Here is a 288358-nt window from a genome sequence, read left to right on the forward strand (position 1 = left end):
CCACCAGGAGGAGGCAAAGACAACCAAAACAGAACATTGAAGTATCCCCCCAACTTCCGCTACCCTCCCATTAGTTCTTTGCCTCGTGTCATTCAGGTAGGCAGAGAGAGGTGCTCTGCTGAAGATTGACTTATATGCTCTCATATGGATAGTTCCTGCAAGAGAGAACTGGGGAGATATTAATCTAGGTAATTGTCTTGGTAGAGTTTTGGTATATGCTAGCTACTGGTGGTCGCTTTGAAGTTCCCATGCCTCTCCCAGCTATTCCATGCTATCCTCCCTTTCAGGCAAAATGGTGTTACACTGATTTTCCTGGACTATAAGACTGTCTTGTGCGTGACACATGTTCCTCTCATGGCAAGTTGCCTTTTTTTTCTGTAAGGGGCTCTTTATTCAGATTCCGGATGCCTTAAAGTTCATATCTCTGGCATAAGCACACATTTGGGGCAATTTTGCACTATACTTAAGACCTCAGTACCTGAGGGAAGCGATCTGCGCATCAGCAGCACAGGGTCCTCCGGCTGGACTTGTCTTGCAGACCCTGTGTGCACCTCTGGCAGATGGCTCAGAGAGCTTCATATCCCTCTTTACTCACTTGCAATTGCCTGATATACAGGTGTGGAGGACCGGAGGCAACACATTCCACATCACTGTGACTGATGCACTAGGATTATGCAGAAGGCCTGCGGTGGTGGGTGTGACAGTGTTTCCCGCTGCAGGTAGTACTTGTACGCCATTTCCGCCTTGCTACTGTTGCTCAGCAGACTCAGAGCAGCAGCAGTGGGGCCAAGCCTGCTACGGAGGTGGTGAGACACCCTAAGCAGCGCATTGTGGTACAGTTGGTTTGAGGGATCCTAGCTGTGGGGCCCACGGAGTGTTGATCTACTTAGTTATAGTTAGTGGGGTAATTTCAGGCCATTGCACATGTATCATGTAATACAAAAAAAATATGAGAGACAGAAAAGAAGCATCAGAGGTAGAAAAAACGCAAAATTTACAGAATTACCCCAAGTATAATATAATTATTCTCATAAAACATAACCTTTATTAGTGAAAAGGTAAAAACAAGTAAAGAAAACCCCCAAAAGGTATGCTTACCTGATAAATTTTCTTTCTTGGCATGGAAAGTCCGAAATTCCATACATTACTGTTGGGAAATTCACCACCTGGCCACCAGGAGGAGGCAAAGACATTCCATCCAGAGCTTAAGTATCCCTTCCACTTCCCATACTCCTCCAGTGATTCAGCCAAAGGAAAAACACTAGGGGTATATAGGTGCCTGAAGGTTATAAAAATAAAATGCTGCATTAAAAATAAATCAGGGCGGTTGTGGACTCTCCATGTCAGGAAAGAAAAACATAATTTATGTAAGAACTTACCTGATAAATTAATTTCTTTCATATTGGCAAGAGTCCATGAGCTAGTGACGTATGGGATATACAATCCTACCAGGAGGGGCAAAGTTTCCCAAACCTCAAAATGCCTATAAATACACCCCTCCCCACACCCACAATTCAGTTTAACGAATAGCCAAGTAGTGGGGTGATACAGAAAGGAGTAAAAAGCATCAACAAAGGAATTTGGAAATAATTGAGCTTTATACAAAAAATCATGAAGTGGAGACTGATCTAGTAGAATGAGCTGTAATTCTCTGAGGCGGGGCCTGACCTGACTCCAAATAAGCCTGATGAATCAAAAGTTTTAACCAAGATGCCAAGGAAATGGCAGAAGCCTTCTGACCTTTTCTAGAACCAGAAAAGATAACGAATAGACTAGAAGTCTTCCTGAAATCTTTAATAGCTTCAACATAATATTTCAAAGCTCTTACCACATCCAAAGAATGTAAGGATCTCTCCAAAGAATTATTAGGATTAGGACACAAAGAAGGGACAACAGTTTCTCTATTAATGTTGTTAGAATTCACAACTTTAGGTAGAAATTTAAATGAAGTCCGCAAAGCTGCCTTATCTTGATGTAAAATCAGAAAAAGAGATTCACAAGAAAGAGCATATAATTCAGAAACTCTTCTAGCAAGAAAGTAGTTTAATGTCCAAAGAATGCATAGGCTCAAAAGGATGAGCCTGTAAAGCCTTCAAAACCAAATGAAGATTCTAATGAGGAGAGATTGATTTAATGACAGGCTTGATACGAACCAAAGCCTGTACAAAACAGTGAATATCATACCCCCCAACTGTCCCGATTTTCGGGGTCTGTCCCGGGTTGCTAGCCATCTGTCCCGATTTGCCCCAGGCATTTAAAAAAAAAAATATATATATATATATATATATATATAAAAAAAAAATTAAATTCTATTGGGCCCATACTCAGAAGCAGCTGGTTTTGCCCTCACATGATTAGATACCTGTTAGATTCCCTGTGGAAAAGGAATGGTGTGTGGGTTAAGCAGGAGTAAGAAGGCTGTATACACTCTGACCACGGGTAATGGTGACCTCTCTAACCTACCTCTGGTAGTGATGATGTCTAACCCCTGGTGATAATACTAGCATGCCTTAAGTTTTATATAATGAGCAGTGATAATACCAGGGTAATGAACAGTGGCAGCCGCAGACTGCCAGCTAATGTGCTTGCCAACCCCAGGACCCCATAAAATGAATTACAGATACCTATATATGATGTAGTGTGTTTGTCTATCTGTATCCATAACTGTGTGTGTATCTGTATGTATAAGTTTATGCTATGTAGTGTGTGTGTGTCTGCATGTATAAATGTAAGCTATGTAGTGTGTGTGTGTCTGCATGTATAAATGTAAGCTATGTAGTGTGTGTATGTGTATCTGCATGTATAAGTGTATGCTATGTAGTGTGTGTGTGTCTGCATGTATAAGTGTATGCTATGTAGTGTCTGTGTATCTGCATGTGCAAGTGTATGCTATGTAGTGTTTGTGTATCTGCCTGTATAAGTGTATGCTATGTAGTGTGTGTGTATCTGCATGTATAAGTGTATGCTATGTAGTGTGTGTGTATCTGCATGTATAAGTGTATGCTATGTAGTGTGTGTGTGTGTGTATCTGCATGTGTAAGTGTATGCTATTTAGTGTGTGTGTGTATCTGCATGTGTAAGTGTATGGTATGTAGTGTGGCTCTGTGCTTTTTTGCTGACTTTAAAGGCCAGAATCTAGAATGTTAATGGGGAATGCAGAGAGCAGTTTTAAAGAATTTATTATTAAATGTCCAATTAAGATAAAAATATTTAGCACTGTCTCTGCAAAGGCTAATTAAATACAGAGCTCACATAGCCATACCAGTGGTTTGAGCTTGTGTTTGATTTGCTGCCTAAGTGTATTAAAATATGACTTTATTTAGAATTTTATTTATATTACTTTGGTCTTATGATTTTTTAAGCCCTGCCCACCACATTTCAATTTTTTTGCCCCGCGGGGTGTGTGTGTGTGTGTCCCTCTTTTGAATTTTGAAATGTTGGGAGGTATGGAATATCAGGAAGCTTAGCAATCTGTCTGTGAAATAAAACAGAAAGAGCAGAGATTTGTCCCTTCAAGGAACTTGCAGACAAACCCTTATCCAAACCATCCTGAAGAAACTGTAAGATTCTAGGAATTCTAAAAGAATGCCAGGAGAATTTATGAGAAGAACACCATGAAATATGTCTTCCAAACTCGATAATAAATCTTCCTAGAAACAGATTTACGAGGCTGTAACATAGTATTAATCACTGAGTCAGAGAAACCTCTATGACTAAGCACTAAGCATTACATTTCCATACGTTCAAATTTAATGATTTGAGATCTTGATGGAAAAACGGACCTTGAGACAGAAGGTCTGGCCTTAATGGAAGTGGCCAAGGTTGGCAGCTGGACATTTGAACAAGATCCGCATACCAAAACCTGTGAGGCCATGCTGGAGCTACCAGCAACACAAATGATTGTTCCATGATGATTTTGGAGATCACTCTTGGAAGAACTAGAGGCGGTAAAATATGAGCAGGTTGGTAACACCTAGGAACTGTTAACGCATCCACCGCTTCTGCCTGAGGATACCTGGACCTGGGCAGGTATCTGGGTAGTTTCTTGTTTAGATTGGAAGCCATCAGATCTATTTCTGGAAGACCCCACATCTGAACAATTTGAGAAAACAAATCTGGATGGAGCGACCACTCCCCCGGATGTAAAGTCTGACGGCTGAGATAATCCGCTTCCCAATTGTCTATACCTGGGATATGAACCGCAGAAATTAGACAGGAGCTAGATTCCGCCCAAGCAAGTATCCGAGATACTTCTTTCATAGCTTGGGGATTGTGAGTCCCACAGACAATATCACAACTGTGGCATATGTCAATCATCAGGGTGGGCCCTGATGATTGACATATGCCACAGTTGTGATATTGTCTGTCTGAAAACAAATGAACGGTTCTCTCTTCAACAGAGGCCAAACCTGAAGAGCCCTGAAAATAGCACGGAGTTCTAAAATATTGATTGGTAACCTCGCCTCTTGAGATTTCCAAACCCCTTATGCTGTCAGAAATCCCCAGACAGCTCCCCAACCTGAAAGACTTGCATCTGTTGTGATCACAGTCCAGGTTGGACAAACAAGAGAGGCCCCTTGAACTATACGATGGTGATCTAACCACCAAGTCAGAGAGAGTCAAACATTGGAATTTAAGGATATTATTTGTGATATGCTTGTATAATCCCTGCACCATTGGTTCAGCATACAAAGCTGGAGAGGTCTCATATGAAAACAAGCAAAGGGGATTGCGTCTGATGCTGCAGTCATGAGACCTAAAACTTCCATGCAAATAGCTACTGAAGGGAATGATTGAGGCTAAAGGTTCCGACAATCTGAAACCAATTTTAATCATCTCTTGTCTGTTAGAGACAGTCATGGACACTGAATCTATCTGGAAACCTAAAAAGGTGACCCATGTCTGAGGAATCAAAGAACATTTTGGTAAATTGATCCTCCAACCATGTCTTTGAAGAAACAACACTAGTTGATTTGTGTGAGATTCTGCAGAATGTAAAGACTGAGCTAGTACCAAGATATCGTCCAAATAAGGAAACACTGCAATACCCTGTTCTCTGATTACAGAGAGTAGGGCACCGAGAACCTTTGAAAAGATTCTTGGAGCTGTTGCTAGGCCAAATAGAAGAGCGACAAATTGGTAATGCTTGTCTAGAAAAGAGAATCTCAGAAACTGATAGTGATCTGGATTAATCGGAATATGAAGATATGCATCCTGTAAGTCTATTGTGAACATATAATGTCCTTGCTGAACAAAAGGCAGAATAGTCCTTATAGTCACCATTTTGAAAGTTGGCACTCTTACATAACGATTCAAAATTTTCAGATCCAGAACTGGCCTGAATTAATTTTCTTTCTTTGGGACAATGAATAGATTTGAATAAAACCCCAGAACCTGTTCCTGAAACGGAACTGGTAATATTACCCCTGAAAACTCCAGGTCTGAAACACACTTCAGAAAGGCCTGAGCCTTTACTGGATTTGCTGGGATGCATGAGAGAAAAAAAATCTTCTCACAGGAGGTCTTACTCTGAATCCCCCCTTGAGAGAGAATACTTTGAATCCATTGATTTTGGACAGATTCTGCCCAAATGTTTTGGAAGAATCTTAATCTGCCCCCTACCAGCTGAGCTGGAATGAGGGCCACACTTTCATGCAGACTTGGGGGCTGGCTTTGGTTTCTTAAACGGTTTGGATTTACTCCAACTTGAAGAAGGTTTCCAATTGGAACCAGATTCTTTGGGGGAAGGATTAGGTTTCTGTTCCTTATTTTGTCGAAAGGAACGAAAACGGTTAGAAGCTTTAGATTTACCCTTAGGTCTTTTATCCTGAGGCAAAAAAACTCCCTTCCCCAAGTGACAGTTGAAATAATCGAATCCAACTGAGAACCAAATAACATATTACCTTGGAAATAGATAGTAATCTATACTTAGATTCCATGTCAGCATTCCAATATTTAAACCACAAAGCTCTTCTAGCTAAAATAGCTAAAGACCGAGATGTAATATCAGTTTTGATGATATCAAAAATGGCATCACAAATAAAATAAGCATGTTGAAGCAAGCGAACAATGCTAGACAAATCAGGATCCATTTCCTGTTGCGTTAAACTTTCCAACCAAAAACTTGATGCAGCTGCCATCAACTTTAGGGATCTTTCTCTTGTAAGGTGTATCCAGTCCACGGGTTCATCCATTACTTGTGGGATATTCTCCTTCCCAACAGAAGGTTGCAAAGAGGACACCCACAGCAGAGCTGTCTATATAGCTCCTCCCCTAACCCCCACCTCCAGTCATTCTCTTTGCAACTCTCGACAAGATAGGAAGTATAAAGAGATATGTGGTGACTTGGTGTAGTTTTACCTTCAATCAAGAGTTTGTTATTTTTAAGCGGTACCGGCGTTGTACTGTTTACTCCCAGGCAGAAATTAGAAGAAGAATTCTGCCTAGAGGATGATGATCTTAGCGGTTTGTAACTAAGGTCCATTGCTGTTCTCACGCATAACTGAAGAGTATGGGAAAGCTTCAGTTGGGGGAACGGTCTGCAGATTACCTGCTTTGAGGTATGTTCAGTATATTTATTTCTAGAGAGAGGATAAGTTCTAGAAAATGCTGACAGAGCCTTTTATATTTGAGGTAAGCTAGATGCAGTGATTTTGCAACGACTGGGATCATGCTTACTAAACAGGGTAATACTCATTTTAATTCTTATATTACTTAGTGTGGTGTTTATGGGTGACAAAACGTTTACATGTTACATAAGTAAGACGTTTTTTTCTGAGGGTGATAAGTCTTTTGTTAGGGCCTAGTTTTTCCACATGGCTAGTCAGATACTCCTAGGAGTATTTCCTTAAGGCCCCTCTGACATCGAGTACATGGTGGAAGGGGCCTATTTTCGCGCTTTAGATGCACAGTTTCTTTCAGACTGAGACATCCAGCTTCCCTAGAGGAGTCCTCTTGCATCTGAGGACCACTATAGAGGGCTTATTTCTTCCCTAATCGTATTTGAGGGCAGGTAGGAGCCACAGCAGAACTGTGGCAAGGTGCTTAACTGTCTTTTACCGGTGGTTGACGTTTTTTAAATCCGGTTTGGGGGCTATGGGGTTAATCATCCATTTGCAAGTGGGTGCAATGTTGCTTTAGTCCCTTACACACACTGTAAAAATTTCCAAGACTTTACTACATTTTAACACTGTTTTGCAGTTTAAGTGCTATTTTTTTTCTCTTAAAGGCACAGTACCGTTTTTGTTTAATTGCTGTTTCACATTTATTAAAGTGTTTTCCAAGCTTGCTGGTGTCATTACTAGTCTGTTAAACATGTCTGACATAGAGGAAACTCCTTGTTCAATATGTTTAGAAGCCATTGTGGAACCCCCTCTTAGAATGTGTACCAAATGTACTGAAGTATCTATAAACTATAAAGACCATATTATGGCTTTTAAAGATTTATCACCAGAGTATTCTCAGACTGAAAAAAGGGAGGTTATGCCATCTAGTTCTCCCCATGTGTCAGAACCTATAACTCCCGCTCAAGTGACGCCAAGTACATCTAGCGCGTCTAATTCTTTTACCTTACAGGACATGGCGGCAGTTATGAATTCTACCCTCACAGAGGTATTGTCCAAACTGCCAGGATTACAAGGAAAGAGAGACAGCTCTGGGGCTAGAACAAATACAGAGCTTTCTGGCGCTCTATTAGCTGTGTCCGATTTACCCTCACAATGCACCAAAACCGGTGTAAGGGAGTTTCTATCTGAGGGTGACATTTCACATTCAGGGAAGTCTTTACTTCAATCCGATTCTGAAATGACAGCGTTTAGATTTAAGCTCGAACACCTCCGCTTATTGCTCAGGGAGGTTTTGGATGACTGTGACCCCATTGTAGTTCCAGAGAAGTTGTGTAAAATGGACAAATACTTTGCAGTGCCTGTTTATACTGATGTTTTTCCAGTCCCTAAGAGGTTTTCGGAAATTATTACTAAGGAATGGTATAGACCAGGTGTGCCGTTCTCTCCCCCTCCTACCTTTAAAAAGATTTTTCCCATAGATGTCGCCATACGGGACTCGTGGCAGATGGTCCCTAAGGTGGAGGGAGCTATTTCTACCCTAGCTAAGCGTACAACTATCCCTGTCGAGGATCCTATGCTTTCAAAGATCCTATGGATAAAAAATTGGAGGGTCTCCTTAAGAAAATTTTTATACATCAAGGTTTTCTTCTCCAGCCTCTTGCATGCATTGCCTCAGTTACTGCTGCAGCGGCCTTTTGGTTTGAGTCTCTTGAGGAGGCTCTACAGGTGGAGACCCCGTTAGATGATATTTTAGACAGGATTAAAGCTCTTAAGTTAGCTAATTCCTTTATTTCTGACGCTGTTTTTCATTTAACTAAGTTAGCGGCTAAGAATTCAGGTTTTGCCATTCTGGCGCGTAGGGCGCTATGGCTTAAGTCCTGGTCAGCAGACGTTACTTCAAAATCTAAGCTTCTTAACATCCCCTTCAAAGGACAGACCCTATTTGGACCTGGCCTGAAGGAGATCATTTCTGATATTACCGGAGGAAAAGGTCACGCCCTTCCTCAGGATAGGTCCAATAAATTAAGGACCAAACAGAATAATTTTCGTTCCTTTCGAAACTTCAAGAGTGGCGCAGCTTCAGCTTCCTCTAATGCAAAACGAGAGGGAAATTTCGCCCAGTCCAAACCAGTCTGGAGACCTAACCAGGCTTGGAACAAGGGGAAGCAGACCAAAAAACCTGCTGCTGCCTCTAAGACAGCATGAAGAAGTAGCCCCCGATCCGGGACCGGATCTAGTCGGGGGCAGACTTTCTCTCTTCGCCCAGGCTTGGGCAAGAGACGTTTAGGATCCCTGGGCAGTAGAGATTGTTTCCCAGGGATATCTTCTGGAATTCAAAGGTTTATCCCCAAATGGGAGATTTCTCCTCTCACAATTATCTGCAAACCAGATAAAGAGAGAGGCATTCTTAAATTGTGTTCAAGACCTACTCGTTATGGGAGTGATCCACCCAGTTCCAATAGAGGAACAGGGGCAGGGTTTCTATTCCAACCTGTTTATAGTTCCCAAAAAAGAGGGCACTTTCAGACCAATCTTGGATCTCAAGTTCCTAAACAAATTCCTCAGGGTCCCATCCTTCAAGATGGAGACAATCCGAACCATTCTTCCTATGATCCAGGAGGGTCAATATATTACTACCATGGACTTAAAGGATGCTTATCTGCACATCCCGATTCACAGAAATCATCACCAGTTCCTCAGGTTCGCCTTCCTAGACAGGCATTACCAGTTTGTGGCTCTTCCCTTCGGGTTAGCCACGGCGCAGAGGATCTTTACGAAGGTTCTAGGGTCCCTTCTGGCGCTCCTAAGGCCGCGAGGCATAGCAGTGGCACCTTATTTAGACGACATCTTAATCCAGGCGTCGACTCTTCAAGTCGCAAAGTCCCATACGGACATTGTTCTGGCCTTTCTGAGGTCTCACGGGTGGAAGGTGAACTTAGAAAAGAGTTCGCTTTCCCCTCTCACAAGAGTTTCCTTCCTAGGGACTCTGATAGATTCAGTAGAAATGAAAAATTTTCTGACGGAAGTCAGGATATCAAAGCTTCTGACCTCCTACAGTGCTCTTCATTCCATTTCTCGGCCGTCGGTTGCTCAGTGTACGGAAGTAATCGGTCTTATGGTAGCGGCAATGGACATAGTTCCGTTTGCCCGCCTACATCTCAGACCACTGCAACTTTGCATGCTCCATCAGTGGAATGGGGACTACACAGATTTGTCTCCTTTGCTAGATCTGGATCAAGAGACCAGGGATTCTCTTCTCTGGTGGTTCTCTCGGGTCCATCTGTCCAAGGGAATGAATTTTCGCAGGCCAGAGTGGACTATAGTGACGACAGATGCCAGCCTTCAGGGCTGGGGCGCAGTCTGGAACTCCCTGAAGGCTCAGGGTTCGTGGACTCCCTCCTGATAAACATTCTGGAACTAAGAGCGATATTCAATCCTCTTCAGGCTTGGCCTCAACTAGCTGCGGCCAGGTTCATCAGATTTCAGTCGGACAATATCACGACTGTAGCCTATATCAACCATCAGGGGGGAACAAGGAGTCCCCTGGCAATGATGGACGTTTCCAAGATAATTCTATGGGCAGAGGTTCACTCTTGCCATCTCTCAGCTATCCATATCCCAGGAGTAGAGAACTGGGAGGCGGATTTTCTAAGTCGGCAGACTTTTCATCCGGGGGAGTGGGAGCAAACCAGAACTGGATCTGATGGCGTCTCGTCAGAACGCCAAGCTTCCTTGTTACGGGTCCAGGTCAAGGGATCCCCAGGCAGCGCTGATGGATGCTCTAGCAGTGCCCTGGTCCTTCAGCCTGGCTTATGTGTTTCCACCATTTCCTCTCCTCCCTCGTCTGATTGCCAAGATCAAGCAGGAGAGAGCTTCGGTGATTTTGATAGCACCTGCGTGGCCACGCAGGACTTGGTATGCAGATCTGGTGGACATGTCATCCTTTCCACCATGGACTCTGCCGCTGAGGCAGGACCTTCTACTCCAAGGTCCATTCAAACATCCAAATCTAATTCCTCTGCGTCTGACTGCTTGGAGATTGAACGCTTGATTTTATCATAACGTGGTTTCTCCGAGTCGGTCATTGATACCTTGATTCAGGTTCGTAAGCCTGTCATCAGGAAAATCTATCATAAGATATGGTGTAAATATCTTCATTGGTGTGAATCCAGGGGTTACTCATGGAGTAAGGTCAGGATATTATCTTTTCTCCAAGAGGGATTGGAAAAGGGATTATCAGCTAGTTCCTTAAAGGGACAGATTTCTGCTCTGTCTATTCTTTTGCACAAGCGCCTGGCAGATGTTTCAGACGTTCAGGCGTTTTGTCAGGCTTTAGTTAGAATCAAGCCTGTGTTTAAACCTGTTGCTCCGCCATGGAGTTTAAATTTAGTTCTTAAAGTTCTTCAAGGGGTTCCGTTTGAACCTTTGCATTCCATAGATATCAAGCTTTTATCTTGGAAAGTTCTGTTCTTAGTAGCTATCTCTTCGGCTCGGAGAGTTTCAGAATTATCTGCCTTACATCTGCCTTAATTTTCTGCCTTATCTGGTCTTCCATGCAGATAAGGTAGTTTTGCGTACCAAACCTGGTTTTCTTCCTAAGGTGGTTTCTAATAAGAATATCAATTAGGAAATTTTTGTTCCGTCTCTGTGTCCTAATTCTTCTTCAAAGAAGGAACGTCTGTTACACAATCTTGACGTGGTTCGTGTTTTAAAGTTCTATTTACAAGCTACTAAGGATTTTCGTCAAACATCTGCATTGTTTGTTGTCTACTCTGGAAAGAGGAGAGGCCAAAAGGCTTCGGCAACGTCTCTTTCTTTTTGGCTGAGAAGCATAATCGTTTAGCTTATGAGACTGCTGGCCGGCAGCCTGCTGAAAGAATTACAGCTCATTCTACTAGAGCGGTAGCTTCCACATGGGCTTTTAAAAATGAGGCCTCTGTTGAACAGATTTGTAAGGTGGCGACTTGGTCTTCGCTTCATACTTTTTCTAAATTTTACAAATTTGATACTTTTGCTTCTTTGGAGGCTATTTTTGGGAGAAAGGTCTTACAGGCAGTGGTGCCTTCCGTTTAAGTTCCTGCCTTGTCCCTCCCTTCATCCGTGTCCTAAAGCTTTGGTATTGGTATCCCACAAGTAATGGATGAACCGTGGACTGGATACACCTTACAAGAGAAAACAAAATTTATGCTTACCTGATAAATTTCTTTCTCTTGTGGTGTATCCAGTCCACGGCCCGCCCTGTCACTTTAAGTCACCACTGCACCCTATAGTTTCTCCTTTTTCTTACTTGTCTTCGGTCGAATGACTGGAGGTGGGGGTTAGGGGAGGAGCTATATAGACAGCTCTGCTGTGGGTCTCCTCTTCGCAACTTCCTGTTGGGAAGGAGAATATCCCACAAGTAATGGATGAACCCGTGGACTGGATACACCACAAGAGAAAGAAATTTATCAAGTAAGCATAAATTTTGTTTTTCCCAAAACTCCAATCTAACTGCTGGCAAAGGATATGATTTTTAAACCTTGAAGAAGGAATAAAATAAGTACCAGGCCTATTCCATTCCTTAGAAATCATATCGGAAATAGCATCATGAACTGGAAAAACCTCTGGAGTAACCACAGGAGGTTTATAAATAGAATTTAAATGTTTACTAGTTTTAATATCAAGAGGACTAGTTTCCTCAATATCCAATGTAATCAACACCTCTTTTAAGAAGGAATGAATATACTCCATTTTTATTAAATAAGTAGATTTGTCAGTGTCAATATCTGAGGAAGGATCTTCTGAATCAGATAGATCCTCATCAGAGGAGGATAATTCAGTATGTTGTCGGTCATTTGAAATTTCATCAACTTTATGAGAAGTTTTAAAAGACCTTTTACATTTATTAGAAGGCGGGATGGCAGACAAAGCCTTCTGAATCGCATCAGCAATAAAATCTTTTATATTTACAGGTATATCATGTACATTAGATGTTGAAGAAACAACAGGCATTGTACTATTACTGATGGACACATTCTCTGCATGTAAAAGCTTATCATGACAACTATTACATACCACAGCTGGAGATATAATCTCCACAAAAATACAACAGATGCACTTAGATTTGGTAGAACTATTATCAGGCAGCAGGGTTCCAACAGTGGTTTCTGAGACAGGAACAGATTGAGACATCTTGCAAATGTAAGAGAAAAACAACATACAAAGCAAAATGATCAATTCCCTTATATGGCAGTTTCAGAAATGGGAAAAAAATGCAAACAGCATAGCCCTCTGACATAGAAAAAGGCAAGCGGCATATAGGAATGGGGTTTTAAATAATTAAATTATTTGGCGCCAAGTATGACGCACAACACAAACTGAAATTTTTTTGGTGCTAACAACATCCGGAAATGACACACTCGCGTCATTGTAGACTCAACCTTGTGCAAGGAACTCGACATCAACTAAGACGCCGGAAATGACGAATTTGCATCATCAGACGTACCTTCGCGCCAGACACAATTTTGTGCCAAGAACAACGCAATAAACTTTGGCATTTTGCGCCCTCGCAAGCCTAATTTTGCCCACAAAATTTAATGAAAAAGCAGTCAATTGAAAAAAGACTATACTCCAGGTAAGAAAAATATTTCCCTAAATATGTTTTTTCCCAAATATGAAACTGATAGTCTGCAAAAGGAAATTATACATAAACCTGACTCATGGCAAATATAAGTACAATACATATATTTAGAACTTTATATTAATGCATAAAGTGCCAAACCATAGCTGAGAGTGTCTTAAGTAATGAAAACATACTTACCTAAAGACACCCATCCACATATAGCAGATAGCCAAACCAGTACTGAAACAGTTATCAGTAGAGGTAATGGAATATGAGAGTATATCGTCGAATTGAATAAGGGAGGTAGGAGATGAATCTCTACGAACGATAACAGAGAACCTATGAAATAGATCTTCTGCAAGGAAAACCATTGCATTCAATAGGTGATACTCCCTTCACATCCCTCTGAAATTCACTGTACTCTGAGAGGAATCGGGCTTCAAAATGCTGAGAAGCGCATATCAACGTAGAAATCTTAGCACAAACTTACTTTACCACCTCCATAGGAGGCAACGTTTGTAAAACTGAATTGTGGGTGTGGTGAGGGGTGTATTTATAGGCATTTTGAGGTTTGGGAAACTTTGCCCCTCCTGGTCGGATTGTATATCCCATACTGGCCAATTATATGAAAGAAATCATTTATCAGGTAAGCATACGTTTTGTTTTCTTTCCAATGGCATAGAGAGTTCACAATTCGATTAATTACTGTTAGGAAACCAATACCCAAGGCAGAGAGGTCATAGAATCGACAGGGAAGGAAAATGAAAGGCAAGTGGACTTAAACTGAAGGCACCACCGCTTGAAGAACTTTTCTCACAAAAGAAGCATCAGTAGAAGCCAAAAACATCAAACTTGTAAAATTTAGAAAAAATAAACAAGAAGGACCAAGTAGCTGCCATACAGATTTGATCCATGGATGCTTCGTTCTTAAAAACCCAGTAAGAAGATACATCCTTGTGAAGAGAAAATCGTAATCCTTTTAGGAGGCTGCTACCCAGTTTCCTCATAAGCCAAACGATGATACCAAACCAAAAGGAAAGAGTAGTTGCAGAGGCTTTTTGACCCTTGCACCTACCGGCGTACACTACAAACCAGGAAGAATTGCCTGAAATTCTTAGTCGCCTGGAGACAGAACTTTGAAGCACATACCACATCAGGATGTAAAGCAAACATTCCTTCTAAGAAAAAAGGCTAGGACAAAAAGAAAGAATCACTAACTTCTGATAGATAATGCTGTCAAAAAACACCTTGGGAAGAAAAGCCCCCTCAAAAAAACAGCAATTTTCCAAATTTAAAAATATAAGGGGGAACACTGTAAGGTAGATATTTCTCTTGTAAGGTGTATCCACTCCACGGGTTCATCCATTACTTGTGGGATATTCTCCTTCCCAACAGGAAGTTGCAAGAGGACACCCACAGCAGAGCTCTCTATATAGCTCCTCCCCTAACTGCCACCCCCAGTCATTCTCTTGCAACTCTCGACAAGAAAGGAAGTATCAAGAGATATGTGGTGACTTAGTGTAGTTTTACTTTCAATCAAGAGTTTGTTATTTTTAAACGGTACCGGCGTTGTACTGTTTTTCTCTCAGGCAGAAATTAGAAGAAGAATTCTGCCTGGAGATTTGATGATCTTAGCGGTTTGTAACTAAGGTCCATTACTGTTCTCACACATAACTGATGAATATGGGAAAACTTCAGTTGGGGGACCGGCCTGCAGATTACCTGCTTTGAGGTATGTTCAGTATTTTTATTTCTAGAGAGAGGAATAAGTTCTAGAAAATGCTGACAGAGCCTTGTGTATTTGAGGTAAGCCTGATGCAGTGATTAACAGCGACTGGGAGCATGCTTACATAACAGGGTAATACTCATGTTAATATTCATATTGCTTAGTGACAAAACGTTTACATGATTTCATAAATAGTACGTTTTTTCTCTGAGGGAGATAAGTCTTTAGAATAGGTTGTGTTCCTCACAGCGTCTCCTCTATATCCAACTAGCTCCCGAGAAAGAGTAAGACACCTAGTTTGTCTATAGATATTGAACAGTGTATAATTCAGAATCTAGGGAGCGCCTCAAAGTGGGCTGGGATATATATGCACATAAAACGTTGATAAGATTTATGAGAAAATGCACAGGTTTATTCATACAAACACGATAAAAACAGTAAAAAATGTAAAAAATATATGAAATTGCAATCAGATTGAGTTGAAATTACTCAACTTATTAGATGTATATCCTCTTATACATTAACTTATATGGTATCAGACAGGTTGGTGATACACAAGTGTAAAAGAGTAAAAAATATAAAAAGAAGTCATTCATGGATCCATGAGTACAATAAAAAATATGAATAAAACCATATAGCAGGTACAGAAATGCAATCTTCAAAAATTAAAACACTAAAAACATACAATACAATATAATATAGTTAACGATTCCTAAATATAGTAATTGTGTAAACAGTGTGTAGTGTCTCCTATGTGTATTAGACAATCCCTGATATCAGGGTAAATAGTTCCAAGTTCCTTGGGGGCAATTCTGCCCTATGGTGAGTTGATCCTAGGGGTGATAGCTGTGAAGGTGTCCAAGAAGTCTGACTTAGTGGAGGGTGATGTAAAATATAAAAAATGTGAAAAAAACAAATGGAAAAATGATATCCTAGTGCTGTGATCAATAGCAATTAACTCAAATCCAAAAAAAGTGTGATAAAAGCAAGTAAAAAGTTGAAAAAAGAGAATATTCGTTCTAATGTCCTAAATCCAAAAGATATAATAAAAATCCAAATAAAAAACGGATAAAATTCCCAGTGTACCTGTGGAATATAAAACAAAAACAAATAGTGCAATAACGTTTAGGAAATCCTTAGTACAAATGAAATGAGGCTTACCATCAATAGCCAACGCGTTTCGACCCTTCCTTGGGCCTTTTTCAAGACTGTATTGAATACAGTCTTGAAAAAGGCCCAAGGAAGGGCCGAAAACGCGTTGGCTATTGATGGTAAGCCTCATTTCATTTGTGCTAAGGATTTCCTAAACGTTATTGCACTATTTGTTTTTGTTTTATATTCCACAGGTACACTGGGAATTTTATCCGTTTTTTATTTGGATTTTTATTATATCTTTTGTATTTTGGATTTAGGACATTAGAACGAATATTTTTTTTTTTCAACTTTTTACTTGCTTTTATCACACTTTTTTTGGATTTGAGTTAATTGCTATTGATCACAGCACTAGGATATCATTTTTCCATTTGTTTTTTTCACATTTTTTATATTTTACATCACCCTCCACTAAGTCAGACTTCTTGGACACCTTCACAGCTATCACCCCTAGGATCGACTCACCATAGGGCAGAATTGCCCCCAAGGAACTTGGAACTATTTACCCTGATATCAGGGATTGTCTAATACACATAGGAGACACTACACACTGTTTACACAATTACTATATTTAGGAATCGTTAACTATATTATATTGTATTGTATGTTTTTAGTGTTTTAATTTTTGAAGATTGCATTTCTGTACCTGCTATATGGTTTTATTCATATTTTTTATTGTACTCATGGATCCATGAATGACTTCTTTTTATATTTTTTACTCTTTTACACTTGTGTATCACCAACCTGTCTGATACCATATAAGTTAATGTATAAGAGGATATACATCTAATAAGTTGAGTAATTTCAACTCAATCTGATTGCAATTTCATATATTTTTTACATTTTTTACTGTTTTTATCGTGTTTGTATGAATAAACCTGTGCATTTTCTCATAAATCTTATCAACGTTTTATGTGCATATATATCCCAGCCCACTTTGAGGCGCTCCCTAGATTCTGAATTATACACTGGAGATAAGTCTTTATTTGGGGCCTAGTTTCCACATGGCTAGTCAGATACTCCCAGGAGTATTTTCTTAAGGCCCCTCTGACATCCAGTACATGGTGGGAGGGGCCTATTTTAGCACTCTGTGCAGTTTTAATACAGACTGAGACATCCAGCTTCCCTAGAAGAGTCCTCTGGCATCTGAGAACCATTTCAAATGGGGTTATTTCTGCACAAAATCGTATTTAAGGGCAGGTAGGAGCCTCAGCAGAGCTGTGGCATGGTGCTCAATTGATTTTTAACGTTTGTTAACGTTTTTCAATCCGGTTTGGGGCCTAAGGGGTTAATCATCCATTTGCAAGTGGGTGCAATGTTGCTTTAGTCCCTTACACATACTGTAAAAAATTCAAAGATTTTACTGTATTTTTTCACTGTTTTGCAGTTTAAGTGCTAGTTTTTTTCTCTTAAAGGCACAGTAACGTTTTTGTTTAATTCCTGTTTCACCTTTATTAAAGTGTTTTCCAAGCTTGCTTGTCTCATTACTAGTCTGTTAAACATGTCTGACATAGAGGAAACTCCTTGTTCAATATGTTTGGAAGCCATTGTGGAACCCCCTCTTAGAATGTATACCAAATGTACTGAAATTTCTATAAACTATAAAGACCATATTATGGCGCTTAAAGATTTATCTCCAGGGGATTCTCTGACTAAAATGAGGGAGATTATGCCATCTAGTTCTCCCCATGTGTCAGAACCTATAACTCCCGCTCAAGTGACGCCAAGTACATCTAGCGCGTCTAATTCTTTTACCTTACAGGACATGGCGGCAGTTATGAATGCTTCCCTCACAGAGGTATTCTCCAAACTGCCAGGGCTACAAGGAAAGCGAGACAGCTCTGGGGCTAGAATTAATACAGAGCTTTCTGACGCTTTATTGCCTGTGTCCGATATAACCTCACAATGCTCAAAAGCCGAGGCAGGTGAGCTTCTATCTGTGGTTGACATTTCAGACTCAGGGAAGGCGTTACTTCAGTCTGATTCTGAGATGACAGCGTTTAAATTTAAGCTTGAACACCTCCGCTTATTGCTTAGGGAGGTTTTAGCGACTCTGGATGACTGTGACCCCATTGTGGTTCAAGAGAAATTATGTAAAATGGACAAATACTTTGCAGTACCTGTTTACACCAATGTTTTTCCAGGCCCTAAGAGGTTTTCGGAAATTATTACTAAGGAATGGGATAGACCAGGTGTGCCGTTCTCTCTCCCTCCTGCTTTTAAAAAGATGTTTCCCATAGATGCCACCATACGGGATTCGTGGCAGACGGTTCCTAAGGTGGAGGGAGCAGTCTCCACCCTAGCTAAGCATACAATTATCCCCGTCGAGGACAGTTGTGCTTTCCTAGATCCTATGGATAAAAAATTGGAGGGTCTCCTTAAGAATATTTTTATACATCAAGGTTTTATTCACCAGCCTCTTGCATGCATTGCCCCAGTTACTGCTGCAGCGGCTTTTTGGTTTGAGTCTCTTGAGGAGGCTCTACAGGTGGAGACCCCGTTAGACGATATTCTAGACAGGATTAAAGCTCTTGTTAGCTAACTCCTTTATTTCTGACGCCATTTTTCATTTAGCAAAGCTAACGGCTAAGAATTCAGGTTTTGCCATTTTGTCGCGTAGGGCGCTATGGCTTAAGTCCTGGTCAGCAGAAGTTACTTCAAAGTCTAAGCTTCTTAACATCCACTTCAAGGGACAGACCCTATTCGGGCCCGGTCTGAAGGAGATCATTTCTGATATTACTGGAGGAAAAGGTCACGCCCTTCCTCAGGATAGGTCCAATAAGTTAAGGAACAAACAGAATAATTTTCATTCCTTTCGAAACTTCAAGAGTGGCGCAGCTTCAGTTTCCTCTAATGCAAAACAAGAGGGAAATTTCGCCCAGTCCAAACCAGTCTGGAGACCTAACCAGGCTTGGAATAAGGGGAAGCAGGCCAAGAAACCTGCGGCTGCCTCTAAGACAGCATGAAGGAGTAGCCCCCGATCCGGGACCGGATCTAGTGGGGGGCAGACTCTCTCTCTTCACCCAGGCTTGGGCAAGAGACGTCCAGGATCCCTGGGCATTAGAGATTGTTTCCCAGGGATATCTTCTGGACTTCAAAGCTTCATCTCCAAAGGGGAGATTTCATCTCTCACAACCAGATAAAGAGAGAGGCATTCTTACATTGTGTTCAAGACCTGCTGGTTATGGGAGTGATCCACCCAGTTCCAAGGGAGGAACAGGGGCAGGGCTTCTATTCAAATCTGTTTATAGTTCCCAAAACAGAGGGAACTTTCAGACCAATCTTGGATCTCAAGCTCCTAAACAAATTTCGCAGGGTCCCATCCTTCAAGATGGAGACTATCTGAACCATCCTCCCTATGATCCAGGAGGGTCAATATATGACTACCGTGGACTTAAAGGATGCTTATCTCCACATTCCGATTCACAGAGATCATCATCAGTTCCTCAGGTTCGCCTTCTTAGACAGACATTACCAGTTTGTGGCTCTTCCCTTCGGGTTAGCCACGGCACCAAGAATCTTTATGAAGGTTCTAGGGTCCCTACTGGCGGTTCTAAGGCCACGGGGCATAGCGGTGGCTCCTTACCTAGACGACATTCTGATACAGGCGTCGACTTTTCAAATCGCCAAGTCCCATACGGACATTGTTCTGGCTTTTCTGAGGTCTCACGGGTGGAAGGTGAACAAAGAAAAGAGTTCTCTCTCCCCTCTCACAAGAGTTTCCTTCCTAGGAACACTGATAGATTCAGTAGAAATGAAATTTTTTCTGACAGAGGTCAGGTTATCAAAGCTTCTAACTTCCTGCCGTGCTCTTCATTCCACTTCTTGGCCGTCAGTGGCTCAGTGTATGGAAGTAATCGGCCTAATGGTAGCGGCAATGGACATAGTTCCGTTTGCCCGCCTTCATCTCAGACCACTGCAACTTTGCATGCTCAATCAGTGGAATGGGGATTACACAGATTTGTCCCCTCTGCTAAATCTGGATCAAGAGACCAGGGATTCTCTTCTCTGGTGGTTCTCTCGGGTCCATCTGTCCAGGGGAATTATTTTCCGCAGGCCAGAGTGGACTATAGTCACGACAGATGCCAGCCTTCTGGGCTGGGGCACAGTCTGGAACTCCCTGAAGGCTCAGGGTTTGTGGACTCAGGAGGAAGCCCTCCTTCCGATAAACATTCTGGAACTGAGAGCGATATTAAATGCTCTTCAGGCTTGGCCTCAACTAGCTGCGGTCAGGTTCATCAGATTTCAGTCTGACAATATCACAACTGTAGCCTATATCAACCATCAGGGGGGGACAAGATGCCCCATGGCAATGTTGGAGGTTTCAAAGATAATTCTATGGGCAGAGGTTCACTCTTGCCATCTCTCAGACTTTTCATCGGGGGAGTGGGAGCTCCATCCGGAGGTATTTGCCCAGCTGATTCAACTATGGGGCAAACCAGAAGTGGATCTGATGGTGTCTCGTCAGTACGCCAAGCTTGCCTGTTACGGGTCCAGGTCAAGGGATCCCCAGGCAGCGCTGATAGATGCTCTAGCAGTGCCCTGGTTCTTCAGCCTGGCTTATGTGTTCCCACCATTTCCTCTCCTCCCTCGTCTGTTTGCCAAGATCAAGCAGGAGAGAGCTTTGGTGATTTTGATAGCACCTGCATGGCCACGCAGGAGTTGGTATGCAGATCTGGTGGACATGTCATCCCTTCCACCATGGACTCTGCCGCTGAGGCAGGACCTTCTACTCCAAGGTCCATTCAAACATCTAAATCTAATTTCTCTGCGGCTGACTGCTTGGAAATTGAACGCTTGATTTTATCAAAACGTGGTTTCTCCGAGTCGGTCATTGATACCTTATTTCAGGCTCGAACGCCTGTCACCAGGAAAATCTATCATAAGATATGGTGTAAATATCTTCATTGGTGTGAATCCAAGGGTTACTCATGGAGTAAAGTCAGGATTCCTAGGATATTATCCTTTCTCCAAGACGGATTGGAGAAGGGATTGTCAGCTAGTTCCTTAAAGGGAAAGGTTTCTGCTCTGTCAATTCTTCTGCACTAGCGCCTGGCAGATGTTCCAGACGTTCAGGCGTTTTGTCATGCTTTAGTTAGAATCAAGAATCAAGTGTTCAAACCGCCATGGAGTTTAAATTTAGTTCTTAAAGTTCTTCAAGGGGTTCCGTTTGAACCTCTGCATTCCATAGATATCAAGCTTTTATCTTGGAAAGTTCTGTTTTTGGTAGCTATCTCTTCGGCTCGAAGAGTTTCAGAGTTATCTGCCTTGCAGTGTGATTGCCCTTATCTGATATTCCATACAGATAAGGTAGTGTTGCGTACCAAACCTGGATTTCTTCCTAAGATGGTATCTAATAAGAATATCAATCAGGAGATTGTAGTTTCGTCACTGTGTGCTAATCCTTCTTCAAAGAAGGAATGTCTGTTACACAATTTTGACGTGGTTCGTGCTTTAAAGTTTTATTTACAAGCTACTAAGGATTTTCGTCAAACATCTGCATTGTTTGTTGTCTACTCTGGACAGAGGAGAGGCCAAAAGGCTTTGGCATCTTCTCTTTCTTTTTGGCTGAGAAATATAATCCGTTTAGCTTATGAGACTGCTGGCCAGCAGCCTCCTGAAAGAATTACAGCTCATTCGACTAGAGCGGTAGCTTCCACATGGGCTTTTAAAAATGAGGCCTCTGTTGAACAGATTTGTAAGGCGGCGACTTGGTCTTCGCTTCATACTTTTTCTAAATTCTACAAATTTGATACTTTTGCTTCCTCTGAGGCTATTTTTGGGAGAAAGGTCTTGCAGGCAGTGGTACCTTCCGTTTAAGTTCCTGCCTTGTCCCTCCCTTCATCCGTGTCCTAAAGCTTTGGTATTGGTATCCCACAAGTAATGGATGAACCTGTGGACTGGATACACCTTACAAGAGAAAACAAAATTTATGCTTACCTGATAAATTTCTTTCTCTTGTGGTGTATCCAGTCCACGGCCCGCCCTGTCACTTTAAGGCAGGTGTTTTTTATTTTTAACTACAGTCACCACTGCACCCTATAGTTTCTCCTTTTTCTTACTTGTCTTCGGTCGAATGACTGGGGGTGGCAGTTAGGGGAGGAGCTATATAGACAGCTCTGCTGTGGGTGTTCTCTTGCAACTTCCTGTTGGGAAGGAGAATATCCCACAAGTAATGGATGAACCCGTGGACTGGATACACCACAAGAGAAAGAAATTACCTGATAGATAAGCATAAATTTTGTTTTCTGAAACTCTACGAGCAGAAGAAATGGCCAATAAGAACAAAAATGTCCAGATAAAAGGTTAACAGAATGCATAGGCTGAAACGGAGCCTGCTGCAGAACACAACAATATTAACAAAGGCCTATTTCTGACCAGGGCCTGAACAAAAGATTTAGTGAACTTCTTGAGCAGCAAAACCAAAAGGACAGAGATCTGTCCTGGAACTGAACTAGTTTAAATACCTCTCCAATCCCTCTAGGCAGGAGAAAACAGAATAAGAGGAACTCTAACCTTATGTCAAGGAGAACCTCAAAACTCGCACCAGGAGAGATAGGTGCGCCAAACCAAATGATGCATACTAGCCTGAAACAGATGTCAATGACCCTATCCAAAAAAATCTATATAGTTAGGACTAAACATACATACTCTACACACGAGAAAATTTGTGGAAAATTGGACAGTTTCCACAGGACAGTATGCACGTCTAGAACTCTATGCCCAGACTCTAGAGGCGGTACTTAATGGGCATTGGTTAAAATATAACTTTTAATAGTATAATTTAAAAATAGATACACAAAAAACAAAACACACTCTTACATTAAAATCAACATAGTGTGAATATATCCAAATTGTATATAATGGTGACACTATGTATTAGAAGCCTCTGATATTGGGGTTACGAGTATCACAGTCTAAAGTATACTAATGTGAGTCTAATACCTCCTGAAACTGTATATATGTGTGGGCTAAGAGTAGTTACTAATTTGTAATCCACTTGACATATAGTCATGGGGTGATATAAGGAGTAGGCGAAGCAGAGATGAAGTGTTAGGTAATCTGCTGTAGCAGATGTGAACTGCCCGTCCTATGTATTTCGTTATATTAGCCTGTGGTAGTGCCCTATTTATACTGCCAGGCTGTAACTAAAAATCAAGGATATTGGGTCTGACCCTGTAACAGGGATATTGATCCTGGCCCCGTCTCCTGTATAGCCACTTGTGCAGTAGTCAAACAAATTTTGAGGTACTCTCCATCAAACTAAGAGAGTGAGTGAAGAAATAACTTATACTGCTTACGATAATATCTTGGAAAGTATGGTGGTCTATCTCTGCGTGCTACTGATTAGATCAGTCTCACATGCATGCAAGTATCCGGCTATTATGGGGCATGTCCATTTCTATAATCTAGTATGTATATTAAATGACTGCCACTAAAGTTCTGGAACATAGATATAACATGTAGTTCAAAATCCTATATCTGTTGACGGTCATATCCACTCATCATGATTACATGTGTACAGGTAGCCCTCAGTTTATGCCGGGGTTAGGTTCCAGAAGGAATGGTTGTAAATCGAAACCGTTGTAAATTCAAACCCAGTTTATAATGTAAGTTAATGGGAAGTGAGGGAGTTAGGTTCCAGGCCCCTCTCAATATTGACATAAGTAACACCTAATACATTATTTTTTAAAGCTTTGAAATGAAGACTTTAAATGCTAAACAGCATTATAAACCTAATTAAATCCTCACACAACAGACTGTATCATCAAACTAAGTTTAATGAACAACAACATTTTTTTACTTGCATTTCTCCAACATTGGTGTGTCCGGTCCACGGCGTCATCCATTACTTGTGGGAATATTCTCTTCCCCACCAGGAAATGGCAAAGAGCACAGCAAAAGCTGTCCATATAGCCCCTCCTCAGGCTCCGCCCCCCAGTCATTCTCTTTGCCGCTCTGAACAAGTAGCATCTCCACGGAGATGGTGAAGAGTATGTGGTGTTTAATTGTAGTTTTTTTATTCTGCTATCAAGAGTTTGTTATTTTAAAATAGTGCCGGTTTGTACTATTTACTCTAAGACAGAAAGGGATGAAGAGTTCTGTTTAAAAGAGGAGTATGATTTTAGCAGCAGTAACTAAAATCAATTGCTGTTCCCACGCAGGACTGTTGAGCCCAGAGAACTTCAGTTTGGGGGAACAGTTAGCAGACTTTTCTGCTCAAGGTATGACTAGTCCATTTTCTAACAAGACTGTGTAATGCTAGAAGACTGTCATTTTCCCTCTTGCGGATCGGTAAGCCATTTTCTTAGACTCTTAACAGAATGAAGGCTTATTATGGGCTATACACTGGTTGACACTCTTATGGGCTAAATCGATTGCTTTATTTAAGTTTTTTATGAAATCTAGAGGTGATTTATAAAACTTTTATTGTGGGGGAACGTTTTTAGGTGCCAGGCAGTTGTTTAGACACCTTTCCAGTCAGGAAGGGCCTTTCACTATAGTAGACAGAGCCTCATTTTCGCGCCATAATTGCGCAGTTTCTTTTGGATGCAGTGCATGCAGCTGCATGTGAGAGGGTCTGGTGATCATTGAAAACGTTCCTGGAAGGCTTAATTTGGTATCGTATAACTCCCAAGGACAGGTGAAGTTGCAGCAAACGCTGTGGCTGGGACTGTAGTGGGGTTAAAAATTGTTATTTGATTAAACGACTCCGGTTTCCTCATTTAAGGGGTTAAAGGCTTGAAAATTGGGGTGCAATACTTTTAAGGCATTAAGACACTGTGGTGAAAATTTGGTAAAGATTGGATATTTCCTTCATACTTTTTCACACATTCAGAAATAAAGTGTGCTCTGTTTAACATTTAAAGAGACAGTAACGGTTTTCTTTTAAAACGGTTCTTTTGCATTATTAGCCTGTTTAAGCCTGTCTAACATGTCTGTACCTTCAGATAGAACATGTTCTGTATGTATGGAGGCCAAGGTGGTCCCCCCTTCAAATGTATGTGATAATTGTGCGATAGCGTCCAGACAAAGTAAGGACAGTACTGTCACATTTAATAAGGTTGCCCAAGATGATTCCTCAAATGAAGGTAGTGGGGATAGTTCATCATCCTCTCCTTCTGTGTCAACACCAGTTATGCCCGCGCAGGCGAACCCTAGTACATCTAGCGCGCCAATGCTTGTTACTATGCAACAATTAACGGCAGTAATGGATAATTCCATAGCTAATATTTTATCCAAAATGCCAGCATTTCAGAGAAAACGTGATTGCTCAGTTTTAAATACAGTGGAGCAAGAAGGCGCTGACGATAGTTTATCTGTCATACCCTCACACCAGTCAGAAGTGGCAGTGAGGGAGGGTTTGTCGGAGGGAGAACTTTCAGATTCAGGAAGAATCTCTCAACAGGCAGAACCTGACGTTGTGACAATTAAATTTAAGTTAGAGCATCTCCGCGCATTACTTAAGGAGGTGCTATCTACTCTCGATGATTGTGACTCTTTGGTCATTCCAGAAAAATTGTGCAAGATGGACAAATTCTTAGAGGTCCCGGTGCACCCTGATGCCTTTCCGATCCCTAAAAGGGTGGCGGACATAGTGAATAAGGAGTGGGAGAGACCAGGCATACCCTTTGTCCCATCTCCTATATTTAAGAAATTGTTCCCCATGGTCGACCCAAGGAAGGACACATGGCAGACAGTCCCTAAGGTTGAAGGGGCAGTTTCTACCCTAGCTAAGCGCACGACTATCCCCATTGAGGACAATTGTGCTTTCAAAGATCCTATGGATAAAAAATTGGAGGGTTTGCTTAAAAAGATTTTTGTGCAGCAAGGTTACCTCCTCCAACCAATTTTGTGCATTATTCCTGTCACTACGGCGGCGTGTTTCTGGTTCGATGAACTAGAAAAGTCACTTAACATGGAGACTCCATATGAGGAAATCATGGACAGAATTCACGCACTTAAGTTAGCTAATTCCTTTATTTTAGATGCCGCTTTGCAATTAGCGAGATTAGCGGCGAAAAATTCAGGGTTTGCAATTGTGGCGCGCAGAGCGCTCTGGCTAAAGTCTTGGTCGGCGGATGTATCTTCCAAGACAAAATTGCTTAATATCCCTTTCAAAGGTAAGACCCTTTTTGGGCCGGAATTGAAAGAAATTATTTCAGACATCACTGGGGGAAAGGGCCATGCCCTCCCACAGGATAGGCCTTTCAAGGCTAAGAATAAGTCCAATTTTCATTCCTTTCGCAATTTCAGGAACGGACCGGCTTCTAACTCTGCAGCCTCTAGACAAGAGGGTAACGCTTCCCAGACTAAACCAGCTTGGAAACCAATACAAGGCTGGAACAAGGGTAAACAGGCCAAGAAGCCTGCTGCTGCTACCAAGACAGCATGAAGGGGTAGCCCCCGATCCAGGACCAGCTCTAGTAGGGGGCAGACTCTCTCTCTTTGCTCAGGCTTGGGCAAGAGATGTTCTGGATCCCTGGGCACTAGAAATAGTCTCTCAGGGTTATCTTCTAGAATTCAAGGAACTACCCCCAAGGGGAAGGTTCCACATGTCTCACTTATCTTCAAACCAAATAAAGAGACAGGCATTCTTACATTGTGTAGAAGACCTGTTAAAGATGGGAGTGATACACTCAGTTCCAGCTGTGGAACAAGGTCAGGGGTTTTACTCAAACCTGTTTGTAGTTCCCAAAAAAGAGGGAACTTTCAGACCAATTCTGGATTTAAAAATTCTAAACAAATTTCTCAGAGTTCCATCGTTCAAAATGGAAACCATTCGAACAATTTTACCTACAATTCAGGAGGGTCAATATATGACTACCGTGGATTTAAAGGATGCGTACCTACATATTCCTATCCACAAAGATCATCATCAGTTCCTAAGGTTCGCCTTTCTGGACAAACATTATCAGTTCGTGGCTCTTCCATTCGGTTTAGCCACTGCTCCTAGAATTTTCACAAAGGTGCTAGGGTCCCTTCTGGTGGTTCTAAGACCGAGGGGCATTGCAGTGGCACCTTATCTAGACGACATTCTAATTCAAGCGTCGTCTCTTTCCAAGGCAAAGGCTCATACAGACATTGTTCTAGCCTTTCTCAGATCTCACGGGTGGAAGGTGAACGTAGAAAAGAGTTCCCTGTCTCCGTCAACAAGAGTTCCCTTTTTGGGAACAATAATAGATTCTTTAGAAATGAAGATCTTCCTGACAGAAGACAGAAAATCAAAGCTTCTAAACGCTTGTCAAGTTCTTCACTCTATTCTGCAGCCTTCCATAGCTCAGTGCATGGAAGTAGTAGGGTTGATGGTTGCAGCAATGGACATAGTTCCTTTTGCTCGAATTCATCTAAGACCATTACAACTGTGCATGCTCAATCAGTGGAATGGGGACTATGCAGACTTGTCTCCAAAGATTCAAGTAGACCAGATGAAGAGACTCACTCCGTTGGTGGTTGACCCAGGATCACCTGTCTCAGGGAATGAGTTTCCGCAGACCAGAGTGGGTCATTGTCACGACCGATGCCAGTCTATTAGGCTGGGGCGCGGTCTGGGATTCCCTGAAAGCTCAGGGTCTATGGTCTCGGGAAGAGTCTCTTCTCCCGATAAACATCCTGGAACTGAGAGCGATATTCAATGCTCTCTGGGCTTGGCCTCAACTAGCGAAGGCCGGATTCATAAGATTCCAGTCAGACAGCATGACGACTGTAGCTTACATCAACCATCAGGGAGGAACAAAGAGTTCCTTGGTGATGAGAGAGGTATCCAAGATCATCAAATGGGCGGAGGATCACTCCTGCCATCTATCTGCAATTCACATCCCAGGGGTAGACAACTGGGAGGCGGATTATCTGAGTCGTCAGACTTTCCATCCGGGGGAGTGGGAACTCCACCCGGAGGTATTTGCCCAGTTGACTCAATTATGGGGCATTCCAGACATGGATCTGTTGGCGTCTCGTCAGAACTTCAAGGTTCCTTGCTACGGGTCCAGATCCAGGGATCCCAAGGCGACTCTAGTGGATGCATTAGTGGTGCCTTGGTCGTTCAATCTAGCTTATGTGTTTCCACCATTCCCTCTCCTTCCCAGGCTCGTAGCCAGGATCAAACAGGAGAAGGCCTCAGTGATTCTGATAGCTCCTGCGTGGCCACGCAGGACTTGGTATGCAGACCTGGTGAATATGTCATCGGCTCCACCATGGAAGCTACCTTTGAGACAGGATCTTCTAGTACAAGGTCCATTCGAATATCCAAATCTAGTCTCTCTGCAGCTGACTGCTTGGAAATTGAACGCTTGATTTTATCCAAGCGTGGGTTTTCAAATTCAGTGATAAATACTCTGGTCCAAGCCAGAAAACCTGTGACTAGAAAGATTTACCATAAAATATGGAAAAAATATATCTGTTGGTGTGAATCCAAGGGATTCTCCTGGAGTAAGATTAAAATTCCTAAGATCCTCTCCTTTCTCCAAGAGGGTTTGGATAAGGGATTGTCAGCGAGTTCTCTAAAAGGACAGATTTCTGCTTTATCTGTCTTGTTACACAAACGACTGGCAGCTGTGCCAGATGTACAAGCTTTTGTACAGGCTTTGGTCAGAATCAAGCCTGTTTACAGACCCATGACTCCTCCTTGGAGTCTAAATTTAGTTCTTTCAGTTCTTCAAGGGGTTCCGTTTGAACCTTTGCATTCCATAGATTTCAAGTTACTATCTTGGAAAGTTCTGTTTTTGGTTGCTATTTCTTCTGCTACAAGAGTTTCTGAATTATCTGCTTTGCAGTGTAATCCACCTTATCTGGTTTTCCATTCAGATAAGGTTGTTTTGCGTACTAAGCCTGGTTTTCCTCCGAAAGTTGTTTCCAACAGGAATATTAACCAGGAAATAGTTGTTCCTTCTCTGTGTCCGAATCCAGTTTCAAAGAAGGAACGTTTGTTGCACAATTTAGATGTAGTTCGTGCTTTAAAGTTCTATTTAGAAGCAACTAAGGATTTTAGACAAACCTCATCTTTGTTTGTCGTTTACTCTGGTAAGAGGAGAGGACAAAAAGCTACTGCTACCTCTCTTTCTTTCTGGCTGAAAAGCATTATCCGATTGGCTTATGAGACTGCAGGACGGCAGCCTCCTGAACGAATCACAGCTCACTCCACTAGGGCTGTGGCTTCCACATGGGCCTTCAAGAACGAGGCTTCTGTTGATCAGATATGTAAGGCAGCGACTTGGTCTTAGTAACACATATAGTCTATATCCCTAGGGGGATGGAGACTGAAAGAATGCACTTAGGTAGCACTTCAGTTCCCAAAGAAAAGGTTGTAATTTGAATGAAATTTCAATAATTACCACTAGAAACCAAAGGGTTGAGGGGGGGAAAAATTTAAAACGTAACTTTTATTAACACTGTACTAGATAAAAAAGTTTGTTGTGTAAATGTGTGCCCTTTAAAAACACATAACAGCTCGACCAATAATGAAAATGGCTCACAGTATCTTGTTGGTAAATTACCTCGGACCTAAAGTATTGCTGGAATATGCACGTATTGGATTTAGTGCATCTATCGAGTAAATAATATACTCTTATCCATCAATGTAACGCACCACCTTAAGGTTCAAAATTCCTTCATGCAATTATTAATATGTAAGATTGAGAAGCCGTATATAGAATACACATTAGTTTGGTAAAGTGGTTACTTAGGAGACTATATCTAGAAGGGGGATATTGGTTTCTATCCCTTATTGTTATCTTCTTAGATACTAAAGCTATCCCGCAATAGTTGGAGGTCAATAATATAGGGACTTGTATCTCAAAGAAATAATTCTAAAGTTTATATAGAATTATACTTATTTTAGGAAATATTAAGGGAGGTAGACTTTTCCATATGCATGAATCATTCACTCCTTCTGTTGGAATACTCAGTCCCCAATAATTTAAAGTTCTAAAATACGGATAGGTCTCAATTCTGATCTACTCATTCATATTGTGGTAGATTATACTGTTTAAACATATGTAGGGTTAATAAATCACATTCACCATTCCATTTTATTATTCAATGGAATATGGAGAATGGCTAAGATTGCCTGAACATATGTACTTATGTATACAATATACTTAGGCTGATGTTGTACCATAAATTCTAGATGGATTTAAATCATGTATAACATATGAAGGTGCTTAATGTACTGTAGCGCAACTTATCTCAAGGGTTAGCGTTTTGATAAATAATGGTGTTCATGTTTCACCAGTTATGAACTTCAATGATCATCGTCTGGATTAACACTGATGGATAATTATCATGTGACTTAAAAATTTACAATTAGTGACATTTGTTATCAGGCTTTACTAATCGGCTGTTGTATCAGATAGCCTTGCACAGTGGCTTAATAATTCTGTTAAGTTAGTGCTCGCCCACTTGTTTGCAAATATTTGTGGACTGCTTTAAATTACGGCTGTCACCTTGTATATTGTGATGTTTTAAATGTAATAATTAAGATAGCTAAGGTGAGACAGTCTCACCGCTATCGAGTATGCTTCAGCACAGTGACTAGCCTCTAAAACATACGGTGTTCAACCTTGACATATGAGGGGCACTGTTTTGGGTATTTAGCTTAGTGATTTGTTCTGGTTTGCGTGCAGTAATGCTTACGAATATAGAATACCATTTATAAACAGCTTTCAAGTGCTCTATTTTCAAACGGCCCGCACCAATACATATGTCTACAGTCAGCCGTTGTTACAGTTAAATATGCGTAATATTGTCCTCAATGCACTAGCTGGAGCTGTCAATGTGAGCGACTAACAGTTATAACTTTATAATAGTAACAGGTAGCTCCCCCTTGGCGTATGCCGAAGCAGCCACTGTAGGGGACTAGCAATTGTAATTTTTTGGGAATTAACCAGTAACTTGCCCTTAAACATGTGTCACTATCGATTAAGGATAATACTAGAAATACTGATACGGTCCTTTAAATTAAACAAGTTGCCACTGAATTCTTAAACTAATTCGAGTTTTGTTATGCCATTAAAAAAGAAAACAGGGTATTAACAGATACCCATCCCTAACATGTTTCGCCGATAGCGTTTCGGCTTTTTCAAAGGTGACGCGCGCCGGCGTCTGAGGGTATTTAAATGTGTAGACATCAGCCCATTGGTTTAACTTGGACCAATCATAAGACTCTGAAGGCTAAAGGAGGCGTAATCTGAACGTGATTGACATCAGTAAGTGAAACATTTTTTACCGTACTCTATAATGAACATTGGTTAACTGAGTGACAAGAATTTGGTAGCATAACACACAGTAAAATATACTGTTCAAAGCTGATTTTGTATAGAATATTGCTGAGCTTGTAAAATGTTCATGTGTTATCTTAGAAGCGTATATACATATCCTTACATTTAAAGGATTTTCAGAATTAAGTATACTACTCAAAGTGAATTTAATATTTTATTCTTGCCCAAAGTCATAGAGCGTTCGTCAGTTGTACCAAACATTTTTGTATATACTCGAAAGTTCACATATTATAATTTAGAGTTTTATCACGGAATCCAGATCTTACTGTCTGTATTACGACAGTCTACATGTTTATTTTTGTATTAGAACTATTCTAAAATTACTTGGATAGAAACTGTAGTTTAGTATTAAAATTACTTTGCTTGGGTGGGAATAAAAATTTTATTATCAGACTTCTTACGTTAGTGATTAAAGAGTGAAGTTTATATTATTTTTTAAATTTTTTGTGAAATGCTGCATCTAGGGATTATGTGAGTGAAAGATGCAGTGTGTGAGGCAATTGGTGGATAAACATAATAATAATAATGTTGTCGATGGGGTGGTGCAAAAATGGAGGAATTAAAAAATATATACTTAAATCTGATTTAAGCCAAATTCCTGGCCACAGGATGTAAGTGATCCTAAGTAACAATGGAGGTGTAATAATATAAGTGCTAATCCATTTTGTCTGCTGGTGAAACAGTGTGTGTTGGGTTTTAATGAGTGACATAAAAAAAGAAGATTTGGATGTGAAAAATGTGTAGCATTAAATAGTCAAAATTGCAGTTAAGATTATTTTATAAGTATACTGCTTAGTGAAAGCTGGGTTCATAAATTGTGATATAGTTATTATTGTGAAATCAACATAACTAAAAGACATTTCTCCAATAAAGAAACAGATATGTCATCTGTTGACTGAACTGAAGACGAATTGGAATCCATACAAATATTAAACGATCTTAATTCAGAACAAGAGGAAAGCGAAAGGCCTAACTGGCGAAAGACGCTGAAAACTAAATCAAAATACGTTCCTCCCAATAATACATGCCCAAACATAGAAGTCTTCAACCAAATTGTTTGTCAAAGTATCAACAAGCTGGATATCACTGCTAAACATCAAAATCTATCTAAAAAGGAAAGAGATACTCTGTCTGAAATGGAATCCTGGAATGACGTCATAATCCGCAATGCTGACAAGGGTGGCAACATCGTAATATGGCCAATAGAAATGTATCTGGAAGAGGCCAATCTCCAATTGAAGAATAAAATCTGCTATAAAGAACTGTGGAGCAACCCGACAGCAGACTTCCACGCGCAATACAATAAATTGATCGACTCAGCCTTTAAAAATGGCCTAATCAACACCAAGGAAAAGAAGTTCCTGACTATCGCACATCCAAAAGTCGCAACATTCTATTTAATCCTATTTAATCTATTTAATAATTTAAAGTCCATAAAAATAGCCAAAAACCACCTGGTAGACCCATCGTTTCGGGCAATGAAAACATGACAGAAAAGGCGAGTCAATATGTAGATTTAAGATTAAGACCATTTCTGACACAGCTATCTTCCTATGTGAAAGACACCATGGAAGTACTACAAATAATACAGGATATTAATATTTCCAAAAACACCTGGCTAGTCTCTTGTGACGTGGAATCCCTGTATACCAGCATTGATCACAAACTAGGATTGCATGCTATTCAATATTTTCTCAATATGTCATCTGATGAAAGCCCTGACCATAACCAATTCACACTCAAACTGCTCAAATTTGTATTAACCAAAAACTATTTTCTCTTCAACAATAAATTCTACCTCCAAACCCAGGGTACTGCCATGGGCACGGCTTGTGCCCCCACCTACGCAAATTTATTCCTGGGGTGGTGGGAGCAAACCACAGTATTCTGTGATACAAATGATGAATACTCAGACAAGATCCCAGTGTGGATTCGATACATAGACGACATCCTCTTCCTTTGGGAAGGTACGGAAAAAGATCTAGATACCTTTCTATTGAAGTTAAATCAGAACAACTTGAACATCCGAATAACTCATCACAAAAGTCAGACAAATATCTCCTTCCTGGATCTACTAATCAGTAAGGAAGAGGATGGCTCTCTAAGCACAGACCTGTATCGAAAAGAAACAGCCACTAACAATGTCCTATATGCTACCAGTGCCCATGCACCCAACACTACAAAATCTCTACCAGTTGGAGAATTTTTGAGATTAAGGAGAAATTGCTCACAAGACGAGACCTTCAAGATGAGAGCCACAGAATTGGAAAACCGTTTACTGTTAAGAGGCTACAGTAAGAGATCTATTCACAAGGCTAAAACTAGAGCATTAAAGACTGCAAGATCTGAATTATTAAAAACAAAAAAGAAAAAAGGTGACAATAAAACCAGACTAGTTTTAACGTACAGTCAGCAAACGCAGCAAATTGTGAATATAATCAACAACAACTGGCATATACTACAAGCTGACCCCCTCCTTAAAGATGTAATAGGAGATAGGGTACAACTAAGCTATAGGAGAAGCAGAAATTTAAAGGAAATGCTTAGCCCCAGCCACTTTGTACAAAAAACCACTAAAACTAGACCGGCAGAACAAGGTTCGTTCTTGTGTGGCAACTGCTCCTCGTGTGGTAACATGGCTAAAAAGAAATCCATCATTGATATGTTTGGTAAACACCACCACATCAAGAGTTATATCAATTGCAATTCAAGTGGAGTAATATATGTTCTCGAGTGTAAATGCCCCAGAATATACATTGGTATGACCACGAGAACCTTACATACTCGACTAATGGAACATCTGCGAAATATTCGCAATGCCCCGAAAGATCTATCGAAAAACAAAAAAATCACATCCGTAGCTTCTCACTTCTTTAAATACCACCAATCTAAAACCTCTGAATTAAAATGCTTCGGAATTCAGAAGATCTCCTTGGGACTAAGAGGAGGCGATCTGGAAACAGTGCTACTCAAAGCAGAAGCTAAGTGGATATACTTAATGGATAGTGTATATCCTAAAGGCATGAATGAACAGAACAATTACTCTATGTTCATATGAACGAACAGATCATCAATGGCATTTATAATTAACTTTGCCAACCAACGTATTAAATTATAGTAAAGATATCAAACAGTACAGATGTTACAAAATGACATTTGTCTTATACCCATTTATGAACAGTATGCTTAACACAAATCACTCAGCACAAAATATAAATCACAATATAATGACTGAAACATTATATCACTCATAAATCCTGATGGATTTTCACATCACTCCCTCCAATACTTCACATTTATATTCACTCTTATTTTTATTAGTGTTTGAGAATTCATCACTGTGTATCACTCTTCCCCACTTTATGTTGATTTCACAATAATAACTATATCACAATTTATGAACCCAGCTTTCACTAAGCAGTATACTTATAAAATAATCTTAACTGCAATTTCGACTATTTAATGCTACACATTTTTCACATCCAAATCTTCTTTTTTTATGTCACTCATTAAAACCCAACACACACTGTTTCACCAGCAGACAAAATGGATTAGCACTTATATTATTACACCTCCATTGTTACTTAGGATCACTTACATCCTGTGGCCAGGAATTTGGCTTAAATCAGATTTAAGTATATATTTTTTAATTCCTCCATTTTTGCACCACCCCATCGACAACATTATTATTATTATGTTTATCCACCAATTGCCTCACACACTGCATCTTTCACTCACATAATCCCTAGATGCAGCATTTCACAAAAAATTTAAAAAATAATATAAACTTCACTCTTTAATCACTAACGTAAGAAGTCTGATAATAACATTTTTATTCCCACCCAAGCAAAGTAATTTTAACCCCTTAATGACCACAGCACTTTTCCATTTTCTGTCCGTTTGGGACCAAGGCTATTTTTACATTTTTGCGGTGTTTGTGTTTAGCTGTAATTTCCCTCTTACTCATTTACTGTACCCACACATATTATATACCGTTTTTCTCGCCATTAAATTAACTTTCTAAAAATACCATTATTTTCATCATATCTTATAATTTACTATAAAAAAAATTATAAAATATGAGGAAAAAATGGAAAAAAACACACTTTTTTTTTAACTTTGACCCCCAAAATCTGTTACACATCTACAACCACCAAAAAAAAAACATGCTAAATAGTTTCTAAATTTTGTCCTGAGTTTAGAAATACCTAATATTTACATGTTCTTTGCTTTTTTTGAAAGCTATAGGGCCATACATACAAGTAGCATTTTGCTATTTCCAAACTACTTTTTTTCAAAATTAGCGCTAGTTACATTGGAACACTAATATCTTTCAGGAATCCCTGAATATCAATTGACATGTATATATTTTTTTTTAGAAGACATCCCAAAGTATTGATCTAGGCCAATTTTGGTATATTTCATGCCACCATTTCACCGCCAAATGCGATCAAATACAAAATATCGTTCACTTTTTCACAAATTTTTTCACAAACTTTCGGTTTCTCACTGAAATTATTTACAAACAGCTTGTGCAATTATGGCACAAATGGTTGTAAATGCTTCTCTGGGATCCCCTTTGTTCAGAAATAGCAGACATATATGGCTTTGGCATTGCTTTTTGGTAATTAGAAGGCCGCTAAATGCCGCTGCGCACCACACGTGTATTATGCCCAGCAGTGCAGGGGTTAATTAGGGAGCTTGTAGGGAGCTTGTATGGTTACTTTTAGCTTTAGTGTAGTGTAGTAGACAACCCAAAGTAATGATCTAGGCCCATTTTGGTATATTTCATGCCACCATTTCACCGCCAAATGCGATCAAATAAAAAAAAAAACGTTAAATTTTTCACAATTTTAGGTTTCTCACTGAAATCATTTACAAACAGCTTGTGCAATTATGGCACAAATGGTTGTAAATGCTTCTCTGGGATCCCCTTTGTTCAGAAATAGCAGATATATATGACTTTGGCGTTGCTTTCTGGTAATTAGAAGGCCGCAAAATGCTGCTGCGCATCACACGTGTATTATGGCTAGCAGTGAAGGGGTTAATTAGGAAGTTTGTAGGGAGCTTGCAGGGTTAATTTTAGCTTTAGTGTAGAGATCAGCCTCCCACCTGACACATCAGACCCCCTGATCCCTCCCAAACAGCTCCCTTCCCTCCCCCACCCCACAATTGTCCCAGCCATCTTAAGTACTGGCAGAAAGTCTGCCAGTACTAAAATAAAAGCTTTTTGGGGGGTTTAGGTTTTTTTTTTTTAAAAAAAAATTAATAATTATTCTGCTGTATAGGAACCCCCTTAGCCTCCAACCTCCCTGATCCCCCCCAAAACAGCTCTGTAACCTTCCCTATCTGCCTTATTGGGGCCATCTTGGGTACTGGCAGCTGTCTGCCAGTATCCAGCTTACACAAAAAAGTGCTTTTTTTTCTTAGTTTTTTTTTTTCTGTAGTGTAGCTTCCCCAAACCACCACCACAAACCCCACCACCACAAACCCCAACCACCTCATTGATCGTTTTTTTTTTAAACTTATTTTAAACTGATTGCACCTTTTTCTGTAGTGTAGCGGTTCCCACCCGCTCCCTCCCCGTGCACGCGCCCGCCCCCGCCCTCCCGTGCACGCGCGCGCGTCCGTCCGTGCGCGCCCCCGGGCATCCCCGCCCACGATCCCGCCCCCCTCCACATCTCCAGGGCCATCGATGGCCGCCACCCGCCTCCCGGTACTGCTCCCACCCACCAACGAAGGAAGCCACCGATCTCCGGTGCAGAGAGGGCCACAGAGTGGCTCTCTCTGCATCGGATGGCTTCAAAAGGTTATTGCAGGATGCCTCCATATCGAGGCATCACTGCAATAACCGGAAAGCAGCTGGAAGCAAACAGGATCGCTTCCAGCTGCTTTCCACACCGAGGACGTGCAGGGTACGTTCTCAGGCGTTAACTGCCTTTTTTTTGAGGACGTACCCTGCACGTCCTCGGTCGTTAAGGGGTTAATACTAAACTACAGTTTCTATCCAAGTAATTTTAGAATAGTTCTAATACAAAAATAAACATGCAGACTGTCGTAATACAGACAGTAAGATCTGGATTCCGTGATAAAACTCTAAATTATAATATGGGAACTTTCGAGTATATACAAAAATATTTGGTACAACTGACGAACGCTCTATGACTTTGGGCAAGAATAAAATATTAAATTCACTTTGAGTAGTATACTTCATTCTGAAAATCCTTTAAATGTAAGGATATGTATATACGCTTCTAAGATAACACATGAACATTTTACAAGCTCAGCAAGATTCTATACAAAATCAGCTTTGAACAGTATATTTTACTGTGTGTTATGCTACCAAATTCTTGTCACTCAGTTAACCAATGTTCATTATAGAGTACGGTAAAAAATGTTTCACTTACTGATGTCAATCACGTTCAGATTACGCCTCCTTTAGCCTTCAGAGTCTTATGATTGGTCCAAGTTAAACCAATGGGCTGATGTCTGCACATTTAAATACCCTCAGACGCTGGCGCGCGTCACCTTTGAAAAAGCCGAAACGCTATTGGCGAAACATGTTAGGGATGGGTATCTGTTAATACCCTGTTTTCTTTTTTAATGGCATAACAAAACTCGAATTAGTTTAAGAATTCAGTGGCAACTTGTTTAATTTAAAGGACCGTATCAGTATTTCTAGTATTATCCTTAATCGATAGTGACACATGTTTAAGGGCAAGTTACTGGTTAATTCCCAAAAAATTACAATTGCTAGTCCCCTACAGTGGCTGCTTCGGCATACGCCAAGGGGGAGCTACCTGTTACTATTATAAAGTTATAACTGTTAGTCGCTCACATTGACAGCTCCAGCTAGTGCATTGAGGACAATATTACGCATATTTAACTGTAACAACGGCTGACTGTAGACATATGTATTGGTGCGGGCCGTTTGAAAATAGAGCACTTGAAAGCTGTTTATAAATGGTATTCTATATTCGTAAGCATTACTGCACGCAAACCAGAACAAATCACTAAGCTAAATACCCAAAACAGTGCCACTCATATGTCAAGGTTGAACACCATATGTTTTAGAGGCTAGTCACTGTGCTGAAGCATACTCGATAGCGGTGAGACTGTCTCACCTTAGCTATCTTAATTATTACATTTAAAACATCACAATATACGAGGTGACAGCCGTAATTTAAAGCAGTCCACAAATATTTGCAAACAAGTGGGCGAGCACTAACTTAACAGAATTATTAAGCCACTGTGCAAGGCTATCTGATACAACAGCCGATTAGTAAAGCCTGATAACAAATGTCACTAATTGTAAATTTTTAAGTCACATGATAATTATCCATCAGTGTTAATCCAGACGATGATCATTGAAGTTCATAACTGGTGAAACATGAACACCATTATTTATCAAAACGCTAACCCTTGAGATAAGTTGCGCTACAGTACATTAAGCACCTTCATATGTTATACATGATTTAAATCCATCTAGAATGTATGGTACAACATCAGCCTAAGTATATTGTATACATAAGTACATATGTTCAGGCAATCTTAGCCATTCTCCATATTCCATTGAATAATAAAATGGAATGGTGAATGTGTATTATTAACCCTACATATGTTTAAACAGTATAATCTACCACAATATGAATGAGTAGATCAGAATTGAGACCTATCCGTATTTTAGAACTTTAAATTATTGGGGACTGAGTATTCCAACAGAAGGAGTGAATGATTCATGCATATGGAAAAGTCTACCTCCCTTAATATTTCCTAAAATAAGTATAATTCTATATAAACTTTAGAATTATTTCTTTGAGATACAAGTCCCTATATTATTGACCTCCAACTATTGCGGGATAGCTTTAGTATCTAAGAAGATAACAATAAGGGATAGAAACCAATACTAGATATAGTCTCCTAAGTAACCACTTTACCAAACTAATGTGCATTCTATATACGGCTTCTCAATCTTACATATTAATAATTGCATGAAGGAATTTTGAACCTTAAGGTGGTGCGTTACATTGATGGATAAGAGTATATTATTTACTCGATAGATGCACTAAATCCAATACGTGCATATTCCAGCAATACTTTAGGTCCGAGGTAATTTACCAACAAGATACTGTGAGCCATTTTCATTATTGGTCGAGCTGTTATGTGTTTTTAAAGGGCACACATTTACACAACAAACTTTTTTATCTAGTACAGTGTTAATAAAAGTTATGTTTTAATTTTTTTCCCCCCCTCAACCCTTTGGCTTCTAGTGGTAATTATTGAAATTTCATTCAAATTACAACCTTTTCTTTGGGAACTGAAGTGCTACCTAAGTGCATTCTTTCAGTCTCCATCCCCCTAGGGATATAGACTATATGTGTTACTAGTATAGTTTCTTGCACAAGCACTCAAGCTCATAAGGTATATATGGATATACCCATTAAAAACACACGACTGAATATAAGTAAATAATTATATGTTGGTATCCAAATACAGTAGTATAAAAGGATACATTGACTTTAAATAATTTCAATTTGTTATATATTCTGACACTGAATTGAGCGTTCCCTTCCTTACTAGTGTAGTGCTTTTGCTATTTGTATTAAACTAGCGACTTGGTCTTCTCTGCACACTTTTGCCAAATTCTACAAATTTGATACTTTTGCTTCTTCGGAGGCTGTTTTGGGGAGAAAGGTTTTGCAAGCCGTGGTGCCTTCTGTTTAGGTAACCTGATTTGCTCCCTCCCTTCATCCGTGTCCTAAAGCTTTGGTATTGGTTCCCACAAGTAATGGATGACGCCGTGGACCGGACACACCAATGTTGGAGAAAACAGAATTTATGCTTACCTGATAGATTACTTTCTCCAACGGTGTGTCCGGTCCACGGCCCGCCCTGGTTTTTTAATCAGGTTTGAAAAATGTCTTTCTCTATACACTACAGTCACCACGGCACCCTATAGTTTCTCCTTTTTTTCTCCTAACCGTCGGTCGAATGACAGGGGGCGGAGCCTGAGGATGGGCTATATGGACAGCTTTTGCTGTGCTCTTTGCCATTTCCTGTTGGGGAAGAGAATATTCCCACAAGTAATGGATGACGCCGTGGACCGGACACACCGTTGGAGAAAGTAATTTATCAGGTAAGCATAAATTCTGTTTTTTCTGCAAACAGTTCTCTGCATTGTTAGCATGTTAGATAATATTGGGTCTGCACCTATTCTATGCATTTCAATCTGGAGTGATTATGATTAATAGGCAGTTAGACACCCTCACCCCAAGCAGCTGGGCAGGAAGATAATAGGGAAGTGGCTGCTAGATCTTGTTGCTCGATAGCTAAGGTCTGTTCTGTGTACACAGATTAATTTAAAGGGACAGTCTACACCAGAATTTTTATTGTTTAAAAAGATAGATAATCCGTTTATTACCCATTCCCCAGTTTTGCATAACCAACACGTTTATATTTATATACTTTTTACCTCTGTAATTACCTTGTATCTAAGCCTCTGCAGACTGCCCCATTATCTCAGTGCTTTTGACAGACATGCAGTTAAGCCAATCAGTGCAGACTCCCAAATAACTCAACGGGAGTGAGCACAATGTTATATATATATATATATATATATATATATATGACACACATGAACTAGTACTGTGAAAATTTTTCAAAATGCTCTGAGCTAGGAGGCAGTTTTTCACGGTTTAGAAATCAGTTTGAGCCTACCTAGGTTTAGCTTTTCAAAAATACCACCAAGGGAGCAAAGCAAATTTGATGTTAAAAGTACGTTTGAAAATTAACAATTGCATGCCCTATCTGAATCATGAAAGTTTAATTTTGACTAGACTGTCCCTTTAAATCTACTAAGCATGCATAACTTTGCTGCAACACAAGCGGACAGCTCCACCTACTGGCTATTTTAATTAGTGCATTGCTTTTCAATAGCAGTCACATGACTGGAGAAAAAGGTTGTTATTCTGAAACGGCGCAAATTGAACCGGCATAAACCGAGGGCCACCTGTATTTAGATCAATAGTAAAAAGATTGAGTTTACAAAAAAATATTTTTATTTTTATTAGATGTTTGTGTCTTGTTTACATCATATACTAAAATGAACACATCACATGATCCACTTAAATATATTGATCCACTATTATAGTGTATGGTTATAGTATTATCCCATATGAATACTGTATTAAGTATCAATGTTATGTACAATGTTGGGCAATTCACAATAATATATATTGCTGCACTTCTTATGATTGTAGCACGTAGTCAAATATTGTATTTGCTACATTACTTGTTAGCATTGGTTGTTATTTGACAGCGCTGTTCATTAGTGCACCATCTTTTGTAGAAGTATTATTTAGCAGTTCTATTAAGTTGGTTGCTGTAACTATTTGTAGCTATCTAGGTGAAAGAATCACCCATGTAACTGCTTGGTGTTATACCCAGCCGTTTAGGACTACTGTTATATTGAGAGATATATTCTCGCTGTGAATTATGTCCTATGACACTGTGGGGAAATGATTCCTTTGCTTGTGAATTGTTTTATACTATACAATGGTAGGGATAATAATAATGTGTCAAGCGTCTATAAATAAATATTTGAAGTTACTATGGTACACGCTAACATCAGCTGTTATTATGATTTGAATCTGAGTAGGAAGCTTATTGGCATGATATGCACTTGTGTTATTGGTCTATAACCACGTTGGATTTGATACCCATAGCGTTTATATTATTGTATTGGTTCTAACACTGATGTAGTGGCAAGTGTCACTGTATGTATAGCCCTTTAAAGCTATTAGTACATACGCCTGAACAATCCTGTTGAATACTTGGCGCCTAGGTATATAGCACTACTAGCTTAGTATATGTTATGCAGTATGTAATAATTAGTTACCTAATTGTATGATAATATAGATTTCTTACGGCTAGATTACGAGTTCGGCGTTAGCTTTAAAAAGCTGGTATTACGAGTCAGGCAGGAAAGGGTCTACCGCTCACTTTTCTTCCGTGACTTTTCCATACCGCAAATCCCCTTACATCAATTGCGTATCCTATCTTTTTAATGGGATTTACCTAACACTGGTATTACAAGTCTTGGTTAAGAGTTTTATGGGCTAACGCCGGAACATAAAGCTCTTAACTAAAGTGCTACAAAGTACACTAACACCCATAAACTACCTATTAACCCCTAAACCGAGGCCCCCCCCCCACACATCGCAAACACTTTAAAAAAATTATTTAACCCCTAATCTGCCGACCGGACATCGCCGCCACATACATTATACCTATGAACCCCTATTCTGCTGCCCCTAACATCGCCGACACCTACATTATAGTTATTAACCCCTAATCTGCTGCCCCAACATCGCCACGGCCACCTAACTACAATTATTAACCCCTAATCTGCTGACCGGACATTGCCGCCACTATAATAAATGTATTAACCCCTAAACCTCCACACTCACGCCTCGCAAACACTCTAAAATTTGTTATTAACCCCTAATCTGCGTCCCTAACATCGCTGCCACCTACCTAAAATTATTAACCCCTAATCTGCCGCCCCCAACGTCGCCGCTTACTATATTATGTTGAAATGATTTTTATTATTATTATTTGGTTACAACATCTTAAAATAATACAGAACTTTTCGCATTACCCCATTAGTACAATAGGATTTAAATATAGGTTATTACACATCAAAACTCATTGGGATTACAGGTTACATAACTCTCATGACCACATATCTTCCTATGCTTGATACCCTGCGTAGTTTCCCCATCCTTATGTACTTTTTACTGCCTTCATATTTTGCACATCCTAACTAACTATCCCTCCCCCCTCCCCTTACCCACCCTCTCCCTATCAGGAGGTGCCATTTTACCTCTTAACAAACCTACCAGTCTTCTTGAGGTGGTGACATCCCGCTAACTCCGTTATGCTCTCTCGTGGGGGAAGACTCTCTATCTCTAAGATAGGCTACCCCATTAAGTCCAGTACCTAGTTGTCTCCTAGTCTTTCCTTCTTGGTTATTCCCTGAACCTTAGTACCCAATAAAACCAAGTCTTTTGAAATTGTTCAGTCTGTCCTTGTGCCCATGCAGTCAGTTCTGACAATGTGTAGGTCTCTTTGATTTTTCCTATCACTTCCTGCCATGAGGGCACTCCCTCCTTCCAATGTCTGGCTATACATATTCTTAAGCACGTGCAAACTATTTTTATAAATCTATTAATTTCTGTGTTGAAAGGTTTCACCCTTTCATGAAGTAAAGCCTGCGACATGGTGAGTTTCACTCTCTCGTCTAATAGGTTACTAATTAATTCGGACAGCTTCTTCCATAGCGCCTGAACTTCCTGACACTCCCACCACATGTGTTTATATGTACCTCTCTCTTGACAGCCTCTATAGCAGCATCCGTTAAATCCTATGGAGAAATGAGCTGTTCTCTCTGGTGTCAAGTACCATCTAAACATCACCTTTATACAATTCTCCCTCATATCTGCACTAATCAGACCTCTATAGGAGTTCGCTATCAGTTTGTTCCATTCCTTATCCTCCCACGTCTCCAATGTATCTCTTTCCCATTTTTTTGTCATTGTTAGTTCGATATCTCGTTTAGCTTTCTGGAGTAGGACATATATCCTGGAAATCAGTTTTTTCCCCCTATTGGGGCACATCATCAATTTCTCAAACTCAGTGAGCTGTTGGGTTTGTGTGTCCTTCCTATATGTTGCTAAGGTTGAGCTAATTTGCAAATACATAAACCAGTGTAGCTGCTCTGGGTTTATTCGGTCTCTAATTGAGTTAAATGTAAGTAATTTAGTGCCCGTATAGAAGTCTGCCACCCTATACAACCCCTTATTTGCCCATTTGTCCACTGTCCGTCTTAAATCTTTTGGTATAAGAAACTTAATCGGTCTCAGCCCTGAATCATTCCTGATTAGATGCATCTTTTTCGTGATTCCCTCCCACAAACCTATTGCGTCAGCCGTTATTGGTGACCTATATTCCTTTGATTTCAAGCGTCCTTCAAGGTCCCACAGAATATCCGCCGCTCTAGTACTACCCATTATTTCCGCCTCCACCTGCAGCCATATCAGCTCGTTTCCTTCTTTCCCCAATGTAACTGTCTGCGCCAACCTAGCAGCCTGGTAGTACTCCACCAGGTTTGGGACTCCCACTCCTCCTATTTGTCTGTGCAGCGTTAGCAACTTGGAAGCTATTCTCGGTCTCCCATCTCCCCTTAGAAATTTCAGTACATCAGTCTGTAACGCCTGTAGTTCTGAGAACGGTATATTAATCGGTATAGCCCTGAATAAGTACATTAATCTTGGGAGTACATTCATTTTTATGGATACCATTTTCCCATACCATGAGAAATTACATTTTCTCCATCTCCTCAGATCATTTCTGATCGCTTTATACACAGGAATGAAATTTAGTTTGTATAGATCTGCCACTTTGTCGCCTATCTTGACCCCCAAATATGTGATATAATTTTTCGCCCAGTTAATCGCAAAATTTAGTTCGATTAATTTTTTAATGTGGGGGGGTAAATTAATCGCGAGTGCCTCACATTTACCAGAATTTATTTTGTAACCCGAGATTCCCGAGTATGCATCTAATAGTCTGTACAGATACGGCAACGAGCTCATGGGTCTGGTGATTGTCAATAGGACATCATCAGCGAATAGCATGGTTTTATATTCAGAAGCTCCTATTTTCGCTCCCTCAATTTCTTGCATGTTCCTAATATTTGCTGCTAGCGGTTCTATACAGATCGCAAATATCAGTGGTGACAGCGGGCAGCCCTGTCGTGTCCCATTCTTGATATCTATATGTCTTGATAGGTATCCCTGGACAACTATATACCGACCCTCGTTATCTCTAATTACCTTATCTAACTCGAAATCCAGTGATCTATGTATTAAAATTGAAACCCCCCGTTTTTTGGTGTCTGTCGTGGCGTGAAAATGGGACGGAAAGTGGTGTGACCAAAATTTGGGGATATTTGACTTAACAAAATGCGTCTCTTGTAAAAAAATTATTTTGGCTCTAGCTTTCAAGTACTGTGATATGGCCGTCCTTCTTTTAATGTCTGTGTGCCGCTTACTATATTAAATGTATTCACCCCTAAACCTAAGTCTAACCCTAACACCCCCCTAACTTAAATCTATTTTTAATACATCTAAATACAAATACTATAATTAAATCAATTATTCCTATTTACAACTAAATACTTACCTATAAAATAAACCCTAAGATAGCTACAATATAACTAATAGTTACATTGTAGCTATTTTAGGATTTATATTTATTTTAAAAGCAACTTTGTATTTATTTTAACTAGGTACAATAGTTATTAAATAGTTAATAACTATTTAATAGATACCTAGTTAAAATAATTACAAAATTACCTGTAAAATAAATCCTAACCTAAGTTACAAATACACCTAACACTACACTATCAATAAATTAATTAAATAAATTAACTACAATTATCTAACATTAAATACAATTAAATAAACTAAACTATATTACAAAAACAAACAAACACTAAATTACAAAAAATAAAAAAATATTAGAAGAAGAAGCCTTAAAAGGGCTTTTTGCGGGGCATTGCCCCAAAGTAATCAGCTCTTTTTTACAGGTAAAAGAGCTGATTACTTAGGTGTAATTAGATTAAACTTCTTGTAATGTTTTTTTATTTTTTGTAATTTAGTGTTTGTTTGTTTTTGTAATATAGTTTAGTTTATTTAATTGTATTTAATGTTAGATAATTGTAGTTAATTTATTTAATTAATTTATTGATAGTGTAGTGTTAGGTGTATTTGTAACTTAGGTTAGGATTTATTTTACAGGTAATTTTGTAATTATTTTAACTAGGTAGCTATTAAATAGTTATTAACTGTTGTACCTAGTTAAAATAAATACAAAGTTGCTTGTAAAATAAATATAAATCCTAAAATAGCTACAATGTAACTATTAGTTATATTGTAGCTATCTTATGGTTTATTTTATAGTATTTAGTTTAAATAGGAATAATTTATTTAATTATAGTAATTGTATTTAGATGTATTAAAATAGTTTTAAGTTAGGAGGGGAGTGTTAGGGTTAGACTTAGGTTTAGGGGTTAATACATTTAATATAGTAGCGGCGACGTTGGGGGCGGCAGATTAGGGGTTAATAATTGTAGGTAGGTGGCGGCGATGTTAGGGATGGCAGATTAGGGGTTAATAACAAATTTTAGAGTAACCAAGGGATTGGGAGCAAACCAAAAAATAAGTAATTTTTGTGTCTTTGCTTGGGGACTTATGTTCTCCTGAGGTACCTTGTCAGACTTTATTATAGTAGTAAGTAGGTAGCATCTAGGAGCAGTGCTTAAGCATAATATATAGATTACTACTGCAATAACATAGATCACAAACTTGTGAACTATGTCAAAAAGGGGTATGCTTTTATACACTGTGATGAAGTATCTTCAAGTATCAAAAGAATAAATTGTGTTCTAAAATATAACTTTTATTTTGAATAATAAAAAGAGACAGCTTATGTATTGTTTGTGTTGCTGTCCTCACTTTTTGGTTAAAAACACTTCTCCTTTAAGTTGACATGTATTATTTATTTAATTTTAGAGTTGGTTAAAGTAACAAACGGCTAGATTTAGAATTGGGCGGTAGCCGTGAAAACCAGCATTATAGGCTCCTAACGCTGGTTTTTACTGCCCTCTGGTATTTGGAGTCAGTCAGGAAAGGGTCTAATGCTCACTTTGCAGCCGCGACTTTTCCATACCGCAGATCCCCTTACGTCAATTGCGTATCCTATCTTTTCAATGGGATCTTTCTAACGCCGGTATTTAGAGTCGTGGCTGAAGTGAGCGTTAGAAATCTAACGACAAAACTCCAGCCGCAGAAAAAAGTCAGTAGTTAAGAGCTTTCTGGGCTAACGCCGGTTTATAAAGCTCTTAACTACTGTGCTCTAAAGTACACTAACACCCATAAACTACCTATGTACCCCTAAACCGAGGCCCCCCCACACCGCCGCCACTCTATTACATTTTTTAACCCCTAATCTGCCGCTCTGTACACCGCCGCCACCTACATTATCCCTATGTACCCCTAATCTGCTGCCCCTAATACCGCCGACACCTACATAATATTTATTAACCCCTAATCTGCCGCCCCCAACGTCGCCGCCACCTACCTACACTTATTAACCCCTAATCTGCCGAGCGGACTGCACCGCTACTATAATAAAGTTATTAACCCCTAATCCGCCTCACTCCCGCCTCAATAACCCTATAATAAATAGTATTAACCCCTAATCTGCCCTCCCTAACATCGCCGACACCTAACTTCAAACATTAACCCCTAATCTGCCGATCGGAGCTCACCGCTATTCTAATAAATGTATTAACCCCTAAAGCTAAGTCTAACCCTAACCCTAACACCCCCCTAAGTTAAATATAATTTTTATCTAACGAAATAAATTAACTCTTATTAAATAAATTAATCCTATTTAAAGCTAAATACTTACCTGTAAACTAAATCCTAATATAGCTACAATATAAATTATAATCATATTGTAGAACAGGTACAATAGCTATTAAATAGTTAATAACTATTTAATAGTTACCTAGTTAAAATAATTACAAAATTACCTGTAAAATAAATCCTAACCTAAGTTACAATTAAACCTAATACTACACTATCAATAAATTAATTAAATAAAATACCTAAAATTATCTACAATTAAACCTAACACTACACTATCAATAAATTAATTAAATACAATACCTACAAATAACTACAATTAAATAAACTAACTAAAGTACAAAAAATAAAAAAGAACTAAGTTACAAAAAATAAAAAAATATTTACAAACATTAGAAAAATATTACAACAATTTTAAACTAATTACACCTACTCTAAGCCCCCTAATAAAATAACAAAGACCCCCAAAATAAAAAAATGCCCTACCCTATTCTAAATTAAAAAAGTTCAAAGCTCTTTTACCTTACCAGCCCTTAAAAGGACTTTTCTCCAACATTGGTGTGTCCGGTCCACGGCGTCATCCATTACTTGTGGGAAATGTTCTCCCCCACAGGGAAAGGCAAGGAGAGCACACAGCAAGAGCTGTCCATATAGCTCCCCCTCTGGCTCCGCCCCCCAGTCATTCTCCTTGCCGCTCTGAACAAGTAGCATCTACCACGGGGATGGCGAGGAGTTTGTGGTGTTAGTTGTAGTTTTTTATTCTTCTATCAAGAATTTGTTATTTTAAAATAGTGCTGGCTTGTACTATTTACTCTATAACAGAAAAGTGATGAAGATTTTTGTTCAGCAAGGGTTCATCCTTCAACCAGCTACGTGTGTTATTACTGTCACTTCAGCGTCCTTTTGGTTCGAAGAACTAGAAAGGTCGCTCCAGAAAGAGACTTCCTATGAAGAAGTCATGGACAGAATTCACGCATTAAAGTTAGCTAATTCCTTTATATTGGATGCCGCCTTTCAAATAACGAAATTGGCGGCGAAAAACTCAGGTTTTGCTATAGTAGCGCGGAGGGCGCTTTGGCTAAAATCCTGGTCGGCAGACGTGTCATCCAAGACTAAGTTACTGAATATTCCTTTCAAGGGTAAGACCCTTTTTGGGCCGGAATTGAAGGAAATTATTTCAGACATCACTGGGGGTAAGGGCCATGCCCTCCCACAGGATAGGCCTTTTAAGGCTAAGAACAAGTCTAATTTTCGTTCCTTTCGCAATTTCAGGAACGGACCGGCTAATAACTCCACTGCCGCTAGACAAGAAGGTAACGCGGCCCAGCCCAAACCCGCTTGGAAGCCCATGCAAGGCTGGAACAAGGGTAAACAAACCAAGAAACCTGCTGCTGCTACCAAGACAGCATGAAGGGGTAGCCCCCGATCCGGGACCTGATCTGGTAGGGTGCAGACTATCTCTCTTCGCTCAGGCTTGGGCAAGAGATGTTCTGGATCCCTGGGCACTAGAGATAGTTTCCAAGGGATACCTGTTAGAATTCAAGGGACTTCCTCCAAAGGGAAGGTTCCACCTGTCTCGCTTATCTTCAGACCAGATAAAGAAACAGGCATCCTTACATTGTGTAAGAGACCTATCAAAGATGGGAGTGATAAACCCAGTCCCCTCCGGGGAACAAGGTCTAGGGTTTTACTCAAACCTGTTTGTGGTTCCCAAAAAAGAGGGAACTTTCAGGCCAATTCTGGATTTAAAGATATTAAACATTACCAGTTTGTGGCTCTTCCATTCGGTTTAGCCACCGCTCCCAGAATTTTCACAAAGGTGCTAGGGTCCCTTCTAGCGGTCCTAAGACCGAGGGGCATCGCTGTAGCACCTTATCTAGACGACATCCTAATCCAAGCGTCGTCTCTTTCCAAAGCGAGGGCTCATACAGATATTGTGTTGGCTTTTCTCAGATCTCACGGGTGGAAAGTGAACATAGAAAAAAGTTCACTGTCACCGTCCACAAGGGTTCCTTTTCTGGGAACAATAATAGATTCTGTGGAAATGAAGATCTTTCTCACAGACGTCAGAAAGACAAAGCTTCTAAAAGCTTGTCGAGTTCTTCACTCTATTCCTCAACCCTCCATAGCTCAATGCATGGAAGTAATAGGACAAATGGTCGCAGCAATGGATGTGGTTCCTTTTGCTCGAATTCATCTAAGACCATTACAGCTGTGCAGGCTCAATCAGTGGAATGGGGACTATACAGACTTGTCTCCCCAAATTCAAGTAGATACCAGGTAACCAGGGACTCACTTCTCTGGTGGTTGACCCAGGATCACCTGTCTCAGGGAATGAGTTTCCGCAGACCGGAGTGGGTCATCGTCACGACCGACTCCAGCCTCTTGGGGTGGGGCACGGTCTGGGACTCTCTGAAAGCTCAGGGCCTATGGTCGCGGGAAGAGTCGCTTCTCCCGATAAAAATTTTGGAACTAAGAGCTATATTCAATGCGCTCCTGGCTTGGCCTCAGCTAGCGGAAGCCAGGTTCATAAGATTTCAGTCGGACAACATAACGACTGTTGCGTACATCAATCATCAGGGGGGAACAAAGAGTTCCCTAGCGATGAAGGAAGTAACCAAGATAATCCAATGGGCAGATAATCACTCCTGCCATCTATCTGCTATTCACATCCCAGGAGTAGACAACTGGGAGGCGGACTATTTGAGTCGTCAGACTTTCCATCCGGGGGAGTGGGAACTCAATCCGGAGGTCTTTGCTCAGTTAACCCAATTATGGGGCATTCCAGACATGGATCTAATGGCATCCCGTCAGAACTTCAAGATTCCTTGCTACGGATCCAGATCCAGGGATCCCAAGGCGACTCTAGTGGATGCATTAGTGGCGCCTTGGTCGTTCAACCTAGCATATGTGTTTCCACCGTTTCCTCTCCTCCCCGGGCTCATAGCCAGGATCAAACAGGAGAAGGCCTTGGTGATTCTGATAGCTCCTGCGTGGCCACGCAGGACTTGGTATGCAGACCCGGTGAATATGTCATCGGCTCCACCATGGAAGCTACCTTTGAGACAGGACCTTCTAGTACAAGGTCCATTCGAACATCCCAATCTAGTTCTCTGCAGCTGACTGCTTGGAAATTGAACGCTTGATTTTATCCAAGCGTGGGTTTTCAAATTCTGTGATTGATACTCTGGTCCAAGCCAGAAAACCTGTGACTAGAAGGATTTACCATAAAATATGGAAAAAATATATCTGTTGGTGTGAATCCAAAGGATTCTCCTGGAGTAAGATTAAAATTCCAAAGATTCTCTCCTTTCTCCAAGAAGGTTTGGATAAAGGATTGTCAGCTAGTTCTCTAAAAGGACAGATTTCTGCATTATCCGTCTTGTTGCACAAACGACTGGCAGCTTTGCCAGATGTACAAGCTTTTGTTCAGGCTTTGGTTACAATCAAGCCTGTTTACAGACCCATGACTCCTCCTTGGAGTCTAAATTTAGTTCTTTCAGTTCTTCAAGGGGTTCCGTTTGAACCTTTACATTCCATAGATATTAAGTTACTATCTTGGAAAGTTCTGTTTTTGGTTGCTATTTCTTCTGCTAGAAGAGTTTCTGAATTATCTGCTTTGCAGTGTGATCCACCCTATCTGGTGTTCCATTCAGATAAGGTTGTTTTGCGTACTAAGCCTGGTTTTCTTCCAAAAGTTGTTTCCAACGAGAACATCAACCAGGAAATAGTTGTTCCTTCTTTGTGTCCGAATCCAGTTTCAAAGAAGGAACGTTTATTACACAATTTAGATGTTGTTCGTGCTTTAAAGTTCTATTTAGAAGCAACAAAAGATTTTAGACAAACCTCATCCTTGTTTGTCGTTTACTCTGGTAAGAGGAGAGGTCAAAAAGCTACTGCTACCTCTCTCTCTTTCAGGCTGAAAAGCATTATCCGCTTGGCTTATGAGACTGCCGGACAGCAGCCTCCTGACCGTATCACAGTTCACTCTACTAGGGCTGTGGCTTCCACATGGGCCTATAAGAACGAGGCTTCTGTTGACCAGATATGTAAGGCAGCGACTTGGTCTTCTCTGCACACTTTTGCCAAATTCTACAAATTTGATATTTTTGCTTCTTCGGAGGCTGTTTTTGGGAGAAAGGTTTTGCAAGCCGTGGTGCCTTCTGTTTAGGTAACCTGATTTGCTCCCTCCCTTCATCCGTGTCCTAAAGCTTTGATATTGGTTCCCACAAGTAAGGATGACGCCGTGGACCGGACACACCAATGTTGGAGAAAACAGAATTCATGCTTACCTGATAAATTACTTTCTCCAACGGTGTGTCCGGTCCACGGCCTGCCCTGGTTTTTTTAATCAGATTGAAATTTTTTTTCTTTATACACTACAGTCACCACGGCACCCTATAGTTTCTCCTTTTTCTCCTAACCGTCGGTCGAATGACTGGGGTGCGGAGCCAGAGGGGGAGCTATATGGACAGCTCTTGCTGTGTGCTCTCCTTGCCTTTCCCTGTTGGGGAGAACATTTCCCACAAGTAATGGATGACGCCGTGGACTGGACACACCGTTGGAGAAAGTAATTTATCAGGTAAGCATAAATTCTGTTTTTGTGGGGCATGCCCCAAATAATTCAGCTCTTTTGCCTGTAAAAAAAAACATACAATACCCCCCCCCCAACATTACAACCCACCACCCACATACCCCTAATCTAACCCAAACCCCCCTTAAATAAACCTAACACTAAGCCCCTGAAGATCTTCCTACCTTATCTTCACCTCGCCGGGTATCACACAGATCTGTCCTGGCTCCGAAATCTTCATCCAAGCCCAAGCGGGGGCTGGCGATCCATAATCCGGCAGCTGAAGAGGTCCAGAAGAGGCTCCAAAGTCTTCATCCTATCCGGGAAGAAGAGGCGATCCGGACCGGCAACCATCTTGATCCAAGCGGCATCTTCTATCTTCATCCGATGGCGAACGGCTCCATCGTGAAGACCTCCAGCGTGGATCAATCTTCTTCCGATGTCCAACTGAAGAATGAAGGTTCCTTTAAGGGATGTCATCCAAGATGGCGTCCCTCAAATTCCGATTGGCTGATAGGATTCTATCAGCCAATCGGAATTAAGGTAGGAAAATTCTGATTGGCGGATTGAACTTGATTCTGATTGGCTGATTCCATCAGCCAATCAGATTTTTCCTACCTTAATTCCGATTGGCTGATAGAATCCTATCAGCCAATCGAAATTCGAGGGACGCCATCTTGGATGACGTCCCTTAAAGGAACCTTCATTCTTCAGTTGGACGTCGGAAGAAGAAGATTGATCCGCGCTGGAGGTCTTCACGATGGAGCCGTTCGTCATCGGATGAAGATAGAAGATGCCGCTTGGATCAAGATGGTTGCCGGTCCGGATCGCCTCTTCTTCCCGGATAGGATGAAGACTTTGGAGCCTCTTCTGGACCTCTTCAGCCGCCGGATTATGGATCGCCAGCCCCCACTTGGGCTTGGATGAAGATTTCGGAGCCAGGACGGATCAGTGTGATACCCGGCGCGGTGAAGATAAGGTAGGAAGATCTTCAGGGGCTTAGTGTTAGGTTTATTTAAGGGGGGTTTGGGTTAGATTAGGGGTATGTGGGTGGTGGGTTGTAATGTTGGGGGGGTATTGTATGTTTTTTTTTACAGGCAAAAGAGCTGAATTATTTGGGGCATGCCCCACAAAAGGTCCTTTTAAGGGCTAGTAAGGTAAAAGAGCTTTGAACTTTTTAAATTTAGAATAGGGTAGGGCATTTTTTTATTTTGGGGGTCTTTGTTATTTTATTAGGGGGCTTAGAGTAGGTGTAATTAGTTTAAAATTCTTGTAATATTTTTCTAATGTTTGTAAATATTTTTTTTGTAACTTAGTTCTTTTTTATTTTTTGTACTTTAGTTAGTTTATTTAATTGTAGTTATTTGTAGGTATTGTATTTAATTAATTTATTGATTGTGTAGTGTTGGGTTTAATTGTAGATAATTGTAGGTATTTTATTTAATTAATTTATTGATAGTGTAGTGTTAGGTTTAATTGTAACTTAGGTTAGGATTTATTTTACAGGTAATTTTGTAATTATTTTAACTAGGTAACTATTAAATAGTTATTAACTATTTAATAGCTATTGTACCTGTTTAAAATAAATACAAAGTTGCCTGTAAAATAAATATTAATCCTAAAATAGCTACAATATGATTATACTTTATATTGTAGCTATATTAGGATTTAGTTTACAGGTAAGTATTTAGCTTTAAATAGGATTAATTTATTTAATAAGAGTTAATTTATTTAGTTAGATAAAAATTATATTTAACTTAGGGGGGTGTTAGGGTTAGGGTTAGACTTAGCTTTAGGGGTTAATACATTTATTAGAATAGCGGTGAGCTCCGATCGGCAGATTAGGGGTTAATGTTTGAAGTTAGGTGTTGGCGATGTTAGGGAGGGCAGATTAGGGGTTAATACTATTTATTATAGGGTTATTGAGGCGGGAGTGAGGCGGATTAGGGGTTAATAACTTTATTATAGTAGCGGTGCGGTCCGCTCGGCAGATTAGGGGTTAATAAGTGTAGGCAGGTGGAGGCGACGTTGAGGGGGCAGATTAGGGGTTAATAAATATAATATAGGGGTCGGCGGTGTTAGGGGCAGCAGATTAGGGGTACATAGCTATAATTTAGCTTGCGGTGGTGTACGGAGCGGCAGATTAGGGGTTAATAATAATATGCAGGGGTCAGCGATAGCGGGTGCGGCAGATTAGGGGTTAATAAGTGTAAGGTTAGGGGTGTTTAGACTCGGGGTTCATGTTAGGGTGTTAGGTGCAGACATAGGAAGTGTTTCCGCATAGCATACAATGGGGCTGCGTTAGGAGCTGAACGCTGCTTTTTTGCAGGTGTTAGGTTTTTTTTTCAGCTCAAACAGCCCCATTGTTTTCTATGGGGGAATCGTGCACAAGCTCGTTTTTGAAGCTGGCCGCGTCCATAAGCAACGTTGGTATCTAGAGTTGCAGTGGCGGTAAATATGCCTGTACGCTCCCTTTTTGGAGCCTAACGCAGCCATTCTGTGAACTCTAAATACCAGCGGTATTTAAAAGGTGCGGGAGAAAAAAAGCATGCGTAGCTAACGCACCCCTTTGGCCGCAGAACTCTAAATCTAGCCGAAAGATTGTAGTGTATAGTATCTATAGCCTAATGACCCCTTACTCTAACTTCCATACGGCTAGATTTAGAGTTCTGCGGCCAAAGGGGTGCGTTAGCTACGCGTGCTTTTTTTCTCCCGCACCTTTTAAATACCGCTAGTATTTATAGTTCACAGAATGGCTGCGTTAGGCTCCAAAAAGGGAGCGTACAGGCATATTTACCACCACTGCAACTCTAGATACCAGCGTTGCTTACGGACGCGGGCCAGCTTCAAAAACGTGCTCATGCACGATTCCCCCATAGAAAACAATGGGGCTGTTTGAGCTGAAAAAAAACCTAACACCTGCAAAAAAGCAGCGTTCAGCTCCTAACGCAGCCCCATTGTTTGCTATGGGGAAACACTTCCTAAGTCTGCATCTAACACCCTAACATGAACCCCGAGTCTAAACACCCCTAACCTTACACTTATTAACCCCTAATCTGCCGCCCCCGCTATCGCTGACCCCTGCATATTATTATTAACCCCTAACCTGCCGCTCCGTATACCACCGCAAGCTACATTATAGCTATGTACCCCTAATCTGCTGCCCCTAACACCGCCGACCCCTATATTATATTTATTAACCCCTAATCTGCCCTCCTCAACGTCGCCTCAACCTGCCTACACTTATTAACCCCTAATCTGCCGAGCGGACCGCACCGCTACTATAATAAAGTTATTAACCCCTAATCCGCCTCCCTCCCGCCTCAATAACCCTATAATAAATAGTATTAACCCCTAATCTGCCCTCCCTAACATCGCCGACACCTAACTTCAATTATTAACCACTAATCTGCCGACCGAATCTCGCCGCTACTGTAATAAATGGATTAACCCCTAAAGCTAAGTCTAACCCTAACACTAACACCCCCCTAAGTTAAATATAATTTAAATCTAACGAAATAAATTAACTCTTATTAAATAAATTATTCCTATTTAAAGCTAAATACTTACCTGTAAAATAAACCCTAATATAGCTACAATATAAATTATAATTATATTATAGCTATTTTAGGATTAATATTTATTTTACAGGCAACTTCGTATTTATTTTAACCAGGTACAATAGCTATTAAATAGTTAAGAACTATTTAATAGCTAAAATAGTTAAAATAATTACAAAATTACCTGTAAAATAAATCCTAACCTAAGTTACAATTAAACCTAACACTACACTATCAATAAATTAATTAAATAAAATACCTACAATTACCTACAATTAAACCTAACACTACACTATCAATAAATTAATTAAATACAATATCTACAAATAAATACAATGAAATAAACTAACTAAAGTACAAAAAATAAAAAAGAACTAAGTTACAAAAAATAAAAAAATATTTACAAACATTAGAAAAATATTACAACAATTTTAAACTAATTACACCTACTCTAAGCCCCCTAATAAAATAACAAAGACCCCCAAAATAAAAAAATGCCCTACCCTATTCTAAATTAAAAAAGTTAAAAGCTCTTTTACCTTACCAGCCCTGAATAGGGCCCTTTGCGGGGCATGCCCCAAAGAATTCAGCTCTTTTGCCTGTAAAAAAAACACATACAATACCCCCCCAACATTACAACCCACCACCCACATACCCCTAATCTAACCCAAACCCCCCTTAAATAAACCGAACACTAAGCCCCTGAAGATCTCCCTACCTTGTCTTCACCTCAGCGGGTTCAGCGATCGGTCCAGAAGAGGGTCCGAAGTCTTGATCCAAGCGGCCGGTGAAGAACTCCATCATCGGGCTGAAGTCGGAAAGTCCATCATCGGGATGAAGTCTTCTATCAAGCCGCATCTTCAATCTTCTTTCTTCCGGAGCGGAGCGGAGCCATCTTATTCCCAGCCGACGCGGAACATCCTCTTCAACCGACGCCTACTCGCCGAATGACGGTTCCTTTAAATGACGTCATCCAAGATGGCGTCCCTCGAATTCCGATTGGCTGATAGGATTCTATCAGCCAATCGGAATTAAGGTAGGAATATTCTGATTGGCTGATGGAATCAGCCAATCAGATTCAAGTTCAATCCGATTGGCTGATCCAATCAGCCAATCAGATTGAGCTTGCATTGTTGGGGGGGTATTGTATGTGGTTTCTTTACAGGCAAAAGAGCTGAATTCTTTGGGGCTTGCCCCGCAAAGGGCCCTGTTCAGGGCTGGTAAGGTAAAAGAGCTTTGAACTTTTTTAATTTAGAATAGGGTAGGGCATTTTTTTATTTTGGGGGTCTTTGTTATTTTATTAGGGGGCTTAGAGTAGGTGTAATTAGTTTAAAATTGTTGTAATATTTTTCTAATGTTTGTAAATATTTTTTTTTTTTGTAACTTAGTTCTTTTTTATTTTTTGTACTTTAGTTAGTTTATTTCATTGTATTTATTTGTAGATGTTGTATTTAATTAATTTATTGATAGTGTAGTGTTAGGTTTAATTGTAGGTAATTGTAGGTATTTTATTTAATTAATTTATTGATAGTGTAGTGTTAGGTTTAATTGTAACTTAGGTTAGGATTTATTTTACAGGTAATTTTGTAATTATTTTAACTAGGTAACTATTAAATAGTTATTAACTATTTAACCCCTTAATGACCACAGCACTTTTCCATTTTCTGTCCGTTTGGGACCAAGGCTATTTTTACATTTTTGCGGTGTTTGTGTTTAGCTGTAATTTTCCTCTTACTCATTTACTGTACCCCCACATATTATATACCGTTTTTCTCGCCATTAAATGGACCTTCAAAATACACCATTATTTTCATCATATCTTATAATTTACTATAAAAAATATTATAAAATATGAGGAAAAAATGGAAAAAACACACTTTTTCTAACTTTGACCCCCAAAATCTGTTACACATCTACAACCACCAAAAAACACCCATGCTAAATAGTTTCTAAATTTTGTCCTGAGTTTAGAAATACCCAATGTTTACATGTTCTTTGCTTTTTTTGCAAGTTATAGGGCCATAAATACAAGTAGCACTTTGCCATTTCCAAACCACTTTTTTCAAAATTAGCGCTAGTTACATTGGGACACTAATATCTTTCAGGAATCTCTGAATATCCATTGAATATCCATTGACATGTATATATTTTTTTTTAGAAGACATCCCAAAGTATTGATCTAGGCCCATTTTGGTATATTTCATGCCACCATTTCACCGCCGAATGCGATCAAATAAAAAATGTTTTTTACTTTTTCTCAAATTTTTTCACAAACTTTAGGTTTCTTACTGAAATTATATGCAAACAACTCATGAAATTATGGAATAAATGGTTGTAAATGCTTCTCTGGGATCCCCTTTGTTCATAAATAGCAGACATATATGGCTTTGGCTTTGCTTTTTGGTAATTAGAAGGCTGCTAAATGCCACTGCGCACCACACGTGTATTATGCCCAGCAGTGAATGGGTTAATTAGGGAGCATGTAGGGAGCTTCTAGGGTTAATTTTAGCTCTAGTGTAGTGTAGTAGACAATCCCAAGTATTGATCTAGGCCCATTTTGGTATATTTCATGCCACCATTTCACCGCCAAAAGCAATCAAATAAAATAAAATTGTTCACTTTTTCAAACTTTAGGTTTCTCACTAAAATTATTTACAAACAGCTTGTGCAATTATGGCACAAATGGTTTTAAATGCTTCTCTGGGATCCCCTTTGTTCAGAAATAGCAGACATATATGGCTTTGGCATTGCTTTTTGGTAATTATAAGGCCGCTAAATGCTGCTGCGCATCACATGTGTATTATGGCCAGCAGTGAAGGGGTTAATTAGGTAGTTTGTAGGGAGCTTGCAGGGTTAATTTTAGCTTTAGTGTAGAGATCAGACTCCCACCTGACACATCCCACCTGATCCCTCCCAAACAGCTCTCTTTCCTCCCCCACCCCACAATTGTCCCCGCCATCTTAAGTACTGGCAGAAAGTCTGCCAGTACTAAAATAAAAGGTATTAAAAAAAAATAATAATTTTTTTTAGCATATTTACATATGCTGCTATGTAGGGTCCCCCCTTAGCCCCCAACCTCCCTGATCCCCCCAAAATAGCTCCCTAACCCTCCCCCTCTGCCTTATTGGGGCCATCTTGGGTACTGGCAGCTGTCTGCCAGTACCCAGTTTGCAAATAAAAATGTTTTTTTTTTATTTATTTTTTTATTTGTTTCTGTTGTGTAGCTTCCCCCCCACAGTCCAATACCCCACCAGCCAAACCGATCATCAAATAAATATATTAACCCCTTTGATCCCCACTTCTAACAAAAAACTTTCTGTAGCGTAGTATTTCCCACCCGCTCCCTCCCCGTGCACGCACCCGCCCGGCCTCCCCGTGCACGTGCGCGCGTCCGTGCGCGTCCCCCCGGTCATCCCCGCCCCCGATCCCGCCCCCCTCCGCATCACAAAGGCCATCGATGGCCGCCACCCACCTCCCACACCGGCTCCCACTCACCAACGAACGTAGCCATTAATGTCCGGTGCAGAGAGGGCCACAGAGTGGCTCTCTCTGCACCGGATGGCTAAAAATGGTTATTGCAGGATGCCTCGATATCGAGGCATCACTGCAATAACCGGAAAGCAGCTGGAAGCGAGCAGGATCGCTTCCAGCTGCTTTCCACACCGAGGACGTGCAGGGTACGTCCTCAGGCGTTAACTGCCTTTTTTTTGAGGACGTACCCTGCACGTCCTCGGTCATTAAGGGGTTAATAGCTATTGTACCTTGTTAATATAATTACAAAGTTGCCTGTAAAATAAATATTAATCCTAAAATAGCTACAATATAATTATAATTTATATTGTAGCTATATTAGGGTTTATTTTACAGGTAAGTATTTAGATTTAAATAGGAATAATTTATTTAATAAGAGTTAATTTATTTCGTTAGAATAAAATTATATTTAACTTAGGGGGGGTTAGGGTTAGAATTAGCTTTAGGGGTTAAAAAATTTATTAGAGTAGCGGTGAGCTCCGATCGGCAGATTAGGGGTTAATACTTGAAGTTAGGTGTCGGCGATGTTAGGGAGGGCAGATTAGGGGTTAATACTATTTATTATAGGGTTTTTGAGGCGGGAGTGAGGCGGATTAGGGGATAATATCTTAATTATAGTAGCGGCGCGGTCCGCTCGGCAGATTAGGGGTTAATAAGTGTAGGTAGGTAGCGGCGACGTTGGGGGCGGCATATTAGGGGTTAATAAATATAATATAGGGGTCGGCGGTGTTAGGGGCAGCAGAGGGGTTCATAAGGATAACGTAGGTGGCAGCGGTGTGTGGTCGGCAGATTAGGGGTTAAAAAATTTTAATAGAGTGGCGGCGATGTGGGGGGACCTCGGTTTAGGGGTACATAGGTAGTTTATGGGTGTGTGTTAGTGTACTTTAGAGCACAGTAGTTAAGAGCTTTATAAACCGGCATTAGCCCAGAAAGCTCTTAACTACTGACTTTTTTCTGCGGCTGGAGTTTTGGCGTTAGATTTCTAACGCTCACTTCAGCCAAGACTCTAAATACCGGCGTTAGGAAGATCCCATTGAAAAGATAGGATACTCAAATGGCGTAGGGGGATCTGCGGTATGGAAAAGTCGCGGCTGTAAAGTGAGCGTTAGACCCTTTAATGACTGACTCCAAATACCAGAGGGCGGTAAAAACCAGCGTTAGGAGCCTCTAACGCTGGTTTTGACGGCTACCGCCCAACTCTAAATCTAGCCGATAGTTATTTAGCCTTATATATTGATTATAGGCTTTTTTTAAAGAACTTTTCAATTCCTATATCATGCTTTTATCACTGCTGTGTTTAAAATTAAACGTGATAAACAAGTTATAATGTGGGAAATGTGGCTATATATATGGATAGTAAGTTAGGTTGAACTCTACTTAGATTTTACTTATAGTTGGATGTTTGTGCACACTTGGTTACTGAGTGTTGTAGTAACTTATGGTGTTATGCTTATTCTTATAAATTGATGCTCTGGAAAGAGAGCTGATAAAAAGAGAGTTCTGCAATTATCTGCAGCATAAAACAATATAGTATTTGGACTGATTCTATATCAGCTGAACGTATGCTGATATTTTTAAGTAATATTGTACTTATATAATATTGTATATTTTGCTTCTCTGTGCTTATATCAAGGACATGTGAGGCTTATTTAATTCGAGCCTATTATTGGGATCTTGTATGCTGGAATATTAGTACAATTATAGTAGCTATTCATTGGCTGGATTTGTTCTGCTGAACGTTTAAATATACTGCTGCATTTGCAAGGTAAAAAAGAAACCAAAATGTTTCTCTTTAAAATCCTGTATTCAGTATATTATTGTATCCGGTTTTTAATTTTGATACATTATTTGCTATGTATAGCTAAACAACTATATAATTATTGGAGGTTATTCCTCTTAACTTAACTTGTATCGGTTGTTGTTTAGCAACAGCAGTTTGTATTTGTTTTCTTTAAAATATTCTTTAAGCGTATTATGTTCAGAACTGTTTCCAGCTTGCTGTTATCTTTTCACCATCTATTGCAATTAAGTTAGATCTTTCAAAAGTTTATATTCGATGTCTTTGTCTATAAAAGTTTACAAATTAAATGCTTTAGTTTTTCCTATTGCATCAACTCTTATACTTATATTATTATGCCACTTTTGTTATTTTCTAAGCCACATTGGCAGATTGTTTAAGCTAGTAGGCACATCTGTGTCTCCCTAAGTGTGATGCGGGAATCCAGATGTGGACCCATTGCTCAGTGTGCCTAGAGGGATATGGCTTCACCTCACTGACGAGGCCCACAATATAAACGTACATCTGGGGTTTTGCTGTTTCTCTCGTTCAGAGAGGGATTGCCTGGTATTTCGGGGCTGGACTGTACTGTGAAGTCAGGATCAGACTGATATGCTTCAGGAAAGTTCTTCTCTGTGAAAAGCGCATGTTGAGCAAAAAGAGGCTGCTTTTTGGGTGGCCATAGAAAAGCTATTATGCTATTGTTCGTTCCCAGGTTGAGCGCTTCTCTCTTTTTATTTAAATATATTATAGTGTATGCAATGCGGTGGGGCCTCGGTTTAGGGGTTAATAGATCGTTTATGTGTGTTAGTGTACTTTGTAACACTTTAGTTATGAGTTTTATGTTACAGCTTTGTAACGTAAAACTCATAACTACTGACTTTCAGATGGCAGTGTGAATCTTGTCGGTGTAGGGTGTACCGCTCACTTTTTAGCCTCCCAGGCAATCTCGTAATACCAGCGCTATGGTAGTCCCATTAAAAAACAACATTTTTAAAAGTGCAGTACTGACGTTGCGTGACTGGCTAAAAGGTAAGCGGTACACCTATACCGACAAGACTTGTAATAGCAGCGTTAGGGAAAATTAAGCGTTATGGGTCATAACGCTGCTTTTTCACTCATAACGCCAAACTCGTAATCTAGGTGTACGTTAGCTATAAACATAACCATGTTGCAGTCCAAGTGCTCGACTAGTCTAACTCTATTAAACAACATAAACAGAGAAATGAGTAAAGCATAATGGCAACATATCGTTAACATAAAAAAGTTTACAGACTCATGTATATATGAGACCAAGAGTCCTGCATTAATAAGTCAAATACTTTTCAACCAGGAGTGTCTATGTTCAGGTCTTGCCTAAAGGACTGGAAGAGTCAATGAGTAGCTTTTTTTTTGGCCTGCTTGCTGGAAATTTCTGACCAAGTTCTCCTCTGAGGTTTAGGAGGATTGTAAGTCATAGATGTATATGGTAGTAATACCAGAGCTGGTTTGTCTGGCAGGGAGATTTCCAGTTGATTACAAAATGCTTTGATTCCATCTGGATCTTTGCATTTGAGACATTTCTCATTTCTGGTAACTTGCAATGACACAGGAAAGCCCCATCTATATGGGATCTTGAGGGATCTTAGATGAGAAGTTAAATATGCAAAGTCTTTCCTTTTCTTGGTCTTGGTAGATTTGGATCCGTGCCGCATATATGAGAAGGTTGGCTGGGCTCTCGCGAAGATAAAGATTTTGTCCCTGTCTCTGTAACTTTGAAAACAGACTATTATATCTCTGGGAGGTTGATTGTCTCCTGGTTTAGGGCGAAGTGGTCGGTGTGCTCTCTCTAGTTGGACCTCCTGCATTACTATAGGGTTGCCAATGGCTAATATTGAAACAGACCTTGAAGGTGTTCATGTATGGCCACCCCAGATACAGTTTTGGGTATTCCTTGAATTCTGAGGTTATTTCTCCTTGTTCTTTTTTCAATATCATCTAGTTTATTTTCCAAGTCAGTGATCTGGGATTGTTGATGCAGGATTGTTTGAAACATTTCAGTCATATCCTTAACTAGTCCCTCTCAGTCGTCTCTAAAGCTTCAACTCTGAATCCACGTTCATTGAGGTCCCTTTTAAGATCTGCACATTTTTCAACTCAGGTTTGACACAGTAGGCCTTAGATGAGTAGCTCCACAAGGGCCATACAGGCCTATAATCATTTTGTGGCTATCTCCTCTAGATAGTAAAAGGCCCTCTGCTTCTGTTTGGTGTATATATTTGTTAAAATTAAATATAAACGTCCCAGGATACGAGGGATCCCTACCATAATTGTGAGGATGAGGTGTAAAGGTGGCCAGGCCTTAGAAGTTCCAGTGCTGGTCGCGGGAGCCGTATCCTTGATGCCCTCTATTCTGCAAGTCCTCGCCGAAGGCAGTCAGTGTATGGGTTGAATATAGGCTCTGGAATGCCTCTCTGTTGCTATTATTTATATCTGTGTCTTTTGTAAAAGTTTAAGGGCGGCTTTACCCTTAGGTGTCGATGGTGGCCTGTTTTTCTGAAGCCGTGTGATATCCTGGGTGTCAGAGCAATGTGCGTGAAGCGCACAGCAGGTCTACAATGCATGTTATGTGGATGCAGAGCGGGGTGTTGTATGAATCTGGAAGAGGATTTCATCTCACTCGTGCTAGGAGCCTTTGTATGGTGTGGTCATCTTGAACGTCCAGACGCTCACCCCTCTCCTCTGTACCCCTTTTTTATCTCTCTTCTTTTCCTTATCCTCGGCTTGAACTACTGCGAGGGTAGGGGAAGTGGGAAGGATAATTACTGCTTTGTTTGGGGTGCCTTTGCCTCCTTTTGGTGACCAGGTGAAGAATTTACCATAGGTTATGAATGGATTTTGTGGACTCTCACTATGAAGAAAGAAAATAATTTATCAGGTAAGCATAAATTATGTTTTCTCCTACACAGAGGTGGTGAGACACTCCCAAATGGAGCATTCCTGGTAGAAGGACAGATAGGTACATGGGCAAAGTGTGTTTTATAATAAACCTCCGTAGTGTATCTCTTAGAGTGTTTTGTTACATATCAGCACAACATAATTTATTTAGAATTGCAAACAGCATTAGCTCTGGTTTATAGCAGTAGTCCCTGCAAATAATTAATTACAATATGGAAGGGTCTGATACTCTTTCTGGGGAACAGAATAGTTTCTTCTCAGAAGAAATTTCACCTAAGCTGTTAATTGAATCTAACAAATGCATGCTAGTATGCCCTCCAGCACAATTATTTAGTTCTTGTCTATCATCTGTTCTGCAGTCTCATTCTGGGGGCCCCAGTACTCCCCTGTGGTACCCCCCTACTCAAGCTCTCCTGTTGCAGGCAATGGATCCGTGTCACCTAACTACCACAATATGCTCCAGGTGGTTTCCCTTCCGTGACCTGCTTTAAGTCCTTTTCCCCACAATTTTGACACTCAGTTACAGTCAGCAGTGTCTGAGGTGCTGAGCGATATGCCACCCTCAGATAAACGCAAGAGAAATGGTAAACATTGTTCTTCTGAGTCTAGAAAAAACAGTTCAGCAGAAGTCCCTGCAAATAGAATAATGCAGGTCTCTGAGGAGGACAAATTCTTATGTAGCATGGAAGGTAAACTTTCATACTTGGACTTCTTCGGGGAATCTGAGAAGGAATGTGAAGATATATCCTTTAGATTTAAAATGGGACATCTTATGTACCTATTGAGGGAAGTTTTGAAAAACTTTGAGTGACTGAATCTAAAATAGTGGAGGATCCACCGGTTCAGAAGTTAGAAATCATCTTCAAACTTAAAGTTAAAGCCCCAGAGGTTTTTCCCATTGCTTTCTAAGCTGCTCATATTATAGACAAGGAATGGGAGAAACCAGAGGTTCCTTTTTCTCTTTCTCCTAACTTTAAAAAATTGTTCCTGGTTCCCTGAGGATTTTTGGAGCTACCTTAGCTAAACATACTACCATTCCTCAGGAGGACAGTATGTCCTTCAAGGACCCTGTGGACAGAAAACTGGAGGGATATCTTAGGAAGATTTTCCTAAAAGGAGGTTTCCTGTGTCAGTCAGTAGTGAGTACTGCTGCTGTGGCTGGTGCTGCAGCTTCCTGGGTTGACTCTTTATTGGAACCAGCTCACAACACTACCCTTTGATCGGGCTACTGCTCTGGGTGCTCTTCTTGCAGTGGTGAGACTGCAAGGCTTGTGGTTGCCCTGTGCATCTTCCCAGTTAGCGGCAGTTCATACCGAGAAACTACTCTGGTATCTTCGGACTCATGGCTGGAAGGTAATTCTAGAAAAGAGTTCTCTTGTTAGCTGTATGAGGGTACATTTTCTAGGTGTTACATGAATATTTTGTGGACAAAACAAAATCAAACTTTAGACAACCTGTCGGGTTCTCCAGTCTACTCTTTTCTCTTCTGTTGCACAGTGTATGGAGGTAATAGGTCTGATGGTGGCTGCCTCGGACGCTATGCCATTTGCTCAATTTCATTTTCAACCTCTACAGTTGTGCATGTTCAGGCAATGGAATAAGGACCACTCAGATCTCTCTCAGTTGATAAAATTCAATGCAGAAACCAGGGATTCTCTTTCTTGGTAGATATCTCCCAAACCCATTGTTCAGGTCATGAGTTTCCTTCGCCTGACCTGGGAGATTACTACCATGAATGCAAGTCTGTCTGGTTGGGGGGCAGTATGGGGATCTCTTGAGAGCTCAAAGAGAGTGGTCTACTCAAGAAGTGTCTCTCCCCATAAATATCCTGGAGCTCAGAGCCATTTGCAATGCATTAGTGGCATGGCCGCAGTTGGGTTCCAGCCGATCTATTCAATTTCAGTCACCATCACTATGGTGGCGTATGTCAAACACCAGGACAGAACCCGCAATCTGTTAGCGATGCCGGAAGTTGCTTGTATTTTAAACTGGGCAGAGAGTCACACCTGTCTGATATCAGCGATTCAGACTCTTCATTCAGTAGAATGGTCTCTGAATCAGGAGGTGTTCAACCAGATCGTGTTTCAGTGGGGGCTTCCAGAGATAGATCTAATGGCCTCTCATCTCAATTTCAAACTTCTGAGATATGGATCGAGATCAAGAGATCCTTAGGCAGAATTGGTAGATATGTTGGCGGTTCCCTGGGAATACCGCCTAGTTTATCTGTTTGTTCTGATAGTTCTTCTTCCATGTGTAATAGCACATCTCAAACTAAAAAAGAGTTACAACAATTCTTTTAGCTCCTGCATGGCCAAAAAGGACCTGGTATGTGGATCTCATAAATCTGTCATCTGCCCCACCGTGGCGTCTACCACTGATACTGGATCTCCTGACACAAGGACAATTCTTTCATCAAGCTCTAGATTCTCTGAAACTGACTGTATGGTGATTGAATGGAAGATTTTAGCTTAGAGAGGACTCTCTGAGTCTGTGATTAATAATTTAATTCAGGCATGCAAGCCTGTGACTAGATGCATATACCACAAGGTGTAAAAAGTGTACTTGTCCAGGTGCACTGAACATGGTATTCCCTGGGACAAGGTGAAAATTGAATTCCACGTATTCTTCAGTTTTTACAAGAAGGACTTGAAAAGGAAGTTTAAACTACTTCTCTTAAAGGTAAGATTTCGGCCCTTTATGTTTTATTTTTAAATCAGAACTGCCATGCCAAATCAAAAGGATATCATCAATATAACGTGAATAATATATAACATTCCCTGTTAGAAATTGTTGCACAATATTAATTTCATACCATGCCATGAATAAATTTGCAGAAGTGGGAGTCCTTTTGGATCCATTGTCTGTTCCTGAAAACGTAAAGATAAAAATTATCTTCAAACTTGAAATAATTATTCTTGCGACAGTGAGCAATTCTAGAAAGAACTCACCAGGGGTCCACTATATGTATGGGGTGTCACCGAAAGTATGTGTCATGATGGTGCACTGGCTGTCCACATCCAGAGTCACAAATTCTATTCTCTCAAATCCTCAAATAGTTTCAAAATCCTAATTGTAGAGGAATCCTGTAAATATGAAAATGTCTCTCTTACAACTAGTTGGAGCGGATAGTCGATAAACTTTATTATACTTTAGGGAACAAATAATTGGTCTGCCAGGAGGATTCTACAAAGGTTTATGTATCTTTGTTAGCAAATACAGAATTGGAATCTTAGGAAATTAAATAGTAAGATAATACAACTCCTGTTCGGTCAGGTTTCAAAAGAAAACCTTAAAATGTGGTCTACCTTCTTTTTAAGACATTAGTAGGATTTCTACTTAAAGGGACAGTCAATACAAAATTAAACTTTCATGATTCAGATAGGGTATGCAATTTTAAACAAGTTTCCAATTTATTTATATCATTAAATTTGCTTTGTTCCCTTGGTATTCTTTGTTAAAAGCTAAACCTATGTAGGTTCATAAACTGATTTCTAAGCTGTTGAAGGCCACCTCTTATCTCAGTGCATTTTGACAGTTTTTCACAGGCAATGCTAGTTCATGTGTGTCATATACATAACAACGTGTTCACTCCTGTGGACTTATTTATGAATCAGCACTGATTAGCTAAAATGCAAGTCTGTCAAAAGAACGGAGATAAGGGGACAGTCTGCAGATGCTTAGATACAAGGTAATCACAGAGGTAAAATGTGTATTAATATAATAGTGTTGCTTATGGATTAAAAGTTTAACAAATAAAGTTAATATGTGAAATACTTAGTTTTGCAAATTTTATGTAATTCTAGAGGTTTTTTTTACATTATACATGTGTGTACACAAATTCTGCTTTAAAATGTTTGTACTGCTTAACCCCTTCACCCAATCCGATGTATATATATGTTGTGCAGTACTTTGCTTATAGTACTGCACAACATACTGTATATATACATCTGAGCTTTAGGAAGCTTTAGCAGTCTCTGACGTTAAAGTGAATTTAAAATTTCATGAATCAATGCCCGGTTTTTAAAAATACTATTAAAAACAGGGGCACTTTCATTCATGAAACTTTACATTGCAGCGGTTTTTTTAAATACTTACCTTTTTCTGCAGCAAAGCCGGATCGGCGGTCCCCCACCTGCTTCTCATGCTGTACTTAGCACAGCAATGTTAAAACCTCATCCAATCACTGCATGGCCTCACGAGATGGACGCTCTTGGGTGCATGCCATGATTGATTACTGACGTAAGTACAGAGGAGCTGCGGGTGGGGGATCGCCGATCCGGCTTTGCTGCAGAAAAGGAAAGTATTTAAAAAAAACCTGCTGCAATGTAAAGTTTCATGAAAGAAAGTGCCCCTGTTTTTAATAGTATTTTTAAAAACCAGGCACTGATTCATGAAAGTTTACATTCACTTTAAGTTACAGCCGAGAACTGGAGTTCCTGAGCTCCCGGCATTTGCCCACATATGGAACTGAAGCGTGATCGGTTTCTGGTTCCATATGAAGGCAGATGCCAGATCGTTACAGATGGTGACACTGTGTGTGTCGCCGTCTGTAATGATCACCTGCTGATACCAGCGGGAGGGAATTTTTAAAAAATATAGGGAGAGGGAGGAAAGGGGCTATGCTAAATAAAAAAGGTTGTGTGGGGGTTCCCTAATTAATGATCGTGGGATGAATGGGGGGTGGGGGTACCAATACACTACAAAAAAAATGAATATATATATATATATATATATATTTGTTTTTTTAAGTGGTTTATAGGTACTGGCAGACAGCTGCCAGTACCTAAAATGGCAGGCACTGGTTAGGGGGGGGGGGATTAGAGAGCTGTTTGTGAGGGATCAGGGAGGTTGGAGGGTAAAGGGGATCATTCACTGCAGAAAACAGAATTTTTGCTTATAATAATAAAAAAATGCCTTAATTTTTCACAGTGGCAGACTGTCTGCCAGTTCCTAAGATGGGGGTTACCAGTGGGGGGTTAACTGTTTGGGAGGGATCAGGTAGTGATCAGGGGGTGGGAAGTGTCAGGTGAGAGGGTAATCTCTACACTAAACATAAAATTAACCGTACAAGCTACCTAATGTACCCCTTCATTGCCGGGAAAACTAGAAGTGTAATGCACAGCTGCAATTAGCAGCCTTCTAATTACCAAAAAGCAATGGAAAATCCATATATGTCTAGATAACAATATAACAGTCGTCACTAAACCACACACACACCAAATATGTAAATCAATAAAAAAAAAAAACAACAGTGTGAAACTAAGTTTCCAGACAGATGGGCTTTAAAACCTATCTGGAAACTTAGACCTGAGTTAGAAGCTCTGTAAAGTGTGAGTAAGATTCCATGATTAATCACAGTTTGTTTCCCTGACAGTACTCACTATTGTGTGTGTCTTTTCCTTTTGAAATACAGTGCTGGAGGAATTACCCCATTGGCCTTAAAGGGACAGACCACTCTTTTATGCAAATAATCCACATATCCTTTTTGGAAAATCACAAAATATATTCACTTATATTGTTTCACACTGTTGTTTTTTTATCCATATATGTCTGCTATTTTTGAACAAAGGGGATCCCAGAGTAGTTTTTACAACCATTTGTGCCATGATTACACAAGCTGTATGTAAATAATTTCAGTGAGAACCCCAAAGTTTGTAAAAATTACCAATTGTTTTATTTAATCGCATTTGTCTGTGAAATGGTGGCATGCAATATACCAAAATGGACCTAGATTAATACCTTGGGTTGTCTGCTTAAAAAAAAATATAGTTTTGACAGGTAAATAAATAAAAAATAAGGTTCCAGAGACTTCCGGTGGGCGGCGACCCAAGATGGCCACGGATTCTTGAGGCTCCGTGCAACCTTAGGCAAAAAGTGGCTAAATATTTCACCATCCGCATATCCCTTGGCAATTTTTGTGCCCGGGAACTCCCCTGGATCAAGATAAAAGCTGAAAAGCCCGTTTGGCGCCGTGGCATGCTTGTTGCTGCCACGCTGTATATAATTTCATCTTACCGCAGCTGCATATAAACCTCCTTACTGATCCTAAACAATGGATATGCCCACCGCTAACGAAGCAGGCAACGACAATGGTATACTTGCTGAAATTACGGCCATATTCTTACCCAGGTTGGATAGACTCCTAGCGTCCTGTATGGACCTATGCACAAAAGTTAAGGCACCGGTACAACCACCCCGACCGCAGAAACATGTATCCACTTCCCGGACTATGGCAACCACTACCACATCCAATTCCAGTGGTGCAGATGACTGCCTCAGGGTCTTGGCCCCCTCATGGATTGGTGAGGTAATAGTGACAACGGAGATCGGAACAGCCCTCACCTACCTGAACCTGTTGGAGCCTAACATGGATTCCATCTCCTTCCCGGCGACTGCACCAGACATAGTCCTTGGATTCAGAACGGCAGAGGCAACCATTTCCATCACCTCTATTCTAGCAACAGCGGCAGAGGTCCCTCTCAGCGCGCAATGTGTGAGCGCCGTGGAGTGTGGGGACTCGCATGATCATCATATGTATGTATACACTACCAACCTCTGACCGGACATGTTTATCAGGAAGGTTACGGGTTATAAAGTAAAGAAGGAGCAGGACACAGACCTGCAGAGATCACCGAATTGCTATTTCCATAAGATGTACTACTGCTGGAGGCAGTGTAGGACCCATCTGGCTAAGGGTATTGGCTGAATTACAGGCCTTTCACCATAGTTAGGGTTCATGGATACTGATAAGGCAGCTTGTGTATATTGCTGAAGGACCCTAATGATATTTATTTTCTTAGTTTTAACGTTCTTGCCACATAGGCTGCATGCAATGCTCGTTTGTCAATGTGCCTGAATATGGCTTTATGTTGGACTCGATATTAGCACCCATTTGCTTTCTCTTATTCTCTTATACTCTATGTATAGTCAGTGGCATAAATGTAACAGCTAGCAATAACTTCTTTTTAACTAATGTATATAATTCTAAGACAGTTCGACTGCACCAGGCTGTATACCACCCATTGCAGTAGAATGAGTCAATCTATTTTTACATACTCAGTCACTGAGAGTTAGCAATGCCTCATATACAGAACAGCAGGCTTTTGATATTAAATTCGTACTAGGCTTTAACCCCTCGACTGCTTCTTTGCCACGGATATAATGTATACAGAAACATATCTCAATAATCAGTGAATGGGTCCCAAATATACAACTTGTTCAGTTTACTGACTTGTCCAACAGTATCTCTTCTTCCTCAAAATTTAAGCACTGCATTATGTTCCTCAGAACTGTTTTTATAAAAATGTATATCAACTGAAGTGACGTGGTAATGTTGCTGGATTTTACAAGTTGACTCAGCATATTGTATAATATTTGTAATTTCGCAACTGTATCGCATGCCCTAAGCCAAGATGTACTCTGCAGCTTTATGTAACCGCAAATATATTTCCTAGTTTTCAAACTTGAACAGCGTTACGGAACCTAGTTAATGTAATGGTTCTACCTGGAAATCATGGGGCAGGACGAGTTAGGTTCATAGTGTGTTTGTAGTTTAGTTGAGTTCTTTGCTTCACTCCCTAGTATTTAGGTCAATGTGTAAACTCATTTCACAAATTAAGTAGCCTCTTGGCTCGCGGACATGTTGATTTGCATGCCCATTTACATCACAAAGCGTTCACAATGCACAAATCTTTATCTTAGCTACACAATCTATTGCATAGTATTAAAGTCGATGTTATATTATTTAATAGCACGATTGAACCAGGCCGCAGGAAAGCTAGTTTCATGTGCACCCTATCTATTAATACTGGGCCAACACATACTCTAACATCAGCGTAGATTCACTCCCCGCCAGATCAGCCTCCATTATATAGGGGTTTAGTTTAATTATAAGTATACTAATAAAACCTGACAACATTTCCAGTGACTTGAATACTGGACTTCGGAGAGGAGCTATTGTGTAACAAACATATCAAGATATGGAGCAAATATTCATCATATAAAGCATATAGCAGCTGCTCTGAGCTTTACTCTGAAGTCCTAATAGGGCCACACAGGTTTCTTATAGACTGTACATAGGGTATTCCATTTGTTTTGTTTAGTTTTTGTTTAGTTTGTATGTTAAAGTTTAAAAAAAAAAAAGGAGAGAGTTCGGGTAATAGTTACTGGGGACACCTTGGTGGCCATGTGCAACAAATGTATATGCTTATGTATTATATACACCTCTTCTACAATTCAAATTACTGTATACTCTAGAAAGGTACCTTTATACGCACACATCGCTATCATGAGTCAGCAACTACTGTCTCCTAATTTCATGTGTTTTGCATTAAGTGTTTTTACAATAATGTCTATTGTAGACTTTTTGAATGTGACTTTAAATACTCCCGAAATATCTGTATACATGTAGTACATGCCTGAACTCTCTTTAATAAAAAGAATTTAAAAGAAAATAAATAAAAATAAAATAAGGCTCCATTTCTGTTTAAAATGAGTGATAGTAAAAATGCTAAACAATTTCCAGTATTTTGGGCAAGTTCTTCTCTGAATGTCCCGGTAGTGAAGGGGTTAAAGGAATAGCCTAGTCAAAATTAAACTTTCATGCTTCAAATAGGACATGCAATTTTAAACAGCTTTCACATTTACTTTAATTATCAAATTTGCTATGTTCTTTTGGTATTCTTTTTTGAAAGCAAACCTAAGTAGGCTTACAGTATATGCTAATTTCTAAGCCCTTGAAGGCTACCTCTTATCTCAGTGCATTTGACACTTTTGCACAGCTAGACAGCGCTAGTTCATGTGTGCCATATAGATAACACTCGGCTCACTCCCATGGGGTTATTTATGAGGTAGCACTGATTGGCTAAAATGCAAGTTTGTCAAAAGAACTGAAATAAGGGGGCAGCCTGCAGAGGCTTAGATACAAGGTAATCACAGAGGTAAAAAGTATATTAATATAACTGAGTTGGTTATGCAAAACTGGGGAATGGGTAATAAAGGGATTACCTATATTTTTAAACATTAAAAAATCTGGAGTAGATTGTCCCTTTTAGCCATACATGTGTGCATAGAACTGGTTGCTTTAAATGGACATTAAACACTAAATACAAGCAAGCTTGTATGGTGCATTCAAAGGAAAGTTTAGTCTGAGAATAACATGTAGTGCTGTTCAAATATTGACAAAATAATTGAAAAGTTTTAGTGTGTATAAAACAATGGGAGCTGCCATGTTGTAACTTAGGTTACTTTCTCTGCTGTGGCCAATTAGAGACAGTTATAAATAGGTCAATAGAGTGAACAGCCAATGGCTGTGTGGAATATAACTTTGTTCTACACTTCCATTTCTAACATGAACTGAAAAGCTCACAATTTGAGAATGGAATTGCAGGAACATTGGAATAAATAAATAATGAAAGCATATTGCAAAGTTGTTTTTATATATATAATTTATCATTTTATATTACCATCTCAAAGTGTTTAATGTCCCCTTTAAGTTGTTATTCATGCTCTTAGCATCAGTGATAGAACTCAAACAACTTGTGAGAAGAAAACACTATTTTCTGTCAACACATGCTACCTATCCCCATATTGGCAGCTGCTCGCATGCAGAATAAAAAAAAAACTTAGAAAAACAAATATATTGCAAAATTGTTTCTATTTTTTTTATCAATATCTGTTACAACCATGGCCTACAAACGAGACATGAAACCCAGATTTTTTCTTACATAATTCAGATAGAGAATACAATTTTTAAATAACTTTCCAATTTACTTCTATTATCTAATTTGCTTCATTCTCTTGGTATCCTATGTTGAAGAAGCCACAATGCACTTCTGGGAGCTAGCTGAACTTTGGCTGAGCCAGTAACATGAGACATATACAGTATGTGCAGTCACCAATCAGCAGCTCCTGAGCCTACCTGAGTATCCTTTTCAACAGAGGACACCAAGAGAACAAAACGAATTAGGTAATAGAAGTAAATCAGAAAGTTGTTTAAAATGACATGCTCTTTCTGAATCATGAAAAAAAAAAAAAAGTGATTCAAGTCCCTGTTAATAACAATAATTACTGTAACAAACCTCTACAAACATACACATTATCAGGTTACATGAATATAATATAATAATGTATACTAGGTTGGTTATTATGTTATTAAAATAAAAAGCAAGTTAGTAGCAACAACAGCACATAAAGAATCACACAGGTACCGTATTTACAAAAGGTAATATTTTATTTTTTTAATTTAAGGTAGTGTTTATTTTAGGAGGGAACACAATTAAAAAAAATTGTGTAACACGTGCAAAAAAAATCATCTTTTTATTTGTTCTTGCTAGTTGATAATAAAGACACAGAGCAAATTCTGTTTATTATACAATACAAAAGTAAAGGCTGTAGAAACCATTGTCGAGCAGTCTCCTGTGGATTGGATACAATGTGGACATATTTATTTGTGTATTTTATGACTGATATTCACTATGACCTAGATACCATGTGTAGTGTACTACAATGGATACGCCAAATCACAAATTATTGTTTCCTTAAAGGGACAGTCAAGTCCAAAAAAAACTTTCATTTTTCAAATAGGGCATGTAATTTTAAACAACTTTCGAATTTACTTTTATCAACAATTTTGCTTTGTTCTCTTAGTATTCTAGTTGAAAGCAAACCTAGGAAGGCACCTATGATAATTTATAAACCCTTGAAGGCCGCCTCTATTTTATTTACTTTTCACAGCAGGGGAAAGCTAGCTCTTGTAGGTCATATAGATAGCATTGTGATCACGCCCGTGGCTAGTGGCAGACACTGCACGAATTGGCTAAAATTCAAGTCAATAGATAATAACTAAAAGTCATGTGATTAGGGGCGGTCAGAAGATGCTTAGATACAAGTTAGTCACAGAAGTAAAAAGTGTATTAATATAACTGTGTTGGTTTTGCAAAACTGGGGAATGGGTAATAAAGGGATTATCTATCTTTTTAAACAACAAAAATTCTGGTGTTGACTGTCCCTTTAAAGGGACAGTATAGTCAAAATTAAATTTTCATGATTCAGATAGAGCATGTCATTTTAAACAACTTTCCAATTGACATCTGTTATCAATGTTGTTTTTTTCTCTTGCTATCTTTTATTAAAGAGTAAAACTAGGTAGGCTCAAGGGAGCTCAGGAGTGTGCACGTGTCTTTAGTACTCTATAGCAGCAGTGTTTTGCAACATTATTTGCAGCTTTGTTATAGAATGTTGCAAACCGCTGCTTCCATAGAGTACTAAAGACACGTGCACACTCCTGAGCTCTCTTGAGCCTACCTAGTTGTACTCTTCAATAAGAAAATAAAAAATACCAAAATACAAACGAGAACAAAATAAAATTGATAACTGAAATACATTGGAAAGTTGCTTAAAATTGATGCTCTATCTGAATCATAAAAGTTTAATTTTGCCTTTTCTGTCCCTTTAACTGGTGTAGTACATCCATTTTAGTGATTAAATCATACTTTGGCCACTCCTATTTAGTGACAATTTGCAACGTGGACTCACTAAATAGAAGCAGGACCTTACAGCTGTGCATAGAAACAGCCTGATTTCAAATCCTACCTGCTATAGCACCTGTTATATAGTTACAAGTATTATTAGCCCCTAACAAATATGTTCGACCCCCACCACAAATACACCTACCCACTCTACCTGTTCCTGGGAACCCCCACTATGGGCTAGATTACAAGTGGAGCACTAATTTACTACGTGCCCCCAAACAGGCCAATTCCCTGTTTGCTGGCGCATGATAAATTACAAGCCATTACAAGAGGCTGGTTATTGCTACCGTGAGCTACACATATTAACACATAAATATATATATGTATATACTCATATTAACACATAAATATATATATGTATATACACATATTAACACATAAATATATATATGTATATACTCATATTAACACATAAATATATATATGTATATACTCATATTAACACATAAATATATATGTATATACTCATATTAACACATAAATATATATATGTATATACTCATATTAACACATAAATATATATATGTATATACTCATATTAACACATAAATATATACATGTATATACACATATTAACACATAAATATATATATGTATATACTCATATTAACACATAAATATATATATATGTATATACTCATATTAACACATAAATATATATATGTATATACTCATATTAACACATAAATATATATATGTATATACTCATATTAACACATAAATATATATATGTATATACACATATTAACACATAAATATATATATGTATATACTCATATTAACACATAAATATATATATGTATATACTCATATTAACACATAAATATATATATTTATATACTCATATTAACACATAAATATATATATGTATATACTCATATTAACACATAAATATATATATGTATATACTCATATTAACACATAAATATATATATGTATATACTCATATTAACACATAAATATATATATGTATATACTCATATTAACACATAAATATATATATGTATATACTCATATTAACACATAAATATATATATGTATATACACATATTAACACATAAATATATACAGGTGGCCCTCGTTTTACAACGGTTCATTTTACACCGTTTCAGAATAACAACTTTTTTTTCCAGTCATGCGACTGCTATTGAAAAGCATTGAGAAGCAGTGCATTTATTAAAATAGCCAGTAGGTGGAGCTGTCCGCTTGTGTTGCAGCAAAGCCAAGCAAGCTTAAATTAATCAGTTTAACCAGACCTGAGCTATCGAGCAGATTTCAAAGGAACAAGATCTTCCTGTCTATAAATCAGTCCAGATTGGAATGCATAGAAAGAACTGTTTGCAGAAAAATGCAAGTGAAGTCTGCGTTGTGTGATTATTTTATTAGGTTTATAATGCTGTTTAGCAAAGGTTTTTGTTCATTTAACTTAGTTTAATTATATATTCTGTGTTGTGTGATTATTTTATTAGGTTTATAATGCTGTTTAGCATTTAAAGTCTTCATTTCAAAGCTTTAAAAATAATGTATTAGGTGTTACTTATGACAATTTTGAGAGGGGCCTGGAACCTATCTCCCTCACTTCTCATTGACTTACATTATAAACTGGGTTTCAATTTACAATGGTTTCGATTTACAACTATTCCTTCTGGAACCTAACCCCGGTGTAAACTGAGGGCTACCTGTATATGTATATACACATATTAACACATAAATATATATATGTATATACACATATTAACACATAAATATATACAGGTGGCCCTCGTTTTACAACGGTTCATTTTACACCGTTTCAGAATAACAACTTTTTTTTCCAGTCATGCGACTGCTATTGAAAAGCATTGAGAAGCAGTGCATTTATTAAAATAGCCAGTAGGTGGAGCTGTCCGCTTGTGTTGCAGCAAAGCCAAGCAAGCTTAAATTAATCAGTTTAACCAGACCTGAGCTATCGAGCAGATTTCAAAGGAACAAGATCTTCCTGTCTATAAATCAGTCCAGATTGGAATGCATAGAAAGAACTGTTTGCAGAAAAATGCAAGTGAAGTCTGTGTTGTGTGATTATTTTATTAGGTTTATAATGCTGTTTAGCAAAGGTTTTTGTTCATTTAACTTAGTTTAATTATATATTCTGTGTTGTGTGATTATTTTATTAGGTTTATAATGCTGTTTAGCATTTAAAGTCTTCATTTCAAAGCTTTAAAAATAATGTATTAGGTGTTACTTATGACAATTTTGAGAGGGGCCTGGAACCTATCTCCCTCACTTCTCATTGACTTACATTATAAACTGGGTTTCAATTTACAATGGTTTCGATTTACAACTATTCCTTCTGGAACCTAACCCCGGTGTAAACTGAGGGCTACCTGTATATGTATATACACATATTAACACATAAATATATATATGTATATACTCATATTAACACATAAATATATATGTATATACACATATTAACACATAAATATATATATGTATATACACATATTAACACATAAATATATATATGTATATACACATATTAACACATAAATATATATATGTATATACTCATATTAACACATAAATATATATGTATATACACATATTAACACATAAATATATATATATGTATATACTCATATTAACACATAAATATATATATATGTATATACACATATTAACACATAAATATATATATATGTATATACACATATTAACACTCACACACACATATATATATATATATATATATATATATATATATATATATATATATATATATATATATATATGTATATACACATATTAACACATAAATATATATATATGTATATACACATATTAACACATAAATATATATGTATATACACATATTAAGACATAAATATATATGTATATACACATATTAACACATAAATATATGTATATACACATATTAACATGTAAATATATATATGTATATACACATATTAACACGTAAATATATATATGTATATACACATATTAACACATAAATATATATATGTATATACACATATTAACACATAAATATATATATGTATATAATCATATACATATATGTTTACATTTTCTGCCCATCGATGCGCGACTTACCCCCTTTGCTGTGCTAGTTCTCATGCTGTGTCTCACAAAAGGTTTCTATTGCAGCCTATGGAAGCGCGCACCTAACTCATATTTCTCAGTGGAGCGCAAATATCACTTTAGCGAAAGCGTTATTTTGCGATCCACTTATAATCTGGCCCTATATTAACCCATTAACTACTAGGCTCTGGAGAACCCCTGTGCATTAACCCTAAGACTGAATGACCCTAAAGACACAAGTAATCCCTAACCATGATTAACCATTAATCCCCACTAACAATCAGGACCCCTAATTACAATTAAACGTCTTGAACACTAGGATCCCCACATCACCAGTATACCTAACAGCTAGGATACATAAAACTAATAACCCTAAAATAAAATAAATCATATAATAGAATAGAATTTACCAATGGGGAAAAAATCTTACAATTACATATCTTCATCCATAATAATTTATTCAGCAGTCTCCCTCACCACAGTTCCTCATTGTCCACATTTTTCTAAATGTGGCCTGGGACATAAAAAGGCTAATGTCAAAGGTTAGCCCACCCATTATTCTGATTGGTAGATATCATCGGATTTCATATACCTGGGATCCAGGTCTTATGCAGCATTGTATAAAAAATTTTTTGTAGGTCATTGTATTTCTTCCTAATGTATAAGCAACAAGGTTATTAAAGGAAGATGAAACCTAAAAAGTTTATTTCATGATTCAAATAGAGCGTACAATTTTAACCCCTTAAGGAACAACGACGTACAGGGTACGCCGTACAAAAAACGACATCAGTGGATTCTAGCGGTGGAAGTAATCCTGATTGCTTCCAGACACTTTCATGTTATTGGAGTGATGCCTCAATATTGAGGCATCCTGCAATAACATTTTTTAGCCATCCGATGCAGAGAGAGCCACTCTGTGGCCCTCTCTGCATCGGCCAGCGATGGTGCCGATCGTTGGTGGGTGGGAGCAGCAGCAGGGAGGCGGGTGGGCGGCCATCGCTAGTGGATATCCGGCAGTGGGGGGTGGGCGCAGGGACATGCACGGACGCGGAAGCAGGCACGGGGCGGGAGCCCTACACTATGGAACGATTTGTTAAGGGAAGGAAGGAGAGAGGAGGGAGGAAATTGTATCTAAGGGATCTGGGAGGGGTGGGGGGTAGGTCATTAAGGGGGGGGCAGCTACACTACAGAAAAATAGATTTTTTGGGGGGTTTCAATATAAAAAGTAACTCTATTGCAAACTGTACCCAAGATGGTGGACAATAAGCTAGAGGGGGGAGGGTTAGAGAGCTGTTTGGGGGATCAGGGAGGTTGGGGTCTAAGGGGGGATTCTACACAGCAGAATATATTTAAAAAAAAAAATTAAATTAAATTTAAAAAAAGCCTTTTATTTTAGTACTGGCAAACTTTCTGCCAGTACTTAAGATGGCGGGGACAATTGTGGGGTGGGGGAGGGAAGAGAGCTGTTTGGGAGGGATCAGGGGGTGGGATGTGTCAGATGGGAGGCTGATCTTTACACTAAAGCTAAAATTAACCCTACAAGCTACCTAATTAACCCCTTCACTGCTGGGCATAATATAAGTGTAGTGCGCAGCAGCATTTAGTGGCCTTGTAATTACCAAAAAGCAACGCCAAAGCCATATATGTCTGCTATTTCTAAACAAAGGGGATCTCAGGGAAGCATTTACAACCATTTGTGCCATAATTGCACAAGCTGTTTGTAAATAATTTCAGTGTGAAACCTAAAGTTTGTGAAAAAGTGAACATTTTTTTTAATTTCATCGCATTTGGCGGTCAAATGGTGGCATGAAATATACCAAAATGGACCTAGATCAATACTTTGGGTTGTCTACTACACTAAAGCTAAAATTAACCCTGCAAGCTCCCTACAAGCTCCCTAATTAACCCCTTCACTGCGGGGCATAATACATGTGTGGTGCGCAGCTGCATTTAGCGGCTTTCTAATTACCAAAAAGCAACACCAAAGCCATATATGTCTGCTATTTCTGAACAAAGGGGATCCCAGAGAAGCATTTTACAACCATTTGTGCCATAATTGCACAAGCTGTTTGTAAATAATTTCAGTGAGAAACCTAAAGTTTGTGAATAAGTGAACTTTTTTTTTATTTTATCGCATTTTGCGGTGATATAGTGGCAAAAATATACCAAAATGGGCCTAGATCAATACTTTGGGTTGTCTACTAAAAAAAATATACACATGTCAAGGGATATTTAGGGATTCCTGACAGATATCAGTGTTCCAATGTAACTATCGCTAATTTTGAAAAAACAATAAAAAAATTAGGGATGCCCCGAAATGAAAATTCTGGACCGAAACCGATACCGAAAATTCAGGATGATCCTGGCCGAAAACCGAAACGAAACCAAAATTGTTTTTTTCTTTTTTAACTACAGTGTGTGTGTGTGTGTAGCTGAGAGAGCTTGTAGGCGGGAAAGCTCCAATAAATGGACATGGTCACTTGTACAGTAGGGCGTGATCTGCAGTGAAACTGGAGCTTTATAAGGGAGAGCGTGGTTATAGCCACCAGACAACAGTACGAGGTGGACATGTGTTTTGTTTTTGGGTGTAGTTATCCGTGCGATGAGCGTGGCTGCACCTGATCGTCTCTCATCGTATCTCTGCCTAGTTCCTTGTACGGGTCTCACACTGACCCGTCAGATTATATGTCCGGAGCCCCAAATGGAGTCTGCCTATCACCAGGACCACTGGACTTAGCTACAACCTTACGTGCAAGGTGGTTATAGAAAGTTACTGTGCTTTTTTGTTTACACTGTCTGGTGGATGCTAATTTGTACCAACTGTGTGCGAGCTTGGGGCTTATGCTTATAAAGTGTGCACGCATATTTGCCTCAGGCGAATAGAATGTCTACGCACAAGAGGCTGATGTATGAGCACTGTATATAAGGCTTAAAGATATTCACTGTGTGTGCTTAGGGCTGTGTCTGATAATATCAAGTGTTTATAAACATGTTACTTATCCTCCTTTGATATTTGTATTCACTATTCAGAACTTTGGTTTCCTTCTCTGTTGGTTTCAAATATCATCATGTAATGGTACTTATGTGTGTGCTCTGTGTACCATGCCATTGCTGTGCTGCTCACCTTATGCTAAGGATAGACATGTAACTCAATAGATCAGGGGAGGGCTGTACATTTTTAGCCATTTTGGTCCTCTTTGGGCCAAAATTGGAATTGCACATTTTGGGCATCGCTAGTATTATTCTTTATTTAGTTCTGTGTAACAGAATCAGATTTAACAGTTTTTGTTTTGTTACCAATTATCAAAATAAAGTATAGTCCTAGAAAACTATTATTATATGCAAAACAGTAAGTCAAGTAATGAACTCAAACAGCAGCTCTAGACTGGCATCAAATTTAAAATATGCTACACAATAATTTTGCCGAAAATAAAAGGCAAAAAAAACCGAAAAACGAAACAACAAAAAATGCTATTTTCGGCCGAAACTTTCTGCGGCCGAAATTTCGGTGCATCCCTAATAAAAATGGTTTGGAAGTAGCAAAGTGCTACTTGTACTTATTGCCCTATAACTTGCAAAAAAAACAAAAACAAAGAACATGTAAACATTGGGTATTTCTAAACTCAGAACAAAATTTAGAAACTATTTAGCATGGGTGTTTTTTGGTGGTTGTAGAGGTGTAACAGATTTTGGGGGTCAAAGTTAGAAAAAGTGTGTTTCTTTCATGTAATTAGCAAGAGTCCATGAGCTAGTGACGTATGGGATATACATTCCTACCAGGAGGGGCAAAGTTTCCCAAACCTTAAAATGCCTATAAATACACCCCTCACCACACCCACAATTCAGTTTTACAAACTTTGCCTCCGATGGAGGTGGTGAAGTAAGTTTGTGCTAGATTCTACGTTGATATGCGCTCCGCAGCAAGTTGGAGCCCGGTTTTCCTCTCAGCGTGCAGTGAATGTCAGAGGGATGTGAGGAGAGTATTGCCTATTTGAATGCAGTGATCTCCTTCTACGGGGTCTATTTCATAGGTTCTCTGTTATCGGTCGTAGAGATTCATCTCTTACCTCCCTTTTCAGATCGACGATATACTCTTATGTACCATTACCTCTACTGATTCTCGTTTCAGTACTGGTTTGGCTTTCTACAAACATGTAGATGAGTGTCCTGGGGTAAGTAAATCTTATTTTCTGTGACACTCTAAGCTATGGTTGGGCACTTTGTTTATAAAGTTCTAAATATATGTATTCAAACATTTATTTGCCTTGACTCAGGATGTTCAACATTCCTTATTTTCAGACAGTCAGTTTCATATTTGGGATAATGCATTTGAATTAATCATTTTTTTCTTACCTTCAAAAATTTGACTCTTTTTTCCCTGTGGGCTGTTAGGCTCGCGGGGGCTGAAAATGCTTCATTTTATTGCGTCATTCTTGGCGCGGACTTTTTTGGCGCAAAAATTATTTTCCGTTTCCGGCGTCATACGTGTCGCCGGAAGTTGCGTCATTTTTTTGACGTTATTTTGCGCCAAAAATGTCGGCGTTCCGGATGTGGCGTCATTTTTGGCGCCAAAAGCATTTTAGGCGCCAAATAATGTGGGCGTCTGATTTGGCGCTAAAAAATATGGGCGTCGCTTTTGTCTCCACATTATTTTAGTCTCATGTTTCATTGCTTCTGGTTGCTAGAAGCTTGTTCTTTGGCATTTTTTCCCATTCCTGAAACTGTCATTTAAGGAAATTGATCAATTTTGCTTTATATGTTGTTTTTTTTGTCTTACATATTGCAAGATGTCTCACGTTGCATCTGAGTCAGAAGATACTACAGGAAAATCGCTGTCTAGTGCTGGAGCTACCAAGCTAAGTGTATCTGCTATAATTTTTGGTATCTGTTTCTCCAGCTGTTGTTTGTATTGCATGTCATGACAAACTTATTAATGCAGATAAAATTTCCTTTAGTACTGTTACATTACCTGTTGCTGTTCCGTCAACATCTAATTTTCAGAGTGTTTCTGATAAACATATGAGATTTTATTTTTTAAATCCATTAAGAAGGCTATGTCTGTTATTTCTCCTTCTAGTTTACATAAAAGTCTTTTAAAACTTCTCTTTTTTCAGATGAATTTTTAAATGAACATCATCATTCTGATACTGATAAATCTTTGTATTTGTTCAATATGGAATTTATTCGTTCTTTATTTAAAGAAGTATTAATTGCATTAGAAATAGAGGATTCTGGTCCTCTTGATACTAAATCTAAACGTTTAAATAAGGTTTTTAAATCTCCTGTAGTTATTCCAGAAGTGTTTAATCTCCCTGATGCTATTTCTGAAGTAATTTCCAGGGAATGGAATAATTTGGGTAATTCTTTTACTCCTTCTAAACGTTTAAGCAATTATATCCTGTGCCATCTGACAGATTAGAGTTTTTTGGGACAAAATCCCTAAGGTTATGGGGCTGTCTCTACTCCTGCTAAATGTACTACTGTTCCTACGGCAGATAGTACTTTATTTAAGGAAAATTGAATCCTTTCTAAGAAAAGCTTACTTATGTTCAGGTAATCTTCTTAGACCTGCTATATTTTTAGCGGATGTTGCTGCAGCTTCAACTTTTTGGTTAGAAGCTTTAGCGCAACAAGTAACAGATCATAATTTTATAGCATTATTATTATTCTATAACATGCTAATAATTTTATTGGTGATACCATCTTTTGATATCATTAGAGTATTTTAGCTAGAAAAGCTTTATGGATTAAACTTGGAATGCTGATATGTCTTCTAAGTCAACTTTGCTTTCCCTTTCTTTCCAGGGTATTAAATTATTATCTCAATTGTTTCTGGAAGGAAGGGAACTTTTTTACCAAAGGATAAAAAATCTAAGGTAAATTTAGGTCTAATAGTCTTTTTCGTTCCTTTCCTCACAACAAGGAACAAAAGCCTGATCCTTCATCCTCAGGAGCGGTATCAGTTTGGAAACTATTTCCAGTTTGGAATATATCCAAGCCTTATAGAAATCTATAGCCAGCTCCTAAGTACCCATGAAGGTGCGGCCCTTATTCCAGCTCAGCTGGTATGGGGCAGATTACGTTTTCTTCAAAGAAATTTGGATCAATTCCGTTCTCAATCTCTGGTTTCAGAACATTGTTTCAGAAAGGTACAGAATTGGCTTCAAGTTAAGGCCTCCTGCTAAGAGATTTTTTTCTTTCCCGTGTCCCAGTTAAAACAGCAAAGGCTCAGCATTTCTGAAATGTGTTTCAGATCTAGAGTTGGTTGGAGTAATTATGCCAGTTCCAGTTCTGGAACAGGGGCTGGGGTTTTATTTTATCTCTTCATTGTACCAAAGAAGGTCAATTCCTTCAGACCAGTTCCGGATCTATCAATATTGAATCGTTATGTAAGGATACCAACATTCAAGATGGTTACTGTAGGACTATCCTGCTTTTTGTTTAGCAAGGGCATTATATGTCTACAATAGATTTACAGGATGTGTATCTGCATATTCCGATTCATCCAGATCACTTTTAGTGTCTGAGATTCTCTTTTTAGACAAGCATTACCAGTTTTTTGGCTCTACCGTTTGGCCTAGCCTCAGTTCCAAGAATTTTTTTCAAAGGTTCTCGGTGCCCTTCTTTATGTAATCAGAGAACAGGGTTTTGGTATTTCCTTATTTGGACGATATCTTGGTATTTGCTCAGTCTTCTCATTTTCGAAGAATCTCATACGAATCGACTTGTGTTGTTTCTTCAAGTTCATGGTTGGAGGTTCAATTTACCAATCAGTTCATTGATTCCTCAGACAAGGGTAACCTTTTTAGGTTTCTAGATAGATTCAGTGTCTATGACTCTGTCCTTGTCAGACAAGAGAAGTTTAACATTGATATCAGCTTGTCAAAACCTTCAGTCACAATTCATTCCCTTTGGTAGCCTTATGCATGGAAATTTTAGGTCTTAGGACTGCCGCATCAGATGCGATCTCCTCTGCTCGTTTTCACATGCGACCTCTTCAGCTCTGTATGCTGAACCAATGGTGCAGGGATTACTCAAAGATATCTCAATTAATATCTTTAAACCGATTATACGACACTCTCTGACATGGTGGACAGATCACCATCGTTTAGTTCAGGGGGCTTCTTGTTCTTCCAACCTGGACTATAATCTCAACAGATGCAAGTCTTACAGGTTGGGGAGCTGTGTGGGGGTATCTAACGGCACAAGGGGTTTGGGAATCTCAGGAGGTGAGATTTCCGTTCAATATTTTGGAACTCCGTGCAATTTTCAGAGCTTTCCAGTCTTGGCCTCTTCTGAGAGAGAGTTGTTCATTTGTTTTCAGATAGACAATGTCACAACTGTGGCATACATCAATCATCAAGGAGGGACTCACAGTCCTCTGGTTATGAAAGAAGTATCTCGAATTTTGGTTTGGGCGGAATCCAGCTCCTGTCTAATCTCTGCGGTTCATATCCCAGGTATGGACAATTGGAAAGCGGATTATCTCAGTCGCCAAACGTTGCACCTGGGCGAATGGTCTCTTCACCCAGAGGTATTTCCTCAGATTGTTCAATGTGGGAACTCCCAGAAATAGATCTGATGGCTTCTCATCTAAACAAGAAACTTCCCTGGTATCTGTCCGGATCCCGGGATCCTCGGGCGGAGGCAGTGGATGCATTATTTTCTTCCTTACAAGTGTCATCCTGCCTATATCTTTCCGCCTCTAGTTCTTCTTCCAAGGGTATTCTCCAATATTCTAAAGGAATGCTCGTTTGTCCTGCTGGTAGCTCCAGCATGGCCTCACAGGTTTTGGTATGCGGATCTTGTCCGGATGGCCTCTTGCCAGCTGTGGACTCTTCCGTTAAGACCAGTCTTTCTGTCTCAAAACCTTAATTTTAAGGTATGGAGTTTGAATGCTTGATTCTTGGTCAAAGAGGTTTCTCTGACTCTGTGATTGATACTATGTGACAGGGTCGTAAATTTGTATCTAGAGAGATATATTATAGAGTCTGGAAGACTTATATTTCTTAGTGTCTTTCTCATCTTTTTTCTTGGCATTCTTTTTGAATACCGAGAATTTTTCAGTTTCTTCAGGATGGTTTAGATAAAGGTTTGTCCGCAAGTTCCTTGAAAGACAAATCTCTACTCTTTCTGTTCTTTTTCACAGAAGGTTTGCTAATCTTCCTGATATTCATTGTTTTGTACAACCTTTGGTTCGTATAAAACCTGTCTTTAAGTCAATTTCTCCTCCTTGGAGTTTGAATTTGGTTCTGGGGGCTCTTCAAGCTCCTCCTTTTGAACCCATGCATTCTTTGGTCGTTATATTACTTTCTTGGAAAGTTTTGTTTCTTTTGGCCATCTCTTCTGCCAGAAGAGTCTCTGAATTATCTACTCTTTTTTGTGAGTCTCCTTTTCTGATTTTGCATCAGGATAAGGCGGTGCTGCGAACTTCTTTTGAATTTTTTACCTAAGGTTGTGAATTCTAACAACATTAGTAGAGAAATTGTGGTTCCTTCATTATATCCTGATCCTATGAATTCTAAGGAGAAATCATTGCATTCTTTGGATGCTGTTAGAGCTTTGTAATATTATGTTGAAGCTACTAAGTCTTTCCGAAAGACTTCTAGTCTATTTGTCATCTTTTCCGGTTCTAGAAAAGGCCAGAAAGCTTCTGCCATTTCTTTGGCATCTTGGTTGAAATCTTTATTTCATCATGCCTATGTTGAGTCGGGTAACACTCCGCCTCAAAGGATTACAGCTCATTCTACTAGGTCAGTTCTACTTCCTGGGCGTTTAGGAATGAAGCTTCGGTTGATCAGATTTGCAAAGCAGCAACTTGGTCCTCTTTGCATAATTTTACTAAATTCTACCATTTTGATGTGTTTTCTTCTTTTGAAGCAGTTTTTGGTAGAAACGTACTTCAGGCAGTGTTTTCAGTTTGAATCTTCTGCTTATGTTTTTTCATTAAAATTTTATTCTGGGTGTGGATTATTTTCAGCAGGAATTGGCTGTCTTTATTTTATCCCTCCCTCTCTAGTGACTCTTGCGTGGAAAGATCCACATCTTGGGTAATCATTATCCCATACGTCACTAGCTCATGGACTCTTGCTAATTACATGAAAGAAAACATAATTTATGTAAGAACTTACCTGATAAATTCATTTCTTTCATATTAGCAAGAGTCCATGAGGCCCGCCCTTTTTTGTGGTGGTTTTGATTTTTTTGTATAAAGCACAATTATTCCAATTCCTTATTTTATATGCTTTCGCACTTTTTTCTTATCACCCCACTTCTTGGCTATTCGTTAAACTGAATTGTGGGTGTGGTGAGGGGTGTATTTATAGGCATTTTAAGGTTTGGGAAACTTTGCCCCTCCTGGTAGGAATGTATATCCCATACGTCACTAGCTCATGGACTCTTGCTAATATGAAAGAAATGAATTTATCAGGTAAGTTCTTACATAAATTATGTTTTTTTTCAATTTTTTCATTATATTTTATGCTTTTTTATAGTAAATTATAAGATATGATGAAAATAATGGTATCTTTAGAAAGTCCATTTAATGGCGAAAAAAACGGTGTATAATATGTGTGGGTACAGTAAACGAATAAGAGGAAAAATACAGCTAAACACAAACACCGCAGAAATGCAAAAATAGCCCTGGTCCTTAAAGGGACATCAAACCCCCAAAAAATTAATGATTCAGACAGAGAATACAATTTTAAACAACATTCCAATTTACTTCTATTATCTAATTTGCTTCATTCTTTAGATATCCTTTGTTAAAGAAATAGCAATGCACATGGGTGAGCCAATCACATAAGGCAAATATGTGCAGCCACCAATCAGAAGCTACTGAGCCTATCTAGATATGCTTTTTAGGAAAGATTATCAAGAGAATGAAGCAAATTAGAAAATAAAAGTAAATTAGAACGTTGTTAAAAATGGTATTTTCTATCTGAATCATTAAAAATTTTGGGGGGTTTAATGTCCCTTTAAGGGGTTAAACAACTTTCCAATTTACTTCTGTTATCTAATTTGCTCTCTGTTAAGAAAATTGAAAAATGGTCCGGTCCTTAAAGGGACATGAAACACAAAAATTTTTCTTTCATGATCAGATAGAGAATACAATTTCAAACAACTTTCCAATTTACTTCTATTATTTAATTTGCTTCTTTCTCTTGTTATCCTTTGCTGAAATTTTTATCTAGGCAAGTTCATGTGCAGCAGAGAACCTAGGTTATAGCTGTTGATTGGTGGCTGCATATATAAACTGATGGTCATTGGCTCACCCATGTGTTCAGTTAGAAACCAGTAGTGCATTGCTGCTCCATCAACAAATGATACCAAGAGAATAAAAAAGATTAAATAATATAAGTAAATTAGAAAGTTGTTTAAAAATTGTATTCTCTATCTGAATCATGAAATAAAATGTTTGGGTTTCATGTCCCTTTAAGGGGTTAAACAACTTTCCAATTTACTTCTGTTATATAATTTGCTCTCTTTTATTTTGTATCCTTTGTTGAAATGCAAACCTAGGTAGACTCAGGAGCTAGGAGCTAGCTGCTGATTAGTGGCTGAACATTATCCACCTCTTTTCATTAGCTTTAGGATGTTTCAGCTAGCTCCCAGTAGTGCAATGCTTCTCTTTCAATAAAGGATACCAAGAGAATAAAGAAAATATGATAATAGTCAATTTGAAAGTTGTTTAAAATGGTATACTATAGTTGAATCATGACAATTTTTGGGTTTCATGTCCCTTTAATGGGCCATACTAGATAAAAATAAAGTTTTTTGTATTATTTTTGTCCAGTGAAGTACCCTCAGCACTTAACATTTAACCCCTGCTAAGTAATTAATCACACATTTAAATCATGCCCATAACATGCTCCTGTAAAACTATATATGTGTACATCCCCCAATCAATGGTGGCAGAAGTTTTCTTTTCTAGGGGTGGCACAGGAAAACAAAATGTCATATGTATTTAATCCCTTCTAGCAAGGTTTAATCGCATAGTGCTCAATGAACTTAAAAACAAACATCCGGATCTACCCAAAAATAGTTTATTTTTAGTGTGTCACTTCAAATGTATGCAAGAATTTACTAGTAGTAGTATTAATATCATACTAATATTAAATTGATTTTGATAATGACTAAACGGTACACTTCGCTCTATAACCCTGCTAAACTTGTTTGCTTCGTATCCATTGCTTAGACGTGCACTGAACATTTTCTATGTGAGATCATAGATAGTAGAAGCAGATCGGTGCCAAGCCACTTCCTACAAGCAGTGCACTCCCTCTCGGCAGTCACCTGTGCATTAAGGTGGGGCTAGGCGACTTCCAGTGACTGTGACCTAATACTGCTTAGTTAGCAACAGGTGAATGACAGTTGTGCGTATGCACCTGCACAGGGAACATGTCTTCTGGCACACAGCCCTCCCGGAAAGCACGGATCCTCTCAGCAGTGCTCTATGGAGTCTGCTCGTTCCTCGTCGTGCTGGTTAACAAGTCTGTACTCACCACATACAGGTAAAACTTGCTCGTGGTGTGGGAGGATTCATACACTATACCACAGATATCTCTAACTGATTTGTGCCGGAACTGCTCCTGTATTAGCACTGGGGCGGCTTTGATTGTAGTGTTTAGCGATATGGGGCTATTTGTTTTAAATTGGGCAGTTTTGTTTCTTACTGTTTATTGAGGTATGCAAACTTATCGCAGTCAAATTTCAAGGTATATCCCACCAAAGAGAAGGAAGAGGATGTTACCACAGTGCCTGTGTATGCAAATAGCTGCTTTATATATATATATATAAATCCTCTCTGCAGGTCGACCCACCATTGTCAGCTGCCTGGGTGCAAAAACATAAAGCAATAGCAAGACAAGAAATTGTACTCACAGGACTTCTATAACGAATAACAAAGTTATTTTTTAATGTTAAAAAATAACTTTGTTATTCCTTATAGTAGTCCTGTGAGTGCAATTTTTTTGTCTTGCTATATATATATATATATATAAATCCTGTGTCATTTAGTCTTTCCACCCCTACATGCATATTATTTCAAACATCCCATGGGTCATATGTGACAACCCTCTTTAGGGTCACTCTGAATACATTGATTGTCTTGTCAGTTTATCTGCCTCAATGTTCAGAGTTTTGTATGTACTTTACTTTACACTTTTAAAACCAAGGCAAAGGGTTAAAAAGAAACCAATTGCTTGAAATGTTTGATCTCACCTCTGTTACGAGGGTCACAGCAGGCATAGATAACATACAGGGAAGCTGTAAAAGCAAGAGTCTAACCTGACAAGATGCACTTATTTATTTGGACATAAAAAGGGAACGGTGCTCGAGATTTTCTGTTACCTACATAGAGGGGTTAATTTGAAATGTTCCAGATCACAATCCTCTTCTACTGCTGACATCTGCCTTACTGCTCTGCTCCGCCCACCCTCTCCTTGTCTCCACAGAAGCGCACAGGCATGGGGGCAATAAACTCTGCTATGTCACTTTTAGCCGTTGTCAGCATCAATCTAACTTGGCTCTGTGTTGTCTGTATACCTCTCTGCTTTATGCGTCTGCAGTAGATAATATCATATGTGGATGCTGAAAAACAGCATGCCAGCTGATTCTCCTATAGTCCTAACAGGAATACATGTGGTTTACGTAAGTGCTGTGTGCTAGTACGGTGAAGCCTGCTTTATATAAACGGGTGCTCAAAACTCCATACACTGTTCCAACAAAGAGCGATTTTGAAGAAAGGTGCAATAAAACAAAACGGTAACAATCGCCTCAGTCAGTGTAACATCCTTTTTAAAATAGTCTTGGGGGCTTCTACAGTAGAGGGTGTAAGAGTGCCGCCCCCAAAATCTGCTGCCCTAGGCACGGCCTTGTTGTCCATGACTGTCCGCCCCTGACTGTCCCTAATTGGCCATAGCAGAGAAAGTAGCTTAAGTTACAACATGGCAGTTCCCATTGTTTTATAGACATTAACACTTATTTTGTCAATATTTAAACAGCTAATTAAGCATTAAAAATACACCTACATGTTATTCTCAGACTAATCTTTTCTTTAAATGAATTATTGTATCTAGCATTTATTTAGTGTTTAATGTCCCTTTAATGTATTTCTAATTACTTTATTAAATCAGCTGCAGAGTATACAGTGTATAAGAAATTGCATTTTAGGTTTATTTGTGTGTATTAAATTGCTGGTTTAGTGTTTTTGAAACCACAGCCTATTGAAATGTGTTGAGCTTGCAGGTAAAATGAGATCTCATTATGTTATCACTTTGTGTACACACACTTGTTTCCATATCTTATATCTGTTTGTAAACCAATACTTAAGCCCTGGCGTCATTACTTTATATGGGCCAGAAATTAAAACATTCTATAGTTTGGAAAGAGAATATAGTGCTGACTACCAAGGGGCAGAACTCACTGTATTTTCTAAGAAAGGGGGAGGAACCTCTGGGGCTGATATAAAGGCTCCGTTTGCCTCAATTCCAAATTAAACTGAAATGTTTTCACTACAATTTAACTTGCTTTTGTCTATATTTTAGTATATATTACTTTTCTGTTAGTTAAAATAAAATATTGTGAATTTTGAGCAAACATCACCTGCATACAGCTGGTGAGACAAATCGGTGAGACCAGCTTGTTTAAAATTAGAAATTTTTTAGTTGTAAGAGAGCTTCAGACAGACCCTGATAACTCCCCTGTTAATCCCAGGGAACTGCGTGACCCTCCCACTTTCTGAAACTGTTGTTTGCAACGGAGAAAATACAAAGTGCAATGTAATTTTATACAAAGTATGATCCTAAGTTAATAAAGTAACACAGAAACTTTCAAAGCATAATCAGAATGTGCAATATCACTGCTAGTTCAAAATTTAAATGTATTAAATTGCAAATAAGAAATTGCAAAGATTAAATGAGATAATACTCGAAGGACCCAATCTGAAATGTATAGTAATATAAAATACAATACACAAAGTTTTAGTGTAATACAAATCTCATATAATTCAGTGCTTTATTGCACTGGACTTGTCTCTGCTTCACATACATAAATGATAGAGATCTCGCTGTGCTGAAGAGTTCCGTCCTTTTTCTTTTGAAAATTCATTGGGTTCAGCCTTTGTGAAGTCTGAACTATAATTTCTCTCTAAAATGGATAATCTTTGAATATCAGGGCCACGGAGAGAACAATGTAAAATTAGCATTGTATTACGTATCTCTTCTACACCCCACCGGTAGTGTAATTTCTTCTGCTGGCTGTGTTTACATTTCCTGTCAATAGCCTGGACCTAGGTCCAGAAACTTTCAATGTAGGTTGGGATACCACAGTCTAAATCAGCTATTTCAAATGCTGAAATAAGAGTAAATGAGTTACTTGTAAACCATTGAATACACTCCAGCAGGAAAAAAGGATCATTGGGAACAAACTAAAGGAGATATTTTTGGGGAGTAAACGGTCCCTTTAAAGAATAGTCTGGAAAATCAGTTTTTTTTTCCACATTGAACTATATCTTTTAGTGAACAACAGGTTTTACTTGTTCCATAGTAATCTTCCCAACCCTAACAGATGCAATTTCAATTACAATTGTTATGATAATTCACATAGTTGTTTTAGTATGCAAAACCATTTACAATTGTTTTGTGGTTAATTTCCAACACAAAATAATTATAAATGTCTGTAGCAAGTGTTTGTCTGCAGGGCTTTCTCTTGTGATCCTCTTTGGTAACTAACATGCTGGCTGGAAAAATGTCAGGGGGGTTCATAGTAAAAGGAGTGAGTTACTATATGTGAAAAGGTACTAGGAACTCAACTATATTAAGGGAATTACTTTATATTACTATATAATGTTAATATTCAAATTGATATCACTCAGCTAATTAAATATGTCTTTCAACATTAAAGGGACTTTAAAGTCAAAACTAAACTTTCATGATTCAGATAGGACATGCAATTTTAAACACCTTTCCAATTTACTTTTATCATCGAATTTGCTTTGTTCCCTTGGTGTTTTTTTTGAAAAGCTAAACCTAGCTAGGCTCAAACTGATTTCTAAACAATTGAAAACCGCCTCCTAGCTCAGAGCATTTTGAAAGTTTTTCACAGTTAGACTGAGCTAGTTCACATGTGTCATATAGATAACATTGCGCTCACTCCCATGAAGTTATTTAGGAGTCTTCACCGATTGACTACACTGCATGCCTGTCAAAGGCACTTAGATAAGGAGGCTGTCTGCAAAGGCTTAAATACAAGATAATCACAGAGGTAAAAAGTATATTAATATAACTGTGTTGGTTATGCAAAAACGGGGAATGGGTAATTAAAGGGATTATCTATCTTTTTAAATAAGAACATTTTTGGTGTAGACTATCCCTTTAAAGAAATATGAAACCATTTTTCCCCCTTTCATGATGCAGATAGAGAGAGGATGCAGCTTTAAACAACTTTCTAATTGACTTCTATAATCAATTTTTCTTCGTTCTTTTGTTGAAAAGCAGCTACGTATGATTAGGAGCCGGCCCATTTCTGAAGCACTAGCAGTTTTACAAGAATGTTATCCATGTACAAGAGCACTAGATGGCAGCACTATTTCCTGCCATATTGTGCTCCAGACGCCTACCTAGGTATCTTCAACACAGAATATCATGGGGACTAAGCACATTTGATAATAGAAGTAAATTGGAAACTTTTTTTTAAAATGGTGTGCTCTGTCTAAATCTCAAAATATGTTTTGGGGTTGTATATCCCTTTTTAAATGCAAGAGGAACATTTAATGTATCTAAGTGTGTTAGTGTTGTTTACAAATCCTTCTAAATAGGTTGTCACCTGAATATTAGCCAAAAAGCCAGTCATAGCTTTCATGTTGGTATATATGCATCTGAGGTGGGGGTCTATTATAGCTGCTTTCTGTGAAATGGCAAGGGTGCATGACAAAATGGAATGCCTATAAACATGTCTTTCATGTCAGTATGCATGCCTCTGAGGTGGGTATATACTTAATGGAATGCCTATAAACATGTCTTTCATGTCAGTATGTATGCCTCTGAGGTGGGGAGATACTTAATGGAATGCCTATAAACATGTCTTTCATGTCAGTATGCATGCCTCTGAGGTGGGGAGATACTTAATGGAATGCCTATAAACATGTCTTTCATGTCAGTATGCATGCCTCTGAGGTGGGGAGATACTTAATGGAATGCCTATAAACATGTCTTTCATGTCAGTATTTATGCCTCTGAGGTGGGTATATACTTAATAGAATGCCTATAAACATGTCTTTCATGTCAGTATGCATGCCTCTGAGGTGGGTATATACTTAATGGAATGCCTATAAACATGTCTTTCATGTCAGTATGCATGCCTCTGAGGTGGGGAGATACTTAATGGAATGCCTATAAACATGTCTTTCATGTCAGTATGCATGCCTCTGAGGTGGGTATATACTTAATGGAATGCCTATAAACATGTCTTTCATGTCAGTATGCATGCCTCTGAGGTGGGGAGATACTTAATGGAATGCCTATAAACATGTCTTTCATGTCAGTATGCATGCCTCTGAGGTGGGGAGATACTTAATGGAATGCCTATAAACATGTCTTTCATGTCAGTATGCATGCCTCTGAGGTGGGGAGATACTTAATGGAATGCCTATAAACATGTCTTTCATGTCAGTATTTATGCCTCTGAGGTGGGGAGATACTCAATGGAATGGCCATAGACTTTAATGGGATGTAAAGTTAAGTGCTATAGAAACAAAACTATGAGATGTATCAAATAGTTAATTACCAGATATTTTCATCAAATACAGTAGCATATACTGAAAGTGAGATTATGAGGATTTTTTTTTATATGGAATAACCAGGGTGAATGACAAAATTGAATGCCCATAGACTTTAATGGGGGTGTAAAGTTAAAAGTGCTATAGCGCAAAACTATGAGACATATCAAATAGATATTTACCAGCTATGTTCCCCAAGTACAAATATAAAAGTGATATTGTATTAGTAGCATATACTGTAAGTGAGATTATGTGGGAATATAGCTGCTTTCTGAGGAATGACAAGGGTGAATGGCAAAACGGAATACCCATAGACTTTAATAAGATGTAAAGTTAAAAGTGCTATAGCAACACAACCATGAGACATATCAAATAGATATTTACCAGATATGTTCCCCAAGTACATTAGCATAATATAAAAGTGATATTATGTGGGATTATAGCTGCTTTCTGTGGAATAACAAGGGTGAATGGAAAAATAGAATGTCCATATTCATTAATGGGATGTAAAGTTAAAAGTGTTATAGCAACAAAATTGAGACATATCAATTAGATATTTACCAGATATGTTCCCCAAATACAGTAGCATGATATAAAAGTGATATTACATGGGATTATATCTGCTTTCTGTGGAATAACAAGGGTGAATGGAAAAATAGAATGTCCATATTCATTAATGGGATGTAAAGTTAATAGTGTTATAGCAACAAAATTGAGACATATCAAATAGATATTTACCAGATATGTTCCCTAAGTACAGTAGCATAATCTTAAAGCGAGATAGAGGGATTATAGCTGCTTTCTGTGGAATGACAAAATGGAATGCCCATAGACTTTAATGGGATGTAAAGTTAAGTGCTTTAGTAACCAAACTATGAGGCAAATCAAATAAATATGAAGGCCCAAACGATCATCTGGGGTTGCTGACTGTGTTCCTTGTTCAGAGAGAAATTACCTGGTATTTTGGCACTGGACCGACCATAATAGGCGGGATCAGACTGATATACTACAGTAAAGTTCTACTCTGTGAAACACATTACTGGGCTAAAAAGAAGCTTCATCTAGTTGGTAAATCGCCACTGAAAATATTAACAAGTTATTGAGCTAGTTGGTTGTTCCTGTGAGTGCACTTCTCTCTCTCTGTGCGTGCGTGTGTGTATATGTGTATATGTGTGTATATATATATATATATATATATATATATATATATCACATTTGTGTTGCTCTAGCACTTAAAGGACCAGTCAACACAGTAGATTTGCATAATCAACAAATGTACGATAACAAGACAATGCAATAGCACTTTGTCTAAACTTCATATGAGTAGTAGATTTTTTTTTCTGACAATTTTAAGTTATGTCTATTTCCACTCCCCCTGCACCATGTCATAACCATCAGCCAATCACAAATGCATATACGTTTAATTCTGTGAATTCTTGCACATGCTCAGTAGGAGCTGGTGATTCAAAAAGTTTAAATATAAAAAGACTGTGCACATTTTGTTAATGGAAGTAAATTGGAAAGTTAAATTGCATGCACTATCTGAATAATGAAAGTTTAATTTTGACTTGAGTGTCCCTTTAACATTAAATCTCATTCAAGTCTATGGGCATTCCATTTTGTCATTCACCCATGTCATTCCTTTTAGTACATTCCAATGAGGTGTCCTATTGGCCCATTTAGAATCTTACTCCTTTTACTACTCTCTATATTTTGCATATTTACTATTTTTGTCCTATATTGATCCATGTGACTGAATGAGAGGAATGTAGTTAAAATGTTTGTAAAAAGGACATAGGCCATTGAGAGAGAAATCAAGCTGATCTTGTGTATGGTAGAATGCTAACCTTAACGCTCTGCGGAAGTCTGTGGTAATTTTTTTTTGTCAACCACGCCTTCTAAAAAATGTTATCATATGGTGCAATCTCCATTAGCAAGATGTATATGTGGTAGCAATTTTAAGTATTCTCCTATACAGAAAGAACCATTTTTTTTTAAACCTTTTATGTAACTTGTGTCAGAAGTTCACGATCTCTCCTAGCTGAAGTAAACACTTTGGGCTCAATTTATCAATCATTTTGGGAATTCTTCTTTCTGTTTTCCTATCAGTTCTCCCCAGATCACCTTTGGAGAGGAGCATCTGTGCGCTCAAATTTGAGCACATCTTTTTCCCCTGCTCCTTTTTATGGTTCTTATTTTTTTTTCCTACCTCATTTTCCTTGGTTATACATTAGACTGAAGTAAATGTAAGGTGGGAGGGATTTTATAGAGCTCTTGTGAATCTTTGCCTCCTCCTAGTGGTAAGGAAGAGTTATTGCAGAGTAATGGATCGTGGACGCTTACCATCATGAAAGAAATTTATCAGGTAAGCATAAATTTGTTTCATGGCTATTGTGTTTTATTATTCTTGTTGTTATTTAAGCTGTTCTAATATTATACATTTTCTACTTTTGTTAGATTTCCATCTTCAACATTTCTTGGGATTGGACAGGTATGGCATGCACACACTTTTTAGTTTTACATTTGTTTTGTGATGTTGGAAATTGGTTGTCTCTCTATCTATCTCTCTATCTATCTCTCTCTATCCTCCATATTACTATATGCCAATGTCCTGAATTTATGTATTTATTTTTATTAGATGGTGATTACTATAATAATATTATTTGTTGGAAAGCTGTACAACATAATCACTTTCCCAGATTTTAACAAACAGATCCCCAAAAAGGTAAGCCACTTTTTTTATTATTATTACAATGCATAATTTTTTTTTTAAACTTTTTTTTTTTTAAACTTTTTTTTTTTAAACAGTTTTCTCTTTAACTTTTTTCTCTGTGATAATTAGAACTCTGGATATATGAAACACATAGATCTTGTAAAGTGCATTCTGTATTTGTCTCAGAAAAGGGATAAGTCCTTTTGCCTCATAATATAAAAGTTAAGTACACTAGGGGCATATTTGGATCTATGGGGGGAAGTAGCCTAATGACTAGTGTCATTAAAAGTAAAATTCAAGTAAAAGTACATACAACTCCCAATGGGATGTGGTGAAGTTATTACTAGAAAAACAGAAAAGCAATCATAATAATTTGTAGTAATATATATGTGTATAAATATTTTACAAAACATCTCTTTACAACAATAAATAGATACAGTGGCCAATTTTAGCAACTATAACGAAAAAAAGATATTCAAGGTCAACATCAGAATATTATGGAGTACTAAACTAAAAGATTATCTTACTCCACCGACTGGTCCCCAAGTGCATATTATGAGGAAAGCCTTAACCCCTTCACTATTGGGAATTTTAGAGAATAACTTGCTCAAAGTACCTGAGAATATTTAGCATTTTTACTATCACTCGCATTTAAACAATATTTGTTTTGGCATAAAAAATGCTTTCAGTGGATAACTGTTTTAACTAGCTATTTATTCACATAATTATGAGATATTTCATGTGACCAGTTTGCAGTCAGATGTGTACCAAATGCGAACATCTTAAAAAAATAAATAAATATAAAAATGTTAACTTTTTCACAAACTTTGGGTTTCTCCCTGCAATTATATATAATGTGTGCAATCATAAGCTAAATGGTTGTAAAAGCTTATCTGGGATCACCTTTATTTAAAAAATAGTAGACATGTATGGGTTGCAGTTGTGAAACACAAGTTAAATGGAATGATATGATTTTCATGCCACCAGCAGTTCCTATTTATGGCAAGCCTAATAATTTTATTTAAACATTTTTTGGGGGGAATTGGCAATTTATTGATAACAAGTATTTTTCAACTGTATGATAAATTTCAAAGCAATTTTTTTAAGCAGAAACCAGGTTTTGATGGACATGTCATACAGTGAAAACGTTCCCTTTTTTGTGCAAACATTGCAGCTTTTTTTTGGGAACAGGCCTTCTTTGCTGTAGGGGGGATAATAACTGGGGAAATGTCTACCAGTTAGTTTTGCTATGTTCTCACACTATTTTCAAATAAAAGGCTTGCAATCACCTCTATTTGAGAATTTAGGTAGGGAAGCATTTTGTCAGATGCAGATTTTTTGTACAGATTATACAAATTAAAAAGTGCCATCTAAATCATATACAGCTAGATTACAAGTTTGTGTATTAATCTTTTAACGCTGAAAATATGTTATTTTCAGAGTTAAAACAGCACCGCAGGTGTACCGCAAGCCTTTTAGCCTGTAAGGCAACGTCAGACCTGCACTCGTAAAAATTACGTTTTTTCATGGGATTCCCAAAGCACTGGTATAAATGAGTTTTGTGGTGAGGCTAAAAAGAGAGAGTTACACTCTAAAACGACAAGATCTGTACCGCCATCTGAAGTCAGTAGTTACGAGTTTTACGCTACAAAGCTGTAACATAAAACTCATAACTAATGTGTTAAAAAGTACACTAACACCCATAAACTACCTATTAACCACTAAACCGAGGCCCTCCCGTATCGCAAACACTATAATACATGTATTAACCCCTAATCTGCCGATCCCGATATCGCCGCCACTAATAAAATTTATTAACCCCTATTCCGCCGCTCCCCGACATCGTTACCACTATACTAAAGTTATTAACCCCTAAACAGCCGCCCTCCCGCATCACAAAAACTATTTAAATATAATTAACCCCTAATCTGCCGTCCGCACACATCGCCCCCACTAATACTAAAGTTATTAAGCCCTACACCGCCACCACTATAATAATTGTATAGTTAACCCTTTCATCTAAGTTGTAAGAATAACTTATTCATCAATAACGCTTATGGTATTTGTCAGCGCAGCTACATTTCTCTTTATAACACGCCAGCACATCAAACTGGCAGAATATACCAACACGATACAAACGAATGGGTAATATTTGACTATTCCGATATTACCCTATTCACTGTTATCAATTAATACAAGTTAATCAGTACTTCAGTTTGTAACTGATCGATTCAATAGCAACCGCTAGTAAAATTCCTCAGAGTAAACGTATTAATAACTCCCCTTTCACGCAGTGTCACTGCTCTTGAGACAATTGCACAATACAGCAGCTTCTTATTTCTACAATAACATTGGGCACGCAACCTTTGTTGGGCTTCTGAGAGAGGTTTTAACTTTATATTTTCCTATCTTAATGTGTGTTTAATTTCAACAATAAAAGTTATTTTTTAAATTCCTAAGCTGAAATTGTTCATCTAACCAGTCTAGTTATTCAACTTTGTTGCTTGTTATATGTCAAGAATGTTTGTGTAAACTTACTATGCATTAACCCCTTGAGTGCTACACATGTAGTCTAGTTTCAGGTGTAGGCTTCTCCGCCTCTCTTGTCTCTGGATACTAATTGTATTACTACATAGCACCACTCCATTCCCTGAAATAAGTATTGGAACAAAGTCCAGTTTTTTACATTTGGGAAATGTAGGGGTATCTAACTCATATTAGTAGTGCCATTGGTCTTCCTTTTTTATTTATTCCTTAACTTATCACCCAATATCGCTAACAGTCTCTTAACAAGCCATTAACTTTATTCACACTACTTATTTTTTTTCCTATTATTTAATCAGAAAGAAAAGATATACTAAGGTTGTGGCGGACACTGCAATGGCTAGTCACGGACACCAGTGTCCTTGTACGGTCACCTTGCCTACCCCTGATAATAAACCTATTAACCCCTAAACCAAAAGCCCCCCACAACGAAATATAATAAATTAAACTATAAACCTTTAAACCGAAAGCCCCTCACATCACAATAAACTAATTTAAACTAGTAACCCCTAAACCTAACTCTAACGTAACCCTAACACCCCTAACTTTAACATAATTAAAATATAGCTAAATTGAACTTACAATTATTAACTAAATAAACCTATTAACCCCTAAACCGCCAGCCCCTCACATCGCAACAACCTAAATTAAACTATTAATCCCTAACTAACCCTAACCCTAACACCCCCTAACTTTAACATACATAAAATATAGCTAAATTAAACTTACAATTATTAACTAAATAATACCTATTTAAAACCAAATACATACTTACCTGTGAAATAAAACCTAAGCTAGCTACAATATAATAGTTATATTGTAGCTAGCTTAGGTTTTATTTTTATTTCACAGGTAAGTTTGTATTTATTTTAACTAGGTAGACTAGTTAGTAAATAATTAACTATTTATTTAATAACTATCTAGTTAAAATAAATACAAAATTACCTGTCAAATAAAACCTAAGCTACCGTACACTAAAACCTAAAATTACAAAAAATAAAAAAAAACTACCATTACAAAAAAATCAAACTAAATTATTCAAAAAAACATTCCTATTCTAATACCCTTTAAAAAAAACAAAAAACCCACCCCAAAATAAAAAAAGCCTAATTTAAAATAAACTACCAAGGGCCCTTAAAAGGGCCTTTTGTAGGGCATTGCCCTTAGTTAAACAGCTCTTTTGCTACAAAAAACACCCCCTAACAATATACAAACCCCCGCCCCTCCAAACTACCAAGGGCCCTTAAAAGATAATAGCTCTTTTCCTACAAAAGAAAAACACCCCCCCTAAAAATACATTTCACAAAATAACAAACAAATTATCCAAAATAATAAAAATTATTCATATTCTAATACCCATTAAAAAAACACCCCAAAATAAAAAAAAACCTAATCTAGAATAAGCTACTAATGGCCCTTAAAAGGGTCTTTTGTAGGGCATTGCCCTTAGTTAAACAGCTCTTTTACCTGAAAAAAAAATACAAAGTTCCACTAACATTACAAACCCCCACCCCAACCCACAAAATAAAAAAAACTTTCTAATAACCTAAGCTACCCATTGCCCTGAAAAGGACATTTGGATGGGCATTGCCCTTAAAATGGCATTTATCTCTTTTACTGCCCAAACCCTAATCTAAAAATAAAACCCACCCAAATAACCCTTAAAAGAAAACTAACCCCAAGACGATCCACTTACAGTTTTTTAAATCCGGCTTGAACGATCTTCATTCCAGCAGAGAAGTCTTCATCCAGACGGCCTCTTCAACCTTCATCCAGACGGCATCTTCTATCTTGATCCCAGCAGCGTGGAGCGGGTCCATCCTGAAGACATCCGGCGCGGAGCATCCTCTTCAAATGGTCGCCGCCATACACTGAAACTTCAATGCAAGGTACGCGATCCAAGATGGCGTCCCTTTCATTCCTATTAGCTGAAAAATTTGAATCAGCCAATAGGAATTAGAGCTGCTTAAATCCTATTGGCTGTTCAAATCAGATTAAGGGTGTTTAGATGTGGGGTTTATGTTAGGGTGTTCGGTTTAAACAGTATTTTCCCCATAGACATCAATGGGGCTGTGTTACGGAGCTTTTCTTTCTGCGATCGCAGGTGTTTTTTCTGATTATAAGAAAAGTGAGTTTATATTAAATGTTTCTTACACTTATAGAGCTCTTATAAATGTGTGTGTGTGTGTGTATGTATATATATATATATATATATTTATATTGAGGGTGAACAAAGTGTTTATATTATATAATTTTTGACAGTTTCTAAACCACTTTCATAAGTCTAAATCCACCTTCTAAGATTTTACTTGCTATATCTTTTTATAACACTTTACCTTGAAAGTTCTGATTATGTCCAACCTTAATTATATGAATATAAATATATAATCATCAAACTCCAAAATATATTTCAAGTTATTTATTCCACTAAATAGTTTTCTTATACAATTTAAAAACACATATTCCGGGGCGTGGCTCGGCAGTGGCCATAGAAGGTCGCAATATCTGTGGCTCCTAAAGTGATCTGCTTAATCCGCCGATTCAAGTAGCGGTTCTGCAATATCAACTGACATCCTTTTATATTTGGCAAGACAGAGAAGAGCTGTAACGAACCATACAACATTTGCAGAATTTATGACCTGTAGGACCCAGATCTGGTCCGTTGAGATCTTTGGCAGCAGCCTTCGAACACGATTTCAACTCCCCCCCCCCCCCGCCCCCCTGTGCATCAGGGTATAACAGTCTTTTATAGACTGCATACTACTCTAAAGAAGGGAACCTTCATATCGGACATACTGACTACTGACAATTGTGTTTGAAGGGGAGTTATACCAGTAACATTGCGAAATGGAGGCTCTAAACAGGTGGGAAGACAAGATGGTGCAAGAGCTCATTACCGTTCTGGAATTCCGTAACGAGGGTCCCCCACACTCAGCACCTCTCATCAGAGGGAGATCTCGCCCAGCCGACCGGCATGGAGTAGGCTGATTGACACTTAAAGTTCGTCTCATTATTGGTACAGATGAGCTTGAGAATTCAGGGTGAATTTCTGTTACCGCTATATGAGGACAATGTGAGAACCAGTTCATGTTCTATATATGATGACTTTTAGTCGTAGTTATGAATGGCAGCTACAGATGGCTCAAACTGTTCCTACTAAGTACCTTATTCATATACACTATTTGTATTTATTGGTCTTAGGTTTTTTCTTGTTAGAATGTTATATATTTCACATTTTTTTTTCACCTAGCTAAACTGTCCTTGGGTCATATTCATGTTGTAATTTATTTTTTGTTTGACCCAAATTATTTCTAGTCTAATCTATAGATATTGCTATGTTCTATTACTATGTTCCTCAGGGGATGCTAGCCTACTTCATGAAGCCTCTTCTACGCATTGTTAGATGATGTGTGATAGAATGATTCACTAGGAGGAGCTTGTAATTCCTAGCCTTTATGTATTTTCTGTGAAATTGGAATTGATAATTTTGCTATATTTTGTCAAGTATACTAATATAGATTTATAGTGTTAGTTGCTCACTACACCCTTTTTATAGGTTGAGTATCTCCACATAAATAGGATTAGATGGGTCTAAACATTATAAAGTTAACTGACAAGGGACAATATAGGTAATAATTTAGCTTAATATACAGCCACTTGACATGACCAATAATAGTATACTCGTGAGTGGATCCCCACCATCTCATTTAAATCCCTTACCTGGGTCCAGTGATATAAAGTACACCATAGTGCCCTGTTTAAGCTTTGAAATATCTTGAAACTACAAAAAAAGTCAGTCTAAGTTTAACCAGGGCCGGATTTACATCTCAGGTGCCTGTAGGCACAAAAACCTGAAGCGCCCCCCTACTCCCCCCCCCCCAAAAAAAAAAAGTGGAAAAAAATGAGGACTTTTTTTTATTATTAGTTAGGACAACTAAAAATAAATATTAGATGTAAAATTACATTTTCCCTTTTATGGAGATACACAAATACACACACCAATTGCAATATTGGTTGTAATGGAAGCTACACCAAAAATCAATATTCACTTGACTCAAATGGCCATACAATTTCTATTATGTATAACAAAAACAAATCATGTTAAACTTTTAATGCAAAATATTCTAAAGAAAACCCTATTTAAAGGGACATAAAATTTGACAGTTTGCTAGAGCATTTTAATATTGCACTAGTGCTTGCACAGAAGTGTGTTAGCCTCTTGCAAAAGAGTTAAACACATAGTCAATGTCAGTTCTGAGACAGCAGCTAGTCCCACATAACCTCCACACCTCCAAGGCCTTTATAGAACAAAAACATTCATCCTGAAGCAGAATTTAACCCCCTGGCTATAAAAATACCCTACAGCACATAACAAGTGAATACACTGCAACCCTCTCTGGTAGCCAAGGAGTTAAAGTGCTCTGCTTGTTATGTTGTCATTCTAGGCAGCATTAGAAGCCTTGTACAGTCCTAACCTGTTGTTTTGAAGCTTTCATTCCTCAACAAAAAGTGTCTGCACCACATCAGCATGGAGCTTGGCTTTGTGAGGCAACAGAAGTACATAAAATAAAAGTGAAACTAAACATGCCTGGCGAAAATGAGAGGGGTTTAGTTTTAATTTTTGCCCCTCTCACCTTCATGGTTCCCTCAACTGCTGTAACATATTCCCAATAAATACTCGACTCTGTAAGCACCTGGCAGCAAAATTCTTACTAAAATTAATGCCCTCACAAAATTTTTTTTTTTTTTTTTTATTACTGACAGGCAGGCGTCCCTCACTGCAAGGCGCCTGTAGGCACATGCCTAATGGGAAATCCGGCCCTGAGTTTAACCCTAAGTTTAACATAGAATATACATGGAGTATGACATTCTGCCTCATCTTAGGCTTCTGACTTTTGAGTATAGGAAGTATAGGTACTTAAGGGGTCGTTCAAACTGTTCCTTTTTCAATGGCGTGCTGTCTGCGGCCGGGATAGCACACCAAAATTTTATGTGGAGGACTCCTACTGTTACTACTAGTCTGCACATAGGTTAGTGTACTTTATTGAATTCTTATTCTCCTCATTGTCCCTAAAATAGTTGGTACACACTTGGATGATGGGAAGTCACTTACTCTATTATATTGGTATTGATAATTACCTATCTGTTGACCCTAGATTGCTACATATAATTACATCTTTAGTATATCTTCTTCACATTTCTCAGTACCCAGTGATAAAGTTTGGTGTTAGCCCTCCCCCGAAGGTGTTTCTTAAAATACTTGTTTTTGTTTTTGTTTTTTTTGACATAACATTTTTTTAATGCAAGATATTTTTACCATGCCCTATCTTGTGGAACCCTATGATGTTTGTAGGCGTAACAATGTTTTACTTTAATCCCTCCCCCAAAGGCATTCCCTAAAACACTAGAAATGATGGTTTCCTTCTCAATTTAATTTTCAACTTATAAAAGCTTCCTCACTTCCCCTCTCTAATTTTCTTGAATAGCAAGTGGCCCAAGAGTGGCCGATACAGTGTAAATGAGGGGACACTTTTCTCTACTAAGTCTTATTTTGCATAACTACAGTCCTGTGGGTCCAAAAGTGGCCCTCACAGATATTTCTATTGTTCCCCTACATGCCCCCAAATATCTTTTCTTTCTATAGTTTTAGCAGTCCAAGAGAGGCCGCTAGAATTTAGCTGGGGTAATTTGTGTTAGATTATATATAATTATGAGGGGAACTTCTCTATACAATTATAAAATAAAAAATGGGGCTAAGCTATCTAGCAACTGTTATATTTGTTTATAGTCTAATCTTTGTGCCTTGTCACTTGAGTGTTATGATTGTGGTGCACTTACTTTTGTATATAGTACATAGTGACCATGATATTTTGTATTCATTTTTATTTCTTGACTATGGTTGTCATTCAGTTTTCGAAGCAAATGATGATTTTCATTGTATTTTTTTTTATGCCTCAATAAAAATATATTAAAAAAAAAAAAACAAAAACAAAAAAACAACACATATTCTTCCTTGAAAACTAAATAATAAAACTATAAAAGACTAAAAATGACACTGGTGTCCAATTAATACATCTTAATGAAAAAATACATAATGTATTATATATCTTTCCTATGCATACAACTGCTTAAAAAAATCTTATATTAAGATTACTATGTGATATCTGGCAATGAAATATCTGACAATGAAATACAATGTTTCTATAAGAGTGAAGGTCTCCTTCCTCCTTCTAAACTTGTTACAAATAGAGCAAGTCCTCTTGTTGTTTTTAATTTGGTATTTCAAAAACCTTTGTAACTCTGAAAATATCCTTTTTAAGGGCTTTTTGTGTAAAATGTAACTTATCTGGCTGAATAACCAAACTTTCAGTATAGATATTGAGGTATTTAAAATTGGGGCTTTGCTTAAAGGGACATTATACACTCATTTTTTCTTTGCATAAATGTTTTGTAGATGATCTATTTATAAAGCCCATAAAGTTTTTTTTTTTTTAAAAATGTATAATTTTGCTTATTTTTAAAGAACATTGCTCTGATTTTCAGACTCCTAACCAAGCCCCAAAGTTTTATTTGAATACCGTCAGCTACCTACTCCAGCTTGCTCCTGTTTGTGTAAAGGGTCTTTTCATATGCAAAAGAAGGGGGGGGGGAGTGTCTTATTTAGCACTTGCAGTGGGCTTTCCAACTGCCTTTTCAACAGAGCTAAACTGAAAGCTTCGAAGTACGTTTTTAAACCATTTTATACTGGATTTTTATATCAGTATCTGTGCATCTTATTCTTTATAGTAGTGTCTATTACATGCAGTTATATGAAAATGAGTGTATACTGTCCCTTTAAGTTAATACTCTTAATGTCCTTTTTGAGGGCTTTTTTGTATGATATAACTTATCTGGCAAAATGACCAAACTTTTGCTATGGATATTGCAGTATTTATCAATCAGAAGTTACCATAGGAAATGAGCTTCCTGAACATGTTTCTACAAAATCCAAGTGTGTTTATTGTAAAAAAGCTGAACTTATATCTTCAGCTCAATTACATGGCTCTTGTTTTGAGATTTTATTACATTATGACAATATTTCTATGAGTACAAATGCTTCCACTGTTTTTCTCTCTCAGTCTAATGCAGAAGGCGTTCCTGCAGCAATTAAAGCTTTTATTGATGCAGCCATAGAGAAGGCTATGACTGCTATACCGCCTTAAAATAAATGTAAAAGGGCAGCACAATTTTAACCAAAATCTAGTGAATTTTGTACTGACCAACAGCATACTGACATATTTTCTACTGATGGAAATTCCTCTGATTCAGAGGATCTTCCATCAGAGACAGAAAATAACTCTCCTTTAAAAAGAGAGTGAATATGTTCAATTTTGAATAAAAAATAAGTTTTATTCACTTTAGGAAATGAGGAATCTAATGCTTCTGATGATAAACCTTGTAGTCCTTTAAATTCTGTATTTAAAACTTCTGTTACTATTCCTGAGGTTTTTCCTATTCCAGATGCTATCGCTAATGTGATTACTAAAGAATGGTCTAAACCTGGTACTACTTTTAACCCTTCTTCTAGGTTTAAAAAATTGTATCCCTTACCTATTGCTAATTTTGGAACTTTGGGAAACAGTCCCTAAATTTGATGGGGCTATTTCCACTCTTGCGAAACGGACTACTATTCCGTAAGAAGACAGCACTTCTTTCAAAGACCCTTTAGATAGAAAGCTTGAATTTTATCTCAGAACGGCATACTTACATACTAACTATATTCTTAGACCAGCTATATCTATTGCTGATGTTGCTGCTGCATCTACCTTTTAGTTGTCCAGCCTCGCTCAGCAGTTGAATTCAGACCCTGAATGATCTAACAATCTCATTTTACTTCAACATGCAAATCATTTTATTTGTGATGCAATATTTGATGCCTTGAAAATCAACATTAAATCTATGTCTTTAGCCATTCTTACTAGAAGAGCTTTAAGGCCTAAATCTATGAATGCTGATATAGTATCTAAAACAAGATTACTATCTCTTTCTTTTCAAGGAAAGAACCTTTTTGGTTTATGATTGGACTCCATTATTTCCACAGTTACTGCGGGGTAAAGGAGTTTTTCTCCCCCAAGACAAGAAATCTAAGGGACAATTTGAAGCTACTAATCCTTTTTTGTCCATTTCGTCAGAATAGAGAACAAAAAACTGCTCCCTCCATTAAAGCGTTTGGCTCTAACTAGAGACCCTCTCTGAATTTGTAATGCTCGTGGGATATTCCACTATCAGACTGAACTTCTCCAGTAGTCTTCTTATCCTGGCATCAAGCTGGAATGATAGGGAATATCCCAGAGCAGAGAAAGTTCGCAAAATGAGGTAAACAGTACTCACACTATGCAGGGTAGTCTTTGGCGGCAGCAGGTAGGAATCAGTGGTTAGGCAGTTCAAGGGTAAACCACTTGAAGGACTGAAACAAACAGGATAGTTTCTGACGGCAATAGGTAGGGAATCCAGCGGTAAGGCAGTTCAAGGGTAAATCAATAGAATGGTAAGGCAGGCAGAGTTTGGCAACAGAATGGCAATCCAATATTTTAGGGTTAAGGCAAGCAGAGTACTCAAAAAGGCTGAGTTCATCAATTGTAAAGCAATCCAGCAATTCAGGGGTTAAGGCAAGCATCGTAGTCAAACAGGCAGAGTCCATCAACCGTTAAGCAGTCCAGCAATTCAGGGGTTAAGGCAGGCAGCGTAGTCAAACAGGCACAGTTCATCAACAGTTAAGCAACCCAGCAATGCAGTGTTAAAGGCAAGCAGTATAGTCAAACAGGCAGAGTTCATCAACAGTTAAGCAATTCAGGGTTTAAGGCAAGTAGAGTAGTCAAACAGGAAAGTTTAGCAACAGTGAATCAATACAGCAATTCAGCATAAGAAATAAAGCACCCAGGAGCACAAGAAGAAACACATATACTTGGGCACAGGTTAGAGAGACTGAGGCCTTTACATAGGGAAGACATGGCGGGCGGTGATGATGTCATCACCGTGATGCAGTTACACTGCTGTATCCCTAGCAACAGGGGGAGTGCTTGTGTCCATGGCAACGGCCACAGCAGAGCAGAGAGCAGCGTGACAGAATTGGAATAAAACCAAACAATATAAGAAACCGAATCCGGCCCCTAAGCCAGCATGAAGGTGCAGCCCCCACAATACAGTTCTTCTGGTCCGGGGCAGGCTAAAGCACTTTCAAGAATCTTGGTCAGACTCTGTCCAAAATCTGTGGATTCAGAATATAATTTCTCAAGGGTATCGAATTGGATTCAGAATAAAACCTTCTATGGGAAGATTCTTTCTCAACCATATCCCAAGTCAACCAATAAAGGCCCAAGCATTTCTGAAATGTGTTTCAGATCTAGAACTTTTCGGGATAATTGTCCCAGTTCCTCTACAGGAGCAGGGGTTGGGTTTTTATTCAAACCTTTTCATTGTTCCAAAAAAGGAAATTTTCATTGTTCCAAAGAAGGAAAATTATTTCAGAACAATTTTGGATCTGAAAATTTAAATAGATTAGTAAGAGTCCCAACTTTCAACATGGTGACTGTAAGGACTATTCTGCCTTTTGTTCAGCAAGGTCACTATATGTCCACAATAGACTTACATTACAGGATGATTATCTTCACATCCCTATCCACCCAGATCATTATCGATTTCTGAGATTCTCTTTTCAAGACAAGCATTACCACTTAGTCGCTCTTCCTTTTGGCCTGGCAACAGCACCGAGAATATTCTCAAATGTTCTCAGTGCCCTTCTATCTGTAATCAGAGAGCAGGGTATTATGGCATTTCCTTATTTGGACAATATCTTGATACTAGCTAAATCTTTTCATTTAGCAGAATCTCTCACATGAAACAACTATTGTCGTTCTTTCAAAGACATGGTTGGAGGATCAATTTACCAAAGAGCTTCTTGATTCCTTAGACAAAGATCACCTTTTTAGGTTTCCAGATAGAGTCAGTGTCCATGACTCTATCCCTAACAGAAAGGAGACAATTGAAATTGGTTTCAGCTTGTTCAAACTTTCAGTCTCTTTCATTACTTTTAGTGGCTATGTGCATGGAAGTTTTAGATCTCATGATTCCAGCATCGGAAGCGATCCCCTTTGTTCATTTTCATATGAGACCTCTCCAGGTTTGCATGTTGCGCCAATGGTGCAAGGATTATACTCAGATATCACAACTGATAATCTTAAATCCCAAAACACAACTTTCTTTGACTTGGTGGTTAAACCACTTTATTCTTCAAGGGGCCTTTGCTTGCCCTACCTTGTTTGTGATCACCACAGATGCAAGTCTTACAACTTGGGGAGCTGTCTGGGGGTCTCTGACAGCACAAGGAGTTTGGAATCCTCAAGATTTGAGGTTACCGATCAATATCTTGGAACTCTGTGATCTCTTCAGAGCCCTTCAGGCATGGCCTCTGTGACAGAGAGAACCTTACATTACTTACGTTTTCAAACAGACAATATCTCAACAGTAGCATATGTCAAGCATCAAGGGGAAATCACAGCTCTCTAGCTATGAAGGAAGTCTCTCGGATACTTTCTTGGCAGAATCCAATTCATGTCTAATCACAGCGATTCACATCCTAGGAGTAGACAACTGGGAAGCAGATTATCGCACCCGGCATCATTCTTTACATCCGGGGGAATGGTCTCTCCACCCAGATATATTCCATTCTATAGTTCTAATATGGGTCCTTCTGGAAATAGATCAGATGGCCTCCTACAAGAAACCTCCCAAGTACCTCTCCAGGTCCAGGGATCCTCAGGCAGAAATGCTGGACTCACTAGCAGTTCCCTGGTCTTAGCAGCCTGCTTACATTTTTCCTACTCTGGTCCTACTTCCCAGAGTAATCTCAAATATTTAAATGGAACAATCTTGTGTGTTTCTGATAACACCAGCATTGCCACACATGATTTGGTATGCAGACCTTGTCCAGATGTCCAGTTGCCCGCCTTGGTCTTTACATCTAAGACCAGACCTCCTGTGTCAAGGTCCGTTCTTCCATCCAGATTTCTAAACTTAATGGCATATAAATTGAACGTTTAATCCCCAGTCATTGAGTTTTCTCTGACTCTGATCAACACTATGATTCAGACCCACAAACCTGTTTCTAGGAAAATCTACCACAAAGTTTGGAAAACATATATTTCATGGTGTTCTCTCTGTTTTGTTTCACAGAAAGATTGATAATCTTTCTGATATACATTGCTTTGTTCAGGCTTTAATTTGACTTAAACCTATCGTAAAACTGATTTATCCTCCCTGAAGTCTTTATATGGTATTAAAGATATAGCAGGCTCCTCCTTTTGAGCCTATGCATTCTTTGGACATTAAACTACTTTATGTTCTAATCCTAAGAATGCAACTGAAACATCTTTACATTCTTTGGATGTTGTTAGAGCTTTGACATACTATGTAGATTCTCTCTCTCTCTCTCTCTCTCTCTCTCTCTCTCTCTCTCTCTCTCTTTCTTTCTCTTTCTCTCTCTCTCTTTCTCTCTTTCTCTCTTTCTCTCTTTCTCTCTTTCTCTCTTTCTCTCTTTCTCTCTTTCTCTCTTTCTCTCTTTCTCTCTTTCTCTCTTTCTCTCTTTCTCTCTTTCTCTCTCTCTCTCTTTCTCTCTTTCTCTCTTTCTCTCTCTCTTTCTCTCTTTCTCTCTTTCTCTCTCTCTTTCTCTCTTTCTCTCTCTCTCTCTCTCTCTCTCTCTCTCTCTCTCTCTCTCTCTCTCTCTCTCTTCTTCTCTCTCTCTCTCTCTCTCTCTCTCTCTCTCTCTCTCTCTCTCTCTCTCTCTCTCTCCTTAATAACAATTTACTCAATAAAAAGAAAACGTCTGTTCTGTGATGTTTACATGGTTAAAATGTATGCTGAGATTGACATGCGTACTAGGTGCAGCAGTTCCAGATATGGGCACTTCGAGTATCTCGTAATGCCATTTGGGCTTTGCAATGCCCCTGCCACGTTCCAGTGTTTTATCAACGACGTCTTCAGAGACCTTCTTGACACTTTCCTGGTCGTTTATCTAGACGATATCTTAATATTTTCTAGAACACTAGCTAAACATGAGAATCATGTGAAATTTGTCCTACAGCGTCTTCGACTTCACAAATTATATGCTAAACTTGAGAAAAGCATGTTTGAGGTCTCATCCATTACATTTCTTGGGTATGTTCTTTCACCTGGACAAGTGGCGATGGACCCAAAGAAGATTAAGGCTATTCTCAAGTGTCCTGTACCACAAAACAAATGTATGGTTCAACAATTCATTGGCTTCGCCAATTTCTATTGGAGATTTATCAGGAACTTCTCCTCTATCTGTGCGCCTATTACTGCACTCACCAAGAATCACACTACCTTTTGATTGGAATACTGCCACTCAAAAGGCCTTTCTTCAGCTTAAATCCCTTTTTACTGAAGCTCCAATTCTGGCACAACCAAATATTTCATCTCCATTCTACCTTGAAACAGATGCCTCCGAAGTAGCCATTGGTGCGGCATGGTCACAACACTATCATGGTCATAGTTGACCATTTTACGAAGATGGCGCATTTTATTTCTGTGGCTGGATTGCCTACTGCTCAGCGTACTGCCAAGCTTTTCATTCAGCATATATTTCGTCTTCATGGGTTCCCAACATCTATAGTCTCGGAGAATCTCAGTTTATCTCTCGCTTCTGGATTCACTTTTGTCGCAGTCTACATATCACCCGTAATCTATCCTCCGCTTATAATCCTCAGATGAACGGGCAGACTGTACGGACCAATCAGACCCTCGAGCAGTATCTTCGTTGCTATTCCTCCTATCTACAGGATAACTGGGTAGATCATCTCCCACTTGCTGTATACGCATACAATAATCAAAAACACTCATCTACGGGCTGGAGCCCTTTCTATGCAAATTATAGGTACCATTTTCCATCCATTCCTGACCATCCTTCTCTTATTCCTGTGCCTGATGTTTCCCACTGATTACGCAACCTCAGAGCCATGCTTCGCAGCCTTCATCACCAACTCACCACAGTCCAACAGCAACAAAAGATTCAGGCAGATCGCAAGTGTAAACCTCTTCCTATATACAAAATAGGTGACAAGGTTTGGTTGGCTACCAGACATCTTTGTTTGACCTGTCCTACCAAGAAATTTGGACCTTGTTTTATTGGTCCTTTTTCCATTGACAAGATAATCAATGATGTCGCTGTCAATTTGAAACTTCCCGACTCTTATAGAATACATCCGGTGTTTCATGTGTCTCTGGTGAAACCCTTTTCTGCTAATCCTTTCCCAGGTCGGGTGGCAGCTCCTCCTCCTCCTATTCTGGTAAACAACGATGATGAGTATGAAGTCCAAGACATCCTAGACTCTCATAGGAGACAAGGTCGTCTAGAATATCTTGGCCACTGGAAAGGATATTGTCACGAGGAGCGATCCTGGGAACCCATGGGCAATCTCCATGCTGCAGCCAAGGTGCATGCCTTCCATTGGATACATCCCGACAGACCTTCCCAGGTTCACGTCCGGAGGCCGCTCCTTGGTGGGGGGCTCTGTCATGGAACCAGGGGTACCAGGAATGCCTCTTTACCTGTTCACAGGTGGGTAAGGCGGAGGGCGCTGTTGCAGGTTTCTCCTCGGCAGTGATTGTGCCTAGTGTTTTGTCTGCGCCTGTTTGTTCACGCTCATGTGCACGCGGGTACGCTTTGGGGTGCGCATGTGCGCGGTTGGCGTCATGGGTGATTTCCATCTGCTAGGGGAATCTTTGTGACACGCCTCTCTCTGCCTTCTCATTGGGTACTAGGTATCTGATGCTATACCTAGAACCCAATGTGGGATACGGGGGGCATTCCTGGGCCCTGTTAGGTTTAAATTCCGGTCTGAGCCCTGGATTTTTGCTGAGTTATTTTGCCAATTTATCTGCATAACTAAGCATTGTATTTTCTCTCTTCTTATTCCCTTCCTTTGATCTTGGATTTCCTGGTTTTGACCCCTGGCCTGACTTCCGCTTACGATACTTGCTGCCTGGACTGACTTATATTACCCTGACTATGGAGGGATAGCAAATGAGAGGGGGGAGAGAGAGAATGGAGAGGGGGGGGGGGGGGAGAAAGAGCAAAAGAGAGGGGGAGAGAGAGCAAAAGGGGTGGTGAAAGAATACACCTGGATGGATTCTTTTACCACCCTGCTTTTTTCGGAATCCACCTGGATGAAGCGTAATCTGCATTCAGGTGGATTCTTTCACCACCCTGCCATTTTCAGAATCCCCCTGGATGCAGCGTAAGCTGCATCCAGGTGGATTCCGAAAAGGGCAGGGTGGTTCCGTCACCACATTAGACTGCCCTTCCGAAAATGGCAGGGTGGTTCGGTGTTTCCGTCATCACAATAGACTGCCATCTGGGCAGGCTTTCCCACTAGTTTCTTTATAAATGTATTGTATTTTTAAACATAATGATTAAAAAACTATTAATATGTCATTATATTTCAGTTAAACATATAAACATATCTTTACAAATTGCAATGCTATGTTAATTATTTTTGCTATGATTTTTAGTTGAACAGATACTTAAAGGGACATTATACACTAATTTTTTGTTTGCATAAATGTTTTGCAGATGATCTATTTACATAGCCCATTAAGTTTTTTTTTGTTTTTTTTTAAATGTATAGTTTTGCTTATTTTTAAATAACATTGCTCTGATTTTCAGACTCCTAACGAAGCCCCAAAGTTTTAAGAGAATACCGTCAGATACCTACTCCAGCTTGCTCCTGTTTGTTTAAAGGGTCTTTTCATATGCAAAAGAAAGGGGAGGGGGGAGTATCTTATTTCCCACTTGCAGTGGGCTTTCCAGCTACCTTTTCAACAGAGCTAAACTGAGAGCTTCTAAGTAAGTTTTTAAACAGTTTAATACTGGATTTTTATATCAGTATCTGTGCATCTTATTTTTTATAGTAGTGTATTACATGCAATTATATGAAAATTTGTGTATACTGTCCCTTTAACAATATGACAAATATTGATTTACCAAAATCTTTTTATTTTGCAGATATTTCCATTGCCCCTGCTCTATATTGGTAATCATTTAACTGGACTATCAAGTACCCAGCTGCTAAGGTAAATAAAATTATGCTCTTGCAATGAAAATAAAATACCAACCTTACATAGTGATAGCAAGTTCTTGGGGAGACCAGTAATAAATAAATTTGGCAAAAGCCTAAGGTCAGCCTAAGATAGGAATGGTAGTAAGGAATCCAGCATGATAAATAGGAGGAGGCTTGGTTCTGACACAAACAAAACATTGGCAATTTTCAGTAAATCTTTATAAAATGGATAGTATAGCATAATCTACAATGTCCAGCAAGGGTAACACACATAATTGTTCCAGGACTTCTTTTTAAATTGGGTGGGAAAAAATAGTTTATTTGTTGTAAAAGACATTCTGTAAATGTAAAGAATGTTTGAGGCCATAGCTCCTCATAAGATATAACTCTAATATGAACTTTCAAAGGCGTCAGAGTAAGAATTATTTTATTAAAGGAAGTAGTGGCCTCATAATCATATGTAATAATGCATCAGCATCACTATTTGTGGGTGCTAGTATGTACATTATATAGAAATGGAAGCATTGAAGAATATTACCCAGTGTGTTTCCTGAAGTCATTTTTGTGACAGACCATAAATAGTTTAATGGTCTTGTAACCATTATTGGTTCTGCAGTTCCTTCTAGAATCGGCCTCGATTTTTATTTTCCAGATTTTAGTTAAAAGATCTTGATCATCTAGATTATAATTAACCTCTGCTTTAGAATGCCTATTTTAAGAGTAAGCCGCTGGGTGTAGAAGCTACTTATGATTCTAGAGATAACAAATGCTAGCTTTTAACGTTAGTTACATGTGTCCACTTTTATTTTGTGAGGGCCCAGGATAAAAAAAAAGTAGATCAAAGTAGATAAAAATATAAAAGTAGAGGGGAAGAGACTGCTTTGTAATGCTCATAAACACTAAATCTCCCTTGACTGAATTGTATTCCATCAAAATAATTTTCTAAAACCCCTTGTTAAAGATTTTAGGGACTTTTATTATTATTATTATTTTTTTATGTATTCTTTTTTAAATGTGGAACACTTCACAAACTTTGGTATCACGCTTGTGCAGGCGCAGCGCTAATCTTCTCTGTATTGTTCCCATTTTAGTATATGTGCTGCTGAAGTAAGCGCAGGGACTTTATTTATTTAGAATGGTCCATTTGAATCCCTGAAAAGGATAGAAGGCAGACCACAGTGTACATTTTGACAGTGCATTCCTCTAACTTTTACAGCTGAAGGGCTTGAATGTCAAAAATGCTCTTGATAGTCATGAGCAAACATTCAGGATTGATTTTTTTAACAAATGATGAATTCAAAAATTTCGCCCATGCCAAGTTATTAAAGCTTCTCTAGGGTGGTAGAGTAGACTAATGTTGTTTTAAGTTGACCACCAGGACCTTTTTCAACACAATCTGCAGTGTCTGCAATGATTACAAAAGCTCCCTCATGTGTATGGACCTGATTGCAGGCTTAGCAACTAATTATTAGGTCAGCAGATCTAAAGCTTTTTTCTTGAGAGGTTTCTTTTCTATATTATTAGCTGCTTCATATTTTATTAACACATTTGCAAGAGTATTTCATATATTTTACCTAGAGAAGGTTGACTAATCATGAATAATCTCCAATGAAACAATGCTTCCCATAATCTTATATTATCATAAAAACATATAAACAAGATACGCAAGGATACCAAGATGCCAAGCTATTATCTATAAGAGGCGCCAAATGGTGTAATTAGAGTGTAATATACAGTATCAATATGAGCAGTAATATGATATTCTCTAATCTTAATACATGGTAATACCCAATTTGTCCAGTACACCATATTGTGTATAATAATATCTATAAAGTGTACAGGGCAAAGGCAAGATAATAATATATATGGCAGATGTCACAATATATAAACAACCATTACCATATATGCATCATGAACATATGAATGAAACAAGGTCTAGATATTAGACAATATTAAGGACTACAGTCCAAAAAATATGTAGAGAGATCAGGAGTGGAGTCCTTAAGTGAAACTAAATCCAATGACAAGGGGATTCCACAACTTCAGGCAGGTCTAGAATACAAAAGATAGAGGGTGCCATATAGTGCAAATCAAACTGGTAAGCCAATGGTAGATAAAGGTGAAATAAATCCTACTCACGAGCCACGTGATGGTCAGCACAATTGTGCTATACAGGCAGGCCGGAACCAATAAGTCGTCCGGCAGACTCTAGGGCACACCTGGAACAGGGAATATCCTCGTCCCAACAGAGGGAGTCCAGAGATAATCACTGGGATCCGCAATGAGAGCCAGACGAAGGTTAGCCGTGATGACCAGTACTCAAATGTTGGCAAATAGCAAGCAGTATGTTGATATCCAGGGTAAAGAAGATGCAGCAGTGAGATGACAAGTGGTTAAAAGTTTAATAAAGAGGATTAAAACAACAGCAATGCGTTTCTCAGTGGCACAGCACTGTTTCCTCAGGCTATCTTTTGCCTGATAGCCTGAGGAAACAGTGCTGTGCCACTCAGAGACGCGTTGCTGTTGTTTGAATCTTCTTTTATTAAACTTGTAACCATTTGTCATCTCGCTGCTGCATCTTCTGTACCGTGGATATCAACATACTGCTTGCTATTTGCCAACATTTGAGTGCTGGTCATTACTGCTGACCTTCATCTGGCTCTCACTGCGCCTTCCAGTGATTATCTCTGGACTCACCTGGTGGGACGAGGATATTCCCTGCTCCAGGTGTGTCTTAGAGTCTGCCGGACGACTTATTGATTCCGGCCTGCCTGTATAGCACAATTGTGCTGACCATCACGTGAGTAGGATTTAGTTCAAAATTGGAGAAATCATGATGGGCTCTACTTAAAAGTATAGTCTAGTCAAAATTAAACTTTCATGATTCAGATAGAGCATGCAATTTTAAGCAACTTTCTAATTTACTCCTATTATCAATTTATCTTCATTCTCTTGGTATTTGTATTTGAAAAAGCAAGAATTTAAGCTTAGGAGCCGGCCCATTTTTGGTTCAGCACCTGGGTAGTGCTTGCTGATTGGTGTCTAACTGTAGCCACCAATCAGCAAGTGCTACCCATGTGCTGAACCAAAATGGGTTGGCTCCTAAGCTTACATTCTTGCTTTTTCAAATAAAGATACCAAAAGAATTAAGAAGAAGAATAAATCGTTGCTTAAAATTGCGTGCTCTGTCTAAATCATGAATGTTTAATTTTGACTATACTATCCCTTTTAACATAGCATCTTTTTTTAGAAGTTTTTCAGTTGCTAAGTTAGCCTTTCAAATTGATTAATCATGTTTCACAGTATATGATAAAACTTGGATAGTTCTCTGACTATAATGAATCTAAATCTTTGACTCTTCATTGATGATAACTTCTAGGCTATCATTTTTATTAAGATCAACATATTCGGTTTAAAAATATTTTTTATTATCAGGAAAATGACCACATACATTTTACAATTAACTTTTCAATATACATAATATATAGAAACAAAATGTAAAATATTAATTCTGATATATGTAATTTACAATATTTGAGTTAAAATATTTGAGTATTATGCTAATACAGTCTGTGTTGTTTCTTGCAGTTTGCCGATGTTTACAGTCCTCCGTAAATTTTCGATTCCATTAACTCTCATTTTTGAAATGATTATTCTCAGGTAATTATTCATTTTATTGTTAGCGTAAAATTATGAGATGTTATATGTATTCCAGTAAGCATAAATGAAAAAACATAATTTATGTAAGAACTTACCTGATAAATTAATTTCTTTCATATTGGCAAGAGTCCATGAGCTAGTGACGTATGGGATATACAATCCTACCGGGAGGGGCAAAGTTTCCCAAACCTCAAAATGCCTATAAATACACCCCTCACCACACCCACAATTCAGTTTAAGGAATAGCCAAGAAGTGGGGTGATAAAGAAAGGAGTAAAAAGCATCAACAAAAGGATTTGGAAATAATTGTGCTTTATACAAAAAAATCATAACCACCAAAAAAAAGGGTGAGCCTCATGGACTCTTGCCAATATGAAAGAAATTAATTTATCGGGTAAGTTCTTTCATAAATTATGTTTTCTTTCATGTAATTGGCAAGAGTCCATGAGCTAGTGACGTACGGTATAGCAATATCCAAGATGTGGAACTCCACGCAAGAGTCACTCGAGAGGGAGGGACAAAATAAAAACAGCCATATCACTGAAAAAAATTAATCCACAACCCAAATATTAGTTTATTCTCAAAAAAGAAAAACTTAAATCATAAGCAGAAGAATCAAACTGAAACTGCTGCCTGAAGAACTTTCCTACCAAAAAATCTGCATACCAAAACCTGTGAGGCCATGCTGGAGCCACCAGCAGCACAAATTATTGCTCCATGATGATTTTCGAGATCACACTTGGAAGAAGAACTAGAGGCGGGAAAATATAAGCAGGTTGATAACACCAAGGAAGTGTCAATGCATCCACTGCTTCCGCTTGAGGATCCCTGGACCTGGACAGGTACCTGGGAAATTTCTTGTTTAGATGAGATGCCATCAGATCTATTTCTGGAAGCCCCCACATCTAAACAATTTGAGAAAATACATCTGGGTGAAGAGACCATTCTCCCGGATGTAAAGTCTGATGACTGACATAATTTGCTTCCCAATTGTCTATACCTGGGATATGAACCACAGAAATTAGACAAGAGCTGGATAATCCAAGCCTATAATCTAGTTGCCATGGCAAGATTCGCCATAGATTGGATAACCGAGAAAGAACAAATCACTTCATTTATATGGGAATCCAAACTTGTCGCACCGTTCCATCTAAAATAAAGGCTCAGATGGGGACAGATGGTTACCCAATAACGTATGCAGAATTGGCTAATAAATTTGATCTCTCACCACGTGAATTCTATGCTTACCTCTAAATAAGACACTTTTTATATGAGTTGCTTCAAAAATATGGCACAGACTGGTCAATGTGTGAATTGCATAATAAAATATCTAGTTATATCTATTTGGATCATATGCAATTTCTCCCTTATATTTGTTACTAAACCAAAAATCGTCAAGTGTGCAGGTTGACGATATGGTGGCAAAATGGTAAAAAAAATCATGGGTGCCAACAGCTTGGAGGGAATCTCAGATAAAGATTAGCCTTATGACCTATCTTACACCGGAAACTCTATCAAAGTGGTATAAATCACCATTGTCCTGCTCCAGATGCAAGTCAACGCAAGCAGATTTGCTACATTGTTTTTGGCAATGCCCAAAAATTTTCCAGTTTTGGCAAAATTTTTTATTTTGGATCAATTCTGTCTTACATTTAGACTATCATTTCAAGCCAATTGAGATTTTCTTCCTGGTCAAATTTCAAGGGATTTCTAAAAACTTTAAACTTATAAATACTATTATACTAATTGGTCATAATCTTATTCTTAAAACATGGAAATCGTGGGCAGCACCTAAGATCTCTCACTTTAAAAAATGTTCTGATTACACAATATACGGTTGAACAATTAAACTTAGCGTATCCTTATGAGGACCATCTACCCTGTTTTTTTCAGTAAATGAGAAGTCTTTATTTTGTCTTTACCAAAATTACTTAAAAAAACTGATTAAACCTTTACTCAACTCTGTATTTGTACAAACAAATATATATGCTGGTCACTTCCCCCAATTTTGGTCAGAAGAGAGTGAGGCTGACCTTTGAAAAAGTTTTTTTCCCCCTCTTTGTTGTAATTTATGTTGTTAATGTTCTCCCCTGTTATGCTTATATACAAAAACCCAACATTAGGAATACATATGAGGTAGATGATGCTGCACTAACCGTGTGGCGTATCTCAAGTGTGGTACCGGAATATACATGTCAGGTCAATTGCACATATTAGGTCAACATTATGCAGGTTGACTTTACATTGTAAAATTGTGCTGTTGAAGAATATATGTTCCCTTGCCCTGTGTGGCAAAAAACTTGTATATGATTTTGGTATGTATTGTTGGTTATAAATCAAAAATAAAAAAAAAAGACAAGAGCTGGATTCCGCCCAAACAAGTATCCGGGATACTTCTTTCATAGCTTGAGGACTGTGAGTCCCACCCTGATGATTGACATATGCCACAGTTGTGATATTGTCTGTCTGAAAACAAATGAACGGTTCTCTCTTCAACAGAGGCCAAAACTGAAGAGCCCTGAGAATTGCACGCAGTTCCAAAATATTGATTGCAATCTTGCCTCTTGAGATTTCCAAACCCCTTGTGCTGTCAGAGATCCCCAAACAGCTCCCCAACCTGAAAGACTCACATCTGTTGTGATCACAGTCCAGGTTGGACAAACGAAAGAGGCCCCTAGAATTATACGATGGTGATCTAACCACCAAGTCAGAGAAAGTCAAACATTGGGATTTAAGGATATTAATTGTGATATGCTTGTATAATCCCTGCACCATTTGTTTAGCATACAAAGCTGGAGACGTCTCATATGAAAACGAGCAAAGGGGATTGCGTCCGATGCTGCAGTCATAAGACCTAAAACTTTCATGCACATAGCTACTGAAGGGAATGACTGAGACTGAAGGTTCCGACAGGCTGCAACCAATTTCAAACGTCTCTTGTCTGTTAGAGACAAAGTCATGGACACTGAATCTATCTGGAAACCTGAAAAGGTTACCCTTGTCTGAGGAATCAAAGAACTTTTTGGTAAATTGATCCTCCAACCATGTCTTTGAAGAAACAACACTAGTTGATTCGTGTGAGATTCTGCAGAACGTAAAGACTGAGCAAGTACCAAGATATCGTCCAAATAAGGAAACACCGCAATACCCCGCTCTCTGATTACAGAGAGTAGGGCACCGAGAACCTTTGAAAAGATTCTTGGAGCTATCATGAAGCCAAAAGGTAGAGCAACAAATTGGAAATGCTTGTATAGAAAAGAGAATATCAGGAACTGCTAGTGATCCGGATGAATCGGAATATGAAGATATGCATCCTGTAAGTTTATTGTGGACATATAATGCCCTTGCTGAACGAAATTCAGAATAGTCCTTATAGTCACCATTTTGAAAGTTGGTACTCTTACATATCGATTCAAAATCTTTAGATCCAGGACTGGTCTGAATGAATTTTCTTTCTTTGGGACAATGAATAGATTTGATTAAAACCCCAGACCCTGTTCCTGAAATGGAACTGGTATGCTTACCCCTGATAACTCCAGGTCTGAAACACACTTCAGGAAAGCCTGAGCCTTTACTGGGTTCAATGGAATGCGTGAGAGAAAAAATCTTCTCACAGGCGGTCTTACTCTGAATCCTATTCTATACCCACGAGAGACAATACTCTGAATCCAATGATTTTGAACTGAATTGATCCAAACATCTTTGAAAAAGTTTAATCTGCCCCCTACCAGCTAAGCTGGAATGAGGGCCGCATCTTTATGCGGACTTGGGGCTGGCTTTGATCTTTTAAATGGCTTGGATTTATTCCATTTTGAGGAAGGCTTCCAATTAGAAACAGATTCCTTTGGGGAAGGATTAGATTTCTGTTCCTTATTATGTCGAAAGGAACGAAAACAGCTAGAAGCTTTAGATTTGTCCTAAGGTTTTTTATCCTGAGGCAAAAAGACTCCCTTCCCCCCAGTGACAGTTGAAATTATTGAATCCAACTGCGAACCAAATAATGTATTACCTTGGAAGAAAGAGATAGCAATCTGGACTTAGAAGTCATATCAGCATTCCAAGATTTAAGCCACAAAGCTCTTCTAGCTAAAATAGCTAAAGACATATATCTAACATCAATTTTGATGATATCAAAAATGGCATCACAAATGAAATTATTAGCATGTTGATTTAATTTAACAATGCTAGACTAAGCATGATCCGATACTTGTTGCGCTAAAGTTTCCAAACAAAAAGTTGGAGCAGCTTTAACATCAGCCAAAGAAATTGCAGGCCTAAGAAGATGACCTGAATATAAATAAGCCTTCCTTAGATAAGATTCAAGTTTCCTATCTAAAGGATCTTTAAAATAAGTACTATCTTCCGTAGGAATAGTAGTACGTTTAGCAAGAGTAGAGAGAGCCCCATCAACTTTGGGGATCTTTTCCCAAAACTCCAATCTAACAGTTGGCAAAGGATACAATTTTTTAAACCTTGAAGAAGAAATAAAAGAAGTACCAGCCCAGGCCTATTCCATTCCTTAGAAATCATATCAGAAATAGCATCAGGAACTGGAAAACCTCTGGAATAACCACAGGAAGTTTATAAACAGAATTTAAACGTTTACTAGTTTTAATATCAAGAGGACTAGTTTCCTCCATATCTAAAGTAATCCACACTTCCTTTAATAAAGAACGAATATACTCCATTTTAAATAAATAAGAGGATTTGTCAGTGTCAATATCTGAGGCAGGATCTTCTGAATCAGATAGATCCTCATCAGAGAAAGATAAATCAGTATGTTGCCGGTCATTTGAAATTTCATCAACTCTATGAGAAGTTTTAAAATAACTTTTACATTTATTAGAAGGCGGAATGGCAGACAAAGCCTTCTGAATAGAATCAGAAATAAATTATTTTAAATTTACAGGTATATCTTGTGCATTAGATGTTTAGGGAACAGCAACAGGTAATGAACTACTACTGATGGATCCATTTTCTGCATAAAAAAGTTTATCGTGACAAATATTACAAACCACAGCTGGAGGTATAATCTACACAAGTTTACAACAAATGCACTTAGCTTTTGTAGAACTGTTATCATGCAGCAGAGATCCAACAGTGATTTCTGAGACAGGATCAGATTGAGACATCTTGCAAATGTAAGAGAAAAAAACAACATATAAAGCAAAATTATCAATTTCCTTATATGACAGTTTCAGGAATGGAAAAAATGCAAACAGAATAGCCCTCGGACATAGAAAAAAGGCCAGAGGCAAAAAGGAATGGGGTCTTAAATAATGAAAATATTTGGCGGCAAGTATGACGCACAACAAACGGAAAAATATTTTTTGCCGCCAAAAACGTCCGGAAATTAAACACTTGCGTCAAAGATGACACAACCTTGTGAAGGACTCGGCGTCAACTAAGACGCCGGAAATTACGAATTTGCATCAACGAACGTAACTTTGCGCCAAGAATGACGCAATAAATTTTGGCATTTTGCGCCCTCGCGAGCCTAATTCTGCCTGCAAATTTAAAGACAGTCAATTAAAAAAGAGACTATACCCCAGGTAAGAAATAATTTTTAATAAAAAGCATTTCCCAGATATGAAACTGACAGTCTGCAAAAAAGGAAATATACTGAAAACCTGAATCATGGCAAATATAAGTACAATACATATATTTAGAACTTTATATAAAGTGCCAAACCATAGCTGAGAGTGTCTTAAGTAATGAAAACATACTTACCAAAAGACACCCATCCACATATAGCAGATAGCCAAACCAGTACTGAAACGGTTATCAGTAGAGGTAATGGAATATGAGAGTATATCGTCGATCTAAAAAGGGAGGTAGGAGATGAATCTCTACGAACCGATAACAGAGAACCTATGAAATAGATCCCCGTGAGGAAAACCATTGCATTCAATAGGTGCTACTCCCTTTACATCCCTCTGATATTCACTGTACTCTGAGAGGAATCGGGCTTTAAAAATGCTGAGAAGCGCATGTCAACGTAGAAATCTTAGCACAAACTTACTTAACCACCTCCAGGCAAAGTTTGTAAAACTGAATTGTGGGTGTGGTGAGGGGTGTATTTATAGGCATTTTGAGGTTTGGGAAACTTTGCCCCTCCTGGTAGGATTGTATATCCCATATGTCACTAGCTCATGGACTCTTGCCAATTACATGAAAGAAAAATCTGTATTTACCAATGTAAATATTAGTCTAATAATGTCCATGTCGATTGCAGTAGCTAAAAACATTATTAATATTAACGGGACAGTCTACACCAGAACTTTTATTGTTTAAAAAGATACATAATCCCTTTATTACCCATTCCCTAATTTTGCATAACCAACACAGTTATAATAAAACACGTTTTACCTCTGTGATTACCTTGTATCTAAGCCTCTGCAAACTGTCCCCTTATTTCAGTTCTTTTGACAGACTTGCAGTTTAGTGAATCAGTGCTGTCTCCTAGGTAACTCCACGTGCGTGAGTACAATGTTATCTATATGACACACATAAACTAATGCCCTCAAGTGGTGAAAAACTGTCAAAATGCATTCAGATAGGAGGCGGCCTTTAAGGTCTAAGAAATTAGCATATAAGCCTACCTAGGTTTAGCTTTCAACTAAGAATACCAACGCCTAGATTTAGAGTTCTGCGGCCAAAGGGGTGCGTAGTTAACGCTGGCTTTTTTCTGCCCGCACCTTTTAAATACCGCTGGTATTGAGAGTTCACAGAATGGCTGCGTTAGGCTCCAAAAAAGGAGCGTAGAGCATATTTAACGCAACTTCAACTCTCGATACCAGCGGTGCTTACGGACGCGGACAGCTTCAAAAACGTGCTCGTGCACGATTCCCCCATAGAAAACAATGGGGCTGTTTGAGCTGAAAAAAAACCTAACACCTGCAAAAAAGCCGCGTTCAGCTCTTTAACGCAGCCCCATTGTTTGCTATGGGGAAACACTTCCTACGTCTGCACCTAACACTCTAACATGTACCCCAAGTCTAAACACCCCTAACCTTACACTTATTAACCCCTAATCTGCCGCCCCCGCTATCGCTGACACCTGCATATTTTTTTTAACCCCTAATCTGCCGCTCCGTAAACCGCCGCTAGTTACATTATCCCTATGTACCCCTAATCTGCTACCCCTAACACCGCCGACCCCTATATTATATTTATTAACCCCTAATCTGCCCCCCACAACGTCGCCTCCATCTGCCTACACTTATTAACCCCTAATCTGCCGAGCGGACCGCACCGCTATTATAATAAAGTTATTAACCCCTAATCCGCCTCACTAACCCTATAATAAATAGTATTAACCCCTAATCTGCCCTCCCTAACATCGCCGACACCTAACTTCAAACATTAACCCCTAATCTGCCGACTGGAGCTCACCGCTATTCTAATAAATGTATTAACCCCTAAAGCTAAGTCTAACCCTAACACTAACACCCCCCTAAGTTAAATATAATTTAAATCTAACGAAATTAATTAACTCTTAATAAATAAATTATTCCTATTTAAAGCTAAATACTTACCTGTAAAATAAATCCTAATATAGCTACAATATAAATTATAATTATATTGTAGCTATTTTAAGATTTATATTTATTTTACAGGCAACTTTGTATTTATTTTAACCAGGTACAATAGCTATTAAATAGTTAAGAACTATTTAATAGCTAAAATAGTTAAAATAATTACAAAATTACCTGTAAAATAAATCCTAACCTAAGTTACAATTAAACCTAACACTACACTATCAATTAATTTATTAAATAAAATACCTACAGTTACCTACAATTAAACCTAACACTACACTATCAATACATTAATTAAATACAATATCTACAAATTAATACAATGAAATAAACTAAAGTACAAAAAATAAAAAAGAACTAAGTAACAAAAAATAAAAAAATATTTACAAACATCAGAAAAATATTACAACAATTTTAAACTAATTACACCTACTCTAAATGCCCTACCCTATTCTAAATTACAAAAGTTCAAAGCTCTTTTACCTTACCAGCCCTGAACAGGGCTCTTTGCGGGGCATGCCCCAAAGAATTCAGCTCTTTTGCCTGTAAAAAAAACACATACAATACCCCCCCCAACATTACAACCCACCACCCACATACCCCTAATCTAACCCAAACCCCCCTTAAATAAACCTAACACTAAGCCCCTGAAGATCTTCCTACCTTATCTTCACCATACCAGGTTCACCGATCGATCCAGAAGAGCTCCTCCGATGTCTTGATCCAAGCCCAAGCGGGGGGCTGAAGATGTCCATGATCTGGCTGAAGTCTTCATCCAAGCGGGAGCTGAAGAGGTCCATGATCCGGCTGAAGTCTTCATCCAAGCGGGAGTTGAAGAGGTCCATGATCCGGCTGAAGTCTTCTATCAACGGCATCTTCAATCTTCTTTCTTCCAGAGCCATCATCTTCCAGCCGACGCGGAACATCCTCTTCTCCCGACGCCTACTCGCCGAATGACGGTTCCTTTAAATGACGTCATCCAAGATGGCGTCCGTCGAATTCCGATTGGCTGATAGGATTCTATCAGCCAATCTGAATTAAGGTAGGAAAATTCTGATTGGCTGATGGAATCAGCCAATCAGATTGAGCTCGCATTTTATTGGCTGATCGGAACATCCAATAGAATGCGAGCTCAATCTGATTGGCTAATGGGATCAGTCAATCGGATTGAACTTCAATCTGATTGGCTGATTCCATCAGCCAATCAGAATTTTCCTACCTTAATTCCCATTGGCTGATAGAATCCTATCAGCCAATCGGAATTCGACGGACGCCATCTTGGATGACGTAATTTAAAGGAACCGTCATTTGGCGAGTAGGCGTCGGGAGAAGAGGATGTTCCGCGTCGGCTGGAAGATGATGGCTCCGGAAGAAAGAAGATTGAAGATGCCGTTGGTAGAAGACTTCAGCCGGATCATGGACCTCTTCAACTCCCGCTTGGATGAAGACTTCAGCCGGATCATGGACATCTTCAGCCCCCCGCTTGGGCTTGGATCAAGACATCGGAGGAGCTCTTCTGGATCGAACGGTGAGCCTGGTATGGTGAAGATAAGGTAGGAAGATCTTCATGGGCTTAGTGTTAGGTTTATTTAAGGGGGGTTTGGGTTAGATTAGGGGTATGTGGGTGGTGGGTTGTAATGTTGGGGGGGTATTGTATGTGTTTTTTTTACATGCAAAAGAGCTGAATTCTTTGGGGCATGCCCCGCAAAGGGCCCTGTTCAGGGCTGGTAAGGTAAAAGAGCTTTGAACTTTTGTAATTTAGAATAGGGTAGGGCATTTTTTTTATTTTGGGTGGCTTTGTTATTTTATTAGGGGGCTTAGAGTAGGTGTAATTAGTTTAAAATTGTTGTAATATTTTTCTAATGTTTGTAAATATTTTTTTATTTTTTTGTAACTTAGTTCTTTTTTATTTTTTGTACTTTAGTTAGTTTATTTCATTGTATTTATTTGTAGGAATTGTATTTAATTAATTTATTGATAGTGTAGTGTTAGGTTTAATTGTAGATAATTGTAGGTATTGTATTTAATTAATTTATTGATAGTGTAGTGTTAGGTTTAATTGTAACTTAGGTTAGGATTTATTTTACAGGTAATTTTGTAATTATTTTAAGTATTTTAGCTATTAAATAGCTATTGTACCTGGTTAAAATAATTACAAAGTTGCCTGTAAAATAAATATTAATCCTAAAATAGCTATAATATAATTATAATTTATATTGTAGCTATATTATGGTTTATTTTACAGGTAAGTATTTAGCTTTAAATAGGAATAATTTATTTAATAAGAGTTAATTTATTTAGTTAGATTTAAATTACATTTAATTTAGGGGGGTGTTAGGGTTAGACTTAGCTTTAGGGGTTAATCCATTTATTACAGTAGCGGCGAGATTAGGTCGGCAGATTAGGGGTTAATAATTGAAGTTAGGTGTCGGCGATGTTAGGGAGGGCAGATTAGGGGTTAATACTATTTATTATAGGGTTATTGAGGCGGGAGTGAGGCGGATTAGGGGTTAATAACTTTATTATAGTAGCGATGAGATCCGCTCGGCAGATTAGGGGTTAATAAGTGTAGGCAGGTGGAGGCGACGTTGAGGGGGGCAGATTAGGGGTTAATAAATATAATATAGGGGTCGGCGGTGTTAGGGGCAGCAGATTAGGGGTACATAGCTATAATGTAGGTGGCGGCGCTTTGCGGTCGGCAGATTAGGGGTTAATTATTGTAGGTAGCTGGCGGCGACGTTGTGGGGGGCAGGTTAGGGGTTAATAAATATAATATAGGGGTCGGCGGTGTTAGGGGCAGCAGATTAGGGGTACATAAGTATAACGTAGGTGGCGGTCGGCAGATTAGGGGTTAATAAAATGTAATCGAGTGGCGGCGATGTGGGGGGACCTCGGTTTAGGGGTACATAGGTAGTTTATGGGTGTTAGTGTACTTTAGAGCACAGTAGTTAAGAGCTTTATAAACCGGAGTTAGCCCAGAAAGCTCTTAACTACTGACTTTTTTCTGCGGCTGGATTTTTGTCGTTAGATTTCTAACGCTCACTTCAGCCACGACTCTAAGTTAGAAAGATCCCATTGAAAAGATAGGATACGCAAATGACGTAAGGGGATCTGCGGTATGGAAAAGTCACGGCTGCAAAGTGAGCGTTAGACCCTTTCCTGACTGACTCCAAATACCGGCGGTAGCCTAAAGCCAGCGTTAGGAGCCTCTAACGCTGGTTTTGACGGCTACCGCCAAACTCTAAATCTAGGCCCAAGAAAACAAAGCAAAATTGGTGATAAAAGTAAATTGGAAAGTTGTTTAAAATTACATGCCCTATCTGAATCATGAAAGTTTATTTTGGACTAGACTGTCCCTTTAATGGAAATAGTTGTTACTATTAGTTACATTTTTAAATTTGCAATAGAATTTTTTTTTTTTAAATTAATAATAATTAAAAAAAATAATAAAAATATGGGGTCGTGACCCCTATGGAAACAATTAGATTTTTTCTACTTTATTATCTTGAAGCTATGTATGCTAAATTCACGAACAGCTTCTCATTCCTTTGTTATTCTAGGGAAGCCATGTATTCAAATGTGATGACATGAGTGAAATTTAGTTAGTTTCACATAATAAGAAAGGAACTAGAGAGACAGTTAGTGAATCTAGCCTATTGATGTACATAACATGTCATAGACTCTTTTTTTTTCCTACATAAAAGAAATCTGAGCAAGATCATGACCATGTTCAACTTCCTTCTACATTTTATATATATATTTTATTTCTTGGGGCAAAACAATCTATTTTTGAACAAGATTGTGTAGAGACTGAGGGAAAAATTATTTTATTTTTCATATCTAATCTTTTGGGGGTGTCAACTATGGATGAAACTTAATATATTTGTGAATATTTTAGGATTGAGGTTACATATTTTATGAAACTTGTTTTGTAACATTGTTAATTACAGCTGTCAAACTTTGTGTCAATTAACCAAGGGAGGACAGAAATGGTGATCTGAAACCTGAAATACTACATAGTCTGGCTCATCTTATAAAGTTATTTTTAATTCTAACTTACGTCACCTTTTTATATTTAGTATTGATTGAATTTACTATATAATACTTTTTTACTTTCGAGGACACACAAAACATTTCTTATGTGAAAGAGATGACCCTTTTTCCAATGTGGGCCCTCATGCCCTTCTACGTACCCGTTGAATACCATAGGAATTGTTTGCTAGGTGATTTTTAGGGTGGTCAGGGCTCTAAAAGTGACCATAGCAACCACATGTTATCCCTTTACTATTGAACTATATAAGACCCCATATCTGAAAGAGGGGTGTCCTACAAGATTTTATTTATTTTTCTTGAGCTAGGTAAGTTTGCACAGGGCTAGGGACATATATATATATATATATATATATATATATATATATATATATATATATTTAATGGTTAGATATGTTATAATTACCATATATGAAATAGAAAATTATACAAAAATTTAAAGAAAATGTTCCTTTATTATTTATTAATTATTTATTAAAAAATGTTAAGTCTGTTGAAAAAATTAAATCACTGTATGATTTGTGTGGATACATCACAGAAAAATCACTGAAATTCCTGCTTCGACTTAAGCACATTGAATGGACTCACCTTAGCAATTACAGGTTTGATTCCATGAGGTGCATAAGGGCACTGCAATCTCCAAGAAAGTAATACCTATATTTTTGCCATTACAGGACACGATATTCATGGTCGATTGTGGCTAGTGTGATTGCAATCATTCTTGGAGCACTGATAGCAGCCAGGTATAAGCATCATGTTTCACTCAGAAATTCAAAGATCCAGAGTGAATTACAGTTAAACTGTGTCTGTTTTTCTTTGGTCTCTATGATCAGAATTAAAAGAATACTGCTTCACAAATATTTTATCAATAGTGAATAGTTAAACATCAGTCTATCTTTAAATTGTATGCAATATTTTGATTTTGTGTTTTTAATAATATGTTTATGATAAAAGTTTTTATTTTAAATTGAATCCTTTAATCTATTCTGTAAATTCTTTTACCATAATTTTAGGTCTCAAGGATGTTTAAGGTCCTGGCCATGATGTATGAATCTGTGGCTCATAAAATCACAAATTTTAGTCCATCATGTGAACGAATATCAGAAACCGATTCACTATGGAACTTCCTCCTCCACATATACATGCATTGCTAAGGCACCCTCACTGCCATGGGACCTCTGTTTCTAACAGTCTCACTAGTGCATAGTTATTCAGTTTGTGACTTGTGTGAAGCTGGCTCAATAATCAAATATAAGAAAGTTCACAAGCAGATGATAAAACTTAGCTTTTATTACAATCTATTGCTTCCATAAAACCTTAGGGAAATCACAGCAATAAACTAGAAAGCATCATCATAGAGATGGCTTATGTGTGTTGTTGATAGATTTATTCATAGCTTAATCTCTATAGCACCATATCTTTCTCATTTTAAAGATCATATACATTTAAATTGGCTAAAAACAAATCAATAGATGATGACGTAATATTTTAAAGAGACAAGGTCACAAAGATATATGAAAAATATCCATGTACCTTTTTTATACAATTCTGGACCCATTCTGGAAACCTTTTACAGTATGATAAAAAAGGGCCTGATACGATTGTCACAAGATACCTCTTCCAAAATGAATAATTTCTCTAGATCTGAGACACAAACAATAAAAGATTTACAGAATAAATCAGTGAGGTTTTACGCCAGCTGACTAAAAATGAGAATTCTACTAGATTGCCAGGTAATTCTACCAAGGCTTATCAAAGAGAAATGTGGCAACTTGCAGATGATGGGTTGGAACATTGATTTATAGATAGATATTTTTTATTTTTTGTGCTTCTCTTTTAATCTAGGCCTATATATTGTACATTGTCAATTAAAAACATGAACCAATTACCATGTGAATTGTCCGAAAAGACTAATTTCTTATTTGTTATATTTTGGGGTATGACATAATAAAATATAAAGTTACACATATGCATTGCAATATAACTGCTTAAGAAAGTGAATAACATAATAGCTGGCCATCACAAGGCTTGTGAGCAAGAGTTGTGTAATGTTGCATGGATTTCCTTGCATTCTTACACTTAGTTTATCAATTTAATATGTAGTCAATGACAATTGGTAGGAATGCTCTGCAAATATATGATTTTTAGTGCCTAAGCGGGGTAATTATTGCATCACCCTTGCTTTTGTAATTATAGTTTGTGTTCTTACCCATCAGTAATGATTATGGTTTACTAGAGTGTAAGGGATACATCATTGGTGGTTATTGATAAATCTATCTCTTCACATTCAAAGAAGAACTCTAGGAAGGCTTGCTCTGTCATACACCATTGAGTTCTATGTGTACAACTTTGCCTAATCTCATCCTTCCTTTATTTATCTTACCAAATTGTTTCATGTTATGTGTAAAATATGTATTTATATGTTGTAAAGGGTAGACGAAAGGGACAAGCGCACCTGTGACTCACAACATTAATTTATTACTGATGAGTTATGCACACATAAAATCACACTTACTAGATGTAAGTTAAAACAAGTCTCCTTAAAAGCCTCCTTTTTAAAAATCCGGCAAACAGTTCTCGGCACTCTGATTCTTTGTAGCACAACTGAGTCTCTGTAATAACTACAGGCTGGGCCTTCGCATGATGTACTCAGAGCTCTTTCTTTCAACAGTCAGTTTACCCTGTTGAAAAAGTCTGACCGGTTACAGACGAAACGCGTCCAGGAGCAGGAGTGTCACGGTACAAGGCAAAAGTGGTTCCGGGATAGCAAGCCAATTTGGGGCAAGAAAGAGCTCTGAGTAGATCTGTTTGCAGGATTTTTAAAGAGGCTTTAAAGGAGGCTTGCTTTAACTTACATCTAGTAAGTGTGATTTTATGTGCATAACTCATCTGTAATAAATTGATGTTGGGAGTCGCAGGTGCGCTTGTCTCCTTTGTCTACCCTTTACAGCATTTGAACCCAGGAGACAGAGAATCTATCACAGTCTACGAGTGGAGCTGCACCGGGCTCACAATCTATATACAGTATAGTGCTGTGTGGCAAGACAAGACATGATACTTTAATCCAAGATTTCCTATGCATAAGTATGATTTGGCTTGTATAGCCGATGTGAGTACCATTAATTTAAATGTTAATATATAGCAAGGACAACCCAGGTTGTTCACCAAAAATGGGCCGGCATCTAAACTTACATTCTTGCTTTTCAAATAAACATACCAAGAGAATGAAGAAAATTTGATAATAGGAGTAAATTAGAAAGTTGCTTAAAAATGCATGCTCTATGTGAATCACGAAAGAAATTTTTTGAGTACAGTGTCCCTTTAAGCAAGATTTGTATTGTATTGTTATACCGCAAATAATCGTTCACTATTACTTTCATTAGAGCGCTGCTATTTTGGGAAAAGGTTTTATGTATTTATGTGTGTAGGAGTGGATTCACTGAAGAATTCTGGAATGCATTGTACTATATACCCACCAGTCATGAATATGGTTCATAAAGAGTGTAAAGAAATGTATTGGTTTTTTAATTACAAAGGGCCATATTAGAGCGCTAATTAAAGGGACACTGAACCCAAAAATTTTAAGCGTCTTTCTAATTTACTCCTATTATCAAATTTTCTTCTTTCTCTTGGTATCTTTATTTGAAAATCAAGAATGTAAGTTTAGATGCCGGCCCATTTTTGGTGAACAACCTGGGCTGTTCTTGCTGATTGGTGGATAAATTCACCCACCAATAAACAAGTGCTGTCCATAGTCTGAAACAAAAATAGCTTAGATACCTTCTTTTTCAAATAAAGATAGCAAGAGAACGAATAAAATTTGTTAATAGGAGTAAATGAGAAAGTTGCTTAAAATTTCATGCTGTATCTGAATCACGAAAGAAAAAATGTGGGTTCAGTGTTCCTTTAATGCTATAACAAAAGATATAAGGAGGGTGGTGCATATAAAACATACACCACACTCCTAGGGGGCGCTAACAATAAGCAGCAAACAGTAAGCAGATATATACAGATAATTAAGAGAATATACAATAAACCTAGCACACTTATATCAGATTATTAGAGATGATATGCTCACAAGTGGACCCAGATGATATTAGTATAATCAAATAACAAAAATGTCCACACAAAGAATAATCCAAAAGAAAGAAGGCAGCTCTCTGTCATAGGACGGTCATCCTGGTGTGGCGTGATCTATAAGAGAAAGAAGCACAGAGGCGCCAACATGGCCTAGTAACGTCACGGCAGTCAGATACAAAACATCAGCAGGATAGGAAATATACTCACAAGCGTAGCGCACCCAAATGGCACCATTTGGGTGCGCTACGCTTGTGAGTATATTTCCTATCCTGCTGATGTTTTGTATCTGACTGCCGTGACGTTACTAGGCCATGTTGGCGCCTCTGTGCTTCTTTCTCTTTCCTTTAATGCTAGTCAGTTTTAATTGCGCTAGAAATACGAGTTAAAAGTAAACTGTTTTTACTCTGGCGGTAACCTGACGTGCGCAAAAATCCAAAGTCAGAATATTGTGTGTAGGTTCACGTTTTCCCCCAAAGAAATGGAAAAAACAATGGAAAAAAAAAACTAACACCCCACTCTTGCGCAAGCCCGATCACATATTCTAATATGCGCAAACCTGACATAAAAATATGAATATTGCATAAATATGCTTTTTCATGTTTTCATCTACTTAACGGCAAAGGGCTCCAATGCACTTATATACACATTTTAACACATAAATTCATATGTACACATACATAGACATATAAATATAGGTCTATATACACCTGTAGACATGTATATGTATGTATCTATATGTTAAAGCCCTTTGCCTGCTTTTTTTTCCTCTAACACCTGAGATCTCATATCTTTTGTGTGCAAATCTTTTTGATTATTTTTTATTAGATGATGTTTTTATTAGATGATGAGTTTGACTGTACTTTTTAATGTATTTTTGATGTGTTTTGTGATACTTTTTAGTTTAGTGAAACAGATGACCACAGCTCTGAAGTCCCGGTAATCATTCTAGTGTAAATCGCGATTGCGCTCCCGCGATCCTGTTTACTTTCAAATCGTAATGCAATTTTACTTGTGCGCAAACGATCGTGAAAACCTGATATCGCTTGAGCGCAAATATTTGCACTCCACTTGTAATCTGGCCCCGATCCTAAACATAACTAGTAAATCATCCTGAATTTGTTTTCTGTCATAATAAGGTTTACCAATATTGTTGAGCTCAATGCATAATTTTTTTCAAGAGTGATGTATGCTGTAATGTTCATAAATAAGATGCCTTAATATTTAGCTTTTCTATTATTTTATTATTGTACACATTAAATATGTCATATTTTTTCAGTTTTGATCTTTCTTTTAATTTGGAAGCATACATCATTGTGCTGCTGAATGATTTATTTACAGCCTTATATGGGGTTTATACGAAGGAGAAAATTACAAAGGTATTGTGCTTGCTAAAATTAATTTTCAAATAGATTAATAATTTAGTAAAAACTAATATTACTGACTTTTTGCTTTATTGACTTATATACTGTGATAGTCCATGTACGCTTTAAGTAATTTGGAATATTAGGTTTATTTTATATATATATATATATACAGGTAGCCCTCAGTTTACCCCGGGGTTAGGTTCCAGAAGGAATGGTTGTAAATCGAAACCGTTGTAAATTGAAACCCAGTTTATAATGTAAGTCAATGGGAAGTGAGGGAGATAGGTTCCAGGCCCCTCTCAAAATTGTCATAAGTAACACCTAATACATAATTTTTAAAGCTTTGAAATAAAGACTTTACATGCTAAACAGCATTATAAATCTAATAAAATAATCACACAGCACAGAATATATAATTAAACTAAGTTAAATGAACATAAACATTTGCTAAACAGCATTATAAACCTAATAAAATAATCACACAACACAGACTTCACTTGCATTTTTATGCAAACAGTTATTTCTATGCATTCCAATCTGGACTGCTTTATAGACAGGAATATCTTGTTCCTTTGAAATCTGCTCGATAGCTCAGGTCTGGTTAAACTGATTAATTTCAGCTTGCTTGGCTTTGCCGCAACACAAGCGGACAGCTCCACCTACTGGCTATTTTGATAAATGCACTGCTTCTCAATGCTTTTCAATAGCAGTCACATGACTGGAATAAAAGGTTGTTATTCTGAAACGGTGTAAATTGAACCGTTGTAAAACGAGGGCCACCTGTGTATATATATATATATATATATATAAATCTTGAAATTTGTACCAGTTCACTGCTACTATACGACTACAAAATTGCTGTGGAGTATTTGTGTATGTGTGTAATATATATATATATATATATATATATATTAGTAAGGAAGGCACTCTCCCTTTACAGCAATATATTTATTAAAACGGTTAACGTTTCACCCATCCTCAGACCGTTAACCGTTTTAAGAAATATATTGCTGCAAACAGACAGTGCCTTCCTTCCTTACTACTAATATATATATATATATATATATATATATATATATATATATATATATATGTGTGTCTGTGTATATGTGTGTGTGTATATATATATATATATATATATATATGTGTGTATGTGTATGTGTATATATATATATATATATATATATATATATATATATATGTGTGTGTGTGTATATATATATATATATATATATATATATATATATATATATATATATATATATATATATATATGTATGTATATATTACTGTGCAAAAGTCTAAGGCCACCATTAGATTTGTTTTAGTAATGGTATAATGACCATATATAATTATTTCTGTCTCTTTATAAAAAAATATTTGTATGCAGTATTAAAAAAAACAGAAAATAAACTTCTTCTATAGGCTAAAGTGGCATGTATTTAGTGTGACCTCCCCTTACACCTGAGCAATAGAAGGGAACCTGACTCTCATTAACCTAAATGGAATGGAACCCTAATTAATGTTATTGCTAACACCTGTATTTGTCCTACTATTTCATGTCAAAATGACTGCTGTGAAAAAGGTCTATTATATCAAGTTTTTGCAAGACTTGCTTGAGCATTACATACGCATGTGGTATGAGTTTAATTAATTGGGAGCTTGCTAAGAGACCAACTTTTAATCACATCATTCAAAATGTCAAAGATCACAGAATTTGACAGACATAAAATCGTACTTTTTCATTAGCAAGGCCACTCTCAAAAGGAAATCGGCAAACAAACTGGATACTCAAGATGTGGTATTCAAACTGTTATAAAGAAATTTGAGGAATCAGGAGAGGTCATTGACAAAAAATAAACTGGAAGTCCAAGAAAACTTTTAAAATCTGATAAAGTTTCTCAAAATTTTCTTTTTTGAGAGACTGGAAGAAGTCCAGCAAGGACCTAGCTCAGCATCTGGCAGCTTCATCGGGAAGCCAAGTTGACCATTCTACAGTTCGAAAAAACTTGATCAGGAATGGTCTTTGTGGAAGGGTAGCTGCCAAGAAACTTTTTCGGAAGTTGAACAGGGGGAAAAGGTTAAGATATGCTAAAGCTAAAAAAGATTGGAATGAAGATCAGTGGGAAATAGTATTATGGAGTGACAAATCCAAGTTTGAAATTTTTTGGGTCCAATTATCGACACTACGTGAGAAGAAGAGTTGAGAGAGATGGAAGAATGAGTGCTTGCATCTTTCAATGAGGGTCTGTCCTGGTTTGGGGCTACATTTCTGCCAGTGGTGATGGCAATGTTGTCCAAATTGATGGGGTCATGAATGCTGTAAAGTACAGAAGGGTTTTAATTCATCATGCAATTCCTTCTGGAAAGCATCTGATTGGGAATGGTTTTAATTTTGTATCATGATAACGATCCTAAGCACACTGCTAATGCAGTGAAATTATATTTGAAGAGAAAAAAGCTGATAAAATACTGACAGTCATGGACTGACCTCCTCAGAGTCCAGACCTGAATATTATAGAGGCAGATCACCTGGACAGAGAAAGAAATAAAATACAACCTAAATCTAAAGAACTCTGGGAAGTGCTGAAAGAAGCATGCTATAATATATCAGAAGATTACTTCAGAAAACTTCAGGACAGTCTCCCCAAAATAGTTTAAGATGTCCTTAGTGCCAAGGGAGGTCACACTAAATACTGACTTTTGTCTGAAGAAGCCATTTTGTTCTGAAAATTGTGTTTATATATATATATATATATATATATATATATATATATATATATAGTTTACATATTTCCTGTATTTTCTGTTTGTATCTTAATATAGAGACCGAAAAATAAATATGGATGGTCATTAAAAGACTTTTGCACAGCACTGTGTGTGTTTGTGTGTGTGTATATGTATGTATGTATATGTGTGTGTGTGTGTGTGTATATGTATATATACTGTGTGTATAAATATAAATATATATATATATATATATATACACACACATTCTCATTAGGAAAATGTGTGAATATGTATGTATGCATAATTTCAAATTAGAATCATGTCAACAAATTTCAAATAAGGATCATCTTTGTTTATTTTCTAACTTTATAACTCTCTCCTCTCATAACTTGAGTTTTCTTATTTTACTATGTGATTTCTACATGCAGCTCTACTCCGCCTCCTTCTTGTGTTTGCCAGATCAGGCATTGCTTTTCTTTTTACTAACTAGTCTAATTTTTAAAAAAAATTCCCTTTATTATTTTTACACAACACAAAATGTCTGTATAACTATTTCCAAATACATTCACTAGACATAATTAAGTTATCTATTTAACTTTACTATAATGAAACATGTCCTTTGAAATATTTCTCCCTTGAAAAAGGAATCTGATGTATGTGTGATTGATTGTGTTTTACAATATCAATGGGATCTTTTAGATGACACCCTCTTTACTACTCTGTACTCTATTGTGTGATTACCATTTTTGTGATAATGTTGTGCTATGCAATGGGGAGTAAAGAGGCAACGTTTGAAGAGTGGAAAGTTGTGTATATGTATTGTCATTAACCATTCTAAACATACCAAATATAATAATTGCTTTAAATGGAATCAAATATTAAAAAACATACGTATGTGTTTTTTTTTATTTTGCTTCTCTTCTTTCCTTAAGGAACTAGGTAAATACGGAGTCCTTTATTACAATGCAACTTTTATGATTATTCCCACATTCATTTATGCTTTATGGACTGGTGACATTGTGAAGGTAAGCAAAGGATATAGTCTAAATTGCACTTGTCTTATAAAGAATAAAACAATATTAATACATTTGAAAAAAAATAAAATAATAATAATATATATATATATATATATATATATATATATATACACATACATACATAAACAGTACTGTGCAAACATTAGATTTGTTGTTTTAGTAATGGTATAATGACCATATATAATTATTTCTTAGTCTCTTTATTAGAACCCCTCCCCCCACAGAAAATACAGGATATTTGTATGCAGTATTAAAAATCGAAAAAAAATCGGAAAAAAATGCTTCTATAGGCTAAAATGGCAAGTATTTAGTGTGACCTCCCCTTACACTTGAGCAATAGCCGGAGCCTGGATACTCAAGATCTGGTATTCAAGCTGTTCTAAAGAAATTTGAAGATTTAGGAGAGTTCTAGAACATAAAAAAACAACAATAAAACTTTCAAATTCTGATGAGAAGTTTCTCAAAGTTTCTTCTTTGAGAGACGGAAGAAGTCCAACAAGGACCTGGCTCAGCATCTGGCTGCTTCATCTGGATGCCAAGTTGATCCTTCTACATTCTGAAAAAACTTGATCAGGAATGGTCTTTGTGGAAGGGTAGCAGCCAACAAACCATTTTTTGGGAAGGGGAACAGGGTGAATAGGCTAAGATATGCTAAAGCTCACACAGATTGGAATGAAGATCAGTGGAAAAGAGTATTATGCAGTGATGAATCCAAGTTTTATATTTTTGGGTCCAATCGTCGAAAATATGTGAGAAGAAGAGTTGGAGAGAGATGGAAGAATGAGTGCTTGTGGCCTTCAGTGAAACATGGTGGAGGGTCTGTCCTGGTTTGGGGCTGCATTTCTGCCAGCGTTGTTGGTAATATTGTCTGAATTGATGGGATCGTAAATGCTGAAAAGTCAGATTTCAATTCATCATGCCATTACTTCTGGAAAGCGCCTGGTTGTGAATGGTTTCATTTATCAGCATGTTAACGATCCGAAACACACAGCTTATGCAGTGAAATCCTATTTGGAGAAACTGCGGGTAAAACACTGACAGTCATAGATTGGCCTCCACAGAGTCCAGACCTGAATTTTATAGAGGCAGTATGGGATCACCTGGACAGAGAAAGAAACAAAAGACAACCTAAAAGGAGAACACTGGGAAGTGCTGAAAGAAGCCTGGTATAATATACCAGAAGATTACTTCAGAAAACTTCAGGACAGTCTCCCCAAGGGAGGTCACACTAAATACTGACTTTTGACTGATGAAGCCATTTTGTTCTTAAAATTGTGTTTATTTTTTGTTTAAATATTTTCTGTATTTTCTGTTTGTATCTTAATAAAGAAACCGATAAATAAATATGTATGGTTATTAAAACTTTGCTAAAAGAACAAATCTAATGGTGGCCTAAGACTAAAACATATATGTTTTCTCTCTCTCTTTCTCTTTCTCTCTTTCTCTCATTCTCTTTCTTTTTCTCTCTTTTTTTAACCTTTTTTTCCTCTCTTTGTTCTCTCTTTCTCTCTCTTTTTTGTCTCGTTCTCTTCTTTTCTCTCGTTCTCTCTTCTTTTCTCTCATAATCTCTTCTTTTCTTTCTCTTTCTCTCTCTCTCTCTCTCTTTCTCTCTCTTTTCTCTTTCTTTTCTCTTCTTTTCTCCCGCTTATAGGCCGCTCCGGATTATAAACCCACCGTTATAGTTTGGCTCCTTTTTAAACAAAATATACACAAAGTTTTATGCCAAGCGTTTAACTTATTTTACCACAGCTGTAAATGTATTTCATGATATAACTGTACAAAATACAGTACAGTAAACCCATGACTCACTCACTAACCTGACAGCCTACCTGAGCCCACAGCACCTCCACACTACTTCTTTTCCTCTCCCTGCAAAAAAATTCTAGGCACCATAACCAGACTTCATACATGTACCGGTATTTTTTTTTATATATTTCCTTCACATTTAAAACTTAAAAAAGGCAATATATGACTGACCCGAACGGAAGAAAGAAGACATAGAGAAGTAGACCTGAAACGGATCATGCGTCTGGCCTCTCCTTTTTCCTTCATTTCTGGGCTAAGAACTAAAATACCTGGAGAGTGCTCGACCAGGCTTTACTGTCAGCTTGAGCCATCTCCAATTCGGTCCGTCCACTGCCGAGCCCCAGATGCCCACAGCAGCCCCCATGGTTACACTCCTCACTGCTGCTGTCTACTGCTCTCCTGTCTGCTCCGCTTCAGCCTCCAACTGCGCCCATAGCACACACAGTTCTTCACTCACGCTGCTGCAAAAACTGCCTAACACTGCTCTCGCCATACTATAACATCTGATTATAGGCCACATCCGATTATAGGCTGCACCCCTAATTTAAAGATTTACATTAGGGGAATAAAGTGCGGCCTATACTCAGAACAATACGGTGTGTGTGTGTGTATGTGTATATATATATATATATATATATATATATATATATATATAGTCTGAAGCAAATTAGAGGCTGTCTCTGCCACAAAATTTGTTGCCATGGTGCTAGTACTAGTGTAGATTTCTCTGGCAAATGCCTTATACCTGGGTTAGCATTTTACAACTGTGAGAAGATATACTCTTTTCTTTTTCAAAATCTGTCTGTGTGGGGGGTTCTTACAATAATCTATTTTTTTATGATATAATTTGTTTGTTGTTTCAATGATTTTGGTTTAGAAACTGGATATAGTTTGAAACATAATTTTAATTTCTGACAGTTTTTTTTAAATATATTCATGCAATACTTTAACATTTTTGTAGGTTATCCATTTTAAAGAGTGGACAAATATTGCATTTGCTTTTCAATTCCTACTTTCCTGCATGATGGGGTAAGTAATCACTGCATAACAAGCATATGCTACACCATGCTTGTTTGTTTAGCCAAAGAGATGACTGCGTTCTGTATAGAAACAAAAAAAAGAGGCGCTCTGGTGCAGATGATCCTTGGCTACAAATGATTCTAAACTAACAGTTCAGAGTAATACTCACAAAGATGTTTGCACATGCAGTGCAATAACAGGTGAGCCGAAGCTTCAGAGCCGCTCGGCTGACTCGCTAGAGGGTGAAATCAGCTGTTCACTGGGTAATCACTTCACCAACGATGTGGGGAAAAAAGATACCTATGACATAAAATATAGATACCGCCCTTGGTGCAGATTATCCCAGACACAGAATGCACATACAACAGATGTCGAGAAGTTATACTCACAAACGGAGTTGCACAAGCAGTGCAATATCAGGCGTGCCGAATCTTAAAGAGCCGTTCGGCTGACTCCCTGAGGCCTGTACAGCTGCTCACTGGCTCAAAAAGCTTTTCACCCCACGTATAATGCCACTAAACCAAGTTGTAGCGAGCCCGGGCACTGAGTCCTGTAGCTATCTGAGAGCTGTCCTAGTACTACTGGTGTCACAGTACGCAGTCATCTCTTTTTCAACATCTTTGGAGAGAGCAGCTATCGTTTGGGACATCATTTCCAGATTGGACATCACTCTATATTGGGACTTTCACTTGCATCTATGGATGTATATTTCCTAACCATATGACTGTGGTGACTATTGTTATGTATTTGTATTTATAATTATACAGTTCATATTGTTTATTTTTTGTAAGATATAAAACTTAGGATCTATCCATATTATCACTTTTTTGAAATAGCATAAATTAGGCGCACCTTATTTCTGGACACACTACTTAGATATAGTAGAGCCCCATTGTTTTTGTTTAGCCAAAGGCTGTAGGGATTATAGTAGGGATTATAGTGTGTTCTTCCAATGCTTTTTTTCTTCTTCTGGCCCTTGACTTCCTCATCTTTAAACTGAATATAGTAGTTAGTAGATGTCTGTACCAAGCAGAATTTATTTATTTTTAATTATTTAATCTTATAATATTAATATAATGGTGTAGTATAAGGTAATTTCAATGTATTTTTATGTGTATATCTATCTTTTTATCTACAGTGTGTGTATGTGTGTTTATATATATATATATATATATATATATATATATATATATATATATATATACATATAATATATGTGTATGTGTGTGTGTTTATGTGTGTGTGTGTCAGTGTTAATTTTGACAACAAATAAATGCCATTTAGTTTGTCATAGTTTAGTCATCTGAATTGTTTTTGTTTTAGTTGACTAAATATCTATCATAAGATTCTTGTCGACTAAATCTAGTGGGTTTAGTTAAAGTGTAATGCATTATATAAGCATTTTTCTAGAATTTCCAAACTCATAAACTCTGGAGAAAACAACTATTTTCCTGTTATTACTTATGGTATTATAGTTGTTGATACGTCTCAGGAGTGTCCTCCAGGATTGTTGGTGTATTTATCAGCAGCAATTGCCACCAATGTGTTATGTATTGTAATTCTGAATATTAATAATTAATAGCAGTATAAAATTATTGTCATCAATATCTCCAATTAATATAGCAGAGTCTTGTCTATAAACTTCAGTAAGATTCTAAATATCTGTAGTGTACCCCAAAATAAACACTATTGGGATATCTATCAATTTTGGCAACAAAATTATTATTAAAAATGTATATTTAATCTCAATATATAATATTCCCAAATTCTGATCAGTTAATCTTTATATACACTTTGATTATATTTATGTAGCAACTGAACATCACCTATGACCAGTTACATCTATCAATTTATCAACACAACTTTAAAATATTAAGCAGGCCATAGGGATATTTAGATTAATTACTATTCAATAGATATGGTCTATTATCCTATAAATGGAAGAAATATTTCTCAATATTCTCAAAATGAATTAAATATCAGATATTACCATTAAACTTACAAGACAATTTGTAATTAGCCAGCAACACTCGTCCAATGCCAAAAACATAATTTATGTAAGAACTTACCTGATAAATTCATTTCTTTCATATTAGCAAGAGTCCATGAGCTAGTGACGTATGGGATATACATTCCTACCAGGAGGGGCAAAGTTTCCCAAACCTCAAAATGCCTATAAATACACCCCTCACCACACCCACAAATCAGTTTAACGAATAGCCAAGAAGTGGGGTGATAAAAAAAGTGCGAAAGCATATAAAATAAGGAATTAGAATAGTTGTGCTTTATATAAAAAAATCATAACCACCACAAAAAGGGTGGGCCTCATGGACTCTTGCTAATATGAAAGAAATGAATTTATCAGGTAAGTTCTTACATAAATTATGTTTTCTTTCATGTAATTAGCAAGAGTCCATGAGCTAGTGACGTATGGGATAATGACTACCCAAGATGTGGATCTTTCCACGCAAGAGTCACTAGAGAGGGAGGGATAAAATAAAGACAGCCAATTCCTACTGAAAATAATCCACACCCAAAATAAAGTTTAATGAAAACATAAGCAGAAGATTCAAACTGAAACCGCTGCCTGAAGTACTTTTCTACCAAAAACTGCTTCAGAAGAAGAAAACACATCAAAATGGTAGAATTTAGTAAAAGTATGCAAAGAGGACCAAGTTGCTGCTTTGCAAATCTGATCAACCGAAGCCTCATTCCTAAACGCCCAGGAAGTAGAAACTGACCTAGTAGAATGAGCTGTAATCTTTTGAGGCGGAGTTTTACCTGACTCGACATAAGCATGGTGAATTAAGGATTTCAACCAAGATGCCAAAGAAATGGCAGAAGCTTTCTGACCTTTTCTAGAACCGTAAAAGATGACAAATAGACTAGAAGTCTTTCGGAAAGACTTAGTAGCTTCAACATAATATTTCAAAGCTCTAACAACATCCAAAGAATGCAACGATTTCTCCTTAGAATTCTTAGGATTAGGACATAATGAAGGAACCACAATTTCTCTACTAATGTTGTTGGAATTCACAACCTTAGGTAAAAATTCAAAAGAAGTTCGCAACACCGCCTTATCCTGATGAAAAATCAGAAAAGGAGACTCACAAGAAAGAGCAGATAATTTAGAGACTCTTCTGGCAGAAGAGATGGCCAAAAGGAACAAAACTTTCCAAGAAAGTAATTTAATGTCCAATGAATGCATGGGTTCAAAAGGAGGAGCTTGAAGAGCCCCCAGAACCAAATTCAAACTCCAAGGAGGAGAAATAGACTTAATGACAGGTTTTATACGAACCAAAGCTTGTACAAAACAATGAATATCAGGAAGATTAGCAATCTTTCTGTGAAAAAGAACAGAAAGAGCAGAGATTTGTCCTTTCAAGGAACTTGCGGACAAACCTTTATCTAAACCATCCTGAAGAAACTGCAAAATTCTCTGAATTTTAAAAGAATGCCAGGAAAAATGATGAGAAAGACACCAAGAAATATAAGTCTTCCAGACTCTATAATATATCTCTCTAGATACAGATTTACGAGCCTGTAACATAGTATTAATCACAGAGTCAGAGAAACCTCTTTGACCAAGAATCAAGCGTTCAATCTCCATACCTTTAAATTTAAGGATTTGAGATCCTGATGGAAGAAAGGACCTTGCGACAGAAGGTCTGGTTTTAACGGAAGAGTCCACGGCTGGCAAGAGGCCATCCGGACAAGATCCGCATACCAAAACCTGTGAGGCCATGCTGGAGCTACCAGCAGAACAAACGAGCATTCCTTCAGAATCTTGGAGATTACTCTTGGAAGAAGAACTAGAGGCGGAAAGAGATAGTCAGGATGATACTTCCAAGGAAGTGATAATGCATCCACTGCCTCCGCTTGAGGATCCAGGGATCTGGACAGATACCTGGGAAGTTTCTTGTTTAGATGAGAAGCCATCAGATCTATTTCTGGGAGTTCCCACATTTGAACAATCTGAAGAAATACCTCTGGGTGAAGAGACCATTCGCCCGGATGCAACGTTTGGCGACTGAGATAATCCGCTTCCCAATTGTCTATAACTGGGATATGAACCGCAGAGATTAGACAGGAGCTGGATTCCGCCCAAACAAAAATTCGAGATACTTCTTTCATAGCCAGAGGACTGTGAGTCCCTCCTTGATGATTGATGTATGCCACAGTTGTGACATTGTCTGTCTGAAAACAAATGAACGATTCTCTCTTCAGAAGAGGCCAAGACTGAAGAGCTCTGAAAATTGCACGGAGTTCCAAAATATTGATTGGTAATCTCACCTCCTGAGATTCCCAAACCCCTTGTGCAGTCAGAGACCCCCACACAGCTCCCCAACCTGTAAGACTTGCATCTGTTGAGATTATAGTCCAGGTCGGAAGAACAAAAGAAGCCCCCTGAATTAAACGATGGTGATCTGTCCACCACGTCAGAGAATGTCGTACAATCGGTTTTAAAGATATTAATTGAGATATCTTTGTGTAATCCCTGCACCATTGGTTCAGCATACAGAGCTGAAGAGGTCGCATGTGAAAACGAGCAAAGGGGATCGCGTCCGATGCAGCAGTCATAAGACCTAGAATTTCCATGCATAAGGCTACCGAAGGGAATGATTGTGACTGAAGGTTTCGACAAGCTGAAATCAATTTTAGACGTCTCTTGTCTGTCAAAGACAGAGTCATGGACACTGAATCTATCTGGAAACCCAAAAAGGTTACCCTTGTCTGAGGAATCAATGAACTTTTTAGTGAATTGATCCTCCAACCATGATCTTGAAGAAACAACACAAGTCGATACGTATGAGATTCTGCTAAATGTGAAGACTGAGCAAGTACCAAGATATCGTCCAAATAAGGAAATACCACAATACCCTGTTCTCTGATTACAGACAGAAGGGCACCGAGAACCTTTGTAAAAATTCTTGGAGCTGTAGCTAGGCCAAACGGCAGAGCCACAAACTGGTAATGCTTGTCCAGGAAAGAGAATCTCAGGAACTGATAGTGAGCTGGATGAATCAGGATATGCAGATATGCATCCTGTAAATCTATTGTAGACATATAATGCCCTTGCTGAACAAAAGGCAAGATAGTCCTTACAGTTACCATTTTGAATGTTGGTATCCTTACATAACGATTCAATATTTTTAGATCCAGAACTGGTCTGAAGGAATTCTCCTTCTTTGGTACAATGAAGAGATTCGAATAAAACCCCAGCCCCTGTTCCAAAACTGGAACTGGCATAATTACTCCAGCCAACTCTAGATCTGAAACACATTTCAGAAATGCTTGAGCTTTCACTGGGTTTACTGGGGCACGGGAAAGAAAAAATCTCTTTGCAGGAGGTCTTATCTTGAAACCAATTCTGTACCCTTCTGAAACAATGTTCTGAATCCAAAGATTGTGAACAGAATTGATCCAAATTTCTTTGAAAAAACGTAATCTGCCCCCTACCAGCTGAGCTGGAATGAGGGCCGCACCTTCATGTGGACTTAGAAGCTGGCTTTGCTTTTCTAGAAGGCTTGGATTTATTCCAGACTGGAGATGGTTTCCAAACTGAAACTGCTCCTGAGGATGAAGGATCAGGCTTTTGTTCTTTGTTGAAACGAAAGGAACGAAAACGATTATTAGCCCTGTTTTTACCTTTAGATTTTTTATCCTGTGGTAAAAAAGATCCTTTCCCACCAGTAACAGTTGAGATAATAGAATCCAACTGAGAACCAAATAATTTATTACCCTGGAAAGAAAGGGAAAGTAGAGTCGATTTAGAAGCCATATCAGCATTCCAAGTTTTAAGCCATAAAGCTCTTCTAGCTAAAATAGCTAGAGACATAAACCTGACATCAACTCTGATAATATCAAAAATGTCATCACAGATAAAATTATTAGCATGTTGAAGAAGAATAATAATATTATGAGAATCATGATCTGTTACTTGTTGCGCTAAAGTTTCCAACCAAAAAGTTGAAGCTGCAGCAACATCAGCCAATGATATAGCAGGTCTAAGAAGATTACCTGAACACAGATAAGCTTTTCTTAGAAAGGATTCAATTTTCCTATCTAAAGGATCCTTAAAGGAAGTACCATCTGCCGTAGGAATAGTAGTACGTTTAGCAAGGGTAGAAATAGCCCCATCAACTTTAGGGATTTTGTCCCAAAACTCTAATCTGTCGGACGGCACAGGATATAATTGCTTAAAACGTTTAGAGGGAGTAAATGAATTACCCAAATTATTCCATTCTCTGGAAATTACTTCAGAAATAGCACCAGGAACAGGAAAAACTTCTGGAATAACCACAGGAGATTTAAAGACCTTGTCTAAACGTTTAGATTTAGTATCAAGAGGACCAGAATCCTCAATTTCTAAAGCAATTAAAACTTCTTTAAGTAAAGAACGAATAAATTCCATTTTAAATAAATATGAAGATTTATCAGCATCAACCTCTGAGACAGAATCCTCTGAACCAGAAGAATCATTAGAATCAGAATGATGAAGTTCATTTAAAAATTCATCTGGATAACGAGAAGTTTTAAAAGATTTTTTGTGTTTACTAGAAGGAGGAATAACAGACATAGCCTTCTTAATGGATTCAGAAACAAAATCTCTTATGTTATCAGGAACACTCTGAACATTAGATGTTGTTGGAACTGCAACAGGTAATGGTACTTTACTAAAGGAAATATTATCTGCATTAACAAGTTTGTCATGACATTTAATACAAACAACAGCTGGAGGAACAGCTACCAAAAGTTTACAGCAGATACACTTAGCTTTGGTAGTTCCAGCACCAGACAGCGATTTTCCTGAAGTATCTTCTGACTCAGATGCAACGTGAGACATCTTGCAATATGTAAGAGAAAAAACAACATATAAAGCAAAATTGATCAAATTCCTTAAATGACAGTTTCAGCAATGGGAAAAAATGCCAAAGAACAAGCTTCTAGCAACCAGAAGCAATGAAAAATGAGACTTAAATAATGTGGAGACAAAAGCGACGCCCCTATTTTTGCTTTTGGCGCCAAAATGACGCCACATCCGGAACGCCGACATTTTTGGCACAAAAGAACGTCAAAAAATGACGCAACTTCCGGCGACACGTATGACGCCGGAAACAGAAAAGATTTTTTGCGCCAAAAAAGTCCGCGCCAAGAATGACGCAATAAAATGAAGCATTTTCAGCCCCCGCGAGCCTAACAGCCCACAAGGAAAAAGTCAAATTTTAAGGTAAAAAAATGATTGATTCAAATGCATTATCCCAAATATGAAACTGACTGTCTGAAAAAAAAAGGAATGTTGAACATTCTGAGTCAAGGCAAATAAATGTTTGAATACATATATTTAGAACTTTAAAAAAGTGCCCAACCATAGCTTTAGAGTGTCACAGAAAATAAGACTTACTTACCCCAGGACACTCATCTACATGTTTGTAGAAAGCCAAACCAGTACTGAAACGAAAATCAGCAGAGGTAATGGTATATATATAAGAGTATATCGTCGATCTGAAAAGGGAGGTAAGAGATGAATCTCTACGACCGATAACAGAGAACCTATGAAATAGACCCCGTAGAAGGAGATCATTGAATTCAAACAGGCAATACTCTCTTCACATCCCTCTGACATTCACTGCACGCTGAGAGGAAAACCGGGCTCCAACCTGCTGCGGAGCGCATATCAACGTAGAATCTAGCACAAACTTACTTCACCACCTCCATAGGAGGCAAAGTTTGTAAAACTGATTTGTGGGTGTGGTGAGGGGTGTATTTATAGGCATTTTGAGGTTTGGGAAACTTTGCCCCTCCTGGTAGGAATGTATATCCCATACGTCACTAGCTCATGCTAATTACATGAAAGAAATATGGATTACTAACTTACAATGCTTAATTACAGCAACCAGAGATTTAACCACAATAATAAATGCAATATTTAAAATATATCACAGTAGCTCCAACAAATTAATAAATATTAATGCCTGACCCTTTTCTCAATAATAATTGCCTAGTATATTTAATATATGAAATACACTGGTCTATTTAATACTAGCATTGCAACTATAAATTACCTCTTTAAATACCAGCTTCAATTAAACCACAGCAATAAAGAATATCTTTAAAAGATTAAAATATAAAACATCAAAACGCTTAATACATTACTAGTAACCAATATTTGATAGTTCAATGTTCAAGATATTTCTTATGGTCATACACAAAGGTATCACAATATTGCAAGGGTACAGGTCACAGAGTATCTCTCTTGTCCAAAGACAGTTTTCCAGACAGGATTCAGAGAAAAGTAGGCCCCAAATGTGTGTATCTCTATTTTACAAAGTGAGTCTGTAAGTAGCAGTCTGATGTGATTAATCATATAGCCATATTAATCAGTAATTATATTCTTAATTATTTGCTCTTCATGGAATCATAGCATTTAATATCCTGGTATTACATTCCATTTTTGAGCATATCTCTATATTCCATATATACCTGCAATAGAATTTTGTTGTAACCAATATTACCATATAATTAACTTCATTATTATTTACTATAATATATATATATATATTTTATTTGAAGTCATTCCTTAGGTACAGGAATATGGTCTCAATTTATCTAGTATGTATGTATTTCAAGACCTCATTTTCACACCACATTCTGAAAAAACAAAAACAAATGTTGTTTTATTCTTACACAGTTAAACATTTTAAATTGACCAAATCAGCTATTTATTTAATATAGCAGACATTTATTCAATATGGCATATTCCTAAAAGGTAATCTCATATATTGGTATTCTTTTATAAAGTCTTGGTATATTAAATATTTCTGCAGATTATAGACAATTTGTACTTTTAAAATGAACTTTAAGGTCACAATATTATCACATGCCTGTAAGTACATTTTCTAGATAACATATGTGCATTTAAACCTTTAAAGGATTCTTTGTCTCATCATTTGCCTGTGTTAAATTAATTACCCTTCTGAGATTTTGCTAGCTTCAAACATGAGTCCAGACTTGTGTCTGGGGCCCCTGATCAGCTAATTTTATTACCCACTGTTCAGGTAGTGATCAAACTTTTCTTTGAATTGACATTATCTCTTATAGTTTGGGACAACTGTTTATTTCCTTTTGTTTTTTGAGGCATCCATCTCTATTTGAGTATAGCTAGGGGGTGGTCTGTGTCTGAAATGTAGTTTCAGGCCTGTTTGAATAGACCTGTACTTTAAAATTTCAAAACATTTGTACCCAGGGTTAATATTTTAAGATAAATTAATTATTTATCTATATAATGTGTATATATATATATATATATATATCTTATATAATGTCACTCAGCAATACCCTGACAAGTGTTGAACATGCAAAACAGACACAGATTTAACTGTTGTGATATATAACATGGTTTTATTTAATTTTAAGATAAATAAAGAAAAGTGTCATAAAGAATTTTTTTTAATATTTTCCACAAAGGGCCAGTATTTAGATATGCATTGATTATAAAAACTTACATATGACATTCTTCATGTTTTCAAGCAGAAGTGCAACTTTAAAATATTAAAAGCTGTAATGTAATTGCACATATTACCTAGCTGTCTGTATAGGACTAGAAGTCCAAGAGATTAGTTCTGATTGGATTTCTTTCCAAAATGTCCCTCCCTAATATTTTAGTCTACTTTTAGTTAGTCAACTAAAATGTCAATAGATTTTCGTCATTATAACTTAGTTATTATTTAGTTTTAGTCTACAGGGAGTGCAGAATTATTAGGCAAATTAGTATTTTGACCACATCATCCTCTTTATGCATGTTGTCTTACTCCAAGCTGTATAGGCTCGAAAGCCTACTACCAATTAAGCATATTAGGTGATGTGCATCTCTGTAATGAGAAGGGGTGTGGTCTAATGACATCAACACCCTATATCAGGTGTGCATAATTATTAGGCAACTTACTTTCCTTTGGCAAAATGGGTCAAAAGAAGGACTTGACAGGCTCAGAAAAGTCAAAAATAGTGAGATATCTTGCAGAGGGATGCAGTACTCTTAAAATTGCAAAGCTTCTGAAGCGTGATCATCAAACAATCAAGCGTTTCATTCAAAATAGTCAACAGGGTCGCAAGAAGCGTGTGGAAAAACCAAGGCGCAAAATAACTGCCCATGAACTGAGAAAAGTCAAGCGTGCAGCTGCCAAGATGCCACTTGCCACCAGTTTGGCCATATTTCAGAGCTGCAACATCACTGGAGTGCCCAAAAGCACAAGGTGTGCAATACTCAGAGACATGGCCAAGGTAAGAAAGGCTGAAAGACGACCACCACTGAACAAGACACACAAGCTGAAACGTCAAGACTGAGCCAAGAAATATCTCAAGACTGATTTTTCTAAGGTTTTATGGACTGATGAAATGAGAGTGAGTCTTGATGGGCCAGATGGATGGGCCCGTGGTTGGATTGGTAAAGGGCAGAGAACTCCAGTCCGACTCAGACGCCAGCAAGGTGGAGGTGGAGTACTGGTTTGGGCTGGTATCATCAAAGATGAGCTTGTGGGGCCTTTTCGGGTTGAGGATGGAGTCAAGCTCAACTCCCAGTCCTACTGCCAGTTTCTGGAAGACACCTTCTTCAAGCAGTGGTACAGGAAGAAGTCTGCATCCTTCAAGAAAAACATGATTTTCATGCAGGACAATGCTCCATCACACGCGTCCAAGTACTCCACAGCGTGGCTGGCAAGAAAGGGTATAAAAGAAGAAAATCTAATGACATGGCCTCCTTGTTCACCTGATCTGAACCCCATTGAGAACCTGTGGTCCATCACCAAATGTGAGATTTACAAGGAGGGAAAACAGTACACCTCTCTGAACAGTGTCTGGGAGGCTGTGGTTGCTGCTGCACGCAATGTTGATGGTGAACAGATCAAAACACTGACAGAATCCATGGATGGCAGGCTTTTGAGTGTCCTTGCAAAGAAAGGTGGCTATATTGGTCACTGATTTGTTTTTGTTTTGTTTTTGAATGTCAGAAATGTATATTTGTGAATGTTGAGATGTTATATTGGTTTCACTGGTAAAAAATAAATAATTGAAATGGGTATATATTTGTTTTTTGTTAAGTTGCCTAATAATTATGCACAGTAATAGTCACCTGCACACACAGATATCCCCCTAAAATAGCTAAAACTAAAAACAAACTAAAAACTACTTCCAAAAATATTCAGCTTTGATATTAATGAGTTTTTTGGGTTCATTGAGAACATGGTTGTTGTTCAATAATAAAATAAATCCTCAAAAATACAACTTGCCTAATAATTCTGCACTCCCTGTAGTTTTAGTCAATGAAAAAGTGTTGTTGCCGTGTGTATGTGTGTATGTGTGTGTGTATATATGTATATATATATATATATATATATATATATATATATATATATATATATATATATATATATGTATGTGTATATATATATATATATATATATATATATATATATATATATATATATATATATGTATGTGTGTATATATATATATATATATATATATATATATATAGTCAAAAAAGGTTGTTTAGTAAAAGGGACTTCTGTATATAAATATTTTCACTTGTAAAGCCACCATGTGGATATCTATTCCACTCAACCCCTATGCAGGTTTAGAAGGACAGTTCACTGTAGAAAACCGCAATATACAAATTTCAAGGACTTCAAAACATCCCCTTATGCAAAAACAGCAGAAACAAAGTGCATCACAGAAGTAAAGTGCAGTGCATCATAGAAATAGCCAGGTGAGTTCCATGTGGGGCAAGCAGTAAACGCTGAATACGTCACCCTTCAACAGGCAATACAGTGTTGCCACAGGATATCGATAGCAATACCCAAGCAGCTAGTAGCTGTGCGACTCACCCTTCTTGCTTGTAGTTTCAAACGTGTACCTTAGGAAACCTGCTGTATGCTACGTGACCCACGGCGTCCAAGACAGCCTCGATGCCTCTATCCAGCCGGTTCCGGTCGTGTGATGGGCGTCGGCCGTCACAGCCAATGGGATGCTTAGCCTACCAGGAGGCTTGCAGGATCCAACGTCGGAGGGGATGCCAAATATCAGAGATAGTAGGGGGAGTGGAGTAGAGGCACGCTCCTGATGCAGCCCAGAATGCCGGCAAAATAGACATCAAGCAAAAAGAATAGATATCCAGGCTGCGTTTAAAAATCAAAGTCTTTATTAAATTCCTCTTGGGATAAAAATGCAAAAAAGAAAGGGGGATCCAGCATAACAGTGTTACCAAAAGTTATTCCGCTAACATGTTTCGGTAAAGACCGTAATCATAGCTAATTGGAAACAGGTGTGCTGGCTATATAAAAGACAAAATCCACACTCATTGGACAAAAATAAGACCAATAGAAAAGGTACACTGTTGGACAAAAAACGTAATAAATATATATATAGAAAGAACTAATGCGCCCTGACAATTTAGTATATGTATATATACCCTAGCCTAGCATAATACAAAACATCAGATATAGTCATTAATAAGTATTCTGCAAAAAGTTATGATGAAAAAGATATAAAGATGAGATGAACAAAATGAACAGATGAATAAATGAAAAATAAATAAATAATAAAAGGTAATCATGGGGGGCATGAAATATTCTCATAGATCCAAAAGTGTAAAGGAATACACAAAATATGGAAGAGTAAAAGTAAAAGTAAAACTCAAACCAAAAGAGTAAGGCAATATAGCAAAACTAGTGTAAAATCTTAATGCAGAAGTTTGCATAATTATAAGGAAACTATGGAAGTGTATCTCTAAACATGCCTATACTATATAATATAAAATATACATATATAGAAAAGAGCGTATTATATGGCTGAAACAGATTGCAGCTTAGTAAATGCAACCTGCTGAAATAACTACAACTCAAACACAAGGAAGAAAATAAGTAACTATGCTCAGCTATATCCCTGTCGTAAATCGCAATTGTAAAAAAACCCTATCTAATATGAGTTTAAGAACTCAAATGTGTATCTCAATGTACACAGGTAACAGTGACCTATATAGGGAAATGAAGAAATACAACTGTACTGAAATAATAATATAATCAGTGGATACTGCTGAATGAGTGTAGTATGGTATGCGATGTACAGAGCAATACAAATAAACTGCATTAAAGGGCTGTATGGAGGAGTAGGTAAGAGGGACCCTATCTTAAAGGGATATAATGACGAAGAGATGTATGTAGGGGAACAAGAGGAGGCTAAGAGGGTATAAACCAACGGGAAAAAGGTGGGCAAACGTGAAAGGTGAAAGGATTACTTCCAATAGTTAATCAAATCGAATTCAGAGTTTAAACCCTCTGGTACTCTAGTACGCAATTTGAAGATCCAAAACATTTCACGCTTGCCCAACAATTGATTCCTGTCACCTCCTCTAGGTGGTGCCTTAACATGTTCAATAGCCTGCCATCTGAATGTGGCGTTACTCTTATTGTGAAAATTCCGAAAATGCTTTACCAGAGGGGTACTAGCTTCACCTAGTTTGATAGTAGAAAGGTGGTTTCTAATTCTAGTGTTTACATCCGTAGTAGTGAGTCCTACATACTGGAGATGGCATTCTATACAGTAAAGTAAATAGACAACATAGGAGGATGTACAGTTAAGGCAAGTGGATATCTTATAAATGTCTCCAGTGACCTCTGACCTGAATTCATCGGAAATAATGATAAACTCACAGGGTCTACACCTCGATTTGCCGCACCTGTACATCCCCCTATGTTGCAACCAAGAGCTTTGTCTGTCTGGTTTCTTGATAGAAACTTCGGAGGGGGCCAGTATATTGCCTAGAGTTCTGTTCTTCCTATAGGAGCAACGTAAACCTCCCTCCACACAGCTAGCAAGGCTGTCATCTGCGGAGAGCAAACTGAAATGTTTTTTGACAATCTTACATATTTCTCTGTAATCTGTACTGAAATCCGTCACAAATGTTATTTTATGTGAGGAGTTAGACCCTGTGAGTTTATCATTATTTCCGATGAATTCAGGTCAGAGGTCACTGGAGACATTTATAAGATATCCACTTGCCTTAACTGTACATCCTCCTATATTGTCTATTTACTTTACTGTATAGAATGCCATCTCCAGTATGTAGGACTCACTACTACGGATGTAAACACTAGAATTAGAAACCACCTTTCTACTATCAAACTAGGTGAAGCTAGTACCCCTCTGGTAAAGCATTTTCGGAATTTTCACAATAAGAGTAACGCCACATTCAGATGGCAGGCTATTGAACATGTTAAGGCACCACCTAGAGGAGGTGACAGGAATCAATTGTTGGGCAAGCGTGAAATGTTTTGGATCTTCAAATTGCGTACTAGAGTACCAGAGGGTTTAAACTCTGAATTCGATTTGATTAACTATTGGAAGTAATCCTTTCACCTTTCACGTTTGCCCACCTTTTTCCCGTTGGTTTATACCCTCTTAGCCTCCTCTTGTTCCCCTACATACATCTCTTCGTCATTATATCCCTTTAAGATAGGGTCCCTCTTACCTACTCCTCCATACAGCCCTTTAATGCAGTTTATTTGTATTGCTCTGTACATCGCATACCATACTACACTCATTCAGCAGTATCCACTGATTATATTATTATTTCAGTACAGTTGTATTTCTTCATTTCCCTATATAGGTCACTGTTACCTGTGTACATTGAGATACACATTTGAGTTCTTAAACTCATATTAGATAGGGTTTTTTTACAATTGCGATTTACGACAGGGATATAGCTGAGCATAGTTACTTATTTTCTTCCTTGTGTTTGAGTTGTAGTTATTTCAGCAGGTTGCATTTACTAAGCTGCAATCTGTTTCAGCCATATAATACGCTCTTTTCTATATATGTATATTTTATATTATATAGTATAGGCATGTTTAGAGATACACTTCCATAGTTTCCTTATAATTATGCAAACTTCTGCATTAAGATTTTACACTAGTTTTGCTATATTGCCTTACTCTTTTGGTTTGAGTTTTACTTTTACTTTTACTCTTCCATATTTTGTGTATTCCTTTACACTTTTGGATCTATGAGAATATTTCATGCCCCCCATGATTACCTTTTATTATTTATTTATTTTTCATTTATTCATCTGTTCATTTTGTTCATCTCATCTTTATATCTTTTTCATCATAACTTTTTGCAGAATACTTATTAATGACTATATCTGATGTTTTGTATTATGCTAGGCTAGGGTATATATACATATACTAAATTGTCAGGGCGCATTAGTTCTTTCTATATATATATTTATTACGTTTTTTGTCCAACAGTGTACCTTTTCTATTGGTCTTATTTTTGTCCAATGAGTGTGGATTTTGTCTTTTATATAGCCAGCACACCTGTTTCCAATTAGCTATGATTACGGTCTTTACCGAAACATGTTAGCGGAATAACTTTTGGTAACACTGTTATGCTGGATCCCCCTTTCTTTTTTGCATTTTTATCCCAAGAGGAATTTAATAAAGACTTTGATTTTTAAACGCAGCCTGGATATCTATTCTTTTTGCTTGATATATATATATATACATATATATACACACACATATATATATATATATATATATATATATATATATATATATATATATATATATATATATATATATATATATATATATATATATATATATATATATATATATATAAAATAAGTGTACAATAAGTCCCAAGGAACCCCATACACGAAAACTGTGTATAGAGATCCACAAAGCAGGCACATCAAACAGAGATTTGTATCCAAACAAGCCTTTAATGGTAATTCAAACATATAAAATGTAGCTTAAATAGAAAAGCTATTGACACCATCTATACACACAGGTATCAAATATGATATGTTAGACACTTTGATACCTGTGTGTATAGATGGTGTCAATAGATTTTCTATTTAAGCTGCATTTTTTATGTTTGAATAATTTGATTCACTTGTGCATAATTTGCGCATATTATGTGGTTTAACACTATGACAGCTTCTGTAGATGTTTCATGATGATCGGTATCTATGTTCCCTGCTGTGGTTACGGCACTACGCTTGGTTTACAACGTTACCATGGTAACAGTCGCGTAGCACGCATGTAGTAAGGTCAAGGCTTAATGACGTCATACGCCAATGCCGAGGTTACGGAGGTGTTCCACCGCATGGTGACTGGATACCTGATTATGATAGCCCACAGCTACTGACATAGTTTGTATGGGAGGTGGTTATATAAGTAGTGTATTTTGTATTAATTGTTAAGTCTGCATGGCCTCCATTGAGAGAGGCTCCGGTGAGAGCTGAAACGTTTGGATTAGGCTTTTTGCTTTACCATTAAAGGCTTGATTGGATACAAATCCATGTTTATGTGCCTGCTTTGGGGATATATATATATATATATATGTGTATGTATGTGAATATATGTGTGTGTGTATATATGTATGACAATTTTAACAATATTTTTCATTGGCTCAACAATGTATTCTTAACTTAAATTTTAATACTGGGCTTCTAACAAGTGCCATGCACCGTTCATATACAGATTTTATTTAGATTTTGCAGTGTTATAAAATTAAAAACCTCACATGGAATATCAGTTGTAACAATATTTTCATGTTAATATTTTCATGTTAATTTGCAGTTTGTGTTTTTAGCTTCTAAACATTAATTTAAATGTTTTCTTTTTTAACAATTGCAGGTTCTTACTTGTGTTTTCAATTGTACAGTGCAGTTACTATAACTCAGCTCTTGCAACAACAGTAATTGGCGCCATCAAGGTAAATATGTTTTGAAGAAATATTGTTAAGATGATAACTATCAGGCAATAGTTGTAAACTATTAGTTGTAGAATAGTTGTAGACTATAGTCTTTAAACATAAATCTTAGCAGGTAATGCAGTTTTTCTTTGTGTCATTGGAGAGAAAGCTGCTTAGTAAGACATTGGTTGCCTTTTTGCACATATCAGTTTTGATCATTATTATCATTACTATTTGGCAGGGCCAGCTCCAATCATTGTGCTGCATGGGTCCAAGAAAGAATTGGCACGCCTCCCCTAACAGTAAAATTACTGATTCGCATCAATCCACTACCCCTCCCCCCCTTACTAAGCCTGTATACAACCAATGCTTATGCACAATTGTGCAATAAGTGGGAAGGAAGTTCTTTTCCCACCTTGACTGTCGCCCCTTACTGGTTTACTGTCTTTGTGCATGATACAGTCATGTAGCTGGGAGCCTGCGGCTTACCCCGCAGAGACAGAGGACAAGAGAGGTCCAAGTATGACAGTACTCTGAAGTACCTTCCCTGTGCATGAGGCAATCATGCTGATACAAGCTTGTGGCTTTCCTCACAAAAGGAGACGGAAGAAAGAAGCGGTCTGGGTCTGACAGTAACTGACTCTGTCACTGAAGTGTTCCCTGGGTCCTTTGGACCTACTTGGTCCCATGGTTTAGCTGGCCCTGGTATTTAGTTTTTATTATTATTATTATTATTATGATTTGACATGTGAGAGCATGGTCAGTGCTGCATACAAAAATTAATGTGTATTAATAAATTTAGGCAACTGATGGACACAGGAGGACCGCTACCTTAGCAGAGAACATTGTCCCACTTTCAAATGATAGAGCCCTTTTTATTAAGGACCCTGTATATTGCCTACCGATTAAATCATATGAACAAAACATGTCTTAAAGCATTATAGTTCTATTTAAAATGTTATGTAAAAATGTTAAAAACCAAATTCTCTTTTTTTAAAGAGCATTAGTATTTTGAGTGAGCCTGATTATGCAAGGGGATTCCAGGTATGGTGAGGTAAGTAGGAGGGAAGACTTGTCTATGTTAATGAAGAGTTTATTAGAGGGGTTTGGAGGGACAGAAATGTATTTATTACTGAGGTTTGAAAGGTGGGGCTTTGAGCTAGCTGGAAACAACTTATATGATAATAATTATAGAGAAGAAGCCAAGGGAGAGATTTGAAGAGAGGGATTCCAAATAAGGATATAAAGTTTTGAAATTCTGACTATGATAAAATGATGGCTAAGAATGTTTTTAGTATTGTTGCTTATAACTTGTGCATTGATTTAAAAACATGAATTTAATCAGAGGTGGAAATGTAGCAATTATCAGTGCACATAGAATGATGGGCGAATGTACTGAATGTGTAATTTATTTGGTGGAGCAAATAGATCTGTGGACATTAGTTGGGACAATCAAATGATGTTAAAGGAAATACTAAACCCAAATATTTTCTTTAATGATTCAGATAGAACATGTAATTATAAGCAACTTTCTAATGTACTCCTATTATCAATTGTACTTTGTTCTCTTGCTATCTTTATTTAAAAGCAAGAATGTAAAGCTTAGGAGCCGGTCCATATACTGTCCATTCCCCTTAAATCTGGCAATTTTCTAGAGGATCTAGCTCCCAGGGCAAAATTCCAGAATGCAACCCAACCCCCAAATTGTAAAGTGCGACTATAGCCCTTTTGACCCTCCATGACTCACTGTTATTTGGTTTTAATTTCAAAATTCCAGATGTAAACTTATTCCATTTGCCTAGATAAGGAATATTTAGTAAGAATACCCAAAGGACTAATGCCTGATTTGTATATTAAAAAGAGCTCTTCAACAACAATTTAAACAAAAATAAATTTAATTAATAAAAATTAGCAAGTGGAACCATATTTACATAGAAAACTACACCTTACACTACTCCCAGCATAGCAAGAATAAATAGACTAAAGCTCCATGGCTTCTCAATGTAGTTATGGCACACTGGCTTAAATGGACAGTAAACTCTATCTATATTGCTCTCTCTTTTCTCTCTTTCTCTCTATCTTTCTATCTTTCTATCTATCTATCTATCTATCTATCTATCTATCTATCTATATATATATATATATATATATATATATATATATATATATATATACATAAGGAGAACATTGATCCAAAGGTATTGCGCTTGGTAAAATTAATTTACAAATAGATTAAATAATAATGAATAGAGTAAAAAAATAAAAACAATAAAAAAATAATATATATTATAGTGTTAGGACCAGTCTATATTGGGGCACCTTGTAAGTGGTGACTGGCTAAGCAAAATATGGCCATATTGTTTGGCTAAGATCCCAATTTGATTTAAAAAGAATAGTTGTCTCTTGAAGTTGTTTGCAGGCAATTTTTTGCAGCAGTTCAAAAAATATGTTGTACTTTTGAAAATGGATGTGCGCCAATACCTTTTTGTTTGTGTATTGACTAGGTCATATTGGAAGCACTCCCAAAGATGTGTATATAGATATTTTGTAAGGTGTGCTAAACCAAATTTTGTATTTGTATTAAAACATAATCAGGGAGACTATCTCCCATTGGTTAAAGCATCCCACCCAAGCTCAGGTGTGCTCATGACAGTGTAATAGAGTTGTGAATATTAAGCCAGGGAGTCTCATTCTATTATGAAGAGTAAAAGCAGGAATGATTCAGCCCACTGTGGCAAAGGACTATAGTTTTAGGACCAGTCTTTATTGGGGCACCTTGTAAGTGGTGACTGGCTAAGCAAAATATGGCCATATTGTGTGACTAAGATCCCAATTTTATTTAAAAAGAATAGTTGTCTCTTGATGTTATTTGCAGGCAATTTTTTGCAGCAGTTCAAAAAATATGTTGTGCTTTTTAAAATGGATGTGTGCCAATACCTTTTTTGTTTGTGTATTGACTAGATCATATTGGCAGCACTCCCAAAGATGTGTATATAAACTTTTTGTAAGGTGTTCTAAACCAAATTTTGTATTTGTATTAAAACATAATCAGGGAGACTATCTCCCATTGGTTAAAGCACCCCACCCAAGCTCAGGTGTGCTCATGACAGTGTAGTTTAACTATGTCTATGAATAAGGCCACTGGCCGGAACATGTCAGACTAAACGCTTGCCTAAACTGTTTATTTTCCTTTTAACCCTGTACGAATAAAATTTGGACTTTTTAACTGAAGATTGTGCCAGCTACTTCTAACTTTTTTCCTTGGAGACATTTCCCTATGCTGCCGAGCCCCTTCATGTCCTCTGGGATCCTTTTTGCATAGAGTTTGTCTCATTGGTGGACCAGCGGTCACATGGCTGAGTAAGGGGCTGGACCTATCTGCGACACTGGTCGCAGTAGATGGTACGGGAGCTTCAAGGAGGGAGGTCGTACTGGAGAAAAAGGCGGTAACGTTCCAGACCGAGGGGCGCCTTTTGCCTCCCAGTGTGCTGCAATGTGTGCGGTAGACGGGACGTCGAGACTTCAGGTGCCTAGTGAAGCTGGAAGTAAGTTTTTACCCTTACCCTGGGATTGAGTGTGCAGTTCCTCCATGCTGAACAACGCTAAGTGCTGACCGTAACAACAGCCCTTTTACTTCCATTAGAGAAGTCATTCTCATTCTTATCCCATCAGACCACTTGTTGACAGAGCACAGGCTCACTGGGGACTATCTCATTATATATATAATGGTTAACTGCTTGTGGCTCTGGGGACAGCACAGCTTCCTGTGAGTGCCAGTGGCACCCAGGGCTGAGCATGTTGCAGGGTCATAGGATGTGTACCCGGTCCGGTATGAGAGTGCAGTTCCCTTCCGTGTTTTGTATATGTCTAGGGTGGTTACATATTCCTGTGCACCCTTCCCTTGTTTTCAGTTTGTTTGGATTTGAAAGCTTGCATTGTGTGGCTGTTTTAGGGTCCCAGGTGTTGGAAAGGACCTTGACGAGGTACCTGGTCTTGTCCCATTTGGCCAGATGCGGTAACTAACCTTTCCATTTTTGCTTTTAAATCTTAGCTGAGAGCTTGTAAGTGAGTGCTGGGTTTTCTCTGTGTGTTATATATATATATATATATATATATATATATATATATATATATATATATATATATATATAGTAACAGCACCACATAGTTAATCAGTGGAAAGATTTGACAAATAATTGCTACCTGTGCATTTTCTGTAGCAATTAATGGTGCTAGGGGACTATAATGTCAAATTATATTAATGTCAAATTATATTATCAAATTCCAAAAAACTAAGAAAAAGAAAGAAGATCAATCAGTTGGAATAAGGAATGGGGAAAAGATGACTCTGTCCAGCACTAAATCATTAACCCTAAATAACCATTACAAATTAAAGTTAAGTATCAAAAAATGGTAATACACAAGGGTTTGCTACAAACTAAACATCAATGTAATGCTAAATGCAGAAATTGTTACAAAACCTGCTGCTGGGTTTTGTAACAATTTCTGCATTTAGCATTAAATTGATAATTAGTTTGTAGCAAACCATTGTGTATTAACATTTTTTGATACTTATCTTGAATGTGTAATGGTTATTTAGGGTTAATGATTTAGTGCTGGGTAGGGCCATCTTTTCCCCATTCCCTTACTTTATCCTTATTCCAACTGATTCTTTATATCTTCTTTCTTTTTCTTACTTTTTTGGAATTTGAGATATATATATATATATATATATATATATATATATATATATATATATATATATACACAATTATACATACACTTTTTCTTTTTTACATACAATCATTAAAGGGACGCTAAACCCAACATTTTTGTTTCGTGATTCAGAGAAAGAATACAATTTAAAAAAACTTGCCAATTTACTTATCTTTTCAGATTTGCTTTTTTCGTATGTTGAAGAGACATCTAGATAGGTAGTGTGCGTCTGAAGCACTACCTGACAGGAAATAGCATTGCCATCTAGTGTTCTTGCTAATTTATTGCATTGTTGCAAAACTGCTGCCATATAGTGCTGCAGACACGTGCACACTCCTGAACTTATCTTCCTGCGTTTCAACAAAGGATAACAAGAAAACTAAGAAAATGTGATAATAGAATTAAAGGGGTTTTATGTCACTTTGAAGATCAGTCTAAAACCAGTGGTTTCGTGTTTTTCTGGACAAAGGCACACTTCAATGAGACAACAAATTCCAAGGCACAACTACTTGATTTTAACTTAATTGATGGGTTATAAAGATTAAAGGGACGTTGTATCCCTTTTTATGTGTTCCTAATGATCCGTTTTATCTGCTAAAGTGTATATAATTGTTGGCAAACAGCTCTATTAACTTTATTTTGAAAAAAAACCCCTACTTTCTCTTGTTAGGTGTATCCAGTCCACGGATCATCCATTACTTGTGGGATATTCTCCTTCCCAACAGGAAGTTGCAAAAGGATCACCCACAGCAGAGCTGCTATATAGCTCCTCCCCTAACTGCCATATCCAGTCATTCTCTTGCAAGCTCTCAACATAGCTGGAGGTAGTAAGAGGAAAGTGGTAAAATATAGTTAGTTTTTTCTTCAATCAAAAGTTTATTGTTTTTAAATGGTACCGGAGTGTACTATTTTATCTCAGGCAGCATTTAGAAGAAGAATCTGCCTGCGTTTTTCTATGATCTTAGCAGAAGTAACTAAGATCCACTGCTATTCTCACATATGTCTGAGGAGTGAGGTAACTTCAGAGGGAGAATGGCGTGCAGGGTATCCTGCAATAAGGTATGTGCAGTTAAGTTTTTCTAGGGATGGAATTTGCTAGAAAATGCTGCTGATACCGGATTAATGTAAGTTAAAGCCTAAATACAGTGATTTAATAGCGACTAGTATCAGACTTGCTATCAGAGGTATATACTCTGATTAATGTGCAATATAAAACGTTTGCTGGCATGTTTAATCGTTTTTATATATGCTTTGGTGATAAAACATATTGGGGCCTAGTTTTTTCCACATGGCTGGCTTTATTTTTGCCTAGAAACAGTTTCCTGAGGTTTTCCACTGTTATAGTATAAAAGTTACAGTTGGTGCAGTTAAAATTACAAACTGTGACATTCAGCTTCCCTCAGCAGTCCCCTGCATGCTATAGGACATCTCTGAAGGGCTCAAAAGGCTTCAAAAGTAGGAGCTGTGGCAGTTGTTATGACTGTTTAAAAAACATATTTTTCGTTTTGTTAATCTGTTTTTTGTATTAAGGGGTTAATCATCCATTTGCAAGTGGGTGCAATGCTCTGCTAACTTGTTACATACACTGTAAAAATTTCGTTAGTTTAACTGCCTTTTTTCACTGTTATTTCAAATTTTGGCAAAATTTGTTTCTCTTAAAGGCACAGTAACGTTTTTTTATATTGCTTGTTAACTTGATTTAAAGTGTTTTCCAAGCTTGCTAGTCTCATTGCTAGTCTGTATAAACATGTCTGACATAGAGGAAACTCCTTGTTCATTATGTTTAAAAGCCATTGTGGAACCCCATAGGAGAATGTGTACTAAATGTATTGATTTCACTTTAAACAATAAAGATCAGCTGTTATCTTTAAAAGAATTATCACCAGAGGATTCTGACGAGGGGGAAGTTATGCCGACTAACTCTCCCCACGTGTCGGACCCTTTGACTCCGCTCAAGGGACTCACGCTAAAATGGCGCCAAGTACATCAAAGACGCCCATAGCGATTACTTTGCAGGACATGGCGGCAATCATGGATAAAACCCTGTCAGCGGTATTAGCCAGACTGCCTGAATTCAGAGGAAAGCGTGATAGCTCTGGGGTTAGACGTAATACAGAGCACCAGATGTTTTAATGCCCATGTCTGATACTGCGTCACAATATGCAGAAGCTAAGGAAGAGCTTCAGTCTGTGGGTGACGTCTCTGACTCGGGGAAACCTGATTCAGATATGTCTACTTTTAAATTTAAGCTTGAGAACCTCTGGGTGTTGCTTGGAGAGGTTTTAGCTGCTCTGAATGACTGTGACACAATTGCAGTGCCAGAGAAATTGTGTAGACTGGATAAATACTACGCGGTGCCGGTGTGTACTGACGTTTTTCCAATACCTAAAAGGTTTACAGAAATTATTACTAAGGAGTGGGACAGACCCGGTGTGCCGTTTTCCCCCCCTCCTATTTTTAGAAAAATGTTTCCAATAGACGCCACCACAAGGGACTTATGGCAGACGGTCCCTAAGGTGGAGGGAGCAGTTTCTACTTTAGCAAAGCATACCACTATCCCTGTCGAGGACAGTTGTGCTTTTTCAGATCCAATGGATAAAAAATTAGAAGGTTACCTTAAGAAAATGTTTATTCAACAAGGTTTTATCCTGCAGCCCCTTGCATGCATTGCTCCTGTCACTGCTGCTGCGGCGTTCTGGTTTGAGTCTCTGGAAGAGGCCTTTCAGACAGCTACTCCATTGACTGAAATGCCTCTAAGACAGCATGAAGGAACGGCCCCCTATCCAGCAACGGATCTAGTAGGGGGCAGACTTTCTCTCTTCGCCCAGGCGTGGGCAAGAGATGTTCAGGATCCCTGGGCGTTGGAGATCATATCTCAGGGATATCTTCTGGACTTCAAAGCTTCCCCCCCACAAGGGAGATTTCACCTTTCGAGATTTTCTGTAAACCAGATAAAGAAAGAGGCATTCTTACGCTGTGTGCAAGACCTCCTAATAATGGGAGTGATCCATCCAGTTCCACAGATGGAACAAGGACAGGGATTTTATTCAAATCTGTTTGTGGTTCCCAAAAAAGAGGGAACCTTCAGACCAATTTTGGATCTAAAGATCTTAAACAAATTCCTCAGAGTTCCATCGTTCAAAATGGAAACTATTCGGACAATCCTACCTATGATCCAGGAGGGTCAGTACATGACCACAGTGGATTTGAAGGATGCTTACCTTCACATACCGATTCACAAAGATCATCATCGTTTCCTAAGGTTTGCCTTTCTAGACAGGCATTACCAGTTTGTGGCTCTTCCCTTCGGGTTAGCTACAGCCCCAAGAATTTTTACAAAGGTTCTGGGGTCTCTTCTGGCGGTCCTAAGACCGCGGGGCATAGCAGTGGCCCCTTATCTAGACGACATCCTGATACATGCGTCAAACTTCCAAATTGCCAAATCTCATACGGACATAGTGTTGGCATTTCTGAGGTCGCATGGGTGGAAAGTGAACGAGGGAAAGAGTTCTCTATCACCCCTCACAAGGGTTTCCTTCCTAGGAACTCTGATAGATTCTGTAGAAATGAAAATTTACCTGACGGAGTCCAGGTTATCAAAGCTTCTAAATTCCTGCCGTGTTCTTCACAACATTCCGCGCCCTTTGGTGGCTCAGTGCATGGAAGTGATCGGCTTAATGGTAGCGGCGATGGACATAGTGCCATTTGCGCGCCTACATCTCAGACCGCTGCAATTATGCATGCTCAGTCAGTGGAATGGGGATTACACAGTTTTTTCCCCTCTTCTAAATCTGGATCAAGAGACCAGAGATTCTCTTCTCTGGTGGCTATCTCGGGTCCATCTGTCCAAAGGTATGACCTTTCGCAGGCCAGATTGGACAATTGTAACAACAGATGCCAGCCTTCTAGGTTGGGGTGCAGTCTGGAATTCCCTGAAGGCTCAGAGATCGTGGACTCAGGAGGAGAAACTCCTCCTAATAAATATTCTGGAGTTAAGAGCAATATTCAATGCTCTTCTAGCTTGGCCTCAGTTAGCAACCCTGAGGTTCATCAGATTTCAGTCGGACAACATCACGACTGTGGCTTACATCAACCATCAAGGGGGGACCAGGAGCTTCCTAGCAATGTTAGAAGTCTCCAAGATAATTCGCTGGGCAGAGACTCTCTCTTGCCATCTATCAGCGATCCATATCCCAGGTGTAGAGAACTGGGAGGCGGATTTTCTAAGTCGTCAGACTTTTCATCCGGGGGAGTGGGAACTCCATCCGGAGGTGTTTGCTCAATTGGTTCATCGTTGGGGCACACCAGAATTGGATCTCATGGCATCTCGCCAGAACGCCAAGCTTCCTTGTTACGGATCCAGGTCCAGGGACCCAGAAGCGACGCTGATAGATGCTCTAGCAGCACTGTGGTTCTTCAACCTGGCTTATGTGTTTCCACCGTTTCCTCTGCTCCCTCGACTGATTGCCAAAATCAAACAGGAGAGAGCATCGGTGATCTTGATCGCGCCTGCGTGGCCACGCAGGACCTGGTATGCAGACCTGGTGGACATGTCATCCTTTCCACCTTGGCCTCTGCCTCTGATACAAGACCTTCTACTACAAGGTCCTTTCAATCATCCAAATCTAATTTCTCTGAGACTGACTGCCTGGAGATTGAACGCTTGATTTTATCAAGGCGTGGCTTCTCCGAGTCAGTCATTGATACCTTAATACAGGCACGAAAGCCTGTAACCAGGAAAATCTACCATAAGATATGGCGCAAATATCTTCATTGGTGTGAATCCAAGAATTACTCATGGAGTAAGGTTAGGATTCCTAGGATATTGTCCTTTCTCCAAGAGGGTTTGGATAAAGGATTATCAGCTAGTTCTTTAAAGGGACAGATTTCTGCTCTGTCTATCCTTTTGCACAAGCGTCTGGCAGAGGTTCCAGATGTCCAGGCATTTTGTCAGGCTTTGGTTAGAATTAAGCCTGTGTTTAAACCTGTTGCTCCTCCATGGAGCTTAAACTTGGTTCTTAAGGTTCTTCAAGGAGTTCCGTTTGAACCCCTTCATTCCATTGATATCAAACTTTTATCTTGGAAAGTTCTGTTTTTGATGGCTATTTCCTCGGCTCGTAGAGTCTCTGAGTTATCAGCTTTACAATGTGATTCTCCTTATCTGATTTTCCATACAGATAAAGTAGTTCTGCGTACAAAATCTGGGTTTTTACCTAAGGTAGTTTCCAACAAGAATATCAATCAAGAGATTGTTGTTCCATCATTGTGTCCTAATCCTTCTTCAAAGAAGGAACGTCTTTTACATAATTTGGACATAGTCCGTGCTTTAAAGTTTTACTTACAAGCGACTAAAGATTTTCGTCAAACATCTTCCCTGTTTGTTGTTTACTCTGGACAGAGGTGAGGTCAAAAGGCTTCGGCAACCTCTCTTTCTTTTTGGCTTCGGAGTGTAATACGCTTAGCCTATGAGACTGCTGGACAGCAGCCCCCTGAAAGGATTACAGCTCATTCTACTAGAGCTGTGGCTTCCACCTGGGCCTTTAAAAATGAGGCTTCTGTTGAACAGATTTGCAAAGCGGCGACTTGGTCTTCGCTTCATACCTTTTCAAAATTTTACAAATTTGATACTTTTGCTTCTTCGGAGGCTATTTTTGGGAGAAAGGTTCTACAGGCAGTGGTCCCTTCCGTTTAAGTACCTGCCCTGTCCCTCCCTCTATCCGTGTACTTTAGCTTTGGTATTGGTATCCCAGAAGTAATGGATGATCCATGGACTGGATACACCTAACAAGAGAAAACATAATTTATGCTTACCTGATAAATTTATTTCTCTTGTGGTGTATCCAGTCCACGGCCCGCCCTGTCCTTTTAAGGCAGGTCTAAATTTTAAACTACAGTCACCACTGCACCCTATGGTTTCTCCTTTCTCGGCTAGTTTCGGTCGAATGACTGGATATGGCAGTTAGGGGAGGAGCTATATAGCAGCTCTGCTGTGGGTGATCTTTCAACTTCCTGTTGGGAAGGAGAATATACCACAAGTAATGGATGATCCGTGGACTGGATACACCACAAGAGAAATAAATTTATCAGGTAAGCATAAATTATGTTTTTACCTTTAGATCCTGACACCTACACTGAAAATATGAATACCAAACCATATTCTCTGTAGAAAAGCTATGCAAATAGGAGACAATAGCACTAATTATTCTGCCAGTGGGGGAGTGGGGGGTAGGAGAGATGCAGAGAATTTTTTTTATCTGAAATAGCTGGTTGTGCCCAGTCATAATTAGCATTTCAGTACCTAACTATTTTTAGACATTGAAAACATTAGCAGGTCTGCTTTACCTGTAGGCTCAGTCCATTTTTATAGACATGTTTTTCAGAACAACAACAAGCTTTTAATGAGCAAAACCAGATATTTATTTTATAAAGGTGATAAAAGTCTTCGATCCATTACTCCAGGGTATAAAATCCCCCTCCCACTAGGAGGAGGCAAAGATTCAAACCTCAAGAGCTCTATATAACCCATTCCACCTCTATAAAAATTAGTCTTATCTATGCCTCTGCTGGAGGAAGGTGAAGTGTGAAGATGTGCAAATGATTTATTTGTTGAGAGGGGTTCTTAGGTTTAAGGTTCATTTCCCCCCATAATACAGTGTTTACCTGAGGGAAGTCTAGGAGTATAGGTTGTGACTAATTTTTTTCTTTCCAATGAGGTCACTGACCTCCCACTGATGTCGCAGGGAGTTGTATTTTGCCTCCTCCTATATTTGGGCAAGATTATATATGTTTATATATTGCCTTGGGATAGATCATTATTATATTACCCCTTATTTATTTGGAGCAAGGGGCATATTTGATATATATTTATATATTTATATTTGTTGCACCCTCAGAAGCACAAACCTATTTCTTTCTTAAGACACGGTAAGTCCACGGATCATTAATTACTGTTGGGAAAATCACTACTGGCCAGCAGGAGGAGGCAAAGAGCACCACAGCAAAGCTGTTAAAGAGCCATAATACCCAAATGTTTAAACACTTGAAAGTGATGCAGTATAGCTGTAAAAAGCTGACTAGAAAATATCACCTGAACATCTCTATATGAAAAACAGAGATATTTTACCTGAAAAGTTTCTCAGTAGCCACATCCCATTGTAAAGGACTTCTAAGCAGCATATCAGTATGTTTGTCCTGGGACAGAGGAAGGAGCGAGCTTTCGTGCACACTCATCTTATTTCCCTATTCAGTGTAAGGAAGTTTACAATGAAATCTCATGAGAGTTAAGTGAAATCTCATGAGATCACAGTAAAATAGTTCATGACCTCAGCACTGTTGATGCTGATTGGCTGCTGTTCATTTCTTCATTTATTTATTTTTACCTGCAGCTGGGCAGCAGCTGAGTATAACTTTTTACACAGAACTTACTCTGCTCAGCTGAGGAAATTATGAGGAAAAATATCTTCCTTTTTAACATAGAAATGCTCAGGTGATATTTTCCTGTCAGCTTTTTACAGTTATACTGCATCAGTTTCAAGTGATTTAGCATATGAGTATTATGTCCCTTTAAGTATCACTTCCCGTCCCACAACCCCCAGTCATTCTCTTTGCCTCTAGTGCAAGGAGGAGGTAAAGTAATTAGGTGTCTGTATACGATTTTTCTATCAAGATTTTTTTTATTTTGAAACCAGAGCAGGCTTGCTCTGATCTTCCATCTCAAGCTGGGCTTAGCTGTACTCCATGTTAGTCTCTTCAGTAGGGCTGTGGTAGCTTTTTAGCAGTTAGGAACTTGTAAAGTGTGCTTTTCTGCATTTTCCTAAAATGTTGCTGCCCTGGTATAGAAAACCTGAGTAGGTTTACTCTGTCTTTCTTTTTTACACAGGTCTCTGTGAGGAGTGCCATCCTCTCATACTTTGTGAGTCGTCTGACTGCCGGACGGCTAGAATGCAGGTAAGTGCCTTTTATCTTCTAAAAAGATGGGAGATTGAGCACTTTTACATATTCTGCAACTCTGATTGGGACATTATATTCCCTAGTTGGGATATTCTTAGGCAGCGTGCAGGCACTTATGGTGACTTTTAATGAGAGACAGACTGCTTCTCCTTCAGGGGTGAATGAAGGGGTTAATCAGTGTGTAAGGCTCTTTCTTTTTAAAGACACGATGAGTCCACGGATCATCATCCTTATTTGTGGGATATCGCCTCCTGGTCAGCAGGAGGAGGCAAAGAGCACCACAGCAGAGCTTTTAAATAGCTCCTTCCTTCCCTCCCAACTCAGTCATTCTCTTTGCCTAAGTTAGTGATAGGAAGAGGTAAAGTGAGGAAAGACTTTTGTCAGTCTTCCTCTCTGTTTGTAATTTTTTCTGGAAAACGTAAGGGTCAGAAAGCTATGGCTACCTCTCTTTCTTTTTGGTTGAGGAGTATCATCCGATTTGCATGTGAGACTGCTGGACAGCAGCCTCCTGAAAGAATTACAGCTCATTCCACTAGGGCGGTTGCTTCCTCATGGGCATTCAAAAATGAAGCTTCTGTGGAACAGATTTGCAAGGCTGCAACTTGGTCTTCTCTTCACACTTTTTCTAAATTTTACAAATTTGATACTTTTGCCTCGGCTGAGGCTGTTTTTGGGAGAAAGGTTCTTCAAGCAGTGGTGCCTTCCATTTAGGTTCCCTGTCTTGTCCCTCCCTTATCATCTGTGTACTCTAGCTTTGGTATTGTAATCCCACAAGTAAGGATGATGATCCGTGGACTCATCGTGTCTTTAAAAAGAAAAGAAAATTTATGCTTACCTGATAAATTTGTTTCTTTTTAGACATGATGAGTCTGCCCTGTTCTTTTTAAGACAGGGTGTTCTTTTCTTTTACAAGATATGACGAGTCCACGGATTTCATCCTTACTTATGGGATTACACCTCCTGGTCAGCAGGAGGAGGCAAAGAGCACCACAGCAGAGCTGTATATATAGCTCCTCCCTTCCCTCCCACTCCAGTCATTCTCTTTGCCTGTGTTAGTGATAGGAAGAGGTAAAGTGAGGTGTTAGTTTAGATACTTCAATCAAGAGTTTATTATTTTTAAATGGTGCCAGTGTGTACTATTTTTGCTCAAGGGTATAGCAATGGGACCTGTACAGATTCAAGTATGTGTTCTCTGTGACTCCCAGACTGTGTGCTGCCCTGCTTAATATGGTCTTAGCAGATTTTATCTAAGGCCCAGTTTGTTCCCTCAGATTCCTGGAGGAGAAGAAGGACCTCTGGCAGTGTGGGGCGAATTATGCTGTTCCTCAGCATTGAGGTATGTGCAGTCTACCACTTTCTGTGACACTTAGTAACTCAGAAAGGACTGTCGTTTTTCCTCTATGAGCTGGCTCTTTTACCCAAATCTGTGACTTTATATGGTTCTGGGGGGCTACTCTCATATCATTGGGGCATAATGTCATCTGGGGTGTTCTTTAGTAAGAAACGCAATATATTTAACCCCCTTATGTTTTGGGCTGACGCTGGGGATTTTTATCTACACTCAATAACTCTGCTCTAGTTTTTCTCCCTGCAAGGGTTTGTTGCATGCAGACCGGGAGTTTTTTATTTGTATGGAGGACTGGCTCTTTTTATAGTAGGCACTTGTGTTAGGTGCGACATTCTTCCGGCGGTTCCATTTTTGTTTTATTATTGAAGTACTGAGCCGCCCGGGAGTTTTTTGTTTTGGTACACCCACGATGGGCGGGGCACTCTTTCGCGTGCTGGATGAAGCCGCGCAGTGCCTTCCTGGGAGTCGGAAAGATAGTTGACTCCGGTGCTTGTCTGGACCGCGTGGGTACTAGATCCCCGGCGGTTTAGATACTCTGCTGCTCGGATGCTCGTTTTGTCTCTGGGTCATAGGGAGCAGGTAGGCGCCACAGCAGAGCTGTGATTTTATTTTATTTTCAAAGTGTGTAGTTACTATTCAAATTTAGTTTACTTTTTGGATACATAAAACACGATTTTATCTTCCAAAGCCACAAAGCCACAGTTGTGGCTTTACAGTGTACTAAACAAAGGATTTTTTATTTTTATTAAAGGCACAGCCGTTTTTGTTTTGCAACAGTTTTTGTTAAAGGTATATTACATATCTGAATACCATTTTGTTTTTCACTATGGATGATCTTGATGCCAGTACTTGTTCCATGTGTTTAAATGCCAATGTGGAACCCCCACTTACTTTTTGTCCCTCCTGCACTGAGAGGGCATTGCAATGTAGAGAGCAAATTTTCCTTAACAAGGATATACCTAAGGATGTTTCTCAGACTGATGAGACTCAGGGTATGCCGCAACTTTCTCCCCAAGCATCACAGCCTTTAACACCCACTCAAGCGACGCCATGTTCTTCAACTGCATCCACTTCATTCACTCTGCAAGATATGGCTGCAGTTATGTCCTCCACTCTTACATAAGTTTTATCTAAGTTGCCGGTTTTACAGGGAAAAGCAGTAGGACAGAGACCCACGAGGTCCCTGCGACTTCTGATGTTTTAATGGCTATCTCTGATATACCTTCCCAGGGCTCTGAATTGGGGAGTAGGTAGGCCCTGTCTGAGGGGGAATTGTCTGACTCAGGAAGTGCATTACCCCCGACAGAGTCGGAAGTAATTTCCTTCAGATTTAAACTTGAACACCTACGCCTTCTGCTGCAAGAGGCTTTGATGACTCTGGACGACTGCGACTCTATTGTGGTCCCACCAGAGAAATTATGTAAAATGGACAAATACTTAGAGGTCCCTTCTTATTCAGATGTTTTTCCGGTTCCCAAGAGAATTTCGGAGAATTTCCCGTTCTCCCCTTCCCCTATCTTTAAGAAGATGTACCCTATAGCTGACACCATTCGGGATTTTTGGCAAACGATCCCTAAGGTGGAGGGAGCTATCTCTACCCTGACTAAGCGTACGACTATCCCTATAGAGGACAGTTGTGCTTTCAAAGACCCTATGGATAAAAAGTTGGAGGGTCTTCTAAAAAAGCTATATGTTCATCAAGGGTTTCTATTACAACCAACGGCCTGCATTGTAACAGTCACAACTGCGGCTGCCTTTTGGTTTGACTCCCTAGAAGAGTCTCTGAAGACTGAGACTCCTTTAGAAGAAATAATGGATAGAATTAAGGCCCTTAAGCTGGCTAATTCTTTTATTACAGATGCCGCCTTTCAGATAGCCAAATTGGCAGCTAAGAATTCAGGATTTTCCATTTTAGTGCGCAGAGCCTTATGGTTAAAATCTTGGTCCGCGGATGTGTCCTCTAAATCAAAGCTTTTGGCTATTCCATTCAAGGGAAAGACCCTATTCAGGCCTGATTTGAAAGAAATAATTTCTGATATTACGGGAGGTAAGGGTCATCTCCTCCCTCAAGACAAAACATCTAAGCAAAGGGGACGACAGAGTAAATTTCGTTCCTTTCGTAATTTCAAAGGAGTCCCCTCTTCCTCTGCCGCTAAACAGGAAGGGAACTTTCCTCAAGCCAAAGCCATCTGGAGACCCAACCAGGCTTGGAACAAGGGTAAACAACCCAAGAAGCCCGCTGCTGCTCCCAAGACAGCATGAAGGGGTGGCCCCCGATCTGGGACCAGATCTAGTTGGGGGCAGACTTTCTCTCTTTGTCCAGGCTTGGATAAGAGACGTTCAGGATTCCTGGACACTGGAAATCGTGTCTCAAGGGTATCAACTGGAGTTAAAATAATTCCTTCCCAAGGGGAAGGTTTCTTCTTTCACGATTGTCTGTAGACCAGATAAAAAGAGAGGCGTTCTTACGTTGTGTAAAAGACCTCTCCACTATGGGAGTAATTTGTCCCATTCCAATACAGGAACAGGGGCAGGGGTTATACTCAAATCTTTTTGTGGTTCCAAAAAAATAGGGAACGTTCCAACCCATTTTAGATCTCAAGAGTCTAAACAAGTTTCTCAGAGTCCCATCGTTCGAGATGGAGACTATTCGGACAATTCTTCTATTGATCCAGGAGGGTCAATATATGACTACCGTGGACTTAAAGGATGCATATCTTCATATTCCTATCCACAGAGATCATCACCAGTTTGCCTTTCTGGACAAACATTTTCAGTGTGTGGCCCTTCCTTTCGGGTTGGCCACGGCACCCAGGATCTTCACGAAGGTTCTAGGGTCTCTGCTGGCGGTTCTCAGACCGCAGGGCATTGCAGTGGTGCCTTATCTGGACGATATTTTGATCCAGGCGTCGTCTTATCAGCTGACAAAGTCTCATACCGACATTGTCCTATCCTTTCTAAGGACTCACGGGTGGAAGGTGAATCTAGAAAAGAGTTCATTAATTCCACACACAAGGAAGGGTTCCTTTCCTGGGAACTCTAATAGACTCTATATCCATGAAAATCTTTTTGACAGAAGTCAGAAAGTTAAAGATTCTGAATACATGCCGAACCCTTCAGTCCAATCCTCGACCATCAGTGGCTCAGTGCATGGAGGTAATTGGATTGATGGTGGCGGCTATGGACATCATTCCGTTTGCTCATTTTCATCTCAGACCTCTACAACTGAGCATGCTCAGGCAGTGGAATGGAGATTATGCAAATTTGTCTCCTCAGATAGATCTGGATCAGGAGACAAGAGACTCTCTTCTTTGGTGGTTGTCGCCGGATCATCTGTCCCAAGGGACATGCTTCTGCAGACCCTCATGGGTGATGGTGACAACGGACGCCAGTCTACTAGGTTGGGGTGCAGTCTGGAATTCCCTGAAGTCTCAGGTTGTGTGGACTCTGTCGGAGTCTCTACTTCCAATCAGTATTCTGGAATTGAGAGCAATATTCAATGCACTTCAGGCTTGGCCTCAGTTGGCTTCGGCCAAAGTCATCCGGTTTCAGTTGGACAACATCACTACTGTGGCTTACATCAATCATCAGGGAGGAACAAGGAGTTCCTTAGCAATGACAGAAGTATCCAAAATAATTTGGTGGGCGGAGGCTCACTCTTGTTATCTGTCAGCAATCTACATCCCAGGAGTGGACAACTGGGAAGCGGATTTTTTGAGCAGACAGACGTTTCATCCGGGGGAATGGGAACTCCATCCGGAGGTCTTTGCCACCCTGATTCTCAGATGGGGCGGACCGGAGCTGGATCTTATGGCATCTCACCAGAATGCCAAGCTCCCGAGATACGGATCCAGGTCCAGGGATCCTCAGGCCGAACTGATAGATGCCTTGGCAGTGCCTTGGTCATTCAACCCAGCTTATGTGTTTCCACCGCTTGCTCTCCTTTCCCAGGGTGATTGCTCGGATCAAACAGGAGAGGGCTTCAGTGATTCTCATCGCTCCTGCGTGGCCTCGCAGGACTTGGTATGCTGATCTGGTGGACATGTCCTCTCTGCCACCGTGGAAGCTTCCATTGAGGCAGGACCTTCTCATTCAGGGACCCTTCCATCATCCGAATCTAGTTTCTCTGCAGCTGACTGCCTGGAGATTGAACGCTTGATTTTATCTAAGTGAGGGTTCTCTGATTCGGTCATTGATACCTTTATTCAGGCACGTAAGCCTGTTACTAGAAAAATGTACCATAAGATATGGCTTAAATATCTTTATTGGTGCGAATCCAAGGGCTACTCATGGAGTAGGGTTAGGATTCACAGGATTTTATCTTTTCTCCAAGAAGGATTGGAGAAAGGGTTGTCAGCAAGTTCCTTAAAGGGACAGATTTCTGCTTTGTCTATTTTGCTACACAAACGTCTGTCAGATGTTCCAGATGTTCAATCTTTTTGTCAGGCTCTGACTAGAATCAGGCCTGTGTTTAGACCAATTGCTCCTCCTTGGAGTTTGAATTTAGTTCTTAATGTTCTTCAAGGGGTTCCGTTTGAACCTATGCATTCCATAGATATTAAGTTGTTATCTTGGAAAGTTTTATTTTTGGTTGCTATTTCTTCTGCTTGCAGAGTTTCTGAGCTTTCAGCTTTACAATGTGATTCTCCTTATCTTATTTTCCATTCTGATAAGGTGGTCTTACGTACCAAACCGGATTTCCTCCCTAAGGTTAATCAGGAAATTGTTGTTCCTTCCTTGTGTCCTAATCCTTCTTCTAAGAAGGAGCGTCTGTTACATAACTTGGACGTGGTCCGTGCCCTGAAGATTTACTTGCAGGCAACTAAAGATTTTCGTCAATCATCTTCATTATTTGTTGTTTTTTCTGGAAAACGTAGGTGCCAGAAAGCTACGGCTACCTCTCTTTCTTTTTGGCTGAAGAGTATCATCCGTTTGGCATATGAGACTGCTGGACAGCAGCCTCCTGAAATAATTACGGCTCATTCTACTAGGGCTGTGGCTTCCTCATGGGCATTTAAAAATGATGCTTCTGTTGAACAGATTTGCAAGGCTGCAACTTGGTCGTCTCTTCACACTTTTTCGAAATTTTACAAATTTGATACTTTTCCTCGTCTGAGGCTGTTTTTGGGAGAAAGGTTCTTCAAGCAATGGTGCCTTCCGTTTAGGTTCCTGTCTTGTCCCTCTCTTTCATCAATGTCCTATCGCTTTGGTATTGTATCCCATAAGTAAGGATGAAATCCGTGGACTCATCATATCTTGGAAAAGAAAAGGAAATTTATGCTTAACTGATAAATTTATTTCTTCTACGATATGACGAGTCCACGGCTCACCCTGTCATTTTCTAAGACAGGTCTTTATTTTTGTTAAACTTCAGTCACCTCTGCACCTTGGCTTTTCCTTTCTCTTCCTAACTTCGGTCGAATGACTGGAGTGGGAGGGAAGGGAGGAGCTATATATACAGCTCTGCTGTGGTGCTCTTTGACTCCTCCTGCTGACCAGGAGGCATAATCCCATAAGTAAGGATGAAATCCGTGGACTCGTCATATCGTAAAAGAAATAAATTTATCAGGTAAGCATAAATTTTCTTTTTCTTTAAAGTGTATTATTAGAAAATAGATATGAATTTTATAATTTATTTTTTGCAGACTTGTCTTTTATGGAATTCCCTAGTCAGGGAGAGGTTTGTTTTTCACTATCGGCTGGAAGCACGCGCTTTATTAAGCACTGCTTACTCCTCAGGCCGATTTGTCTCTCCCTCCTGTCTTTTCCATTCCTAGTTGGAGCGGTGTCGATGGTGTTGTCTGTCTGTTTAGAGAGCTTAGTGCTCCGTTTTTTTCTCTCTGAACCTGAGATCTAGGTTTTCATGTTCGCTCCCTCTAGAGTTTCAGGCACCATGTTGCTCCGCATCTTCCTTACTCGGGTATGAAGCGGCCGCGCCATTTTCACTGCGCTCTGCTCTTGGTCACGTGACCCCGCCTCCCTTCTCCGTGATCGGAGAAGTGAGGGTTTCTGTCCCTGTGTGCTACGGCATATGTAGTAAAGGAAACTTCCTTTTATCTAGGTGATTCAGTAACATTTTTACCATCTCCTAAAAGCCCTTAATGTGACAATATAGTATATTAAGTCCTTATATATGTTATGGGCAGTTTGATTAAACTCCTTAAAGTGACAGTTTGTATATTTTATGGTAGCTTAATCTATATTGTAAGCATTTCTTTTACTGCTTTAGTTCTAGACATTCTTTATATATTTTAAACTGACTAAACAATTTTTTATTGTTTCTTTTGCGTTTGTTCTTGGAGTTTAATGGTTGCTCCTATGGACACGTCTGCTCTGACCTGCATTATAGAGTATTAATGAAAAACTTAAAGGAAACTTCCTTTATTTTCTCTGAGCCCTATGTCACTCAGGATGATACTGTCTAGGCAATGCCACAGTTTTTTCCTTAACGTCCCAAACCTTTATGACTTCACATGCAGTACCCTGCGGTTCCTCTCAATTTCCTGGAGGAGTGTTTTTGCCTGCAGATTTTGCAGCTCAGGTATCCTCTGCGATATCTGCGGCTTTATCTGCTTTTTCTATCCTTCAGGGAAATCTCAAGAGGACATTTAAAGGATTCAGATAGTAAGGTTTCTGTTCCTCATTCTGCTACATGGTTGCGCTCTCTCAGGAGGAGAATTCGACGGTAGTTTCTGTGGGTAAAATCTCAGATTTGGACAGTTTAATTCCTTCATCTGACGCTGAAGTGGTCTCCTTCAGATGTATGCTTGCACACCTCGTGTACTGTTAAAGGAGGTTTTTGGCTACTTGGATGACATCGATACCCCTGTCATTGTCAACCTTTGAAAATTGGTGAATTTGCCATTTCTATGATTCTTCTTCCTATGAGGAAGTGTTTCTAGATGTACCTTGGATTTTGCACAGGACTAGGCGAAGCAGCGATACCTTCTTCATGTCTACCGTCCTTTAAAGGATTTTCTGTCGCTGTCTCCATTAAAGTGCACAGTGTCCTAAGTAGAAGGGAGTTGTCTCCTACAGTTCAGGAACTTTGATCCCTTTGGAGTAGCTGCTCCTTTATAGATCCTTGGATATGAAGCTGGAGGTCTATTTGTTCATTTAGAGCAATGCCTTGTCTTATTAGACTTGCTGTGCTAGTCCGCCGAGCATTGTGGCTGACATCTTGGTCAGCTGAGAAGACTACATGTGGTTTTGCAGTACAGCATAGGGTTTTTAATTCTGCTGTTGCAGGTTCAATATTCGTTTCCTCCAAGTCCACGCTTCTGGCGTTTTGTTTCAAGGATGAGACCTTGTTTGGACTTGGTCTGACAGTATTATACTCTGACTTTCGGACCACACATCAAGAGGGTAAGACTAAAGGAAAAGCTTTTCTTTTCCTTTTTTCTATAGGGTCATATCTTCGAACCTAACCTAATTTAGCCCAATCTAAAAATTCCTCCCAGGGGAAGATTTCTCCTTCTAGAGTATCTGCATTCTAGGTATGATAAGAGGCATTTCTTGAACTGGGTTCAGGATTTTCCTCTCTGGGAGTGATAGTTCCAGTCCCAGTCTGGTAACGGGATCTAGGTGTTTAAAAGATCTAAGGTCACAGATTCAAATCCTGACAGGGTCGACTCAATCCTTCATTAAATTGGGTAATAATAACAACTATTACTAAAAAAGGTTATAAAAAAGGTTCTAGCCTTCAGTGGTATCCATCTCCTTTGGTTCCAGAGGGCCTGTTCATAACAAACATAGTCCGGATGGATGTGTACTTTGTTCCCATAATAGGGATCATCTCAAGTTTTTGAGTTGCTTCTTCATAGAAAGATTTTTCGGTCTTGGGGTATTCATGGGAGTCTTTCTGAACAATATATGGTTCAGGCGCCATTCACGCATCTAGCAGAATCTCACACAAGATTTTGTTGGCGCTTTCTCGTTCCCACGGTTGGAAGATCAATCTGGGGAAAAGGTCTCTTGTTCTGACTACAAGATTGACCTTCTTAGGAACCGTTATAGATTCTCTATGTATGAACATTTTTCTGATAGAGGTCAGAAGAGCCAAGATTCTGTCTGCTTGCCTGTCCCTTCAGTCGGGGACACGGCCATCAGTGGCCCAATGCATGGAGGTAATTGGGTCGATGGTGGCTTTCATGGACATAGTTTGCTCGGTTCCTTTTGAGACCTTTTGAGTTGCTCCACCTTAGAGCTTTACCCTTGTTATTAAGGTTTTTCACCTGGCTCCGTTTGAGCATATGCATTCCATAGATATTAAGTTATTACCTTGAAGGTTTTGTTTCTTACTGCTATTTCTTCTGCTCAGAGAGTTTCTGAACTCTCAACTTTGCAGGGTGATTCTTCTTATCTCATATTTCATGCAGATAAGGAACTTCTCCGTACCAAGTTTGGTTTTCTTCCTAGGTTGTTTCGGACAGAACTATTAATCAGGAAATTGTTGTTCCCTCTCTCTGTCCTAATCATTCTTTTCGTAAGGAGTGTGGTTGCACAAATTAGATGTTGTGCTGGTTCTTAAATTCTATCTGCAGGCTGCAAAGGATTTTGTCAGTCTTCTGCATTGTTTGTTGCTTATCTGGTAAACGTAAAGGCCAGAAAGCTGCTGCCATTTCTATTTCTCTCTGGTTGCGAAGTTTATTCGTATGGCTTTTGAGACTGCTGGACAGCAGCCTCCTGAGAGAATTTCAGTTCATTCCACTAGGGCAGTGTCTTCTTCTTGGGCCTTCAAGAATGAGGCCTCTGTAGAACAGATTTGTAAGGCTGTAGCTTGGTCTTCATTACACACTTTTTCTAAATTCTAAAAAATTGATACTTTTGCCTCGGCTGAGGGTTTTTTTTGGGAGAAAGGTTCTGCAGGCAGTGGTACCTTCTGTTTAGGTTACCTGTCTTGCCCTCCCTTATCATCTGTGTCCTCTTATCTTGGGTATTGATTCCCAACAGTAATTGATGATCTGTGGACTCACTGTGTCTTAAGAAAGAAAACAAAATTTATGCTTACCTGATAAATTTCTGTCTTTCTTGACACAGTGAGTCCACGGCCCTCCCTGTTTTTTCAGACAGTTTTATTATATAAACCTCACGCACCTCTGCACCTTGTGTTATTTCCTTTCTCTCCGTTTCCTTCGGTCGAATAACTGGGGGTTGTGGGAAGGGAAGTGATACTTAACAGCTTTGCTGTGGTGCACTTTGCCTCCTCCTGCTGGCTAGGAGTGATATTCCCAACAGTAATTGATGATCCATGGAATCACTGTGTCAAGAATAAAATAAATTTATCAGGTAAGCATACATTTTTATTTTTTGATGCCTATGTGTGCGCTCACGTGTGCGCTAGTTTTTGGCGCATTTTTCCTCCTAAAGTTGGTGCATCATGTTTTGATGTAAAGTTTCTTAGGAGGGGTAATGTATTCCCTCTCTTTTACAGCTCTTTCTTTTTGGGATATTTATCATAATTTTTATTCTGGAAGCTTCTGATTCTGTCCTACTTTGGATGCTAAAGTATCTAAACACTTTTATAACCAGTGTTAAATATGTTATTATACGTAAGCTGAGGTATTTCCCCCAGCAATTTTTATGTTCTGATGGATCAAGACCAATTTAATACTGTTCTTGCTTCCAAAGGTACATTCTTATATAATATAATTATTTATTATTATTATTATTTATACTTAATGACTTTTTTTAGTTTTATGCTTAAATTTAGTTTCTTGTTTCTATCCCTAAATTTGTGTCTCCCTTACTTAGGCCTAGATTTGGAGTTTGGCGGTAGCCGTGAAAACCAGCGTTAGAGGCTCCTAACGCTGGTTTTAGGCTACCGCCGGTATTTGGAGTCATTCAAAAAAGGGTCTAACGCTCACTTTTCAGCCGCGACTTTTCCATACCGCAGATCTCCTTACGTCAATTGCGTATCCTATCTTTTCAATGGGATCTTTCTAACTCCGGTATTTAGAGTCGTGGCTGAAGTGAGCGTTAGAAATCTAACGACAAAACTCCAGCCGTAGAAAAAAGTCAGTAGTTAAGAGCTTTCTGGGCTAACGCCGGTTCATAAAGCTCTTAACTACTGTGCCCTAAAGTACACTAACACCCATAAACTACCTATGTACCCCTAAACCGAGGTCCCCCCACATCGCCGACACTCGATTAAAATTTTTTAACCCCTAATCTGCCGACCGCCACCTACTTTATCCTTATGTACCCCTAATCTGCTGCCCCTAACACCGCTGACCCCTATATTATATTTATTAACCCCTAATCTGCCCCCCACAACGTCGCCGCCAGCTACCTACACTTATTAACCCCTAATCTGCCGTCCGCACGCCGCCGCCAGCTACATTATAGCTATGTACCCCTAATCTGCTGCCCTAACATCGCCGACCCCTATATTATATTTATTAACCCCTCACCTGCCCCCCACAACGTCGCCGCCACCTACCTACAATAATTAACCCCTAATCTGCTGACCGCAAAGAGCCGCCACCTACATTATAGCTATGTACCCCTAATCTGCTGCCCCTAACACCGCCGACCCCTATATTATATTTATTAACCCCTAATCTGCCCTCCCTAACATCGCCGACACCTAACTTCAATTATTAACCCCTAATCTGCCGACCGAATCTCGCCGCTATTCTAATAAATGTATTAACCCCTAAAGCTAAGTCTAACCCTAACACTAACACCCCCTAAATTAAATATAATTTAAATCTAACGAAATTAATTAACTCTTATTAAATAAATTATTCCTATTTAAAGCTAAATACTTACCTGTAAAATAAATCCTAATATAGCTACAATATAAATTATAATTATATTATAGCTATTTTAGGATTAATATTTATTTTACAGGTAACTTTGTATTTATTTTAACCAGGTACAATAGCTATTAAATAGTTAAGAACTATTTAATAGCTAAAATAGTTAAAATAATTACCAAATTACCTGTAAAATAAATCCTAACCTAAGTTACAATTAAACCTAACACTACACTATCAATAAATTAATTAAATACAATACCTACAAATAACTACAATGAAATAAACTAACTAAAGTACAAAAAATAAAAAAGAACTAAGTTACAAAAAATAAAAAAATATTTACAAACATAAGAAAAATATTACAACAATTTTAAACTAATTACACCTACTCTAAGCCCCCTAATAAAATAACAAAGCCCCCCAAAATAAAAAATGCCCTACCCTATTCTAAATTACAAAAGTTCAAAGCTCTTTTACCTTACCAGCCCTGAACAGGGCCCTTTGCGGGGTATGCCCCAAAGAATTCAGCTATTTTGCCTGTAAAAAAAACATACACTACCCCCCCAACATTACAACCCACCACCCACATACCCCTAATCTAACCCAAACCCCCCTTAAATAAACCTAACACTAAGCCCCTGAAGATCTTCCTACCTTATCTTCACCTCACCGGGTATCACCGATCGGTCCTGGCTTCAAAATCTTCATCTAAGCCCAAGCCGGGGCTAAACTTCCATCATCCGACGGCTGAAGAAGTCCAGAAGAGGCTCCAAAGTCTTCATCCTATCCGGGAAGAAGAGTAGATCCGGACCGGCAACCATCATCTTCCAAGCGGCATCTTCTATCTTCATCCGATGAGGACCGGCTCCATCTTGAAGACCTCCACCGCGGACCCATCTTCTTCCGACGACGACTTCCCGACGAATGATGGTTCCTTTAAGGGGCGTCATCCAAGATGGCGTCCCTCGAATTCCGATTGGCTGATAGGATTCTATCAGCCAATCGGAATTAAGGTAGGAATATTCTGATTGGCTGATGGAATCAGCCAATCAGAATCAAGTTCAATCCGATTGGCTGATCCAATCAGCCAATCGGATTGAACTTGATTCTTATTGGCTGATTCCATCAGCCAATCAGAATATTCCTACCTTAATTCCGATTGGCTGATAGAATCCTATCAGCCAATCGGAATTCGAGGGACGCCATCTTGGATGACGTCATTTAAAGGAACCGTCATTCGGCGAGTAGGCGTCGGGAGAAGAGGATGTTCCGCGTCGGATGGAAGATGATGGCTCCCGAAGAAAGAAGATTGAAGATGCCGTTGATAGAAGACTTCATCCGGATCATGGACCTCTTCAGCTCCCGCTTGGATGAAGACTTCAGCCGGATCATGGACCTCTTCAGCTCCCGCTTGGATGATGACTTCAGCCGGATCATGGACCTCTTCAGCCCCCCGCTTGGGCTTGGATCAGGACATCAGAGGAGCTCTTCTGGATCGATCGGTGAACCTGGTATGGTGAAGACAAGGTAGGAAGATCTTCAGTGGCTTAGTGTTAGGTTTATTTAAGGGGGGTTTGGGTTAGATTAGGGGTATGTGGGTGGTGGGTTGTAATGTTGGGGGGTATTGTATGTTTTTTTTACAGGCAAAAGAGCTGAACTTCTTGGGGCATGCCCTGCAAAGGGCCCTGTTCAGGGCTGGTAAGGTAAAAGAGCTTTGAACTTTAGTAATTTAGAATAGGGTAGGGCATTTTTTTTATTTTGGGGGTCTTTGTTATTTTATTAGGGGGCTTAGAGTAGGTGTAATTAGTTTAAAATTGTTGTAATATTTTTCTAATGTTTGTAAATGTTTTTTTATTTTTTGTAACTTAGTTCTTTTTTATTTTTTGTACTTTAGTTAGTTTATTTCATTGTATTTATTTGTAGGAATTGTATTTAATTTATTTATTGATAGTGTAGTGTTAGGTTTAATTGTAGATAATTATAGGTATTTTTTTTTATTTATTTATTGATAGTGTAGTGTTAGGTTTAATTGTAACTTAGGTTAGGATTTATTTTACAGGTAAATTTGTAATTATTTTAACTATTTTAGCTATTAAATAGTTCTTAACTATTTAATAGCTATTGTACCTGGTTAAAATAAATACAAAGTTACCTGTAAAATAAATATTAATCCTAAAATAGCTATAATATAATTATAATTTATATTGTAGCTATATTAGGATTTATTTTACAGGTAAGTATTTAGCTTTAAATAGGAATAATTTATTTAAGAAGAGTTAATTAATTTCGTTAGATTTAAATTATATTTAATTTAGGGGAGTGTTAGTGTTAGGGTTAGACTTAGCTTTAGGGGTTAATACATTTATTAGAATAGCAGTGAACTCCAGTCGGCAGATTAGGGGTTAATAATTGAAGTTAGGTGTCGGCGATGTTAGGGAGGGCAGATTAGGGGTTAATACTATTTATTATAGGGTTAGTGAGGCGGATTAGGGGTTAATAACTTTATAATAATAGCGGTGCGGTCCGCTCGGCAGATTAGGGGTTAATAAGTGTAGGCAGGTGGAGGCGACGTTGTGGGGGCAGATTAGGGGTTAATAAATATAATATAGGGGTCGGCGGTGTTAGGGGCAGCAGATTAGGGGTACATAGGGATAATGTAAGTAGCGGCGGTTTACGGAGCGGCAGATTAGGGGTTAAAAATAATATACAGGGGTCAGCGATAGCGGGGGCGGCAGAATAGGGGTTAATAAGTGTAAGGTTAGGGGTGTTTAGACTCGGGGTCAATGTTAGAGTGTTAGGTGCAGACGTAGGAAGTGTTTCCCCATAGCAAACAATGGGGCTGCGTTAAGAGCTTTTTTGCAGTTGTTAGGTTTTTTTTCAGCTCAAACAGCCCCATTGTTTCCTATGGGGGAATCGTGCACGAGCACGTTTTTTAAGCTGTCCGCTTCCGTAAGCAACTCTGGTATCGAGAGTTGCAGTGGCGTTAAATATGCTGTACGCTCCTTTTTTGGAGCCTAACGCAGCCATTCTGTGGACTCTCAATACCAGAGTTATTTTAAAGGTGCGGCCAGAAAAAAGCCAGCGTTAGCTACGCGGGTCGTTACTGACAAAACTCTAAATCTAGCCGTTAGAGAATTCTCTCTTTGGGGATATGAATTTGATATCATATTATTTATTATAATGAAGTCTTCTGATCGTGTCCCTAATCCTACTTGGGTAGCTGTTGTTTAAGATGTTTATTGTATACAAGCATCCTTATCCTTAAGAGCTTAATTTATTCGAGGATTTTACTTTTTATGCATTTTTCTACTTGCCTGTAGTTTTATGCTATTATTGAATTTTCTGATTCTGTCCTGAATTTGACTTATAAGCTAGGTCCTCTGAACACTTTCCTTCCAATAATAATTGTGTTTATTGCTAAGTTGAGGTATCGCCTCCAGCATATTTTTTGTGGCCTATGTTTATTAACAACTTAACATAGGAGTGAGGCGGGTGGGAACCTGTGGAGGTTATGTCCTCTTTTTTTCCTTAGATTTTATTGTTTAATTTGTGTTTTAATCCACTGAGGTTTTATTCCCTGTCATTGTTTTTAAGAAGGTTTCCAGGGAATGGTCTAAGTCAGGTAATTCTTTTTATCCTTCTGCAAGTTTTTTTTATTTTTATATGTCTTATCTGCCTTTGTTTATTGTACTTTAGGATTACTTTTTCCCTGGTAAATAGTACCTTGTGTATGAACCTTTTGTATTTAAAGTTGGAGTCCTTATATAGAAGGGCATTTTCTGTAAGCAGGCTGTTTATTTTGATCAGCTTGCCTTGTTGCTGATGTTTCTGCTGCTTTAGTTTAATAGTCTTTCTGAGCAGTTTTTGTTTGATTCTGCTAGTTTACATTTTCTGGACTTTTTGGGTTTTCTTAATTGTGCTAATCCATTTATTTGTGTTGCTGTTTCTGTCATTATTTTAACTATAGTCAGACATATGTCCTTGGCAGTTATTTTTTAAGAATTGTATGGTTGTTTGCTGTTATGGTGTTTTTAATCTAGACTTTGGGGTCGATTTATCAAGCTCCGTATGGAGCTTGAAGACCCTTGTTTCCGGCGACCGCTGCTCTATAACTTGTCCGCCTGCTCTGAGGCCGCGGACAGAAATTATTTGATCGGGTTGATTGACACCCCCTGCTAGCGGACGATTGGCTGCTAATCTGTAGGGGGCAGCATTGCACCAGCAGTTCACAAGAACTGCTAGTGCAATGATACATTTATCATTTATCGATGTTCAGCGGACATGATACGCTACATAGTTTCATGTCTGCTCGCACTATGTTAAATATACCCCTTTAACTCTTTAATTTTTGGTGAAAGAAATTGTTTGGATTATATTACTGTTCCTTTTGGACCTAGATAAAGCCAGATAAAACTAGTTTCTAAGTTATATTTGGATTAGGCTTTAATGGCCAGGACATCTATTTTAACTTTTGCTTGTGGGTATTCCAGTTCCATTGTTGGAATAAGGGTCACTTATTTGTATGTTCTTTTTCATTAAGAACATTATCAGTTTCTGAGATGTCTTTTTTGGACAAGCATTCACAGTTGGTTGCTTTATCATTTGGTTTTGCTACAGTTCCTAGACTTTTTTTTTTGCCGATTTCTGGTGCCCTTTTGTCTAGAACAAAACTCTGGGTGTTGCAGTGTTTTTCTGTTCAGTTCTTATTTTATTTAAAGGGACTGTCTACTCCCAGAATTTTTGTTGTTTTAAAAAGATAGATAATCCCTTTATTAACCATTCCCAGTTTTGCATAACCCACACTGTTATATTAATACACTTTTTACCTCTGTGATAACCTTGTATCTAAGTCTCAGTTCTTTTGACAGACTTGCATTTTAGCCAATCATTGCTGACTCATAAATAACTCCACGGAAGTGAGCACAATGTTATCTATATGGCACACACAAACTAGCACTGTCTAGCTGTGAAAAACTATCAAAATGCACTGAGATAAGAGGTGACCTTCAAGGGTTTAGAATTTAGCATATGAGGCTACCTAGGATTAACTTCAACAACGAATACCAAAGGAACAAAGCAGGTTTAATGATAAAAGTACATTTGAAAGTTGTTTAAAATTGCATGCCCTGTCTGTATCATGAAAGTTTAATTTCTTTCATGTAATTAGCAAGAGTCCATGAGCTAGTGACGTATGGGATATACATTCCTACCAGGAGGGGCAAAGTTTCGCAAACCTAAAAATGCCTATAAATACACCCCTCACCACACCCACAAATCAGTTTTACAAACTTTGCCTCCTATGGAGGTAGTGAAGTAAGTTTGTGCTAGATTCTACGTTGATATGCGCTCCGCAGCAGGTTGGAGCCCGGTTTTCCTCTCAGCGTGCCGCGAATGTCAGAGGGATGTGAGGAGAGTATTGCCTATTTGAATTCAATGATCTCCTTCTACGGGGTCTATTTCATAGGTTCTCTGTTATCGGTCGTAGAGATTCATCTCTTACCTCCCTTTTCAGATCGACGATATACTCTTATATATACCATTACCTCTACTGATTCTCGTTTCAGTACTGGTTTGGCTTTCTACTACTTGTAGATGAGTGTCCTGGGGTAAGTAAGTCTTATTTTCTGTGACACTCTAAGCTATGGTTGGGCACTTTTATATAAAGTTCTAAATATATGTGTTCAAACATTTATTTGCCTTGACTCAGGATGTTCAACATTCCTTATTTCAGATAGTCAGTTTCATATTTGGGATAATGCATATGAATTAATCAATTTTTTTCTTACCTTAAAATTTGACTTTTTCCCTGTGGGCTATTAGGCTCGCGGGGGCTGAAAATGCTTCATTTTATTGCGTCATTCTTGGCGCGGACTTTTTTGGCACAAATTTTTTTTTTTGTTTCCGGCGTCATACGTGTCGCCGGAAGTTGCGTCATTTTTTTGACGTTTTTTTGCGCCAAAAGTGTCGGCGTTCCGTATGTGGCGTCATTTTTGGCGCCAAAAGCATTTAGGCGCCAAATAATGTGGGCGTCTTTTTTGGCGCTAAAAAATATGGGCGTCACTATTGTCTCCACATTATTTAAGTCTCATTATTTATTGCTTCTGGTTGCTAGAAGCTTGTTCACTGGCATTTTTTTCCCATTCCTGAAACTGTCATTTAAGGAATTTGATCAATTTTGTTTTATATGTTGTTTTTTCTATTACATATTGCAAGATGTCTCCGTTTGTCCCTGAGTCAGAAGCCACTTCTGGAAAAATGCTTAACTGAGTTTCAGTTCTACCAAAGCTAAGTTCATTTATTTTAAATGTTATAAATGTTTATCTCTAGCTATGGTTTGTAATAAGTTATTATGATATACTTTTACATGCAGATTCCATTAGTATTTATGCTTTATACATTTCCATTCTTAAGTGCAAGAAATGTTTAGAAGATTTATAAGAAATATTTTTTCTGATTAAGGCTATGTCTGACTTCGTGCCTTCTAATACGATTTTTAGGTCTTTTTCACTTCTTTTTTAATTATTGAAGTTTCAAATGACCAACAACATACTGATTTATCCTTCTCTGATGATGTTTTTTTCTCTTTAAGAAATTCTCTTCATCAGATATTGACACTAACAAATCTACTTTTTTATATAATTTTTTTATTATTAAAGTACATTTGTTCTTTGTTGAAGAGGTGTTGATTATTTTGGATATTAAGGTAACTAGTTCTTTAAGACTAGCTGACACTATTTCTGCCTTTTTATTTCTTCTGTGATTTCAGAGGTTTTCTTTCCAATTCCCCATACTAGGGAATGGAATAGGCTGAGAATTGTCTTTTATTTTTAAACTATATTCTTTGTCAGCAGTTAAATTCAATTTGGAGGGTTCTCCAATTTATTGGAGCTATCTCTACTCCTACTAATTATGCTATTGTTTGTTTTTATAGCAAAATAGTATTTATTTTCCTTTATATAGTTGTATCTTATTTTTGGAAAATTATTTAGTTTCAGGTACTTTTCTTGGTCCTGTGATATTGCAATTGCTTAATTTTTTCTGTTTACTTTAAGATCAAGTATCAGATCATGATTTATTTTAGCATTGTTAAGGGACAACATTTACTAGACTAGGTGCCGTTGCATTTGTCTTGTTGTTTTGCATTTTGCAAGTCCTCTGTTTTGACTGGTCCTTTAAACTGGACTATCATGCTAATGATTTAATTTCTGTCTTCATTTTATTGAATATATTCGCAAATGAGGGTTAATCTATGTCTTTAGCTATTTTAGCTAGAAGAATTCTGTGATTTAAAAAATAAATAAATAAATCCATATTTCTTTTGTTCTAAGATAATCAATTATAATTGGATTAAATTCTTAACTGTTACTATGGGCTTCAAGATTGAGTTCTAAGACTAAAACTTTAAGCTTATACTAGTTTGGTTGTTCTTATTAAGGAACGAATCCTGAGTTCTTTCCCAAGTAACATGTTTTTAATTGGGGTTCGAAATTAGCTCCCTAATGTTGCGATGCACATGCCGTATTCCAGCTTGGCTGGTAAGGGGCAGGTTAAGACTTCTTTGAAATTTATTTGGTTCTATTTTGTCCAAATTTCTTTGATTTTATTCCAGTAAGGCTAACACTTTCTTTCAGTGTGTTTCTGTCCTATATATTTTGGATACTGTTGAGGCATGGCTGGGTACCCATGGGGTTCAAGCGCTGCTCAGACCTGGAATCTTCTGGGGTTTTTATTCCAGTTCCTTTTCTAGGAACTGGGTTTAGGAGTTTTATTCAAACTATTTTGCCTTTTTGTGGTCATTGATAGCATTATTTGTTTTCTTTAGATACAATAAATGCGTATTCTTCATTTTTCTGTTTTCATTCAGATTATTTCCTGAGGATGCGGATTCTCATATGTTTCACTTGCTCTTCAGGACATAGTTAGAGGATCTTTTTTCAAAATCTCTTAATTCCTCACGCAAGGGTCACCTTTTTTTTTAGGTTTCCAGATGGTTTATGTCACTATCTTTGTCTCTATCAGACAAGGGACAATTTGTATTGGGTTCCGTCTGTCGGTACCTTTAGTCTCTGTTATTTCCTTCAGTTGCTATATATGCATAGAAGTTTTAACAGCATTGGATTCAATTCCCTTTGCTCATTTTCAATGGAAAGATCCTTTCCAGCTTTTTCTGAGTGTTGTTTCTTCAAGAACATGGTTGGAGGATCAATTAACCAATCAGTTTGTTGATTCCTCAGACAAGAGTAACCTTTTTTAGATTTCCGGATAGATTCAGTGTCCATGACTCTGTCTCTGTTGGTCAGGAGACGTCTGAAATTGGTTTCAGCTTATCGAAACCTTCAGTCTCAATCATTCCCTTCGGTAGCCTTATGCATGGAAATTCTAGGTTCTTATGACTGCTGCATTGGACGTGTTCCCCTTTGCTCATTTTCACATGCAACCTCTTCAGCTCTGTATGCTGAACCAGTGGTGCCGGGATTATACAAAGATATCTCATTTAATATCTTTAAAACTGATTGTTCGACACCCTCTGACGTGGTACAGACCACCATCGTTTAGTTCAGGGGGCTTCTGTTTTTCTTCCAACCTGGACTGTGATCTCAACAGGTGCAAGTCTGACAGGTTGGGGAGCTGTATGGGGGTTTCTGACAGCACAAGGGGTTTGGGAAATCTCAGGAGGTGAGATTACCAATCAATATTTTGGAACTCCGTGCAATTTTCAGAAGCTCTTCAGTCATGGCCTCTTCTAAAGAGAGAATCGTTAATTTGTTTTCAGACAGACAATGTCACAACTGTGGCATATGTCAATCATCAAGGAGGGACTCACAGTCCTCTGGCTATGAAAGAAGTATCTTGAATACTGGTATGGGCGGAATCCAGCTCCTGTCTAATCTCTGTGGTTCATATCCCAGGTATTGACAATTGGAAAGCGGATTATCTCAGTCGCCAAACGTTACATCCGGGCGAATGGTCTCTTCACCCAGAGGTGTTTCTTCAGATTGTTCAAATGTGGGGACTTCCAGAAATAGATCTGATGGCTTCTCATCTAAACAAGAAACTTCCCAGGTATCTGTCCAGATCCAGGGATCCTCAGGCGGAAGCAGTGGATGCATTGTCACTTCCTTGGAAGTATCATCCTGCCTATATCTTTCCACCTCTAGTTCTTCTTCCAAGAGTAATCTCCAAGATTCTAAAGGAATGCTCGTTTTTTCTGCTGGTGGCTCCAGCATGGTCTCACAGGTTTTGGTATACGGATCTTGTCCGCATGGCTTCTTGACAACCGTGGACTCTTCCGTTAAGACCAGTCCTTCTGTCACAAGGTCCTTTTTTACCATCAGGATCTCAAATCCTTAAATTTAAAGGTATGGAGATTGAACGCTTGATTCTTAGTCAAAGAGGTTTCTCTGACTCTGTGATTAATACTATGTTACAGGCTCGTAGATCTGTATCTAGGAAGATATATTATCGAGTCTGGAAGACTTACATTTCTTGGTGTCTTTCTCATCATTTTTCCTGGCATTCTTTTAGAATTCCTAGAATTTTTCAGTTTCTTCAGGATGGTTTGGATAAAAGTTTGTCTGCAAGTTCCTTGAAAGGACAAATCTCTGCTCTTTCTGTTCTTTTTCACAGAAGGATTGCTATTCTTCCTGATATTCATTGTTTTGTACAAGCTTTGGTTCGTATAAAACCTGTTATTAAGTCAATTTCTCCTCCTTGGAGTTTGAATTTGGTTCTGGGGGCTCTTCAAGCTCTTCCGTTTGAACCTATGCATTCACTGGACATTAAATTACTTTCTTGGAAAGTTTTGTTTTCTTTTGGCCATCTCTTCTGCTAGAAGAGTTTCTGAATTATCTGCTCTTTCTTGTGAATCTCCTTTTCTGATTTTCCATCAGAATAAGGCGGTGTTGGGAACTTCTTTTAAATTTTTATCTAAGGTTGTGAATTCTAACAACATTAGTAGAGAAATTGTGGTTCCTTCATTATGTCCTAATCCTAAGAATTCTAAGGAGAGATCATTGCATTCTTTGGATGTAGTTAGAGCCTTGAAATATTATGTTGAAGCTACTAAGAATTTCCGAAAGACTTCTAGTCTATTTGTTATCTTTTCCGGTTCTAGGAAAGGTCAGAAGGCCTCTGCCATTTCTTTGGCATCTTGGTTGAAATCTTTAATTCATCATGCTTATGTTGAGTCGGGTAAATCTCCGCCTCAAAGGATTACAGCTCATTCTACTAGGTCAGTTTCTACTTCCTGGGCGTTTAGGAATGAAGCTTCGATTGATCAGATTTGCAAAGCAGCAACTTGGTCTTCTTTGCATACTTTTACTAAATTCTACCATTTTGATGTGTATTCTTCTTCTGAATCAGTTTTTGGTAGAAAAATACTTCAGGCAGCTGTTTCAGTTTGATTCTTCTGCTTATAATTTCAGTTTTCTTCATTATAAGATTTAAACTTTATTTTGGGTGTGGATTATTTTTCAGCGGAATTGGCTGTCTTTATTTTATCCCTCCCTCTCTAGTGACTCTTGCGTGGAAGATCCACATCTTGGGTAGTCATTATCCCATACGTCACTAGCTCATGGACTCTTGCTAATTACATGAAAGAAAACATAATTTATGTAAGAACTTACCTGATAAATTCATTTCTTTCATATTAGCAAGAGTCCATGAGGCCCACCCTTTTTTGTGGTGGTTATGATTTTTTTGTATAAAGCACAATTATTCCAATTCCTTTTTTTTTATGCTTTCGTACTTTTTTATTATCACCCCACTTCTTGGCTATTCGTTAAACTGATTTGTGGGTGTGGTGAGGGGTGTATTTATAGGCATTTTGAGGTTTGGGAAACTTTGCCCCTCCTGGTAGGAATGTATATCCCATACGTCACTAGCTCATGGACTCTTGCTAATATGAAAGAAATGAATTTATCAGGTAAGTTCTTACATAAATTATGTTTTTGACCTGAATGTCTCTTGAACAGATTCTTTCTCTAGCATTCTGTTGTTGTTGTTTCTTCAACAGCATGGTTGGAAGATCATTCTTTCCAAGGTTTTCCTTTATTCTTCAGACAAGGGTTCTTTTCTGGGGTATTTTTTCTGTCTGTTTATAGAAGGCTGAAGCTGATTTTAACTAGCTTAATTCTTCAGTTTCTTAATTTTCCCTCAGCTGTTTTTTGTATGGGGGTATTTGGTTTTGATTGTAACATCTAATGGGTCTCTGTTTTGTCCATTTTCTATGTGTTCTTTTTAAGCTTTGTATGCTTTGCCTGTGATGCAGGGATCCTTCTCAGCTAATTTTGGTCTGGTTTTTAGAACAGGAATGTGTCTTTCTTGGTGGCTGAAACATTGGCTCATTATGCAGAGGGTTCTTTGTTTTCTTTAGATGGGGAACTGTCTGGGTGTCTCTACAAATACAAGGGGGTTGGGCTTCTTAGGAGACTAGGTTGCCAGTAATATTCTTGAACTTTAGTTCCCTAGCCATGAGGAATGTGTTTGGTTTTCTCTTTTAGGCAAAAGCCAGTTATTGTCTGTATTTCTTTGTTGGCAGTTTTTGTGTCCAGGTGTATGGTCTCTCCACCAGACTGTTGTTTTCAAACAGATTATGGATTTTTGGGGTCTCCCAGAGATACATCTGTTAGCCTCTCGGCTAAACTTCCCAGGCACCTTGCGAGGTCAGGGGATCCTTGGGCACAATTTGTGGATGCTTTAGTAGCTTTTTGATCTTTCTGTTTGTTTGTGTTTCTTCCTTTGTTTCCTATCCCAGAGTCAGGCAAGAATCATTTTCAGTCCTTCTCATTGCTCCAGTCTGGCCTTTGAGTTTTATTTTGTGTAGATCTGCTTTAGATGATCAGCAGCCTGGGTTTCTTTTGTTTAAGACTATTTTTTCCTTTCAGATCTTACATTTCTAAGCCTGATGGCATGGGGTTTAAGTGACTTGATTCTTAAGCATAGGTGCTTTTCAGAGTCAATGGTTGTCTCTTTTTCAGACTCGGAAGCTTGTGTCTAGGAATGTTTCTTTATAGGGTCTGTTAGAACATTTTATTCATTGATGTTTTGGCTTATGGCTTTTGCTATTCTTTCAGAATTTTTTTTTGTGCAGATTGGTTTGGATAAGGCCTTCTCTCCTAGTCTATTGAAAGGACAGTTTTCTGCTTTTTTTCAGTTTTTTTATTAGGAAGATTGCTTATCTTTCTGATTGTCATGCTTTTATTCAGATTTGTGGAAGTTTTTGTTCCTTTTAGCTATCTCTTCTATTAGAAGAGTGTCTATATACTCTATCCTTATCTTTTTCTACTTGAAGAAACAGTGTTTTTGGGGAAATAGTTGTTCCTCCTCTATGTTTTATTTTTAGAACACTTTAGAGAGGGTTTCTCTCGTTTTGGTTGTTGTCGGGACCTTGTAGTTCTGTATTGGGCCTACTGAAATTTTCAGACAAACTTTGGCTTGCTCACTTTGCTGATTTTTTTATTTTTTTAAAATTATTTTTATTAAGGACATGCAAGAAAAATAGAGCATACAGGTAAAATAACACTTCTGTAAAATATACCTGTTAGACAACATGGACCATATAATAGGACTGCCCACTTTTTTGTCCCTGTAAGCATCAAAGATATCCTTGTAAACCTAGAATGAAGGTTACTCGTGGATTTTCTACTATGAAAAGTGATTTATAACAGAGCAATGATTATAGTTGTAATCTCTAAAGTAAAACAAAAGTATAATGACTAAGCCAATAGAACATGTTATTGAACAGAAATGGTCTATTTGAAAGTCACCTGAGGACTATATTAACAACACAGTTATAAAAAATGCTGAAAGAGTGCATTATGTGAGAAATAATTTGGCTATGGTTTCATTAGTTATAGGAAAAACAACCTTTTAGTCAATAAAGTATAAGATACCTCTGCTTTGGGTATATACATAAAACTGAGAGCTAAATGCTGGAGGGAGTAAAGACTGGGGTGACGTATAGGCTACATATAGAGTATATCACCATAGTAACGAAAAATATATTGGGGAGGCTATAAGCTGTTAACAGGTATAGCTAAATAGAAAAAGGAACAAGGTAGCTCATGGTAAATAAAAGTGAGAACTGATATATGGTATGAGTCTGGGACCTAAAAGCTTATAAAAGAACCATGTGCTTACAAATGTAACATATCCCAAAATGAAGTGACGATTATAAAAGATAGTATAAGATAGTATATAGTTATACTTGGCTGTAGTAACCCAGCCAAGCTACCAAAAAAGAGAAGTGGGTGGTGGTATAAAAGTAGAGGGTAAAATATAATTAGGTCCCAGTTTAGCAGTTTCTCTTGTTGTCAAGTCAATTGCTAGAATAATTAAATAGAATTAAGTAGCCTACTATACATGCTTGAAAACATTATTTTTACAATAATTGTATTTAAACTGAACACTAAACTTGAATGCTAGTTACTAGGAATAAAAGAAAAAATAACAGTGTAAAATGTAGTGCTTGTAACAACATTAGATTGTGAGTATTCTATATCAAGGTATACAGTAAAATTATGACTTTAAATTAACCCCCTCCAACTGGATACTCAGAACGTTTTTATTTTGGATTAAAGTAGAGCTGAAAAATCTTACAACTTGTATAAGTCTTACTATAAAGAGTCTCAGAGGTAGTTTTAGCAAACCAGATCTCTGCTGCAGCACAACCAAACTGCATGACTGCCTGAGGAGATTTAATTACTGAGAGAAATCTTCTCGGTAGTGGAGGTGGCCAGGAAGATTTACAACAACTTTACAACAACTCCATTCTTCATTCTGTGTACATAATGTTTCATTACCCCAGTGCCCTGGATTAATTTGATATACTTGTGCTGTAGTCTTAGATAGCTGTTTTATAGGCATGTTTCCCTCTTGTTAAGACGATGATGGTATCAGCAGCATCTCTCCCCATTCAAACGTCACCGCTTTCTCTAGGTTTGACAGACCGGCTGCTTCACCTGGGGCTGTTATAAATAGGGGTGTGTTATATTGCAAAGCCCACCCTGGTCCACGTCGATTTTCTTTTGCATAGGCTCTTTAGGTAAATCATATGATGATTTCAAGATTGTGTACTCACTGGCGATAGTTGAAGGGTGTGCATCTGAGGTTTTCTTACCATATTAGTGTCCTTTGCAATGCACACATCTAGCTGCTGCAGTATATGTTAAGGGATCACATTGTCGATCTTTGACTGCAGGATGTATTCTAGCTTCTTCTAGCATTCATCGATACGCTGTATAGGGGGCTCTTCTCTGATGGATAGCAGAGTTAGTGTCATGTTTTAAAGATACAGAGTCCCGTTCAAAAGTTTGTAAAGAAAGAGGAATTAGATTGTATATTTGATTGCAGTGCTAATAGGCAATCCAAAGGCGACAGTATAACCCAGATATAAGGGGGGGTTGGCTAATTGTAGACTGCAACCTTAGGCCTTATACATCCGGACCTCTGCTCCAGTTTCATACATACAGCAAAGGAGAGTAATAATGAATTCTCACAAAGTAGGATGTTGTAATTAATAATTCTGGTGTGGATGCTGTTATAAAGAGACACAAATCGGCTAATCCACTTTGCTGATTTTATTCACGGTTGGAGAGCTTGGTTTTTGCTTGGAGCTTATGTTTTATTGACATACTTGGAGGTGGGACAGACTCCACCTTCATAGTTTTTTTTTCTGCTCATTCTACAAGTTCAGTTCGCTATTCTGATTTCTAGAATGAGACTTCTGTTTACCTATTTGGGCTAGACAGCCTCTTGGTCTCAGTTTCTTTCTCTTTATTTTCTTTCATTTTTGCATCTCTGATGGAAGCCTTTGGCAGAAAGTTCTTCAGATAATGGTTTTAGCATTTTTTGCCTGTGTACTTTTGATTAAGGAATCTATTCTTTTATTTGGAGGGTTGTGGATTTAGTTTCCTTCTGAAAAAAATGTTTTTTTTTCCCTACCCTATTTTCTTCATTACTAGTGGATTCTCCACAGCTTTGGTATTGGTTCTTAGGAGTAATGGATCGTGGACTCTTACTACCTTTTGAAAGAAAACATAATTTATGCTTACCTAATATGGTGATAAGAGTTTATGAGACCCCACCCTGTTTATATTTTTTTGATGAGGTTTTTTTCTTTTATGACACATCTTTTTACCCGGCTCCTATATTTTATTATACTTGTTTCTTTTCCTACCTTATTTGCTTGACTAAATGACAGACTAAATGGATAGGAAACCCCAAGATTTTCTTTCATGATTCGGATAGAACATAAAATTTGAAATAACTTTCCAATTTACTTCTATTAAATTTTCTTGCTAATTTCTCTTGTTATCCTTTGCTGAAGGAACAGCATTGAACTACTTTCAGCTAGCTGAACACATCTAGTTAGCCAATCACAAGAGAACAAATGTGTGCAGACACCAATCGGCAGCTAGCTCCCACTAGCGTAGGACATGTGTGTGTTCTTTTTCAGCAAGAGATACCACGAGAACAAAGCACATTTGAAAATGGAGGTGAATTTAAAAGTGTCTTAAAATTGCAAGCTGTATCTGAATCATAAAAGTTTAATTTCAACTTACCTATCTCTTAAATTCCAAAGAGGTGGGAGGAGTTATATAAAGCTCTTGGGGTTTGGAAATCTATGCTTCCTCCTAGTGGCAAGGAGAGTGTATTCCTAGGAGTAATGGATTGTGGACCACTATGATTTTTTTTATTTTTTATCAGGTAAGCATAAATTATGTTTTCAAATACAAAACTAAAGATGAACAATTTCCCATACATTTAATACTCTGCAGTAGGTATAACTAGTAATTTGAAACACATTAAAGGGAAAACTTCTACATGCTCTATAAGCCAGCTGTATTCTGCTTTTCATTTGTCTCCCCACAGCCTCTTCTACCGCTTCTTTCTATCCCCCAGCCCTAATTTCTCTCCCCGTATTTTCTCCATCAGCTTCTCCTTTCTCTCCCCTCATTCTATCCTGCTGTTTATACTTTCTTGTCAACTCTTTATAACCCTGTACTTGGCTTCTCCCTCCTCCCCCTCTGACCCTTCTATGCTTTACTCTCACACCAAAGCTCCTCATATGTATGTTAACTTTCTCCTGTGTACTCCCCAAATATTCCTCAGTAGCGTGGTTTCTACTTGCCAGTTGTCCCCCTCCCTCATGTAGTGTCTCCCTCTGGCTTTTTAGATCCCTATCAAAATGTATGGTGGATGGTTGCACAAGCTGCAGGGCTGCTAAATGGAAAGTTCTTTCCAATCTGAGTGCAACACTGTAATATGTATTTATTATACCTTGCTAGCCAACATATCCTAACTTCTGGTTTTACATAATATTGTGTGTTAGAATTCTACAATTATGAAAATGTTTTTAAAGTCTTGTCTGAAAAGTACACAGTTTAATTTGTTTCAATGGATACTGATTTATCAAATGGTTGTTATGTAGTAGGTCAACAGTAATATTTCATAACTCAAATCAATAAATTAAATCATTGCTAGTTTACCATTTAGTATACCATTTAATGCACATAAATGATCTAATGTTCAAGCCAGATATTAAAATGTGTTTTTAGATAACAGTCCAAAGCATAATGCAATGTACAATTTTAGCTTTCTAATCAAGACTGCACCAGGATTCCCCTCTTAGCCCCCTTAATGCCTCCCACTACCCCCACACTACCTGCATCGTGATGCTTGATTCCACTCCACCAGTCTTTGAGTACCTTTTAGCTGTACCCTGGCACTGGAGCCTGCCTTCTGTGTCCTGGGTTTCCAACATGCTGCTAATAACCGAGACAGATGCACACAGCTTTGACTGCCTGCACGGTTGAGTGAAAAAACCTGTGCACTAATCTGGAACTTCTCTTCAACTACCTTTCACTGCATATTTTGTTAATCTTGTTTATAGGATTGCGTCCTCGCTGCATCCTTTGTGTGTGTGAGTGCTAGAGTGCAGTAGTACTAATAATATTGTACTAGTATCTTACTTTATTGTACTGTGCAAAATACACAGCATTGGTTGGCTGAGCTCCAGCCCATTATCCTGGGTGCCCCATACAACCGCTGTGGCCTGGCTTAGTCCCACAAATGCACTGTGCACCTCACTGATGTCACCCTGCTGTAACAGGGACTTGACTTGGCACCCGGGCAGCTGCCCATATTGCCTGCCCCTAAAACGGTCCTGAATATACTTTGTGAGTACTAGATGAGAAGCCAAGATATATTTCTTTCATATAGGTGGCAAGAGTCCATGAGCTAGTTACTGATAGGAGATACATTCCTACCAGGAGGGGGCAAAGTTTTCGAAACCTCAAATGCCTATAAATACACCTCCCACCTCACTCATACCTCAGTTTAAAAACTTTGCCTCTTTAGGAGGTGGTGAAGCATGATGTGCTTGATTTCTTCAGTGAAAGACGCTTCTAAGCATATTGAAGCCCAGTTCCTCTCTAAGTGCAGTGTTTGTCTGAGGGATGCGAAGGGAGTATTGCCTGATGATACCATGTTTTCGCCTATGGGAAAACTTTTCATAAGGCTCTCTGTCAATCGGTTGTAGGGATTCATCTGCTGCCCCCCTTTATGGATCGACAATATACTCTTGTACCATTACCTCTGCTGATATGTTTCAGTACTTTTATTCTATAAGACACTCTCCGCTATGGATTGGGCACTTTTTAAGTAAAGTTGTTATATATTGTTTGTATACATGCCTTGAGTCAATAATTCAGTGCGACTTTATTTATGGCTAAATATTTGTCAAGGTTGGTAGAGTCTGTGAAACATACAGTTTTTTTTTTGGAGCTAGTAATTTATTTATAAATTAGGATGCTACGTATTATGTTAATCTCATGGAATGTTGATAATCACATTTTTATGCAGTATAATAGAAGTATCCATTAGTCTTTATTTTTGTTTTTTTGTATATAAAAATTCTTACCTATTTTTTTCGTTTGGCTTTGCAACAAGAGCAAATGCGCATGTGATGATGCTATTAATGACGTCATTTCAGGCCAACATTTCCAGACAAATTTTCCGTTATTAGCTCTGCCCCAGCTCATTCAGTGCTCTCAGAAAATGCTTATAGAGTGTTCGTGCAGCATTATTTTATGAATCAGTTTTCTTTTTTATAAATATTCACTTTCTATTCTCTCAAACCTGTTCTATCATATATAGTAGCATAGATATAAATTTGCAGAATTAATTAATTAATTTAATTTTTTTTTTTTTGCAATTATGTCTCAAACTGAACCTGCCTCTGATGTCACCATAGGATTTGAGCTTTCTGAACACATATCTACCAAAGCTAAGTGTGTTTGTTGTAAAATAGCTTATCTAAATTCTTCAGCTCAATTATTTGAGACAATTGACAATTTCTTAAATGCTGATAATATATCTATGAGTAAAAATGCACCCACTGTTATTCCATCTTAGTCTAATGTACATAGCATTCCTGCAGAAATGAAAGATTTTATTGCTACAGCTATAGAGAAGGCAATGACTGCTATTCTGCCTTCAAATAAATAAACGTAAAAGGGGTTTGCAACATTTTCCTAGATCTAGTGAATTAAGTTCTGACCTTCAGCATACTGATGTATCCTCTACTGATGGGGTTTCCTCCAATTCAGAGGATGCTATATCAGAGACAGCTATGGACAAATCTTTTTTATTTAAGATAGAATATATTTGTTCTCTCTTAAATGAAGTTTTGTTTACTTTGGGAATTGAGGAGTCTAAACCTCCTGATGATAAAGCTAGTAACCGTCTAAATTCTGTATTTAAGACTACTATTATTACGCTTGAAGTATTTCCTATTCCAGACGCTATCTCTAATGTGATTGCTAAAGAATGGTCTAAGCCTGGTACCTCTTTAAACCCTTCTTTTAGGTTTAAGAAATGGTATCCTTTACCTGTAGCCAATTTAGAACTTTGGGAAACAGTTCCTAAAGTTGATAGGGCAATTTCCACTCTTTCCAAGTGTACTACTATTCCTATGGATAACAGTACTTCTTTTAAGGGTCCTTTAGATAGGAAGCTTGAATCTTATCTAAAAAGGGCATATTTACATACTGGCTATATTCTTAGACCTGTTTATATCTATGGCTGATGTTGCTGATGCATTTACTTTTTGATTGGACAGTTTAGCACAGCAGTCTTCAGATTCTGAATTATCTAATATTATTGGTTTACTTCAACATGCAAATTATTTTATTTGTGATGCTATATTTGATGTTATGAAGATCAATGTCAAATCCATGTCTTTAGCCATTCTAACTAGAAGAGCTTTATGGCTTAAATCTTGGAATGCTGACATGGTGTCTAAAACTAGACTATTATCTCTCTCTTTTCATAGTAATAAACATCTTGGTTCACAATTGGATTCTATTATCCACTGTTACTGGGGGTAAGGGAGTTTTTCTGCCGCAATACAAGAAATCTAAGCTCTAATTGGAGACCATCTCAGTATTGGAATAAATCCAAGCCTTATAAGAAACTAAATCCTGCCCCTAAACCTACATGAAGGTGCGACCCTCAAGCCAGTTCTTCTGGTAGGGGCAGACTAAAGCTATTTCAAAGAGTTTGGACAGACTATGTCCAAAATCAGTGGATTCAGAATAAAATTTCTCAGGGGGAACCAATAGGATTCATAATACGACCTGCCTTTTCTTACCCATGTACCAAAAAACCCCAGTAAAAGCTCAAGCCTTTCTGAAATGAGTTTCAGGGGTAATTCTCCCAGTGTCACAGCAGGAACAAGGATTGGGTTTTTATTCAAATCTATTCATTGTACCAAAGAAGGAAAATTCTTTCAGACCAATTTTGGATCTGAAAACTTTAAATCATTTTGTAAGAGTCCCAACTTTCAAGATGGTGACTATAAGGACTATTCTGCCTTTTGTTCAGCAAGGTCACTTCATGTCCACAATAGACTCACAGGATGCTTACCTTCACATTCCAATTCATCCAGATCACTATCAATTTCTGAGATTCTGATTTTCTAAACAAGCATTACCAATTAGTCGCTCTTCAGTTTGACCTTGCAACAGCATCAGGAATATTCTCAAAAGTTTTAGGTGCCATTCTATCTGTAATCAGAGAGCAGGGTATTGCAGTGTTTCCTTATTTGGACGATATCTTGGTACTAGCTCAATTTTTTCATTTAGCAGAATCTCACACAAAACAGCTTCTGTTGTTTCTTCAAAGACATGGTTGGAGGATCAATTTACTAAAGAGTTTCTTGATTTCTCAGACAAAGGTCACCTTTTTAGGTTTCCAGATAGATTCAGTGTCCAGGACACTCTCTCTAACAGAAAAGAGACATTTGAGATTGGTTTCAGTGGCTATGTGCATGGAAGTTTTAGGTCTCATGATTGCAGCATCGAACGTGATCCCTTTTGCTCATTTTCAAATGTGACCTCTACAGCTTTGCATGTTGCACCAATGGTGCAGGGATTATACTCAGATATCACAACTGATATACTTAAATCCTAACACTCAACTCTCTCTGACTTGGTGGTTTAAGGGACAGTCAAGTCCGATTTTTTTTTTTTCTTCATGATTCAGATAAGGCATGTAGTTTTAAACAACTTTACAATTTACTTTTATCACCAATTGTGCTTTGTTCTCGTGGTATTCTTAGTTGAAAGCTAAACCTAGGAGGTTCATGTTCAAATTTCTTAGACCTTGAAGGCCGCCTCTAATCTAAAAGCATTTTGACAGTTTTTCACCACTAGAGGGCGTTAGTTCATGTGTTTCATATAGATAACATTGAGCTCATGTATGTGAAGTTTCCCTGGAGTGAGCACTGATTGGCTCAAATGCAAATCTGTCAAAAGAACTGAAATAAGGCGGCAGTTTGCAGAGGCTTAGATACAAGGTATCACAGAGGTTATCACACTGTTGGTTATGCAAAACTGGGGAATGGAAACTGTAATAAAGGGATTGTCATTATTTTTAAACAACAACAATTCTGTTGTTGACTTTCTGTTTAAACCATCACCTTATTGTTCAAGGGGCCTCCTGTGTTTGTTCTACCTGGACTGTAATCATAACAGATGCAAGTCTCACAGGTTGGGGAGCTGTTTGGGGCTCTCTGACAGCACAAGGAGTTTGGAATCCTCCAGAGACGAGGTTACCAATCAATATCTTAGAACTCCGTGCTATTTTCAGAGCTCTTCAGGCTTGGCCTCTATTAAAGAAATAATTGTATATTAGGTTTCAAACAGACAATGTCACAACAGTCAATCATCAATGGGGGACTCGCAGTCCCCTAGCAATGAAAGAAGTATCTCTTATACTTTCTTGGGCAGAATCCAACTCTGGTCTAATCACTGTGATTCATATACCAGGTGTAGACAATTGGGAAGTGGATTATCTCAGCCATCAGACTCTACATCCAGGGAGTGGCTCTCCATCCATATGTGTTCTATCAGATTGTGCAGATTTGGTGTCTTCCAGACATAGATCTGATGGCCTCTCATCTAAACAAGATACTTCCCAGATACCTCTCCAGCTCCATGGATTCTCAGGCAGAGGTTTCTCTGACTCTGATGAACACTATGATACAGGCTCATAAGCCCGTTTCAAGGAAAATATATCACAAGGTTTGGAAAACCTATATTTCATGGTGTTCCACTCATGATTATTCTTGGCATTCTTTTAGAATTCCTAGAATTCTACAGTTTCTTCAGGATGGTTTGGATAAAGGTTTGTCTGCCAATACTTTGAAAGGACAAATCTCTGCTGTTTTATTTCACAGAAAGTTTGCTAATCTTCCTGATCTTCACTGTTTTGTACAGGCTTTGACTCGTATCAAACCTGTTATTAAATCTATCTCTCCTCTTTGGAGTCTAAATTTGGTATTAAAGACTTTGCAGGCTCCTCCTTTTGAGTCTATGCATTCTTTGTATATTAAACTACTTTCTTGGAAAGTGTTATTTTTCTTGGCTATCTCTTCTGCCAGAAGTATTTCTGAATTGTTTGCTCTCTCTTGTGAGTCTCCTTATCTGATTTTCCATCAAGATAAAGCTGTTTTGCGGACTTTGTTTAATTTTTTGTCTAAAATTGTGAATTCTAACAACATTAATAGGGAAATTATTGTTCCTTCCTTGTGTCCTAATCCTAAGAATACTCTTGAAAGGTCTTTACATTCTTTGTCTGTGGTAAGAACTTTGAAATATTATGTTGCGACTACTAAAGATTTATTTTTTCTGGTTCCAGAAAAGGTCAAAAAGCCTCTGCCATTTATTTAGCTTCTTGGTTGAAACTTCTGATTCACAAAGCTTATTTGGAGGTGGGCCAGAGTCAGAGAATAACAGCTCATTCTACAAGATCATTTGCCACATCTTGGGCTTTCAAGAATGAAGCTTCAGTTGATCAAATCTGCAAAGCAGCCACTTGGTCTTCTTTGCATACATTAACAAAATTTTACCATTTTGATGTTTTTGATAGAAAGGTTCTTTAGGCAGCTGTCTGTTTGATTCTAGTGCCTAAGATTTAAGTTTTTTAAATTTTTAAGAAAAAAATAATTTTTCAGCAGAAATAGCTGTTTTTATTTTATCACTCCCTCTATAGTTACTCATGGACTTCCACGTCTTGGGTATTATATCCCATCAGTAACTAACTTGTGGACTCTCGCCACCTATATGAAAGAAAACATAATTTATGTAAGATTTTTTTTTTATATAAAGCACATTATTTATCATGTTTCTCTTTTCTCCAACATAGGTGTGTCCGGTCCACGGCGTCATCCTTACTTGTGGGATATTCTCTTCCCCAACAGGAAATGGCAAAGAGCCCAGCAAAGCTGGTCACATGATCCCTCCTAGGCTCCGCCTTCCCCAGTCATTCTCTTTGCCGTTGTACAGGCAACATCTCCACGGAGATGGCTTAGAGTTTTTTGGTGTTTAAATTCCTTCATACTTTTTCACATTTTCAGTAATAAAGTGTGTTCAGTTTAAAATTTAAAGTGACAGTAACGGTTTTATTTTAAAACGTTTTTTGTACTTTGTTATCAAGTTTATGCCTGTTTAACATGTCTGAACTATCAGATAGACTATGTTCTGTATGTGAGGAAGCCAAGGTTCCTTCTCATTTAAATAGATGTGATTTATGTGACACAAAATTTAGAGAAAATGATGCCCAAGATGATTCCTCAAGTGAGGGGAGTAAGCATGGTACTGCATCATCCCCTCCTTCGTCTACGCCAGTCTTGCCCACACAGGAGGCCCCTAGTACATCTAGTGCGCCAATACTCCTTACTATGCAACAATTAACGGCTGTAATGGATAATTCTATCAAAAACATTTTAGCCAAAATGCCCACTTATCAGCGAAAGCGCGACTGCTCTGTTTTAGAAAATACTGAAGAGCATGAGGACGCTGATGATAATGGTTCTGAAATGCCCCTACACCAGTCTGAGGGGGCCAGGGAGGTTTTGTCTGAGGGAGAAATTTCAGATTCAGGGAAAATTTCTCAACAAGCTGAACCTGATGTGATTACATTCAAATTTAAATTGGAACATCTCCGCGCTCTGCTTAAGGAGGTGTTATCTACTCTGGATGATTGTGAGAATTTGGTCATTCCAGAGAAATTATGTAAGATGGACAAGTTCCTAGAGGTCCCGGGGCCCCCCGAAGCTTTTCCTATACCCAAGCGGGTGGCGGACATTGTAAACAAAGAATGGGAAAGGCCCGGCATACCTTTTGTCCCTCCCCCTATATTTAAGAAATTGTTTCCTATGGTCAACCCCAGAAAGGACTTATGGCAGACAGTCCCCAAGGTCGAGGGGGCGGTTTCTACTCTAAACAAACGCACTACTATCCCTATAGAAGATAGTTGTGCTTTCAAAGATCCTATGGATAAAAAATTAGAGGGTTTGCTTAAAAAGATGTTTGTTCAGCAAGGTTACCTTCTACAACCAATTTCATGCATTGTTCCTGTCACTACAGCAGCGTGTTTCTGGTTCGATGAACTAGAAAAGTCGCTCAATAAAGATTCTTCTTATGAGGAGATTATGGACAGAATTCATGCTCTCAAATTGGCTAACTCTTTTACTTTAGACGCCACTTTGCAATTGGCTAGATTAGCGGCGAAAAATTCAGGGTTTGCTATTGTGGCGCGCAGAGCGCTTTGGCTAAAATCTTGGTCAGCGGATGCGTCTTCCAAGAACAAATTGCTTAACATACCTTTCAAGGGGAAAACGCTGTTTGGCCCTGACTTGAAAGAGATTATTTCTGATATCACTGGGGGTAAGGGCCATGCCCTTCCTCAGGATAGGTCTTTCAAGGCTAAAAATAAACCAAATTTTCGTCCCTTTCGCAGAAACGGACCAGCCCCAAGTGCTACATCCTCTAAGCAAGAGGGTAATACTTCTCAAACCAAGCCAGCCTGGAGGCCAATGCAAGGCTGGAACAAAGGTAAGCAGGCCAAGAAACCTGCCACTGCTACCAAGACAGCATGAGATGTTGGCCCCCGATCCGGGACTGGATCTGGTGGGGGGCAGACTTTCTCTCTTCGCTCAGGCTTGGGCAAGAGATGTTCTGGATCCTTGGGCGCCAAGGTTATCTTCTGGAATTCAAGGAGCTTCCCCCAAGGGGGAGGTTCCACAGGTCTCAATTGTCTTCAGACCACATAAAAAGACAGGCATTCTTACATTGTGTAGAAGACCTGTTAAAAATGGGGGTGATTCATCCTGTTCCATTAGGAGAACAAGGGATGGGATTCTACTCCAATCTGTTCATAGTTCCCAAAAAAGAGGGAACATTCAGACCAATCTTAGATCTCAAGATCCTAAACAAGTTTCTCAAGGTTCCATCGTTCAAAATGGAAACCATTCGGACAATTCTTCCTTCCATCCAGGAAGGTCAATTCATATCTACATATTCCTATCCACAAGGAACATCATCGGTTCCTAAGGTTCGCCTTTCTGGACAAGCATTACCAGTTTGTGGCACTTCCATTCGGATTAGCCACTGCTCCAAGAATTTTCACAAAGGTACTAGGGTCCCTTCTAGCGGTGCTACGACCAAGGGGCATTGCAGTAGTACCTTACTTGGACGACATACTGATTCAAGCGTCGTCCCTACCACAAGCAAAGGCTCATACGGACATTGTCCTGGCCTTTCTCAGATCTCACGGGTGGAAAGTGAACGTAAAAAAAAGTTCTCTATCTCCGTCAACAAGAGTTCCCTTCTTGGGAACAATAATAGACTCCTTAGAAATGAGGATTTTTCTGACAGAGGCCAGAAAATCAAAACTTCTAAGCTCTTGTCAAGTACTTCATTCTGTTCTTCTTCCTTCCATAGCACAGTGCATGGAAGTAATAGGTTTGATGGTCGCGGCAATGGACATAGTTCCTTTTGCGCGAATTCATCTGAGACCATTACAACTGTGCATGCTCAGTCAGTGGAATGGGGATTATACAGACTTGTCTCCGACGATACAAGTAGATCAGAGGACCAGAGATTCACTCCGTTGGTGGCTGACCCTGGACAACCTGTCACAGGGGATGAGCTTCCGCAGACCAGAGTGGGTCATTGTCACGACCGACGCCAGTCTGGTAGGCTGGGGCGCGGTCTGGGAACCCCTGAAAGCTCAGGGTCTTTGGTCTCGGGAAGAATCTCTTCTCCCGATAAACATTCTGGAACTGAGAGCGATATTCAATGCTCTCAAGGCTTGGCCTCAGCTAGCAAAGGCCAAATTCATACGGTTTCAATCAGACAACATGACGACTGTTGCGTATATCAACCATCAGGGGGGAACAAGGAGTTCCCTGGCGATGGAAGAAGTGACCAAAATCATTCAATGGGCGGAGACTCACTCCTGCCACTTGTCTGCAATCCCCATCCCAGGCGTGGAAAATTGGGAAGCGGATTTTCTGAGTCGTCAGACATTTCATCCGGGGGAGTGGGAACTCCATCCGGAAATCTTTGCCCAAATAACTCAATTGTGGGGCATTCCAGACATGGATCTGATGGCCTCTCGTCAGAACTTCAAGGTTCCTTGCTACGGGTCCAGATCCAGGGATCCCAAGGCGACTCTAGTAGATGCACTAGTAGCACCTTGGACCTTCAACCTAGCTTATGTATTCCCACCGTTTCCTCTCATCCCCAGGCTGGTAGCCAGGATCAATCAGGAGAGGGCATCGGTGATCTTGATAGCTCCTGCGTGGCCACGCAGGACTTGGTATGCAGACCTGGTGAATATGTCATCGGCTCCACCATGGAAGCTACCTTTGAGACAGGACCTTCTTGTTCAAGGTCCGTTCGAACATCCGAATCTGGTTTCACTCCAACTGACTGCTTGGAGATTGAACGCTTGATTTTATCAAAGCGAGGGTTCTCAGATTCTGTCATTGATACTCTTGTTCAGGCCAGAAAGCCTGTAACTAGAAAAATCTACCATAAAATATGGAAAAAATATATCTGTTGGTGTGAATCTAAAGGATTACCATGGAACAAGATAAAAATTCCTAAGATTCTATCCTTTCTTCAAGAAGGTTTGGAGAAAGGATTATCTGCAAGTTCTTTGAAGGGACAGATTTCTGCTTTATCTGTTTTACTTCACAAAAAGCTGGCGGCTGTGCCAGATGTTCAGGCTTTTGTTCAGGCTCTGGTTAGAATCAAGCCTGTTTACAAACCTTTGACTCCTCCTTGGAGTCTCAATTTAGTTCTTTCAGTTCTTCAGGGGGTTCCGTTTGAGCCCCTACATTCCGTTGATATCAAGTTATTATCTTGGAAAGTTTTGTTTTTGGTTGCAATTTCTTCTGCTAGAAGAGTTTCAGAATTATCTGCTCTGCAGTGTTCTCCTCCTTATCTGGTGTTCCATGCAGATAAGGTGGTTTTGCGTACTAAACCTGGTTTTCTTCCGAAAGTTGTTTCTAACAAAAACATTAACCAGGAGATAGTCGTGCCTTCTTTGTGTCCGAATCCAGTTTCAAAGAAGGAACGTTTGTTGCACAATTTGGATGTAGTTCGTGCTCTAAAATTCTATTTAGATGCTACAAAGGATTTCAGACAAACATCTTCCTTGTTTGTTGTTTATTCTGGTAAAAGGAGAGGTCAAAAAGCAACTTCTACCTCTCTATCTTTTTGGCTTAAAAGCATCATCAGATTGGCTTATGAGACTGCCGGACGGCAGCCTCCTGAAAGAATCACAGCTCATTCCACTAGGGCCGTGGCTTCCACATGGGCCTTTAAGAACGAGGCTTCTGTTGATCAGATATGTAAGGCAGCGACTTGGTCTTCACTGCACACTTTTACCAAATTTTACAAATTTGATACTTTTGCTTCTTCTGAGGCTATTTTTGGGAGAAAGGTTTTGCAAACCGTGGTGCCTTCCATCTAGGTGACCTGATTTGCTCCCTCCCATCATCCGTGTCCTAAAGCTTTGGTATTGGTTCCCACAAGTAAGGATGACGCCGTGGACCGGACACACCTATGTTGGAGAAAACAGAATTTATGTTTACCTGATAAATTACTTTCTCCAACGGTGTGTCCGGTCCACGGCCCGCCCTGTTTTTTTAATCAGGTCTGATGATTTATTTTCTTTAACTACAGTCACCACGGTATCATATGATTTCTCCTATGCAAATATTCCTCCTTTACGTCGGTCGAATGACTGGGGAAGGCGGAGCCTAGGAGGGATCATGTGACCAGCTTTGCTGGGCTCTTTGCCATTTCCTGTTGGGGAAGAGAATATCCCACAAGTAAGGATGACGCCGTGGACCGGACACACCGTTGGAGAAAGTAATTTATCAGGTAAACATAAATTCTGTTTTTTATGCTTTTACTCCTAACTCACTAACTTGGCTATACATACATAAACTGAGGTATGAGTAAGGTGGGAGGTATATTTATAGGCATTTAAGGTTTGGGAAACTTTGCCCCTCCTGGTAGGAATGTATATCCCATCAGTAACTAGCTCGTGGACTCTCGCCACCATGAAAGAAATTAATTTATCAGGTAGGTTCTTACATAAATTATGTTTTTTTTAAATATTCTAATTCTCCTTGAACAAGGTATACAGTTTGGTACAGTTATATATGTGATGTATGGTAGAGCATAAAATAATTTATGACCAATTGTTTGTAAAAATTGTGTTTTAGTAAAGCTTATATTCCTAAAACAAGGAAGTCATATCCAGTATATGCTTTGCATGTGTGTTTTACATTTTTCACTGTAACTGTAAATACTGTAGTCTCTGTAAAAGGTAAACCACATTTCTGCAGATTTGTGAACACTAAAGGTTATTTTAAAAAAGATAGGAAGTAATAAAATAACATGTTTCTATTATACTATGATTTAATTATATGTTATTTTCTCTACCGCTGTCTTTAGAATGTATGTATCGGCTATATTGGAATTTTTATTGGAGGAGACTACACTTTTTCCTGGTTAAATTTCTTAGGTTTAAATATTTGGTAAGTTTTAAATTGTATTTATTTTTCATTTTCTATCTATTATATTATGAGGTACAAAACAAAACAATGTCCCTTTTGTGGTGTTCACAGTTTAAAATATTCATATTTATTTTACATTCTATTGCTAACTTCCTTACTAGAGATAAATAGAAAAAATTAAAACAAAACAGAACACCACAAAACAATTCTTAAGGGAACTAACAAAACACACTAGACTGTCGGATCTACCTTAGAAGAAAACTACAGTAGGCTTGAAATCATGGAATGACCAGCACAGACTCCAAACTTAAAGGGATATGAAGCCCACATTTTTTCTTTCATGATTCAGATAGAGCATGCAATTTTAAGCAACTTTCTAATTTACTCCTATTATCAATTTTTCTTTGTTCTCTTGATATCTTTATTTGAAAAAGAAGGCATCTAAGCTTTTTTATTGGTTCAGAACGTCTGGACAGCACTTTTTTTATTGGTGGGTGAATCTATCCATGAATCAGCAAGAACAACCCAGGTTGTTCACCAAAAATTGAAAAGCAGGAATGTAAGTTTAGGAGCCTGCCCATTTTTGATTCAGGACCTGGGTAGCTAAATGTAGCCACCAATCAGCAAGTGCTACCCAGGGTGCGTAACCAAAAATAGGCCGGCTCCTAAGCTTACATTTCTGCTTTTTAAAATAAAGATACCAAGATAATTAAGAAAAATTGATAATAGGAGTAAATAATAAAATTGCTTCAAATTGTATTTTCTGAATCATAAAAGAAAATTGTGTTTCATTTCCCTTTAAAATCTCTCTCAAGCTGGTTTAGGTTGAACTGGACAAGAAGAGTGAAAGAAGAGCAACACATTTGTAGAAAATTCTGCAACGTTGTTGGGAAGAATACAGATAGAAAACCCTTTATCCAAACTGCTTAGGATCAGAACAAGTTTAGATTTTGGAATATTTGCATCTTTAAAATGGGACAGTTTGGAGAGGGGATGGAACCAAGTGTAAACATCAACATCTTATGTCATTAAGGCAATATTTCCATGTCATTATACAGCTTATACATGCAACAAAAAGGTAGTTTTATATCATTTTTAATACTTTGCATACATGGTGCAAAGATAGTACAGTACTGTAATCATAAGGAATTATTATAAATATTGACCATTATTTGCATTTTACTATACAAAACACAAACCAAAGACACAGGCAGTTGTGGAAAAATAGTAATTTTTTTATAGTTTTATTTAAATATATATATATATATATATATATATATATATATATATATATATATATATATATATATATATATATATATATGTGTGTATGTTAATTAAAAAGTTTAGATTTAAGAATGTTTGGATTTCTGAATTCCGGATTTGGGGATATGTACCTGTTGTTATATCTGCAAAAAGTTACTACTGTGATGATTAAAAAATGTAGATAACATTTTGTTATACAAACAGCTTAAATTTCAATAAAAACTGTATAAATGGAAGTGTTGTAAAATTTTTGACCTTTACATACTTGTGAGATATTACGCCATTGATTCATAGAAATAGAAAACCTATTTATCAAATGGAACATACTGTTACATACAAAGATACTATATTATTTGTTCATTTTTATTAGATCTTAGTATCAATCCTAAGATTTTATTAAATCAGAATTCTCTGGCATACTTATATGGATATGTTTTACCTCTGTTATTAAACCATTCTGGAACAAACCTTTTTGTGTAAATAAACACAATAAAAGCTATGTGCAACTTTTTTTCTTCTTGTGTTTTTCAGCATGGCAGGTGGAGCAGCATATTCTTTTATATCTTTATGGGGAAATGCACAAGTTGTGGACCATGTGAAGCCAAAGGACCCTGAAAAATCAGAAACTGCTAAATATTTGGAAGAAAAGGATACTAGCGTGGAGGACAGCGAGAAGTCAAATCTATTAAGTTGATATAAAGGAAAAACTAGCATTCTAGAACACGGACCTTCCTTTTGTATTTTTTAATGAAGTATTTATAGTAGCTTTTATTCATATTATTATCTTAAATTATTGTTGAGATGAGAGAGAGGGTGTGTGTGTGTGAAGATTTTTAGTTGCATTATCAAATATTAGAGAACTAAGCTATTTATTTGTATATTAGTTATTAGGCTGGACAATCTATTACGTTTTTTGTCCTCACTCGCCAATCCCAAACTTCTCTTCCACCCATTTCCAACACACACGTGCAGCTATATGAAAATACAAAAAGAAACAAAAATGTTACTCGAAACCAGATGAACTACTGGTGTTCTATTAACTTGAGGACACAGGAACTGTCAAATTAGTAAAATCACAATCCTAAATACATTGCTGAATACAAAATAAAATACAAAATAGTAAGTGCAAAGTTTAAATGTGATAAAAATGTATCTGAAGTTTAACCCTTTCATGCCGGGACTAAATTGTCTACATAGGAACGTTGTTGATTTCAATGATGGGATCGGGTCAGGGTGGAGTCCCATTTACAAAGCTGCTATGGCTTCAGTACAGCCAAATGGCAAAGATGTTGCATGCAGTCCTAACAGCGCTAAAGCCCAGCGCAGTTAGTACAGCGGGAAACGGTTAAAGGTTAAAGTAAAGTCAAAAGTAAACAAATGTAATAGAGCATGCACTTTTAAACAACTTTCTAATTTACTTCTGTTATAAATTTTGCTTATTTCTCTTTGTATTCTTTGTTAGAGAGTAATCCTAGGTAAGCTCAGGAGAGTGCACGTGACTTTAGACTTCTGACAGCAGTGTTTGCAACAATGTTTATAGCAATGTTATACATAGTTGCAAACTCTGCTGCCATAGAGTGTCTGTAGCATTATATAGCAGCAATTTGTGTATGTATGACATTTTTATAAACTTTGTTGCAAACACTGCTGCCAGATGGCTAAAGTCACATGCATGCTCCTGAGCTTGCATAGGATTACTCTTTAATAAAGAATACCAAGAGAAATAAGTAAAAAATAATAACAAGTAAATTGGAAAGTTGTTTAAATTTGAATGCTCTACCTGAATACTGAACCTTTCATTTTGTCTTTACTGTCCCTTTAAATAAATATTAAATACAAAACATAGCAGAACTGTCATGTAGTGCTGTATTGCACTGGGCTTGAACATCTCGTCTGAGTGGAGAGGTTTATATTATCAGGACCTAAGGATGAATAAAGCTGACTTTAGTTTGATAAAAATGCATAAATTAAATTTGTTTTGTAGAAACTTTATTTATTGATTTATAGCGGCATTGTATGAAACCCGGAAAATGATGTTTATCTCCCTATGCACGAACTGAACAGAAAAAAACAATATTAAACTTTACATGTATTTTCTCTACCCCTATGCAAATAATAATAATAATAATAATAATAATAATAGTGTCAAATACTTAGGCACAAACAATTTGTATTTTTAATTTCTTTGTATAAATTGTAAAGTAAAAAAAGTTTTAATATGCAGTTAATGCCACGTTTTATCTTTTTTAAAAAAAAATAAAAATATTGTGGAACTCTTCTCTTGATTGCAGCATATTTATTGTATATCTCATAAGAATATATGTAGACATCCTTGATAATAGAATAATAGTTCTAGGTGTGAGTAGTGAAACATTGATAAATAGGAGTCTGAGATTATCTAGGCCTAGGTAATTGTCTAGTTTGTCAGAATTATGCGTGGCTGCAAATTGTTGTTTTTGGAGCAACTTATGTGTTTATAATGATCCTCACTGTGCTCATTGGAGGTCTACGGATACCCTTGGTCATTTCATATGTTTCATGGCCTCTGGTCAGCAGCTACTTTCCCTTTCCACCTGACAAATGTCTTTTTGTGTCAGAGGTAAATGGCTTCACACATTGTTCACATTCTTCTGGCCCAGAGAAGCTTATGCTGCACAGATTAATTAGTTCATAAGGTAACTGGAAGTTGAGGGCACATCTAGGGAACATTTGTGCACCTACTAGGCTTTAGAGATCTTCACAAAGATCCTTGAATAAGGGTGTGTTGAAAAAGCTTAATCACTGTGGCCTGTGTGTTACTGACTGGAGGTTAGGCAAGCACTGTTATTGGTAGTAAGGAGTACATATAATCACTTTGTTACTATCAATAAAGGTTTTATCCAGTGCCCCATGTATGTTACTGTTTCCCCTAGTGCCTCATGTATGTTACGTTTTTCCCCCAGTGCCCCATGTATGTTACTATATGCCCCAGTGCCCCATGTATGTTACTGTTTCCCCTAGTGCCTCATGTATGTTACGTTTTTCCCCCAGTGCTCCATGTATGTTACTATATGCCCCAGTGCCCCATGTATGTTACTCTATGCCCCAGTGCCCCATGTATGTTACTGTTTCCCCTAGTGCCTCATGTATGTTACGTTTTTCCCCCAGTGCCCCATGTATGTTACTCTATGCCCCAGTGCCCCATGTATGTTACTCTATGCCCCAACGCCTCATGTATGTTACCGTTTCCCCCAGTGCCTCATGTATGTTACTTTTTCCCCCAATGCCCCATGTATGTGACTCTATGCCCCAGTGCCTCATGTGTGTTACTGTATGCCCCAGTGCCTCATGTATGTTACGTTTTCCCCCAATGCCCCATGTATGTTACTGTTTCCCCCAGTGCCTCATGTATGTTACGTTTTCTCTCAGTGCCCCATGTATGTTACTCTATGCCCCAGTGCCTCATGTATGTTACTGTTTGCCCCAGTGCATAGAAACAAAAGCCAGTGCTACTAACAAGTATAATGCTTTATTCCATATAAAGTAAAAATGGCTCACATGTTGAAATTAAAATGAGGCAGACATGCCAGGCTATACTACAATACCATACTACATATGACCTACAGAACAGGGTTAATCTCTGCTATATCCATGGCATACCAGACAGAGGTACTCTTCTGTAAGTGAGGTTAAAGTTAGAGTTCAAGTGAGGTAAAATATCCTGTGTTTTTGAAGAAAATGGGTGAGATTACATATGCGGCGTAAGTTTCAGCGCAACTGCTGAAACCCACGTCGCCCGTAAGTTCACCTCGCACATCAGGTGAATCACATAACACATGCCGGTAGATGCTATACTGCCGTAAGTCGGATAAAAGTTTCATAAATGTGTGCAAATACACATTTCTGGTGTCGCCAGTAACGTACGCCAGTATATCATCTTGCAGAACATAAGTAAAAAAAAAAGTTGAAATCACACGTAAGGAAGACCTATTATATCAGGGATTGAATCACTTAGGTCAAATATATCACTATATGTGGACAAATTTCTTCAGACCTATGTAAGAGAATTGACCTTGAAGGATTAAACAAGTGTTATTAAAGGGACATGAAACCCAAAACATTTCTTTCATGATTCAGATAGAGAATACAATTTTAAACAACTTTACAATTTACTTCTATTTTTTAATTTGCTTCCTTCTCTTGTTATACTTTGCTGAAAGGTTTATCTAGACAAGCTCAGGAGCAGCAGAGAACCTAGGCCCTAACTGTTGATTGGTAGCTGCATATATATATTGATTGTGATTGGCTCACCCATGTGTTCAGTTAGAAACCAGTAGTGCATAGCTGCGCCTTCAACAAATGATACCAAGAGAATGAAACAGATTAGATAATAGAAGTAAATTAGAAAGTTGTTTAAAATTGTATTCTCTATCTGAATCTTGAAATATTTTTTGGGGGTTTCATGTCCCTTTAAGTTAACATATAATATAGAATATGAAGGGTCTCTAATTCTAGCTACCTGCGATATAACATTGCTTTTTACAAACATTTCACACAATCTAGGAATAGAATCAGTAGAATATTAACTGGGTAAAGATGAAAATCTAGATCAGCAACAAAAACAATTTATAGTGGATAGCGTAAGATTCATCCTAACTCATAACTACTTTTCCTTCAACAATATCTTCTATAACCAAATAAAAGGCACTGCCATGGGTACCAGGTTCGCCTGAGCTATGCAAACCTCTTTATGGGCAAGTGGGAAAAAGAGTTCCTTGAATCTTGCGAGCTTGGGACGAACCTGGTCCTTTATAAAAGATATATAGATGATAATCTCATCTTGTGGAAGGGAAATGAATCATCTTTAAAAACCTTTTCTTACTCTAATGAATAATAACGATCTTGGGATACATCTAACCCACACACTAAGCAGTGAAAAAATTGTTTTCTTAGATTTGGAAATTAAAATAGAAAATGGAAACATTAATACTTGTACCCATTTCAAAAAGGTTGGCGCCTACAATTATATCCATAGGAATAGTTGCCACTTAAATAAATCGAAGGACAACATACCATATGAGCAGACACTAAGAATCAGGAAAAATTGTACTAAACTAATGGACTATAATGATCAAGTCAAGATATTAGAGAAGAACTTTAATGAAAGAGGGTATAAAACAGAATTCATACGAACAGCAATTAAAAGAGCTAGGGAAACCGAACAACACTTCAAGAACCCAATGCTAAAATTGGTGAAGGGAATAGAGAAACAAACGGCTAGATTACGAGTTTTGCGTTATGAGGGGTGCGGTGCTAACTTGCACGTTATTGTCACTGCTCACTTACCTACAGCGCCGGTATTACAGGTTTTTATAAACCCAAACTGAATAAAAAATAATGAGAGATGTAAAGATGTGGCTACTATTATATAAGCACAACACATAGTATTATCAGATAAGTTGCGTCATTGTTATGCCCCTAACAATTATATATTATTCTCACCACCAAGTATCCAGATATCACTGATATGGTCATATGGGATTTGTACTCCGTCCATTAGGTTTTCCACTTTACTAAGTAGTACACATATAATCTAATATACATTTTTATTTAGATAACACACACATGTCTTTTACTTATATGAAATTCTCACTTTATAGCACACAACATCTAGTATTCAATTATTGTACCGTTGGATCCTATTTTAATTCATTTATTTTTCGAGTTATTTTTTATTAGATTGCCACCTATCAGAGGGTCTTCACATTACATGTATAGGAATGGCCTTAGATTAGGTATTCACTCACCTCACAATCACAACTCACAGCCCCATCGCGCATTTCATATACATATTATAGTTTTATGATTCACCACATAAAGCTGCTTATTGTTCGGTGAACAAACATAATGAGACATAATTAACAATGATAGTCTTTAGTAATCGAATACCGTTGTTATAGAGAAGATATTAGTACTATATTAGAACATGCCCCTTGATGTACATCACAGACAAAAGAATACTTCCTATTGGCGCTCGTTGGCTAACATCTAGAACGACACCATTACACATATGTTTCTCGCTTCAGGATTGGTCTAGTAGAGGGCAGGTCTGAAATAATGATCTAATTGGCGCAATATCGCCAAATGCTCATTTCACTCGGCTGTTTCTCAACACATATTTATATAATCTAAACAACACGATTATGTGCTAAATTTGTCATCTGCACAAATAGCAAGTTTGAATTGTCAACTAGAGGAGTTTTATAATCCCACTCTTCTTGATATAAACAAAATGAGGATTACTTTATTCATTCATATGCAATAGTATAGATCAGTTATGGTGATGTGTACAGCGCCTATGGCTAAGGAATAAGAGGTGTGGGCTGAGCTATGATACAATGTGGTGGCACTCAAAGGTGTGTAGCAATATCAACAGTTAAAATATATTTAACTAGTCCTAAAGCCCGTTCACATGGGCCATTTTTTGCAGTACAGTGGTCTCACCCCTTGCGTTCTCTCCCTCCCACTCTCTCTTGCTCTCCCTCTCTCCCCCTTCTCTTTTGCGCTCTCTCTCCCCCCTCTCTTTTGCGCTCTCTCTCCCCCTCTGTTTTGAGCTCCCTCTCTCCCCCCTCTCTTTTGCGCTCTCTCTTTCCCCCCTCTCTTTTGCACTCTCTCTCTCTCTCCCCCCTCTTTTGCGCTCTCTCTCTCTCCCTCTCCCTCTCTATCTCCCCTCTCTCTCCATCTCCCCTCTCTCTCTCTCTCCCTCCATCTTCTCTCTCTATATATCTCCTCTCTCTCTCTCCCCCCTCTCTCTCTCCCGTCTCTTCTCTCCCCTCTCTTCTCTCTCTCTCTCTCTCTCTCTCCCCTCTTTCTTTCCCCTCTCTCTCTCTGCCCTCTTTCTCTCCCCTCTCTCTCCCTCTCTCTCTCCTCTCTATCTCCCCCTCTCTCTCTCCTCTCTCTCTCTCCCCTCTCTCTCTCTCTCCCCCCTCTCTCTCTCCCTTCTTTCTCTCCCCTCTCTCTCTCTTTCTCTCTCTCTCCCCACATCTTCCCTCTCTCTCTCTCTCTCTCTCCTCTCTCTCTATCTCCCCCCTCTCTCTTTCTCTCTCCCCTCTCTCTCCATCTCCCCTCTCTCTCTCTCTCTCTCTATCCCCCCTCTCTCTCCCCTGTCTCTTTCTCCCCTCTTGATCTCTCTCTCCCCCCTCTCCCCGCTTTTGAGCTGTTTGAGCTCTCTCCACTGTCTTTCACGGCCCTGCCCCGGCCCCACCCCCTTCACGGACCTTCACGCTAGGTCACGCCCCCTTAACGCTTGGTCACGCCCCCACACACGCTCGGCCACCCCCACTTCTTCTCCTGGCAGTCGGCAGATCAGGTAGGGAATCCAAGGCCAGCTGTGTTTGTCCTCCTGCTGTCTCTACTGCGCATGACAGCTTCGGACAAACACACTTGACCTTTTATAGTATAGGATATGCATGAAATAAAAACACAATTTATGCTTACCTGATAAATTTATTTCTCTTGTGGTGTATCCAGTCCACGAATCATCCATTACTTGTGGGATATTCTCATTCCCAACAGGAAGTTACAAGAGGACACCCACAGCAGAGCTGTAATATAGCTCCTCCCCTAACTGTCATAGCCAGTCATTCGACCGAAAACAAGCCGAGAAAGGAGGAACCATAGGGTGCAGTGGTTACTGTAGTTTAAATTTAAAAATTACCTGCCTTAAAATGACAGGGCGGGCCGTGGACTGGATACACCACAAGAGAAATAAATTTATCAGGTAAGCATAAATTGTGTTTTCTCTTGTAAGGTGTATCCAGTCCACGGATCATCCATTAGTTGTGGGATACCAATACCAAAGCTAAAGTACACGGATGAAGGGAGGGACAAGGCAGGAACTTAAATGGAAGGAACCACTGCCCGTAAAACCTTTCTCCCAAATATAGCCTCCGAAGAAGCAAAAGTATCAAATTTGTAAAATTTTGAAAAAATATGAAGCGAAGACCAAGTCGTCGCCTTGCAAATCTGATCAAAAGAAGCCTCATTTTTAAAGGCCCAAGTGGAAGCCACAGCTCTAGTGGAATGAGCTGTAATCCTTTCAGGAGGCTGCTGTCAAGCAGTCTCATAGGCTAAGCGGATTAAGCTTCTTAGTCAAAAAGAAAAAGAGGTTGCCGAAGCCTTTTGACCTCTCCTCTGTCCAGAGTAGACAACAGACAAAGCAGATGTTTGACGAAAATCTTTAGTAGCTTGTAAGTAAAACTTTAAAGCACGGACCACGTCCAAATTGTGTAACACAAGGATGGAACAACAATCACTTGTTAGATACCACCTTAGGTAAGAACCCAGGTTTGGTACGCAGGACTACCTTATCCGTATGAAAAATCAGATAAGGAGGATCACATTGTAAGGCAGATAGCTCAGAGACTCTACGAGCCGAGGAAATAGCTACCAAAAAAAGAACTTTCCAAGATAAAAGCTTGATATCTATGGAATGAAGAGGTTCAAACGGAACTCCTTGAAGAACCTTAAGAACCAAGTTAAGCTCCATGGTGGAGCAACAGGTTTAAACACAGGCTTGATTCTAACTAAAGCCTGACAAAATGCCTGAACGTCTGGAACATCTGCCAGACGCTTAACTAGCTGACAATCCTTTTTCCAAACCTTCTTGGAGAAAAGATAATATCCTAGCAATCCTGACCTTACTCCATGAGTAACCCTTGGATTCACACCAATAAAGATATCTACGCCATACCTTATGGTAAATTTTCCTGGTGACAGGCTTTCGTGCCTGTCTTAAGGTATCAATAACTGACTCGGAGAAGCCACGCTTTGATAAAATCAAGCGTTCAATCTCCAGGCAGTCAGCCTCAGAGAAATTAGATTTGGATGGTTGAAAGGACCCTGAAGTAGAAGGTCCTGTTTCAGAGGCAGAGACCATGGTGGAAAGGATGACATGTCCACTAGATCTGCATACCAGGTCCTGCATGGCCACGCAGGTGCTATCAGAATCACCGATGCTCTCTCCTGCTTGATCTTGGCAATCAGTCGAGGGAGCAGAGGAAACGGTGGAAACACATAAGCCAGGTTGAAAGACCAGGGCGCTGCTAGAGAATCTATCAGTGTCACCTTGGGATCCCTGGACCTGGATCCGTAACACGGAAGCTTGGCGTTCTGGCGAGATGCCATGAGATCCAGTTCTGGTTTGCCCCAACGATGAATCAGTTGTGCAAATGCCTCCGGATGGAGTTCCCACTCTCCCGGATGAAAAGTCTGACGACTTAGAAAATCCGCCTCCCAGTGCTCTACACCTGGGATATGGATAGCTGATAGGTGGCAAGAGTGAATCTCTGCCCAGCGAATTATTTTTGAAACTTCTAACATCTCTAGGGAACTTCTCGTTCCCCCTTGATGGTTGATGTAAGCTACAGTCGTGATGTTGTCCGACTGAAATATGATGTACCTCAGAGTTGCTAACTGAGGCCAAGCCCGAAGAGCCTTGAATATCGCTCTTAGTTCCAGAATATTTAATGGAAGGAGAGACTCCTCCTGAGTCCACGCTCCCTGAGCCTTCAGGGAGTTCCAGACTGCACCCCAACCTAGAAGGCTGGCATCTGTCGTAACAATTGTCCAATCTGGCCTGCGAAAGGTCATACCTTTGGACAGATGGACCCGAGATAGCCACCAGAGAAGAGAATCCCTGGTCTCTTGGTCCAGATTCAGTTGAGGGGACAAATCTGTGTAATCCCCGCTCCACTGACTGAGCATGCATAGTTGCAGCAGTCTGAGATGTAAGCGTGTAAACGGCACTATGTCCATTGCCGCTACCATTAAGCCGATTACTTCCATACACTGAACCACCGAAGGGCGCGGAATGGAATGAAGAACCCGGCAGGAATTTAGAAGCTTTGATAACCTGGACTCCGTCAGGTGAATTTTCATTTCTACAGAATCTATCAGAGTCCCTAGAAAGGAAACTCTTGTGAGTGGGGATAGAGAACTCTTTTCCTCGTTCACTTTCCACCAATGCGACCACAGAAATGCCAGTACTACGCCCGTATGAGACTTGCCAATTTGGAAGTTTGACGCCTGTATCAGGATGTCGTCTAAATAAGGGGCTACTGCTATGCCCCGCGGCCTTAGGACCGCCATAAGTGACCCTAGAACCTTTGTAAAGATTCTTGGGGCTGTAGCTAATCCCAAGGGAAGAGCTACAACTGGTAATGCCTGTCTTAAAAGGCAAACCTGAGAAACCGATGATGATCTTTGTGTATCGGAATGTGAAGATAAGCATCCTTTAGATCCACTGTAGTCATATATTGACCCTCCTGGATCAGTGGTAGGATGGTACGAATAGTTTCCATCTTGAACGATGGAACTTTGAGGAATTTGTTTAAGATCTTTAGATCCAAAATTGGTCTGAAGGTTCCCTCTTTTTTGGGAACCACAAACAGATTTGAGTAAAAACCCTGTCCCTGTTCCTCCTTTGGAACTGGAGGGATCACTCCCATAACTAGGAGGACTCGTACACAGTGTAAGAATGCCTCTCTCTTTATCTGGTGTGCAGATAATTGTGAAAGGTGAAATCTCCCTTTTGGGGGGGAAGCTTTGAAGTCCAGAAGATATCCCTGGGATATAATTTCCAACACCCAGGGATCCTGAACATCTCTTGCCCATGCCTGGGCAAAGAGTGAAAGTCTGCCCCCTACTAGATCCGTTCCCGGATAGGGGGTCGTTCCTTCATGCTGTCTTAGAGGCAGCAGCAGGCTTTTTTACCTGCTTACCTTTTTTCCATGTCAGGTTTGGTCTCCAGGCCGTCTTGGATTGAGCAAAAGTTCCCTCTTGTTTATTATTAGAGGAAGTTGATGCCGCACCTGCCTTGAAGTTTTGAAAGGCACGAAAATTAGACTGTTTGGCCCTAGATTTGGACCTGTCCTGAGGAAGGGCATGACCTTTTCCTCCAGTGATATCAGCAATAATCTCCTTCAACCAGGCCCGAATAGGGTCTGCCCCTTGAAGGGAATGTTAAGTAGCTTAGATTTTGAAGTCACATCAGCTGACCATGATCTAAGCCATAGTGCTCTGCGCGCCTGTATAGCAAAACCAGAATTCTTAGCCGTTAGTTTAGTCAAATGAACAATGGCATCAGAATAAAAGAATTGGCTAGCTTAAGTGCTCTAAGTTTGCGAAGTATGTCATCCAATGGAGTCGCTACCTGTAAAGCCTCTTCCAGAGACTCAAACCAGTATGCCGCAGCAGCAGTGACAGGGGCAATGCATGCAAGGGGCTGTAGGATAAAACGTTGTTGAATAAATATTTTCTTAAGGTAACCTCTAATTTTTTATCCATTGGATCTAAAAAAAAAAACCACAACTGTCCTCGACAGGGATAGTAGTACGCTTTACTAGAGTAGAAACTGCTCCCTCCACCTTAGGGACTGTCTGCCATAAGTCCCATGTGGTGGCGTCTATTGGAAACATTTTTCTAAAAATAGGAGGGGAAGAGAACGGCACACCTGGTCTATCCCATTCCTTATTAATAATTTCTGTAAACCTTTTAGGCATTTGGAAAAACATCAGTACACACCGGCACTGCAAAGTATTTATCCAGTCTACACAATTTCTCTGGCACTGCAATGGTATCACAGTCATTCAGAGCAGCTAAAACCTCCCTAAGCAACACGCGGAGGTGTTCAAGCTTAAATTTAAATGTAGAAATATTAGAATCAGGTATCTTTCCTGAGTCATTAACATCACCCACTGACTGAAGCTCTCTTTCCTCAGCTTCTGCATATTGTGAGGCAGTATCAGACATGGTTCTTAAAGTGTCAGTATGCTCTGCATTTTGTCTCACCCCAGAGCTATCTCGCTTACCTCTAAGTTCAGGTAGTCTGGCTATGTGATATCTAGGTTCAAATATATTTTTAAATATATATCACAAAGTTTATTACATTTATTAATTTAGTTAATGTTTGTATTCATAATCTCCACAATACCATGGCTTAGATAATATGGTCATGAATGAATACATATTTACTAAATCATTTGTGTTAAATATCACAACTAAATAACTTCTTAGTTGTGAGAAACTCAATATGAGAAGTGGTAAAAGACAGATGAATTTATAAATGATAATGAGTATGAAAAGCAATGAAAATGATTAGAATATGATACAGATAATAATTGGTGGTTCAGTAAAAAAATGACTATTTGAGCTTTGAATGTTAAACACAGAGAACAAGCTTTAGGTTACATGAAAAACTTCATATTCTTAGGTAACGGTTAGTTTGAGTCTTATACTCCATATATGAGACACAGGATTTGAAAAAATGAATGGAGGTGTATAGCGACACAAGTTGATATAAGCAAAATAAGTTCAGTAATGCATTACTATTAGTTATTGATCCAGCATGCTACAAATATTCGTTGGTGCACATACCTTTCAAGTTTAGGTTTGAGAGAGTTTGTAAGTCTTACTTGTTACACAGAGATCCAATGAACTTTACAAGGAGACAGGAGCGCAGCGTTCAGTCTGATCAGCAAGGTTACCGACTCTGGCGTGCTGCGCAGGAGATTCACTCTGACCGGAGATGACGTCAGCTATTGGAGGAGCGTCCGTTCACAGACTGAATCGGCAAACAGCTACAGTTACTGACAGCTTGTTGGAGAAAGGAAAAAGCTTCCAAAAAAGTAATAATAAAATAAAATATGTTATGCCGTAATATGCCCACAAGATAAAGGCATATGTTAAGTTGAATCCCAATTTTAGGTTAGTGAGTTCAGGTTTTCTTTGGCTCAATAAGAAATGATGTTTAGAGAGACTAGTGATAGTCACCTAACACACTTTAATAATCAAGCAATGATTCCTGGGAAATTGTGGACTTAAATAGGATTTAATTTGGGGAGGAGATCTGGTGTTAAAGGTGTAGTGACAAACCAAATGCTGACAGATCAACCCATTCAAGAGCCCCCTCCAGCAGACCGAGAACCCGGTTTAAAGGGAAAAGCGAGATGAAAGTCTGCCAATAAATCAGGTGCATTCAAGTCACGCAATGGAACCCATGAGTTCTCATCATCACCATAATCCTTCCAATGGACTAGGTATTCAAGTCTCCCCCTACGAATTCTGGAATCCAGAATCCCATCAACTTCGTAATCCTCAGGATCAGGTAAAGTTAGTGGTGAGGGATCCCCAGTAGGAACAGTGGACCCCAAATAAGGTTTTAAGAGAGACACATGAAATGAGGGGTGAATTTTCATTGTATGAGGTAACTTTAAAGTCACAGCATTCTCGTTGATTATTTTAAGTATTGGGAATGGACTGATGAATTGGTCAGCTAATTTTTTACTTGGTACGGGTAATTTGATATTTTTCGTGGACAACCAAACCATATCATTTGGTTTATAAACCGGAGGTGGAACCCTTTTTTTGTCATAATACTTTTTCTGTGTTTCTTTAGCAATAATCAAATGGTTCTGCAAAGTTTCCATTACATCTTTCAATGATTCAGTATAATTGGAAACTGACGGTGAATGGGAACAAGTTAGCGTATTCGGATAAGTATGTGGATGAAAACCATAGGTTGCGAAAAAAGGAGAAACCTTTGTTGAAGCATTGATTGAATTATTATAAGCGAATTCAGCGCTTGGTAACCAATCATACCAGTCATCTTGTTGAGATGAAATGAAACATCTCAAATACTGTTCGAGGGTTTGGTTAAGACGTTCCGTTTGGCCATTGGACTGCGGATGAAACGCAGTTGTGAACCTGAGTGAGATTTGTAATGTTTTACATAAGTATTTCCAAAATTTTGAAGTGAACTGACTTCCTCGATCAGTCACAATGGATGTTGGTAAACCATGTAGCTTAACTACATGACTTTGGAAGAATTTTGCAGTTGTTGATGCAGTCGGAAGTCTTTTTAATGGGATGAAATGTGCCAGTTTAGTTAAATGGTCTATTACAACCATTATAGTGTTGTGACCATTAGATATAGGTAATTCTACAATGAAATCAATTGCTATCATATCCCAAGGTTTTATGGGAATGGGTAAAGGTGACAGGAGACCATAAGGTCTATGATGTTCCTTCTTTTTCTTTGCGCAGGTTTCAAAGTTCAAAATATAAGTATGTATGGTTGTTTTCATCTGAGGCCACCAGTATTCTCTACTGATAAGTTCAGTTGTTTTTTCAATGCCTGGATGACCAGCTAAGGGGGTATCATGATGTTGTTGGATGATCTGGTTTCTCAGGTTATGTGGAACATAAATCAGACCATTGTTCATATATAGTCCAGATTCGGAATCTGGAGAACAAATAGGTGGAATTTCAGGATCTGAATATTGTGCCTGAATTATGTCAGATGTTTCTAAAACTACTGCAGCAATGATTTTAGATGGCGGAATTATATATGTGTTGATATGAGAGTCTTCTAATGTTTCAAATGATCGGGATAATGCATCAGCTTTTATATTCTTTGTACCTGGTATATGTGTAAGTGAGAAATTAAAGCGATCCAAGAATAGAGCCCAACGTACCTGTCTTGAAGACAGAGTTTTATTTTTCTTCAGATACTGAAGATTCTTATGATCCGTGAAAACCTGGAAAGGAATTGTAGTTCCCTCCAAGAGATGTCGCCAATGTTCCATAGCTGATTTCATTGCTAGTAATTCTTTATCACCTATTGAATAATTACTCTCTGCAGGAGTTAATCTTCGAGAATAGTAGGCGATAGGATGGAGATGATCATCTTGTTTTCCAGGTTGTGAGAGTATAGCACCTATTCCAACATTGGAAGCATCCACCTCCAAGGTGTAAGGTAATTCAGGATCAGGTATAATCAACACAGGTGCTGTTGTAAACTTCCCCTTTAAATCTTGGAAAGCTTGCTCAGCGCTGGAATCCCAAATTAGTTTTTGTTTACCTGTCAAACGGGTTAAAGGTTGGACAATGGTTGAAAAGTGATTAATGAACTTTCTGTAAAAGTTCGTGAACCCCAGAAATCTTTGTAAAGATTTCAAACTTGTAGGTCTTTGCCTATTGATTATAGCTGTTACCTTCTCTTGATCCATTTGAATGCCTTTAGGAGATATTATGTATCCCAAAAATTTGATGGTGTCTTTATGAAACTGACATTTTTCCATTTTAGCGTATAAATGATGATCTCGAAGAGTGGAAAGAACCCATCTCACGTGTTTTCTATGGTCCTCTAGACTTTTGGAATATATAAGAATATCATCTAGATAGACTATTACGCACACATCCATAAGTTCTTTAAAGATCTCATTTATGAAAAACTGGAATGTGGCAGGGGCATTCGTCAGACCAAAAGGCATTACATTATATTGGAATAACTCATATCTGGTTCTGAAAGCCGTTTTCCACTCATCTCCGGATCTCATACGTATTAAATTGTATGCTCCCTTAAGGTCTAACTTAGTGAATATGGTTGCTCCACTAAGACGTTCAATTATCTCCGGGATGAGTGGTAATGGGTATCTATTTTTTATGGTGACAGAGTTGAGGGCTCAGTAATCTATAATTGGCCTAAGAGTACCATCTTTGTTAGTAACAAAAAAGATAGCTGAGGCTATAGGAGATGAAGATGGTGAAATAAAACCTTTTTTAAGGTTTTCGTCCAGGTATTCTCTAAGCTGTTTCAATTCTTTTTGTGAAAGAGGAAATATTTTTCCTGTTGGTATTTCTACCCCTGGTTTGGTGTCAATGGGACAATCAAAATGCCTATGAGGTGGGAGAGATTCAGCATTTTTTAAATTAAACACATCATTGAACTCATGGTATTCATTAGGTAATTTAGAGGCTATGTGTCCGATATTAACATATGGGTAACATGTCTTTAGGCAATATTGTGATTGGAAAGTGATTAAATTTTGGGTCCAATCTATTGATGGGTTATGTTTTTGTAACCATGGTAACCCAAGTATTATGGGATGAATTGAACTAGGGATGATATCATATGTTAAAAACTCTTTGTGTCCATCTGGTGTGATGGTTAACAATGGGATTGTGTGATGAGTGATAGGTCCCTTTAAAATCTGAGTACCATCTATTACCCTTACAAAGACAGGAGAAGATTTCTGCAGAATAGGTATTTTATTTTGTTTTACAATAGATTCATCAAGGAATATACCATCAGCTCCGGAGTCAATAATGGCTTCGTTCTGAAGTTGTAGACTGTCCCACTGTAAAGACAATGTTATTGATAGGTAAGAAGGGTTTTTCAATTTTTTAGATGTATAGTTAAGTGTCAACTTACCCTTCTTTTGATGAGAGAGGACAGGACAAGAAGTTACATCGTGATCTTTATTTGCACAATAGAGGCAAAGATTAGCGGATCTTCTTCTTTGTTTTTCTTCAAAACTAAGAGGTCCGCGAATGGTACCTATTTCCATTGGTACAGGTGTTGAGTGGGACTTATCTTGATAAGATGGAAAAGATCTTTTGGGTGTGCTTTCAAAATGATGTTTTTCAATCTTCCTTTCGCGATATCTCCTATCCATGGCTATGGACAACTTGATTAAAGATTCCAAGCTTTCCGGAAAATCCACTCTGGAAAGTTCATCTTTTAGATGTTCAGATAAACCTAGACGGAACTGGTTTTTTAGACTTACTGAGTTCCACTCAGAATCCGTGGCCCATAGCTGAAAATCCGCTATGTAATCTTCCACTGGTCTTTTTCCTTGTTTAAGTGATCTTAATCTGTGTTCGGCGGTTTGCTGTTTATTTATGTCATCATAAAGTACAGCCATTGTTTGGAAAAAGTTTTCCAGGGAATTTAATATTGGATCTTCTGTTTCTAGAAATCTGTCTGCCCATGCTCTGGGCTCCCCAGAGAGGTAGGAGATGGTAGTGAAAACTTTAATCTTATCAGTTCGGTAGGTTCGTGGTTTTAAAGTAAATAATAGGATACAAGCATTCTTAAACTCACGAAATTTCGTGCGATCACCAGCAAATGGTATTGGGGGGTTTAACCTGAGGTTCTGGAGTTTCAGTAGCTTTTTGGGTGACAAATTCATTAAGTATTCTTTTTAGAGTGCTGTTTTCATTTTTTATTTCAGTTAAACCTTGGGCCAATATTTCCACTTTCTGGTTTAATGAGGAGATTTGGTTAGCCATTTCAACAGGATCCATGTTATACCTGGAAATATGTAGCTAAGATTAATTATTTATTTTTTCTGGCTTGATTATTCTGTGATATCTAGGTTCAAATATATTTTTAAATATATATCACAAAGTTTATTACATTTATTAATTTAGTTAATGTTTGTATTCATAATCTCCACAATACCATGGCTTAGATAATATGGTCATGAATGAATACATATTTACTAAATGATTTGTGTTAAATATCACAACTAAATAACTTCTTAGTTGTGAGAAACTCAATATGAGAAGTGGTAAAAGACAGATGAATTTATAAATGATAATGAGTATGAAAAGCAATGAAAATGATTAGAATATGATACAGATAATAATTGGTGGTTCAGTAAAAAAAATGACTATTTGAGCTTTGAATGTTAAACACAGAGAATGAGCTTTAGGTTACATGAAAAACTTCATATTCTTAGGTAATGGTTAGTTTGAGTCTTATACTCCATATATGAGACACAGGATTTGAAAAAATGAATGGAGGTGAATAGCGACACAAGTTGATATAAGCAAAATAAGTTCAGTAATGCATTACTATTAGTTATTGATCCAGCATGCTACAAATATTCGTTGGTGCACATACCTTTCAAGTTTAGGTTTGAGAGAGTTTGTAAGTCTTACTTGTTACACAGAGATCCAATGAACTTTACAAGGAGACAGGAGCGCAGCGTTCAGTCTGATCAGCGAGGTTACTGACTCTGGTGTGCTGCGCAGGAGATTCACTGTGACCGGAGATGACGTCAGCTATTGGAGGAGCGTCCGTTCACAGACTGAATCGGCAAACAGCTACAGTTACTGACAGCTTGTTGGAGAAAGGAAAAAGCTTCCAAAAAAGTAATAATAAAATAAAATATGTTATGCCGTAATATGCCCACAAGATAAAGGCATATGTTAAGTTGAATCCCAATTTTAGGTTAGTGAGTTCAGGTTTTCTTTGGCTCAATAAGAAATGATGTTTAGAGAGACTAGTGATAGTCACCTAACACACTTTAATAATCAAGCAATGATTCCTGGGAAATTGTGGACTTAAATAGGATTTAATTTGGGGAGGAGATCTGGTGTTAAAGGTGTAGTGACAAACCAAATGCTGACAGGCTAATACCGCTGACAGTGTATTATCCATGACTGCCGCCATGTCTTGTAAAGTAAACGCTATGGGCGCCCTAGATGTACTTGGCGCCATTTTAGCGTGAGTCCCTTAAGCGGGAGTCAAAGGGTCTGACACGTGGGGAAAGTTAGTCGGCATAACTTCCCCCTCGTCAGATTCCTCTAGTGATATATTTTTTAAAGACAAAAGATGATCTTTATTGCATAAAATGAAATCAGTACATTTGGTACACATTCTAAGAGGGGGTTCCACCATGGCTTTTAAGCATAATAAACAAGGAGTTTCTTCTATGTCAGACATGTTTATACAGAATAGCAATGAGACTAGCAAGCTTGGAAAACACTTTAAATCAAGTTAACAAGCAAATATAAAAAACGGTACTGTGCCTTTAAGAGAAACAAATTTTGTCAGAATTTGAAAACAGTGAAAAAATGCAGTAAATCAAACGAAATTTTTACAGTGTGTATAATAGGCTAACAGAGCATTGCACCCACTTGCAAATGGATGATTAACCCCTTAGTTCCAAAACGGATCAAAAAAACGAAATAGACGTTTTTTTAACAGTCATAACTACCTTCCCCAATAAACGACTTTGGAAAGCCTTTGGGCCCTTTAGAGATGTCCTATAGCATTCAGAGGGCCTTTGAGGGAAGCTGGATGTCACAGTTTGTAATTTTAACTGCACCAACTGTAACTTTTATACTACAACAGTGGAAATTGTTTCTAGTCAAAAATCAAGCCAGCCATGTGGAAAAAACTAGGCCCCAATAAAGTTTTATCACCAAAGCATATATAAAAACGATTAAACATGCCAGCAAACGTTTTATATTGCAATATCATAAGGGTATTACCCCTGAGAGTAAGCATGATACCAGTTGTTATTAAATCACTGTATTCAGGCTTAACTTACATTAATCCGGTATCAGCAGCATTTTCTAGTGTTTTCCATCTCTAGAAAAAATTATAACTGCACATACCTGATAGCAGAATAAACTCCACGCCATTCTCTCGCTGAAGTTACCTCATCTGTGTAATCCCCTCAGACATATGTGAGAACAGCAATGGATCTTAGTTACAACCTGCTAAGATCATAGAAACCTCAGGCAGATTCTTCTTCTATTTACTGCCTGAGATAAAATAGCACAACTCCGGTACTATTTAAAAATAACAAACTTTTGATTGAAGAAAATAAACTAGCTATATTTAACCACTCTCTCCTACAACGTCCTTGCTTGTTGAGAGTTGCAAGAGAATGACTGGGTATGACAGTTAGGGGAGGAGCTATATTACAGCTCTGCTGTGGGTGTCCTCTTGCAACTTCCTGTTGGGAATGAGAATATCCCACAAGTAATGGATGATCCGTGGACTGGATACACCTTACAAGAGAAATACACATAAAACCACAATAAAACACAATTTTATCAATAAAATTCATGGATCCATGATATAACAATGAAATTATAATAGCAATCTTGTAATATGAACCTTTAACAAAGAATAAATAGACTCAAGTAAGGTGTGCAATTATTTGCAGGGACCGGTTAAGAAGTTGAATGTCCAGAAGAGCGCACAATAAGTGATGTGATGATGTTGCACAAAACGAAAAATAGTGTGGGAAAATGATGATGATAAATAATAATAAAAATGACAAAATGTGAAAAAAATGATGAAAATGAAAAAATTAAAAATGAAAAAATGTTTATAAAAATGTGATGAAAAGTGGCACAATCAGTGCAGAATATAAAATGAAAATGACATGATGATGTTGTGAGGCGTTAGTGATGATCAAAAAATGTTAGTGATGATAAAAGTGATCATAAAAGTGTGTGTCACAAAATGAAGTGAGATGAAAACAAAAATCCAAAACTGTAATCCAAATGTGGGAAAGTAAATGAAAAACAAAAATGAAAATCTTGAGTGTTGAAAGTGATGATCTGTCTGGAACTCCTAGGCGAATCCCTGATCCACGACCAACCACTATTTCAATGTCCTGGAATGTCCCTGTAAAAAATATATAACATAGCGTAATATGTCCACAATATAATAGTAATCCTAGGAATAATTCTTACCAGTGGGTCAACGTGTTTCGGCCCTGTAACACAGACCTTTATCAATCAGCCAATAGAATTTGAGCTCAATCCTATTGGCTGATTGGATCAGCCAATAGGATTGAAGTTCAATCCTATTGGCTGATTGCATCAGCCAATAGGATTTTTTCAACCTTACTCCCGATTGGCTGATAGAATTCTATCAGCCAATCGGAATCTAAGGGACGCCATCTTGGATGAAGATAGAAAATGCCGTCTGGATGAAGACTTTTGCCCGTCTGGAGGACCCCTTCTCCCGGCTTGGATGAAGACTTCTCCCGGCTTCGTTGAGGACTTCTCCCGGCTTCGTTGACAATGGATGTCAACTCTTCAAAACTGTAAGTGGATCTTCGGGGGTTAGTGTTAGGTTTTTTTAAGGGTTTATTGGTTTGGTTTTAGTTTTAGATTAGGGTTTGGGCATCAATAGAGCTAAATGCCCTTTTAAGGGCAGCCCATCCAAATGCCCTTTTCAGGGCAATGGGGAGCTTAGGTTTTTTTAGTTAGGGTTTTATTTGGGGGGTTGGTTGTGTGGGTGGTGGGTCTTACTGTTGGGGGGTTGTTTGTATATTTTTTTTACAGGTAAAAGAGCTGATTTATTTGGGGCAATGCCCCGCAAAAGGCCCTTTTAAGGGATATTGGTAGTTTAGTTTAGGCTAGGGTTTTTTTTTTTAATTTGGGGGGGGGCTTTTTATTTTGATAGGGCTATTAGATTAGGTGTAATTAGTTTAAATATTTTGTAATTTGATTTTTATTTTGTGTAATTTAGTGGGTTTTTGTTTTTTGTAATTTAGGTACTTGTATTTAATTTTGTTAATTGTATTTAATTTAGGTAATTTATTTAATTGTACTGTAAGGTTAGGTGTTAGTGTAACTAAAGTTAGGTTTTATTTTACGGGTAAATTTGTATTTATTTTAGCTAGGTAGTTAGTAAATAGTTAATAACTATTTAGTAACTATTCTACCTAGTTAAAATAAATACAAACTTGCCTATAAAATAAAAATAAACCCTAAGCTAGATACAATGTAACTATTAGTTATATTGTAGCTAGCTTAGGGTTTATTTTATAGATAGGTATTTCATTTTAAATAGGAATTATTTAGTTAATGATAGGAATTTTTAGTTAGATTTATTTTTATTATATTTAAGTTAGGGGGTGTTAGGGTTAGGTTCAGACTTAGGTTTAGGGGTTAATAACTTTTGTATAGTAGCGGTGACGTTGGGGGCGGCAGATTAGGGGTTAATAAATGTAGGTAGTGGCGATGTTAGGGGCGGCAGATTAGGGGTTAATAATATTTAAATAGTGTTTGTGAGGCGGGAGTGCAGCAGTTTAGGGGTTAAAATGTTTATTATAGTGGCGGCGATGTCCGGAGCGGCAGATTAGGGGTTAATAAATGTAATGTAGGTGTCTGCGATGTCGGGGGTGGCAGATTACGGGTTAATAAGTGTAAGATTAGGGGTGTTTAGACTCGTGGTTCATGTTAGGGTGTTAGGTGTAAACATAAATTTTGTTTCCCCATAGGAATCAATAGGGCTGCAAGGCGGGAGTGCGGCGGTTTAGGGGTTAATATGTTTATTCTAGTGGCGGCGATGTCGGGAGCGGCAGATTAGGGGTTAATAATTTTATTTTAGTGTTTGCGATGTGGGAGGGCCTCGGTTTAGGGGTTAATAGGTAGTTTATGGGTGTTAGTGTACTTTTTAGCACTTTAGTTATTAGTTTTATGCTATGGCCTTGTAGTGTAAAACTACTGACTTTAGAATGCGTTACGAATCTTGCGGGATAGGCTGTACCGCTCACTTTTTGGCCTAAAAGAAAAAGCTTGTAATATCGGCGCAATGGAAGTTCCATTGAAAAAAAACTTTACGAAAATTGTGTAAGTTAATTTGCGATACGGCCAAAAAAGTGTGCGGGGCAGCTGTACCTACAAGACTTATGAGCCTTAACGCTGCTTGTTTACTCATAACACCAAACTCGTAATCTAGCCAAAATGTTTATAGATACCCCATTTATTACCAACTTTAATAGAGATAATAAGCTAAATAATAAAATCCTCAGGAAAAATTGGCATTTGGTGCAAGGGGATCCGTATATAGGGGACAAGATTACACCATACCCAAGAATGATTTATTAAAAGGCAAAAAATCTAAAAAATATACTTGCATCAAGTGAGTCTAGACGAGCTAACAAAACTCCAATTAAACAGCTAGATTACGAGTTGCGCGTTATGACTAAAATTGTAGCGTTATGTCCCATAACACATCACTTTCCATAACGCAGCCATTACAAGTTTGAAAAATCTCCATCTACGCACAAATCCATAATGCTATCCAAGACCTGTAGTTATTGATATATCACAACCAAAAACCTTCACTAATCACTTCAAAAATATCATACAAAGTACACTTACCCTCATACAAACACTGTACAATAAATTCATTTTCAATAAAATTAAAAAATAAATAATATAACGGATCAAAAATACGAGATCTCGGGTGTTAGAAAAAAATGAACACAAACCCATTTTACATTGACTCACATAGACCTACATGAACATACACTCATTTATCTATAGAACTGTACTAATATCATCACATACATACATAAATCGCTACATACAAACAATATAAAGCAGATTATGTACACAAAACATTTTAATTATGAAATTATCACGATTTCATGTACTTTTTCACAGAATGACATGACGCCACTCACTTTGTGCTCAACAGGAGTGTTGGAAGTTTTTTTCTTTCAAGTTCTCTCCTTCATTGACTTCTATGGGGAATACGTGCTTGTGTATATGATCGGCCTCCGTAACGCACACAATAATTTTGTCTTTTTAAACTCGTAATACTATGGTTTGTATAATTAATTCTAGCGTAGGTCCCGCAATGACAAATAGATTTCGAAATAATAATGTTGCAAACTAGAACAAGAGAATGAAGATTTGGAAAGTAGACAGGCATGTAGCTAATATGACGACATCTGTCAGGGTTCTGATAATTTTTCTCTCTGTAAGGAGAGAAAAAGGTTTATAGGACCTCAACTGCAGATAGGAATATAAATTAAATTATTTTATGTTGTTAGGTCAGTATTAGATACAGGATTAGCAATGTGGCGGCAACAAAATAGAATCAGTGTCAGTAACTGTCCTAACAAGTTATATAAGGTGATAGCAGACTGTGTCTGGCATGTATGAGTTAAAACTCACCCCAGTAAAGTTCTACTTTACCTATGTTAATTGCAGCAATTAGTGAATTATTTAGTAACTAAATAATGTAAATAAAATGGTTAGAGGGGACTGACTAGAAGATCAATATATTTACAAATGTAGTGTAAAAGAACAGCAAGAAATATGTTATCAACAATGCAGCAAGCTTGTACCTCTGATCCGTTAGTTAGGTATGTATGGCTAGTAATATTTAGTTCAAGATTCAGCTTGCGTGACATTTGTAAGTTCACATTTTCTAAGTAATGATGCGGTAAGCACTTACCAGGTTTCTATCTCAAAGTAAACTTCGGACACGGCACTACAGTCTCTGAAAAACTGCGATCGAGTGCAGGATCGTGAGACACGAAAGTGAGGCTGGAAGTGCAACTCAGGATTCCGGTTGCTCTGCGAGTGAGTAAGTAGGCGTGTGACGTCACTGCGATTTGAGAGAGGTGTTGTGATCCAGCTGCTTTCAGAGAGGAGCTGATAGAGTGTTGCTGGGAGTGGTAGGTTGTTTCCAAACCTGTCCAAAATACCAAGCAATTAGCTAGGGTTGCTGAGAGAATTTATGTTGTTGTAGGTAGGAGGGGTTTGGAAGGATAAGTGCAAGAAATAACGAGGTAAGGATAAAAGAGAACACAATTGAGTTAGAGAAGCATGACAACATCATTCTAAGCTTGAACCATACAGATTCTATCATTAGGACTTTACTGCCTCTTTAATTAGTTTATCACTCAATATTACATATACGTAGACGAGAGGTTTGTAATATCTTCATTATTATTGCGATTTCAATGGTACACGTAAAATATTGAAATATCGCCAATCACTTATACAGGGAGTGCAGAATTATTAGGCAAATTAGTATTTTGACCACATCATCCTCTTTATGCATGTTGTCTTACTCCAAGCTGTATAGGCTCGAAAGCCTACTACCAATTAAGCATATTAGGTGATGTGCATCTCTGTAATAAGAAGGGGTGTGGTCTAATGACATCAACACCCTATATCAGGTGTGCATAATTATTAGGCAACTTCCTTTCCTTTGGCAAAATGGGTCAAAAGAAGGACTTGACAGGCTCAGAAAAGTCAAAAATAGTGAGATATCTTGCAGAGGGATGCAGCACTCTTAAAATTGCAAAGCTTCTGAAGCGTGATCATCGAACAATCAAGTGTTTCATTCAAAATAGTCAACAGGGTCGCAAGAAGCGTGTGGAAAAACCAAGGCGCAAAATAACTGCCCATGAACTGAGAAAAGTCAAGCGTGCAGCTGCCAAGATGCCACTTGCCACCAGTTTGGCCATATTTCAGAGCTGCAACATCACTGGAGTGCCCAAAAGCACAAGGTGTGCAATACTCAGAGACATGGCCAAGGTAAGAAAGGCTGAAAGACGACCACCACTGAACAAGACACACAAGCTGAAACGTCAAGACTGGGCCAAGAAATATCTCAAGACTGATTTTTCTAAGGTTTTATGGACTGATGAAATGAGAGTGAGTCTTGATGGGCCAGATGGATGGGCCCGTGGCTGGATTGGTAAAGGGCAGAGAGCTCCAGTCCGACTCAGACGCCAGCAAGGTGGAGGTGGAGTACTGGTTTGGGCTGGTATCATCAAAGATGAGCTTGTGGGGCCTTTTCGGGTTGAGGATGGAGTCAAGCTCAACTCCCAGTCCTACTGCCAGTTTCTGGAAGACACCTTCTTCAAGCAGTGGTACAGGAAGAAGTCTGCATCCTTCAAGAAAAACATGATTTACATGCAGGACAATGCTCCATCACACGCGTCCAAGTACTCCACAGCGTGGCTGGCAAGAAAGGGTATAAAAGAAGAAAATCTAATGACATGGCCTCCTTGTTCACCTGATCTGAACCCCATTGAGAACCTGTGGTCCATCATCAAATGTGAGATTTAGAAGGAGGGAAAACAGTACACCTCTCTGAACAGTGTCTGGGAGGCTGTGGTTGCTGCTGCACGCAATGTTGATGGTGAACAGATCAAAACACTGACAGAATCCATGGATGGCAGGCTTTTGAGTGTCCTTGCAAAGAAAGGTGGCTATATTGGTCACTGATTTGTTTTTGTTTTGTTTTTGAATGTCAGAAATGTATATTTGTGAATGTTGAGATGTTATATTGGTTTCACTGGTAAAAATAAATAATTGAAATGGGTATATATTTGTTTTTTGTTAAGTTGCCTAATAATTATGCACAGTAATAGTCACCTGCACACACAGATATCCCCCTAAAATAGCTATAACTAAAAACAAACTAAAAACTACTTCCAAAACTATTTTGCTTTGATATTAATGAGTTTTTTGGGTTCATTGAGAACATGGTTGTTGTTCAATAATAAAATTAATCCTCAAAAATACAACTTGCCTAATAATGCTGCACTCCCTGTATATGTCAGCCGTTACTTTATCGTTTTGTAACAATATTGCAGCAACATTGCTCAATCAGATTCTATGCCATGTCTATGCACACATTATACACAAGTATGCACTTTAAAACATTTGAGCGCGGACTCGTGTTTTGTAATATAACATTGCGTTTAATAAATATTTGTTACGCATATGAATAAACATTACGAAGATACACTGTATATGTTATATTTTACACTTTAAAACTTTCACATTACCATTATTGGGGAAAAACAAAATTACAACAAACACAAAACCCCGCCCACTTTGAAAGCATTCGCGCCACTCAGATACAATCAAGTGTATACAATCAGCAATCATTACAAACACGCTACCATTGGATATTTTGCACTAAAAATCACCCAAACACCATGGCCAATAAGTCCCATATTACTGATATTGTATCAAATCGCTTTTGTGTGTTTGCATACCTTGTTACTCATTTCGTGTTTGCTCTGCTATTTGGCTTGTGCTGTTTGGCTCTGCAAATATGGACAAAGTACAGTTAGATTGTGTTGGTGCTGTTGAACAAGTTATGTACAACAGACTCAGGCGTGCCCGGCACCTCAAAGAGTAGCATGTGGAACGCCTGAGGATTAGGGCTCCTCCTGTTCACAGGGTGAGGCTTACCTTGGATATCATGAGTGATGCCGAGGTTTTTGACAAATATATGCTCAATAGACAGCAGCTATTGAACCTGTACAATGTACTAAAGCCTTATCTGGAGCCACACAGACGTATGTGCACTGCAATCCCTGGCATGTCCAAGATGCTTTGCTGTATACATGTCCTGGCGTCTGGAAGCTTTCAATTCGCAGAGGGGTACTTGTCCGGTATGTCTCAAGGCACCTTCTCTGTGGTTTTTGAAAGGTTTCTGAACGGCATGAAAAGAAATTGTAGGCTTTTCGTAGGATTCCCTCAAAATGAGGATGATTGGAGATGCCTCAAGAGGGAATTCTATGGAATAGCTGCAATGCCAAATGTTTTGGGAGCAATAGATTGCATCCATATTGCTCTGCGGGCTCCAGCAAAAGAGGGTCCTTACCAAAATCACAAACACTTTCGTAGTTTGAACGTGTGGTTTATTTGCGATACACGGATGAGAATTATGAACGTGATTGCGAATTTCAGGGGCGCCGGTCATGACGTCCGTATTCTCAGGCAGTCCTCACCCCCAAGGCAGAACACTGTGCAATGTGCAATCTCATTACAGAAAATATACCATATCTGCAGAAAGAAATGGCTGTGGCAAAAAAAAAAAAATGTCAATATTTACTACGTTCCTCTCTCTTCAATTTCCTTCCCCTTCCTGATCTCCTGAGTGCAGTACAGGGTAACAGCACTTTGCAGAAAAGGTAAGTCAGGACTTAACAAATGTATTTTAAGTCTAGGAGCCAACTAATATACTTAGGAGCCAGATTTATTTAGTTTGTTCTTTAATAAATGTGTGTGTGTGTATATGTATGTGTCAATTTCCTCTCCCTGCCGGAACTCCATTGTGGTACAGGGTAAAAGCATATAGCAGAAAAGGTAAGTCAGGGCTTAACAAATGTATTTTAAGTCTTGGAGCCAACCAAAATACTTAGGAGCCAGAATTTTTGTTCTTTGAGTGTGCATGTATGTATGTGTGTGTGCGTATCTATGTGCGCTTATCTGTGTGTGTATCTGTGTCCATCTGTGTGTGTATCTGTGTGCGTGTGTGTGTCTGTGTGTGTATGTATGTGTGTATGGGTGCGTGTGTGTGTGTGTATGGGTGTGTGTGGTGTGTGTGTGTATATATATATATATATCCTTTAGGAAGCAAATAGTATACATCAGCAGTATAAGCATGGAACAGCAGCCCCTCCAAAAAAAGCATGTAGATAGAGTACAGCAGGTTCCCAGGCAGACTGACACTGTGGGAATGTACAACATGAACCTGTCCTCATACACATTGAGTAAGGGCAAATCTCATCGCAGAAAATGAAAAAAGTTCTGCCTCTAGAGTCCTCACTCTGGCAATAGTTTGAAGACAGACAGTTTCCCCACGAGTGGCTCGTTGGTGAGTACTTGTGCACAGCATGGTTAAGAAGTTAGACAATTACTACTGTAATGTTCGCAAACAGTTGTGTTTGTGTAATGTGCAAAATGTGCAGATATACAGGGAGTGCAGAATTATTAGGCAAGTTGTATTTTTGAGGATTAATTTTATTATTGAACAACAACCATGTTCTCAATGAACCCAAAAAACTCATTAATATCAAAGCTGAATAGTTTTGGAAGTAGTTTTTAGTTTGTTTTTAGTTATAGCTATTTTAGGGGGATATCTGTGTGCGCAGGTGACTATTACTGTGCATAATTATTAGGCAACTTAACAAAAAACAAATATATACCCATTTCAATTATTTATTTTTACCAGTGAAACCAATATAACATCTCAACATTTACAAATATACATTTCTGACATTCAAAAACAAAACAAAAACAAATCAGTGACCAATATAGCCACCTTTCTTTTCAAGGACACTCAAAAGCCTGCCATCCATGGATTCTGTCAGTGTTTTGATCTGTTCACCATCAACATTGAGTGCAGCAGCAACCACAGCCTCCCAGACACCGTTCAGAGAGGTGTACTGTTTTCCCTCCTTGTAAATCTCACATTTGATGATGGACCACAGGTTCTCAATGGGGTTCAGATCAGGTGAACAAGGAGGCCATGTCATTAGATTTTCTTCTTTTATACCCTTTCTTGCCAGCCACGCTGTGGAGTACTTGGACGCGTGTGATGGAGCATTGTCCTGCATGAAAATCATGTTTTTCTTGAAGGATGCAGACTTCTTCCTGTACCACTGCTTGAAGAAGGTGTCTTCCAGAAACTGGCAGTAGGATTGGGAGTTGAGCTTGACTCCATCTTCAACCCGAAAAGGCCCCACAAGCTCATCTTTGATGATACCAGCCCAAACCAGTACTCCACCTCCACCTTGCTGGCGTCTGAGTCGGACTGGAGCTCTCTGCCCTTTACCAATCCAGCCACGGGCCCATCCATCTACTCACTCTCATTTCATCAGTCCATAAAACCTTAGAAAATCAGTCTTGAGATATTTCTTGGCCCAGTCTTGACGTTTCAGCTTGTGTGTCTTGTTCAGTGGTGGTCGTCTTTCAGCCTTTCTTACCTTGGCCATGTCTCTGAGTATTGCACACCTTGTGCTTTTGGGCACTCCAGTGATGTTGCAGCTCTGAAATATGGCCAAACTGGTGGCAAGTGGCATCTTGGCAGCTGCACGCTTGACTTTTCTCAGTTCATGGGCAGTTATTTTGCGCCTTGGTTTTTCCACACGCTTCTTGAGACCCTGTTGACTATTTTGAATGAAACGCTTGATTGTTCGATGATCACGCTTCAGAAGCTTTGCAATTTTAAGAGTGCTGCATCCCTCTGCAAGATATCTCACTATTTTTGACTTTTCTGAGCCTGTCAAGTCCTTCTTTTGACCCATTTTGCCAAAGGAAAGGAAGATGCCTAATAATTATGCACACCTGATATAGGGTGTTGATGTCATTAGACCACACCCCTTCTCATTACAGAGATGCACATCACCTAATATGCTTAATTTGTAGTAGGCTTTCGAGCCTATACAGCTTGGAGTAAGACAACATGCATAAAGAGGATGATGTGGTCAAAATACTCATATGCCTAATAATTCTGCACTCCCTGTAGAATGTAGTTTAACGATTTACTTGTCTCTCTCAGCAAATGTCTAGGTTTATATAAACATATATGTAGCAGGTCATAGCTAAAATGTGCAGATCTAGAATGTGGTTTAACTATTTTCTTGTCTCTCTTAGCAAATGTCTAGGTTTATATGAACAGATATATAGCAGGTCATAGCCTTGACAATACTTTTAAAAGGACGGTGTAGCTCTTTAAACATAACTGACGTAGACAACAGTTTAGCATTTTGCTGATTTTACAGAGTCTTTCAAAATCACTAGCAGAGCAATTAAAGTTTATTACATATAGACATTTTAGCTAGGTTATTTAAACGTTTAACCCTCATTTTAATTTCATGGAGTTTTATGCGATTTTCGTTACACAAATGCATTGTATCATTTTCTTTTTCTTTCTTTAAATGTATTTTTTCATCTTATTATTTATCAGATATTTGTAATATTGACATTTCATAATGTTAATTATTTATAAGGGATTTGGGTTACAGTAGCCAGAATTGTCTCATTACGCCTCTATGTAACCCCACTCACCAGCTAGCTCACAGCTAAGATAAAATCCCAACTGTAAAGGTTAGTTACCGCATCTGGCCAAATGGGAAAGCTCAGGCACCACGTTTTGTATTTTCTATGGGTGATTACATCCACCTGTGCACCCCTTCTTTGTTCTCAGTTTGTTTGACTTGGTGAGCTTGCATGATGGTGTGGCTGTGTTAGGGACTCAGGCAATGGAAAGGAACTTGACGTGGTGCCTGAGCTTTCCCATTTGGCCAGATGCGGTAACTAACCTTTCCAGTTGTGATTTTATCTTAGCTGTGAGCTAGCTGGTGAGTGCTGGGTGTTTCTATGTGTTGTATAACTTTTTATTTGTAATCCCCCTTGTTTCTTGCACCAATTCCGGACTGGGGTTAACTGCCTGTGGCTCTAGTGACATCACAGCTTTTTTGGAGTGCTATTTAGCACCCAGGGCTGGATGTTGCTGAGTCACAGGATGTGTACCTGATCCGGTCTTGGAGTGCAGTTCCCTTCCATGTTTTGTATTTTCTATGGGTGATTACATCCACCTGTGCACCCCTTCTTTGTTCTCAGTTTGTTTGGCTTTGTGAGCTCGCATGATGGTGTGGCTGTGTTAGGGACTCAGGCAATGGAAAGGACCTTGACGTGGTGCCTGAGCTTTCCCATTTGGCCAGATGCGGTAACTAACCTTTCCAGTTGTGATTTTATCTTAGCTGTGAGCTAGCTGGTGAGTGCTGGGTGTTTCTATGTGTTTTGTTACTTTTTATTTGTAATCCCCCTTGTTTCTTGCACCCATTCTGGGCTGGGGTTAACTGCCTGTGGCTCTAGTGACATCACAGCTTTTTTGGAGTGCTATTTAGCACCCAGGGCTGGATGTTGCTGAGTCACAGGATGTGTACCTTATCCGGTCTTGGAGTGCAGTTCCCTTCCATGTTTTGTATTTTCTATGGGTGATTACATCCACCTGTGCACCCCTTCTTTGTTCTCAGTTTGTTTGGCTTTGTGAGCTTGCATGATGGTGTGGCTGTGTTAAGGACTCAGGCAATGGAAAGGATCTTGACGTGGTGCCTGAGCTTTCCCATTTGGCCAGATGCAGTAACTAACCTTTCCAGTTGTGATTTTATCTTAGCTGTGATCTAGCTGGTGAGTGCTGGGTGTTTCTATGTGTTGTATTACTTTTTATTTGTAATCCCCCTTCTTTCTTGCACACATTCTGGACTGGAATTAACTGCCTGTGGCTCTAGTGACATCACAGCTTTATTGGAGTGCTATTTAGCACCCAGGGCTGGATGTTGCTGAGTCACAGGATGTGTACCTGATCCGGTCTTGGAGTGCAGTTCCCTTCCATGTTTTGTATTTTCTATGGGTTATTACATCCACCTATGCACCCCTTCTTTGTTCTCAGTTTGTTTGGTTTTGTGAGCTTGCATGATGGTGTGGCTGTGTTAGGGACTCAGGCAATGGAAAGGACCTTGACGTGGTGCCTGAGCTTTCCCATTTGGCCAGATGCGGTAACTAACCTTTCCAGTTGTGATTTTATCTTAGCTGTGAGCTAGCTGGTGAGTGCTGGGTGTTTCTATGTGTTGTGTTACTTTTTATTTGTAATCACCCTTGTTTCTTGCACCCATTCTGGGCTGGGGTTAACTGCCTGTGGCTCTAGTGACATCACAGCTTTTTTGGAGTGCTATTTAGCACCCAGGGCTGGATGTTGCTGAGTCACAGGATGTGTACCTGATCCGGTCTTGGAGTGCAGTTCCCTTCCATGTTTTGTATTTTCTATGGGTGATTACATCCACCTGTGCACCCCTTCTTTGTTCTCAGTTTGCTTGGCTTTGTGAGCTCGCATGATGGTGTGGCTGTGTTAAGGACTCAGGCAATGGAAAGGACCTTGACATGGTGCCTGAGCTTTCCCATTTGGCCAGATGCGGTAACTAACCTTTCCAGTTGTGATTTTATCTTAGCTGTGATCTAGCTGGTGAGTGCTGGGTGTTTCTATGTGTTGTATTACTTTTTATTTGTAATCCCCCTTCTTTCTTGCACACATTCTGGACTGGAATTAACTGCCTGTGGCTCTAGTGACATCACAGCTTTTTTGGAGTGCTATTTAGCACCCAGGGCTGGATGTTGCTGAGTCACAGGATGTGTACCTGATCCGGTCTTGGAGTGCAGTTCCCTTACATGTTTTGTATTTTCTATGGGTTATTACATCCACCTGTGCACCCCTTCTTTGTTCTCAGTTTGTTTGGTTTTGTGAGCTTGCATGATGGTGTGGCTGTGTTAGGGACTCAGGCAATGGAAAGGACCTTGACGTGGTGCCTGAGCTTTCCCATTTGGCCAGATGCGGTAACTAACCTTTCCAGTTGTGATTTTATCTTAGCTGTGAGCTAGCTGGTGAGTGCTGGGTGTATCTATGTGTTGTGTAACTTTTTATTTGTAATCACCCTTGTTTCTTGCACCCATTCTGGGCTGGGGTTAACTGCCTGTGGCTCTAGTGACATCACAGCTTTTTTGGAGTGCTATTTAGCACCCAGGGCTGGATGTTGCTGAGTCACAGGATGTGTACCTGATCCGGTCTTGGAGTGCAGTTCCCTTCCATGTTTTGTATTTTCTATGGGTGATTACATCCACCTGTGCACCCCTTCTTTGTTCTCAGTTTGTTTGGCTTTGTGAGCTCGCATGATGGTGTGGCTGTGTTAGGGACTCAGGCAATGGAAAGGACCTTGACGTGGTGCCTGAGCTTTCCCATTTGGCCAGATGCGATAACTAACCTTTCCAGTTGTGATTTTATCTTAGCTGTGAGCTACCTGGTGAGTGCTGAGTGTTTCTATGTGTTGTATTACTTTTTATTTGTAATCCCCCTTGTTTCTTGCACACATTCCGGACTGGGGTTAACTGCCTGTGGCTCTAGTGACATCACAGCTTTTTTGGAGTGCTATTTAGCACCCAGGGCTGGATGTTGCTGAGTCACAGGATGTGTACCTGATCCGGTCTTGGAGTGCAGTTCCCTTCCATGTTTTGTATTTTCTATGGGTGATTACATCCACCTGTGCACCCCTTCTTTGTTCTCAGTTTGTTTGGTTTTGTGAGCTTGCATGATGGTGTGGCTGTGTTAGGGACTCAGGCAATGGAAAGGACCTTGACGTGGTGCCTGATCTTTCCCATTTGGCCAGATACGGTAACTAACCTTTCCAGTTGTGATTTTATCTTAGCTGTGAGATAGCTGGTGAGTGCTGAGTGTTTCTATGTGTTGTATTACTTTTTATTTGTAATCCCCCTTGTTTCTTGCACCCATTCCGGACTGGGGTTAACTGCCTGTGGCTCTAGTGACATCACAGCTTTTTTGGAGTGCTATTTAGCACCCAGGGCTGGATGTTGCTGAGTCACAGGATGTGTACCTGATCCGGTCTTGGAGTGCAGTTCCTTTCCATGTTTTGTATTTTCTATGGGTTATTACATCCACCTGTGCACCCCTTCTTTGTTCTCAGTTTGTTTGGTTTTGTGAGCTTGCATGATGGTGTGGCTGTGTTAGGGACTCAGGCAATGGAAAGGACCTTGACGTGGTGCCTGAGCTTTCCCATTTGGCCAGATGCGGTAACTAACCTTTCCAGTTGTGATTTTATCTTAGCTGTGAGCTAGCTGGCGAGTGCTGGGTGTTTCTATGTGTTGTGTTACTTTTTATTTGTAATCCCCCTTGTTTCTTGCACCCATTCTGGACTGGGGTTAACTGCCTGTGGCTCTAGTGACATCACAGATTTTTTGGAGTGCTATTTAGCACCCAGGACTGGATGTTGCTGAGTCACAGGATGTGTACCTGATCCGGTCTTGGAGTGCAGTTCCCTTCCATGTTTTGTATTTTCTATGGGTGATTATATCCACCTGTGCACCCCTTCTTTGTTCTCAGTTTGTTTGGCTTTGTGAGCTCACATGATGGTGTGGCTGTGTTAGGGACTCAGGCAATGGAAAGGACCTTGACGTGGTGCCTGAGCTTTCCCATTTGGCCAGATGTGGTAACTAACCTTTCCAGTTGTGATTTTATCTTAGCTGTGAGCTAGCTGGTGAGTGCTGAGTGTTTCTATGTGTTGTATTACTTTTTATTTGTAATCCCCCTTGTTTCTTGCAGCCATTCTGGACTGGGGTTAACTGCCTGTGGCTCTAGTGACATCACAGCTTTTTTGGAATGCTATTTAGCACCCAGGGCTGGATGTTGCTGAGTCACAGGATGTGTACCTGATGCGGTCTTGGAGTGCAGTTCCCTTCCATGTTTTGTATTTTCTATGGGTTATTACATCCACCTGTGCACCCCTTCTTTGTTCCCAGTTTGTTTGGTTTTGTGAGCTTGCATGATGGTGTGGCTGTGTTAGGGACTCAGGCAATGGAAAGGACCTTGACGTGGTGCCTGAGCTTTCCCATTTGGCCAGATGCGGTAACTAACCTTTCCAGTTGTGATTTTATCTTAGCTGTGAGCTAGCTGGTGAGTGCTGAGTGTTTCTATGTGTTGTATTACTTTTTATTTGTAATCTACTTTGTTTCTTGCAGCCATTCCGGACTGGGGTTAACTGCCTGTGGCTCTAGGTACATCACAGCTTTTTTGGAGTGCTATTTAGCACCCAGGGCTGGATGTTGCTGAGTCACAGGATGTGTACCTGATCCGGTCTTGGAGTGCAGTTCCCTTCCATGTTTTGTATTTTCTATGGGTTATTACATCCACCTGTGCACCCCTTCTTTGTTCTCAGTTTGTTTGGTTTTGTGAGCTTGCATGATGGTGTGGCTGTGTTAGGGACTCAGGCAATGGAAAGGACCTTGACGTGGTGCCTGAGCTTTCCCATTTGGCCAGATGCGGTAACTAACCTTTCCAGTTGTGATTTTATCTTAGCTGTGAGCTAGCTGGTGAGTGCTGGGTGTTTCTATGTGTTGTATTACTTTTTATTTGTAATCCCCCTTGTATCTTGTAGCCATTCCGGACTGGGGTTAACTGCCTGTGGCTCTAGTGACATCACAGCTTTTTTGGAGTGCTATTTAGCACCCAGGGCTGGATGTTGCTGAGTCACAGGATGTGTACCTGATCCGGTCTTGGAGTGCAGTTCCATTCCATGTTTTGTATTTTCTATGGGTTATTACATCCACCTGTGCATCCCTTCTTTGTTCTCAGTTTGTTTGGTTTTGTGAGCTCGCATGATGGTGTGGCTGTGTTAAGGACTCAGGCAATGGAAAGGACCTTGACGTGGTGCCTGAGCTTTCCCATTTGGCCAGATGCGGTAACTAACCTTTCCAGTTGTGATTTTATCTTAGCTGTGATCTAGCTGGTGAGTGCTGGGTGTTTCTATGTGTTGTATTACTTTTTATTTGTAATCCCCCTTGTTTCTTGCACACATTCTGGACTGGGGTTAACTGCCTGTGGCTCTAGTGACATCACAGCTTTTTTTGGAGTGCTATTTAGCACCCAGGGCTGGATGTTGCTGAGTCACAGGATGTGTACCTGATCCGGTCTTGGAGTGCAGTTCCCTTCCATGTTTTGTATTTTCTATGGGTGATTACATCCACCTGTGCACCCCTTCTTTGTTCTCAGTTTGTTTGGCTTTGTGAGCTTGCATGATGGTGTGGCTGTGTTAGGGACTCTGGCAATGGAAAGGACCTTGACGTGGTGCCTGAGCTTTCTTAGCTGTGAGCTAGCTGGTGAGTGCTGGGTGTTTCTATGTGTTGTATTACTTTTTATTTGTAATCCCCCTTCTTTCTTGCACCCATTCCGGACTGGATCACATAAGAGATACCAAAATCAACTTACTCAATAATAATAAATAAAAAAATAAATAAAATATAATAATACAAATATAATTAAAATAAAAATAAAATAAAAATAACAAACCATTGCCAACACCTAGGATGCACACACAGCTGGCCATATCATCTACTGTTTCCATCAACTCGGTTGTAATCACCGCTTGACAGCATCTCTGAAATGAGAAAAATCTGGCAAACTATAAGAACATTTTGGACATATGGGATTATAAAACTTTTTTCCATTTACTGATTCTAGAAATTGTTAAATAGTCCTTTTGCAGAATAATACATTGTGATTCTCTCAGATCACTTGTCATTGTGGTTTATTTCACTATTATAATACTCCTACACAGCTTTTCCTACTAAATGGGTTCTCATATTATCTGTTGCCATCTTATACTCATCTGTAAATTCTCCTTCACTATCCAATATATTAATTTATTATATACAATAGCTCATTTGGATACACCTTTGTCATCATTTTCACATATTTCTATAATAGTGGTTCTTATACCAATATGAGGTTATTCTCTAAGTACTTTTTTAAATGTAGGATTCAATCTGTAGATAATAATAATCATAATCAAATACTATTCCATATTTATTGAAAATTTCTTGAGAAGAATACATCCTGTTGCCATCTCAAGGTAGGGTGATCTTCAAGGGGTTAGTGTTAGGTTTTATTAAGGGGGATTGGGTGGGTTTTAGAGTAGGGTTGGGTGTGTGGGTGGTGGGTTTTAATGTTGGGGGGGTATTTGTAATTTTTCTTTACAGGTAAAAGAGCTGATTACTTTGGGGCAATGCCCCGCAAAAGGCCTTTTTAAGGGCTGTTTGTAACTTAGTATAGGGTAGGGATTTTTATTATTTTGGGGGGCTTTTATATTTTATTAGGGGGATTAGATTAGGTGTTATTAGTTTAAAAAAATAATAATATTTTTTTTTATTATTTTCTGTAATTTAGTGGGGTTTTTTGTACTTTAGTTTATTTAATTTAATTGTAATTAATTTAATTTAATGTAGGGAATTAATTTAATTGTAGTGTAGTGTTAGGTATAATTTTAACTTAGGTTAGGTTTTATTTTACAGGCACTTTTGTATTTATTTTAGCTAGGTAGCTATTAAATAGTTAATAACTATTTAATAACTATTGTACCTAGTTAAAATAAATACAAACTTGCCTGTAAAATAAAAATAAACCCTAAGGTAGCTACAATGTAACTATTAGTTATATTAAATCTAGCTTAGGGTTTATTTTATAGGTAAGTATTTAGTTTTAAATAGGAATAATGTAGTAATTTTATTTAGATTTATTTAAATTATATTTAAGTTAGGGGGTTAGGGTAAGACTTAGGTTTAGGGGTTAATAACTTTATTATAGTGGCGGCGACGTTGGGGGCAGCAGATTAGGGGTTAATAAGTGTAGTTAGGTTGCGGCGACATTGGGGGCAGCAGATTAGGGGTTAATAAATATAATGTAGGTTGCAGCGCTGTCGGGGGCAGCAGATTAGGGGTTCATAAGTATAATGTAGGTGGTGGCGGTGTCTGGAGCGGCAGATTAAGGGTTAATAAGTGTAATATTAGGGGTGTTTAGACTCGGGGTTCATGTTAGGGTGTTAGGTGTAAACGTAAATTTTCTTTCCCCATAGGAATCAATGGACTGCGTTAGGAGCTGAACACTGCTTTTTTGCAGGTGTTAGTTTTTTTTTTCAGCCGGCTCTGCCCCATTGATTCCTATGGGGAAATCGTGCATGAGCACGTTTAGCCAGCTTACCGCTACCGTAAGCAGCGCTGGTATTTTGCTCTTCGCTCACTTTTCTGCGGCTAACGCTGGGTTTAAAAAACCCGTAATACCAGCATTGTCTGTAGGTGAGCAGTGAGTATAAACTGCTCGTTAGCACTGCACAGCCTTACCGACAAAACTCGTAATCTAGCCGTTATATTCTATCTTCCACCATTTATAATAATACCCTCTTAGTACCAACTCAAATTGTATACAATACCTTAATAGATTAATTATAAAAATGTGTATAGTTTCTATCATAATTAAATTATTGGTGCCAATATATTAAACCTGCGATAACAGCCTTAGCAAGCTTAAAGGGACAGTCAAGTTAAAAAAAAACTTTCATTTTTCAAATAGGGCATGTCATTTTAAACAACTTTCCAATTTACTTTTATCAACAATTTTGCTTTGTTCTCTTGGTATTCTAGTTGAAAGCAAACCTAGGAAAGCACATATGATAATTTCTAAGCTCTTGAAGGCCGCCTCTATTTTATTTACTTTTCACAGCAGGGAAGAGCAAGCTCATGTAGGCCATATAGATAGCATTGTGATCACACTCGTGGCTAGTGGCAGACACTGCACTAATTGGCTAAAATGCAAGTCAATAGATAATAACTAAAAGTCATGTGAAAAGGGGCGGTCAGAAGATGCTTAGATACAAGTTAGTCACAGAAGTAAAAAGTGTATTAATATAAGAGTGTTGGTTTTGCAAAACTGGGGAATGGGTAATAAAGGGATTATCTATCTTTTTAAACAACAAAAATTCTAGTGTTGACTGTCCCTTTAATGATCACTAAAACATTTGATTTATTCCTTATGAGTATATAAAATTTAACCTTATTTTCCCCTTATAAATATTTTTCTTTTTCTTATATTCCAAAATTGTGTTTTTTAACCATCCTTAAGGGAGGCAACAAATTCAACCATATCTCCAAAATCTGATGTAAAAACACTCCCCAACCTTGCTTCCAAAAGTAGATCAATCCCAAACAAAATCAAACAGTGACATTGCAATATCACATTCATTAATATTTATATAACAGATAAAAAAAACAATTCTCAAAACTTTATAGTCCCTGATCTAAGTATTTAACAGCTTCCTTGTATGTCAAAGAATGTTACTGATTCTCCTTGCTGAATTCTCTTTTTAGCTGGATGTAGTAGTGCAAATTGCTTCTTTTTTTTAACCAGTCTTTGGCAAACCTCTAAAAAAAGTTTCCTACGTTTTGACAGTTTCACAGAGTAAAAAAATATGTTATAAGAATAGTTTTTTCTGGAAGAATATATTTTGAGTATTTTTATATGTCCTTAATAATTTGACCTTTGCATATAAATTAAGATATTAGATAATAACTAATTTTGATTTCTGATGACTCTTCGTATCAGGATTGATTTGACCCAGTCTGTGTGCTCTCTCCACCTGAAATAGTTGCATTTCTGGTTCAAACCCCAATAACTGTGGTAGGTAAGGTGCTTTCAGCAAAATCAATTAATCTAAAGGACTTCACATACTCTGACAATCCAACTAGCCTAATATTTCTTCTTGACTGGTTTTCCAATTTGTCAGCTTTATTATTCTGCTTTTTTTTTTTTTTTTTTTAAAGAGATTTATTGAAGTGTAAATAAAGAGAAGATGGTACAGAAAATATAATTTACAAGTATCCAGAGGTTTACATCGCGATTAATGTCTGTTTGCCATCTATGGTAGCAGTAGCAAAGTGTCCAAGATGTACGCAGGATGGCTTAAATAAAGTTCTGGAGTTACTGCCTTGGTGAAACAAGGCTAGTTCTGTAACATAAGTCCGTTCAATTTTCCGTTTTTTTTTTTTTTTTTAATGTAATAATGATAACATACAAAACTATCATAGCTTGAAACATTAAGTAGTAAAGAGATCCATTGCTTCAGGCTAGTACTATCACAGTAGCATATTATAAAACAATTTTGAGGTTACTCAGGTGGAGAAAAAAAGGGGGGGAGGTAGGGTGAGGGGTGAGGGAGACGCTTATGGAAGAGTAAATATTGGGAAATCTAGTAGGTGCTAGGAAGACATAGCGTTATGTTATCATTTTTGATTAATGTATGTACTGAGAAGTCTCAATTTTAGTCAGAGTTAAGTGGAGGATCCCTTCCGTTCCAAAGTTCAAACATCTGTTCATGAATTTCCCCCCTACCGGTATGTACATAATGATATCTTTCAAGCTGAAGGAGGTGCCCAACTCGTTATTTCCACAGTTCCAATGTTGGAACTTCCCTGGACTTCCATTTTCGTGGAATGAGGTATTTAGCCACGTTAAGAAGTATAAATAGTAATTATTTTTTTGCTGTATTTTTAAGTTTTGATAATTTATGGAAGATCAAAAGTCTAGGTTCCTACATCAGCCGGACAGAGAGGGTGTCATTTATCTTAGATATAATATCTGTCCAGAATGTTTCCAGATGGTCACAGAACCACCAAACATGTATCAATGTGGCCTCTTCCCCGCAGCCCCTCCAATATTTCCCATTATGTGTTTTATATATGTGTTTTAGTCTGGAGGGAGTTAGATACCAACATGAAAGCAGTTTATAGTTCATTTCTGTGACTTCTGCAGCGAAAGAAGCCAGTTTGTTATTTTAAAATATTTTGATCCTCTCTTGTTCAGTTATGTGTGAGTCCAATTCAGAACGACATTTGTGTGTGTAAGTTAGTAGTGAAGATTTGCCTTTCGGTGTAAGTAGCTAGTAAATAAGCGAGATAGTGTGTCTTGGCCGAGATCAAGAAGAGCATAGAGATTCAAACGCAGTCCAAGGCTTACCTAGGTAATTTTTTTGTTTGTGAGTTTGAAGAAAGTGTGATATCTGATTATATGTGAACCAGGAGGAGAAAGTATCTTTGTCTACTTGTTTTAGCTCTTCCAAAGGGAGAAGTTTGCCGTTGGTCAAAATGTTTAACATCGAACATTCCCTAATTTGTCTTTTGGAGATTGTAGGTTATAGGAATGTCATGGTTATTTCTGTAGGTTAGGAGATTGAATCTTGTAGAAATATGTGTAGATGTGTTAAGAAGGGTATCCCATGTATCAAAAAGTTCTAATAAAATAGGAAAATGTTTAAGAATTGGGGTCAGTTATTTGGGCGTGTCCATGCCAATGAACCCACATTTTCGATCTGCAGAATGTATCCATCAATTTGTACCCATAGTTTGTCACCTGTATTAGAGCACCAATCAACTAGACACTGTAGCATGATTGCTAACCTGTATTGATTTAAATTTGGTACACCCAACCCTCCCCTTTCCCTAGGCAGAAACAATGTTTTTCTCTGTATCCTTGGTTTAGCTTTTTTCCATATGAATGAACATTTTGTAGGTCTGTCAAAAATGTCTGGGAAGGGGAATAGGCAATGTCTGAAGAGCAAACAACACCCGGGGTAATACATTCATCTTAATTACCTGTATTATTCCCAGCCAGGATAGAGGTACATTATTCCAGCTGGAAAGGTCCACAGTGATGGTGTCCTTTAGGTTTTTATAATTACTCTTGAAGAGAGTTTGGGGGTCTTTTGTAAGGTAAATCCCTAAATGTTTAAGTTTCTCTGATTGTATAGAGAGAGGGCATTTTGTTGTGACTCTGTTTAAAATATACTAAGGTGTTAATATATTTAATAACTCTGATTTAGAGAGATTAAGGAGAAAGCTTGAATGCTTCCTATATTCTTAAAAATATTTTAGTAATGCAGGTAAAGATCTCTTAAGATTCGTAAGTGTAATGAGAATATCATCAGCATATATTGCTAGCTTATGTTCTTTGTCCTGAATTGTTAAACCTGAGATATGTGTGTCCTGTCTGATCTTATGTGCTAGGCCCTCCATGGAAAGGATAAATAGAATGTGGGAGAGCGGGCAGCCCTGTCTGGTTCCATTTCTAATTTTGAAGGGGTCAGATAAGATTCCATTAGTTTTAACCCTTGCTGTCAGTTGAGTGTAGAGTGCAAAAATATTGTTTATAAAGGGGGTGCTACTATCCATTTGGGTCATTATTATTTTGAGAAAGTTCCAGCTTACCCTATAGAAAGCTTTCTCAGCATCCGCCGAGACCATAACTAATGGAGTTTGTGCCATGCATGCATATGAGATCAGCTGTAGAACTCTGAAGGTATTGTCCTTGGCTTCCCTGCCGGGAATAAAGCTCACTTGGTCGGACAAGACCAGCCTAGGGAGGAACATGTTTAAACGGTCTGCTAGCACCTTGGCAAAAAAAATTATATCTGTGTTTAATAAAGAAATTGGTCTGAAATTCTCTGGTTTGGTAGGGGGTTTACCTGGGTTGGGAAGTATCACAATGTTGGCTTCAAGCCTAGATCTGGGAAAGCCATTCCCCTCTTCTAGTGAATTAAATAATTGTGTTAGATGTGGTGATAGGAGGTGGGAGAAGTATTTATAATATTTATTGTCGAATCTGTCTGGACCCGGGCTCTTCCCGGCAGGCAAGTCCTTCACAGCTTTAGACACCTCCTCTACTTTAATCGGGGAATCTAAGAAGTTAGAGTCATCTGTGGATATATAGGGCAGTCTTAGGTCTTTAACACAATCAATGGAGCTTTGATTAAAGGATGTAGTTGAGTTCTTAGGGCTATATGGGCAGGTATTTTGAATGTTACAAAGGGAGGCATAGTATTTTTTAAAAACTTCTGCAATCCCAAAACTGTCTTTTTTTAACATTGCCGTCCCTGTACTGGAGTGAGTAAATTGTGGATTTAAGCTGTTTGCGGCGGATAGACCTTGCAAGCAGTCTTCACGCTTTGTTTCCAAATTCATAATAGTGTTGTTTGAGCACTAGTGTTTTGTGTTGCTGTTCATGTTGTAAAAATTGTGTTAGTGAAAGACTTGCTTGGGCTAAAGAATGAGTAAGTACTGTGTCATCTGGTTTTTGTTTGTGTTGTCTTTCCAATAGCTCATTCAGAAGTACATTGTATTGCTCTCTGTGTGCTTTTCTGAATTTGGTTTTAGCTTTAATGAGGGTCCCTCTAATCACGCACTTATGTGCTACCCATAAAGTGGTGTCATTTATATATGTTGAAGTGTTTAATTGAACATATTTTATAATAGATTTTTCAGCAATATTCCTTATTACGATATCATCTAGTAAGAAATCATCTAATCTCCACATGAACGGAGTCATTGGAGCTTCTGGACAATTTAGTGTACATGTAACAGGGGCATGATCAGACCAAGATATTGGTAGTATTTTTGTTGGCAGTTACCGATACTAGTCCAATGTGGTCTATTAGTAAATATTTGATGCGGGAATATGTGTGATGAGGGTGGGAGTAGAATGTATAATCCCTATTCAGCGGATTAAATGTATACCAGGAGTCATGTAGGGTTAACTCTTTCAATTGATTGTTTATTGATATCTTTTTTAGATATGTTTGATTTTCCCCCTGAAGCGTCTATATTAGGGTCTAGTGGAGTGTTAAGGTCCCCTCCCATTATATGTATGCCCTTTTGACAATCTAAAATATGGTTGGCTATTTTTCTCATAAATAAACCTTGGTGTTTGTTTGGAAAATATGCGTTGGCTATTGTTACTGGTCGTCCAAATAGGAGACCTGTGAGCATTATGAATCTGCCCTCTGCATCCTTTTCTATTTGGGTAAGTTGGAAATTGATTGATTTGCTAAGCAAGATGCCTATGTAATTCTGACAAGAAAAAGGCTGTTGAATAATGGTGATAGAGCCACTTGGGCTCCTTTCCTTTTTTGAAATGGGTCTCTTGGACTAGCACTATATCTCCCTTCATTATTATTAGGTCTCTCATGACCATGGAGCGTTTCTCCAGTGTATTAAGTCCCTTAACATTGATAGTGATGAGGAATAGCTTTTTGTGTGGATGTGTGCTTGACATGTTGTGGGTATATGGGAAGGGAGAGAGAAGGGAAAAAAAAAAGTAACAACTCTGAGTTCCTGAGTAAAATATTTTGCCACTAGGCTAGTCTGGTATTGTAGTTGTAAGTGTAAAGAGTAAGAAAGGTTATGTTCACATAGACAACTGTTAGAAAAACTATAGATTCGTGAACTCAATCTAGAGTAGTTGATTTCTATACTAAACAGTGGTAGTTTGTGTTAGTGTGAGAAGAGCTTCTGCTCTGCAATGGTGTAAAAGAAAAATGTAGAAAGACTAAACCGAACATGGTTTGTCTATGTCAAATTGTAAATATTAGAACATATGTCAGTATATGATAATATAAGGCAAAAGTAAATACAATCTGATTCACTTAATTTAAGGCTATAACACATTGGTATGAAGTTAGATGAAAATATTTGTGGCTTACAGATGGTCACATTCAGTGAACTCCACATGGACACAATCATATGTTGGAAACAAGATGAGTGGAATATGTAATTATAAACTAATGACTACTTCTTCATATATAATAACGAGGTATATTCTCAAGAATAGTAAGGTAGGATATTTTGTGGAGCATAAACAATATATATAGCCAGCATTGTCTATTATCAATCATTTAGGGTAGTGAGGTCTTCGATGGTACAGTAGGCCATGGTTTCTCTATTCTCGGTGATAATTAAGCTCACTGAAAATTCCCAGTGATAAGGGATCTTAGCTTCACGGAGGGGATCTGTAATGAACTTCAGTTCTTTTCTTTTTTTAAGAGTTGTGGGACTGATGTCCAAGAAGTTTTGTATAGGCTTGCCAGCATGGGTGAGGGGAGCCTGGGCATTTTTTTATTGAGGAGATAATTCTGTAGCCAGTGTTTCAGGAAGCCTCTGCCTTCTGTTTAATGTAACGATGATGAGTATTGACATATTATATGTGCCATTGCAGAGCTAGAGGCTACAGAGCTAACTTATTTTGCAGCCATTGTCCTGCTCGGCTAGGTTCCGCCCCCTATTATTCTGCTTTTTTATTTTCTTTCAGGAATCTAATGGCTAGATTATGAGTTTTGCGTTATGAGTAAATAAGCAGCGTTAAGGCTCATAACGCTGTGCGGGACAGCTGTCTTGTAGGCACAGCTGTCCCGCACACTTTTTTGCCCGTACCGCAAATCAACTTACGCAATTTTCGCAAATTCTTTTTTCAGTGGGACTTCCATTGCGCCAGTATTAAAAGCTTTTTTTTTAAGGCCAAAAAGTGAGCGGCACAGCCTATCCCGCAATATTCGTAACACATTTTAAAGTCAGTAGTTATGAGTTTTACACGACAAAGCTGTAGCATAAAACTCATAACTAAAGTGCTAAAAAGTACACTAACACCCATAAACTACCTATTAACCCCTAAACCAAGGCCCTCCCGCATCACAAACACTAAAATAAAATTATTAACCCCTAATCTGCCGCTCTGGACATTGCCGCTACTAGAATAAACATATTAACCCCTAAACCGCCACACTCCCGCATCACAAACACTAGTTGAATATTATTAACCCCTAATCTGCTGTCCCTAACATCGCTGCCACCTACCTACATTTATTAATCCCTAGTCTGCCACCCCCAACATCGCCGCCACTATACTATATTTATTAACCCCTAAACCTAAGTCTAACCCTAACACCCACTAACTTAAATATAATTTAATTAAATCTAAATAAAATCTACTATTAATAACTAAATAATTCCTATTTAAAACTAAATACTTACCTGTAAAATAAAACCTAACCTGTCTTACACTAACACTTAACCTTACACTACAATTAAATAAATTACCTAAATTAAATACAATTACATAAATTAAATACAATTACCTAAATTACAAAAAACAAACAAACACTAAATTACACAAAATAAAAAACAAATTACAAGATGTTTAAACTAATTACACCTAATCTAATAGTCCTATCAAAATAAAAAAAGCCCCCCCCAAAATAAAAAAAAAAACCCTAGCCTAAACTAAACTACCAATAGCCCTTAAAAGAGCCTTTTGCTGGGCATTGCCCCAAAGAAATAAGCTTTTTCACCTGTAAAAAAATACAAACACCCCCCCAACAGTAAAACCACCCACCCACACAACCAACCCTCCAAATAAAACCCTAACTAAAAAAACCTAAGCTCCCATTGCCCTGAAAAGGGCATTTGGATGGGCATTGCCCTTAAAAGGGCATTTAGCTCTATTGCAGCCCAAAGCCCTAACCTAAAAATAAAACCCACCCAATAAACCCTTAAAAAACCTAACACTAACCCCTGAAGATCCACTTACAGTTTTGAAGAGCCGACATCCATCCTCAACGAAGCCGGGAGAAGTCCTCAGAGAAGCGGCAAGAAGTCCTCAACGAAGCCAGAAGAAGTCTTCATTCAAGCCGGGAGAAGTTGTCCTCCAAACGGGCAATAGTCTTCATCCAGACAGCATCTTCTATCTTCATCTATCCAGCGTGCAGCGGGTCCATCTTCAAGACATCTGGGTTAGTGTTAGGTTTTTTTAAGGTTTTATTGGGTGGGTTTTATTTTTAGGTTAGGGCTTTGGGCTGCTATAGAGCTAAATGCCCTTTTAAGGGCAATGTCCATCCAAATGCACTTTTCAGGGCAATGGGGAGCTTAGGTTTTTTTAGTTAGGGTTTTATTTGGGGGGTTGGTTGTGTGGGTGGTGGGTTTTACTGTTGGGGGGGTTGTTTGTATTTTTTTTACAGGTAAAAGAGCTTATTTCTTTGGGGCAATGCCCTGCAAAAGGCCCTTTAAAGGGCTATTGGTAGTTTAGGCTAGGGTTTTTTTATTTTAGGGCAGCTTTTTTATTTTGATAGGGCTATTAGATTTTTTGTAATTTAGGTAATTGTATTTAATTTATGTAATTGTATTTAATTTATGTAATTGTATTTAATTTAGGTAATTTATTTAATTGTAGTGTAAGGTTAAGTGTTAGAATAAGACAGGTTAGGTTTTACATAGGAATTATTTAGTTATTAATATTAGATTTTATTTAGATTTATTTTAATTATATTTAAGTTAGTGGGTGTTAGGGTTAGGGTTCGACTTAGGTTTAGGCGTTAATAAATATAGTATAGTGGCGGCGACGTTGGGGACGGAAGATTAGGCGTTAATAAATGTAGGTAGGTGGCGACGATGTTAGGGGCAGCGGATTAGGGGTTAATAATATTTAACTAGTGTTTGCGAGGCAGGAGTGTGGCAGTTTAGGGGTTAATATTTTTATTCTAGTGGCGGTGATGTCCGGAGCGGCAGATTAGGGGTTAATAAGTATAATGAAGGTGTCGGCGATGTCGGGGGCGGCAGATTAGGAGTTAATAAGTGTAAGATTAGGGGTGTTAAGACTCGGGGTTCATGTTAGGGTGTTAGGTGTACACATAAATTTTGTTTCCCCATAGGAATCAATGGGGCTGCGTTACGGAGCTTTACGCGGCGTTAATGCAGGTGTTAGACTTTTTTTAAGCCAGCTTTCCCCATTGATGTCTATGGGGAAATCGTGCACAAGCACGTACAACCAGCTCACCGCTGACTTAAGCAGCGCTGGTATTGTAGTGCGGTATGGAGCACAATTTTGCTCTACGCCCACTCCTTGTCTTTTAACGCCAGGTTTATAAAAACCTGTAAAACCAGCGCTGTAGATAAGTGAGCGGTGACCAGGGATAGCCACGGACCAAGGGTGTGGCGGACATTTTCCAAAGTGCAGACGTTAGTGAAGGACACCAAGGTACATTTCAAATTAAAAACATCAAAAAGCACTCTCTTTAATGAGAGGGTAGTGGATACATGGTGGAATAGCCATCCAGCAGAAGTGGTAGAGACAGTGAAGTAGTATAAACATGCATAGGATAGGCATAAGGTTATGCTAGATATAAGATAAGGCCAGGAACTAATGAAATTATTCAGAAAATTGGGCAGACTAGATAGGCCGAATGGTTCCTATCTGCCAACATATTCGAATGTTTCTATAAGTCAGGAGAGTGACACGTTGCTGTCAAATGGGCTGCACGTTGGACGCCACTGGTCTAGTTCCACAAGTACAAATTAGTCATCTAATCAAACAAGTTTAAAATAACATTTATATAAAGACTGCTTGTGGTATTACCTTTTAATGAGAGTCTGCAACTCCTGACCAAACCAAACTACCTTGATGTTAATTGCATGATCATCATAGTTGGTTACTTACTTGGTTTAAGTAAGGTTTGTCAGAGTAGGCAGCGGTCTTCTACACACAGACACCAGCACCACGCTGCCGCACAGATCAAGGAATTGGGATGGATCACGACTCACGGTTACTTGACTGCAGGCAGCTTGCTGCCTCCCCGACTTTCCCGCTACTAACCGTGGCGCCGCTTGGGTCAAGGAGGTGTGAGGACCAGCATTATTATTGAGGTATTTTTGAACATTGTCAATTTTACCAACAAGATTGATCTGGAAAGATTATAGGTTTGTAGTTGCTCACTTGTTATGTCTTCATTTGTTGTAATGACTATTGTATTTCCTTTAGAATGCTTCTTTTTCTGAAACTGTAATTTTATGTGCCATTTTAGGTGAAGTAAAATACTTTTCCATCAGACCAATTGCCTTTAATGCTTATAGTAAACTTAAATTTCTTCTCTTTCCAACTCTCTTTTCCAATACTCAAATTGGGTCATATGATGTTATATAGCTCCATTATATTCCTGAGATTCCTTAATACTCATACTATTCTGCAGATTATATAGACAGGATATATATCAGTCCTCAGTTTTTGCTAGAATCTAGACCCTTAGAATTATATCCAAATTCAGAAGAGGAGTCAGCATTGATATATCAAAACTGTAATCCACTTAAATGAGATAGATATTAGAATTTATTTTAACAGGTGCACGTAATAATAATAAACCACCTTTAGGCAGGGTGTGGGGGAAAGTTCAAAATATTATAAATTCACAAACAGTTCTTTTAAGGGAGCTGCCTCTCTTGGGCTATATTTTGCCTCTTTATTCTGTTTTCAGCATTCAGTTTTGTCTGTGATAGCTCTTTAAAGCATCCACTGGTACCAGGCTTATGCCATTCCTTATAGCTCAATATAGCCCCTTAAGTCCAAAGCATAACCCTATTCAGATCAAGTGCCTTAGTATATAAAAAGTCACTCACTTCTCCAGCGAAAGGCAATGTGCGCTCCTATGACCCTCAACTTCTGGATCATCTTGAATGTTGTTTTTTTTTTTTTTTTCCAAATAATTTTTATTGAGGTTTACAACAACAGGTGACATCAAGTTTGCACAGTACAGGATAAATGGCATGTCTAAGTAAAACAAGAAGGGCCTAAGCAGTTGCCTGCACATCAGTATATCAAAGTACAAATCAATACATCTAGTTTGAGCAGGCCTGTCTATATATTCTAGGCTGGCCACTCTTGGACCTCTAAGGTATCTAAATATTTGACAGGCCCCTAAGACCAACATACTAATATTGCAAAATGCAATGCCATTTATGGCTCAATAACAGAAAGCAAAAATTTAAGGTGCAAACTACACAACAAACCTCTTTTACTTAATAATATGCTAACATAGACACAGCATAACATGGCAAATGGTAGTCCTGAGACCTAGTTTTCGCACCCTAACTCTAAAGGGAAAAACATAGGTCTTCATGTGTCTATAACATAACTAATAAATACAAAGTGTAATATTCTAAATATGCATAGTGCAGTACATAATAAGATAACATAGATAGGATACAGCTCTACGTAGGGCCTCCACGGAATACCAGGAAATATATGACAGACTAAATATAGTATGTGGACTGTCTCGGCCGCAGAAAGTACATTAGAAAACCCTGAGAAGATCTATAGGGCATAAAAACCCAGCTAAAGCTAAACCTCATCAAGAGGGGTGCAAATTTAGAAGGTCACATTTAATTAGACCACAGCTCAGGGACGCCCCCCGTCACAGACTGAGTACTTTGTAAGGGTTTATGTAGAGACTAAATGTTATAGTATCTAGGGAGGCATTCTTATGATATCTGAGGATAATTACATGCAAATAGTTAAAACAAGTGCTGTAGTCTCTAGTGTCACTTGTCATTCCCACCTTAGGTCCTCATATATGGTTTCAATGACTTAAATATACATTAGAGCATATCTTAACATCCTCATAATAGAAACACAATATTATCTGCACAAGATCAACATATATAGATATCTAGGGATATGAACATATTATGGAATGCTGCTTACATTTATGATGAATGTCCCAACATGTGAGCAGTTCTATGGGCTGCTAATTAAATTCAGTGAAACAGTGGCATTAATATAAACAATAACCTCCAACTTTGTAAATCAGCCTAAAACAATGGAGAGCAGGGCACTAGTTGGCATGTGAAGATCTCACCCGGCAGCACATTTCTTAGTGTTCAGACTATCCCACTCCAGATCGCTCTAGGGAGACTAAAAAAACCCCTCTGAGTATGAAAGTATCTCCCAGGCTCCACAGCGCAGCACAGTCACAGCTCTGAGAGTTACCCAAAACATAGGTGGAGCCCCGTCTCACTCTCCCGCAACGGTCCAGGGTATAGCTGCTCGACCATAGCCACCAATGCTCTGTCCCCATGCAATGCGGGGTCTGACTCGGCAAGCAGGGAAACGGCTGCTGGTAAGCCCAAAATAACCTCTGGTGTGCAGGGGATCCCCAGCACAGTTACTAATCCGATGCAGCGTCTCGGTAGTGGCACACTTCTGTCTTCCTGCTGGTATCTCCTCCATGTAAGGATTGCTGCCCTCTGCTTTATTGGCCCCTTTGTGAGCGTAGCCGTCACTCTCTTGAAGCCCACTATGTTGGAGCCCGGAAATAGCATCTTCAGCCTTAGGCGTCTCAGCCCGTTCCTCCTCCTTGCCCACAATTTTCATGAGCCGGTCAAATCTGCAGTGCATCTGGAGCTCAAATTCAGCAAACAGTGCCTGCACTTGTAAAAGGAGGTTCTCCTCCATGATCCACAGAGATGCAATAGTATTGCAGTAGCGTAGTAAATACTGCTTTACCCCGGGAAACCGGGGGGGGGGGGTAGACAGGTAGGCCGCCGCCTCCAGCGTCCACAGTCCAGTCCAAAACTACTAATGTTGCATCAACAATAATAAGATAAAAAAAAAATATATCACCCAGCTCTGCTCAGACTCTATTGTCAGGGTTTATCAAATTCTGCAGAGGATGGGATATCAGTCGGCAGATAATCGGCGGATTCTCTCCCTAGCATCAGCAGACTTCAGATTTGCGACCGCTCATGGCCGCTGCCTGGACACACCCCTTGAATGTTGTTTTAATGTCTTTTTAATAGAAAGACTTGATATTCCTATGTTCTTATCTTTTTTAGATAAAAAAAAATAAATATTTCTATATATATATATATGTGTGTATATATATATATATATATATTTGTATATATTTAAATAGATATATAGGTATAGATATATATTTTACAAAAAAAAGATATTTATAGAAATATCTATTTAAAAACAAAAATATCTTCTATGTAAGGAACATATGAATGTCAAGTATTCCTAACACCTTTGGCTTTAGCGCAGTTGGCATAGCGCATTGTTGGGTTTGCATGCAAGCAAAAACTAATATTTTTTTTCAGCACGCCCCATAGAAATAGATGTGGAAAATGCTTTAGCGCTGTTGCGATATCTGAAGTCCTGAAGTTAGAGCACCTCGGTCTTTCGCTTGTGTGAAAACTTTTAACTTGTCATACATGTGCTAATGTGGCTTTGTTCATTTTTTACTTTGAGTGCTGTTAGCATGCGATTGAAAAAAAACAATCTGGCCCATAGTTTAGTTAAATATATGTACTTTAATAAAATATGGTTAGAATAAGGGATTCGGTGTGAAAACATATTTTTTCGAATCCTGGTTACCTTTATTATGTGCATTGTAATCTTGCCCAAAGACATCTGCAGAAAGTTCTAGTATGAGAGCCAAATTTGATTATCTTAACTTTGTGAAGTAATATCATGCTTTCTTTCATAGACTACTTAATCTGCAGCATTAAAAGTCAAATACAGATAAAAACAACAGAGAAAACTGGAAAACCTAGAGATAACAGGCCAAATGATAGTGGTCAAGGAGAACACAAATCTTCCAGCAACAGAGTGAATTGACCAATCAACAAAAATAAAATAGAGCTAATAAACAGTCCAATAATCTTTCTCTTTATTCTCAAATGAAAATGTTAAAAAAAAATGTTTTGAGAAAAACATGCTAATGTAGAAACTAAAAAGAATAAATTCCAACATGTACTAAATACTTTTAATAGAATAAAAATTAAATAATTGTAATAGAAATATTGATAAAAAACTTGGACCTCTCAGAATAGACTGCAGATGAGAGAAGATCTTGAATCCTGAGGAAAGGAGAATGCATATTTCATTATATTACGAAACTATGTTGAACTGTAGACTGAAAAAGTTCTATGAGTTGGTAACTTTAGAAGAATAACTGTAATGCTAAGTATGCATGTATTCCCACTGGCAGCAGAGCTGTCACTCACAGAATTGTAATGTAGCAGAAGAGCTGTCACTCACAGAATTGTAATGTAGCAGAAGAGCTGTCACTCACAGAATTGTAATGTAGCAGAAGAGCTGTCACTCACAGAATTGTAATGTAGCAGAAGAGCTGTCTCTCACAGGATTGTAATGTAGCAGAAGAGCTGTCACTCACAGAATTGTAATGTAGCAGAAGAGCTGTCACTCACAGAATTGTAATGTAGCAGAAGAGCTGTCTCTCACAGAATTGTAATGTAGCAGAAGAGCTGTCACTCACAGAATTGTAATGTAGCAGAAGAGCTGTCTCTCACAGGATTGTAATGTAGCAGAAGAGCTGCCACTCACAGGATTGTAATGTAACAGAAGAGCTGCCACTCACAGGATTGTAATGTAGCAGGAGAGCTGCCACTCACAGGATTGTAATGTAGCAGGAGAGCTGTCACTCACAGGATTGTAATGTAGCAGGAGAGCTGCCACTCACAGGATTGTAATGTAGCAGACGAGCTGCCATTCACAGGATTGTAATATAGCAGGAGAGCTGCCATTCACAGGATTGTAATATAGCAGAAGCGCTGCCACTCACAGGATTGTAATTTAGCAGAAGAGCTGCCACTCACAGGATTTTAATGTAGCAGAAGAGCTCCCACTCAAAGAATTGTAATGTAGCAGTAAAGCTGACACTCACAGGATTCCCAATATCATGTGTGAATACAGCACCACTGAATGTGCACGGTGTAGAGGAAAACCTGCAACTCCTCTCAGTCACTAAAAAAATCATATATTTCACCAGCACTTATGGGTATAAAACGTTCATCTTTTATTGAAGGATAAAGTTAAAAATAAGCAACGTTTCGTGACCTTATGTCACTTAATCATGCTTCTGTTACATACTGACAGTTTGTACCTTTTTAAACATTTGTTTCTCGCGCCAAAATTGTTACAAACAATGTGTCTTAGGCGCCATCTGCTGTTCTATATACATATTACATCTTAAATCTTCTCTATTCTTTTTACAAAGAGGCATTTATGTAACAATATTAAAGACAATAGTCACTCTATGAGTTTTTTAAGCAGCTACATTTTTTTCTTTTTTTCATTTTGGGTCTATATGGTTTTTAGAAGTACAGACACATGATATTAATTTGTGATGGATATTACTGACATTACATTAATTTATTACAGGATTACAATGGAGGGTTTATAAAAAGCATGATAAATCAAAATCTCTATTTAACCCTTTTGGTGCTATGGATTCCATTTTATGGATCCACCACATTTCCCTTTGTTTGAGCAACTGCTCACGGTCTGATCCATTTCTAGGTGTCCGTACCTGTTCTATCACTTGCCAGCGTAATTGGCTGATCCCATGTCCCCTTTCTAAAAAATGGATTGTAATGTAACAGAAGAGCTGACACTCACAGGATTGTAATATAAAGTGCATATAAGTTTTAGTCACTAAAATTGCACATGTCAAAGTGGGGACACACACTGATCAATGGTTAAGTAAGGGGACCTAAAATCTCTAGTGGCGGCCCTGCACGAGTGATGTCTGCAGTCACGTGGCCAGTCACAGGGTTTTTGGCGCATGTGACTGCACGTGCGTTTTGACTCTCAGTGCTTAGTCTTCTGTGAGTGAGTAACTTTACTCTGCATGCCACGCTAATACCTCCTCCTGTGTTCACTCTTCTGGATTGGAAGACCAGCAACTTCCGACAACTGTCAGACCAGCAGTGAGTGCTCTGCCACTCTGTCTACTCATGCTGGTGGTGGAGTCAGTCCAAGTGACTTACTGTGTGGACTACTAGTGCTGAGTGAGGACGCCGGTCAGGAGGACCACTGACTCTGGAGTCTGGCCAGCACGGGTAAGTGAAGTCTAGATGATCTGACACTATTAGTAAGTGAACTCAGAGTCATCACCGGGCTGAGGGTGGCGCTGCCCAGCCGCACGGCAAAGCCAGGGCACTGAGTATGTCAGCTGAGTCAGTCTGCTGAATTTTCAATTAATTAGTTGTGATCATCTAGTGATCTCTGCACAATTGATCAGGATATGCAGTTATTTAGAGCATCCCAGCTTCCTCTCTGCCTGATGACATCTGACAAGGCTGTCACCCTTTTGCATTACATTTAATTATGACCTGTTTGTTGGATTTTCTAAATACATAGATGTTGCAGAGATAATAGGAAAGCCCCAATCTATTACTCCAGTCAATATTGTAGCCAGCTACTGTATGGCTAAGCAAATATTTTAGAGCAGTAAAATATTACTAAACAAGATACTATAAAACATATTTGATTGTTGTATTATACAGTTTTTATTTTAAAATTGATATTAGATTAAGAGTATGCATCTCTGTTAATCTGCATGTTAGATAATCATAATTATATAATCCTACAGTTTTAGTTTTGAGTGGTCATGTGTGTATGTTGTGCGTTTGCATGCATATGTATGCTGTGTGTCTGCATGTATGTAAATGCTGTGTAGTGTCTGTAAGTTGTGTGTGTGTGTGTCAGCACATATAAGTGCATGCTGTGTAGTATGCGTTGTGTGTGTGCATGTTTGTATGCTCTGCAGCTGTGTATTTGAGGCTATGTACATGTGTATGTATGCTGTGTATGATATGTTTTTTTATTTAGAATTTAATTTATATTACATTGGTCTCCAGATTTTTTAAGCCACTCCCCATCTCTGCTCCTGGTAATGTAGCAGAAGAGCTGTCACTCACAGGATTGTAATGTACCAGAAGAGCTGTCACTCCCAGAATTGTAATGTAACATAAGAGGGGTTGTCCCTCTTTTGAATTTGGAAATGTTGGGAGGTAGTAATGTAACAGAAGAGCTGACACGCACAGGATTGTAATGTAACAGAAGAGCCGACACTCACAGGATTGTAATGTAACAGAAGAGCTGACAATCACAGGATTGTAATGTAACAGAAGAGCTGACACTCACAGGATTGTAATGAAACAGAAGAGCTGACACTCACAGGATTGTAATGTAACAGAAGAGCTGTCACTCACAGGATTGTAATGTAACAGAAGAACTGTCACTCACAGGACTGTAATGTAACAGAAGAGCTGTCACTCAAAGGATTGTAATGTAACAGAAGAGCTGTCACTCACAGGATTGTAATGTAACAGAAGAGCTGACACTCACAGGATTGTAATGTAACAGAAGAGCTGTCACTCACAGGATTGTAATGTAACAGAAGAGCTGACACTCACAGGATTGTAATGTAACAGAAGAGCTGTCACTCACAGGATTGTAATGTAACAGAAGAGCTGACACTCACAGGATTGTAATGTAACAGAAGAGCTGACACTCACGGGATTGTAATGTAACAGAAGAGCTGACACTCACGGGATTGTAATGTAACAGAAGAGCTGTCACTCACAGGATTGTAATGTAACAGAAGAGCTGACACTCACAGGATTGTAATGTAACAGAAGAGCTGTCACTCACAGGATTGTAATGTAACAGAAGAGCTGTCACTCACAGGACTGTAATGTAACAGAAGAGCTTTCACTCACAGGACTGTAATGTAACAGAAGAGCTGTCACTCACAGGATTGTAATGTAACAGAAGAGCTGACACTCACAGGATTGTAATGTAACAGAAGAGCTGTCACTCACAGGATTGTAATGTAACAGAAGAGCTGACAATCACAGGATTGTAATGTAACAGAAGAGCTGACACTCACAGGATTGTAATGTAACAGAAGAGCTGTCACTCACAGGATTGTAATGTAACAGAAGAGCTGTCACTCACAGGATTGTAATGTAACAGAAGAGCTGTCACTCACAGGATTGTAATGTAACAGAAGAGCTGACACTCACAGGATTGTAATGTAACAGAAGAGCTGTCACTCACAGGATTGTAATGTAACAGAAGAGCTGACAATCACAGGATTGTAATGTAACAGAAGAGCTGACACTCACAGGATTGTAATGTAACAGAAGAGCTGACACTCACATTATTGTAATGTAACAGAAGAGCTGACACTCACAGGATTGTAATGTAACAGAAGAGCTGACAATCACAGGATTGTAATGTAACAGAAGAGCTGACACTCACAGGATTGTAATGTAACAGAAGAGCTGACACTCACAGGATTGTAATGTAACAGAAGAGCTGACACTCACAGGATTGTAATGTAACAGAAGAGCTGTCACTCACAGGATTGTAATGTAACAGAAGAACTGTCCCTCACAGGACTGTAATGTAACAGAAGAGCTGTCACTCACAGGATTGTAATGTAACAGAAGAGCTGACACTCACAGGATTGTAATGTAACAGAAGAACTGTCAGTCACAGGACTGTAATGTAACAGAAGAGCTGTCACTCACAGGATTGTAATGTAACAGAAGAGCTGACACTCACAGGATTGTAATGTAACAGAAGAGCTGTCACTCACAGGATTGTAATGTAACAGAAGAGCTGTCACTCACAGGACTGTAATGTAACAGAAGAGCTTTCACTCACAGGATTGTAATGTAACAGAAGAGCTGTCACTCACAGGATTGTAATGTAACAGAAGAGCTGACACTCACAGGATTGTAATGTAACAGAAGAGCTGTCACTCACAGGATTGTAATGTAACAGAAGAGCTGACAATCACAGGATTGTAATGTAACAGAAGAGCTGACACTCACAGGATTGTAATGTAACAGAAGAGCTGTCACTCACAGGATTGTAATGTAACAGAAGAGCTGTCACTCACAGGATTGTAATGTAACAGAAGAGCTGTCACTCACAGGATTGTAATGTAACAGAAGAGCTGACACTCACAGGATTGTAATGTAACAGAAGAGCTGTCACTCACAGGATTGTAATGTAACAGAAGAGCTGACACTCACAGGATTGTAATGTAACAGAAGAGCTGACAATCACAGGATTGTAATGTAACAGAAGAGCTGACACTCACAGGATTGTAATGTAACAGAAGAGCTGACACTCACAGGATTGTAATGTAACAGAAGAGCTGACACTCACAGGATTGTAATGTAACAGAAGAGCTGTCACTCACAGGATTGTAATGTAACAGAAGAACTGTCACTCACAGGACTGTAATGTAACAGAAGAGCTGTCACTCACAGGATTGTAATGTAACAGAAGAGCTGACACTCACAGGATTGTAATGTAACAGAAGAACTGTCAGTCACAGGACTGTAATGTAACAGAAGAGCTGTCACTCACAGAATTGTAATGTAACAGAAGAGCTGACACTCACAGGATTGTAATGTAACAGAAGAGCTGTCACTCACAGGATTGTAATGTAACAGAAGAGCTGACACTCACACGATTGAGATTTATTAGGAAAAATGACAGTAAAAGAACAGTTTGCACTAACACAATGCACAGGAACACAGGAAACTGGCTGAACAGACAAACATCAGACCAACACTTAGAAATCCTTTGACCCTTTCAGAGGGTCTACTGCTGGAGGCCAGACATATTTTAATAATTGTTCTTTGTATTTCTATGGGCTTCATTCTTCTATGTTGATTTACATGTACACAAGAAAGCTATATATTGTTTCTTGGCGGCACTTAGCTTTCATATTATGGGTTTATTAACTTTAATTTTGTTTTTGGATTAAGATAGAATACAATAAATGCCATAATTATGCTTAATAAATTAAATTGTCTCCTCTGAATATCCAAGTACCAATTATTTAGAGGTGCATATCATTTTAGATCATTTTTGATAACTAAGAATACCCCTTGTCTTCTGAGCACACAGATACAATTTCTTCATACTCCTTAAAGGACCAGTAAATACAGTAGATTTGCATACTCAGCAACTACATGATAAAAAGACAATGCAATAGCACTTAGGGGCCCATTTATCAAGCTCCGTATAGAGCTAAAGAGTGCTGCTCCTAACCTGTCCGCCTGCTCTGAGCAGGCGGACAGACATCGCCGCAATTCAACCCGATCGAGTACGATCGGGTTGATTGACACCCCCTGCTGGCGGCCAATTGGCTGTGAATCTGCAGGGGGCGGCGTTGCACCAGCAGCTCACAAGAGCTGCTGGTGCAATGCTGAATACGGAGAGCATATTGCTCGCCGCATTCAGCGAGGTCTGTCGGACCTGATCTGCACTGTCGGATCAGGTCCGACCGACCTTTGTAAAATAGGCCCCCTAGTCTGAACTTCAAAAGAGAAGTAGATTATTTTGCCCAACAAATTTCAAAGTTATGTCTATTTCCACTCCTCCTGCATCATGTGACAGCCACCGGCCAATCACAAATGCATATACGTATGTTCTGTGAATTCTTTCTCATGCTCAGTAGGAGCTGGGAAATCAAAATGTGTAAATAAAAATAGACTGTGCAATTTTTTTTTAATGGAAGTAAACTGGAAAGTTGTCTCAAATTGCATGCACTGAATCATGAAAGTTTAATTTTGATTTGAGTGTCCCTTTAAATAAGCAACATGCCATAGGTCTGCACAAGTATTCCATTTCTATAATTTAACTAAATAAAATGTTTTCCCTTTAGTGATCAAGAACTTCAGTACTAAGTTTATCCCAGTAAAGGTAAATATTTACTAAAAGGTGCATACCTTAATATAACATTTCTCAAGAGGAAATCCACTGAAATACCGGTCTAGGAGTTGGCTTAAAAAGAGCTTTTTGTTTATTTCCTCATTGATGCACTATAAAAGAATAAAAAGGAAGAGGAGCACAAACGCACATCAAGGGTATCACATTTAATTAAAGTTATGCATCACACACAAATATTTTACAAGGGTTTAAAAATTAAAACGTTCATCATATTCGGAAGACCACCAGTCTGAGGACTGCTCCGTCAACAAACATATCTATACCTGTATTTCTATTTCTATAGATGTATAGGTAGAGATATCTAATTTACATTAAATATTAAATATTTAAATTTATGAATAATTTTTAAAAATAATTATACATACTGTAAAAAATTTAGACATATGTATTTAGATTTTTTTTTACAATATGTATAATCATTTTTAATTATTATTAATATTTTGTATTTAATATTTCAATAACGTGCCATGATGTTAGCAATTCTTTATGTCTGCTAACCCGACACCGTGTTAGAGCTAAATGGCAAACCCAATGAGCGTTACACATATTTTTCATTATGTTCTTCACATAGAATTTTTTATTATTATAAATATTTATTTCTATATAATTTGGGATAATCTTAAAGTAAAATAGGTATCTATACCTATATATCTATAGTAATAGATATACATATACATATATATATATATATATATATATATATATATTTACAATAATAATAATAACGTGTGTGAAGAACATTGGAATGTGAAATATTAATAACGCCTGTCGGGTTAGTGAGTGAGCGATAGGTGTTAGTTTTTTCTTCTGCGCTCTCCATTAACTCCTATAGGGAGAATACGTTACCTTGGTTGCGATATTTAGTTAGCACTCGTCAGGTTTTGTTCTCAAGCAAACTTTTTACTTTTAACTTGTAATATGCGCTTTATCCGACAAGCTCAAAAAGCTTCCATCTAGTTAAGTTTACGCTTGAGCCCAAAATGTTTAGTTATGTGTAGCAAAACATTTTGCATTGCACATTCATTATCTATATTTCATATGTAATTTAACTATAAAAAGTATGAGTTTTTTCATTCCCATGACAACTGGAAGGTTCAGACCATTGTTTGGTTACTGTAGTGTCTTATGTGTATCTGTTCTTAATTGGCCTCATCAGAGAAGATATGATGAGGCCTCTTAACAGCTAATGCTGGTATGTCTACTCAAGTAGCAAGTCCAGATTGGCTCCTCCAAATAATGATAATAGTAGGGAGTTTGGCCATTGAAAAGCAATTGCAGTAAATAACAGTGTAATATAGTCAGAAAGTTATTACTGGAATATTAATTTATTACAATTTTGAAAAGTGTCTTGTAGTGTTTTCTTTGTAATATATAACTTCCCAAAGTAGAGTTAAAGGGACATAATACTCATATGCTAAATCACTTGAAACTGATGCAGTATAACTGTAAAAAGCTGACAGGAAAATATCACCTGAGCATCTCTATCTAAAAAAGGAAGATATTTTACCTCACAATCTCCTCAACTCAGCAGAGTAAGTTCTGTGTAAAAAGTTATACTCAGCTGCTCCCAGCTGCAGGTAAAAAATTAAAAAAAATGAAGAAATGAACAGCAGCCAATCAGCATCAGCAGTGCTGAGGTCATGAACTCTTACTGTGATCTCATGAGATTTGACTTAACTCTCATGAGATTTCCTAGTAAGCTTCCTTTACCTGATTGGTGAAATAATATGAGAGTGCACGATGCTAGTCCCTTCAGATGTCCCAGGACAAACACACTAAAATGCTGCTTAGAAATCCTTTACAATGGGAGGTGGCTACTGAGGAACTTTTGAGGTAAAATATCTTTCTTTTTTACATAGAGATGTTCAGGTGATATTTTCTAGTCAGCTTTTTACAGCTATGCTGCATCACTTTCAAGTGTTTAAACATTTGGGTATTATGGCCCTTTAATCAATGTAATCTTGTATGTTTTATGGTATTTACTATATATTTATTATGATTCATTTTTACCTCAGTCTTTAAGGGACATACTAACCAAAATTAAACTTTCATGATTCAGATAATGGAATTTTAAATACTTTCCCAATGGTCTTTCATGATGAAATCAACTTTGTTCTTTTGGTATCCTTTACTGGAGAGCATACCTTGGTAGGCTCAGGAATATGCATGTGTCCTGACCACTATACAGCAGCAATGCTTATAACAAAATTTTCACAATGTTATATATACATTGTTGAGCACTGTAGACATTTGCAAAAATATATAACCTTGTTACAAATAAGGGGCTAGATTACAAGTGGAGTGGTAGTTTGCACTCTCGCGTTAACTCCGCTTGAAGTAAGCTTTTTGCATGCGTATTACATATTGAAAGTAAAACGTTTTCTAACCCAGATGTGTGCAAAAATCCAAACTTCGAATATCGCGACCGCGTTAACATTTTTACCCATAGACTTCAATGGAGCATGAAAACTAGGAAAAACCTAACAGCCAAAACGTTGCACAAACTCGAACATGTTTTCTCAAGTTTACTAACCCGACAGGAAGTATTAAAGGGACATCCAACACCAGAATTTTTGTTTAAAAAGATAGATAATCCCTTTATTACCCATTCCCCAGTTTTGCATAACTAACACAGTAATAATAATACACTTTTTTCTTCTGTGATTACCTATATGGTTTCAATTTCAAGTACTGTGACTTTAAATGGATCTCGACTGCAGATTTGTAAGTTTTCACAAATTTTACATATGAACCACAAGGTGGCAGTGTTTCACAACAAAGGTTAAAATATAGCAATTTTACACAATGTATTTAAGATTGAAATGTTGCAGATAAATACAGAGAAAGTGTTTACTTTGAAGTTACAATAGGAGAGGAACAATCCACAATTTAGGCACACTGCTTGTTAGAAAGTGAACAGTAACATACCTTTATTCAAGCGTGAATACAAAGTAACATTCTCAAGGAAAAGACACAAACCAAAGAGAGAGGGATCAAACAGTGAGCATCTGACACGTTTCACGCCGTATTGGCGCTTTCTCAAAGATAGTGGGCTGGTATACCTACTCATTACTATATACTCTAAATCTGAAGGAATAACCGCCCCTAAATATTGACGTATATATCACTTTGTAAATGTGTGATAATGCAGTGATAAATTATGATATTACATATACTTGTTATACACACTTGTTTCATATATATATATATATATATATATATATATATATATATATATATATATATAATTAAACATACAAAACCCCACAAATTTAAACAAACTTGCATAGAAAAAATGTATTGAAAAGGTGCATAAAAATGATTCATGGTATTTACACGTAGTTTATAGTATTTAAACAAAACTGTATCCTATAATGTTTAGATCAAAAACATACTATTAACAATCTCTCTCTCTCTCTCTCTCTCTCGTCTGATGAGCTGTGCGCCTTCACTTGCCGGTCCTCGCGCTGCTGTCTTCACCTGCAGGGGTGCGCGTGCGATCAGCTGTGCTCTTTCACTTGCCCGGTCCTCGCGCTGCTGTTTTCACTTGCAGGGGTGCGCGTGCGATCAGCTGTGCGCTTTCTAAGGCCAAGTGTTTGTCTGTACTGCGCATGACGGCTTCAGACAAACACTTGCCTTTTATAATATAGGAGGTATTAGTGGGTACATGTTCAAACTATATCCCAATGGCTACAAATTTATCAAGTGCATTATTCATAGCACAAGATAGATATTGAAAAGATAGTCAAAAATTAAAATATTTTTTTCTAATTTTGTTCGTCTGTTGGATTTAGAACTAAGTATTTGACTCATTTATCTTTATATCTACATATAACACCCTGTCTAATAAAACTATGTCAGTATTGTGACTGTCTAGGGGTTTTTAAACCAAATTACTTACCTTGATATACAATAGATCTAAAACCCACCTTAAAGGGACAGTAAAGTAAAAAAAACTTTCATTATTTAAATAGTGCATGCAATTTTAAACATCTTTCCAATTTACTTTTATTACCAATTTTGCTTGTTCTCTTGGTATTCTTAGTTGAAAGCTAAATCTAGGAGGTTAATGTGCTAAGTTCTTAGACCTTGAAGACAGCCTCTAATCTAATCAGGCATTAGTTCATGTGAGCACAGGCACGTAAAGCTCCTAGGAGTCAGCACTGATTGGCTAAACATGCAAGTCTGTCAAAAGAACTGAAATAAGGGGGCAGTTTGCAGAGGCATAGATACAAGGTAATCACAGAGGTAAAAAGTATATTATTATAACTGTTGGTTATGCAAAATTGGGGAATGGGTAATAAACGGATTATCTACCTTTTTAAACAACAACAATTCTGGTGTTTACTGTCCCTTTAAGTTAATACCCTTGGACTCTTGTGTGCCTAGCTTTAAAATCCATTGGGCTTCTTTATCTAGGAGATTGCTAAAATGGTCACCTTTTCTCTTGATGTGTGGTATAGAGCCAATTGCCTGAAACATAAGTGCCTTTTTATTTTCAAAATGTTGGCAAAAATGTTTTGCTACTGGAGTTTTGGACCTTTTTTAATTGAAGTTAAAGGGACAGTTCATTCAAAAAAATTCTCCCATTTAAATTGTTCCCAATGATCCATTTTACCTGCTTGAGTGTATTAAATTGTTTACAAGTAGCTCCTTTACCCCTATTTAGGCCTTTGAAATAGCTGATTTAGCTTGTGGTTTCCCAACCTTTACTGAAAGTTTTGATACTGGAGTCTCAGCTATTGAATAGCCTAAGTAAAGACAGCCAGCAGAAGAAATTAAACTCACAGTGGGGAGCTGGATAATTAAGTAATAAAATTGTCATTTTCCATTGTTCTCTCTATGTATTGAGCTTTAGTTGTCCAGACAAATCTAAGATAAGGAAGCAAGTGTGTGTACACAAAGTGATAACATAATGAGATCTGATATTACCTGAAACTCATTGTAATAGGCTGGGGTTTAAAAGCACTAAACCAGCTACTTCATATACACAAATTAACCTGAGAATGCAATTTCTCATACATTTTATACTCTGCAGCTGGTATAACAAGTCATTGAAAATACATTAATATAAAAAATTTTTACAGTGTACTGTCCCTTTAAGTGTTCACGGATTCTATCTTTAAGGTTTCTACTTGTGCAACCTGTATATTGCTTGTTACAAATTTTACAGGTGATAAGATAAATCACATAACGTGAACAACAATCCATTTTGTAGTTAATCTTAAATGTATTTCCTGTGATTGAGGACTTAAATGTATCTCGTATCATGCAGTGTGAACACACATTGCATGGATGTCTACCACATCTGAAAAAAACTTTTTTAGAGAGCCATGTTTCTTTTGAATTCATTTTATAGATTTTTTCAATTATCGACATACTTTATAACTTTACTACCTATCAGCAAGATTACAAGTGTTGCGGTACGGCAATACTGCTGAAAAACTGGCCATTGCGATCCTTTCCGCTATCTGAGACCAGTAGTTATGGATTTTGCGAAACAAAAATGTTACAAAGTACACTAACACCCATAAACTACACTATTAACCCCTAAACTGCCATCCCTCGCATCACAAATACTATAAAAAACCTATTAACCCCTAAACTGCCGCCCACCCACATAGCCAACACTAAATAAACCTATTAACCCCTAAACCGCCTCCCCCACATTGCTACTACTATATTAAACCTATTAACCCTAAACCGCTGGCCCCCCACATTGATACTACTATAATAAATCTATTAACCCCTAAACCGCCGGTCCCCCACATCGATAATACTAAACAAAAACTATTAACCCCTAAACTGTCAGCCCCCCACAACGCAAAACATTAAATTAAACTATTAACCCCAAAACCTTAAACCCCCCTAACTTTAATGTAAAAGTACAATATAACTACCTTAAAATAAATAAAAACTTACCTGTGAAATTAAAAAAACCTAAGATTAAACTATAAATTAATCTAACAATACTATTTAATTTTTTTTTTAATAAACTAAAAACAAAAAACCTAAATTACAATATTAAAAAATCCTAACACTTCATATATACTTTACAAGCTAGAAGTTTATGTCATACTTATAATTGATGTGTTTCATTAGCTCTTTAAAGGTCCAAAAGTGGCCTTATATTAATGTAACCCTTCTGCTACTCCTCATAATAGATATGTCTGAGGTCCAAATGTGACCTCACCTATTTTATGGAGGTGGAAAAACTAAGGATTAGAATTTGTTATTTTTTGTTATATCTTACAGGTACTATTTACACAGTAAGCCACATTATTATATTCCACTTTATTTTGCATCTAAGATACATATATGATATCTTGTTTTCATGTTCTTATTATGAAACATGTAATTATGAAAACTGTAACCTGATTCCATGCCTGTAAACCTTTTCTTTTTCCTCAATTAAAAAGTTTTTAAAAAAAAAATGTTTACAAATAGCACCTTTGAATTTATTTCAGGATTTGAAATAGCTGATTTTCCCTGTGGTATCCCTATCTGTTCTAAAAATCTGTGCAAACAGAAGAAATTACACTACCAGTAGAAGGCAGAAGAGATAAGCAATAGCATGTTAATTGTATTGGGCTCTGGTTTACAGAAATAATATAAAGAAACGTGTGTATACAGAGATTGTTAAACTAAGGAGATCTGATTTCCCTGCAAGCTCAAGCCATTTTGATGGGTTTTGGTTTTAAATGGCAAAATCATTTATTTTAAATACTCTGCAGCTGGTATAACAAGTAATTGGAAATGCATTAAAATGCATTTCTTTAAATTGTTTACAAATAGCTCCTTTTACTTTATTTCAGGAATTGAAATTGCTGATTTTTCCTGTGGTATATCTATTCTGAAAGTTTCTGTACTGAGGGACCATTAAACAGTATGTTAACGCTTAAATGTTTCATTATTAAAAATAAAACATTATTGCAATATTAAAAACACTAAATTACGAAAATTATAAATAATCTAACATTACAAAAAACAAAAAACACTAACGCCTAGATTACAAGTCTTGCATTAGCCTTAAAAAGCAGCGTTGAGAGGTCCCAATGCTGCTTTTTAACGCCCGCTGGTATTACGAGTCTGGCAGGTACAGGTGTACCGCTCACTTTTCTTCCACGACTCGAGCTTACCGCAAATCCCTTTACGTCAATTGCGTATCCTATCTTTTCAATGGGATTTGCCTAACGCCGGTATTACGAGTCTTGGAGAAAGTGAGCGGTAGACCCTCTCAAGACTGATACCACATTTAAAAGTCAGTAGCTAAGAGTTTTATGAGCTAACGCCATAACATAAAACTCTTAGTGTATGTGATGAGAGCAGGATGTGATGACACTAGTTTGGGGGCGGGGCTTAGGTCCGGTAGTCTGTGTTGCAGTTAGTTTTAGTACAATCAACCTGACTAGATATGAATTGTTATGCTCTGTAATAAAATAGAGTTGTATCATCATAGCTGTGTCCTGCATATGTCCTGCATCTCATGACATGGTGTCAGAAGTTCTGGACTGCGCTTCTGTTCCTGATCGATTGCAATGTCAAAGTTTACCCCACCTGAGCCTTTTGACTTCTCTCAGCCTGCAGCTTGGCCCACATGGCGTCAGCGGTTTCAGCGCTTCAGAATTGCTTCCAAACTGAACAAGGAGAGTGGTGAAGTACAAGTTAATTCTCTCTTATACTCTATGGGGAAAGATGTGGAGCCAGTGTTCAATGCTTTTATTTTCCAAGACGGGGAAGAATTTAACTTTGATATAGTTATGGATAAACTCAGTGCCCACTTTGTGCCCAAAAGAAATGTGATTCATGAGAGAGCTTGTTTTCACAAACGTGCCCAGCGTGTGGGAGAATCTGTGGAGTCATTTGTGCGCAGCCTGTATGAACTAGCTGAATTCTGTGAGTTTGGTGTTGCTAAAGAAGAGCAAATCAGAGACAGAATAGTTATTGGAATTGCAGATGCTGAAGTCTCACTGAAGCTGCAGTTAGAGTCTGATTTAACGTTAGATGGGGCTATTAGGATGGCCCGCCAGAGTGAACTGGTGAAAAAGCAAAGTGCTGATCTGAGGTCTGAGAGTATTGTGGATGAAGTGCAACAGTCTAGGAAAACTGCTAGTGAAAGGCACAGTGTGAGCGGTAGATCTAAAGTACTGGAAAGGCCTAGAAGTGGATGGGCGCAACATGGCCGATGCACACGGTGCTACCGGGCTCATGATCAGAGTGCTATATGCCCGGCCAGAGATAAGAGATGCAGAAAATGTAACAGAATAGGCCATTTTGAAGTGGTGTGTAAAACTGAATACATTAAGGAGATGCAGGTGGACAGTGACCAGGAGGGTCAGGAAGTGTCTTTTGTGGGGTCCGTTGTGGAACGGACAAGCTCAGAGGAAGATTGGAAAGTTACTTTTACTGTAATGGGAGCCAAAGTTGATTTTAAGATTGACACAGGAGCAGATATCACTGTAATGTCTTTTGCTGAATTTAAGAAACTGCCTCAACAGCCCCAGCTGGTGAAGGTTACTACAAATGTCCATAGTCCTGGTGGCCGCATTGATTGTGTGGGGAAATTTCTTGCCAGCTGTGAGTACAAGCAAAGGAAGTTCACCATGTGGGTGCATGTGATCCAAGGTCAGTAGAAAAGCAGCCTGTGACTTGGGCCTCCTGGCCAGAGTGAATGAGATTTCCGAAGATATGTTTGGCGAGTTGGGCCTACTGAACTGCAAACCTGTCCATATAGCACTTAAAAGTGATGCAGTCCCATACAGTATTTCTACTCCCCCTTGAATTCCGTTCCCGCTCATGCCCCAAGTGGAGAAAGAGCTTATGCGCATGAAGTCTATGGGGGTTATTGAAAAGGTTGTTGAAGCGACTGATTGGTGTGCCCCCATTGTTCCAGTTGCAAAGAAAAATGGAAAGGTGCGCATCTGTGTGGACCTGAAAAGGTTGAATGAGGCGGTGAAGAGAGAGAGATTTGTGCTGCCGACATTAGAAGATATAGCTCCAAAGTTGGCTGGGGCTAAGTTCTTTTCCACATTAGATGCTTCTAGCGGCTTTTGGCAGATCCCCCTGGATCCAAAGTGCCGCAAACTGACTACCTTTATCACACCGTTAGGTCGGTTCTGCTTCTGCAGACTCCCCTTTGGGATATCCTCCGCTCCTGAAATCTTTCAAAGGGAAATGAGTTCTCTCCTGTGTAACCACGTGGGCACGGCAGTCGTCATGGACGACAATTTAGTATATGGGTCTACGGTGGAGGAGCATGATCAGCGTTTAAGTTGTGTACTACAGGCTATCAAAGAGTCTGAGCTGAAGCTGCATAAAGAAAAATGTCATTTCAGGAAAACTGAATTATGTTACTTTGGGCATATCATCAATGGGGATGGCATCAAGCCAGACCCCGAGAAAATTTGTGCTATTGAACAGATGAAAAGTCCTTCTGATGTACATGAGCTGAGACAGATATTGGGCCTTGTAATTTACGTGGGCAAGTTTCTTCCAGATTTATCTACAGTTTTACACCCTATCACAGAGTTACTTAAGAAAGACGTTGCCTGGGTCTGGGGACCTTCACAAGAAAAAGCTTTCCTGCATGCCAAGTCCCTGCTGGGGTCTGCCCCAGTGCTGGGGTTCTACGACCCTTCAAAAAAGACTGTGGTTAGTGCCGATGCAAGCAGTTATGGGTTGGGGGCTGCACTCCTGCAGCTGAATGAAAATAAACTACAGCCCACTGTTCCCACACACTGACGGCTGCGGAGTCAAAATACACTCAAATTGAGAAAGAGTGCCTGGCTGCAGTTTGGGCCTGTGAGCGCTTTCAGTGTTATCTAGTGGGTTTGGAGAAATTTAGTCTGGAAACTGACCACAAACCGCTAGTCCCTCTAATCAACTCCTATGACATTGACAAAACACCCTTTAGATGCAAGAGACTTTTAATGAGACTGCTCAGGTTCAATGTTCAGGCAGTGCATGTGCCGGGGAAACAACTGGTTGTGGCGGATACACTATCCAGGCTCCCGCTGGCTGCTGCTGAAGAATCCTCCACAGAATCTGAGGTGAAAGTGTATGTTGATTCAGTTCTGGCCTCTAAGTCCATTTCTTCAAGGAAACTGGAGGAAATAAAGAGAGAGACATATTTGGACACAGATCTGCAAGAGGTTATAAGGTACATAAAAGAAGGCTGGCCCGAGAGCCGGGCAGCCTGGATGTCTTTAAGTGCTTACCAGCCAGAGAGGTCGCAGCTCACGGAGCTGGAGGGGTTGGTGCTGTTCCAAGACCGCATTGTAATTCCTGTCAGCATGAGGAAGGAGATGTTAAACAGGATTCACGATGGCCACTTAGGCATTACAAAGTGCAGAGAAAGGGCAGCTACAGCTGTGTGGTGGCCTGGGATCAGCTCCGACATTGCAAATCACGTGTCTAAATGTGCCTTTTGCCGGGAACGCCGGCCTACTCAGAGAAGGGAGCCCTTGATTTCTACTCCGCTGCCTGCGGGGCCGTGGCAGAAAATAGCTGCTGATTTGTGTGAACTGCACGGGAAAAAGGTTCCTTGTTGTGATCGACTACTATTCCAGGTACTTGGAGATTGCACCCCTGAATGATATCACAAGTCAGGCCGTTATCATTCGCCTGAAGAGCTTGTTCGCCCGCTGGGGCATTCCAATGGAGCTAGTGAGTGATAATGGTATGCAGTTCGCTTCTACAGAGTTCAGTGCTTTCAGCAGGGAGTATGATTTTGTACATTCCACGTCAAGTCCACATTATCCGCAGGCCAACGGAATGACTGAAAGGGCAGTTCAAACCACAAAATTCATTCTAAAGCAATCTGAGCCGTACCTAGCCCTCTTGTCATACAGGGCGACGCCCATTCAAGCCACCGGGTTTAGCCCGGCACAGCTGATGCTAGGACGCCAGATTCACACCACTTTACCCTCAGTGGGTGTCTTCAAGCCGCCTGGCCCTGTTCCTCGGGATGAAGTCCTTAGGAGGGATGAAGAGGCCAAAAAGGGTTATCGTTTCTTCTACGACAGGAGACATTCTGTCAGGCCCTTACAGGAACTGAAAGCGGGCCAAAGTTTCAGAATTAAACTGGATGATGAGAAGAAATGGAAGACGCCTGCTACGGTAGTTGGCCGCTCTCCAGAACCAAGGTCTTATACAGTCCTTACGGAGGGAGGGACGGTTACACGCCGTAACCAAAGACATCTTCAGTCTGTACCTGAGAGTCTGGAACTGGATGCCTCAGTACCACCGCCGGTGGGATCCCCTGTTCTAAGAGAGGTGCCTTCCCCTCAGCAAGACCACAACGGGGATATATCTTTGCCTCCAGCGGACTCTTGTTCACCATCTTCTGTATCAGAGGACAGTTCATGCAAAGTTACATCAAGCGGAAGAGTGGTGAAACTTCCGTCCCAATATAGGGACTGACTTTAGCTAGAACAGTGACCGGAAGTATGGGCAGAATAATCCCATGGTCACTGTGGACTAGGGTAGTCTACCCCGATGTCCAAGTCAGGATGTAATTTATGTGTTAATATTTTCTGAACCTATTTGTTTATATATTGTTCAAAAAAATGTTGTTGTATACTCTGTTCGTATACCTTGTTATTTGTTATATTCAAATGTATGCTTCGCCTTTGAAAAAGGGGAAGATGTGATGAGAGCAGGATGTGATGTCACTAGTTTGGGGGCGGGGCTTAGGTCCGGTAGTCTGTGTCGCAGTTAGTTAGTACAATCAACCTGACCAGATGTGTATTGCTATGCTCTGTAATAAAATAGAGTTGTACCATCATTGCTGTGTCCTGCATATGTCCTGCATCTCATGATAGTGTACTTTTTAGCACTTTAGTTAACACCCATAAACTACCTATTAACCGCTAAACCGAGCCCCCCCCCCCCCCACATCGCAAACACTTAAATACAATTTTTAACGCCTAATCTGACGACCGGACATCGCCGCCACTTTAATAAATGCATTAACCCCTAAACAACCACACTCCCGCATCACAAACAGTAGCTAAATATTATTAACCCCTAATCTGCCGTCCCTAACATCGCCAACACCTACTTACATTTATTAACCCCTAATCCGCCGCCCCAAACGTCGCCACAACTATATTAAAGGTATTAACCCCTAAACCTAAGTCTAACCCTAACCCTAACACCTCCCTAACTTAAATATAATTTAAATAAATCTAAATAAAATTAATACAATTAATTAAATAATTCCTATTTAAAACTAAATACTTAACTGTAAAATAAACCCTAAGCTAGAAACAATATAACTAATAGTTACATTGTAGCTATCTTAGGGTTTATTTTTGTTTTACAGGCAACTTTGTATTTATTTTAACTAGGTAGAATAGTTATTAAATAGTTATTAACTATTTAATACCTTCCTAGTAAAATAAATACAAATATACCTGTAAAATAAATCCTAACCTAAATTACAATTACACCCAACACTACACTATAATTAAATTAATTACCTAAACTACCTACAATTAATTACAATTAAATTAAATAAACTAATGTACAAAAACAACAAACACTAAATTACAGAAAATAAAAAAATAATTAAAACATTTTTTAAACTAATTACACCTAATCTAATCCCCCTAATAAAATAAAAAAGCCCCCCAAAATAATAAAATTCCCTACCCTATACTAAATTACAAATAGCCCTTAAAAAGGCCTTTTGCGGGGCATTGCCCCAAAATAATCAGGTCTTTTACCTGTAAAAAAAAAAAACAATACCCCCCAACATTAAAACCCACCACCCACACAACCAACCCTACTCTAAAACCCACCCAATCCCCCCTTAATAAAACTAACCCCTTGAAGATCACCCTACCTTGAGAAGTCTTCACCCAGCCGGGCACAAGTGGACCTCCAGAGGGGCAGAAGTCTTCATCCGATCTAGCCAGAAGAGGTCCTCCAGAGGGGCAGAAGTCTTCATCCAGGCGGCATCTTCTATCTTCATCCATCCAGAGCAGAGCGGGTCCATCTTCAATCCAGCCTACGCGGAGCTGACTTCAAACGAAGTCCAACTCAAGAATGAAGGTTCCTTTAAATTATGTCATCCAAGATGACGTCCCTTCAATTCCGATTGGCTGATAGGATTCTATCAGTCAATCGGAATTAAGGTAGGAAAAATACTATTGGCTGATGCAATCTATTGGCTGGATCGAAGATGGACCTGCTCCGCTCCGAATGGATGAAGATAGAAGATGCCGTCTGGATGAAGACTTCTGCCCCTCTGGAGGACCTCTTCTGGCCGGATCAGATGAAGACTTCTGCCCCTCTGGAGGTCCTTGTACCTAGTCCTTGTCCTTGTACCTAGTCTGGAGGTCCTTGTACCTAGTTAAAATAAATACAAAGTTGCCTGTAAAATAAAAATAAACCCTAAACTAGCTACAATGTAACTATTAGTTATATTGTAGCTAGCTTAGGGTTTATTTGATAGCTATTTAGTTTTAAATAGGAATAATGTATTTAATTGTAGTAATTTTTAAGAATATTTAAAATTATATTTAAATCAGAGGGGGTGTTAGGGTTAGGGTTAGACTTAGGTTTAGGGGTTAATAACTTTATTATAGTGGTGGCGACGTTGGCGGCGGCAGATTAGGGGTTAATAAATTTGATATAGTTGCAGTGACATTGGGGGGGCAGAGTAGGGGTTAATAAATATAATGTAGGGTTCGGCGATGTTGGGGGCAGTAGATTAGGGGTTCATAAGTATAATGTAGGTGGCGGCGGTGTCTGGAACGGCAGATTAGGGGTTAATAATATAATGTAGGTGTTGGGGATGGCAGATTAGGGGTTAATAAGTGTAAGATTAGGGGTGTTTAGACTTGGAGTTCATGTTAGGGTGTTAGGTGCAGACATAAAATGTATTTCCCCATAGGAAACAATGGGGCTGCATTAGGAGCTGATCGCTGCTTTTTTGCAGGTGTTAGTTTTTTTTCAGCTGGCTCAGCCCCATTGTTTCCTATGGGGAAATTGTGCACAAGCACGTTTAGCCAGCTAACCGCTACCGTAAGCAGCGCTGGTATTGAGGTGAGATGTAAAGCTAAATTTTGCTCAATGCTCACTTTTTTTGTGGCTAATGCCTGGTTTAAAAAAACCTGTAATACCAGCGTTGTCTTAAGTGAGCGGTGAGAAAAAAAGGCTCGTTAACACCGCACACCATTACCGACAAAAACTCATAGTTTCGCCGTAAAATTGCAAAAAATAAAAAAACACGAAGATTACAACAATAATAAACAAAATTATCCAAGATAATACAAATTAAACCTAATCTAATAGCCCTAGAAAAAAACAAAAAAGCCACCCCAAAATAAAAACACCCCCTAATCTATAAATAAACTACCAAAAGCCCTTAAAAGGGTCTTTTGTAGGGAATTGCCCTAAGTTAAACAGCTCTTTTACATAATAAAATGACAAAGTCCCCGCCTAAAAGTAAACCTCCCCACCCAACAAAACCACCAAAATAAAAAACCTTGGTCTAAAAAAAAACCTAATCTACCCATTGCCCCTAAAGAGGCATTTTTATAGGCATATCAGCTCTTTGTGCCCATTCAAATAAAAAAAGCCCTAATCTAAAAAAAAAGGATCTAATACTAACCCCAGAATATCTACTCACAGTTCCTGAAGTCCGGACAGGCATCTTCATCTATGCAGCGAGAAGTCTTTCTCCAGACGGCAACATCTACCTCCATCTTCTAGCTACATCCCGGTGGTGTGGAGCTCTGAAGGCGCAGAGCGGACCAGGACCGGTGGCGATGATGACATCCAGCGCAGAGCCTCCTCTTCATGTGATCACAGCCGCACACTGAAGCTTGAATGCAAGGTACCCCTTTTATATTGGGGTACCGTTGCATTCCTATTGGCTGAAAAATTCAAATCAGCCAATAGGATGAGAGCTGCTTAAATTCTATTGGCTGTTAAAATCAGCCAATATAATTAAAGCAGCTCTCATCCTATTGGCTGATTTGAATTTTTCAGTCAGTAGGAATGCAACGGTACCCCAATATACAAGGGGTACCTTGCATTCAAGTTTCAGTAAGCTTCAGTGTGCGCCGATGATTGCATGAAGAGGAGGCTCCGTGCTGGATGCCGTTGTCACTGCTGGGCCTGGTCAGCTCCACGCCGCCACAGCTCCTTGCAACCAGGATGAAGATAGAAGATGCCCCTGC

At 38.5% G+C, this 288358-nt stretch overlaps 1 protein-coding gene and 1 non-coding gene across 2 annotated transcripts; one reads left to right on the forward strand and one right to left on the reverse strand.

Moving 5' to 3' along the window:
* The first annotated feature begins 90086 nt into the window (after window positions 1–90086).
* On the forward strand, window positions 90087–216704 carry SLC35D2 (solute carrier family 35 member D2). The gene is made up of 12 exons (XM_053702416.1): window positions 90087–90316; window positions 98038–98071; window positions 98219–98305; window positions 115899–115966; window positions 119542–119613; window positions 131879–131947; window positions 136561–136660; window positions 140311–140403; window positions 143183–143250; window positions 159942–160020; window positions 213099–213181; window positions 214958–216704. Exons 1-12 carry the CDS (start codon window positions 90204–90206, stop codon window positions 215118–215120), a joined length of 1029 nt encoding a protein of 342 aa, XP_053558391.1. The 5' UTR covers window positions 90087–90203; the 3' UTR covers window positions 215121–216704.
* Window positions 116962–117068, reverse strand: LOC128650658 (U6 spliceosomal RNA). Its single transcript, XR_008400928.1, has one exon. It is a non-coding gene; the product is annotated as a U6 spliceosomal RNA (small nuclear RNA).
* Window positions 216705–288358: the final 71654 nt, after the last annotated feature.

This window comes from Bombina bombina, chromosome 2 (assembly GCF_027579735.1).
Source record: "Bombina bombina isolate aBomBom1 chromosome 2, aBomBom1.pri, whole genome shotgun sequence".
Taxonomy (NCBI): Eukaryota; Metazoa; Chordata; class Amphibia; order Anura; family Bombinatoridae; genus Bombina; species Bombina bombina.

Bases quoted from the DNA above. Each gene is read 5' to 3' on its own strand.
- SLC35D2 (XM_053702416.1), top strand. From the start codon at position 90,204: ATGTCTTCTGGCACACAGCCCTCCCGGAAAGCACGGATCCTCTCAGCA. The intron at 98,072-98,218 runs GTATGGCATGCA...TATTTTTATTAG, and splicing joins CATTTCTTGGGATTGGACAG to ATGGTGATTACTATAATAAT. The intron at 115,967-119,541 runs GTAAATAAAATT...TGTTTCTTGCAG, and splicing joins TCAAGTACCCAGCTGCTAAG to TTTGCCGATGTTTACAGTCC.